The sequence below is a fragment of the Carassius auratus genome, chromosome 21, assembly GCF_003368295.1.
Source record: "Carassius auratus strain Wakin chromosome 21, ASM336829v1, whole genome shotgun sequence".
NCBI lineage: Eukaryota > Metazoa > Chordata > Actinopteri > Cypriniformes > Cyprinidae > Carassius > Carassius auratus.
Window position 1 is genome coordinate 9,183,715 of NC_039263.1, and position 243,793 is coordinate 9,427,507.

The window sequence follows — 243,793 nt, forward strand, 5'->3', positions numbered from 1 at the left end:
TGATTTTAATATCCATGTCGATAATGAAAAAGATGCATTGGGATCAGCATTTATAGACATTCTGAACTCTATTGGTGTTAGACAACATGTTTCAGGACCTACTCATTGTCGAAATCATATTCTAGATTTAATGCTGTCACATGGAATTGATGTTGATAGTGTTGAAATTATTCAGCCAAGTGATGATATCTCAGATCATTATTTAGTTCTGTGCAAACTTCATATAGCCAAAATTGTAAATTCTACTTCTTGTTACAAGTATCGAAGAACCATCACTTCTACCACAGAAGACTGCTTTTTAAGTTATCTTCCTGATGTATCCAAATTCCTTAGCATATCCAAAACCTCAGAACAACTTGATGATGTAACAGAAACTATGGACTCTCTCTTTTCTAGCACTTTAAATACAGTTGCTCCTTTACGCTTAAGGAATGTTAAGGAAAACAGTTTGACACCATGGTATAATGAGCATACTCGCACCCTAAAGAGAGCAGCCCGAAAAATGGAGCGCAGCTGGAGGAAAACAAAACTAAAGGTATTTCGTATTGCTTGGCAGGAAAGTAGCATATCCTACAGAAAAGCATTAACAACCGCTAGATCTGATTACTTTTCTTCTCTTTTAGAAGAAAGCAAACATAACCTCAGGTATTTATTCAATACAGTGGCTAAATTAACGAAAAATAAAGCCTCATCAAGTGTTGACATTTCCCAACACCACAACAGTAATGACTTTATGAACTACTTTACTTCTAAAATCGATACTATTAGAGATAAAATTGCAACCATTCAGCCGTCAGCTACAGTATCACATCAGACAGTGCACTATATATACCCCCTGAGGAACAGTTCCACTCATTCTCTACTATAGGAGAGGAAGAATTGTATAAACTTGTTAAATCATCTAAACCAACAACATGTATGTTAGACCCTATACCATCTAAGCTCCTAAAAGAGGTGCTTCCAGAAGTCATAGGTCCTCTTCTGACTATTATTAATTCCTCATTGTCATTAGGATATGTCCCCAAAACCTTCAAACTGGCTGTTATTAAGCCTCTCATAAAATAACCACAACTTGACCCCAAAGAACTTGTTAATTATAGACCAATCTCGAATCTCCCTTTTCTGTCCAAGATACTAGAAAAGGTGGTATCCTCACAATTATATTCCTTCTTAGAGAAAAATGGTATATGTGAGGATTTCCAGTCAGGATTTAGACCGTATCATAGTAATGAGACTGCTCTCCTTAGAGTTACAAATGATCTGCTCTTATCATCTGATCGTGGGTGTATCTCTCTATTAGTTTTATTGGATCTTAGTGTTGCGTTTGACACAATTGACCACAGCATTCTTTTGCATAGAATGGAACACTTTGTTGGCATCAGTGGAAGTGCATTAGCATGGTTTAAATCGAACTTATATGACCGCCATCAGTTCGTAGCAGTGAATGAAGATGTATCATATCGATCACAAGTGCAGTATGGAGTACCTCAAGGCTCAGTACTAGGGCCGCTACTCTTCACGCTTTATATGTTACCCTTGGGAGATATCATCAGGAAACATGGTGTTCAGCTTTCACTGTTATGCTGATGATACTCAGCTCTATATTACCTTGCATCCCAGTGAAACACACCAATTTGAAAAACTAATGGAATGCATAGTCGAGTACGCTAATATTTGTCTGTTTCTCTCTTGTTCCGAGGTCACCGTGGCCACCAGATTCAGTACGTATCCAGACCAGATGGTGGATCAGCACCTAGAAAGGACCTCTACTGCCCATAAAGACAGCGGAGACCAGGACAACTAGAGCCCCAGATACAGATCCCCTGTAAAGACCTTGTCTCAGAGGACCACAAGGACAAGACCACAGGAAACAAATGATTCTTCTGCACAATCTGACTTTGCTGCAGCCTGGAATTGAACTACTGGTTTCGTCTGGTCAGAGGAGAACTGGCCCCCCAACTGAGCCTGGTTTCTCCCAAGGTTTTTTTCTCCATTATGTCACCGATAGAGTTTCGGTTCCTTGCTGCTGTCACCTCTGGCTTGCTTAGTTGGGGTCACTTCATCTACAGCGATATCTGATTGCAAATAAATGCACAGACACTATTTAACTGAACAGAGATGACATCACTGAATTCAATGATGAACTGCCTTAACTATCATTTTGCATTATTGAGACACTGTTTTCCAAATGAATGTTGTTCAGTGCTTTGACGCAATGTATTTTGTTTAAAGCACTATATAAATAAAGGTGATTGATTGATTGATATGGAGGCACCAGAATAGAGACCAGTGGCGTTGCCACTCTTCGGTGCTGTTTAAAAGAGCAGAACCACTCATTGCCGTTTTTCATTGTGGACAGAGCAGTGCAACCACTGCTAGGATTTTGTGCATGTATGGACATGGGGGTTGTGAAAATGAGTTCAGACGTCCATCAGATCAGCGTGGAGAGCGGCACGGACTTCAGCTCACAGACATTTACACAGTACAAAGACCTGTTCAGTGACGAGTTGGGAGTACTTCCGGTCACATACTCCAGGATTTTGGATACCAGCATACAGCCTGTCGTCCGCCCAGCTCACCGTATCCCCGTTGCAATGCAAGAAAGAGTTAAAGCTGAACTTGAACGTATGCAAAGCATAGGTGTCATAACACCAGTCACGCAACCAACTGACTGGGTATCGTCCATGGTGGCAGCACATAAGAAGGATAAGCGGGAAATCAGACTATGCATCAACCCCAAAGACCTCAACACCGCACTGAAAAGACCCCATCACCCTATGCGAAGTGTTGAAGTGGTGGCAGCACAAATGTCCTGGGCAACAGTGTTTTCTGTCCTGGATGCAAAGAATTCGTTCTGGCAGATACGTCTTGACAAGAAATCGTCACTGCTGACCACATTCAGCACTCCATTTGGACGCTACAGATTTCTAAGGATGCCCTTCGGCATAAATTCCGCAAGGGAAGTATTTCAGCGCTCCATGGAACAACTGTTTGCAGGTTACCCCTGCTCGGTCATCGTGGATGACATCATCATAGATGGCCGCGGAGTGGCCGAACATGACGCCAATTTGAGAAAGGTGCTCGAAAGGGCACAGGAAGTCAATCTCAGGTTAAACCCGAACAAGTGTAAATTTCGCCTGGACCAGGTAGCGTACGTAGGCCACATCTTCACAAGCGTAGGCCTAAAAGCAGACCCGTCTAAAACTGCAGCGATCAATGACATGCCAGTGTCCACGGATGTGACCGCACTACAACGCTTCCTGGGCATGGTCAATTACCTTAGCAAGTACATCCCAAATCTCAGCGACATCGCAGCGCCCCTTAGAAACTCACCTGCAAAGAGACAGCGTGGTGCTGGTTTCAACAGCATCAAGAGGCTTTTGAGCGCCTCAAATCATGCCTTTCCAGCCCACCAGTACTGGCATACTACAATGTCAAGGACCCAGTTACACTGACTGCAAAGTTACGACATCAGCCTGGTCTACAAAAAGGGCATGTACTTGGCAGACACCCTCTCAAGAGCTCCCAGCTCACAAGCACCACACAGCCCTGTTGAAAACGGTGACTTCGTCATGAGCGTGAGCTACATCTCCTCATCACGCCTGGAGGAACTCCGTAGACACACAGCAGAGGATGAGGTGCTACAAACGCTCACCACTGTCATTCGACGTGGATGGCCCACCCGAGAAAGCCAGCTCCAGTCTGCCATTAGACAATTTTTTCCATACAGAGACGAGCTGACAGTGGAGGATGGTATTGTCATGAAAGGCATAAAGCCGTCATTCCACGATCCCTGCACAAGGACTACATCAACATTGTACACAAAGGCCACCCAGGTATTGAGGCAACCAAGCGAAGAGCTAGAGGTGTAATTTTTTGGCCCACAATGTCAAAGAACATCACAGAAGAGTTGCTCTCATGTGCAGTATGCAATAGCACAAAGTCGCATCAATGGAAAGAGCCCCTCCAGCTCCACCCTGTCCAAGATCTGCCATGGTCCACAGTGGCCGCAGACATTTTTGATTGGCATGGCAAACACTATCAAGTTCTCGTAGATTCGTATTCCGGCTGGTTCAAAGTCGACCTCCTTCGAGACTCGACCTCATCCGTTATATCCAAATTAAAAAGACACTTTTCGGTACATGATACGCCTCACATACTCCTCACTGACAATGCTAGAAAATACACCAGCCAGCACTTCAAGGATTTTGTTGAACAATGGGATTTTACTCATACCACAAGCAGCCCAGAGTTTCCCCAGTCAAACGGACTCGCGGAAAGAGCAGTCCGCAGTGCCAAGCAACTCATGGAGAAATCACACAGGGATGGGTCTGATGTGTTCCTCAATATTCTGAACCTCCGAAACATTCCACGGAACCCAACATTAGGCTCTCCTGCTGAGCGCCTTATGTCTCGCCAAACTCGCGCAGCCATTCCGGTGAGCACTAAACTGCTGGAGCCTACCCCGAGGAATGTCAAACAAGTCACCGCTCAACTCCTCAACAAAAGACTCACACTGAAGCGCTGCTATGACAAGTCGAGTCACCCACTACAGTCGCTGGCAGAGGGACAAGTGGTCCGCATGTAGACAGTGAAAGGCTTCGACAAACTTGGAACAGTAAAGGAGATGAGTAAGTAACCACGGTCCTACATAGTTCATGCAGATGGGAAGGCTTACAGGAGAAATCGCCGTCACATACTTCCTGTTGCTGAGCAGCCATTACAGCAGCTCCTTGATGACCCAGACTCTCAGGACACCAGCTCTCCTATGGTGGACAGTTTTCCTTCACCACAAATGCCGACACCAAACACTGCGCCACTGCAATACCCATCCTCCCCCAAGCCCAAGTCCACAGTGCAATCACCCATTAAGAACCACGACACACCATACACCACACGTTCAGGTCGCATCTGCAGACCAAATCCCAAATACATGTGAAAAAAAAAAAAGTTTTCTTCTTTGTGTAATTCCACCCCAGCTATCCAGCGTGTCCAGTATTGTGACATTTTGAAGGACTTTAAACACTCTCTGTGATCAGTAGGTTACGAAGAGGCCCAACTGTTAAAGTGCAATGTGAGGTATTCATCTAGCCTAATTTGTTTTATTCATGTTGCAAAGTTATGTTTACCAGTGTTGCCTTGTTTGATAGGGCTAAATACTAAAAGGAAAGGATGTAGATCGTTTGGTTAAATGATTATGCAGTTTTTTTATTGTGAGCCACCGTACTGTGTTGGGGCATCCAATCAGAATGCCCGGTGGCGCTGGGGATTGGTTCTCTGATCTGTATCGGCTGGCAGTTAACAGAAATGTGAGATTAAACGCAGTTATCTACATTCAGTGTGATCATTGACTCGGGAAAACATATTTAAACTTTCTACAGTTTTCATGGTCAGAGAATATTTTTCCTTGAATTATAAGAAGTTATAACTTTATTGAAAATTGAAAATTGATATTGTTAATCTTACGGCCGTTTGCTGGACAAACCACTGTTTGATTTGCAGTAATTTACAGTAAGAGATATCACAATAATTGATATGAAGAATGGAATATTGGCATATTAATGAGTAAATTACAGTGCCCTGTAATGAGTTATTGATAAATGCAATTGAGCTATTTTTCATAATCAATAATATTAATGTAACTGTCATATGAGATATATATTAATCATATTCCTGATTAATTATTTAAATTCCCTATATAACATTTGAGTTAATTATTATGTACAACCCAGTGCGGCTACATAATTGGTGGAAATGCGGGAATTTCAAACATCGTTTTGTGAGCAATCAATCTGTGTATATGGTTTTTAATAATTTCTGCACGTGCGCTATGAAATTATGTTACTTGTATGATAAGTCGCAAGACGCGAACTCACTCCTAACTGACTGAGGCAAAAAGCTGATCAGTCAGCACGTTAGGTTTTTATAGAAACTTAACAGTATAGTCACTATGATATTCAAAAATAAACGATAAAAACTCCTGGTCTAAAATTGGCTTAGCTACCCGATATCTAAACCTAAAACATTTAAATCATAAGTGCTATTTTGATAAATGTTTATGGGAGTTCAACAGATGTAAAAATTCCTGTTTTTCACATTTGTGTCTTGGCAGTGAAACGAATCCTGTCCTAACGCTCTTGTGCAGTATATAGCACCACAAAAGGTCATAAAACATTTTTCTGTTTGTTACTTGTGATTTTTGATGCAGAAATCTAAGTCTAAGTCCTATTGAAATTGTAATTCCGCTATCTAAACACCAGAGGGAACTCGTGGTTTAGAAGTTTCAAGTTACGCCCTGCTTTTCTGATTCCAGCTTGCATGAGTGCAAGTCCGCCATCCCGTGGCCATTTCAAATAATGCGCTCTAATTGCTAATCTTTTTCCCCTTGAGGTATTGAATTAGCTGTTTAAATTCTCAACAATTATTTGCATTTACAGCTTTGCTCGTGCGAATATTATTACAGGGGAACAAAATAATTTTCCCTTCCTTTGACTGTTTACATTTACTTTGAGTTTGGTTCAAACATGATTTGAATTAAAATGTAATTGTTTAATAGTGGAAATCTAGATGTTTCAGGTCAACTACTGATTGACCCACTTAGAAGGTAAGCCATCTAGTGGCAGTCTCCTGTTAAATCGACCAACAGATCTCTGTCCTTTCAATTCTGTTTTGAATTGCATGTCCACTTTTACCCTTTTTGATTAATTTCACCCTGTTTGATTAATTTCATAATTACTAATGATACCTTACAGCCATCATTGGTTATTACAGGATATTATTCCGATTTTCCTTTTAATTCTTACATGTTTATTTTAAATTTTGATTTAAACCAGTTTTTAATTTTTAATTTAAATTAAGTTTTTTGCTCACCAGGTTAAGCACAGAGAGGCAGTACTCCCCCTCCCCCAACCCCCCCCCACCCCCTGTGGTGAAAACCAGCTACTTCTTCTCCCGTGTTTCATTCCTGTCTTTTATTTTTATTTTTATTATTTTTCTTCTCTCTTTTGGCTTAGGTTATTTTGATAATTACCATTATTATCATAATTCCTTTGTTTTGTTTTATCATTATTAGGTAAAGCTGTTACCTCTCATTTCTACATATATATTTACTCAATTGATGTTAAACAAACAAAACCTTAATTAACTTTAAGTTTCTTTTGTTCATCCTTTGTGTATTTGATTGTAGAACTCCCTTGGTGATTGGACCGTCATCTCAGGTTTCCAGTGAGCAAGGCTGCCCGACCGGTGTTACCGGCACTGGCTGCGAGTGAAACTCGGTTCCTCATGTCTCTCCCCATTAGCGGCACGCAGTGGAGACATCAGCAATTTGGCACTCCAAAGGTTGTGTTAAAAGTCACAAGCTGTTCGAGAGGGAGCAACGCCAGACTAACGAAGGACCAGGGACACTGCGGTTGAGTGTTTGGGGAGCGCCGGAGAGGTTGACCAAGCCACTGGTTTCCACCTGAATGACTTCAATTCACCCAGGTGAACCAAATGTGATAAAACCCATCCACTTATTATAGAATATTAGATATTCCCCCGGATATATTTTAAGTGTTTGACCCTTTTGCTTATTTAAGCCACACCATATTTCTAGGTTTCCTACCCAGATAGCCCACTCACCTGTTGGCCCTATCGTAAAACCTAGCAGTAGGCTTAGGCCTCCTTATTCTCACTAACACAGTGTGTATCTATTGTTTTTATCTCATTTCAAGTGTTGTGTTTCACTTTGATATTTTCTATCCTCTGTTCTGTTGTGATTTGTTTCTTTCATTCCACATAGAGACACCAAGGAAGCTAAATAGTAGAGTGACAACCAGCAGCCGGTGTCATCACGTGACCCGCTAGGCTACTGCCTGTCAAATCTCTGTTTCAGGTCCTTCGTTGACCCAAGTTAATTGGCTACTTAACTGTCTGACTATTTGCCTCAGTTAGCCCCAAAATTCTCATAAACGGCACAGCCCGTATGAATATAGCTCGTTAAACGTAGAATGAACTTGCATTGGCTTTTTTGTGTGTGTGTGCTGTGCTTCTCTCACCGACAGAGAGTCAGGATGTTTGGAAGGACCAGGCCCCAACCCAGAGTCATCTTGATCAGCTCCTCCTCGAGACCCAGAACCAGCGCGAAAAAGAGGAAGACACTGATCCAGAGCTACAGAAAGAGAACAGCTGGAGAGAGAAGCCAGAAAAGAACTCAACAAAAAACTCCAGCAAGGTGACGCTCTCCTAAAAAGAGCAGAGACTGAACTGAAAGAAAGAGACTATAAAACCTGGGCCTGCAAAACACACTTGCAAGCGGCCCGAGCTAAAATCAACAAGCTTACTCTGCAACTTGACACTGTCCACACAGAACTGAGACAATCTCACAGATTACAGAGTGGCTAGATCGGAGAAACGCACACCACAAAGTTTCTCCCGGCCAGCCACTCCAACCCTTTCAGCCAAGAACCCAGAGCTGAAAAAGGGGGTGTAAGCTCACGACTCAAGAAATCACCAAGAACACCTGTCAACAACGGAGGGAAGAGAACCCTTCCAGAGAACGCATGCCACAAAACCCTGCACGGCTCACAGAGAACTTGACAAGCTAGCCAGAAGCATCCCTACGTTCAAGCCAGATCCTGCAGGAGGACATGGCGTTCATGCTTATTTACAAGACATTGGCTTTCACTTGCAAACTGTCACCAACGTGACAGATGTGAACACATTGTACCTGTTGAGAATCACGTCCAGACGTGATGTGCATTGTTTTCTGGATCGTCAACCAGAGACTGTCAAAGCGTACTACCAGCAACTGCTACAAACTTTGATTCTTGAATTCTCTGATCCAGACTCCGACCATGGGCTCCTTATTGCCATGGACCTCAAACAGGGCCTACTTGAAAACCCACAGACTTTCTGTAGTCAGCTACGAAAAGCCTACTTCGGAGCATGCAACGAACCAGGTATGGAACAGGATGTCAACTTAAAAACTCTGTTCCTTCGAGACCTACATGCGAGTTGGAGTTTTAATCTCAGAGTCCCAGCATGTCCACGTAACAGGACTACACAAGTGGTACCGGACTTGGCCCACAAAGCTTGCACCAAGCAAAAGACTATTTGTGAAAAGACTGTGAAAAACCCCAAAATCGCTGTCTCTGAGGACTGCTTGGAGTTAACCCTAGAGGGCGCCCTACAACACCACAGTCACAGACATTTTTACAGAGAGTCAATACCGTTCCAAGCCAGCAGAGGGCAACACAATCGTGGTGGTGCTCATCCAATGCACCAGAGCGAGCGATCCCCACCGTCCAGGACACAAAACCCCGACAGCCGGCAGTGGAACCACTCCTGACACGACACTGGTAAGCTCAATCCTGAGCCCACGTCAGAAAAACACAGTGCAGCCACGTCTGAGACAGCAGAGATCCTGAGGGTGCTGAAAGAGCGTCTTTACATGAAAACTTACAAGGAAGATGAGCCAAGCACCCAGAACACTGCCCGTCATCCACAGACCACAGAGCTAACTGTCACATCACAAGGTGACAACATCATCCAAGCTCCACAGCTGACAGCTGCACACCCTGAACGAGACAGCACAGGTCCTCACACCAGGAACACAAACACAAGGTACCAGAAAATGCTGTTTTGACTACCTGCCTTCGCAGCGAGCTACACAAGACCGGTCCTTACCACCCATCGATCGTCACACCTGCCCTGATGCCAACATTCCTGGGCAGCCTTGTCAAAAAGGGGGTGGGCCGAAAAGGAGTCAGCATGGAAGACCTGATCGACACAGGATTAAACCTGACGGTGATCTCATCTCACCTTTTCAAAAGACTCCAATTTGAAGCTAAGAGACAAGATCGATCTCTTACACCTCAAACTTATGAACTGAATGTACAGGCGTACAGACAGAATGACATCAGGTTTGAACAGGTTGTTTCCATTCACCTGACAATCGTTCTGATGAGGCTAGTACATCCCATGTATGTCTCACCAATGAACACTCATACACTCGACAAAGACCTACTAGACCACTTTGACCCTTTTCTGAACTTCAAACAGCTAAAAGACTTTGCTCAAGTGTGAGAACCTCTTTCCCTCTAGCCACACAGGTTGCGAGAGCCAGACTGTCAGGTCACAGAGGTCACGGGAACTCCCACAGAGCCAGACGGTCAGGTCAAAGAGGTCACGGGAACCCCAGCAGCCAGCCATGAGTACAACACCCTAACGACAAGCTCAAGTTCAAGCCTCTGTACCTTAGTCAACAAACAGGATACGGTGGTACCAGCTTACACCAAAGGGGTCGCTGTTCGGCTCAACCTGCAATGTGGTCAAACCTTAAACCACACGCTGGGTTTCTTCCAATCCTCACCAGAATGTGTGGAACTTGGACTCACACTTGAAGCCACACCCCTCACTGAAATGTCATGTTGTATAGCCTACATCCTGTGCAACAACTGCACGGCAACTGACATTAACATTCCCAAGGCCTATGGGCTGGGAGGGCTAGTGAGCCATTACTGTAATGACTTTGAACTAGTACTACCTGTCACATTGTTCACTGCACCCTTCAAATTTGTTGCCATCACATCTGTCATGTCGGTGAGCAAAGACCAGGTGTGCAGAATGGATATCTGACAGATGACCAACACCTCGCAATATACACAGTCTCCCACCAGAACGTCAGTGGGACTGATGAAGCTGCTACACCTCTCAATACCAAACTGACATTAACACTTGGCGACCGTCAGTTCACCTTCAACAGGTGTCTGTTCGACTATGCCAACTCACCAGCTGAATTCAACATCTGTTTGAACAAAGCCTGTACAGACTCTAACTATGCTAGACTCAGTGTCGTGTGCCTTCTTCCATGCTTCCATCTTCACAGAATGGTTTCAAAACTGAAAACAACAAGCATGTCAAACACCAACACCTGTTCCAGCAATGTGATAACATCACAAAAACAGACAATGTGACCGTGTACTGGAAGAAGGTAAAAGGACACTCGAAGCTACCAAGTCGAGACAAGGACTTAAAAGATCACACTGACACCCTTGCCAAAACTGGCGCACTAAACAACATTCTGTGGTCGCTCCCAACCCACCCACCCACATTCAAGGTTGAAGGGATTACACACAGCATGAGAACTTTACTAGCTAAACTGTCTACCTCAGAAACGCTTACACTGGCTCCGTTATCTACACAGACCAACATAGTGGATATGCGGGCTTCTGAAACCTCCATAATGACTTTGCTTTACCACCTCTCAGACCCCTCCATCCACCCTGGCAACCAGTCTACAGTCACTGACAACCAGCGCCCCAGACCACTGCATGATACACAAAACATGCTGCGTGCACAGAACCATATTGTGGGTTGTGCACCGTCTGACATCACAATGCCAGGGCTTGTAATGCCACGGAGCAAAAGGGGGATAATGCCAATATATTTCCCTGACGCAGCATGTGCTGCACCACGCAGAACCAGAGCCACTGACAAAACACTGAAGCAAGCGTCATGCCAGCAGCAAGATGTGGCAAAACATGGGCCAGGGCGAGCTAAACCCAGTCGCCACCCACGAAGCAAAGAGACTGCCCTGTCCAACCAAAGACAGCCCTCGCTTGTTTCTTTCTTTCCTTTCTCTCTCTCTCTCCCTATTATCTGTACCAGGATGCTGCTGTGGTTTGCCGTGCTGTGCTGTCAGCCAAAGAGAAGACAGCTGCCACACAGAGAACCGCTGAGACTCCTGACCACAGACGACAGGGCACACTACCCCAGCACTATAACCGAATACAGCTGTACAAGGATCCGATGGAGAGAGGACTCCCTCACTCACACTGAAGCCGATGTCAAACACATGTTCAGCCAACATGAGAAAGTGACTGTTACACAAATGGAGTTAAGTGGACACCACGACCACTCCAAACAGTTCCCGGGAGCTTTGCTCAGAGCCGCTGCTGACGCCAGAATGTTTAACATTGATATGTCCAGTGCCAATGCAGCGAACCAGACCGTAAACTCCTTGAAACCACTTTTTACTGTCTTCCAGAATGACTTTATCCAGACTCAGCTGTTTACAGTGTTAACAACAGACATGCTGTGGAAGGTTACCCCCTCCAATGACAGCCTAACCACGGGTAAAACCCCACCATACATGATACCCTTAAGCCTTGTGTTAACTGTGTTGGCTTACGCCATCACCACGCCAGCTGACCTGCTACAAATACACCTGGCCAACTGTCTTGATAGTGCCATCCTACTGCACGTCAACCCCAAACAGAGAGAAGTGAATGTGCTCCTGAACCAACCCATCAGCGAGTCAAGCCAAGTCTACAGACCTAAAGACATTGTCAGTGTCAGGATGTGGAAAAGCAACACCCACACCAAGACACACATTCCAGATGTGGTGGCCTACCACGACAGCGACACACAGCTGTACCTGGCCCCAAACCTGCACATGTGTACTTTGACCAAAGACATTCATTATCTCTGCCTTAGCAAACCCTTCCTCAGACACAACGCTGAAGGAATCTCCGGGTTGCAACCCCGGGTCAGCGATACGCGCTGCCCTGCCGAAACCAATCCTCGTACACAAGTCACAGAAATGCAAGCACAGATTGTGGATGACAGATGGCTCGTCAAAACTCTTGTGCACTCAGCTACACTGACCTACGACCAGCATGACACCGCCACCCGTGTCAACCTTCTTGACCAAGTACTGAAAGGTACCACCCAACACATTGACATTACTCCCGTCGACACAGCCCTCCAAGCACTGTCTCGACAGCCCGTTCTGAACCTGTCATCTGCGGTCCGAGCCTGGACTGCTGCCGACACTGCACGGTGCATCTCCACTGTCATTGGTCCTGCCCTGACCCTTGGCGTGACCTTCATCCTACACAGGAGACTCAACGAGATGCAAACCCCTACAGCCAAACTCACGACAACCATGGCTGGAGGTCTCCGATGGGTAACACTTTATTTTGATAGTCCACTTTAGACACTCTACTAGCAGTAAGTAACTTTGCAACTACATGTCAACTAGCAGTTAGCAGAGTATTAGTAGACTGTCTGCTTAATATCGTCTAACACTTTCTTTGTCAACTTATTGTCAACTAATACGAAGCCTAAACCTACCCCTAACACTAACCCTAAACCTACCCTAACAGTGTACTCTGAGAGTTAGTAGACATGTAGTTGCAAATTTCTGAGATTTAGTTGATATGTAGTTAACATGTAGTTACAAAGTTACTTATAGTCAGTAGAATATCTAAAGTGGACTATCGAAATAAAGTGTAACCCTCCGATGGAATCCCCGGAAAGGGGGTGCCAAGTCAAAGACAACACCAAACCTCATCAAGCTGAATCCTCAGCTCCAGGAACCACCTGCCATCTTGAACCACCTGCCGTCATGATTCACCTTTCATCTGCCCATAGTGATGATTGCCGTCCGATGATGTCCACACAGGGACTTCATCCAACGGAAAAGGGGGAGATGTAACACTAATGAGCTGATGGTATTTCAGCCATCTGTTCCATATTAATGAATCCTGACTCTAACACATTCTGCACTCAAAGACCAGAACGTGAGTAAACAAGGACCTTCGTTTGACAACATAATTCACATTTTTAGGCGCCCTGATGTCGGCCACATCCTGCCTTGAGTGACAGTTATTACACCTATTGAGACTGTCCAGGGACACCCGTGTGAGCCTCAAAGGAGAAACGAAACCCATTTCACACACAAACACACTCACACACAAGCACACACACACAAACAAACTTTTCTTTATGCTCTTTATGTAAGTCCTTAATAATATGTATTTTGAATATGTTTGTGCGTACAATGGTTAATCCTTGTTATGCGAGGATTATAATTTTATTAGCTTATAAATTGGAAATGTTTCTCCTCATTTTAACTTTCTCTAATAGAGTCATGTTTCTGTAACCCCACTCCTGACCAGGTCGTAAAACTTTATGATCCCACTGGGAAACAGGACAGGAAGAAGCCAAGTCACTGGCATCTTTTCTCAAAGTATCCTAAACTATAACTTTTTCAATGTGGTCTCAATGTATATAGTATTTTTTTCGGTGCATTATATGTTTCCCATATAAATTGGGACTATCTGCAGTTTTATCATGTGTTAATCAAATCGTTAAATGTGTGTAATTCTGCATTTGAATGTAACTTCGTGTTTCTATCAGTTATATATGTACTGTTTGGTGTTTTTGGAATTGTCATGTTGTGACCCAACTATCCACCTGTATAAAAGGTGTGTAAAAATTTATTAATCTTGAATTACGAACTTGCTAGAATATCACTGCTGAGATCTTACAAGCCTAAGTTATTAGGGTGAGTGTTTACACAGAGACAAAGTACTTTTTCCCGCTTCAGATCGCGGACGTTCACTGGTTGTTCACGTGAACAGAGGCGTGAACCATCTCAAGGAAGACAAATTCTGGAACATTGGGTCTCATTCACTAATTTTTGCGTACAATTTTCTTATTTATACGCACATTTGAACTTCTCACAAAAACTTTCCGCCTAATTCACAACACGTTCTTCTGTTAGTGAATTTGGAGTCTTCTAAATGAGCGCCCGCGTGCACAAGGTCAGTAATTAGCATAATTCACGCCCAAACCAGCTCCATATAAGGGCTTTCCACAACGTGGCACTTGTACAGAGAAAGACAATTATGGCACCGAAACAAAAGACAAAGAAAAATAACTTTAACGATAATGAACGTGAGGTTTTGCTGTCGGAGGTGGAAGCCAGGAAAAATTATTTGAAGTGAAGTGAAGTGAAGTGACATTCAGCCAAGTATGGTGACCCATACTCAGAATTTGTGCTCTGCATTTAACCCATCCGAAATGCACACACACAGAGCAGTGAACACACACACACACACACACACTGTGAGCACACACCCGGAGCAGTGGGCAGCCATTTATGCTGCGGCGCCCGGGGAGCAGTTGGGGGGTTCGATGCCTTGCTCAAGGGCACCTAAGTCGTGGTATTGAAGGTGGAGAGAGAACTGTACATGCACTCCCCCTACCCACAATTCCGTCCGGCCCGAGACTAGAACCCACAACCCTTCGATTGGGAGTCCAACCCTCTAACCATTAGGCCACGACTTCCCCTAATTTATATGGGAAACATATAATGCACCGAATGCACCGAAAAAAATACTATGCACCGAAAAAAATACTATATACACTGAGACCACATTGAAAAAGTTATAGTTTGTTATTTAAAAGTGTATCCACTGGCATAACGGGCACAGGTAAAAAGGAAGCACGGGTTATAACACAGGCTTGGAGATAAGGTGGTGAGAGTGGTTGGTGATGTGGCTTAGGTGTGGTTCCAGTGAGTTGCATAAATCAATGAGGACTTCTCTGGGCAACCTAAAGCGACTGCACAGCCATTCGTCACTCTCCGCGAACATATCTGTGCGCTCTCTAAAGACGCGCTGTCTCCTTAGAGCACGCGCCGCGATGTCTTCAAGCAGTACCAGTATATATATATAATTGGAACTGTAATTATAATTTATCAATAACATCTAATTATATAGGGTTCTTAACACATGCTTATAAGGCCCCCGTTTGTACATGATTATTGCGTACGTGTGGCATAAGTTGTTCTTGAATCTTTTCGTACATTTAGAATACATTTTAGAATGAAAGTTTTTGATGAATCATGATTTATTCTTGAAAACGTCCGTACGCACATTTCACGCAAAAATTTGTGCCTACGCATAATTAGTGAATGAGTCCCATTGTTTGTTGAACCTTACGGAAGACAGAACAAAGACCCCGCTCACGCTGCTCCAGCACACGCACGCTGGTTTTAAAAGACCAGCGCACAAAGCGTCACAAAAAGACCATGCTCACGCACGCCGGACCATGCAAGTATCTTTCTCTATGGAGATTTAAATGCTGCTTTAAAGTTGGTCTATGATTTGATTTGTGTTGGCTTCTAAGGGTTACTGTCTGTGATTTTCATACCTGAGCTCATTCTGTAATCTCTCTCTCTCTCTCTCTCTCTCTCTCTCTCTCTCGGAGTGGATGCTGGGAACGAGTGGGCGGAGCGTGTGTGAGCGGTAGCCGACTGTGGCTGGTGCGAATGTGCGAATGTGCGAGCGTTTGCGGAGCGAGTGAGAAGAGCGACACCTGAGTGTGTTTTCTAACCTTTTTTGTGTTTGTTTGTTTGTTTATGTTTTGTGTGTGTTATTTTGTGTATGAGGAGTAGTTTCTTTTAGAGAAAGTTGTGGAAGTCTGCTCCCGGCGTTTTTGTTGCCGGGAAGCATGGCTGCTTCAGGTGTTGCGAGTAGTGATGGTCTAACTCGGCGTCATGGGATTAAGATTTTGTGTAAATTCAGTGTGGAGGAATGTGCTTTAGTGGTTGGCAATGTAGTTGGTTGCAACGCTATTGTTTCTGCATCTAAAATGAACAACGCGGTTGTTTTATTTTTAAACACGATCGAAAAAGCTAATGAGCTTGTTCAAACGGGAGTCGTGATTAAATGATGCGTTTACGCATGTTCTGCCGCTAAGTAGCCCTTCTAGAAAGATTGTTGTGTCAAATGTTCCTCCTTTTGTTTCTGATGCAAGTATTGCTAAAGAATTGTCTTTCTTTGGTAAGATTGTTTCTCCCATTAGGAAAATTGCTTTTAGTTGTAAATCACCCTTGTTGAAGCATGTAGTGTCATTTCGGAGACAGGTCTATATGATTTTGAAAAACAACGCTGATGAGCTGAACCTGTCCTTTAATGTTAAAGTTGAAGACTTTAACTATACAGTTTATGCAACATCTGAAAGTATAATGAAATGCTTTGGCTGTGGCAAAATTAACCATCTGATACGTGCTTGTCCTGAAAAAATAGATGAAAATGCTACTGTACAGACTAACACTCAGAGTAATCCTTCTGAAGTTGTGTCTGTTACAGAGGATGTTGTGGACCCTGCTGCTGCTGTTGCGTCAGTTTCTGGTGGGTCAGTTGGGAATAAACCCACTATGGCTGAGGTTACTGCAGATCGTTTCTCTGTTTCTGATCTTATGATTTTTGACACTGTTAATTTGAGCAGTGACATCAATACAGATAAAACGACAACTACTGGTAAACAGGTCAGTGAGGGTGTTGTTGGAGAATTGGAGGTGGAAACAGAGTCAATCTTCAAAGTTCCAAATAAAAGGAAAAAAGTCCAACAGACCAAAGTCTTTAAACAAACCAAAAAAGACAAAAATGAGGTTGAAAGTTTAGTCCCAGAGAATGACAGTGATTCTTCAGATTCTAATATTTCTGATTGTTCTTATCTTTCATCGCAAAATGAGAATGATAATCAGACCACAGTATATAAAGTTGAGGACATTAGCAAATTTTTGAAAGAAACTAAAGGTTTACCTGGGGTTCAGGTTGAAGATTACTTCCCTGATCGATCAACTTTCATTAATGATGCAAAAATTCTTATGAAAGAAGGTGCTTTTGCAGACAAAGAAGTTTTCCGTCTTAGGAAAATTGTGGGTAAACTTAGAAAGCAAAATCTTAATGATGAAAAACAAGATATGGTGTAATTTCTTCTTACTGGTAGAAGTCTTTGCCTTGCTGACTGTTTCTTTTAATTATCTCTGTCTTTTTAAAACATCATTTTTTATGAGAGATTTCTCTCAATGAGAATGTGTTTGTTTGAATTTATTAAACAAAAACATATTGATGTCACCTTTGTTCAGGAATCACATAGTGACTTGAATAATGAGGTAGACTGGAAAAAAGAATGGGATGGAGAAATCTGTTTGAGTCATATGTCTTCCGATAGTGGAGGAGTAGCTATTCTGTTTTCAAAAAAATCCCTGCCAATTTCCTGTGACATAGAAGAAATAGTTAAAGGCCGCTTTTTAAAAGTTAAAGCTCATTTTGAAAACACTACAATTACTTTTTTAAATATTTATGCCCCCACGAAAGGGGCTGAAAGAATTGCTTTTTTTTATACAATCAGTGTTGTTATGAAAGACCTAAGCTCAGAAGAATTATTTGTTCTCGGTGGAGATTTTAACTGTACTGAAAATGATAAATTAGACAGAAATCACTTAGAGCCACATATCGCCTCACAAAAAGCGCTTGTGCAATTGTTGGGAACATTTGATTTATGTGATGTTTGGAGGAATGTGCATCACAAGAATAGGCAATATACTTGGGCACATAGTAGAGATAATATTATTTCTATGGCAAGACTAGATAGGTTTTATGTGTCTAATCATCAAGTAAATCTTGCCAGAGAATGTAAAATAATTCCTGTAGGTTTTTCCGATCACTGTTCTGTTGTTTGTAATATTTTTATTAATTCTGGTTATTTAAAGAGTGCTTACTGGCATTTTAATACATCCCTTTTAAATTATAAAAAGTTTATTGAAATTTTTTATTTGTTTTGGGAAAATTTCAATAAACAAAAAGAGTTTTACATTTCCTTACAACAATGGTGGGATTGTGACAAGGTTCACATTAAACAATTATGTCAAGAGTACACTATTAATGCCACTAAAGACATGGCCCAGTCAATGAAGATTTTAGAAAATGAAATTATAGAACTTTTAAATACAACAGCTTCTACAAGTGATGGTGTTTGTTTTGAAAGCAGTAAATCCAAAAAGGAAATGCTTGCAGATTTGTTGGGTATCAAAGCTCAAGGAGCGTTAATACGTTCACGTTTTCAAAGCATCTCACAAATGGATGCACCATCTAAATTTTGTTTCAATTTGGAAAGAAAAAACGGCCAAAGTCGTATCATTCATTCATTACGCTCGGACACAGGGAAAGAGCTTACTGAGCCTAGTGAGATACGCAAATATGCTGTCGGTTTTTATTCAAACTTATATAAATGTGAATTGTCTCAAAGAGAAGATAATGATTTTACTTTTCTTAATGATCTTCCAAAGATTGATGAAGAGTCTAATAGTATACTTGAACAAACTTTGTCACAAAATGAGTTATATACCACTATGATGAGAATGGAAAATGGAAAGACTCCTGGCATTGACAGGATTCCTGTTGATTTTTATAAAATTCTATGGCCAGTGATTGGAGAAGATTTTTTTTTTAGTTCTTAATGATAGTTTGAATAGAGGATTGTTACCTTTAAGCTGTAGAAGAGCTGTTATTACCCTTTTGCCCAAGAAGGGAGACCTCCAAAACATAAGCAATTGGAGACCGATATCTCTTTTATGTGCAGACTACAAAATATTATCAAAGGCTCTAGCTACAAGGTTAAGTCAAGTTCTGAGTCAAGTAATACATTCCGATCAGAATTATTGCATACCCAATAGGTCAATCTTCGATAACATCTCATTGGTCAGAGATGTTTTGGAGGTTGCAAGGCTATTTGGTGTAAATGGCGGTCTAATTTCGTTAGACCAAGAAAAAGCCTTTGACCGTGTAGAACATGCATATTTGAGAGAGGCTTTAGAAGCTTTTGGTTTTAGTCAAGTTTTTATAAATATGATTGAGGCCATGTACTGTGACATTGAGAGTGTTCTCAAAGTCAATGGTGGTTTGAGTGCTCCGTTTAGGATTCAGAGGGGAGTGAGACAGGGATGTGCCATGTCAGGCATGTTATATTCCCTGGCTATTGAACCTCTGCTTCATAAATTAAGAAATTATATTAAAAAACTGAAGATTATTGTTAACAGTTTTAAAAAAATTTCTTCTGCAAAAGTTAACTGGGGAAAAAGTGAGACCCTTTTAATGGGCGATTGGGATAGGAGTCCTCCCAGTTTGCCTGAAGGTTTAATTTGGAAGAAAGGCGGGTTTATATATCTTGGCAATTTTTTTAGGGAATGATGACTTTGGTACAAAAAATTGGGATTGTATGTTAGAAAAAATTAAAGGACGTTTGCAGAAATGGAATTGGCTACTTCCCAAACTGTCTTATCGAGGTCGTACGCTCATAATTAACAATTTGGTGAGCTCCTCTTTATGGCATAAACTTGCTTGTGTCGATCTGCCTCTGGGACTGTTACCAAAACTTCAAGCAGAAATGGTCAATTTTTTCTGGGACAATTTACACTGGACTCCTCAAAGTGTGCTTTTCCTGCCAAGGGATGAAGGAGGTCAAGGCCTGGTGAATCTGGTCAGCAGAGGAGCGACTTTTAGGTTACAGTTCATTCAGCGACTGCTGATGGGTCCCCAAAATCTAGTATGGAGACCATTAGCACAAACCATTTTATCTGGGGTGAACGGAATGGGACTTCATGCTGCACTGTTTCTAATGGACTATACTCTCCTGGATTTGTCTAGACTACCTTCTTTTTATAAAAGTCTTTTTAAAGTGTGGAGACTTTTTAAACATGAATGGACAGAGTCAGCCACATCTCTTTTTTGGTTGCTTGAAGAGCCGGTGGTGTTTGGAAGTCGCCCTGATTGGTCAGGAGTTGACCTTCCAGGGCTAAAAAACTTGCTTGTGTCAAAGAAACTTTTGCAATTGAAAGATATTGTTGAAAAAGCCGGACCTGGATTAAAAGATGCAGGAACTGTTGCTATACATCTGGGCATAAGATCAGTGAGAGTTGTTAGTAGTTTTCTGAATAAACTGGATGGGGTTTTAAACTCCAAGGAAAAAGCTCTACTTGAGAGTTACAGTATGGGTGATATTGTCCCTGATGCTAACGACCTCTTCCCAGACATCAGAAGTACACCTGATCTTGAAGAATCCTCACATAATAGTCCTCTGTTGTGTTTGAATACAAATGAAAATGTTGATTTTTGTACAGTTAAAGGAAAGATCTTATACAAATGCATTGTGAAGGTAATAAATAAACATACATTAAAAGACAGAATTGACACAGTATGGAGAGACAAACTAGGAGTGGTAGAGGAAATAAAACCAGAGTGGAGAGTACTCTACAAACCACCATTGACTAAAAGAGCAGGCGATCTCCAGTGGAGAATACTGCATGGTGCAATCGCTGTAAATGCCTTTGTGACGAAACTGAATCCCACTGTAAATGATATTTGTCCTTTCTGTTTAGAGAGAGAAACAATATTCCATTGTTTTTTTAATTGTGGCAGACTTTCTCCACTCTTTGATCTTTTAGAGTTTTTATTTTCTTTATTAGGGATTTCTTTTACGTTTTATGTTTTATATTTGGCTTTAAGTATAGTAGACTACAGAAATATAAGTGTCAATTAATGAACTTTATTGTTGGTCAGGCCAAATTAGCAATTTATAGTTCCAGAAGAAATGAAATAGAACAGAGAAATGGGCAACATATTGTATCAGTTTTTAAGAATATGTTTAAATCAAGAATTCTCGTTGATTTTAATTATTACAAGATGATGAATGCAATCAATGTTTATGAGATTGAATGGTGTTGTGATGTTGGTATGTATTCTTTACTTAATAATGAGTTGTTTTTTATATGTGATTTAAGGTAAAGTCATGTAGTGTTTTTGTTTAATAAAGTGTGTTAAAAACTCAAAAACTCTCTCTCTCTCCCTCTCTCTCTTTCTCTGTCTCTCTCTCTTTCACTCCCTTATTTGGATTCCGTTATGTCTTGTACAAAGTTTACTGTCTATATTGTCGTACGCATATTCACCCTGTGTGATTTGTAGTTTGATGTATTATTAGTTCAATTATTAAAAACCCATATATTCATGATTGCCTCCAAACCGCTCACATTACGAGTCAATGAAGTGTCTGATTTTTAGCTACAAGCTTTACTTTGAGACTAAATTTATCATAATGATAGGATAATGTTTTCATGGCCAGAGAATATTTTTCCTTGAATTATAAGAAGTGATAACTTTATTGAAAACTGATAAGTTAATCTTACGGCCGTTTGCTGGACAAACCACTGTTTGATTTGCAGTAATTTACAGTAAGAGATATCACAATAATTGATATTAAGAATGGAATATTGACATATTAATGAGTAAATTACCGTGCCCTCTAATGAGTTATTGATAAATGCAATTGAGCTATTTTTCATAATCAATAATATTAATGTAACTGTCATATGAGATATATATTACTCATATTCCTGATTAATTATTCAAATTCCCTATATATCATTTGAGTTAATTATTATGTACAACCCAGTGCGGCTACAGTGCGCCTTTAAAGGGATAGTTCACTCTCAAATTAAATTGGGGCAGAGAAAGTTGCAATGTATATGCTATCACCCAGTTCCAGTCATGTCGCTCTCCAAACGTGCTGTGAAGAGAATGGTTGGTGACGAGCACAGGTAACTTTTTAGAAAAAGTGGGAGATGGAATATTTTTTTGTTGAGCACAGGGGCAGAGAAAGTTGCAATGTATAAGGAATATAACAGTTCATATAGTTCACTCTCAAATTAAATTTTGGTATGTTTTAGCTTACCTCAAGGACATCCAAGATGTAGGTTTCTTTGTTTCCGTAGTATTTCCCATTTTGATATTTTTAGGTCCAACCGTTCTTGTCTGTGACTCACATAATGGAGGTCTATGGTCACCACCTCAAAGAGCATGCACAGAGAAGTCCAAATTAAACAATTCCCCATCGTAAGTACACATTGATGACCTAAGACACGAAACGAGCGGTTTGTGTAAGAAAACGAACAGTATTTATATAGTTTTTACCTCTTGTACACAACCACATCCAACTGATCTGAGTGCGCGAGTGCTTTCTGATGTGACGTGCGCGCGCGCCGTCTTCAAGCCTCAGAGAGACAGAGATCTCTTCAAAATTGGTGGTGTTTTAGTGGTGTTTTTAGTAGTAGTGTTTAAGTGTTGTGAGATGCCAACAGAAGTGGAGAGCATATGTTGTCATGAATGGAACAACTGACAATGAGGACATTTACAGTATCGCATCACACACCTGCCTGACTGAAGATCCTGAGTTTTCTCCGCTGTTGAGATGCAGCGTTTTGCACGTTGTGTTTAGTATGCCACGTATAACCTGGAGGCGACGTCCAATGCCAGAGGGACCCAATGGCATGCTGTCAATAGAGTGAGTAATTAATTACAATTACTGCATTATATTTCAGACAGTGCAGATTGGTGGTGTATCGTGTGGTAAACAGTAAACAATGAGTGACGTTCACGCACGAGAGATCACTTCCGGTGCTTTCCGTGCTTGCGCAGACTAAGCAAGGGCGCGCACACACATCACATTAGGAAGCACTCGCGCACTCAGATCAGTTGGACATGGTTGTGTACAAGAGGTAAAAACGATATAAATACGTTTCGTTTCGTGTCTTAGGTCATCAGTGTATACTTATGATGGGGAATTGTTTAATTTGGACTTCTCTGTGCCTGCTCTTTGAGGTGGTGATCATAGACCTCCATTATGTGAGTCACAGACAAGAACGGTTGGACCTAAAAATATCAAAATGGGAAATACCGCGGAAACAAAGAAACCTTCATCTTGGATGTCCTTGAGGTAAGCTAAAACATACCAAAATTTAATTTGAGAGTGAACTATCCCTTTAAGCCTAAATATATATTTTTTACTATTCTTCTTTGAATTAGTATATTATTTTAAATAAAATTAAAATTATTATTTCATTATTTTATGATTTTTTTTAAAAGAGTCGACTCTTCACATATGCGAGCCAGCTCTCAACGTTCACCTACCAGCCAGTTCATTCGCGAACGACCCTTCACTTGTTGAAAAGTGTGTGACACCAAGTGAATGGAAAATATATGCTATCACCCAGTTCCAGTCATGTCGCTCTCCAAACGTGCTGTGAAGAGAATGGTTGGTGACGAGCACAGGTAACTTTTTAGAAAAAGTGGGAGATGGAATATTTTTTTGTTGAGCACAGGGGCAGAGAAAGTTGCAATGTATAAGGAATATAACATCAGACGTAATCAATGACATCAATGACCTCATTGACCTGCAGTGCAATTCTGAATTCAAAGTCAAGTTCAGCAAGGTGAGTGGAAACACAGACAAGCTTGGACAGTTTTTGAGAGAATTGCCACCCAACTTCCCTGAGCTCTTAAGGATGTTCAAGCAGACCATGTGCCTTTTTGGTAGCACCTATCTATGTGAAAAGTTCTTCTCCACCATGAACTTCAATAAGTCAAAGTACAGGTCCAGACTTACTGATAAGCATCTTCAAGCCATACTAAGTTTCAACTGTTTCCTGCCTCAAGCCAAATGTGTCTCAGCTGTGTGAGAGGAAGCGCTGCCAGGTCTCTGGCAGCAAGGAGTAGACAAGAGAAGCCTATGTTCCGAAGAACCGTTCATGTTCATGAAAAAAAATGTTCAGAAAGGAATGTTCAAATTCAGAGGAACAGTTCATGTTTGGAAGAAACGTTAAAGGGTTAGTTAATCGAATAATCTAAATTATGTCATTAATAACTCACCCTCATGTCATTCCAAACCCGTGAGACCTCCGTTTATCTTCGGAACACAGTTTAAGGTATTTTAGATTTAGTCCGAGAGCTCTCAGTCCTACCATTGAAACTGTGTGCACTGTATACTGTCCGTTCGTTCATTATCTGGCTCAGCTCGATGTACATCATCAGTTCTGTCTTCACATCAGTTCAGTCAGTGTACTGTTTGAATAAATGAATTACTCCAAGATATAGGTTTGTTTTAACTCAGAGGGAGTGTCAGCCACATTAAAAAAGTTAACAGCTTAATCTGCAGTAGGTAACTTTTGTAAAAATATAGTTTTTTACATATTTGTTAAACCTGTCATTATGTCCTGACAGTAGAATATGAGACAGATAATCTGTGAAAAAATCAAGCTCCTCTGGCTCCTCCCAGTGGTCCTTTTGCCATTTGCAGTTACGGACCACTCCCAGGAAGAAAACAACCAGTCAAAGCTGCGGTCCGTAACTTTTTTTGTGTTCAAAATGTAGAAAAATGTATATAAAAAGCAAGAACACCATGAATAAATTTTCCAAACCGTGTTTTTAGCTTGTCCTGGATCACTAGGGTGCACCTATAATAAGTGTTTATATTCTGACTATTTTAGATTGCTTCGGGGGTACTGCGGCGGAGTAACCCAGTACCTTTGTGATTCTTCATAGACATAAACAGAGATAAGTAGTTCCGGCTACGATGTTCTTCCGCAAGACGGTTCTGTTTATTAACCGCTAGAGCGTCAAAAGTTACCAACTGCAGCTTTAAGTCATTTGTGGATTAATGCGTATTGGAGACGCTAACCATTTAAAACGATTCAGTTCGATTTGGTGAACTGGTTCAAAAAGATCCGGTTACATCGAATGATTCGTTCGCGAACCGGATATCACAAACTGCTGTGTTTTGAACTCTCTCACAACAGACACGGAAGAGAAGACAATGATGAATAAAGTCATAGTTTTTGCTATTTTTGGACCAAAATGTATTTTCGATGCTTCAAAAAATTCTAACTGAACCCCTGATGTCACATGGACTACTTTGATTATGTTTTTCTTACCTTTCTGGACATGGACAGTATACCTTCCATACAGTTTCAATGGAGGGACTGAGAGCTCTCGGACTAAATCTAAAATATCTTAAACTGTGTTCCGAAGATAAACGGAGGTCACACGGGTTTGGAACGACATGAGGGTTATTAATGACATAATTTAGATTTTTCCATGAACTAACCCTTTAATGTTGAAGAACTGTTAATAATAAAGATTGAGATGATTAGATCAGTTGTACTCCTTTTTTGTGGAATACTTGCCCAGCCTGACCCAGACTCTGCCCCCAGGTAAATTGAGTTTGCGACTCCTGCTCTAGAGACTAGAGTCAGGAACACTATCAGAGGGGGCAGATTTCCAATAATATATGCACCAACAAGGATTAATGTAATCTATGGTGCCTGTAAGATGACTTGTTCGGTTTACTTAGTTTTGTTGTGGCCACGAAATAATAACTCATAGGAGCATGATAATATGTCGAAGCCAAGAGATATTAATTTGTGGGTAGATCATATTATGTTGTGGCCACAAGATCATTTTGTTGAGGTAATGACATCCTTATGTCGTGGCCTCGAGATGTTATGTTGAGGGAACAACATCCATTTCTCGTGGCCACGACTTCTTATGTTGAGGGAATGACATGTTTTTCTCGTGGCCACGAGTTTAATGCGTAAGCAAACCTGGTGACCATAGCAACCCGGGATTATTAGAGATGGATTGATTCAAATTTTATCTTGAATTAAGTAATTATTATATTAACCATATACTTTGGCTACCGGGCTGTATTATTACATGTGATTGTCAGCATTCAAATTAAGTTTATCATAAATAAAAATTACATGAATTGCATAATACAATATTAAAACTTTTCTTATCCATCCTTATACATCCAGTCTTGTAAGTCCATTAACTGATAGTCTTTCCCCGTAATACAGTATGTATTATTATTAGTATATTATTATTATTATTAGCCTATTATTATTGTTTTTTTTTTGTTTTGTTTTTATTAGGGCCCGAGCACCGATGGTGCGAGGACCTTCTTGGATTTGCTCCGTTTATTATTATTATTATTATTATTAGGGCCCGAGCACTGCAGTGCGAATTTTATGTTTCTCCGTGAAGCAATGTCCGATCTTCCCCAAACTTCACACGTGTGATAGCGTTCTGTTCTGAACAAACACCCATGACCAAATTCAGTTATAGTCATAGCGCCACCTGCTGGTAACAGGAAGTGGCATGGTTAACACTATTACAGACTCCTAGGAACAAATGTAAAATTGTCAAAAAGTGTTAAATAGGCTGGCAGCATGCTAGAAACATAACGACAGATGCTAGCAACACTTAGTTAAGTGTTAAAGCATTCTACTAAAGCAGTGAAAAAGGAAGTTGCTATAAAAAAGGCAAGCAATGTCCGATCTTCCCCAAACTTCACACGTGTGATAGGTGTTCTGTCCTGAACAAACTCCCATGACCAAATTCAGTTATAGTTATAGCGCCATCTGCTGGTAACAGGAAGTGGCATGGTTAACACTATTACAGACTCCTAGGAACATATTAAAAAGTGTAAACAAGTGTTAAATAGGCTGTCAACATACTAAATACATACTAATACATGCTAGCAACACTTAGCTAAGTGTTAAAGCATGCTAATAATGTAGTGAAAAAGGAAGTTGCTGTAACTCAGGCAAGCAATGTCCGATCTTCCCCAAACTTCACACATGTGATAGGTGTTTTGTTCCAAACAAACACCCATGACCAAATTCAGTCATAGTCATAGCGCCACCTGCTGGTAACAGGAAGTGACCATGTTAACACTGTTATGGACTCCTAGGGACAAATTAAAAAGTGTCAAAAAGAGTTAACTAGGCTGGCAAAATTCTAGAAACATAATAAAACATGCTATAAACATTTAGCTAATTGTCAAAGAATGCAACTAATGCATTGAATAAGGAAGTTGCTATAACTCAGGCTAGCAACGTCCAATCTGCCCCAAACTTCAGACATTTGACAAGAGTCCTGTACTGAACACATCAACATGCCCGTACTCCGTTATAGTCATAGCGCCATCTACTGGTAACAGGAAGTGTCATATTTTACACTGCGACAAACTACTCCTAAAATATTTTTTAAAATTAATGTATTTTTTGTGGTCCATCTAATCTAAAGGCCTGTGCAATGTTAAATTGTGGAGACCTTGAGTTTTTGTTAAAGAGTGTGTCCATGGCACCATGACAAAATTTGAAGCCTCGCCACAGAAAGAGAAGTTGTTGTATTCAGGCATAAAATGTTCGATCTCTTCCCAAACTTCACATGTTTGCTAAAAGTTGCTGGCAACAGGAATATTGGCACATATATGGAATATAATTTGATATATTCCACTTATATTTATGACTTTAAATGCATATTTCTCACCGTTCACCTTTTTACTATAGTCACTCGCTGCTGGTGAGCACGGGTGCGGGCCCATTCATCACTGCTTGCAGCTTTAATATTCTTTTTGTTTTTTTTGCTTCAATTTTGATCTCTTTACTTAACATTCTGAATACTTTTGTAAATAATAGCATACTGATAATAACTGATAAAAACGATAATAACGGCGAACACACTACACTTTATATTTATATACACATACACTTTATTTATCTAACACACATACTTAGTATACACTTAAATTTTGCACATAATATATATGTACATACATAACTGCATTTTGTAATATACCTGCCTACAATTGTCATTTGTATATTGTCATTCACTATCTACTTATTTGTATTTTTTATTCTTTTATTATGTGTTTTATGTTCTGTCGCTGTCATTCTGTTGTACTGCGGAGCTTCTGTCACGAAAACAAATTCCTCGTATGTGTAAACATACCTGGCAATAAAGCTCATTCTGATTCTGATTCTGTAAATGCTCGACATTAACATAAAATGACATAATGTAAATGCATACATTTTATATGTATAAATAATATAATAATTTCGTAAATAAAATATAAAAATTCAAAATAAAATATGAATGAATCCATCTCTGATAATCCCATGTTGCTATGGTCATGCAGGTTTGTTTATGCATTACTCGTGGCCACGAGAAAAATATGTAATTCCCACAACATAAGAAGGCGTGGCCACGAGAAATGGATGTTGTTCCCTCAACATAGCATCTCCAGGCCAAGACATTGTTACCTCGACAAAATGATCTTGAGGCTCTGACATAATATGACGTTCCCATGAGTTAATATGACGTTCCCACAAATTAATATCTCGTGGCCACGACATATCACATTCCCACAAGTTATTCCCACAAGTTATCTCTCTTTTTAAATCTAGATTAAAAACACATCTCTTTCGCCAAGCATACTAATAATGTATCTTTTAAATTGTGAGTGTAGTTGCATCTGATCAAATGTGCATTTTTATTCATTAGCTTGGGTTAAACTAATTTTACTTTGTTGGATCAGCAGCTATGCTAATGATGTCTCTATTTTGTTTCTATGTTTTGCCACGGGATGTGGTAACTAGGATTTACACAAGCTCCAGTCTGGATCCAGAACACCTGAGAAGAGATGATGCTGACCCTCAGAGGACCCCAGATGATGCTAACCTTGAATCAACAAACAGAACTAACAATTATTGCTACATGTGTGACTGCATCATATAATAACTATTAATTAATAATATTGATAGTTCATCGTCTAGCTGACTACGTCTTGTATTATTATTATTTTTTTTTTATTTTTTCTAAAATCCTGTCAAACATGCTCAAACTACTAGCTGCTACTAAATATTGTAGAAACATAATTTTCTGTAAAGTTGCTTTGTAACGATTTGTATTGTAAAAAGCGCTATCCAAATAAACTTGAATTGAATTGAATTGAAAATTATTATGTCGTGGCCACGACAAAACTAAGTAAACTGAACAAGTTACCTTACGGGCACCGTACTAATCTAATTTAATTTATACAAATATATTGTCAGGAACCTGTCAAGCTAATCACCCACACCTGTTCCTTATCAATGACCTCATCAACAAGCCACTATAAAACACTCACCTCAGCCCCAGTTCACGGTCAAGGCTCCAACAGGAACAGACCATATGCTGTTGTCTCCCAACCCTCCGATGCACCGCGAATATCAAGATGTAAAGTATACTCACCTTTGAAACACTAACCTGTGTCATTTTTCTACTGCCCCCCAGGACTGAGCATTCTCCTGAGATCCAATGATCCCTCTAGTCTCCTTTGTTTCCCCAAACTAGGCTCGATAGCTTCCGCATCTGAAAGGGAAGGAAAAGAGTATTAGCAATCTGTGACTGTGTGACATTGACATTTCTGCAATGGAAGTACTCACCTGCCTTTAACCCCGCAACCAGTGATCTGCACTTAGCCCGCACCTGAAACCCCAACTATACACCTTGCACTTGACTCTATAAATAAACACTGTGCTTTGAATTAACTTACCTCTGCCTCTTGTGAATAGCCTGACATATGTTTGCTTGAAAGAATAAACCTAGTTGATGTATTTTAGTTGTTATAATGTTTTTTATTATTATTATTATTGAAAGAAGACCATGTTCTTGTTTCTTTAGAAGCTATTTTTATTTCAAAATAAATGCAGACATTGTGTCACAACAGTTAAAGATGTGTCTGCATTGGATGTTCAAACCTTAATATCATTCATATTAATGGTTTAACTAGATATTAATATGAATGCTTCATTAGTGAACTACAGTTTAACTAAACCTGTTAAATTTTAGTTGACTAAATCAACTGTATATTTAGTCAAATAAAATATTCTGGTGTTCATCTGAATAAAACTAAAATGAAAACTAGTCAATACAGATGACTATTATATGACTGAAACTAAATATCACGATGTAGAGCATACATTGTAAAATTAATGCATTGCAAAAAGGTCATTTTGTTTCTTAATAAATTAGTCAGTAAAAAAAAAAAGTAATTTGGCAAGCTGGTAATATTAGCTACTTAACAAACATATATAGTAGATACAAGTTAATAAGGACAATTTCAAAATGCAGAAGTGCATATAGTACAACCTAGGCTTAAGTATTCAGGTAATTTGCATTATCAAGATTAAATTAAAAATGAATTGTTGGATGATTAAAACTTCAAATAGGAGTGTGTCATTGATTAAGTCCATGTAATCTAAAACACTCTTAAAACATACATAAAATAAATAACAGTTTCTTCTTATTTGTATTTGTATTTATTTATTTATTTTATTATTATTGTTATTTATTTTATTTTTATTTTTTTGATGGGGCTAGGGGTGGGGTCTCTAGTGATAACTGCCAACAATAACATTGTTCCAGGTAGGTGAAACCTTTGGGATTATTACAGCATCACAGCAGCACCTTTGAACCATGTATTTAAGGTGAGGGCAAGTAAATTAGTCTTCAGAAAGGTATGTTATACTTTTTGATTAGTTAAGATTTATATTACTTTGAACATACCTATTTTGTCCACGACAACCTGACATCCACTTATCAATAAATATATTACACTCATAATAGTGGAACACTTCTAGAGTAAGTGTATAAATCTATTTATTAATTTTTTTTACAGCCACCATTTTATAGGATCTTTGTTTTATTTAGTTTACTATTTTGTTTATTTATGTTCTATTCATGAAATGCTAGATCTGGTTTTTTCTCTCCTTAGGTTTTATGAAGAGCTGACAATGGACAACCTGACCCTTAGACACAGCGTTCTTCTCTTAGAGGGACTGAAAGTTACACCTCAATCTTCATATCCAGTTTTCATCCTGCTTCTCTTGGCTTATATCTTTACAATGATATCCAACATTGGACTTATAGTTCTGATCTCAACAGAGAAGAATCTACATCATCCTATGCACTTCCTGTTCTGTAACTTGCCCTTGAATGATATATTAGGGACTACTGTCATTTTGCCACGTTTAATGCAAGACATATTAAAGGAAACTTCAGAGCGCTATATCACATATGTGGAGTGTGTTATTCAAGCATATTTTGTACATGTATTCATAGCTGCATGTCACTATGTGCTGATAATCATGGCCTTTGACAGATATGTGGCTATATGTAACCCACTGCGATACACAGCTATAATGACCAATAAAATGGTTATTAAACTATCAGCATCAGCCTGGGGGCTGGCAATACTTTTGGTGACAATTATGTTAGGACTCACTGTGAGGTTATCTCACTGCAGATCTAAAATTGAAAACCCTTTCTGTGACAATGCCTCACTGTTTAAACTGTCCTGTGAAAGTGTTGTCATAAATAATGTGTATGGAATTATTTATACTGTGGCTGTACTCTGCTTTTCAGCGGTATCTATATTTTTAACATATGTCAAGATTGCTGCTGTATGCAAAAGTAGCAAAAGCCAAGCACTAAACAGCAAAGCTATAAAAACCTGTAGTACACATTTAGCTGTTTATTTAGTCATGTTTTTTTCTGGAGCTATCATGACATTTCTCCATCGTTTCCCTGAATACTCTGACAGCAGGAAACTAGCCAGTATAATGTTTCACATTGTACCACCAGGATTAAATCCCTTAGTATATGGTTTACAAACCAAAGAGATAAGACAAAAAATTGCTACATTTTGGTGGAGAAAAAAAATTATTTCTTTGTAATTTCTTTGCAATTATTTTATAAAAATAATGTTTTATTTGTTTATTTTTACTTTTTAAACGTTTTTCCATGTGTGATACTGAACATTCTAAAATGATTTGTCTTTTTTTTCTTTTTATACAGTTTGTTTATACAATACAATTACTGATATATAGTTCATTTTCAATTGATATATTTCAGTTGACTGGTAAACAGTTCATTTTTAAATTACTTCATTTCAATTTTCAAATGTATACATTTATGTATACAGAAACATGTAAGCAAAACTATATATAAAAAAGCTATATTGATTCAGACCATCTTCGTTTGCCCACACATTCCCCTAGCATATATGTATATTTTCCTTCCTATTTATCGGTCTAAAATGGTCTCGCTATACTAGTCTAACATCTAGTATTCAAGTAACAAGTAACAAGTAGTATTCATGATGAAGCCTTTCTTCAGCCTTTTACAGCAATGCATTGCAACATCTTTAATGTCCTGTTTCAAGGACTTTGTATCTTCTGATTTTCTCCATTGTCGTAACAAGTCTCAAAAGTCGAAAAGGTTAATGGGAGAACAATGTCAGTAACTTAGTAATAACATACAGTACAGACCAAAAGTTTGGACACACCTTCTCATTCAAAGAGTTTTCTTTATTTTCATTACTATGAAAATTGTAGATTCACACTGAAGGCATCAAAACTATGAATTAAGACATTTGGAATTATATATGGAATTATATACATAACAAAAAAGTGTGAAACAACTGAAAATATGTCATATTCTAGGTTCTTCAAAGTAGCCACCTTTTGCTTTGATTACTGCTTTGCACACTCTTGGTATTCTCTTGATGAGCTTCAAGAGGTAGTCACCTGAAATGGTCTTCCAACAGTCTTGAAGGAGTTCCCCGAGAGATGCTAAGCAATTATTGGCCCTTTTGCCTACAGTCTGCGGTCCATCTCACCCCTAAACCATCTCGATTGGGTTCAGGTCCGATGACTGTGGAGGCCAGGTCATCTGGCGCAGCACCCCATCACTCTCCTTCTTGGTCAAATAGCCCTTGATGCCTTCAGTGTGACTCTACAATTTTCATAGTCATGAAAATAAAGAAAACTCTTTGAATGAGAAGGTGTGTCCAAACTTTTGGTCTGTACTGTAAATGTTTCAAATGTAAAATGTTGAGATGATCATTGCAAACAAAAACATATTCTTATTGGCTACAATTACACTATGTAACTTTTGGACTTCTTACGCTTATGCAAAAATAAAACTGCATGCATCTTGTGGATGAATGTTGTTTTGCGTGTGTGTCCTTTACAGTGATGTGGGAGTAATTGTTAAACAAGCAAAGTCATGACCCTAATCTTGTATCTTTACAAAGCAATTTGTGCAATTTATGCATTATGAATAATTTACCTTGCATACCAAAAAGTAAAATCTTCAATCTGGGGTATCACCTTCAGAAGGTCCAAAGAGATAAAAGGAATCTTACACCTATTCTATGAAAATCACTGCATATTTTGGTGATTTAGTCCTGTCTGACTCCTGTCGCTCTTTATATTCTGTGCTGTGATCTGTGTCAGATGTACATTATAGGTCAATATTTGAACCCCTTAATTGTTTTTTTTTACCTTATTAAATGTATACATTTTTTATTTTCAAACTCATGCATTTAATAATCAATAAATTCAGTTACAATAAGACATAGGCTGTTACCATTCAAATTCAGTATCGAAAACATCTTTGCCCTGTACTGGGAAATCAAATATTCCTGTATTGGTACTTATTTAACAAGTAATTTTTTGTGACGCTTGGAAATGGAATGGAATGGAAATTATTTTATTTGAAACAGGGACAATGCACAAATAAACATTAAACTTGTTAAACAAGAGAATATGTCTTGGGTCAGGTTATAGCAACAATTGCTAATTTCCACCTGTAGTCCCTGGGCAGGTATGACAAATTAAAAAAAAATAACAATTTTAAATTTCACAGAATTATGGATAAAATTATGTCCATTGAGATTACAGACAAACAAGTTTGTAAATAACAGAACCAGGGAGGCCATCAAAAAAAGCCTGTTTTTTTTTTTTTTATAATATGAATGTGGGTATCAATGTAAACTGGTAAACTGGGTGGGCCCTTATGAGGTTTTGCAACCAGTATGCCCCTTTGGTAGTTCCACCCCTGTTAATTTTGAAATTTGGGATGTATCTAGACCTCATGCGAAAGCAAAAATCATCCATTACATTCGCATGAAACCGTACATCACTGACCCAAAGATCACCCATACCCTTACCTCCCCTTCCCCCCCTGTTCAGCCGACCGCTCTGAACACTTTGTCTGGATTCCTCCCACCCCACATTACACCTGTGCCACAGGGACTCCCCACACCTCGGGTTCTCTTGGAACCACCACCGTTGCCTCAGTTGCAACCTCACCCCCAATTGCAGCCGCCCAGAATCCTACAACCTTCCTGCCCTGTGGAAAATGTGCAGGGCTCGGACTCTGGACGGTTGATTCCTACACTGGGCACACCTGAAGCTGCAACTGTCAACAGGTGTTTCTGCATCACCTGATGCTTCAGCGTCCACTTGGAATGTACTTCCCAGGACACGTCGATTGCCCTACCATTTGAAGGATTTTGCACTTTACTGATTTGCTACATGTTCTCTGTACATGTTTTTTATGTTTGGGGTTAATACATGTAACAATAGCAATATTAATGCAGAGTTTCTTGATACACTGATCCCTTTTGTGATTTATGTTATTGTGTTATAATGTAACTTTGTTAAATATGTTTTCGTAAGTTTGGCCCTTTTGATACAGATTTTGGGTAATATATTGTTTTGAATGTTATACATGTCTACATTTTGTTTTGGTGCCATATAATTATAAGGATTGTGTTAGAAATGAGGACATTTCTTGTTGGGTAAGGGAGTATTATGTAGGGAGTTAAATTTATGGTTGAAATTAATGTTCTATGGCTTTGAGTAAGATCTAGAGGTAATATCGCGAGAACAGAGACCCGCGATTAGAATCGCGGGAGAGAAGGGTCTGCGCAATTGTGAGAGAGAGAGATGACGCACACTGTGTAATCAGATGTGGCTAATTCCTGATATTCACCTCTTTATGTATAATAAATCAAGTGTTATAATCTCCGAGCTCCCTGTCGGTGTCCTCCTTGCAACGAAGCCAAGAACCCATGAGCCAGCGCGCGGTAAGAACTGTAAAGCCTGCTCATAGAAGCCTACATTGGTGAAAATATAAAACCATTTTGAAATCATGTTTACCAGAACATAACATTAAAAGTTGTTTGATTTTATAATATTTTTAATCTGTATTTCTAGCATGACGTAGTTTCAAGCCATTTATTCCTGCTTCAGGTGCTTCACTGTGACGCGCACTGATTTACATCAGAGGAAAGTTAGTATGAATACATAAAACCATTTAAAGGTCCCGTTTTTCGTGCTTTTTTTTAAGCTTTGATTGTGTTTACAGTGTGCAATATAACATGTGTTCATGTTTCGCATGTAAAAAAAAACAGTATTTTTCACACTATTCACCTATCTGTATACAGATGTTTTCACTGTCATAAAAACGGGCTGATGACTTCCTTGTTCTATAAAGTCCCTCCTTCAGAAATACGTAACAAGTTCTGATTGTGCCAGTGGTTCCTGTGTTGTGATTCGACAGCAGATTAGCGCACGCGGCCCTCCTGGAAACGCGATTGGGCTAGTTTTGGACTAGTTTTGAGAAGCAAGTGGGCAGGAGCATGTGCTGGAGATATAATCACAGGAGCGTTTTTACTGACGAGATGCGCATGAAAATCACATTCGATTTTTTTGCACAGCCCTAACATCTAGTTAACAAAGCTTAACAGCATTGCCCTATCTGTAATAAATTACAGAAACTGTTAAACGCACCAACTTAAATAATAAAATACACTTACCGGTTGTGGTCCATAAACAACGCCTTCTCCAGACAAAGAGGGAACTGCTCCAGCTTTCAGGAATAATCTTTGTGCGAATCCGGCATTAAACTGATTGAGATTGAGGAAGTAGTTCTCAGCAAGCTGTCCTCAGCAAAATGTGCTGCACATAGTTTTACATGTGGATCATAATTTTCGGGAACCGAGTTAAACATAAATTGTAACCATTAATCTCCAAGTACAGCATCCCCGGGAAGGCCAAACAAAGGTGATTGGATTCTGAGATGAAAATAACAGCTTTCGACAACATGGCGACAAACACAAACGCAGCTCTTCCTCTTCTCCGTCGGAGCGCAACAAGAACACGGCCCCCTGTTTGTGTATTCATTTGGGCGGAGGTTAGTCAAAAAACTGTTTAAGTTAAAATATCTCGCTTGGCATTGAACTTTGAGCTTCATAATTTTACAGATATTATTTATACTCTAACAACAACTTTACACACTAACTAAAGTTTAAAACATGGGATCACGAAGAACGGGACCTTTAAATAACATGTTTATCCAAATAAAACATTAAAATTTGTTCATTGTTGTATAATTTCTTTCAAACTGTAGCCCAGTGTTGTTTTGAGCCATTTGTTCCGGCTCCAGCGGCCTTCAGTCAGCGAGTAGTCACAGCATCCAGAGAGATTTACATTATATTACTAGAAAGTAGGGAGGTTTACAGAAACATTTGAAATATAAGTTATTTACCAAAGCTTAATGTTAAGTACTGAAATGGATATATTTGAGTGGGTTTATGTTGTAAAATTTGTCTAGATATCTTGGTAAACTGCAAACTGGTAACTTACTAAGCAACTGCTACATACATTTTAAAAAGTTATATTTTAGTAAAATATATGTTTATTAATTCATGTTAGTTTAGCTACCATGTTAAAATTAACATTTTCCCCATTGACAAATCTGCAGACACATTCTGCTCATCTGAATTCTAAAGCTGCAAACACTAAAGCTGACTTATGATTCATATGACACTTGGATGAGAAAGATGTGTTAATTTGTTAATATATCATAATTTTCAAATTGCAGCATAAATTTCACTCCTTTTGTTCGTGTCAGTGTCTTAGTTTTAATGTTTAGAAATTAAAATGTATTTTGTTTTATTATAAACTGCTGGTCTTTAAAGAACAGTCATCAGTCAGGTAACTTTAACACAGTTTGTGAATACCATTCAATTATAAAATCTTATCTTATATTTTATTCAGTTACTAAATCACTTTCACTAGCTTTGATTTTTTTTCCAATTGTTAATGAAGTTTATTTTAACAAAGTTTAGGAGAAACATTTTCAGATAATCCAACCTATAAGCATCAGAGGAAATCTATATATCGCCACTTTTCTCACCTCCATTTCCAAATGACAGCAGGTTGAATATGCTTATTCTCTCTATTATTGTCACAGTGTTTGGGTTGTGTTCCCTGGGTTTCCACTAGGTGTCCTCCTTTCCCACAGTGTCTGTCACTTTATTAACTGTCTGTTCCCTTATTTGTTCACCTTCCTCCTTCTTTGAGTTAATTGATTATTCCCCACCTGTCTCCAGTTCCCTCATTACCTTCTGTGTATTTATACCCGGTCTGTCTGAGTATGTGTCACGGAGTCCTTGTCTAATGTTTCATGCTACCCGTATTCTTGCCCTTGCCATGTGTTCTTGTCTGTTTTCATGTTGTTTGGATATTCTGGTTTTGACCCTGCCTGGACTGTTTACCCCTTTGGATTTGCCCTGAAATAAATATCATGCCTGCACTTGGATCTCTCCGTGTATTCCTGTATCACCGTACGTGACAGAAGGACTCCGTGCAAAACGAGATCCAGCGGTAGGTCGGTGGATGTTTCCTCCCCAGCCACCAAGAGTGACAGAAGCAATCGTTTTGAGGGATCCCGCCTGGTCCAGGGGAGGTCGCCGAGGGAGGAGGTGGGCGAGAGGAGGCTCAGCATCGCTCCCCACCATGGCCCCCTTCGACTCGGGGCTCATGTGGGAGGGACCAGAGCCGCCGTCTCACCATGGTGGATGGAGAAAGCCAACACCACAGCACAAGATGGCCGCCAACCCAGCGCCGTAGCGGTGTATGGCCACCAACCCCGCACCACGAGGCAAGATGGAAGCCAGCCTCACACCACAATATAAGATGGCCGCCAGCTCAGCGCTACGAGGCAACATGGCCGCGAGGCAACATGGCCGCCAACCCAGCATCCCGAAGCAAGACGGCCGCCAGCCCAGCGCCACAGCACAAAATGGCCGCCAACCCAGCACCACGAGGCAACATGGACGCCAGCACAATGCCACAGCACAAAGTGGTCACCAGTCCAGCGCCACGGTGCAAGATGGCTGCCAGCTCAGCGCCAACTCCCAAGATGGCCACTGACACATTTCTTGATTATTTCACTATGCTGTCAAAGATCCTAGAGATTCCCAAAACGGTTCACGTCAGGGCTGCTGAGCCAGCGCCACAGCCCAAGATGGGTGCCAGCCCAGCGCCACAGCACCGGGTGGTCGCCAGCCCAGAACCACATCACAAGATGGCCGTTAACCCAGCGCCAATGCCCAAGATGGCCACTGGTCCAGAGCCACAGCACAAGATGGCCGCCAGTCCAGCACCACAGCACAAGATGGCTGTCAGCTCAACGCCACAGCACAAGATGGCCGCTAACCCAGCGCCAATGCCCAAATTGGCCACCGGTTCAGCACTACAACCCATGATGATCTTCCAGAGTCCAGAGTCATGGCCCAAGATGGCTGCTTGCCCAGCGCCACTGCACAGGATGACAGTCACAGCTGACCCTCAGTCGAGTCAGGTTCCAGTGAACTCTCCAGAGTCAAGTCTGGTTCCAGTGAACTCACCAGAGTCGTGTCAGGTTCCAGTGAACTCTCCAGAGTCGAGTCAGGTTCCAGTGAACTCACCAGAGCCGTGTCAGGTTCCAGTGAACTCTCCAGAGTCGAGTCAGGTTCCAGTGAACTCACCAGAGTCGAGTCAGGTTCCAGTGAACTCTCCAGAGTCGAGTCAGGTTCCAGTGAACTCTCCAGAGTCGAGCCAGGTTCCAGTGAACTCTCCAGAGTCGAGCCAGGTTCCAGTGGACTATCCAGAGTCGAGCCAGGTTCCAGTGGACTCTCCAGAGTCGAGTCAGGTTCCAGTGGACTCTCCAGAGTCGAGTCAGGTTCCAGTGGACCCTCCAGAGTCGAGTCAGGTTCCAGTAGACCCTCCAGAGTCGAGTCAGGTTCCAGTGGACCCTCCAGAGTCGAGTCAGGTTCCAGTGAACTCTCCAGAGTCGAGTCAGGTTCCAGTTGACCCTCCAGAGTCGAGACAGGTTCCAGTGAACTCTCCAGAGTCGAGTCAGGTTACAGTGAACTCTCCAGAGTCGAGTCAGGTTACAGTGAACTCTCCAGAGTCAAGTCAGGTGTTCGTAGACCCTTCAGAGTCAGGGCTAGTCACCGATGATCCTCCAGAGTCAGGGCTAGTCACCGCCGACCCTCCAGAGTCAGGGCTAGTCATGGAGGACCCTCCGAAGTCAGGACTAGTCACTGCTGACCTTCCAGAGTCAGGGCTAGTCACCGATGGCCTTCCAGAGCCAGGGCTAGTCACCGATGAACTTCCAGAGTCAGGGCCAGTCACCGCTGATCTTCCAGAGTCAGGGCCAGTCACCGCTGACCTTCCAGAGTCAGGGCTAGTCACTGATGACCTTCTAGAGCCAGGGCTAGGTACCATGGACTTTACAGAGACAAGGATGGTCACCGTTGACCTTTCAGAGTCAAGTCAAGTCACTGGTGATCTTCAAGGACTGTGTCAAGTCACTGGTGATCTTCAAGGACTGAGTCAAGTCACGGGTGATCTTCAAGGACTGAGTCAAGTCACGGGTGATCTTCTAGGACTGAGTCAAGTCACCGGTGATCTTCATGAACAAAGGCAAGTCACCATTGATCTTCATGAGCAAATACAAGTCACCAATGATCTTAATGTTCAAGTGCAAGTCACCGATGGTCTTCATGAACAAATGCCACTCACCAATGATCTTCGCGAGCAGAGTCAGGCCAGCACCGATCTTCTGGAGTCCAGTAAAGACACCAGGGGATTGCCAGAGTTTCGTCGTCCCGTTGGTCCGGCCGCACGGAGGTCTTCTGCTCCGCCCTGGGGGGCTTCCGGCCTGACCACACGGTTGGGGTGGTCTTCCGCTCCGCCCGGGAGGGCTCTGGCTTCGACCACAAGGACATGGTGGTCTTCTGCTCTGCCCTGGGGGGCTTCATGTTATTTTTTGTTTTTGTGTTTACTCCTGTCCCTGTTCCTCTCTGTTAGTCTGGCCCTCCGTCCCTCCCCCTGAGCCTCCACCTGTCCGCCTCCCTCCTGGTCTCTGTTTTGTGTCTGTCTTGCAGCGTCTGGGAGCCGCTCCGTAGAGGGGGGGTACTGTCACAGTGTCTGGGTTGTGTTCCCTGGGTTTCCACTAGGTGTCCTACTTTCCCACGGTGTCTGTCACTTTATTAACTGTCTGTTCCCTTATTTGGTCACCTTCCTCCTTGTTTGAGTTAATTGATTATTCCCCACCTTTCTCCAGTTCCCTCATTACCTTCTGTGTATTTATACCCGGTCTGTCTGAGTATGTGTCACAGAGTCCTTGTCTAATGTTTCATGCTATCCGTAGACTTGCCCTTGCCGTGTGTTCTTGTCTGTTTTCATGTTGTTTGGATATTCTGGTTTTGACCCTGCCTGGACTGTTTACCCCTTTGGATTTGCCCTGAAATAAATATCATACCTGCACTTGGATCTCTCCGTGTATTCCTGTATCACCGAACGTGACAATTATATGTACATATGTGAACTCATGGATTGCTGTATAGTTCAGCTAACAAAATAGCCACCTGTTTTCATTACATTTATATTATCATGTTATGTTTCATCATACCAACTTGTGTTTAAACAATGAAAACTGTCAAATATATTTAGAAAAGGTGTGTTTTATTATATCTTTACAGGATCCTCTGTTCCCAGACCCAACCATTCATCTAAAGGACTGTGAAAATATGAACCCTTTGAACCCCCAGGCACAGTTTCCACATGATAAATAAAAAAAACATGGTAGAGGTTGATAGGGGTATTTATATTTCACTGAAATTAAATATAATTTAATTACATTTAGTCTGCTAGTCAGAATTATAGCTGATTAAATAAAAATAAATAGTGGTTCATGTTTGTATGTGATAGTGTTTCATGAGTCCATTTTCCTGAAGTTTAAATGGCCAATTTTCTTCAGAAAAATCCTCCAGATCATTAACTTTCTCAGGTTTTCCAGCATCTTTTGCATATTTGAACCCTCCCCAGCAATTAATTTATAATTTCAGATCCATCTTTTTCACTGAGGACAACTGAGAGACTCATACACAACTATTTCTAAAGGTAAACACATTTATTGATTTTCAAGAAAGAAAAACAATGCATTAAGATACAGGGAGTGAACTACTGTACTTGAATTGGATGATCAAAAAACACTGGACTTTTGGCAGTTCTAAGGGGGTAGAGCTTTTTCACATTTGGTTCCCAAATTCTGTAATAGCCTTTCTGATAATGTTCGGGTTCAGACACACTGTTTAAATCTAGATTAAAAACACATTTATTTCACCAAGCATTCTAATAATGCATCTAATAATTTGTGACAGCAGCTGTCTCTATTTGTTTTGTCATGGGATTTACATCCTGTGGTAACTAGGATTTAAACAAACTCCAGTCTGGATCCAGAACACCTGAGAAGAAATGATGCTGACCCCTCAGAGGACCTCAGATGATGCTAACCCTGAAACAACATACAGAACTAACAAATATTGCTATCATATAATAATTGCTGTTAATAATGTTCATCCTCTGGTTGACTACATCTTGTATTCGTTTTTCTGAAATCTCCTGTCATATGCACATAAACTGACAGTGACCACTTGTAAGCTACTACTAAATATTTTTTTCAACTTAATTTTCTGTAAAGTTACTTTGTAATGATTTGTGTCGTAAAAAGCGTTATACAAATAAACTTGAATTGGATTGAATTGAACGCTACTGCCCTCATGGAACTTGACCTAGTCGTTGAGATCAGTTGTTGAGCATCCTGATGCCCACTTCCCCGTAATGGGGGAAGGGTGCCCTCTGCAACTTCTGTAAAGACACGTGGGGACAGGGAAAGCCCGAAGGGGTGAACCTGTACTGCCATGACCGACCCTTGAACACAAACTGTAGAAATTGTCTGTGTCGAGGAAGAATCGAGACGTGAAAGTAGTCATCCTTCAGGTTGGCTACTGGAAACCAATCCTGGGGTTGGATGCATCTGATGATGTGCTTCTGCATCAACATCTTGAACATAAGCCTGTGAAAGGCCCATTTCAAGACTCAGGATCCAGTATTGGCTTAAGGCCACTACCTTTTTTGGGGGGTTTGATGAAGTACGGGTTATAAAACCCCTGCCTCATCTCAGCTGTACGGACTGGCTTGATTGCATTCTTTGCAAGGAGAACAGCAATCTCCTTGCCCAAAACAGGAGCATCTCAGACTGCCACTGCTGAACTTAGGAGGTTTTCTGGCAAACTGAATCACATAGCCAAGTTAAATTGTACAAATGAGTCGGTGGGGATGGGTTGGACAGTGCAAGTCACGCCCCAGATACCGCACAAGTGGCAGTCAACTTGGCAGTCTATTGACCTCCAGCCCGATGCTCACGGCTGCCTGTGCAAGTATGACTGTCAACTCCAAGTCTAGTTCTGCGGCAGACACAACACTCAAAGGGGGCAGCCCTGCGGAATCTTCATCTTCGAAGGATGAAAGCCCATACCCCGATGCTGTGATCAACATTTGATCCTTTCCTTTTTTAGTTGAAGTGCCCAGGGGAATCACTGCACACAGGGACACCGCTGTTTGCACCATCACGCCAACCAGAACAGCTTCCAGACAGATGATGAATGGCTTTGAGGAGATCAACATGTTCATTCACTAGATTAATTTTATTGACTTTTTTTTTTGCACTCCCTCATTAATATCATTTATTAAAATAGAAACATCATATGTAGCATTTACATACATTTATTTGATTTGAACAAACTGTTGGACAGGAATATTCTGAATGCCATGTGTTCATAAAATCATATTATATTCACAAGAATATAATATGAAAATAACTGCTTTACATACAATAGAAAATATTAGAAATATTAATTATAACAGTCTATTAGAATTTACTTTAAGATCAAAAGGGCATTGTATATTGCCATGACAGTCCAGGCACATCCAGTGTATATATATTTGTTGTTCCAACTACAGTGTTGTTTGTTGTTCAACTATCAACTAACTAATACAGTTCCTGGTCAGAAATAGGCTGAACAAGTGCTTAGAACACCTTGAGTCTTAAATGTTTTTTTTTTTTTTTTTGTACTGGTGATTCAATGTGGCTGGTGTGAGTTTGGGGATTTGTTGGCATAGAAGAGAGTGATGCAACTCTTTAGATTCTGGGACATCCATGTTTTTACCTTTTATCATATTCTCCAGTGTTTTGTTTCTCATTTCACTGTCCACAGTAAAAACAATCTTGGTACTATTAAAATATCCATTCAAATACAAGTGTGATTTTAAATTAAGTATATGGTTTTAACAACAATCTAAAAACATATATTAAAAATAAATCTGAACTTAACTGTCCCCCTAAGGTGACTTGTTCAGTTTACTTAGTTTTGTCGTGGCCACGACATAATAACGTGATAATATGTTGTGGCTACGAGATCATTTTGTCGAGGTAACGACAACCTTATGTTGTGGCCTCGAAATGCTATATTGAGGGAACAACATCCATTTATGTTGAGTGAAGGACATGTTTTTCTCGTGGTCACGAATTTAATGCGTAAACAAACCTGCGTGACCAAAGCAACCTGGGATTATCAGAGATGGATTCATTCATATTTTATTTTGAATTACGAAATTATTATATTATTTATACATATACAATTTATGCATTTACATTATGACATTTTTACAGTATGCTATTATTTATAAAGTGTTCGGAATGTTAAGTAAAAAGATCAAAATTGAAGCAAAAAAAAAAAAAACAATATAAACTAAATAAAAAAATAAACAATAATAGGCTAATAATAATAATAATAATGTACACATATTACGGGGAAAGACTATCAGTTAATGGATTTACAAGACTGTAGGATGGATAAAAAAGTTTTTAGATTTTATTATGCACTTATTATGCACAATATTTATTTATGATAAACTTTATTTGAATGCTGACAATCGCATGTAATACAGCCCGGTAGCAAAAGCATATGGTTAATATATTAATTACTTAATTCAAGATAAAATATTAATGAATCCATCTCTGATAATCCCGAGTTGCTATGGTCACGCAGGTTTGTTTACGCATTAAAATCATGGCCACGAGAAAAACATGTCGTTCCCTCAACAACGACATAAAAATGTCCTTACCTCGACAAAATGATCTTGTGGCCACAACATAATATGCCGTTCCCACGAGTTAATATGATGTTCCCACAAATTAATATCTCATGGCCACGACATATTATCACGTTCCCACAAGTTATTATGTCGTGGCCACGACAAAACTAAGTAAACCGAACAAGTCACCTTACGGCACCATAGAAATCACTGTTTTTCTGGAATATACAGTAAATAGATACAAATATACAAAATGAAAATAAAACATATAAAACTATTAAGCCAAATAATAGGTATGTTGATTTCTTGCACTACTGAAAATACAATGTGTGGGAGAAATATTTTGTGACATGTTTGGCATGCTTTATTTTCAGAAGCAAAAAAAAAATACATATAGTTCTGTATATGCCCAATTAGAATCAATACCAAAATTATTTGTCATTTTACCTTTTAATTTTAATAAAACAAAATATTTAGGCCTACATTTAAGGTGTATGTATTTTAATTATTAAATATTCAGTCTCACCCATTTTAACTAATTTAATTTTGCTTATTCCACAGCTAGCCATATTTTAACTATGTTCATACTTTTTAATGGAATAAATTGAATGCTTTTTACCTTTAATAGATTTCTGATGATTCTAAGCAACAGAAGGAACTGTTTTACTGTTGGTTTTCAAAGCAATAGTGCATCTACAAAATGCTCTCTTTATTGCATCTTGCAGTTCTTTATTCCTCAAGCTGTAAATGATGGGATTCAGCAGAGGTGTCAGCACAGAGTACAGTACAGCAATGACTATACGAACACCTGGGTCAAATCTAGCTACCCGATATGAGATATACACAAAGGAGGCTGAAATATATGAGATACACACCACTATCAGGTGGGAAACACAAGTGGCCGCAACTTTGAGCTGCTGTGCCTTGCTCATTTTTCTCATAGCTTTGCCAATACAGATATATGAAATTAATATGAGAAGGAACGTACTGAGAATTGCAATGAGGGCAAACGTTAGGGAAAAAATGCTATTCCTGTTGGTGTCAATACAGGCAAGGCTCAATACAGAGGAGTGATCGCAGAACATGTGCCTAACAATATTAGGACCGCAAAACGGCAGCTGAGCAGCCCAAATAGTTACAGGCAGCACTAAAGAGGCCCCAAAACCCCAAGAAGCAAATGTCAACAGAATACAGTGCTGTCTGGTCATGATAGTGGTGTAACGCAGAGGATTACAGATTGCAACATACCGGTCAAAAGCCATTACGGTCAACAAAGCACGCCCTGTCGTTCCAGTTGAGAGAAAAAAGTACATCTGTAAAAAGCATCCTGTCTTAGAAATGGTTTTGTCATCAACCAGGAAAACTGACAGCATTTTGGGAATTGTCACTGAAGTGAACACAATATCAGAAAAGGACAAATTATGAAGGAAAAAATACATAGGAGTGTTGAGCTTGTGGTCAGTTCTAACAAGGTATATGATCATGCTGTTTCCACTCAGAACAAAAACATATACCATGAAGAAGATGGGAAGCACGTATCTGTCCTTCAGCCCGTCAAGGATGAAATATTCCACAGTCCTGCTGGTGTTCATTGTGCTGATATGAAAGCTTGCAGATCCTAACCTGGTCAAGAAAATGTATGTGAGATACAACAGTAAGACAAAAACAAACACAGAGCAGTTTATTCCTCAAGATTTCTCCCACAATGTGCAATAATGCTGCACATTGGTGGTGATTTGTCATGGTCTGTGTGAGCCTTAGTGTGAAGAGAATTTCACACTTACTTCTTCCAATAAAAAAAATTAAATAAAAGTCATGTATTTGAAGGATTATTTGGATGTTACAGATTCTTCTTAGAAGTAACAATGCCAATAAAGATCCTTTATATTGAAGAGTGTACATTACATATTATTATGTGATGAATAGCTAATAATACTATTATATAGAATTACGTGTTATATGGCAGAAGTTCAGATTCTTTACTGCATTAAAAAATGTGTTTAAATATTAAAAACATCTGACAGTTTCTGGGTATGTAGAGAAATTCAACTAACCTTACAATAGAATATGAAATGAAATTAAGTCAGTTATATACATAATTATCATTCAAAACACAATTAAATTCTGCAGTTCAGTTCTGTCAGAGGCAGCTGAGAGTCAGTAAGTCAGTGTTGTCACTGTGGTGTCTTCTTATGTGGCAAACATTAAAAACAGAAGGGACTTTAAATGCAGTAACTTTCAAGAAGAAAAAAGGAGGGGTTTTTGTTGTTGTTGTTGTTGTTGTTGTTTTAATTAGCCACCTTCAGTGCTGATGTTGTGCATCCTATATCTACGGCAACATCTCTCATGGTGCATCATTAAGAGTAGCATATATAGATATATAGAACTAGCATGTATATATACAGTATATATATATATATATATATATATATATATATATATATATATATATATATATATATATATATATATGTATATATATATATATATATATATATATATATATATATATATATATATATATATATACAAACACATACACACACACACACACACACACACACACACATTAGGGCTATACATATATAAAGCTTACAAATATAAATATAATCATTATTATTATTATATGCTTTTAAAAGTGGTAGATATATATACATACATATATATATATATATATATATATATATATATATATATATATATATATATATATATATATACAAACACACACACACACACATTAGGGCTGGTAATTTAACACATTAATTAGATTAATTATGGAGAAAAATAATGCATTACAATTATTAAAGCATTTAATGCACTCGCCCCGCCCCAGACCTATGTGGATCATTTGCCATTTCATACATGAATAATATGAGGCAGGGCAACAACATACTGCATGATGGAGCCTAGAGAATATCTCTAAAATTAAAGATATGGGGCAAAATGCCCGTTTGAAATTTTGTCTCATATTTACATCACATAGTTAAGAAATATTACACGAGTGCAAATGTGATACTCATATTACACAACAGTTTATTAAGAAATTCATATTGTGTTATTTCAGACATAATGTTGTCTGTTTTGCTCAATTTTGCCAACCAAAATATAAAGATAAATCACAATCATCATCTCCGAGCAACCCACAGCAGAATTTCATTTTCTTAATCCACGTTTTAAATGAATTTTTTGAACTATTTTGGCCCCTTTGAACCATTGGGCATAGTTGCACTGGCTTTGAAGTGGCACTGCACAAACCGATTGGTGAATGACATCAAAGTACTCACAAAAGTAACCAAAATTATGAGATAGGGAGCCCAGCAACATAATAGAGAAATAACTAAACTAACAGAAAAAGGCTGGGGCTCCCCACTCCAAAATAACAACAAGATAGGAGCAGGAGACTATATGGTAATGGAGAAGTCTGTGGCTGGCAGAGAGAGAATGAAAGGGTCCGCCTCCTTCCATTTTATAGCCTCGTTTCCCCAGCTCGACCAATCAGAATCTGAAGACAAAAAAGAATTAAGAAATGAGCACTACTATGTATTTGAGGATTCTGGGCCGGGGCATACGCGAGATGCGCGTAACACCCCCACCCCCAGATGGTGAATGGGGAGCCAAAAATAAAGAAATCCCCCAGTCACCATGTGACAACGCATCTGCCAGGACATTATTTTTGCCAGCTACATGTTTTATCTCCAGATTGCTTGGACAAACAAAGCCCATCTCATTAGGCGCTGATTGGAATTACGCATTAGATTAATAAAAATGAGAGGATTGTAATCTGTATAAACAGTAACTGGACACGAAGAGGAGCCAATATAAACCTCAAAATTATTGAGGGCCAAAAGTAGGGCGAAAGCCTCTTTTTCAATTGGTGAGTAAGACTTTTGATGTTTTTGAATTTTTTTAGAAAAGTAGCACACAGGGTGTTCAATACCATCAGACCCATCCTGCAACAAAACAGCACCTGCTCCTGCTTCACTAGCATCAATAGCTAGTTTAAAATCACGATCGTACACTGGGGCACCAAGAACAGGTGTGTGCATCTGAAGGGCTTTAAGAGACTCAAAAGCATACTGCCATTCTGTTGACTACTTAAAGGTAGTTTTTGAACTCAACAGGTCAGTGAGTGGGACAGCCACTGAAGAAAAGTTTTTACAAAAACTTCGGTAATACCCATCCATTCCCAAGAACCGCTGTAATTCAAGATGAGTTGAAGGAATTGGGAATGACGTGATAGCCTCAATCTTTACTTTACCGGCTTCAATATGCCCCCACCAACTATTTTACCCAAATAAACTACTGTCACTTTAGCAAAATCACATTTGGCCAAATTAACAGTTAAATTTGCGTCAAAAAGCCTCTGAAAAACCTGCTTTAACTGATCGATGTGCTCATCCCATGTTGCAGAGTAAACCACTATGTCATCCAAATACGCCTCACACCCTGGCACCCCCCACAAAACGCGGTTAACCAACCGCTGAAAAGTAGCAGGTGCATTGCGTACCCAAAAAGGCATTACAGTATATTGTAAAAATGCATCAGGGGTAACAAATGCACTAATTTCTCTAGCACATGGAGTTAAAGGCACCTGCCAATAGCCTTTTAGGAGGTCTAACTTTGTCACAAAAGCTGCTGCCCTACACGGTCGACACAATCCTCCATACGAGGAAGAGGATGACAGTCAAGCTTAGTGACATTGTGACATTAAAGTCTGTGCAAAAACGGTCAGACCCATCAGACTTGATAGCAAGAAGACAGGGCGAACTCCATGAGCTGCGCACCACCAACACTCTCCAATTGCTCCTTTGGCTCTTGCACAGAATTTAGCAACCCATGCACGCTACCTTCACATGACACCATGGCATCAGAGGTTGTAGGAGGAAGACACGTGATGGGACTAATCTCGGATGATAACTTTGACTCCATTTCAGGATGTATCATAAAGCTATCCTCTAAACCATCATGCTCAAAATCATTAGCTTTAGCCATAGAACGCGTGACAGCACGTACAGGAAACGCTGTGGGATATTTCATCTGTAATTCATCAGGGCCTTCAAAGACAAAGGGAACAGTAGTAACTTCAGGACTTACTTGAATTTTACCCCCAGCCAAATCATTTCCCAAAAGAAAATCCACTCCTTTAATAGGAAAAACAGTGCATGCAGCCACTGCAACTGGACCCGACACCAGGTCCGACTCGAGCTGAATAGAGTGCATGGGCAAATTTACAAACTTCATTCCAAAACCCTGCACCAGCTCAATCGCAGCTTAAGGAGGTTTTATCTGAAAGAGGCAACACACTTTGAAGAATAATAGATCTAGAAGCAGCAGTATCACGCAAAATTGTTACTGGGACCTTTACGCAGCTGTCAGGCAATGAGGCTTCACCCTTCATAATAAAAGGAGAATAAATGTCCAAGTCCATGTGTTCAGTTTGAGGGGGCTGCGGTACTGTTGATGTTTTGACTAGTGCAATGCCTTAGGTTACTTTTTATTCAACAGAAAACAGCTTTTTATTAGATGGCCACGCTTTATACAGTAAATACACACAGGCCTTGCCTTAGCTGTACTGTCTTTAGGACTGACATGCTCACTAAAGTGAGAGTGTGTAATAGGACTACGCTGTGACAAAGGAAAAGGCGGCTTTTCAAAGCTCTCTTTGTGGATCAGAACGTATTCACCAGCTAATATAGCAGCAGCAGACACATTAGTGACTTTTTGTTCAAGTATGTTGCAATTTTGTCTGGCAGACAATTTTTCAATTCCTCCATGAGAATTAAATCATGAAGCTGCTCAAAGTTCACCTCTTGTGCAGAACACCAACGATCAAACAATACAAATTTCTCACGACCAAATTCAGCATAACTTTGGCCCTCGGCTTTCTTATAACGGTGAAACTTCTTACTATAAGCCTCAGGAACCAACTCATAAGACCTTAAAACTGCAGACTTCACCTGGTCATAATCCAAACTTGCATCAGGCGAAAGAGAAGCATATGCCCCCTGGGTTTTACCCATAAATACACACTGCAGAAGAAGAGGCCAAACCTCCGTAGGCCACTTTAAGGTCGTTGCTACTTGCTCAAACAGCACAAAATATTTGTCAACATCAGAAAAAGGCGGGATTAAACAAATGCATTTATTAACATCAACATCAATGTCCATAGCAGAATCCCTGCTCAACTGTCTAGCTTTAATGCATACTGATTCACATCTTCCTGTCTCCTCTATTTCAAATTTGTGCAGCTCAAATTCATGCTGGAGCTCTCTTTCCTTAAGATCTAAGCATCGCATTTCCACCTGTAACTCCAGTTTACGCAGCTCGGGATCGGGATACGTAATAGCATGTGAAGGGACAGCGCTGATGGGAGGGAGAAACTTTCTTTCAGCTAAGGCAGTGTGCAATTGATACTTAATGTCTTGTATTGAAGTGGGCACTTTAAAATATAGTAAAGTACTAAAGTACTTTATAGTAAAAATAAAGTATCTCTCTATTAGTTTTATTGGATCTTAGTGCCGCGTTTGACACAATTGACCACAGCATTCTTTTGCATAGACTTGAACACTTTGTTGGCATCAGTGGAAGTGCATTAGCATGGTTCAAATCGTACTTATATGACCGCCATCCGTTCGTAGCAGTGAATGAAGATGTATCATATCGATCACAAGTGCAGTATGGAGTACCTCAAGGCTCAGTACTAGGGCCGCTACTCTTCATGCTTTATATGTTACCCTTGGGAGATATCATCAGGAAACATGGTGTTAGCTTTCACTGTTATGCTGATGATACTCGGCTCTATATTTCCTCGCAGCCCGGTGAAACACACCAATTTGAAAAACTAATGGAATACATAGTCGATCTAAAAAATTGGATGGCGAGTAATTTCTTACAGCTAAATTCAGAAAAAACAGAGGTGTTAATTATAGGGCCTAAAAACTCTGCTTGTAATAACCTAGAACACTGTCTAAGACTTGATGGTTGCTCTGTCAGTTCTTCGTCATCAGTTAGGAACCTAGGTGTGCTACTTGATCGCAATCTTTTCTTAGAAAGCCACGTTTCTAGCATTTGTAAAACTGCATTTTTTCATCTAAAAAATATATCTAAATTACGGCCTATGCTCTCAATGTCAAATGCAGAAATGTTAATCCATGCATTTATGACTTCAAGGTTAGACTATTGTAATGCTTTATTGGGTGGTTGTTCTGCACGCTTAGTAAACAAACTACAGCTAGTCCAAAATGCCGCAGCAAGAGTTCTTACTAGAACCAAGAAGTATGACCATATTAGCCCGGTCCTGTCCACACTGCACTGGCTCCCTATCAAACATCGTATAGATTTAAAAATATTGCTTATTACTTATAAAGCCCTGAATGGTTTAGCACCTCAGTATTTGAATGAGCTCCTTTTACATTATACTCCTCTACGTTCGCTACGTTCTCAAAACTCAGGCAATTTCAAAATCAACTGCGGGCGGCAGATCCTTTTCCTATTTGGCGCCTAAACTCTGGAATAACCTACCTAACATTGTTCGGGAGGCAGACACACTCTTGCAGTTTAAATCTAGATTAAAGACCCATCTCTTTAACCTGGCATACACATAACATACTAATATGCTTTTAATATCCAAATCCGTTAAAGGATTTTTAGGCTGCATAAATTAGGTAAATCGGAACCGGAAACACTTCACATAACACCCGATGTACTTGCTACATGTACTACTCACATAAATTTTCCGATAAGGCTGAGATGCTTGGCTGTTTTAATGAGCATTTTATTGCCTCTGGTTCATTATTTGATTCCCTCAGCACTTCACATCAGAATCATCCTAAAGGTAATTCTCATGGTCATTCTGGAGTCAGTAATTATTTTAGTTTCAAGCCATTTTCAGTTTCAGAAGTGCATAAAGCCCTCACACTTTTAGACATTAGAAAATCGGCTGGTCCTGATAACTTGGAGCCTTATTTTCTACAGTTAGCATCTGATTTTATTGCACCGCCTTTGACTTATCTTTTTAATCTTTCTCTGGACACGAATGAAATTCCACTTATATGGAAATCCGCATTTGTTTTTCCTCTGTTAAAAGGAGGAGATCCGACTGATTTAAATAACTATAGACCCATCTCGAAACTGTCTGTCCTGGACAAGGTTATGGAAACTCTGGTGAATGAACAATTGAAAGAGTTTCTAACTATCAATAATATTCTGTCTAATTTTCAATCAGGTTTTCGTAAAAAACACAGCACAACTACAGCAGCCCTAAAAGTAGTAAATGATTTTATTGACTCTTTAGATAAAAAACAACATTGTGCAGCTCTCTTTATTGACCTATCGAAGGCTTTTGATACTGTGGATCATGCAATATTAAAACAAAGACTTCTCAGTGTCGGGTTGTCAGAACAAACAGTTTGCTGGTTTGAAAACTATCTATCAGGTAGATCCCAGTGTGTACAGGCAGATGGTCTCACTTCCAGCCCTCTTAGTATATCCAAGGGTGTGCCCCAGGGGTCAGTGCTGGGACCACTTCTATTTATTTTATATATCAACAATCTTGATCAAAATATCTCCAATGCAAATTTTCATTTTTATGCCGATGATACTGTGATTTACTGCTCTGCATCAACTCCAAACCAAGCTCTTTGTCAGCTTCAACTTGCTTTTGATACTGTACAACGTACCTTGTTCGATTTAAAACTTGTTTTGAATGACGACAAAACAAAACTTATGTTGTTCTCAAATGCAAAATCAATGTCACGGAATCTTCTACCCATCACTACTTCTCAGGGCTCCGAGATTGAGTCTGTATCTCAATTCAAGTATCTTGGTATCCTAATTGATGATTCACTCTCTTTTAAACCTCACATTCAACAGTTGGTAAAAAAATTAAAACTGAAGTTGGGTTTTTATTTTAGAAACAAGTCATGTTTTTCCTTTGAGGCCAAAAGGAGGCTTGTTGCTGCCACTTTCTTGTCAGTGCTGGACTATGGCGATGTCATATACATGAATGCTTCCATCACAAGCTTGAAACTGTTGGATACTGTTTATCATGGAGCTCTTAGGTTTATCACAAACTTTAGAGCACTTACTCATCACTGTTCTTTGTATGATCGGGTTGGTTGGTCTGCATTGTCCACCCGTAGACTTAATCATTGGTACATTTTTATCTACAAGGCAATTCTTGGTCTGCTTCCCCCATACCTCCAATCTTACATTGAAAAGAAAAATACAGGAAGATATTGTCTTCGTTCTGAGGACTTATTATTATTATCTGTCCCTCAAGTCCGGACCGAACTGGGAAAAGGGGCGTTCAAGTATGCGGCACCCTGCACTTGGAATCAGCTGCAAAATGTCCTGAATCTTAAGGAGCCAGTTTCATTGACTGATTTTAAATTACTTTTAAATAACATGGAAGCTACACAAACTGGCTGTAGATGTAATGACTGACTCAGTTATGACGGACGATCCTTGCTGTTGTTTATCGCTTGCGATAATAGGTGAAATTCAGATTTCTTATGATTTTATAATTATTTATTACTTGTATAAATTGTTATATGTTGACGTTATATGTTATATGTTTTTATGTCTGTAACCTTGTTAATTGTGCTGCTGCCTGTCTTGGCCAGGACGCTCTTGTAAAAGAGATTTTTAATCTCAATGAGTTTTATTCTGGTTAAATAAAGGTTTCATACATCATTAGAAGAATGGCATCTACGTTAATATTTGTCTGTTTCTCTCTTGTTCCGAGGTCACCGTGGCCACCAGATCTAGTCTGTATCCAGATCAGAGGGTCACTGCAGTGGCCCGGATCCAGTACGTATCCAGACCAGATGGTGGATCAGCACCTAGAAAGGACCTCTACTGCCCATAAAGACAGCGGAGACCAGGACAACTAGAGCCCCAGATACAGATCCCCTGTAAAGACCTTGTCTCAGAGGACCACCAGGACAAGACCACAGGAAACAGATGATTCTTCTGCACAATCTGATTTTGCTGCAGCCTGGAACTGAACTACTGGTTTCGTCTGGTCAGAGGAGAACTGGCCCCCCAACTGAGCCTGGTTTCTCCCAAGGTTTTTTTCTCCATTCTGTCACCGATGGAGTTTCGGTTCCTTGCCGCTGTCGCCTCTGGCTTGCTTAGTTGGGGTCACTTCATCTACAGCGATATCGTTGACTTGATTGCAAATAAATGCACAGACACTATTTAACTGAACAGAGATGAGATCACTGAATTCAACGATGAACTGCCTTAACTATCATTTTGCATTATTGAGACACTGTTTTCCAAATGAATGTTGTTCAGTGCTTTGACGCAATGTATTTTGTTTAAAGCACTATATAAATAAAGGTTAAAAAATGAGCAGCAATCAAGATCAAATTATTTTTAGTGCATTGTTCAAATTCTTCTAAATTTGGGTGAGCTACAAAGTCCTCTAGACTAAACTCCATAATGAGACCGAAAAAAACATGCAGGCAAAATAAATAAAAAAACACTTAGAGAGGACAAAAAGACAGCGTCAAGCCTCATCCAGCAAACAGCAAAATGCAAAACAACAACAGAAGCCAAAATACACAATAAATAGCTACTGTTATATGGGAAATGCACTGTGAAGTGAAGTGGTGATTCAAAATAGTGCACAGCATAAACACGAAGCAAACCAATACACCCCTGTACCTGCCTTACACAACCTCACCTGTCTCACTAAAACCCCTAGTCTTCACGCAGGTTCTGCGGCTGGTTTTTATGCACTGAAAACCAGTAGGTTTGTGAGGCCAAATAGACGACCACCCAATAGCCTAGGGACGTGCTCCCGAGATAACTGCTTTCGCAGCTAACACTAACCACTCCCCTATTAATAAAAAAATAATAATAAAATAGGTGAAGCCCAAAGGACAACAGCTCTTCAGTCTAACAGTGGAGAAAAGGCTGCTATGAATAAAAAAAACAGTGCACAAGAGAAAAAACACTTCAATCATCTGTATTTCCCACGACAATGCCATGTAAAGGGTCTCAAAAAGTTAAGAAAAATACTACTAAACACAACAAATAAACATGTCCATGTCCATGCTTATAATGTGCTGCACGGAATTCCAAGTTACTGGAAAACCCCTCGGGCAATGGCGTCATTATGGTTACTCGTTCAAAAATAGTTCAAAAAGCTTGGCGCAAACGGGAAACAAAGAAAGTGATGAAAAAGTACATCAAAGATCCCTTTAAGCACAATAAAAAAGTGTGACTTAAACTACAGCTTTTTGGTACAATATAGCATGAAGTGAGGTGGCTTGCAATTAAATTGTAGTAAATCAGATTAAACCACATCCAAAAATAATTTTCCAACCATATTATTTTGTTGGAAAAAAAATGTTAACTCATTTAATTAAAATAGTTGTGACGAGCCCCCAATTATGTTACGGTCCCTACAAAGGTCTAGGAGTTTAAAGATACTCATAACAAATTAGATGGACACGGCTGGAGTATCCCAAAACAATCCTTTATTTTAACACAAAATACTCACAAAAGTAACCAAAATTATGAGATAGGGAGCCCAGCAACATAATAAAGAAATAACTAAACTAACAGAAACAGGCTGGGGCTGCCCACTCCAAAATAACAACAAGATAGGAGCAGGAGACGATGTGGTAATGGAGAAGTCTGTGGCTGGCAGAGAGATAATGAAAGGGTCCGCCTCCTTCCATTTTATAACCTTGTTTCCCAAGCTTGACCAATCAGAATCTGAAGACAAAAAGATTTAAGAAATGAGCACTACTAATTATTTGAGGACTCTGGGCCGGGGCGTACACGAGACATGCGCAACAACTGCACAAGCACAAGGAGTCGAAAGCTCTCTAAGCTCTTGCGATTCTTTGATGTCATGCGGTCTGATGATAATGATCGAAGATCGCTTCAAGTTGAACAGCCCAATGATTCAATGAACCTTTAATAAAAACTCTTTACTTCACTCCTAAATAAATCAATTTGAATGAATCCAACGAATGAATAAATAACTCGTTGACTTAATCATTAAGCCATTTACCACCACCTACTGGCAGTTTTAGTTTATTATTTAGAGTATAATTTCATATTTTCTTAGTAATAATAATAAGGTTAGTTCATCCAAACATTTTAATTATGTCATTAATGACTTGCCCTCATGTCGGTCCAAACCAGTAAGACCTCCGTTCATCTTCGGAACACAGTTTAAGATATTTTAAATTTAGTCCAAGAGCTTTCTGTCCCTCCATTGAAAATATATGTACGGTATATTCTCCATTTCCAGAAAGGTAATAAATAACATCCTCAAAGTAGTCAATGTGACATCAGAGGGTCAGTTAGAATTTGTTGAAGCATCGAAAATAAATTTTGGTCCAAAAATAACAAAAATTACTTAAAATTAATTACTTAAAAAATTAACTTTATTCATCATTGTCTTCTCTTTCGTGTCTGTTGCGAGCACGTTCACAACACTGCAGTGACGCTGCTGACATATGATGCTGCTGATGTGTTATCTTTGTTATTGGGTGCACCAGAAAACACGTCAGCAGCATCATACATCAGCAGCGTTGTGAACGCACTCCATCATACTGCAAGCAGGTTGCTTAATTTCAGCTTATTGTTAAGGATAATGTGGGCACACCCGTGATGAATAACTAGATGGCGCCTCGTGAAATTCACCCGCCGGAAACGTCAAAGGACTGAATTCTTCGGTGAAACCAAATAAAGTTCTTAATTATTTTAAACAACTGAATACTAGCATAGCTTTTATTCAGGAAACACACCTCAGGCCTGCAGACCATCTAAGTATTAGAAAGGGCTGGGTAGGCCAGCTCTACCACAGCAGAAAGGAACCGATTAAGATTAGCTTGCTCCCTAGATTTTTATATTTATTTCAGTGTATTCCTATCTTTATTCCAAAGTATTAGTCGCGCTAACCCGGTGGAGGTATGGCTGTCTTCCGTGTTCACTTCTGTAGTTGTGGTTCAACATGTCATTTTCTTTCTCTTGCATGCCACCTTCCCTGTGCACGTGACTGGGCGCGCTCTGGTGCAGGCTCAACCAGGTGATTTTAATTGAGGAAATTAGAAGCTCGCGCCTGGTTTAGTGTTTCAAATAGGCGCATTAGTCATTTGATTGGGATACAACGGGAAGAGCGGTCGGCAGAGGCGCAAATTCATTCACTGTGAGGAACTGGGACTTTTTTTTCTTTTGATCATGACGGGCTATCGGTAAGCTCACATGGACTCTTGTTTCACAGATTCTCGTTTGAATCCTTTGTCTGTTCATCTGTTTTGTATTTAATGTGGTAAATGTGTTAATATTACAAGTGAAGTTTGAAAGCAATTAATACTGCATGGTTTAAAAAAGATAAACTGTTAACTAAGACTAAAATGCTAGATTGATATAGTGTTGCTTGTTGCTTGTAAAATGCAAAGTAAAAGACCAAGCTGTGTTGCCTGTAAAATGTATTTGACCTTTCCTGTGTTAGGAAAAATACCTGGTCATTTAAAATGTTTGTATTTTCTTTTTCTTTTATGTATTGAAAGGTTTCTCACCTGTTACATCTGATCCTACTACATCAACTGATCAGAATAAATATTCTTCTGAGTGAAATCCCAAGTCTGGTCCTTATCAAGTGTGGGCACCTCACAGTTAAAAGACACTTGACAGTGAAAAATCGCTTGCAAAGCGAAGACTCCACAAAAGCCTGCTACAAAAGGGGAAGATTCCACCTGGGGGACTGGAGGAAAGCCAACTATCTGCCGTCCACCCGTCCAGCTACCTGTTCGTGTAACAGCCAGAAAAGCAAGTCACTCGAAGAGCTGAAAATGGAGCGAACAACAGTGAAGAGACTTCTTTCTCGACTTACCAACCATATAATGAGGACCCACATGGAGATGTCTGTGGAGGAGCTACAAGGGAGTTTCAAAAGACTCACAGCAGAGGGCTCCAAAGTGATGGATGTAAATGAGGAGATTGAGGCTGCATACATTGCATAGTGCGAGGAGACTGATGCGAAGGGCGCACCTGAGTTAAGCGACCAGCAGAGAGCCGACCTCGAGAAGACCGTGAACGAGTGTGAGCAGAAGTTAAAAGAGGTAAAGCATCTAATCCAAGAGACACTATGGGCCTCATTTGGTGAGAGGGAACTGACCCTCGCTCTAGAAACTGCAGAGGCAGAGTGCGAGAATGCCTCTTTCATTCAGCCTGATACACCCCTGGAGGCATATGACTTTATGCTCCATCATGTAGAGAAACTGGTGCATAAAGCCAAAGAAGCGCACCAGACCTGGAACCGTTGGGCTCCACTAGCCGAGAAGCAAGACTTAAATCATCGCCTAACGAAGCTAGAAACCCTGCTTCCCAAGCTGGTGTCAGGAAAGGCCACCCTGATTAAAGCAGCAAGAATTAAAGAAGACAGCAACAGAGTACCTGTCACAGCCCATAGCACAGCCCCTGTCACTGCCATAAAGCTCAAAGCCACAGCTTTACCAAAGTTTACCGGCAGCCAACGTGAATATTACAAATGGAGGAAAGAATGGGAGGCTCTGCAGAAGCAAGGTGAACCAACTGGGTCCATGGAGGTGAAGAAATACCAACTGCTTGATAGTCTCGATGAAAGAGTGGCCAAAGATCTATGCCTGTCTATTTACACCTCAGCAGATGAGATCTTCAGAGTACTGGAAACCCGTTATGGGAACCAAGCTACTATCACCATTGAGGTTGTCGAGGAGCTATACGCTATCCCACCTGTCCGTGGTAACCAGCTGAGAAGAATCGTAGAGCTCATCCAAGCTGTTGGAAAAGCCCTCTATGATTTAAATAAATTGAACAATGCAGATGCCATAAAAAAAACCCACTAGTAATAAAATCTATCGAGAGCAAATTGCCAGAGTCCCTGAAAAAAGACTGGCTTACCCACGCTGCTGACCTGAACAATGCTGTAAACCACCAGAACCGCTTTGACAAGTTACTTGCATATCTTCAATCCCAAGAGTCCATCTATGAGCAGTTAGAGCAGTTGAGAGACATCGACCCTGCCAAGGAGAAGACCCGGTTTCAAACAAAGTATGCCAGAACAAAGACAACCAACTCCAGCAGTGGAGTTGCAACAGCTCGGAGCTTGCAAGAGGTGCCTCGAAGTCCATGACAAACCCTGCAAAAATACTACTTACCTGTGTGGGAATCCAGAGTGCAGAGACCAACACCACTACCTTCTCTGTCCCTTGCCAAGACAGCTGTCCCAAAGACCCAAGTTCGGTCCAGTGAGAGCTGAGGGGAGAAGATGCACCGAGGCCCAAGAAGAGTTCCTCTCTAAACTTCCACCTGAGCTCGCGCAGCAGGGTCGTAATGCCTTTTGCAACATCGCATCCCGAGCATACAACTCCACTGCAGCAAAGAGGAGATTGGTTTGCCTTCTGGAGGAGATTGGTTTGCATGAGTTCCCCGTGATCCTGATGCTCCTTGATGTCACCGCCAATGACGGGCAAAGAATCGGGACATTAATTGATCTGGCATCTGACACGAATTATATAACTCATAAAGCTGCAAGCAAGCTGAACCTTCGCAGTGAAGATGTCACACTGGTCGTCCATGGCATCGGAGGGATGAAGGTGTCTGTTGAAACCAAGCGGTACCTCCTCAAGATCTGTATCAGCACTTTAAGAGGGACCCTCAAGTCTCACCAACTGATCTGCTATGGACTTGACAGAATTGCAGAAGTGCACAGGCATGTTCCACCTAATAAGCTGCTAATAAGATCTTCCCTGATATCCCCCTCAAAGACCTCATTAGACCTAAGTAGATCCAGCTTCTGATCAGCCACAAAGAAGGCCAGCTGGTGCCCCAAAAAGTCCGCTCTATTGGCGACCTGGTGCTCTGGGATGGTCCACTCGGGAAGACAATCGGGGGCACGCATCCAGATCTCTTCGAAGAAGTCATCCTGATGACCCACACATCCAAGACTCATTTCGCGAGATCTATGAGAACCGCATCAGTCAAGTATCGAGAGTTTGCAATAGACCCAGCTCCCTGCCATTATCCAGATCACTCCGAAACTCAGTCTAGCACAGCCATCAGCAGCAGAGACTTTCTGAAGTGGTGGAGGTGGGAAAGTATTGAAGCCACCTGCCAACCAAGATGTGGAGGTTGTCGCTGCAGGAACTGCCAGCCAGGAGCTAAAGAAATGACGCTTGCAGAGGAGAGGGAGATGGAGCTCGTGAGAAATGGCTTGACATATACAACTGGAGATGATCACAGCACTGAACCACACTGGCACGCTAAGTATCCGTGGACAGAAGATCCTGTAACTCTACCAAAAAACAAGAAAGCAGTAGAAGCAACATTCCTCAGAACTGAGAGGCAGCTGTCTAAAGAACCTGAGTGGAAGAAGGCCTATACTGCGCAAATCCATGAGATGGTGAATAACAGGGCTGCAATAAAGCTGTCCGAAGAGGTCCTGCAGAATTGGACTGGACCAGTGTGGTACATATGCCATCTCATCGCGCCAAATCCACACTCAGTCTCCACCCCAGTCAGACTAGTGTGGAACAGCAGCCAAAAGTACAAAGGTCTCAGTCTAAACGATATCCTCATCAAAGGTCCTGATGTCCTGAACCCGATCAGAGCTGTCCTGCTGAGGTTCCAAACTGGTGTCTATGCTGCCCTTGGTGAAATCCGCAAAATGTATAACTCCGTCTGGCTGGAAGATCAAGAGGTCCACTTGCATAGGTTTCTGTGGCATAACAGTGAAGATAGTAAAATAGAGGATTATGCCATCACAAGAGTTAACATCGGAGACAAACCTGCCGGTTGCATAGCCCAAGTCGCCATGCGAGAGACTTCAAACTTGCCTTCATTCAGTTACTTCAAAAAAGAGAAGCGTGCTGGAAGATGCCTACGTCGATGACATTCTGACTTCACACAACGACCTTGACCATCTGAAATGCCTCACAGGCAACATCAAGCACATCCTGAAAGCTGGAGGATTCTACATGAAGCCCTGGGTCTACTCTTTTCAAAGTGAGAGGAGAGAGCCAAAGAGTGAAATGCCCAGAACAGAGCCAAAGACTATGATCCTGCCAAACCAGCTGATGGAAGATAAAAACAAAGCCCTTGGCCTTGGTTACACCGTCGATGATGACAAGCTTCATGTCATGGTTGCAGTTAACTTTTCAAAGAAAAGGAGGAAGATGCGCCTTGGTCAAAATCTGCTGAGAGAAGAAGTTCGAAATCAAACTCCAGATCCACTCACTAGAAGAGAGCTTCTAAGCCAAGTTTCTGGCCTGTACAACCCACTCGGCCTTGTGACTCCTGTCAAGCAAAAGGGTGCCATTCTGGTTAGGAGAGCTTTCCAAGAAGCAAAGTAAGGTACTGCTTAGAAGACACGTGGGATGCTGCCTTGTCTGAAGGTCTCAGAGAAGACGCCATAAAGCTATTAGAAGAATATTGCTGACATCAGCCAACTTCGCTTCTCCAGATCTCTGACTCCGCCAGATCTCTGCGCAAAGCCCAGTGCCATCACGTTCTCCGATGGCAGCGAAAACGCATACGGCGCTGTGATGTATCTTCGCTGGAGCTGCAGCCATGGTGTTGTTGTGAGACTGGTCGAATCCAAAGCCAAGTTGACCCCTCTCGACCACAGAGGCGATCCTGTGAAAGCTGTGCGGAGCCGTATTTGCAGCCCGTCTCAAGACCTACTTCCAGAAACACTGCCGACTCCAGGTCGAGAAATGGTACCATCTTGTCGACAGTCAGACTGTCCTGGGCGCAATACAGCGTGAGAGTAATGGCTACCAGACCTTCTTCGCAAACCGTGTTGGCGAGATTCAGAGCAGCACCGACGTCCAGGACTGGTGGTGGATTCCAGGGCTAGCAAACATCGCAGACATCATCACCAGAGGTGCCAATCCAGATGCCCTAACTGAGGACTCCGAGTGGCAGTCGGGTCCAAAGTTCCTCCAACTTCCTGATGATGAGTGGCCGAAAAAATCCGCTAAAGATGTTGCAGCCCAAACCCGAGACAAAGTCACAAAGATCCAGAAAAAGACATTTGTAGCAGTACTTACCAGAAGTCGCCTGAAGACTGCACACGATCCAACCCGGGTAGAGTCCAGAAGACCAGCAGGATTAGCAATCCGACAGCTCATCGATAAAAGGCGCTTCAGCAACCTGAGGAAGTTGGTCGGGACTGTGGCGTGGATTTGGAGAGCAGCTAAAAAGTTCCTGAGTGCTAAGATCAGAGACCAAGAAAAGTGGGAGGCAGTACCATCCTCAGGTGCCCTTACAGTCAGTGAAAGACGAGACATGTTCTGAGACCTTTGCCTAGCTGCTCAAGAGGGTGTCAACTTCCCAAGTGCCACAATAAACAGACTAGTCGTTTACAGGGATCAGACAAGTGGACTTCTGGTTTGTGGTGGCAGAGTCCAGACCTTTGGAGATGACCGCAGAGCTTTTCCTCTTCTACCATTCCCAGCTTGGTTATCCACCCTACTAGCCAGAGAAGCACACAGTGAGGGACATGATGGAGTGGCGGGAACTCTATTGCGGATGAGAAGGAAGGCGTGGGTCATAAGAGGAAGAATTATTGCCCGAAAAGTTGTTGACAAGTGTATCTTCTGCAGGAAAGCAAAAGCAAGAACCTGCATTCTGCATGCTACCAGAAATGAGACCACCTGGACGTGGAAAATCATCCCTGCCGATTCCCCTCACCGAAACGGGGCCGCCGAAGCTGCTGTCAAAATCACTAAAAGAGCCCTCCAAAGTCTTACCAATGTGGAAGGCCTTACCTTCGGTGAGTTCCTGACTGTGCTCCAGCTAGTTGCTAATCTTGCTAATGAGAGACCCATCGACACCAGAGTTCAGAGCCGAGAAGAGCGCATCCAGTACATCACACCGAACAACCTGTTGCTTGGTCGAGCCACACAAAGTGGAGACTTCAAAACTGTCGACTACACCATTTATCCATTCGAAAGACTCAACGAAGTACAAACTATAGTCAACAATTTCTGGAAGTCCTGGAGCCAACTTGCTGGCCCGAACCTGTTCATTCGCAGTAAGTGGCATACTGCTGAAAGGAACGTTGCCGTTGGAGACATAGTTTGGCTCTGTGACCAAAACGCACTGAGAGGGCAGTTCAGACTTGCAAGAGTCGTCGGCGTTAATCCTGATTCCAGAAGTGTTGTTAGAGATGTTTATGGGAGGGTCTCTTTAAGCTCCAGCATTTCGGTGAGAAATCCAAAACCGGGTACCAGAGATCCCGAGTTGAGCACCATTCTGCATCGGGACGTCCGGTGTGGACGTTCTGCATCTTGTGGTCCTCGTGCCGGTGGAAGATCAGGTCGGAGACCAGCCCACTTGAGTGCGATCTTTCCAGGCATGGCCATGTAAAAGATCGAGTGGGAGGTGGAGGTATGGCTGTCTTCTGTGTACACTTCTGTAGTTGTGGTTCAACATGTCATTTTCTTTCTCTTGCATGCCACCTTCCCTTGTGCGCGATCTGTATGCTGGCCCGCACGTGACTGGGCGCGCTCTGGTGCAGGCTCAACCAGGTGATTTTAATTGAGGAAATTAGAAGCTCGCGCCTGGTTTAGTGTTTCAAATAGGCGCATTAGTCATTTGATTGGGATACAACGGGAAGAGCGGTCGGCAGAGGCGCAAATTCATTCACTGTGAGGAACTGGGACTTTTTTTCTTTTGATTATTACGGGCTATCTGTAAGCTCACATGGACTCTTGTTTCACAGATTCTCGTTTGAATCCTTTGTCTGTTCATCTGTTTTGTATTTAATGTGGTAAATGTGTTAATATTACAAGTGAAGTTTGAAAGCAATTAATCCTGCATGGTTTAAAAAAGAGAAACTGTTAATTAAGACTAAAATGCTAGATTGGTATAGTGTTGCTTGTTGCTTGTAAAAGACCAAGCTGTGTTGCCTGTAAAATGTATTTGACCTTTCCTGTGTTAGGAAAAATACCTGGTTATTTAAAATGTTTGTATTTCCTTTTTCTTTTATGTATTGAAAGGTTTTTCACCTGTTACATCTGATCCTACTACATCAACTGATCAGAATAAATATTCTTCTGAGTGAAATCCCAAGTCTGGTCCTTTTCAAGTGTGGGCACCTCACAGTTAAAAGACACTTGACAGTATTTTATAGCTCTAGTTATAGTTTTATTTGGAATAAAAAAGCCCCCAAAGATTCGGAAAGGCATTCTGCAGAAGACAAAACAATTAGGTGGTCTAGCTCTTCCTAATTTTACTAATATATTATTGGGCAGTAAATATATGCACTACTCTTTACTGGTTCCAGCCAAGCAACTCCGTCAACTCCCCATCCTGGCTGCATATTGAGAATGCCTCATGTAAATCATCTTCCCTGACGGCTCTTTTATGCCTCCCATATACATTGTCCCCAATGAAATATTCAAATAATACAACTGTTTAAAACAGTCTTAAAAACTGGACCCAATGTTTTCGACATTTCGGTCTTCATAATACTTCCCTGTTATCCCCAATACAGTCTAACCCGTTGTTTTACCCCTCCATTTTAGACAGTGCTTTACACCTCTAGGAGAGACCTTGGGTTAGTTTCTATTGCTGACCTTTACATCAATGGTGTTTTGCCTCTTTTGAACAGATGACTTCTCAGTTTAATATTTCCAAAAAATTTCTCTTGGTTCATGTCAAATTAATTTTGATAAATAAGTCGCATCTGACTAGAAGTAGCAGGACCAGCCAAACTATGAGAAAAAGTGCGACTTATGGACTATAAATTGACTGGAAAATACAGTAGACACTATTCTGGGTGTGGATCCTTGTACTGAAGGGTAAATTTGTGAATATAATTGTTCATTTGCATTCTTCCTCTGATAGTTTGCACTTTGTCTGGTCCCAAGACATCGGTACTGAGATTAACAAGGAGACATGGAGTGCAGTCCTCTGAACAGAGTTTATTCCTCATCCCTCTGCGCATGTCACAGGCTCATACAGTGTAAGGTGGTTCTATGAAACCCACAGGTTAGCATGCTTTAACCGCCTATTGACTGAGTGTGACAGGTGTCATTCTGGTTCAGCCACTTTAATTAACATGTTCTGGTCCTGCCCTGCCCTGTCTTCCTTTTGAAGAAAATGTTTTTGTCTCATTGTCTGCCATTACCTCGCGGACATCCCTCTCTGTCACAGCTTTATTTGGGGTTCTCCTGCCTTGCCATTCTTTGCCTTCTCACTTTTCAGATTTTGTAGCCGGTCTGACTCTTTTAGCTAGGCGTTTAATTCTATTGAATTGGAAAAGCCCTCACCCTCCATCTTGCACTGGCTGGATAAGAGATGTTCTTTATTTTATGAAACTGTAGAAAATTACGTAGTCTCTTCACCGACCTAGCACCATTTTCATCAAGCTTTGGAAACCCCTTCGTGAACATATCAAAATTCTCCAGCTTGACCCTGCTCTTTGTGTGTGATCCCCTTATCTCCCCACACATCTATCACCAGTCTAAATGTTGATACTAATTTTGTATTGCCTGGCCAATACACTGCTATGTTTGCTGTCACTGTATGTGATTGTACTGTACTCTATTTTATGTTTTTTAATTTTTTTAGGGGACAAGAATCCTCAGTGCATCTTCTTACTGTGATGTTTTGTGTATTTTCATCCTCCCGTTTCTGTAATTTTTTTAATTTTTTATGTATTTTTAGTTTTTTTTTTCTATTTTTCTATTTATTTATTTTTGTAATGGTTTAAAGTGTATAAATAAATCATAATATATATATATATATATATATATATATATATATATATATATATATATATATATATATATATATATATACACACACACACACACACACACACACACACACACACACACACACATACACACACAAATATATTACAGCCTGTAATATACAAACATACAAAATGCGATTTCAGTATCATAGTTGCAAATATTGCACATTATGGACTTCAGCAAAGAACACATAATAAATAAAGGTTTTCAAAACAGGGTTTACACCATATAATTAATATATACAAATATGTGGAAGAAACCCATAGTTTGTAAAACTTTCCATTCTCGCTTCAACATGCTTTAATATTATTTATAGTGGTAGTAAGATTACATGTAAATCCTGAAAAAATAATAATTTTTAAAAAAATAAAGCGAATCAATTTCACAGTATATTTACATATCAATGCAGATGTAAGCAAGACAATATTCTGCATAACATATTAAATTGAGATTTTAAATTTCAGGCCCAGTTTGTAACTTGATCTAATCCTTTTATTTCTACTGTGGCTGATGTTAATGATAATGACAAGTGGAATATTTACCATGACTTTATCTCCATCTAGTGTTAAACTGGAAACACTACATTAACAAGGTGGAGAAAATCAATATATTCAATGCACTAAATCAGTGTGTGCAGGGTTTGAAAAAATCTGAAGCACAAATGCGATTTTAAACCCTTCTAATTAAAAGCCATTTTAATTGATTATGAGATAATCAGCTGTAAGTAATTTCTTGCAGTTGAATAATAAAATGTAAGGTTAATTTGATGGCACTGCTACCACAGCATTCGGTGAATGGCATACTGCTGAACCAGAAAGAAAGAGCTTTTGAACACTAGATGTGAGCAGTGATTTATACTTCACCCCAGATTTGAACGTTTTATTGGATTATTGTAAATACACCTGTCAGTTTGACTGCCTGTTTGAGAAGGATCCTCTATCTGACCTTCCCCCAAACTGTCCTTCCATGACACGCATGAGTGCTCTTGATTACTGGAAACAAGCTTCTCCTGCATCAGCAAGAAATGTGGCACAGCAATCAAGTCAAAACTGCAAGGCCAGAAACCAGCTTACCCTGCAAAGTGCAGTCTTGGTGATAAGGAAACTCTCCAGTTGAACTTTTAGTATTAGCATTTAAAGGAACACGCCACTATTTTTGAAAATAGGCTCATTTTCCAACTCCCCTAAAGTTGAGTTCTACTCAGGGCCGTTTGAAGGAATTTGGGGGCCCCAAGCAAAATGGACATAGAGGCCCCCCGACCCCTGCACGCACGCAAAGCCTACAGGAACCACAGCATAGCCATACAGTTTAAGTTCACCCACACTTTACATAAATAAAAAAGGTTTACAGTGCAAATACTGCTTGAAAAAATAGTTTGGTGGGATAGTTGTTCATTTTAAGAGACCCAGAAGTCTTATTTTCTCTTGCATAATTAATATTAATAAGCAAAAACACATTTTATCCGATTACTCAATTTATCTATGGAATTTTTGGTAGAATACTCGATTAGTAAACAATTTGATAGCTACAGCCCTAGATGAAAGTAGCTTAGCAAATAGCATGCTATACTATTCCACCGTGATAATCTATTTACCAGATGGGGGTTATGAAAACCACACAATAAATTGCATCAAACATTAGCTTGGGATGTTTTTAAGCATTGGTAGTGAAAGCAGCTGCCTGCATCCCTTCCCTTCTAATATCAAAACATGTAAATGCTAACATATCTTTAAGTTTTCGGTAAACTTTATAATAAGTAAAAATACTGTTTGCTAACAGCTAAATGATAATTAACTCAAGATTAATTAACTATCAATTTACCATCTATTAATGATTGTTATTACAAAGTGTCTTTCATCTAACTTAGTTAGCAACTATGGTTTGGGGAAACGCACCCCCTGAGCTGTTAATAGTGACCTCTTTCAATATGCTAACAGTGAAATGGTAAGACGTACTTCACAGGTAATTTCAGATTATTATTTTTTTTCAATTATTTTCCCAGCTACACCATCAACTTCATCCTCAACATCAACAGTTGCATCACTTCTCAAGTGCTGATGTTTCCTCTAAATAGCCAAGGTACCACAAGCTCTATAATTATAGCTGATATCCTGCACAGCCCAGAGTTTAAACTGATAAGTATGTGCTGTCATATTATTAGAAAACAAAAACAGTGCAAATCACTATTGAATTCCCAACAAACTATTTTTTTCAAGCAGTATTTGCACTGTAAACCTTTTTTATTTATATAAAGTGTGGGTGAACTTAAACTGTATTGCTATGATGTGGTTCCTGTAGGCTTTGCATGCATGTGGGGGGTCGGGGGGCTTGTCCATTTTGCTTGGGGCCCCCAAATTCCTTCAAACGGCCCTGCCAATATTTAGAAAGTTTCAGGAAGGCTCTGTAATTTGAAAAGTTGTTTGATAAGCCTCAAATTGTGTGATGAATGTATAGTTTTTATAGCAACCATACTCCCCAGAGGGGTCTATTTAAGCCAAGGGCTAATTAACCTTACCACTACTGTGAAAGCACACAGAGAAAAAGGTTAAATGGTGGGGTGATAGAAATAATGAATATTTAATAATGTGATTTGATGATTTATGGTAGACTTGGCCCCTGTGTCAAATCCTTCATTTCTGACTGCAGAGCTATTAATATTCAATAACTAAATCAATTGCATCTCATTCTTAAAAGGGATTTTAAAAGGGCTAAAATGGTTAATTGCATAAATCTCACTATTAACAAATTACTGAGGGTCAACATTCAGTTCAGTTCTTTATGTGCAAGTATGAGATTTCCATGGATCACAGGCGTTGTCATCTGTTGTCACTTTAATGAGAACTTTAAAGGATTTACAATCTGTAAAGGTTTTATTTTGCAGATTCATTAAAGATTCATAAAAACAACAACATTTGATTGATTCCAATATCTCAGTTATCATCCTCTGGCTGGCACAAAGACATTGGCTAAGCATAACTCAATTAAATACTGTAAATATTTTATCATTTTGTACATACAGCCTATTGCATACAGTATAATGTTTAAATAATATTCATATATACAGTAATATTGTACTATCTAATATTGTATATCTAGTTACATTTATATATTATATGATTATATAAATTATATTTATATATTTGCACAAATCAGGCAGTAGTATATGGATCACATGCACTAATAGACAAAACCTTAGGATAGGCCTATAACTGAAACAGTCAGTGTAAATGTGTATTTGGCTCCATTTATCATTCTGATCTGAATTCAATAGCTTTCCATTAATAATTTCCCCATAAACTGCAAGTATTTTCTCTCTACTTTTTTATTTACATTGCAAACATAATGCTTAAATACTATAGTATACCAGCTTTAATTTACTGAGAGCAGTAAAAAACATTAGTAATGACAGTGAACAAAATCTTAGTGTATCCATGTCATAAAATTCCTGGTTGGCTGTTTGATTGGTTTTGGCTACAGAGGTCTATTTTCCCTACAGGCAAAACACATTAGTTTGATGCTATTGATACTTTGAAAACTAATTTACCTAACATTAGCCTCCTAAAACCTGCACACTCATATAAGGACATTATATTTTAGTGAATTTCTCTGAGACTATACATGCCACAGTTCTAAGTCTGGATGTCATGTACAGAACCCATTCAGGGCTTTTCAGAGATACTAAATGTCTGGATGTTTCACCATGACCTCTCCCTCTCCTTGGTCTTTAGTTTATGATACATCATATATAATGAGAAAATCTGTTTATGGCAATTTTACACACATTTTGCATTAAAAAAATGGTATAGCAAATCATTCTGTTATTACATAGTTGAGAATTATCTTTATACAAAGTTAGGTAAACAAAAAAGTAATTAATTAATTAATTAATTAATTAATTAAAATAAAAAATCCTTAAAACATAAAGTGTATTAGTGATTTAAAAAAAAAAAGTTTTTGTCTATGCATGTTCATTCATGTCTTTTTATTTTATTATTTAATTGAGTCCCGATGTCCTCAACCAAAGATGTAGCTTAACTTATTAAGGAAATATAATTTGTAATAATTATATATATATATATATATATATATATATATATATATATATATATATATATATATATATATACAGTATTGTTCAAAATAATAGCAGTACAATGTGACTAACCAGAATAATCAAGGTTTTTCGTATATTTTTTTATTGCTACGTGGCAAACAAGTTACCAGTAGGTTCAGTAGATTCTCAGAAAACAAATGAGACCCAGCATTCATGATATGCACGCTCTTAAGGCTGTGCAATTGGGCATGTGTGTTCAAGGGGTGTGTTCAAAAAAATAGCAGTGTGGCATTCAATCACTGAGGTCATCAATTTTGTGAAGAAACAGGTGTGAATCAGGTGGCCCCTATTTAAGGATGAAGCCAACACTTGTTGAACATGCATTTGAAAGCTGAGGAAAATGGGTCATTCAAGACATTGTTCAGAAGAACAGCGTACTTTGATTAAAAAGTTGATTAGAGAGGGGAAAACCTATAAAGAGGTGCAAAAAATGATAGGCTGTTCAGCTAAAATGATCTCCAATGCCTTAAAATGGAGAGCAAAACCAGAGAGACGTGGAAGAAAACGGAAGACAACCATCAAAATGGATAGAAGAATAACCAGAATGGCAAAGGCTCAGCCAATGATCACCTCCAGGATGATCAAAGACAGTGTGGAGTTACCTGTAAGTACTGTGACAGTTAGAAGACGTCTGTGTGAAGCTAATCTATTTTCAAGAATCCCCCCCAAAGTCCCTCTGTTAAAAAAAAGGCATGTGCAGAAGAGGTTACAATTTGCCAAAGAACACATCAACTGGCCTAAAGAGAAATAGAGGAACATTTTGTGGACTGATGAGAGTAAAATTGTTCTTTTTGGGTCCAAGGGCCACAGGCAGTTTGTGAGACGACCCCCAAACTCTGAATTCAAGCCACAGTACACAGTGAAGACAGTGAAGCATGGAGGTGCAAGCATCATGATATGGGCATGTTTCTCCTCCTATGGTGTTGGGCCTATTTATCGCATACCAGGGATCATGGATCAGTTTGCATATGTTAAAATACTTGAAGAGGTCATGTTGCCCTATGCTGAAGAGGACATGCCCTTGAAATGGTTGTTTCAACAAGACAATGACCCAAAACACACTAGTAAATGGGCAAAGTCTTGGTTCCAAACCAACAAAATTAATGTTATGGAGTGGCCAGCCCAATCTCCAGACCTTAATCCAATTGAGAACTTGTGGGGTGATATCAAAAATGCTGTTTCTGAAGCAAAACCAAGAAATGTGAATGAATTGTGGAATGTTGTTAAAGAATCATGGAGTGGAATGTCAGCTGAGAGGTGCCACAAGTTGGTTGACTCCATGCCACACAGATGTCAAGCAGTTTTAAAAAACGGTGGTCATACAACTAAATATTAGTTTAGTGATTCACAGGATTGCTAAATCCCAGAAAAAAAAATGTTTGTACAAAATAGTTTTGAGTTTGTACAGTCAAAGGTAGACACTGCTATTTTTTTGAACACACCCATTTCAACTAATTGCCCAATTGCACAGCCTTAAGAGCGTGCATATCATGAATGCTGGGTCTTGTTTGTTTTCTGACAATCTACTGAACCTACTGGTAACTTGTTTGCCACGTAGCAATAAAAAATATACTAAAAACCTTGATTATTCTGGTTAGTCACATTGTACTGCTATTATTTTGAACAATACTGTATATATACACATATATTGCAAAGGTTTGTTTTAAAAATCTCTGTTTGTGTTCTACTGAAGAAACAATTTTTGGGGTTAATGCCAAATAAACAAACAATCACATGAATGCAAGAAAGTGTTATTTTTGGGACCTCATGATTTGACCGAACAACCCAGGGGCCTCATTGATAAATAAAAAAATAAAAATGTTTAAAAAAAATGCTTAAGTGTATTATAAATTCTGCATTAATACACATCCGATCATGTCTAGTCTAGGCCTATATTAATGCTGTTTATTGTATTCAGCTGGGTTTGAGAATAGCAGAGATCTAGTATAAGTAAAGCAGAGTATTACGTTAATATCTGTCCCATTACTTATCCCTCATTTAGAATGAACTTGGATTCATGAACAATACAACAATAAAAGAAGAAATGAGACACTGTATGTCTGACCTGTGTCATCAACATCAGTGTCGATGCCTTTTTTAAGAACTACACAGACGTTTATGCATGAGGCCCCTGATGTCTTTAATATCATACCTTCAGACAGCTTTCCCTATAATAAGCAAACTCATGAGAAAGACCATGATAAAGAATATCCACATAAAAAAGCGATCCATGACTTTGGCAACTTTCCGCCACTCCCCATTTCGTCTCTGTGTGGCCTTCTGTTCATGAAAAAAGTTAGCGATGTACTCGATATTCCTCAGGATGTTTTGCTGATGGAATAAATTTGGGCTTGCAACATCTATTTCCCTCTTCTCGACTGATTCTTTCCCAGTTGCTCTGCTCTCACTCCCTCTCTCTGCTGTAGTTCCTGCAACCTCTCCCTGGTCAATGCCCACACAGGTACCATCTATCCAGCCAGTTTGACACTCTTTACCTTGCCGGGGAGATAAGGTCGGACTGGTATCTTCATTTAATGGATCTTTTATCTTCTGTGAACAGCCTTCACCAGCTGAAACGCCTCGTACCCTCAGAGCAAAGTCCTCACCCACAGCCTGTCCATTTAAAGTGCAGTTGCTTCCCTTCTGTGCAGGTTTGTCTGTGTACACAGACAAGCAGCTCTCTCCCATGTCATAGACAAAGCAAATTCGAGCCAAGTAGTGGAGGATAAAGCGACGTGCCCATGCAGGAACAGGCTGAGCCTCTGGTCCACAGTGGTGGATGTTCATAATGAAGATGGTCAGGGCTGTAGAAGCTGTAATCATGGTCATTGTGGCAATGTAATATTTCCCTGTGAAAACATTGGGACTGATGAACATAGACATGAGAATTTATTCCAAAGCTATCAACAAATAATAGATATTTTAAACTACATGTTACTTGACAATCATTAATTATTTGACCTCAAGAGCAAAGCTTCTGTAAAGTAATCTACTGTTAAACACTGACTGGGCTATATCTCCTATAGTTAGTTTGCTTTTATTATTTTATTAAAATTATTATATTAAAATTATTGACCTACAGCATGGGCCCTGTTTATTGCTTTTCTTTTAAAGCTTATTTGCATCTCATACAATCTGATAATTATTTATTTCAGGCCTTGTGGGTGGGGGTGTTTTTTCATTGGTGAACCACTTAAGTGCACACCAAAGAAATCCAAGGGGATGTTGTGCTGAATAAAGATTTAACATTTACACAGCCTGTGCCCACTTTTATGGGTAGGAAATAAAAGACAGAACTGATTTAGTTTAGTTAAAGCACACAAGATGTGACAGAAAAATATGGTTATAATTATATGATATAAATTGATATCAAATTGTTGTTTTTTGTTGTTGTTTTTTTAACTATGAACTATACCCTAAAGTATTATTATTATTATTATTATTATTATTATTATTATTCAATGAGCAAACAGTTTTTAGGCAATTTCACTTGCTTTTCCTTTTTTTTAATCAATCAATCATGGTGAAAACCATGGTTATGTTGTACTAATTTGTTCCTTCATTTTAGCAGTAATACATTGTGAGAATAATGAAAAGGGTTCACAAATTCTTATTTCATGGCAAAAATCATATCCTTATTAAATGTTGCTTGATTATGTTTAATTCAACTTAATTCAAGAAATATTCTTTAAAATAATGTCTTAAATATAAAATCTTATTGTCTAACCAAATTTTTTGTTTAAATAAGTTGATTTGAGGTTTTATAGAGGCAACCATGACAAAAATACAGATTTTTAATTTAATTTAATTTATTATTATTTTGTAATTTTTTTTTTATTTTTGGGAGGGGTGCAGTGTATGATAATCTCGCTGAAAAGAATCTGGAAAATAGCAAAATACATAAGTAAATTATGTGTTGTGCCAGCAATTATCCACTGCTGTCATCAATAATAAAATTCTTAATGATCATAAAATTACAGCTATGGGATCTCACCAATGAGTGGCACATTCTCTGAAGGAGGCATGCTTTCAGCAACCAGAAGCTGAAAGACGGTAAGGGCTAGTAACACTGTTACACCTAAAGATACTTTCTCTCCAGAGTCGGCTGGAAGGTAGAAGCCTAGCGGAGCCAAGAAGGAGATCATCATGCAGGGAATGAGAAGATTAAAGATGTAAAAAGAAGCTCTTCTCTTCAGGTGAAGTGTGTATGTGATATCTGGATAGGGGTCTGAGCAACAGCCATAGAGAATAATGTTCTTCTTTGCAGGCATTCCCTCAACCTCCCACTCTACATTCTCTACAAAGTCAGCTAGATCAGCACTGTCCAGGGCATTATGAAGATCCATCTGGTTGCCATTGTGGGTCCAAGAGCCAAAGGTGAGACGGCACTGCTGGGCATCAAAAGGGAAGTAAGACACATCCACTTTGCAGGAGCTCTTGGTTATTGCCGGCTGGTCCCACATAATCTGGCCATCATGGCGGATCACCACATTGGTCTCCATAGAGCTGGAGAACTGGTCATCTGCACTGGAAGACATAAGGTGAAAATAAATAAAAAATCACTAACATAGTCACCAACACTGAAAGATTAACATTTTCTAAAAATGTACTCACTCTCTGGCCATCCAAGAATTAGATGAGTTTGTTTCTTCATCAGAACAGGTTTGGAGAAATTTAGCACAAGTGATCCACATGGCTCCAGTCTATGAAATAAAGTCTTGTGAAATGAAAAACTGTCTCAGTGATGAATTTGTTTCTTGCAAACTCTCAGCTTTTCACTTCACAAGATGTTACCTGATGGACCAGAGTTCTTTGTATTTCTTGTGAATTATTGTGATATTTTATCAGCTCCTCATTCTCATGGCACCCATTCACTGCAGAGTATTCAATGACTACCCACATTCAAACACAGATTAATAAAACGAGGCAAAGACTGAGGAAATTCAGGGTCTCAACAGCAGTCCTGAAAACTTTCTATACAGGGACCATAGAAAGTGTATTGACTCAATGTATCTCAGTCTGGTATGGAAGCAGCTCCTGTCAAGACTGCAAAGGTGACATCTAGCTAAAACCCTGCAAAAGCAGAGCTGTTAAAATCATCAAGGTCTCCAATCACCCTAGTAACTGTCTTTTCACTTTGGTGCCATCTGGTAAGCATTTCCATAGCATGATGGCAAAAACTGAGAGACTAAGGAGCAGTTTCTTCCCCCAGGCCACCAGACGCCTAAACTCAAACCCAGCCTTTTAACATCTTCATGTCTCCACTTAATAATCAGTAAGATATTCATTGTTCTCTACTTCATATTGACATGTTGACAGTGTCTGAATCTATTTGCACATTTGACTCTTGTACATTCCTGTGTATCTTAATAATTAAGACTAATTTCATGCACATTTAATTATAGATTTTATTCTTATATTTTTTATTGTTTCAATTTATTTAATTATTTTATACCTACTGTATATTTATGTATATTTTCCTCTGTATTGTATTCTTTAATAATTGCACTGTCCATGGAGCAGACCTGACTCACATTTCACTGCTGTTTATATATTCTCTATATAATCGTGTATGTAATAAATAAAAATCTTTAATCTTGAATCATTGGTGAGCAAGTGATGTACTCCAAAATTTATCCAAATCTGTTCTGATTAAGAAGTAAAATACTCATCTGCACCTTGATTTGAGGGTAACTAAAAAATAAATAATAGTGTTCCTGTGGCTCAGTGGTAGAGCATTGCATTAGCAGCACAAAAGGCAATGGGTTAAATTCCAAGGGAACACACATTCTGGTAAAAATTTAGACCTGAATGCAGTGTAAATCGCTTTGGATAAAACAATTCCAAGTTATTTTTTTATATTTGGCCCCCTCCTATCCTGAATAGTATTTACATTGAAAAGAACCACGTCACAGAGGCATGTCGGAGTATGGTCATTTGAATCAGATTAATTTGTTATTATTTCCTATGTTACACACAAAACTGTACAAAAGCACTAAACGGTCAGAATCTGAACCTGCTCTATAAATTCATTACTAGTCATAACATGTTTTGCTATAATGAGCTTTCCGAACATGAAAAATAATAAGGAGAGAGCTCAGGCCATCTGTTAGCTATAAACAGCATCAGATCAGCTAAATCTTTGGAAAAAGCTTAAAGACTTTCTATATTTGACAAAGCTGCAATGTTATGGTCAAATCTGTCTCACAAAACTCTTACATTTAAATACAATTCGGAAATGTAGAAAATAATATATACGGTGGTGGCCAGAATTATTAGAACACTAGTATTTCCACCAGCTAAAACAAGGGTTTTAAGTCAGTTATTTTTGTTTGCACATGGAGTCTGACTACAGCCAGTGCTCCACACAGAGATCTGATCTCACCATCATCCAGTCTGTCTGGAATAACATTGAAGAAATAGAACTAATTTAAGACTACATCCAGATGAAGAATTGTGGTAACATCTATAGACACACACACAAACAAACACACACACACACACACACACACACATACGAGATAGATAGATAGATAGATAGATAGATAGATAGATAGATAGATAGATAGATAGATAGATAGATAGATAGATAGATAGATAGATAGATAGATAGATAGATAGATAGATAGATAGATAGATAGTTTTGACTGGACCCTCCCATGAATAAGCAGTTGATGAGAATGTACAGCCTGTGTCCTTGGCAACAACAAACTGATGGACAGGGCATGACATTCAGTTGGTTGCTGAATCGATGAAACCCAATACCAAACCGACCTACTTGTTATATAGGACAATATCGGGTTTCCATACATAACTACTAGGTATACGGATGGTATCAAGCCCATCGTAGTCTGTCTTATTCCAGGTGAGGTAAGCATCAAACCACACCTGACGAATCCACAAGTATGTTGTGAGGATCTGGTTTCTTTCATCCTAGTAAAAAAAGGTGGATTTTAGAACCCATTTTAATAAATATATTCCAGTCAGCTAAATAAACATTAAAATCACGATCATCAAAAAAAAAAAAAAATAAATAAAAAAAAAAAATATTAGTTGATATGACACTGATTTTGTCAGGAATTGGTTGAAAATTGATTGAAATGCAATTCTTAAAGACAGTAGTTGAATGATGACCATGCTTTCAGTTTATGAATTTTAAAGCAGTATAATATTTTTTATCAGGCATTTTAAATCGTATTTGTATTTCAACTATCTATAGTTTGTATAAAGACAATAAATATATAATAAAAAGTATGATAATAATAATGTCTTGAGTTAAATAGCATAATTATTTTATTACATTAAATGTCTAAGATAGTTCAGGTTCATTTCTAAATTGAAGAGATTTGTTTACAAAAACGTATTAAAAATTGTTTAAAAAAAAAATAGAAATTAAGATGAATTTAAGGTGTAAGGAAAATACTGACTTGATGATTGTACAAGTTGGCATTTTAAAACCATTAAATCAATATATATATATATATATATATATATATATATATATATATATATATATATATATATATATATATATATATACAGGTCATTCTCAAAAAATTAGCATATTGTGATAAAGTTCATTATTTTCCATAATGTAATGATAAAAATTAAACTTTCACATATTTTAGATTCATTGCACACCAACTGAAATATTTCAGGTCTTTTATTGTTTTAATACTGATGATTTTGGCATACAGCTCATGAAAACCCAAAATTCCTATCTCAAAAAATTAGCATATCATGAAAAGGTTCTCTAAACAAGCTATTAACCTAATCATCTGAATCAACTAATTAACTCTAAACACCTGCAAAGATTCCTGAGGCTTTTAAAAACTCCCAGCCTGGTTCATTACTCAAAACCGCAATCATGGGTAAGACTGCCGACCTGACTGCTGTCCAGAAGGCCATCATTGACACCCTCAAGCAAGAGGGTAAGACACAGAAAGAAATTTCTCAATGAATAGGCTGTTCCTAGAGTGCTGTATCAAGGCACCTCAGTGGGAAGTCTGTGGAAAGGAAAAAGTGTGGCAAAAAACGCTGCACAACGAAAAGAGGTGACCAGACCCTGAGGAAGATTGTGGAGAAGGACCGATGCCAGACCTTGGGGGACCTGCGGAAGCAGTGGACTGAGTCTGGAGTAGAAACATCCAGAACCACCGTGCACAGGCGTGTGCAGGAAATGGGCTACAGAGAAGCAGCACTGGACTGTTGCTCAGTGGTCCAAAGTACTTTTTTCGGATGAAAGCAAATTTTGCATGGCATTCGGAAATCAAAGTGCCAGAGTCTGGAGGAAGACTGGGGAGAAGGAAATGCCAAAATGCCTGAAGTCCAGTGTCAAGTACCCACAGTCAGTGATGGTCTGGGGTGCCATGTCAGCTGCTGGTGTTGGTCCACTGTGTTTTATCATGGGCAGGGTCAATGCAGCTAGTTATCAGGAGATTTTGGAGCACTTCATGCTTCCATCTGCTGAAAAGCTTTATGGAGATGAAGATTTCGTTTTTCAGCACGACCTGGCACTTGCTCACAGTGCCAAAACCACTGGTAAATGGTTTACTGACCATGGTATTACTGTGCTCAATTGGCCTGCCAACTCTCCTGACCTGAACCCCATAGAGAATCTGTGGGATATTGTGAAGAGAAAGTTGAGAGACGCAAGACCCAACACTCTGGATGAGCTTAAGGCCGCTATCGAAGCATCCTGGGCCTCCATAACACCTCAGCAGTGCCACAGGCTGATTGCCTCCATGCCACGCTGCATTGAAGCAGTCATTTCTGCAAAAGGATTCCCGACCAAGTATTGAGTGCATAACTGAACATAATTATTTGAAGGTTGACTTTTTTTGACACTTTTCTTTTATTGGTCGGATGAAATATGCAAATTTTTTGAGATAGGAATTTTGGGTTTTCATGAGCTGTATGCCAAAATCATCAGTAGTAAAACAATAAAAAACCTGAAATATTTCAGTTGGTGTGCAATGAATCTAAAATATATGAAAGTTTAATTTTTATCATTACATTATGGAAAATAATGAACTTTATCACAATATGCTAATTTTTTTAGAAGGACCTGTATATATGGAATATAAATAAAATATTTAAATATAAATATAATTACAATATTATATTAAACAAAAATTACATTTCTTAGCATGCATGTTTGAGATATTTAATTCAAAATAAAAGAGGCAAAACCATTTTTTTTTTTATATATAATTTTTTTATGCACTGGTCAGTTTTGAGATTGTGGGTTAAATTTGCTTCAGTCCTCTTTAAGACCAGTGAAATGTACTAAGAAAGTATGTGTGCTGTACTGTGAATCATTACCATATCAATGATCTGGGCGAGAGTGATCTGCAAGGTGACGTTAATTATGTTGTCAGTGTCCTGCACAGGCCTCAATGCATTGGTGTAATTCACAAATAAATCATTCAGCAATTTGAATGCGTATCTCCCCTGGGCACACAAACAGACTGTCGAAAAGGAAGAGGAAAACGAGAGAGTGGATTTAGATTTGACTGATTCGTTTTTTTATATACATTGATTAATCAATTAAGGCACAAAGTCAAGTGATGATTACTTAAGTTTACAGTGTAAAACTGCTATTCTCATGCCCTTAGTGAGCTTGGTGGCTTGTGATGGAATAGATTAGCGAGTGTCTTCAGGCATTTGTCTATTTATCTATGACAGTAAGCCCATCAGACCTTCAGCACAGTCAGTAATAGTTACCCTCTCAAAATTAAGAATTCTGAATGATTTCAGACAAACCACAAACAATTTTACATTCTTTGATGTAGAAGAAAGTGAAAATATTGGCTTTCCATGATTTCTAAAATCCCATGATTATTAATGATTATTAATATGTGTGTGTGTGTCTGTGTTTGCGCGCGCGCATCTAAATCAGGAGAAAAGATGCACTGATCAAGCACTGTTTACAAGCAGTACTAGTTCAAAAAAAAAAAAAAAATATGTCAGTGGATTTTGATGTGAGAGTAGAACAGGAGATGGAGTTCTTCAGTGAGGAAACATTTTTATGAATTATGGACCCACATTTTGGCTAGAACCTAAAAGCAATGGCTAAAAAGATGTTAATTAATGAAAACGTCACAACGGCTACAATAACCTTTCAAACTGCTGCCCATATATTAAGTTGAACTACGGCAGCGGTGGAAACTCCAGTGAACAAAGCATGTTTACTCAATTACTCTCTCCTGTTCCCTGAGGATGAGAGTGGTCAGCGCTTTCCCCAGCAAATCAATTCACCCCAAGAGTCAGATAAAATAGCGCTCTAATGAAAGATAAAAATGGAGGCTGTGGTGTGAAAACGACGTGCCAGCTGGCAGCACTGCTGTCCTGCAGCATGAACTGAGCAAGTGTTTACAAAGTATCAAATTAATCAAAAAAACGTGTATAAAAATGATTCTTTAGACATAACGCAATAATGTATATGGAATTGTTGTATCATATATAGTTACGATTTGGGTAACAAAAATAAGTTAGTTTCCTATATGTGTAGACTTGAAAATAATAAAAATGTCCAGTATGTAAATTGCTAATTATTAATAAATTGAGTCACCAGTGTACACACAAACCACTCACAGGATTTCCAGTGCTGCATAATAAGTAATAATTGATAAAGAAAAAAAAAAGAAAGAAAGCTCCAAAGGTAAATAAATAAATTCTGGGTACTTCTGGTCTAAATGCATCTATTGTATCATAAACACTAATTATCAGTGAGTCAACCCCCTTGAACAAAATATCAGGTTGATGAGAAATTATCATTGAGAATATAACACAAATTACATCTGTTCACTGCTGTCAATAGGGTTGGATCCACAGATATTCCAGATTGGTGTGGGACATGTCCGTTTTATAATCTCTTATACGTCCATGAGTAAACGAATGTTTAATCCAAAATCTTTATCAAGTGTAATATTTAAGTATTCACATTAATGTATCTATCAAATAACCAAACAAACACACCAAAACATAGAAACATGTAATTATCAACCACATATTTGCAATAACATATATATAAAAAAACAATACAAAGAAACAAATATATAACCAGTTTAAGGATTGTAAAACATTAATATCAGTTCTATAAATAAACTGAATTTTAATCTTATTAAGGTACAGTCGATATTCATATAAATACGAAAAATACGCGGGATATATCCATTTCTTAAAGTGAGCGCAGTCTTACCTGGAATAAAACCAGTGGTGGTAAACAAATGAAGAGAAGCCAAAATGACACGTGGATTCATTTTGTGGCTTGATGGAGGATTACAATTTCTTCTGTTTTTATAGAATCAGATGCAGCATTTCAGAAATTCCAATATCATAGTTCCGTACCGTATTGTTACCAGGCATCTCACGATCCATGCGCAACTCGCGAGGCTAGAGAAGTGTCGCGTGCTTGTTACAGTAAATGATGACGAAGAGTGTCGAGCTCGAGAAAAAGATGTGTTGTATGGTAAAGTAAAATATATTATTTTTTCTTTACTTTTAGTAATTTAATAATTGGTAATATTTTAGTAATTAGGTTATTCTGAAATAATTTGTGTATATAAATATAAAACTTTCATAAGCCATATTGGTCTCAAAGTTCTGAACCACTCTCTCTCCCTCTCTATATACATGAAAACAACGCAAATACGCAGATTTTTAAATGAAAATTTTATTCTTAGTTTTATAAAAGAATTAAGCACATTCATGCACTGCAATAATCTGACAGCCATAAACACCCATTCAAAGAATCCTAATTACCTGGAACATAATCTGTTTAATTGTTTACAATGTTTTTAGAAAATAAACAGAGGAGACAAGCACATTACTAGTGGCTGAAGCATTTGTAGCACTGAAACAAAAAAAACAAACAAAAAAAAAACCCTGAGAGGATTAGGGGTTTACATAATGCTGTAATGTAACTGCATCAGTAAAACCCTATCCTAATCAGAAGAGATGTCAGGCTGACTTTGATTAAAGATCAGAGAATCACCAACACTTTAGAAACCCAAAATATATTTTGATCAACTTCTTTGATCAATAGAATTGAATTTATTTCGTTTTACATTAGGCAAACCTTTAACATGTCGAAAACCCTACAAAAATAGATATGCCCACACTTTTAGATGTTTAAATGTTGCCATATATTTTGGTGTCAAGAGATTCATTTTAAATAACAAATGGCTAACGTCCTCAAAAAGACCAAACCTCATTATAATCCATGTTGAGCAACCTTCATCATTTACACCCACAGAAGCCCGCTTGCAACTTATAGACCAAGGAAGTCCATGGGAGCAATAAAATACTGTACTTACAAAAGGTATACACACTAAGATTTAAAAACAGTGACTGAAAAAAGAATGGTCCAAAGGAAATGTTTACATTTTTAAGTCTTTATGTATTGTTTGGTGGCCAGAATACAATGTATTTTATCTTAGAATGGATCAGATTATAGATCACAATGTAACACTAACTTAACAGACAAATGTATAAGTTCTCAAATCTGGCATTTTCCCTCCGAGTATCTTGGGAAGATGAAATCAACAGGTGTATTCAAAGAGATACTTTTAACTATTCAAGACACTCACATTCATTTCAATAACTACAATACAGGATTTGAAAGGGGGGAAAAGCTCCTACACAAACACACAAGGGAATGCTTTATTCACAAGTATTGTGCCTAAATATGCATCAAAAGATCAACCACGGCCTGAAACAGCCATATAATTGGAGTGCCAAAAGGTTAACCCAATCAAGACTCATGTTATTACTGCAGAACTGACGGAGAAACTTTTATCTTGATATTCAGTGACTGATAACATACTCTTGCAGGTACGACTGAGTAAGGCTGCGGAGTTCCTCTAAAGCATAGTCCTCCGGCATGGGTAGACGTCCAATGTGTGGCGCAAGCTGGCAAAGAGGGATGTGTCTGGGATCTGGGGTGCCTTCACCACCTTGCTGGAGACTCAAGACCACCCGAAGGATGTTAGCCACACGTTTGGCCATCTCTATAAGGAAAGAGAGATGCAGGGTTAATCAAATGAGGTTACAAACATGAGGAACATAATATAACAGAACATAATAGCCAGTTCCATGAATTAACAAGAAAAGCAGTTGAATTTAACGTCGCAGCAACATTATTGCAGTATAAAGTTCCCACAAAACACAGCAAATGATTTTCGGACCTGATTGCGCAAGTCTGTCTTTAGCTTTGGAGCAGGGGAGGCGCTCTATTCTACTGCAGAGAGACGTCACCTCTGTATGCAGTCGCTCCAGCTCATAACCCGGGCTTTCAGTCTAGAGATAAAAGTAGAAGACGTTTACATTTGTAGTTTGTTAAACTTTTGTTCTTGTTGAACAACATACTATCCTGAGCAGCAAGAATACCTGTTGGATGTCCTGCAGCGTCTGAATGACATGGATGTAATCAAGATAGACTCGTCCAGACGTGTCCCAGTCCTGAATCTTAACACTGCGCTCAGGCACTGCTAACCCCTCTAGGAATTCCAGAAGGTACTTATGATTATCGTTAATGATGCAGTCTGAAAAAAAAAAAAAAAAAAGGGTGGAATTTACAGTACAGTTATTACAATTATACAGTTTATTACAGAATTCATCAGAAGCTACAAAAAAAAAAAAAAAAAAGGTTAATCAGAAAATACAGATTTACAATTTTTACTTTGTTTACTTTTATAGATGTTTTTCAGTCTGGTAACCAATTTTACTTTAGTTACAACCCAAACTTTAAAGCATAGCTAGAAAATGCTTAATTTGTGCAGTTTCTCAGTTTACTTAATATAAAGCGCTGTTTGAGTTTAACAATTGGCAAGTAATTACTTTGTTTCATAAAAGTCTACACTTCAAACTGTAAAATATTAGTGTGTATGTATACATATACACACACACAAATACGTATATATCCGGATATATAGATGCATGTAGCTTGCACTGCTGCAGACGTGACTTTTTTTTTTTTTTAAAGAGGAATGTTTGCATGCTTTTGGTTTATTCAAACCTGAGGCCAGGTGCTGGATGACAAGCCGATGGCAGTGATTCCAATGGCCGGCCTTGTAAAGGTGCAAAGCCTCACTACGTTTGTCTCCCTCTCTACAAGCACGGATTGCCTTGGCCTGATGTATCCACTGGATGGGGATTAGCAACTTTTCTGTGAGAAACTGCTCTTTCTCCATCGACTCTTCTGTCTCCTCAAGGGAGCAATGCAAGTTGAGCATCTCTCTCACTGCACTCTCTCTCCGCCTGCAAGCAGTTATAAAAAAAAAAGAAAAAAAAAAAAAAAAAGAAAAAAGGAAATCATCTCATGTACAATCACTCAACTCATGATGATCATATCAAACCTATCAAGGACTAAATGAGTACTCCGAACAGAGCAGACACTCACCCAGAGTCAGGTATGTGCAGCAGCACGAAGATTGCCATTTCCCATAATCCCGCACTCTCCAGCTGGGCAGCATAGCTGGCATGCAGCAAGCCCTGGCATGAGGTGGACAGGTGGTTGTAGTTGAGAGCCTGCAATACGTTCCACAGGTGCCAGCTCAGCCGGTAGTCCAAATGATCAGCAGTTACTGTGCTGGGATCTAGTAGCTGTTGAAGGCTATAGTGCCTAAAGAGAGGAAAATATGATAAAAATCAGCCTGCATAAATACACAAGCTATGGACACAATCATTAATTCAAAATCAGGAAAGAAAGTGGACACTATTACAAACCTGTCACTGTAAAGTTTGAGCAGGTGGAAGCAGATGTCATAGAGTGGCTTTTTGGATTCAGTCTCATCCATCTCTTCATCCAAACCCAACAACTCAAGTTCATCCATGTAAGGAGGTAAAGGAGGGCAAGCATACCTCTTCACTTCCTCTGAACCCTGAAATACACAAAGTTATTACCGCATTTTAAAAATATATAAAAGTACATAGTTGATCAAGAATCTCTCAACAAGGGGGTGCAGACATGACAGATTGTCTGTTGCTAGTTGTCATGGTACATAATTCTATTAGAACTAATTCCAATTCTTCAAATACTCTTATTCTTACTGCACTGGCATTAAACAAAAGTCACTGACACAAGGGCTTTTAACATTAAAGGTCTTTCCACAGTGAACGTGAAAATTCAGTGCAATGATGCTTTTGAATAGGGCTGGACGATTATGGCCTAAATCAAAACCTTGATTAATTCAACATTTTACCTCGATTATGATTAATGAACAATTATTTTGTTTGTGTTATGTTTTTTTGCCCTCATAGTTCACTGACAAGGTTTGTACTGTAAATATGATTGACTATTAAAAGGCGAGATATTTTTTCCTATTGAAGGCAAGTTTATTTATATAGCACATTTCGTACACAATGGCAATTCAAAGTGTTTACATAAAAGTAAAATAATCATGAAGAAAAATTATAAAAATAAAGCAAGCAATTTTAAAAACTTTTAAATTGATTAAAATATTTACTTAAAATTAATTTTAAAAACAGAAAAGGATTTTACATAAAAAATAAAAAACAGTGAAAATAGTGCAATCAGTTCGACATTGCACAGTGCTCATTCAATAATTGCACAGCTAAACAGATGAGTTTTAAGTCTAGATTTAAATGTGACTAGTGTTTAAGCACATCTGATCTCTTTTGGAAGCTGATTCCAACTGCGGGCTGCATAGTAACTAAAGGTGGACTATCCTAGTTTTGTGTGAACCCTTAGTATTTCTAACTGACTCGATCCTAGTGATCTGAGTGCTCTGTTAGGTTTATATTCAGTGAACATATCTGCAATATATCTCGATCCTAGGTCATTTAGTGACTTACATACACACACACACACGAGTAAAAGTACTTTAAAATCAATCCTAAATGTAACTGAAAGCCAGTGTAAGGACCTGCGGACTGGTGTGATATGCTCAGATTTTCTGGTTCTAGTCAGAATCCTGGCAGCAGCGTTCTGGATGAGCTGCAGCTGTCTAATGGTCTTTTTGGGAAAGCCAGTGAGGAGCCCATTACAATAGTCCACCCTGCTGGTGATAAAGGCATGAACAAGTTTCTCCAAGTCTTGACTGGAAACAAAACATCTAATTCTTGCAATGTTTTTTAAATGATAGAATGCTGATTTAGTTACTGCTTTTGACATTCTGGTCTGTCTCCAGAATCACACCAAGATTCATGACTTGATTTTTAGTTGTTTGACCCCTAGAGTCAAGGTATGCATCCACCTTGAAAACTTCATCTTTGTTTCCAAATGCAATGACTTCAGATTTATTCCTTGTTTAACTGAAGAAAGTTCTGGCACATCCAACTATTAATTTCATCAATGCATTGGCAGAGGGAGTCAATGGGGCTGTAGTCATTTGGAGATAAGGCTAGGTAAATCTGGGTATTGGGGGTGTCACGATTCTCCAAATCCTCGATTCGATTGCATTTTCGATTCTAAGGTCACGGTTCGATTCGATTCTCGATTTTTACATTTATTCTCTTTAAAGCACAGATTGTCATTTTTCAAACTAGACTTTTATGTAATATAATATCGGACCTTTGTTTGCAATGTACCACATTACACTGTCAAATTTAAAACTTTTATTAACAACATAATGTAACAACTTATATCTTTAGTCAATTGAAAACTTAAAATAAACTGCCATCCAGTTTCTCTTTTGTAAGTGCAGTCACAAAAGATGACATTCAAGTTCATAACAAAACAAACAAAAACAATAAAAAATGACTAAACTAACCTTCAAATATTACGATGTATCTATTTAAAAGATTAAAGATAAAACGCTTGCTAAACACTTCACTGTCATTCATTTAGATTTATATATATATATATATATATATATATATATATATATATATATATATGCATGTATGTATGTACAGTGTGTGTGTGTGCATCATTACAGTCTGTAAAATATGTGTATCTCTTATTACAAGACTGCAATCACTAGCAATCAGAAGAATTCCAGTTAATCAAGTATCTACAAAAGATCTACTCTATAAACAATGCATTAAATTACATTAAAGACAAAAATAAATTAAACAAGCAAAAGAAATGATTACTCGCATGTATCTGGTCCACTGATGAAGTCATGGGTCAAGTCAAGTGAATTATTACTCATTTTCTAACAGGCGTCGAATACTGACTTTAGGAAAAGGGGAATAACCAATGACATTTGAGATAACAACTAAAACAGCAAGCCCCGCCCCACGACTGACAAAAATAAAATTGTTCGCGCGAGCAGAGGTGAGATGATCGAGCACGAGGATGTGGGGAATGAGCATGCGTGCGCGAGGGCTTTTATTGCGCGCAGAGTACATGTCACGCGACGCGCGAGAGTTTGAAATGAGCTCGCGGGCTCCCGTTTCTTCGCATCCGATTCAGTTTTCCTCTCGCGGAAGCCATATAGCGCGCGCGCCAGCATCAGTTGAATGCTCGGTTATTTTTGTCATTGATTTGCCGTCATACAACATGGGGGCGTGGCAGCATCGACGATTCCATTTTTTAATTCGAAGTTCGAGACTGTGACTTAATTTCAATCGATTTCGATTTAAAATCGAAATAGTGACACCCCTACTGGGTATCATCATCAGCATATTCTTTCTCATTATTTGAAAGAGCGATCTGACATCATAGCTCACTATCAGCAGTTATTGTATCTATGTTCATAACATTTCTTACAGATTATTGCTCGGTGTAAGAGATAAATGAAGATCAGATCAAGATAAATTAGCACAGTACCAGTAAGAGTGATTGCATGTGTGAATTATTCATACCGTCTCTATATTATTGTGAAGCTGTGGTTGTAAAAAGTAGAAAAATATGCAATAATAAGTTTTGAGATTCTTAGCTACTTTAGTGATAAATCACAGGACAGTCTGACAACTAGTTTCTGCATTCCTCTGTGCCCACGATCTTCACAGCTACTGTTTATATGAGAGTCCGTGCCACAATGCAGCTGTGCGAACTAGGGCTGTCAAAATGGCTGAAAAACTAAATTCAAATTTGCAATTAATATTATCCAAATTTGAATTATACTCTAATTTAAAATGCTTAATTTTAGTTAGGGTGAAGAAAAGTCAAAAGCTTTTCTGAGGCCACAAGAGGCCGCATTGGGCAAAATATTACTAACGCACGTTTATTCAAAGCATAAAAAAAAATATGACTGAAAAAAAGCATAATATTTAAAATAATGTTTATAAACCAATTATAATTAAGTAGCTTAAAGAACTATAAACAAAACAGTACCATGTGTGGATGCATAGTTTAATTCAAAGGGGTAAAAGCCAATAAAACAGTAAATTTTTTATTTAAAGAGCCAGTAAGATAAAAAATTCTAAGCTTCCTATAACTGTTTAGCCTGGTAATACCAGACTCTGCTACTTCACTTCGCTTCGTAGACAGAGTGTGGAATGGCATAAAAGAGAAGTGTTTTCTCTCTCGCTAGGGGGCGCTTGTCTGAAGTTTAAAATCATTGGTTACCCGTAGCCAATCAGATACGTTTAGTTATGACGTATGTTATGCGCCTGTACAGCCGCATCGAAGCACAGACATCATGCATCGAACTCAAATCTATGATTGAACTTCCACTGTAAACCTGTTGTTAACACATGATGATGCGAGCGAAATACCGGAGTGAACATGGCTGTAAACTACTTTTGCAGTTTGAAAAAGAGTTGAATGTTCTCCATAACATAGCGAATTGCATCCCGTGTCTCGTTTCCCATTTCCGCGGTCGTTTCGGTTTTCGATTTCTCTAACCTACAATGTAAAACTCGGCGCTAAGCATCTACGTCACGGCTCTCAGCCCGCCCTCTGTTCGTTGATTGGCCCGGCTGTTTCCAGACCGGTGGCAAACAGAAAGCTCTGACGCTGTATCAGGCTGAGTACAGAAGCGAAATGAAATTGAGCGGAAGTAGGAAGTCTGACTTAGTCAGGCTAATCACTGTTTAGAAGTCCTATACATTAGGTTTAAATCCATCCAAGGTTAAAAAACATTGTCATTTTGTCAAAATATAATTTTAAAATTACCTCAATTCTCAGAGATCCCCAAACGGTTCACGCGAAGCTGTTCAAAAGATTCAGTTTCCTTAAACCCCACCTTTCGGTAGCATACTGTGTTTTGATTGGTCAACTAACATAGTCAGTTTTGATTGGTTGTTCCGCACAAACCTCCACGGTAAACTATGCATTAGCATCTGTTTGGGGTGAATTATGTCTTATTCCTCTCACCGCGAAGCAAACAGTAAAATAAAAAACTTGAACAGTCTCGCTGCTTTTTCTTCTGTGTGGGTGTATTCAAGCCACGCGCTTCAGTTTGAATCTGAATAGCGCGTTTAGCACGGGGGCGTGGTCACATATAACGAAGAAAGACATGAAAAACAGACATCGCGTTGTTTTCATATGGATTACTTTATCACAGAATATCTGTTTTCGGCAGCACTTGTTTAAAGAAGACATGTCAAGCTTTCTATAGATATCTCTCTCATGTCTCTTCGTTGAGTATTCACGGAGTTACACTTCATTTTAATGACGTGTTTGTACATGACGATCAGCGCAGACAGGCTGCAGACAGCACACATACTGATAAGACGCTCGGGAAAAAACAGGCACATAACTTCATAATCATACTTCGCATTGTGATTCGGAGATGCTCATTGTTCTAAATAAAGTTGGTAATGAACAATTCAAAACACACTGTCTCCTCGACATGACGCGATCACACCAACCAGAGCGTCTGTGTGGGGGGGTGGGGCAGGTCAGAGTTCCGTTTCTCCCAAGACGGTAGGCGGAGATTATTATGCAAAGTGTTCCTAGTGACGTACACAGAGACGGGCAAAAGATTTGAAATCTATAACGACTCATTTCAGCGATTCAGAGTCGACTCCTTACTTTAGAAGCCAATAACTTTATAAATCGTGTACTTTTTGGTTTAATTACTTTGCACATTGTTTACACAGATGGATAGCTACATCATACACTGTAATACAGGTAATTTTTGATTTCCCATCTGTGTGGCTCTATAAACATGAGATGCAGTAGGATGGGGAAAGCCCACAATAAAGTCTGAACCCACCTTAATTTTACATGGCTTTCCAAAAATGCGGCTCTATTGTGTGAGACGCAAGTGCAAGGGTATTAGAATATTGGGTATATAAGGGTTTATTGTCCCTCTCTAGAAAATGCGTGAAATATGCATTCTGTGAGAATGGCTTTGTTTCACTTTTGACGTAAACAAGATCTTCTCCACATTCTCTTTTTCCGCAATTTTTTGTCTGACATTGCAGCAGCGCTGCATCTAGCTGCACTTTTATATTGTCATCGCATCTCGTGCGCCACTGATAAAAGCCAAAGTATAGTTTGACCATCCATCCACATTATGTAATTTTCGTCATCAAAAGGACTCGCGGACTGCCTGCCGCGGATGGGGTGTGCGGCTGTCAACAGCGCATGCACTAGGTGAATGACGACAGAAGTGGTACTGCTCTTCGAGCTCGTCCGCCTTCTGAAAGCTATGCGGATGAAGCGGTGTGACACAGAACAGAATGCGGAATGTGAAGTAAACCCGGGGCGGGCCTTAAATCTGCCTCCTTAACGGGCACCTACAATTAAAATTTTTGCATTTGAATGTGGATATTTTTTTTTTTTTTTTTTTCTACGAATATTCTAAAGTCTATTTTTTTTTTCTTGACCGCCCTAGCGCTAACATGGTAGCTCGATATAATAATACACATCCGATCATCTAATCACTTGAATGTCCAAACCATAAAACAAATACAACTGACAAAGTTTAGTGAAGACATGAGGCCATCACTATGTGTTGAACCGGCGTTCACCTCCATGTTTTGCTTTTATGCCACTGACTGGACGAGGCAGAGTCAAGTGGCTACACACACAGTAGTATGCTTTTAAGGGGGAAGTATTAACAGGATTAAAAAAAAAAAAAAATGAAATAACCGACATGGGAAAATTACATCGGTTAGAGGTTCTGAATTTCGGTTTTGATTACTTTGATCAATCGTCCATCCCTACTTTTGAATCAAAAGAATAGATCCCCATGGGGCTATTCACACCAGGTAGAAGCAATTTTTTTTTTTTTTATCCTGTGTGTCGGGGAAGACACTTAAGTTTCGGGTCAGTACATTTTTGATGAAAATAAAAAAAAACTTTTATTCAGCAAGATTGCATTACATTAATCAAAAGTGATGGTAAAGATGTTTTTTACAAAACATTTGTATTTCATAAATGCTTAACTTTTTTAACAACTTTACAAATATTGACAAATAAATTTTATTTCGCTTCAAATCAGTATATAAGAACGATTTCTGAAGAATCATAAACACTGAAGCCTCGAGTAAAGCCTGCTGAAAATAGCAACTTACATAATTACATTTCAAAATATTCAAATAGGTGGCAGATTTCACAAAGATACAGCATTTTTGATCAAATAAATTAGAAAACAAAAAGTACACCATGATCAAGTACCTGAAATGCAGATTCATATTTGTCGAGTGCATCGGCTACAGATGAAGTGGGAGGCAGCATGTACCAGAGATGGACAGCAACACATCGCTTCCAGTCAAGCTCGGAGCACACATTTATACAACTGTCTGTTGACTGCCACACCTTCACAAAAAAAAAAAAAAAAAAAAAAAAATTATAGACCATAAACACACAAAAAAACATGCATCTAGATTTAATAGTATACTTACTGGTTTTCCTGCAAGCAAAGCAAATATTCGCAGTCTGTCCTCCTCTATGAAGGAGTCGGTCTGCATGCCGTTCCAGTCACTGAGCTGCAGAGCCAATAGATCTCTACAAAACTGAGAGCCAACAGCCTGAGACAGCAACAGAGCAAGACGATGGTCCCCTACACACACAAACGCCATCTTTATTAGAATCACTAATTTTGTTGTACGGCATGGGACTGGACATTAAGCATTCAGATTGCAAAAAATCTGCACACTCACCACTCTTCTGGGACAATTTGCAGGCCTTGCTTATGCAGTGGCCAGTAAGGTAACTGAATATGGCCTCAGCATGGCTGCGCTGAAGGGCTCGGCCAACCTCCTCCTCAATGCATTCAGCCGCACACTCAGAGAGCCAGTGCGAGAAACTCCTCCGCCTCTCAAGCTGCTGCTGGTAATCGGAGTATTGCTCAGTCTCCACATCCCGGTCACCCAGACGACCCCAAAGAGCAGCACACAAGGTCCAAACTTGGCGCCAATGGGCCAGACAAGCTAATGTGGAAAATCAAACTGATTTAATACACATTTATGTTTCAAATGATTTATCATCCATTAAGAATTTTATATATACACAAACAACTGTCTAAAGGTTGGGAAAATTTAAAAAGTGAGTAGAATGTTAAAAACAAAACAAAAAAGCATTTATAAGAAATTGAACTGCTCTTTAGCACTATAAAATGACTTTACTGTCAATAGCTAAATATAAGAAAAGAAAAGTTATGATTCCCATTGACTTTCATATATTTTTTTTTTTCATACTATGGAAGTCAATGGAGTCCAAAAACTGATTGGTTAACTATAATCTTCAAAATATCAAGGTTTGGAACAACTTGAGTGAGTAAATGATTATAGATTTATAAATCCTCCTGAGAAAGGAAGAAGAAAACAAGAAAGCACTGCATACCATCCCCTCCTCTTATATCTTTGTTGACTTCCATAATCCACTCTGCATAACCATGCAGAGCATCCACTCCTTTTGCTGGCTGGATGAAGGGACAGTAGTCCTCTGTGTTGATTGTGCTGTACTTTAGACCAATCTCCAGTGGTCTGTGATACAGAGCAAGGCTCTCTGCTGACTGTTTTGGCTCCAGGCCGACCACCTGTTCCATACGCACTTTAAATGGACTTTCAGTGATCCTAGTATGATGCAACAAAGGGAAAAATTGAGAAACATTCTTCTGCGCTTTAGTTGTGCATTGTGTGCACCGATAAACTATAGAGACGCTAAACTTACGGTTTGCTTTTGGTAGGTTTGGGTAAGAAACCAAATCCCATGATCTCTGCTGACTGCTCCTTCATTGCCTCTGTGACACTAAGTTGATCTCCACAGTGCACCAGGGTCCAGTTGGGACCCCAGCCCACTCTGAAAGATCGCCCTCTGAACAAAGCAGCATCCATCAGCAAACGGCCTTTTCCTAGAGTTATGGAGCTCTCCAGAGGTACTGGCCCCCCAAGCCTGCGGGCCCCAACAGTCCGAAGAGTAGGTTCTGGAGGAGGGGCTGGCAACAGGAAGGACGGACCCAAAGATGGCCATGGAGATTCTGATGCTAGTGACTTGCTAAGCCTCTTAGGTATTCCACTAAAAGGAGCCTCTGGCAACTGGGAAAAAAGTCCTCCTCCTGAGGTGAACTTGGTTTGTAAAAGGGCTCCAACTGTGATAGAAAAGCCACAATATCAGACATGTTTCAAGAAGTACATTTCCCACTATTATGTTAATTGTATTATATATATTAGGCTGGCATACTTGATTGCCGACCAGCTCCAGAAAGCAAGACTTTGGGGGAAGCCACATCCTGTAGGAGCTTTGAAGCACCATGCTCTTGAAACAAGTCACATTCATCATCTTCTGCAAAGAGAGAGGCCTTCATGATCTGTATAGAAAACAAATCAACATGAATTAAATCAACAGAATATGACTCGTTTCTAATCTATGACTTTGTTACACACACGCTACCTGTAAGGTATGAGGGTTGATGCCCATTGAGGAAGCAATCTGACTCGATGCAGACACTGGCTCGTGCTCAGCAGGAGTCTCAGATCTCAGCTTCTCCTCCAAAGTTCTCTCTCCGTCCTCATCACCCAAAACACTGTCTGCCAGGTGTTCTTGAGTAATGTCAGCCATGTCACTGTCCAACTCTGACACACGGCTGAGCAGCTCAAGAAATGCTGTACTCTACACACATGGATACAAAGAGATCAAGTTGTCACTCTCGATCCAAGTGTAGAGAACAGTTAAACCTAATTTTTCATCACTAGCAGACCCCTTTAGCGAAATTACAGTTGACAGAAAGCAATTATAACTTACCAAAATAATTTAAGACATCAAGGTTCTAGTTGCTTTCTATTCAAACCATTGCTATGAAAGCATTGTGTAGCCATGAATTGTCCTGACAAACATTTTTTTTATTGTACCTTTATTTTTCAATAAAATACATGACAAAACCAAAACAAATTCACACAGTGCCATTCATACATATTTCACTGCTATAATTCCAACTAAACAATCTGAAACCCCACAAGCTCATACTTGTAAAATATTAGACAGACTGCATGTTATGTTTTTCAAATCACCTGTTAAAAGTACATCTAAAATATAAATGGTCAAACAAACTCTTTGCTTGTGTGTTACAGAAATATCATAACATACAAACATGCTTCATATTTTGGCAAAGATAAAAGAACCCAAGCATAATGCCTGGCTGCAACTTATTCCACTCAAAACACATTCAGAATTACCCCTGTATTATCATTCTGTCTAAAATTAATATGTTCATTAAAGAAAATGCTGTAAAAATGTATATTCCACTCAAAATTAAAAGTATAGGCTTTACATTTAAAGCACCTGTTAATTTCAACTGCAAAGAAAAACGGTAAAATATATTATTATACAAATAAAAGGCAACTCCCCTTATAATTAACTTTCTCTGTAAACTCTTAATATTTAAAATGTGTGAACAGCATTTCAATAACTTCTGATCTCTTGGCATCACAAATGAAAAGCATTTGAACCACTAAATCCCTTTGCTCTCTCCCCGCTGCTAGTATTGATCTGGACTGCGGGGAGCACAGCAGGTAAAAGTGCACTTTAGTTGCCCCTGGAGACCAATGTGTGTCAGACCCAGTGTGCTCCTCAGTCTACCTGAGCCTGTGGTGCCATCTGCTGCTGGGTCAGTGGAAGCTGTGGGATCCCAGGTGGAACACCGGTCTTCAGCTTCTTCAGGTCAAGCTTTGCCGGGGGGACTTCCTCTTCTTCATCAGATTCCTGGAGTCCGTACTTTGAGAAGTGGGCCACCTGTTAAGGGTATATTGGCAACATTTGAGATAACTACGCAATTCAAGATCAGTCAGAAAATAAAACGTGGACTGAAAATAGAGACATAAATGGAATTTGGTGAATACGCACTTACCTCAAAGACCCAGGAGCCAGTTTCAGGTCGGTATTCCAAGAAACGGGCGCCCTGTTTGCGAGAGGCTGCCTCAAGCCGGCCCTCGTAGTTCATCTCAGTCAGCCTGTCTAGACTCTTAATCTGAGAGCATGTTGTCTTGTCATTTGGCCACACACCATCTAGAGTCACCTCGGCACGTCTGTGTGTTACAAGAAAACAAAATACATTGCAACAACAAAAAGAACCTCAGTTTTAAAGAGCGACCAAAGCATTTGAGGAAGAGGCAGAAGCAATCCATGCACATTACCTGTTTAGTCCCTCTCCAACAGGAGGCTTGTCTTTGTCATCAGGGTACACAATTATCTCCTTACGCCTGAAGTGCACAATCTCATCCAGGTTCATGTCAGTAAGATTCACTTCACCAGAGAAGAAAACGGATCCATAGCCTGCAAAAAAAAAAAAAAAAAAAAAACATTTTCATACTCCACTTATGTGCTACTTACAGTAGTCAGCAGTTGATAAATGTTCAAAGTTGTCTTAAGACAAGAACACATTTTGGTTAAAGGGTTAGTTCACCCAAAAATTAATGTCATTAATGACTCACCCTCATGTAGTTCCAAACCCGTAAAACCTCCATTCATCACGGTTTACAATATTTTTGTAAAATATCTCCATTGAAAATGAATGTACGGCATCTACGGTTCACGACGCTGGTGACGTGTTTTCTGGTGCGCCCAATAACAAAGATAACACGTCAACAGTGTCGTGAACGCACTCACAACAGACCCGGAAGAGAAGACAATGCTGAATAAAGTCATAATTTTTTTTTTTTTTTGGACCAAAATGTATTTGCAATGCTTCAACAAATTCTAACTGACCCTCTGATGTCACACGGACTACTTTGATAATGGTTTTATTAACTTTCTGGACATGGACAGTGGGGCTGAAACAATTAGTCGACATTATCGACAATAAAAAAAAAAAAAAAAACTGTAGACAAATATTTTTTTTGTAGAGTGGTGTTTGATTTTAATTTGACCTAATTTGGAGCCTGCATTCGGCAATAATGCGGTTTGACCAGTGTGGCGCTGTAGCACAAGACTGTAATTCAGTCCTCCTCTATGCAATTCAAAATAAGAGACACAGCGCTCAGCACTGTTCAGAGAAACCTTTCACAGTCACCCGAGCCGAACCGAATGGTTTTGGATCTGAAAATATATTACGCCTGCCTTTCTCTCAATAACGAAATAAAAAAATAAAATAAAAAAACAGCAGTGTGAAAGCAGCAGTTAAAATGCATCTTATTACACCGATGTGGATGTTTGCACGAGCTCAGTAAAGCATTCACGTCAGGTCTATAGTATTTTTATGCAATACCTTAAATCAAGCTGCTTTACGATATTTAACATTATTATTAAATATTTGATTAATGTGATAGTTTGGTTTGCAGAGATCAAAGCTTAATCTAGCTCAGTACTGTTTTGAATATCATAACCCAGTAAAGTATTTTAAGAGAGATTACAGTCAAAAGCTTTTGAATGGTAGCGTTAAGTTAAATTTTTTTTTTTTTTTTAAAGAAGTTTCTTCTGCTCACCAAGCCTGCCTGTATTTGATCCAAAATACAGCAAAAGCAGTAATATTGTGCAATATTTTTATGATTTAAAATAACTGCTTTCTATTTGAATATATTTTAAAATGTAATTTATTATTGTGATCAAAGCTGAATTTTCTCCATTCTCTAGTGTCACATGATCTTCAGAAATTCTAATATGATGATTTGCTGCTAAGAAACATTATTATTATTATTAATATTCAAATTTTTTTCAGGATTCTTTGATGTATATATAAAGATCCAGAGATCAGATTTATCTGAAATAAAAAGCTTTTGTAACATTATATGCAATACCATTCAAAAGCTTCATTTATTTATTTTTTATTGTTGTAGAAATTAATACTTCTATTTGGCAAGGATGCTTTAAATTTACATTTATAATGTTACAAAAGATTTATATTTCAGATAAATGCTGATCTTCTGAACTTTCTATTCATCAAAGACACCTGAAAAAAATTATATTCAGCTTTTTCAATAATAATAATAATAGGGTTTGGAACGACATGAGGGCGAGTCATTAATGACATAATTTGGATTTTTGGGTGAACTAACCCATTAATGTTTTAGAACAACTTTGACGAAAGGTTTTGATCCACTTCAAATGTTGACTAGAGTAGATTTTAATTTGTTTTTGGTGCATGGTGCTGCTTCATGCAATACTTTTACCTTTCCTGCCGACAGTGAAGTTCTCCACAATACACTCCCCGTTCTCATTCAACATCCTTCCCAGCTCTTCCATTGATGGGATGGTGTAGTAGCCCATACGGGAAAGAACTATACCTGAGAAAGGACAGAAGTAATATCAGAAATAGATTTGTAGCCTATTAAGTATAGTATGTTTTGAAGAATGTCAACAGAGACGAGCATACCAGCTGGGTGAGGTGGTCTCAGAGCCTCCAGCTCCTCATCTCTTTCCTCCTGAATGGAATCCTCTGCTAGAGATATGTCCTCGCTGCTAGCCTCCAGGCCATTGCGATGACTGGCAGTTCCCCGTATGTTGAACTCCAAGATTGTGTCCTGTAGCAAGGGGCTTGGCTGGGCGTGTGGAATTGGTTTGGTGATCGGGTTTGTGTAGAACTTGGAGACCTCCAGATCATCCTCCCCACTTCTCTCCACAGTCACATCTCTGGTCTCTCCTTCATCCATACTCAGACTAAAGCGTGACAGGAAAACATTGAAATATATGGTTGCATCTTTACTAACTTAATGGTTCGGAACTAGTGTGAACTTACCGGAGCCCGTTTTGTGGGTATTCTGAAGGGGAGGCCAAGTCATCAGCCTCTCTGTTCACAGAGCTGTTATACAGACTGCTGTTATTCAGATTCTTCAAAACTAGCTTCTTTATGCTCTTCCTAAAAGAAAAACAAGCAGACAGGAACACTTTAGTTAGCGCACTACATCTTGAGCTACCATAAGCAATAAGAGTAACTGGTGTTATGACCTCAGGTTCTTACCTAGGCATGAAGGCTCCATTGTTAAAAGAGGGTTCATTATCATCAAGTCCATCAAAGAGCTGAGATTTGGAGGAGCCCGAGGAGGACAGAGCTTTGGGACGAACACGGGTGGCAGGACGAGGGGTCAGTTTGTACTGAGTAGGAGTAGTCAGGGCTTTCTGGGCAGCTGGATTTGTGGGCTTCAGACGCTAGTGATGGAGAAAATATGTTAGCAGGACATGTGGTGAAAAAAAAAAAACAAGTGGTCTTTTACAGCGTCCCTCACTGATATTATATATATATATATGTGTGTGTAAGGGCCATGTAAACTAAAATCAAACCTCTTCCTTCTTCTTTGGGTCTGAAAGTGGATTTCTGAAGAGAGGTGAGTCTCCAAAAGGAGAGTAGGCCAATGCATTGATCTGCTGTTGGAGGACAGCCTGCTGCGCAGCTGATGCATTAGGGTCTGTCAGAGCTGTGAACAAAACAGTATACCATTTATTTATTTTACAGAATCTCAAAGAGCTCTACCTCACCTGAAGTACTCAATTTAACATGACCACATCCAATTATGGGAATTAAATCATTTATGAAGCATCTGCACTGACCAACAGGCTGTTGAGGAGCCCCAAAATTCAGAGTATTGGCTCCAGTGTTGAAGCCTCCAGTGCCGAAGGTACCCACTGACCCTAGGGTGGAGCCCAGCTTGTTCTGGTTGTTCCCAAACAATGACGTCTGGCCAGCTCCTGCAACTGAAAATACAGACTAATACTCAAAAACCATGTTTTTTTCTTACAATAACAAATTACTACAAAAATCGTGCTCCTTAAAAGATACCTCCTCCAAAGCCAGTTCCCAGTCCTGTTCCCAGGCCTGTTGGAGCAGTTTTGTTCCCAAAGAGACCCCCACCAGTACCAGGTGCACCAAATCCTTTAAAAGTACACCAACATTGACATTGAGAAGAAATATCAGAATTTTTAGATCATATCTAAGTGCACACTGTTGAAATGGCACCCACCACTTCACCAAAACTGAGAATAATCTGATTATAGAAAATACTAGACAGTGTTAACATTATACAATTTTATTGTTAAAGGCTTACCAAAGGTTGAGGTGTTTGTGTTAGCCCCTAGAGTAAGCGTAGGCTTATTTGCAAACAGACCAGTGCCTGTTCCAAAGGAGGGTGCGCTAGTGGTGGTGGTGCCAAATCCAGCAGGCTTATTACCAAAAAGACTCTGTGAAATAAAGAGGACAAGTTAACCGTTTAGTAAAACAATGCAAAATAATTCTAACTTACATTTGAAAACCTAAAATTGACTTTTGAAAAATAAATAAATAAAGTAAAAAAAGGTTACTATATCCTCTCTAGAAGTCACCTGTGTTCCCACATTCCCAAAGCCAGTGTTCGTTTGGCCGAAAATTCCTGTACCGAAGCCTGTGGCAGAACTTGTGTTAGTGTTTCCAAACAGTCCTCCAGCCTGAGAGGCAGCCGTGTTGCCAAACATGCCCTTAAAAATAAGAATATTGGATGAAGCGCAGCATTAACCAGGGCTCATTCACAAAACATTTAATCTTACCACTAAGAGTTCTCCTAAACAGCAGTAAATGTTTTAGCTATGGGTTCTCTCTTAAAACCCATTCACAAATAGGGGTGTGAGAAAAAAAAATTTGATTCTCGAATGCATCGCGATTCTCTCTTCAACGTTTCAGAAATGATTCTGAGCTTGTTTATTTCTCCCGCATTTGGCACGTGTGCGTGCTCGAGACGTGGCGGGCTTCATTGCACTGAATTTGCACTGCGAGACACGTGTCCATTGCTTGACAGTCTGTGCTTCCACCTGCCGTGTTTTACTTTAACTTTGCTTTCATTTATGCCATTTGGAATGCTGAACTATTAGATGCTCAGACCGCACGCATTGAGATACTTTCACATACACTTTATTATTATATAAATGCTTATTTGCTTGATGACGGCATACGAGAAAGTATTATGTTAGCTGATAGCAGATGGACTACTCTGACATCGGTCTTTCATACTTTTCTGGACTTTGACAGTGTAACTTCCTTGGCAGTTTATGGGACAGTCACAAGCCTCCCGGTTTTCATCCAAAATCTCTTAAATTGTGTTCCGAAGATGAACAAAACGGGTTTGGAACGACATGGTGGTAAGTGATTATTGACAATATTCATTTTGGGTTGCAGTATCACTTATTACAGATTATCTAATGTAAATTCTACAAGTCAGACTAAGTTTTACACAATAAATAAACCTACAATAAAACATGATAAAGTCTAGCGAAGGTGGTCATGAGTAATTAAAAAAAAGATTTTAAAACATGTTAGTGCTGGTTCAAGACTGCTTTCTGCTCTTTTTAGTTTATTTTGCCTTTATACCTACTGTGCGACTTTCTCCATAGCATTTTAAAGTGGCTGTTTCTCTGAATAATTAAAATAGATCACATATTTGACCATCAGCTTTGCAATAGGATTGGCTTGCGCTAATCTTAACACACTTTGAGCTCACTAGTTAACGCACACAGAGTATACAGTGATTCTGCCATGCTCAGTTTGCAAGTTAGCACTTTTATAAATGCAGAAGGCGCGATTCAAATAATAAATTAATAGCCTGATTTGAGGTTTTCATTAACAATGGTATAAATATTGGTGGGGTTGTACTTGCTAGGTTCGATTATTGGGGGGGTTGTATCTCCCTATTCCCCACAAACTACACCCCTGACCACATTAAAATAAAGATTTTAAAATGTTCAGGATAAGTGTCACAAATTAAAAAAGTACATGCTCAGCTTTTTGTCAGCTTCATACATGTAAGCTTCTCAAAAACAATTAGCAAAATGCATATATAATGCATATGCATATAAACAGCCTTATAATTAACACAGTAGACTAGACTAAAGAACAGCTGTAAGTTCTTGCCAAATTGGTTAATGAAAACAAAGATATAAATCAAATGAAAATTTGGAATTGGGGTAACCTCTGATGATACATTTCTAAAAGGTCATTAATTTATCAAATGTTTCTAAAATATTTACATTCAGAGGCAAATTGCCTGGCAAAAGCCATCTTAGGAACAGTTTGTGGCTTGGTCTTAATTACTAGTAGCCTACTACTCCTAACCTTTCACAGATTTAGGAGCTAGTTTAGCACTAAAACACATGGTGAAATACTCTTAGAGCAAACATTTAGAAGTCCTAAATTTAGGATTGACACCCATTATGTTTAACATTTTTTCCTAAATCCTTAATTTATTAGCTACTTTTAGTCTTATGATGAATTGGGCCCAGATGTTAGATTAATAATATCAGTTAAGAATTTTTAGTTAAGCCAGAGCAGAATTTTACTACTGCAGAAACTCACCATGCTGCTGCTGTTGCCAAAGGAGAAGGTGTTGTTTTGGGTGGTGGTAGCGGAGCCAAATGGCTTGAAGAGACTGGAACCTTGCTGTTGCTGCTGTTGTTGTTGTTGTTGCTGCTGCTGCTGTTGCTGCGGCTGGCCAAATAAACTTCCTGTAGTTGTACCAAATGCCCCAGTGCCTGCAGTGCAAAGACTTAGCATACTCAAAATAAAAAAAAAATGTAAATTATAAAAATGAAAAATAAGAAAGAACCACTTACTTGTGCCAAATGAGGTCTTGTTCTGGCCGAAGCTGAAGCCAGTGTTTGGAGCGGAGGATCCAAAGAGTCCAGTGCCAGTACTGGGAGTAGGTGCAGCTGCTGCACCAAAGAGGCCACCCGTGCCAGCTGCCATGGGGTTGGAGGGACCCTTCCTTCCTGCCTGGTAATCCTCAAACCTCAATTCCTAAAATCAAAGAAAGAAAGGCATAGATATTTCAACGTGGCTTTAAATCCTAAAAACTCTAGACAACAGATTTGTTACACATTTTGTTCTCTGCAGACCGTTTATCAAAGGACCTGAAAAACAGGGCTTGTGACAATTTCAGCAGGCTGCCAAGTACTAAAAAAAACTATCACAACAAGAGAATCCAGCACACCTCTAGGGATTTGTTCTCGTATTCCTTCATGGCAGTGATACACTGGTGTTTGGTGTTGATGCTGGTTGTTACACCTCCTTTTACCATTGTGTCACTCCCAGTTAGTGGCTGCAGCAAAATGCAAAAGATTTAGGTATAAAACAATGTATGAAAAATAAGCTAAATTACCAGTATAAAGGGGGGAAAAAACGAAAGTATAATAATTTCTAAACGAACATTGAATTTGATCGTTGTGCCAGGGGGAGCAGCAGTGAAACTTGAGGACCCAAACAAAGACCCTGATGTTCCTCCAAATGGGTTGGATGTTGTATTGGTTGTCCCGAATAATCCACCGCTACTGGTGCTGGTACCGAAAGCTGCAAAGCAATTCAAACAGTTATTTAGGTTCATTATATCAGAGCTATTATTTTAATCCAAGACACTACTTCTACAATAAATCAAATATTTTAGCTACATCGGAATGCTGCAGGAAACTTACTGCCAAAAGTGGATGGCTTGGTGGCACCAAAGGCATTATTCTGCTGGGAAAACAATCCTCCACCTCCAGTGTTGGTGCTTCCAAAAAGGCTGTTTGATGTGCCACTGGTAGCACCAAACCCAAACCCACTACTAGTGGAGGATGTGACAGGCTGACTGAAGGTACTTGAGCCAAATAGGCCACCTTGAGGACAGATACATATTTTAATACAAATCACACTGTTGACTAAATACAACATTCTTATCGGACTACTCTTAAACAATCTTTTCTCAAAACCACCTTTACAGCAATAATTGTCCGCCAGGTTTTCTCAGTGAGTCAACACCTGATAGAATTGGATGCATTCATTATTAGCAAACTCACTTTAGAGATGATTTAGTCAGCAGCAATTTTTGGTCTATTACAGCTTAAGTCACCAGTATCTTGCTCTAGTTTGCAAATGACTAAAATGCAGAGTAAAATCAAATCAGTGAGAACTACAGGTCCTGCAAAACCAACAGGCAGGATCACGTTGTCATGTTACATCTCTAAAAACTGATTGATTTAAAGGCATTTTAAAGATGGCTGTGAGATTTTGCATACACTTCCAGCTACAGCATACCAGGTTTGTTCTGGGTGGTCCCGAACAGTCCCCCGGTGTTGTTTGTTGCCCCAAATGCTGCAGATCCAAAGCCCCCTGCTGCTCCAAATCCAGTATCTGGCGATAAAGGTAACAAAATTATTTGACTCTGTACAGTATTAATTCAATATTTACTCAAATTTCTTGACATAAAAAATACCTTGGCATACTTCTTAACTTACTTTGTTGTCCAAATGTTGAAGTAGTCCCAAATCCTCCCGTCCCTCCCCCAAAGGGAGTTCCAAAAGATTTGTTGAACATCTTGCACTGCTAGAGAGCCTGCATATGTCTGCACAAAAGACAAAAGCTTTCAGCTCTAGCACAGGAAACACACTTCAGCTGATTTACTAACAATCAATTTATTCAGTACATATATGGTTGTTATTATTAGGTGATCCAACATTTTGTTCACTACCATGCTGAATTTTGCTCATAATCTTAAGACTTTAGATTTTCATGTTAAGATTCATCATTGTATTACATTGCTCATGTTTTAACAATGTAAAATAACAGCAAAAGCACCAAAATGCATATTTTTGCTTGTATGTATATATATATATATATATATATATATATATATATATATATATATATATATATATAAAAATTCATATGTCAGGCTTTGCAGGGTTAATAAAGTTGCTTTTATAAACTGAATGGTAGCTTGTACACAGCCACAAAATCTAAATAATTCATTATCATATTTATTCAAATATCCTTAAAGAAACAAATATTCTTTCACGAGTAGTCTAAGCGCACCAGCTAACTTATAACCTAAAGGTAAATCAGAGATAAATGTGAGAACACGAATATAAAATTTCAAAACAACAAAAAAAACATTATGTGTCAGATAAATAGGTTTCAAGTATCGTTAAATAACTTGAAGTCTAATTATTGTTCTGGCCAGTTCTGACGTATAGCGATGTTAGGCGCCAGAAATTTAATTTCAGTTGACCTATGGCCTGTGGGAATGTGTAATTCGTTTTGTTTTTGTGTGTGGTTTGATAATTAATATCTAAAACTTACCAATATATTTCAACATAAATTTTGGTATGCGCCGGATTAAACCTGAGAGAACCAGTTTGCACGGGCAAGTGCGAACCAACGCAGCTAGGAGCCAAAAAAGGTAGCCGTCATGTGCTTACATTAAAGTTTGTTTGAAATATAAATACGTGGAGCTGTAGCGAGCTTCTATAAATCGATTTAAAATGTAACCGGTTTCAAAAACCTTTCGATTTATTTAATCTACCATACAGACATACAAATACCATACGCAAAGTTCTTACTTTCACATGGCTCACTAAAAATGCTAACTTGCTAGCAGTCAGGCTTGAAACGCACTTTAGCCATCAAACAAATGTAATCAGACTTACCGTTTATTTTGCATAGATTAGTAAATCAAACGTCAAGCAAAGAATTCCTCACTCGAAAAGCTCGGAATTTATAACAAACGTGAATCTGAAGTTGTCCGTTTAGGATAGCAACTTGCTAACTTTCGGTCTCTGCTCAGTGTTGATGGAGGGAAACAACGCAGCCAGCTAGCCGATAGCAATCAGCGTCACATTAAGACCTGAGACGTCATCACGCATCACGTGTTTATACCTTTCAGTTCGCCTTTTCATGTAATATATACACGTGGCGGATGTTTTTATATAAATGTTTGTTTAGGAAAAGATGAGGTTGTTGGTATGCGTACTCCTGTTTAATTTTCCAGTCCAACATGGAAACCTATAAACATGCCCCTTGGACATTTGGAAATATTATTTTGAAATCAACGTAAATGCGTCCAGAAATATAGGCCCATGTCAAATATAGCACGTCCTTATCAATTCTCAATTATTTTTATATAAAATGTTAATAAACAGTTAATGACTAATTTGGCAAATGTAAAGGTTGTTAAAATAAGCAATCTAGTTCCTTTATTAACGTGTTTTTGTTGTTAGCGTTTAAGTATCATACAGTAGGAGTCGTACGTACATCAACCACAACCCAATATATTTATGATGATCAACACACGAGTTGATACACACTATTGTGAGTTAATGTGTGAGTTAATTAGGTTTTATGTGTTCGTAGGTTTTTCCAGTAGCTGGCAGAAAGAAAGGCAAGTACTCCTCGCCATATGATGTCTATGCTCCTCGCGCTTAGGGTTCAGGAATATAGCCTGTAGAGGGCAGTACGCCTAGTGGCGTCTACTCTAAACCAGAGACAGTTTATCTAAACTCTTAGATCCTCAAGATATATATATATAATATTTTTATTATTATTATTATTATTATATATATATATTTTTTTATTAAAGTTAAATGACCAAGAACTTGAACAGGTTAGGGTAATTAGATTTTTTGGGGTTCTTTTATATGGAAAGTTGAAATTGATAAATTAAATCAAAATGTAAGAAAATAAATAACGTCTTGCGTTGTTTTTCTGGACTAGACTGGGGAGCGACTAGGTCTTCATTGAGAAATATATGCTGGGCAGTGTTGCCAACTGCTTTCAGTTGAAAATAGCTAAATCTTGTAGCTAAATGTCACTAGATGACATCATAATGGCAAATTCATTGATCTATATAAAGATGAATATGAATCAGTGGGAAGATGAGAACTTAGATAAGATTTGTCCAAGAAGTTTCAATTTTTGTCCCTAAACTAAAAAAAAAGTCTCAAAAGGGGCGGGGATGTCACTAAATCTAGCTACAAAGTAGCTAAATTGTCAACACTGATACTGGGCTTTTATTAGGTCAACATTTGACTATGGTTGTATAGCTTATACTTCATGTCACCATCAGAAACAAACATAGACAAAGAGCATACTCAAGCGCTAAGAACATGTAGTGGAGCATTTAAATAACTTCCATTAGCGTCTTTACAGGTAGAAATTGGGGAGATCCCTCCAAGCTTTAGAAGACTTACATTTATGCTTGCATATTGGGTTAACATACAAGGGCATAGTGAGTTACACCCTAAAAAAGCAATAGTACAAGAGTGTAGGGTACATAATAAATTCAGTTTGAGGAGTTTTGGATGGATAGGAAGTGCAAAAGCAAGGAAGACATGTTTACATACTATACAATACTGTCCAACAGCTCCATACTCAGAAGGTACCCCTTGGAAGATTGTAATGCCCAGGGGCGTCGCACCCGTGGGGGATGTGGGGGTTTTAACACCCACACTTTTCCCGGCGAGAGGGTTCGACACCCGCACGTTTTCTGCAGTTTTTCCGCAGTTTTGCACAAATGCCTTACTACAGTCGTTCCTGTTCCTGTCGTGCCTCCTCCCCCCTCCCTCTCAAACTTGACACCGGCTTTGAGTGTGACCGGCTGATGATTGGCTGTTCTGCCTTAAGTCCCGCCTCTCTTGGCGTGTTATCGGTCAGCTCGTGCTGAGGAGGCGGGAACTTATGGTTATGGTTATTTACGTCTCCCTTTTCCAGGTACTTTGAATGAGTGTTAATGCTTTCGAGTTTTTTAAAATAAGCTTGATATGTGTTTGAGAAGATGTTCTGTTATCGTTTTGTTGACATGTCAAGTGTTTTCGGTATTATATTTCTTTTTTTAGACTAATACTAATTGCTATTATTGGGATATTGTTCAGCAGCCATTGTTTGCATTCCTATTGAAGAACTATGAAAGAAAAGTGTATATTATTTTAATGTTTAAAAACAGTAAATTGTTACATTATTTATACCACCAGAGAAATAGCTTTGTGTGGGCGTTTTTTTCTCCCCTTTTATGTTTTTTTTTTTGTTTTGTTTTTTTTTGTTTTTTTTTTAATGTAGGGTTATTTTTTCCCAGCCAACGCTGCAAGAACTTCAAGCCCTGCATTTTGTACCCCTCTGTCAATGTATTCATAATTTTTATTGTTTTTAAACAAACCACATCCATCCCCCACACTTTTGAAAAGCTTGCTACGCCGCTGGTAATGCCAGTAATTGACTTGCAAATACAGGAAGAAATAAAAAGAAAATCAAAACTTATGCCTGTCTGGTGTATAGTTAAAAACTAGCCTATATGGAGTTGCATTTCACCAATAAAATAATTTTATTTACAAATGGTTCAAAGAACCCTGAAAATGCTTGCACAGGTGCTGCAGTATACATCCCACAATGCAAGGGAAATGTTAAAAAGAGCACAACAGATGACTTATCTGTGTAAACAGTACAATTGGTAGCAATAATATAAGGTTTACAGTGGATAGAACGAAGAAATAAAAATAAAGTAGTAGTAGTATCTCTCATGAGTATTGTATCCGGGAAATAATATAGACTTGACATTTTAAATTAAATATATCATATACTCCTTAGATTACATAATAATGGTACTAATGTATCATTGATCTGGGTTCCTACACATGTAGGTGTGAAAGGAATGAAGAGGTAGATCTTTTAGCAAAACAATCTCTCAAATCCCAAACAATTGATCTACAGGTTAAATTAATTAAAGCTGAAGCCATACAGACTATAATAAAGTTACATACACAAAATCTATGGCAGGAATCCTGGGATATTAATGATACATGAAGAAATTTGTATAATATTCAAAGCAAAGTTGGTGTATGAAGAGAAATGGGTATAAATCGGAAGGAGGAAACAGCCATTACTCGTCTCAGATTAAGACAGGCCTTAATAAGACTCTGCATTTAATATGTAAACACACAAATGGTTTATGTACACATTGTAACCAACCTGAATCAGTAAAACATATGATTTCATGCATGTGAAAATAAGAGAATAATATTAAAAAAGTTAAAATTATTAACTTAAATTTACTTTGGAAAATATACTTGGAACAGCACGAAGGAAAACATATGTACAGTTAATTACATATCTGAAAGAGACGTGTCTCCTAGAACGAATATGAAGATCATAGAATATTATTTTTTTCCCCTTTATTTTATTTCATTTTTTATTTATCCTGTTATTTTTCTCTCCCAGACTTTTGATCAGCAGTTGGCGGTAAAGCACCTTTTAGCTATTGGTTTGCCAACCGCCAAAGATGCTTAAAAAAGAAAAAGACAATTCCTTTCTGTTCTGAAGCAGCAAAGGAAAAAAATAACAGCCATAAACATTGCACTCAGTAGATCAGAAGGAAAACATTTTATTTTAGAAGCTTGCAATAGGAAATTTGGGACAATTTGGGACTCATGTCATACAGGTCGACACTATTACAAGGTTAAAAAAAACCTTAAAGAAAAGCAAAATAATTCACAACTTAAGTAGAAAGTTATTTTCACACATTTACGTACAGGACATTCAAATCTAAATCATACTTTACACCTTATAGGGAAACATGGTAAAGATGAAATATCTAATGAAATGATTAAGTATCTATCAGACAAGGCAAATAATATTTTATTATATCTTTTTAACAGAGTTTGGAGATTAGGAAAACTCCCTTCCTCTTGGAAACATGGCATAATTATTCCAATTATAAAGCCAGGAAAAGACCAGTCACAAGTTACAGACCATTTTCATTAACTTCTGTTAAATAAAGTGAATAAAATAGAAAACCAGACATTGTGATTAAGCTGTGGAGCATTTAAAACTTCTCCTGTACCAGCTTTAAAGGTTGAAATTAATGAGATGAAACTGGGCTACTGTAAAAGGGCATTCAGAAATAGCCTGGTAATACCAGACTCTGCTAATTCACTTTGCTTCGTAGACAGAGTCTGGAATGGCAAAAAAGAGAAGTGTTTTCTCTCTCGCTAGGGGGCGCTTGTCTGAAGTTTAAAATCATTGGTTACCCATAAGCCAATCAGATACGTTTAGTTAGACGTATGTTATGCGCCTGTACAGCCGCATCGAAGCACAGACATCATGCATCGAACTCAAATCTATGATTGAACTTCCACTGAACTTCTTCTGGCTTCAGTTTGAAAAAGAGTTGAATGTTCTCCATAACAGAGCGAATTGCATCCCGTGTCTCGTTTCCCATTTCGGCGGCACCGGCGGCGCCAGGGGGGGTCTTGGGGGGTCTCAAGACCCTGCCAAAAAATGCCTCGACCCCCCATTTGACCCCCCAGCCTCTTCCTGGTTAAAAAAATATATATTCGGGATAAAGATCCATAAATGTTTCTCTTAAAACTACGCAGAACAATAATAAATAATAATTATTTCGACATTTATTCATACACTGAACCGAGAAACGTCTCTGTCGGACGCGTCCGATTCGAGAACCGAGGAGCTGATGATAACTGCGCATGCGTGATTCAGCGTGAAGCAGACTGACACAGAGCGCATCTGAACCGAACTGATTCTTTTGGTGATTGATTCTGAACTGATTCTGTGCTAATGTTATAAGCGCGGGTAAACCAAAGGCTTGAATGAAGGGCAATCATCGCCAATGACGGCATTACATCGAGCGCAAAAGAACCGGTGAACCATTTTTTTTTCAGCTGGTTTATTTGATCGTGTTGTCCGAAAGAACCGGTTCACTTGAGCACCTGCTCCTTTGCCCCTTAAGTGCCCTTTTGTCAAAGCAAAATTTCCTCAATTTTTTTTTTTGTAATAACATAAACTTTTGTGAATGCCTGCCCACGCCCAATCATAATATTAGTACAATTTATTAATAATAATTTAGCCGTAAATAAAATGACCAACATGATGACCGTTCACCTGACTACCTCATCCAACCGGGAAGATTCCTCATGCTGCACGCGCATTTTTTAATTGCTAGAGGATATTTTCAACATCGTGGCAGCTGGTAAGTGGTGTTTCATTCTCAGCGAAGTGATTTTGGTGTTTATTTACTTATTATAATTTTACAAGAACGATGTGATGTGAGAACATGCAGATACGTTGTTTATATTGCTGTGTGTAGCCTGTAGTGTAGAAGTAACACTAGCGTGCTGTTTGAGGGAGAAAAGTTTCACAGGCATCGAGGGGTCTGGTCTTTTTTATGTTATTTGAATAAACTTTTATTATATTACAGTACTTATTTATTTTTAACACGTAAAAGTAATTATCACAACACTGGTAAGGCTTATTAAGATTTTCTCATTCTCTGAATTATCATTATAAAAATAAAAACAATTCAGATTTTAAATGTGATGCAAATATTTTTTCTACAATAGCAACAGTGTTTACAACAGCAAGACCACTTTAGACTGTAAACTCAATAATATCTATCTGGAAATAAATGTAAAAATATCAATGTCAATAAAAATGCATAATATACCTGACATGAAAGTGCAGTGTGAAGGATATGAATAACAAATGTAGCCTGTCATTTGTTTACATTGCAAAGGTGTTTTTGTTGTTTAGTAGCAGAAATATGCAGTTATTAGCCATGTCCACTGTATTTTTTGTTGGTTTTCATGAGACCCCCTTGAAAAGACCAGGACCCCCCCATTGCCCCCCCCATCAAAATTGTCTGGAGCCGCCACTGTTCGGCGGTCGTTTCGGTTTTCGATTTCTCTAACCTACAATGTAAAACTCGGCGCTTAGCATCTACGTGACGGCTCTCAGCCCGCCCTCTGTTCGTTGATTGGCCCGGCTGTTTCCAGACCGGTGGCAAACAGAAAGCTCTGACGCTGTATCAGACCAGGGGGCAAGGAACTAGACCGGAAGTTGAAGCCGGGTGGGGGCTGCCATCTTTTAGCAGAACTTCACTTGCGTTAGCATTCCCATTGACTCCCATTCATTTTGGCGTCACTTTGACAGCGAATAACTTTACATCTGAGGCGTTTAAAGACTCCGTTTGTCCATTATTTATTTCTAAAGATACACGACAATGTATAAAGGTCTCAATTACCTTCTATGTTACATTATGGCCCCGTATAAACAGTTTTTGTAAAAAATAGGCTAACGATTGCGTCATAACCACTCGTCTCTCTGTCGCATTACCGTACAGACAGGAGGAGAAGCTCGCAGGCAATTAACTTAATATGGCGTACTGGCGTTACGTTTTATAATACTATACAAAATAATTAATCAGAATACTTACTCTTGCTCACTCAAGACAAAGAACTACCCGCTCAAGCTCGCCGTCTCCGCAAGATTAACGATGGCAGTTTGCAAGTACAGCTACTAGAAGATTTACATCTGTCAGACAGGTTGCTGACGTCGTCAAGCTTCGTTTGAGTCTGCGCGTCAGAAACGGAAATGCTAAAAAACGTTAAAAATGGGCTTCACTTGTCTCAATTGAGTTCCAGTGGGGTCGCTGTGTCCATTTCTTTTACTGTCTATGTATCAGACTGAGTACAGAAGCGAAATGAAATTGAGCGGAAGTAGGAAGTAGTCAGGCTAATTCAGAAATACATCCAGTTAAAAAAGTATTAGAAAACTGTTGGGAACATGAATATGTTAATATAAATGGATGGAAAGCAAGTAATGAGACACATAACTGGAATAAGTAATCGTGATGTTTGCAATACTGTTGTGTTGCCAGTAACACCTCCATGGTTTTTACAATGCCTGTAGTTGACTTTCAGGTTTTAGTGGGTATAAATTATAAAAACAGACAAGAATCTAAGAGTTCAATAGTACAGAACTATATATATATATATATATATATATATATATATATATATATATATATATATATATATATATATATATATATATATAGCAATATGTTTAAGGTTCAGGTATAGAATATCAAAAAGAACATCTAATCATCTGTCAGTTTATACTACAGAAATGATTGCCATATTTTTGGCTCTTCAGTGGGTTGAATACATTAATATACCAGAAGTATAAGACTCGTTTTCAGCGCTGACAAGTTTAAAGAGTGGTAAATCATCAACTAGACAAGACATTTTGTAAGACATTTTACAGATTTTTTTCAGAATACAATCAAAAACAATTATTTATTTTGTATGATACTGGCACATATAGGTATAGAAGGTAATGAAGTGGTGGATCAGATAGCGAAATTAAAATTGCGTAAATTAGAAATAAAAAGGGTCTTTAAAAAGCATTAAAAGATATGTGGCAAATGAAATGGGATGGTGAGAATAAAGGACGGCATTTATATAATATTCAAAGAACAGTTGGAGATGAGAGGAGAATTTGTGGGAATAGAAAGGAAGACAGCATAATATCTCACCTTAACCAATCTTTATTTATAATAGGTAAACATGAGTCTGGACTTTGTGTAAAATGTGATCTTCCTGAAACAGTTGAACATATTTTAATAAAATGTAAATGATATGATAACAAAAGATTACAACTTACAGAACACTTAATATAGAAATAAATCAGATCTCACTTCAGAAATTGTTAGAAAGATGTGGATATAGAAATTCTTCACATATTAATTATCTCAAAGATACAGAGGTAATAAAAAGGTTATTTGCTTTCTTTTTCCTTTTTTTTTTTTTTTTTTTTTTTTGTTAATTTTCATTACCGTTGATGCTACACAACTTCATCCTAGTAGGTGGCAGTTAATGCACCTAAAGCTGATTTGCCAACCGCCATAAAACGTCAAAGAAGAAGAAGAGCGTGTGTTGATGATCATGCAAGAAATATATTTTAGACTTAGGCAAGTAAATAGGAAGTATATTGATGCTTATTTCATTTTGGGAGGAGATTTCAACGAATGCATAGATGATTGTTTGGACAGATACCCCCCTAGACTTGATGGTGGAGAAAATAATGACTTAATTTTTTCTCTTTGCACAGATCTCTCCCTGACTAATGCATGGCGGTTCTTTAACCCTTATACAAAAGATTTTACCTGGTCAAATAAAACTTTATCTCTTAGATCCAGGATTGATTTATTTTTAATTTCTTCTTCTATTCTTAGATATTTAAAAGATATTTCTCACACCATTGCCCCCTTATCTGATCATAAGTTAGTTTTTTTAAAGATAAGTGACGTCCAGGATAATCCGAGACTCAGGGGTTACTGGAAACTTAATAATACCTTGCTAAAGGATCAACAGTTTAATCATAGTATCATCAAGCTTATCAAACAATTATTTACTGATTTAAATGGGGATTATAAAAAAACATGGGAGTTCTTTAAATATAAAGCCAGACATACAGCAGTTAAAAGAAGTAAAGAAATTAAAAAGAGTAAACGTCAAACTGATTCAGAGTTGGTTAATAAACTTGATGAATGAATTATTGTCTAAAAGTAAAATTACAGAAGAAGAACATTTAGAACTAAAAAAGTTAAATTTGGAGCTTGATAAAGCCTACTTAGATTTGGCTAAAGGTGCATATACAAGGTCTCGTGCTAAATGGTTGGAGGAGGGGGAAATCAATTCTAGTTATTTTTTTTGCCCTGGAAAAAAGGAACGGTCAGAGGAAAGCTCTCTCTGCACTAAACATTGATGGAGTCATTTCTAAAGACCAAAAAGTAATGTCTGATTTTGTTGCAAACTTTTATAGCACTCTTTATACCTCTAATTTCAACTGTAATATTTCTGAGAAATGTATTGATTTAATTAAACACCATATTAAAGTTATTGATCGAGAGTATAGTCAAATTTGTGATTCTCCTTTATCAATTGATGAAATCAAGCAAGCTCTACATAAAATGAAAAAAGGTAAATCCCCTGGGATTGATGGGCTCTCGGTAGAATTTTATCTCCATTTTTGGGAGTTTATTAAATTACCATTATTTCATATGTATAATGAATGCATCAGTCAGGGAGATATGACGGCTACTATGAAACAGGGAGTCATCTCTCTTATACCCAAGCAAGACAAGGATCCTTTAATAATCGACAATTGGCGACCTATTACTCTGGTAACATTAGACTATAAAATATTAGCCTCTGTCTATGCTAATAGATTAAGTTATGGTTTAGACAATATCATTTCAGAATCTCAATCTGGTTTCATGAAAGGCCGTCACATTTCTAACAACATAAGATTAGTACTGGACTTGCTGGATTATTCCGATTTAATTCATTCTGATGGTCTCATACTTTTTCTTGACTTTCATAAAGCCTTTGACTCCATAGAACATAAATTTATTTTTCGTACTCTAGAATTATTTGGATTTGGTAAAGCATTTATGGAGACTGTATCCATGTTTTATAGAGGCATTAACAGCTCAGTAATTGTGAACTTTGACACTTCTAAGAGGTTTAATATATATCGTGGAGTCAGACAGGGCTGTCCAATCTCCCCATTTTTATTTCTTTTAGCCACAGAGTTACTCTGTCTAAGAATTAAACAAGATGAAAGTTTGAAAGGAATTTCAGTTTTTGACAGGGAGTTCAAAATATCACAGCTAGCAGATGACACTACGCTGTTTTTGCAGGACAAATGTCAGTTACCAAAAGCTCTGGATTTGGTTGAACAATTCTCATGTGCGTCAGGTCTAGAACTTAATACTTCGAAATGTGAAATTATGACAATTCATGATAGGGATGATATAGTCTTAGGAGGCATCCTAGTTAAAAAAAAGTGTAAAATATTTAGGAATTCATATCAGAAGAAATTTAATCAGTAGACATCATTTAAATTTTTCTGATAAAATTATAAAAACGAAACAGATCTTTAATATCTGGCTTCAGAGAGATCTTACATTATATGGTAGAGTTCTTTTATCTAAAGTTGAAGGGCTCTCTCACTTTGTATATTCTGCTCTTTCTTTGTTTGTCAACGATAAAGCTATAAAGGAAATTAATAAAATATTTTTGGATTTTATCTGGAAAAATAGACCGTACAAGTTAAAAAGATATGTGCTTACTAACTCCAGAAGCGAAGGTGGCCTTGATTTTTTGGACTTTGCAGACACTGTAAACACCTTTAAAGTAAACTGGCTGAAAAGATGCCTTGCAAATCCAATGTCAATGTGGTTTTTTTATCCCAAATAAGATATTTGACCAACTTGGTGGCCTATCTTTCTTAATGAAATGTAATTTTCTGCCTGGTAAGTTACCTATTTCCTTATTTAACTTCCACCATCAATGTCTTCTTTCCTGGAAATTGTGTTTTGTCCATGGATTCTCCCCCCATAAAGTTCTCCTTTGGAATAATGCTGATATAACGGTTAGAAATAAATCACTTTTTTTCCCTAGATGGTTTAATAATAACTTGAACTCTATTCTATCTGTGTTTGACAAGTTTGGTAATATTTTAACTTACGAACAATTTATGAATCTTCATAATTTTCCAGTCCCACCAAAGGAATTATAATTTGATGAGAGCCATCCCAGTAGGTTTAATTCAGTTAATTTCAAGTCACCTTAAATTCAGTAAAGGCAACAGCGTTTATCCGGCTTTACGTTTGGGGGGTATTGGTGTTTTAGATCGGAAATGCAATAACAGACATATGTGCAAAATATTTCAGACAAAAAGAAAGATTGTTCCAAGAGGGAAATTCTATTGGGGTTCCTTTATAACAAATATAAATTGGAGAAAGGCCTGGCTCCTGCCAAGTAAATTTTGCATTTCTAATAGGGTAAAGGAGATCCATTATAAAATCCTTCATAAAATCTACCCCGTTAATCTGTCTGTCTCAAAATATTCTAATGTCGATGAATCATGCTCGTTTTGTGGTTTTGTGGAGGAAACAGCTGCCCATTTGTTTTTTGATTGCGGTGTCACCAACAAATTATGGGTTGACATAAGCACCTACATTTCTAACCTTACAAATGTGTCCCACATTTTTATCCTCAAAGATGTTATCTTTTATTATGAAAATCCAAAGCTATTATCTGTTGAATATGTTGTTAATTTTCTTATATTGAATGCAAAATTTTTCATTCATAAACAGAAATGGCTTAAGTCTCCTTTGTCTTTCCCCCATTTTCTTATGGAATTGGACTCTCTTGTTTCATCTCTTAGACTTACAAAGAACAAAAAGAGTAGCAAGTTTTTGATGTATTATGACAACTTTTCCTAAAAGAATGTAAGTTTATTTTTGCACTTTTATGTATCAATAATACTATAATTTTATATGCAAATCCAGAATGTCTATTTTATTTTATGTTTGCTTCTCATTGGAGTGTATTTATATCTCGCTTCCCTGTGTTTTTGTATATTTGTACAAGTTTTTTTTCTTGCAATAAAAAAAAAGAAAAAAAAGAAAGAAATATATTTTAGAAAGGCAAGAGTTTAAGAATCAGCTACGGGAAATAGGTATATTATAATATAATGTAAATAATATAGTAACATATGGAAATAATGACCCAGGACAGAGATATTTGTTTAATTTTCTAAGGAGAACTGGACTGGAAAGACGAGTTTAAATAAAAGTGAGTAAGCTAGAGTGAGACAACAGATGGTAGTAATGCAACACTTTGGATGCCAACTGCCATAAAAATCCATTGAAGCAGCAGAAGAAGAGCGTGTGATGAAGGGGAAAAAACGACTGTTTGCTGGTAATACACAGTAACCATATTTTTTCAATAATGTCTCTTTCCATAATGTGTTGTGATGAAACCTAAACTGAAAATAGCTGGAATTACCGTCAGATGGTTCAGTGGTGATGATCGGTTTTCTGAGCACACTAAATGTATGCCAAGAGTAAGATCTGTATGAGCTGTTCGTTAACAGTCAGTGTTTGTTTTCCTAGGTGTTTTCTGAGGACTTCACAAATTCATGGTGAGTTCTGCAGAAATGCTGTTACTTATTTTAAATATTAAACAGAGTTCATTATGATGAAACCTAAACTGAAAATAGCTGGAATTACCGTCAGATTGATCAGTGGTGATGAAAGGTTTTCTGATTTGAAAAATACAATTTTTTTTAGCTTTCTGTGAAAAATGGCCTGCAGATGACTTAAATTTGATTGTGTTCATTTACCCAACAGATTCCGATGAAGGAGATTTGGACCACTTTATCCTTAATCTTCATATTCAGACTTTTATTTGAACGGCTGTGTGTCAATTTCATGTTTGTATATTAAATTGTATTATTGTAAATCAAAAATCTTTATTCACACAATGCTCTGCCACTGAGCCACAGGAACACTGTAAATTTAATACAATGAAAGCAATGGAAAGAAATCTCTCATACAACCCACCAAAAAAAAAAAAAAATGCATTCTGTCTCTCTCTCTCTCTCTCTCTCTCTCTCTCTCTCTCTCTCTCTGTATTAACTCTGAGAATGAAGTGAAATTTACAAAAAAGAAAAAGCTCCATTCTCCCCAAATGTACAAGATACAGATATCACTATTTGGCTGAATTTACAGTCTGGTCACTGTTGCGTTTTGCTAATTTACTAGGTTTCAGTTGTGCATCATTTTTGTCCTCCAGTTCCATAAATTTTTCTTCTTTATCATTTTCTGTCTGTGTCTCGCTCATGTTTTCCTCATCCTGGTTTTTCCTTTTGCTGTCCATTTTCTGGTTTTCTGTTCCTCTCATATTTCTCTCCTTTTTGGTCCCGTTCCCTGTCCTTTGGGCTGTTATCTCATCTGTCTCTCGCTCTCGTTCTCCTTTACGGTGTCTTTCTCTGTCTTTTGGACTGTTGTCTCTTCTGTCTCGATCTTGCTCACCTTTTCTGTCTCGTCTGTCTTTTGGGCTGCTGTTTCTTCTGTCCCTGTCCCTCCTGTCTCTGCCTCTGTCATCTTTTCTGTCCCCATTAAATCACTTTTATTGTCACATCACCAGACAAATCAATTTAACATATAGACATAGAGACCTCACTGTTGTTAATGCCAAAGAATTTAAAGCTGTTTACCCGCTCCACATGTGTCTGGTCGATGTTGATGGGTATGTGTTCTCTGCTCTGTCTCCTGAAATCCACCACTAGCTCTTTGGTCTTTTCGATGTTGAGAGAGGTGGTTCTCCTGATACTTGATATTTAGTCTTTCTATTTCTGTAGGCTGTCTTATCATTCTCGGTAATCAGGCCTATCACTGTTGTGTCGTCAACGAATTTGACGATGACGTTGGAGCTGTGTGTGGCTGCACAGTCATGTGTGTACAGGAGTAGGCTGAGGACACAGCCCTGAAGAGCACTGGTGTTGAGCGTCAGACTCAGCGGGGATGAAGTGTTGTTGCCCATTCTGACCACCTGACTTCTGCCTGTCAGGAAATCCAGGATCCAGCTGCATGGAGATCTGTTTATTCCCAGAGTCTGGAGCTTTGCAACAAGTGTGGCAGGCACTATGGTGTTAAATGCTGAGCGGTAGTCCACAAACATTCTCACATAGGTGTTCTTATTTTCCGGGTGGGACAGAGCAGTGTGTAGTGTGAAAGTAATAGCATCGTCTGTGGAACGGTTGCTACGATATGCAAATTGTAGCGGATCCAATGAGGCAGGCAGAACAGAGCAGATGTAGTCTGACGAGTCTCTCAAAACACTTGCTGAAGATGGGGGTCAGAGCAACGGGCCTCCAGTCATTTAAGCATGTGATTTATTTTTCTTTGGTATGGGCACAATGGTGGATTTTTTTGAGGCACGAGGGAACCACACACAGGTAGATGGAGAGGTTGAAAATGTCTGAAAACTCCAGCTAGTTGGAATGCACATGGCTCGAAGCACATGGCCCAGGACGCCATCAGGACCTGCAACCTTGCGGAAATTCACCCGTCAGAAGGATCTTCTGCAGCAGCCACGGGGGCGGTGTGTGGGTGGGTGGTGTTTTCAGCCTCGGAACAATCATAAAAGTTATTAAGCTCATCCAATTGAGAGGCGGCAATGTTCACAGTAGCGGGTTTATCCCCTTTAAAATCTGTCTCACGCGCCTTTCTTTTCTGTGGTCCCTGTCCTCCTTTCTGTGATTTTTTGTCTTTTGTATTTAATTTTCTTTCTATCTTTATCCTTTGCTCTATCCCAGTCTCTTTCTTTGTGATTCCTTTCTTTAATATCTTCCCTCTCATGCTCTCGCTCATCGTCACTATCTGAAAGAGAACTCTTTTTTTTTTTTTTTTTTTTTTTTTTTTTTTTTTTTTTTTTTTTTGTAGTGACGTTTTGAGTGATTGCCAACCTGGAAACCTATAAACATGCAACCTTGGACATTTGGAAAGATTAATATGAAATCAGTGTAATGCATGTACAGAAATATAGGCCTATGTCAAATATAACACGTCCAGAGCAATTTTTTATTTTTATATATAATGTTAAGGGCTTATTCAGTCAATTTAAAGGTGGCTGAAATAAGAAATCTAGTTCCTTTGTAAAGGTGTTGTTGGTGGTGATGGTGTTAAAGGGTCATACAGTTGGAATCGTACGTACGTCAATCAGAACTCAAAATATTGTGGATGATCAACACACGATTTGATATACAGTATTGAGTAGGTGTGCTTTGATAAGGTTTTATTTTATAGTAATTTTTTTTCAGTATTTGGCAGAAATGATCGGATCGCACTTAGGGTTCAGCCTATGGTTTTTGACCTGTGGGGGGCAGTACGCCTAGCGTCTAAACTCGTAGATCCTCAAGAAGAAGACCAGTACATATAACACGAGGCGAAATCAGGAAGGTCCTTTCTGTTCTGAACCAGCAAAGAATGAGTTTAGATTGAGGGAAAAATGCGACTATTTGCTGGTAAGATATAGTAGTTTGTTTTTTTTTTCCCTGTAATGTCTCTTTCCATGATGTGTTGTGATGAAACCTAAACTGAAAATAGCTGGAATTACCGTCAGATTGTTCAGTGGTGATGATCGGTTTTCTGAGCACACTAAATGCATGCCAAGAGTAAGATCTGTATGAGCTGTTCGTTAACCGTGTTTGTCTTCCTAGGTGTTTTCTGAGGACTTCACATTCATGGTGAGTTCTGCAGAAATGCTGTTACTTATTTGAAATATTAAACCGAGTTTATTATGATGAAACCTAAACTGATAATAGCTGGAATTACCGTCAGATTGATCAGTGGTGATAAACGGTTTTCTGATTAAAAAAACAACAACACTTTTTATCTTTTGTGAAAAATGGCCTCGAGATGACCTTAAATTTGATTGTGTTCACTTACCCAACAGGTTCTGATGGAGGAGATTTGGACCGCTTTTATCCTTAATCTTCATATTCAGACTTGTTTTCTTTGAACTGCTGTGTGTCCTATAAATATTATGTTTGTATGTTAAGTGTATTATTGTACCTCAAGTCCTATTAAAAGTTCTTTATTCAAGTACTGTTTTCTTAATTTATCATGTTTCTATGGGTGAGGGAAGTTCCTGACATGCTCCATATTTAAAACCCTCCCTTAAATCTGAAACTATGAAGAAAAAAAAAACTTGCAACCCAGCCAAAAAACTTAACTGCATTGCAGCAAACAAAATGGTTTGCCACAATTAACCTGCAGTTTTTCTTTTCCTTCTCTTTATTAAAAACTGACAATTAAGTACAATTTACAAGAAAGAAAAAGCTCCATTCTCCCCAAATTTACAAACACTTAGGCTCACTAAAGCATTGAAATTATTTGCCGCCTTCAAACCCATAAATACTGTCTCAAAGAGGGAGAAGTGCATAAAAGTGAGATACAATGGTCAATCCTTTTGCTAGTCGTCATCTTTTTCAATGTAGGTCTTTGCAGCAAGAAGTTGCTGGGCCAGATCTCTCTCTGGCTGATTTTACAGTCTGGTCACTGCTGTGTTTTGCAAATTTACTAGGTTTCTGTTGTGCATCACTTTGGTCCTCCGGTTCCATATTTTCCGTTTGTCTCGCTCATTTTTTATTTTTGCTGTCCGTTTTCTCGGTCCCTCTGATCTTTTGCTCCTTTGTGGTCCCATTCCCTGTCCTTTGGGCTGTTATCTGTCTCTCTCTCTCTCACTTGTTCTCCTTTACGGTGTCTTTCTCTTTCTTTTGGATTTATCTCTTCTGTCTCATTCTCTGTCTTTTGGGCTGCTGTTTCTTCTGTTCCTGTTACCATGTTTGTCATCTTTGTCTCTGTCCTTCCTGTCTCAGTCTCTGTCTTCTTTTCTGTCCCTGTCTTGCTCCCTTTGTCTTCTGCGGTCCTTGTCTTCCTTTCTCCTGTCTTTTGTTTTTCTCTTTATCTTTATACTTTGCTCTATCCCTGTCTCTTTCTTTGTGACTCCTTTCTTTAATCTCTTCCCTCTCATGCTCTCGCGCATCATCACTATCTGAAAGAGAGGATTTTTTTTTTTTTTTTTTTGTCTGTAGTGCCGTTTTGAGTGATTGCCAACCTGGAAACCTATAAACATGCCCTTGAACATTTGGAAAGATTAATATGGAATCAGTGTAAATGCATGTACATAAATATAGGCCTATGTCAAATATAACACATCCGGATAATTTTTTTTATTTTTATATATCCAATCCGCTTTATTTATATAGCACAATTTAAATAACAAGGTTTCCAAAGTGCTGTACACCACAACAATAAAAGACACAATAGGATACAAGACAAACACAATAAAATAAAAGTAATAGAATAAGATAAAACAACATGAAATTATAGAAATCAAATAAATAAAATGCACTGCACACACAACACATTTAAATCACATGAATCACGATTACCTGGTGTTAGAAGCCAGAGTAAAGAGATGGGTTTTAAGCACAGATTTAAAATGAAACAGTGAGGAGACTTGTCTGATGTGTAATGGCAATACATTCCATAGTTTTGGAGCTGCAACAGCAAAAGCTCTTTCTCCTCTGAGTTCTTTATAATGTTAAGGGCTAATTCAGTCAATTTAAAGGTGGTTGAAATAAGAAATATAGTTCCTTTGTAAAGGTGTTGTTGGTGGTGATGGTGTTCAAGGGTCATACAGTTGGAATCGTACGTACGTCAACCACAACCCAAAATATTGTGGATGATCAACACACGATTTGATATACAGTACTGAGCAGGTGTGCGTTAATAAGGTTTTCCTTTTTCATAAGTTTTTTTTCTCTCCAGTAGATGGCAGAAATGAGCGAATCGCACTTAGGGTTCAGCCTATGGTTTTTGACCTGTGGGGGGCAGTACGCCTAGCGTCTAAACTCGTAGATCCTCAAGAAGAAGACCAGTACATATAAGACGAGGCGAAATCAGGAAGGTCCTTTCTGTTCTGAACCAGCAAAGAACGAGAGCGAGTTTGGGTTGAGGGAAAAAACGATTGTTTGCTGGTAAGACACAGTAACCATATTTTTTCAATAATGTCTCTTTCCATAATGTGTTGTGATGAAACCTAAACTGAAAATAGCTGGAATTACCGTCAGATTGTTCAGTGGTGATGATCGGTTTTCTGAGCACACTAAATGCATGCCAAGAGTAAGATCTGTATGAGCTGTTCGTTAACCGTGTTTGTTTTCCTAGGTGTTTTCTGAGGACTTCACAAATTCATGGTGAGTTCTGCAGAAATGTTACTTATTTTAAATATTAAACCGAGTTCATTATGATGAAACCTAAACTGATAGCTGGAATTACCGTCAGATTGATCAGTGGTGATAAACGGTTTTCTGATTTGAAAATGACAAGGGGGTGTTTTCTGAGACAAATGGCCTGCAGATCTAATTTTGATTTTTATGTTCCCTTACCCTACAGATTCCGAAGGAGATTTGTACCAGTTTTTATCCTTGACCTTCATATTCAGACCTGTTTTCTTTGAACTGCTGTGTGTCATATAAATATAATGTTTGTATGTTAAGTGTATTATTGTACCTCAAGTCCTATTAAAAGTTTTTATTCAAGTACCGTTTTCTTCATTTATCATGTTTCTATGGGTGGGGTAATTTCCTGACATGCTAGCACTCTATAAGAGATGGATAGATAGATGTGTATGGGCTATATAAGCCATATAAGGGCTTTTACATTTGGGCGCGTTTGTTTCGGCCGGAGCGCAGTGTTGTACCCAATTTTGACCCGCAACAGAACTCCGACTACATTCTCCAGGTAGTCTGGGGTTCGGTACCCCAGTGTGCACCAGGGTCCGATGACCGCGTTCACATTAGCGATTTTTCATGCGATCCGTGCCCCGTTCCGCACTTATCTGCCAGTATGAAAGCCTCCTAAGAATTATGAACTTTTGGATGCGCATATTGCGGTGCACACCATGGAAAACATTTCTTTTAAATGAGGGGAGAGTGGCTAATAAATTGCCCTTTCCCATCTCCGTATTTAAAGCCCTCCCTTAAATCTAAAACTATGGAAAATATCTTGCAACCCAGCAAAAAAATAAAAAATAAATAACTTAAGGGCACCGCAACAAACAAGATGGTTTGCCACAATTAACATGCAGGTTTTTTTCTTCCTTCTCTTTATTAACTCTGACAATGAAGTACAATTTACAAGAAAGAAAACACTCAAATTTACAAGCACTTAGGCTCACTAAAGCTTTGAAATTATTTGCCTTAAACCAATACATACACTTTCAAAGAGGGAGAAGTGTGCATAAAAGTGAGATACAATGATCAATCCATTTGCTAGTCTTCATCTTTTTCGATGTAGGGCTTTGCAGCAAAACGAGCAAGTTGCCGGGCCAGAAATCTCTCTTTGGCTGAATTTACAGTCTGATCACTGCTCCGTTTTGCAAATTTACTAGGTTTCTGTTGTGCATCACTTTTGTCCTCTGATTCCATAACTTTTTCTTCTTTATCATTTTCCATCTGTGTCTCGCTAATTTTTTCCTCATCCTGGTTTTTCCTTTTGCTGTCCATTTTCTGGTTTTCTCGGTCCCTCTGATCTTTCTCTTCTTTGTGGTCCCGTTCCCTGTCCTTTGGGCTGTTATCTCGTCTGTCTCTCTCTCGTTCTCCTTTACGGTGTCTTTCTCTGTCTTTTGGACTGCTGTTTCTTCTGTCTCGTTCTCTGTCTTTTGGACTGCTGTTTCTTCTGTCCCTGTTACCATGTCTGTCATCTTTGTCTCTGTCCCTCCTGTCTCGACCTCTGTCATCTTTTCTGTCCCTGTCTCGCTCCCTTTCTCTTCTGCGGTCCTTGTCTTCCTTTCTGTGACTGTGCTTATCTTCTCTGTCTTTGGTTTTCTCTCTATCTTTATCCTTTGCTGCATCCCTGTCTCTTTCCTTGAGACTCTTTTCTTTAATCTCTTCCCTCTCACGCTCAACATCACTATCTGAAAGAGGGGATTTTTGTCTGTAGTGCCGTTTTGGGTGATTGATGTTTGTGGTGGTCTTGGTGAATGCAGTTTTATCACTCTGGTCCTCATCGCTGTGGGATTCTGCCTCGCGCTCTTTTTGATTCACTGCAGGCTCCGGGGTTGGTGACCGTTCTGCTGCTGCAGAGCCTGTAGCTTTCTCCTCTCTAAAACAAGTTAAAGTTGATTATTATTTTTATTAGAGCTACAAAGACCTACAAACAGTTTCTGCATTTAAAAATGTGATATCATTTTTAATGGATGAACATTTATATATATATTTGCTTCTTTTACATTTGCATTTACTTTTACTTTCAATACTTAAGTACGTTTGAGATTTTAAAAATACTTTTCGTCCTTAAGTACAATAAATATAAAATACTTTAAAACTTTTACTCAAGTAATATTCTAAACTGTGACGTCAGCTTCTACCAAAGTAATTTTCTGGAATTATATCTGTATTTTTACTGGAGTATGACTTTCAGGTACTTTATACAATGCTACCAGTATATGCCTCACCTTTGAGCACTACGATCAGGCACTACCTCCTCTCCGACTGTCTGATTGAGAAGATGTCTATAAAATCCACTAAGATCCTTCTGCTTCTTGACATCCAGTGCAGCTAAAAATGAAAACAAACACTAAGTATGTCCACTTTAATACTCATAACAACAATGAATTATACTACAAGAACCCACCTTCTAACTCTGCTTCCCTCTTCTCTCTCTCCAACTCTTCCTGTCTTTCTTTAAGTTTTTGGCGATAAGCTGCAGTGACAAAGGCCTCTTTATCAGCAAACATCTCGCCCTCTGCTTCTCTCTCCTTCTGGATCTTTCTCTCATCACGGCGTTCCTGTTCCTTTTTCCTCTCTTCGACTGCACGGAGCAGCTGGTTAATATACTTGGGCTAAAAGAGCAACAAATATGTTCATTTTTTAATTTGAACTGTTGTCAAATGGGGATTACAGTGTGTTACGTGTCGAATTAATATTTTTTCAATAAAACCATTTTAAAATATACCTTTTTGTCTGTGCCACCTAGCATTTTCTTATTGCTTTCCAGTCTCTGTTTCTGAATATCATCGTACACACTATCATACTCATAGACGGTGCTGTCCTCTTCAATGGCCTTTTGCATCTCGAGACGGGTCTAAAGTGGGGGGAAAATATATATATATATTTTCAAGTTCAACACCACAAATTACATAATTATGCAACTGTTCTTGGGATGTCTTCCATTCTTACCTGCTTCATCATCTTCTTTTTGACTGACTCCTTCTGCAAGCTCTCCCCAACGGAGGTCTACAATTTAAGAGATTGTGTTTTATTACAGTGCACTTCATTAAATGTAGAGAAAGCAACATGCAGATTCATAGGAGCGGTCACCTCATCATCAGAATCATCTCCAAACACAGAGGGCCGGGAGAGAGGGGCAGATTTTGATGCACTCTTCCGGGACAAAATGAGCCCATACCTAAAAATGAACACAAGAAAGCATGAATACAGCATAGTAACCATCTAATATGTGGGATGGTTAATTAAGACCTAGTTTGTGTATGAATAGGTTTAATAAAATACAACATGTAAACACAGTTTATTTACGATTTATAATCTAGAAAGCGTGTTTGTATGCTCGTGTGTTTTGGGGATAGCAGTATTAGCTCATTGGCTCGGACAGTATCGATAAGCTCATTCTTATCAAATTACTGTTTTACAACATGCTTACACAGCCATTGTGCAATGTCCGTCGATATAAACAATAAAGTATTTAACTGTCTTGTGTAATTGGATAAAATATCTTAACATGAGATACTTACTGTTTACCAGCGGTCGCCATCTTGCTTCGATAAATATCTGGCGTAAAACGTTAGCAGATTCGATAACTTAAAATCGATGCAACGTAAAAAAAAAAAAAAAAAAAAGCAAAACAGAAACGAAAGGCAATTAATCCAATTATTTTACAAAACTCATAAATATATAAATAACTCTTGCATGATTATAAATGAGTCATAATGATTACGCTTACAGTGTTATGAAAGTGCTGTATGTTAATTGCATGATATGCCTTTTCTGTAATACGTCTGGAACGTGTATGTTTATAAATGTGAATGAATTGTTAAATTTTTTTAATAGCTATTTATTTTCAAAGTAATATAAGGTTTTTAACTGCAGCACCATCATATTTTCTCCCCATGATTTCACCATTTGATAAATATTAAGCTCCTAATTAAAGGTTTAATCGATTTTTAATGAAATGGTTAGATGTTTAATTTAAAATTCGAGCAAAATTAAAGATAAATAGTTAATAATTATTCAAATTAATAATTATTAATATACAGCTCACATACAATATAAATGATCGTTTCCAAGAAAACGGGCTGCCACCAGATGGTGACAACTCTTTAGTATTGCACTAAATCACCAAGCACCACACCCCAGACAAGTTAGGATCATGCTTTTGTAAAAAAGAAAGCACACATTTTATTCATTTAGCAACCGTCTTACATAACAAACAGTGTTACCAATGTTTGAATGTTTGAATTCTAATGTTGTTCATGTTGTTTTCTAATAAGTAGGCCCATGTATATACAGCATGCCTATTGTATGTCACATACTGTACATATATTACAGAGGTTGATTTGATTATAAGTGTGTCTACTGTGTAGTGGTTTATGTTGTATCTTGTTATTGAGTAAAACAGTCTTTATTTCTATTATGTCTTATGTGTATAGACATACAGGCATATTAAGAGTAGATGTCCATGATGTGATTTTTGCCCATTTTAAAACAAGAGTTTACATTTGTGCTGGTTTTCTGTAAATGCATAGGTTTTATTTATTTATTATAATTATTATTATTATTATTATTATTATTATTTGTAATGTGTGTTGTGCTATGTACTGATTTGAATATTTGAAATGATTTTAAAGAAGTTAAATACATTGGACGGCATTCCTTCCATTTTATCCCACCATTAACTCAAGCTCTGTTATACCTGCCGTAATCCTAATCTCATTTTCTCTACTCTCACTGTTAATGCAATTTAGCGAGACTTAGGTAAACAGTGGATCCATGGATGTGGTTGAATGGTTAGATGCAAATAGAGCAAAATAAGGGAGGAGAAAGTTTCCACTAACATACTGGGTAAAGCTGTGTGTGTCAAATGATTACAGCCATGAAGCAACACTGTGTACTATCTGTTCATCTTTGAAAGTATCACATGAACTACATTGCATTTTCTTTGGCATTTGTGAAACAGCAGTGTGGGAGTGGAGGTTACAAGCAAAAGAAAAGACACAGCTTGTCTGCAAACCCATTTCCTGTCTGCACACATCATCTGAAATAACAGAGATGTTATGTACGTTTGTTTAGCATGTATGAATATCTTATATTTATTTGGTCTATTTAATTAACGAAGAATACTCTCCCCATTTACTCACCCTCATGTTGTTCCAAACCTGCATGAATTTATTTCGTCTGTTAATGTTGTTTATCAAACTTTTTTTTTATTATTCTCGTTGAGTTCCATTGTATTTTAGTCCATACCATGACATGTTTGAAAATATATTATTTTACCTTCAACAGAACAAATAAAGTAATACAAGTTTAAATTACATTTGGCATGAAAATTATGACAATGTTAATCTTGGGTGGACTATTAATTAAATAGCAGCGGACATACAAGAGTTATTAAAAAAAAAAAAATCTTAATTTTTCTTAAATCTTTTTAATGAATATTGGTGTTTAACTAAAAATTTCACTTGCTTCTTCAATACACACAGTTAACCATGGCTTGAGGCCACTGAATCTTGACAGCTGGCGGTTTTGGCGCATGCGCAGAGCAGTCGCAGAGAGGAAGCGCGACAGAGCACTAGCAACAGAAGGACGAACTGCCGCTGATATCCCCTGACACAATTATGTCTGTCTCGCCACCGCCAGTTTCTCTCAGGTATCCGTTTACCGGAGCCTGAATGGCGTTGGTAACTGTGCAGCGGTCGCCTACTCCAAGCGCAACCTCCAGCCCGTGCGTTTCGGTAAGTGACTCGCATCTTTTTTTTTCTCCGACACCTTCTACCGCCTCGTTACTTTTTGGGTTCATTTCCGCTCTTTACTATACTCCGTTTGTCCTCAGACGCCATAGAAATACGCATGCGTGAAATATAGACTCGGAATAACGTTGTTGTCCATATGGCCCAACAAATATCTGGCGAGCGTGAGACATGGGCTGTATCTCAACCGTGGAGATTTTCTGCTAAATCTACCGGTTTGCAATGACATGCCACAATCAGGAAGTGTTTTGTAATAATTGCTGAATTGACTCCAAAGACTAGGCTGTGACTCAAAGCTTCTTTTTGACAATATATCAAATATGTCATATTCATATGCAAATTGGACGATGACGATGTGATAGGTCTTCAATCGAAAGTCGTTTTGGAAGCAGGAAGTAAACACAGCTGTCCCCTCGAAAACTGATCCAATCATAGTAAACAGTAGGATAGTGAAATGGGATTATAAATGTGTAAAACTAGACTCATTAGCAGGAGACGGCATTTTCGCTCAAACTAACGTAAAAGAGGTAAATTTATAGATAAAACCTCAATATTTAATAATTTTCTTGTCAGACACACCCTCACCAGGTGCTATTTATTTTCCATGCAGGCCTATATATATATATATATATGCTTGTCTTTTCCTAATATTTCTTTCTTTCTTTCTTTCACCTGTTATTAGATGTCCAAGCATAAAGAGTAATTCAGATTTATTTGTGTATCTTCAAAATAAATCTAATTTAAAATTTAGAAACACGAATACAAACTATTTTTGTTTTATAGAATTTATACTAGATTCATTCAATTATATGACTTTTTTTAATTCTTTTTCCTCACTACTAAAAACCGTTCCTGTTGATATAATAAAATTATTGTAATTATCTATAATTTCCTAGCAGATAACTAGACAACACATTTAATAAATGTTTAAAACAATAACTTTGACATCCATCTAATTCACTTAGCTTAGAGGAATGTTAGCATTTGTAGGTCATTTTGTATGTAAGGGTAAAAGACAAGACCTATTATAATATGCAGTAGTATTTTACCATTACTGAGTTGCAAGACATGTCAGTGTTGTCTGTTCAGTTGCTGTTCTAGGATCCAATATCTACTTTCACTATTATCTTCTTGAGAAGTATGCTTTAAAAAGGCTTCCAACCTGCTTGCTAAACATGTTCTGTTAAGCAGTGGACAAGTATTATCTCTTATATTTGATTTTGTTGTCTTTCTAAGATCTTGTATCATGTGATATCTGTGAGAAATCGGTTAATACTAGTCTGGGCTTGGTTTGCTGTACTGTGCTTCGACTAGACTCCTATGTGAACTGTGCTTATGACTAAGGTATTCATTGGATAGTCAAATATTTAGGAGGTCTGAATTGACAGTCATTTGCTGCTCAAAACCAAATGATTGAAACGCAGATTTCGTGCAGCAAAACATTTCCATAATGCAAAACACCGAGCTTTCATTTGTGTTTATGCAAAATCATTCCCATCTAGGGTCATGTCTGTCATGAGTTGCTTGAAATAATTTGTTCTGTAATGATAACCCGTCTTTTGCATTCAGTGTATTTCCAAACATGGCAAATCCAAGTCTTACAGATGCAGTGCATTTTAAATCAGGCCTAAAACTGGTGGGACCCTTGTTTTTGCGATATCATTTTTATTCCACACAAGTAGGCTGTGGTTGAAATTTCCAGTGTTTAGAGAGCGTGTTGTGTCATGAGAAAAGCAATCTTCCAAATATCCTGTCAGCCTTTATCAAACTATTTCTTAATATGATATTGTGCCTTATTTTGTCTGTTTATGTTCTACTATTTGAATAAAGATGCTATGCTACTCTGAACTGTTTCTTTAAAAAATGATTGATCACTGGCAAGAAATCTGCTTTAATTTATTATACAGATCAATAGTAGAAGCACAGAACAGGACAATACCCAAACAAAGTAAATGCATTTGTTCAAGTTATGGGTTATTTTTCAGTTTATGAAGCAAGATGGCTTCTTCAGTATTTTGTGAACAAAATAATTACTGTGCAAAAACAAGACATTTTATCATACTAGGAGGTTAAGTGCATTTATTACAAATTTTATAATAAACTAGGGGTTATACATGGAGTACCACAGTAGTACTGAAGGGCATCTTTCAATCACTGTTTGAGCTCAATTTAAGTTTTGTGAAATTAAAAATATTTTTAAGCAAAAATACAACCTTAAGTTAAATTCAACTAAAGCTAACCTAGTGAAGTTACAATACAGCATATACCACAGCCATATCGCCCTATCGCCCTGCAGCCCAAGACCGTTGCCCACTGAAGCCAAGCAGGGTTGAGCCTGGTGGTCAGTACCAGGATGGGAGACCTCCTTGGAAAACTAGGTTGCCGTTGGAAGAGATGTTAGTGAGGCCAGCAGGGGGTGCTCATCCTGTAGCGTGTGTGGGTCATAAGGGCCCAGTGTAGTGATGAGGACTATACTGTCAGAAAGCACAGTCTTTCGGATAAGACGTTGAAAACCATGGTCCTGATTCCCTGTGGTCATTAAAAATCCCATGGATGCAGCACACTGGTTGTGGTCGATGAGGGAACCCTCCCCCCCAAATTATTGTAAAGTGCTTTGGGTGTACAACAATACACAATAAAGCTCTATATAAATGCATCGTTCATATTGGATGCTCTGTCTCTGCATGAACTGATTTTTTTTAAAGACCCCAATATTAAAGGTTAATTTTATGCTAATGTTTACATTGCAGTTTCATCAAATAGTTTAGCATGAGAGTTACAATATTAGTAGTATGTTAGGCTGCAGATCAATACAAATAATAAATCTGTTTCCTTTTATTTATTGTTTTAAAGGAGTCTGGCAGTGGGGAAGATGACCGCCGATCTCAGCCCAGAAGGTAAGAAAACCTCATTCTGAAACCTTTCTCAAAGGAGCCTCGATGTCATAAAAACCATTGCTTTATAAAGTCATAGACTAAGTCAAAGAAAGTTGCCACAATAAGTGTGCAGGTTTGTTTATTACAGAATTTCTATTTTTTTATTGCAATTGGTGCTTTTAAAGCCTGCTGTCACAAAATATGGGAGGCATGCGGATGTCTGTGCAGAGACTCGAATTTTACGTCAAGCATACAATACAGGACTTGTGGATGCGGAAAGTATAACACTAGCTTTAGGCAGTCACATGAACAAGGACGTCCTCCACAAAAGGATGTCTTTCTAATGACGCCTGCATTATTACATAATGGCAATACATTGCTTTTATTTATTGACAGAGAGCAAAGAAACTCTCACTTTCATGATGCCATTAAAAAGTCGAAATGATGTATCAAAATCTTTCCTTTAGGCGGTTACAATGTTACAAGATCATTTTGTCTAAAGATATCCTAGCTCTATGGAAGCGCAGATCCTTAGTCAGTAGCTGTGTCAGAAATCAATAGCATTCTGTCCTAACCTGAGACGTCACTTGCTCTTGTCTCATGCACACATATCATATAGTTTTTTTCTGGTGACATTTTAATCAGACATCCTTAAAATGTGACTAAAAGAATAAAAGTGCACTTCCAGTTCTGGCAGAGGATCGAATGTGATAGGAAGTTCTCATATGTCAGTGTTATTGAATATGCCATCAGACCACTGTAAAAACACAGACATGCTGTACATTGACAGATCATTGCAGTGCAGCTCGAATTTTCATGGACATTATCATCATGATGATAGCTGTGATATCATATTGCGACAACTTGATGTGGTCTTTCCTCTTGTGTTGGCTTATCACAGAGAACAAACGAGTACAGCCAGTTTTGCCTTTACTCGTGTTTTCATAAAAGTTGTGATTTAGAGCCTCTGCTTCCCACCATATTTCTCATTTCTTTCATATTCAACAATAGTAAAGTATATACAGGCAAACTAAACATTATTCAGACAGCAGATATAATTTTTGAAATATTGTTTACTAGTGGGTGCAGGACACTATACTTCATATGTGTAAGTGAGAATAGCAAAATAAAGCAAACTGTGACATATTATACCCCAAAATGACACAGACAAAATTAAGCATTGCTTGGGAATTGGTTGATGTGTACTTAAATTAACCAATTAACAGCTGTTCAATCTAATTCATTACATACCATATATAAAAGTTATCTGACATTATCAAGATTAGTTTGTTCTCACACAATTTAACATATTTATAAACTATAGCAAATAAACAAGGGTAATGTGAGAAATGTTGAAGGTGTATGAATATTTTAGTTTGACAGTATATGATTTATCTCCAACCCAAAAGTATTACTGTGTGTGCATGCCTGTTTACATCACTGTAAAAATGTTAATTATTCCACTTAATGTGGCAGCAGAATATATTCTGTAATAGATGGGTTTGACTAAAGCTGACACAAAACCAAACCACTGGAGTTTTATTAAATATTTGGCCTTACTGGTTCTTACTGGTTCATTAATATAATTATTTCAGTCAGTATATTTCTTACATGGCACAGAAAAATATTCTACTGTCTGGAGGTACTTGAAACAGACCATTACATTCTGTTTTATGAAGAATTGGACTGCAAGCAATGTACTGGAATAGTTTTATTAGTCATTGATGAATGGTACCAGAAGGGTGAGTAGAGCTGCATTTAGAACAAGTCGAAACAGAGATGGAGACGGCTGTCAGTGAAAACCTGTGAGGAAGCAGGATGAGACTGGTAGATTAAATATGTAGTTTGTGGTATTGCAGAGATTAGACAAGTACATTCATGACTGATCTAGCATATAATGTATTTGCAAAGGTGTAAGTCAGCGTTATAGATTTACTTTGAGACTGTTGGACTTACTTTGTGTCTCTAAGCAGGAAACATTAGACTGGCCCGAAGAAAAATATGACTTGTTTAATCAAGTCTGAGAAACTGTGTTAATAAATGGTTTAGAAGAGGATTATTTCACCAAAGATTAATAAGATATAAAAATTAAAAAATAAAACATCTTTCATTGCAGAATTGAGTATTTAATTGGAATTGTCAGCAAACACATATACTGAGTAAATCAACCTTTTGCTAAAAATTTTAATAAAATAGATAAAATAGATTTTGTTCTAGGTCAACTTAGCTTGTGCCTTTGTCCTAGGGCTGCGAATCTTGGGGTAGGCAGTGATTCGATTCGATTCTCGATTCATAGGTTTTCGATTCAATTCAAGAACGATTTTTGCAAATTTAAAATGATTCGATTCGATTCAATTTTGCAAATACATTTGATTCGCTTCGATTCAAACGATTTGATTCTGCACTCTTTAAGTGCATTCACAGGATTATTTAAATGCTTCCCCTAAATTATGTAAATGCTTAGTCAGGGGGCAAATTACAGCAGCCTTTATGGCCATAGGTTAGAGAAGAAAAAAAACTTTTGTCCATTGTTAGATGCTAGTTTAATAATGCTATATATATGACATATGTAAAAATGTATGTAAGCCAAGATAAAAAAATTAAAAAATTTAAAAAAGAGAATTAAAAGTATTATGTATAAGCTAACATTTCATCACACCAGGGGCGTAGCCATCATTTCAGAAGTGACAGAAATGTCAAATATAATGATTTTATGTATGTAGCGTATGTATTATTATTATTATTATTATTATTTACAGTGAATTCCCTTCTTTTTTAGTACTTTTAATTTGCTGTAAGAAATAAAATACACTGCTCGACAATAATCATTTGTAATCAAAAAATGTTTTCCTAATGGCAATTTTATGATTGTTTTATATAGGCTACTACATTTAATTAGCTATTATTTAAATTTTCTGCACAGAATAAGGTAGATAATATACTTTATAGTTTCTGTACTCTAATAAATGATATCAATTAGCACTGCATCATTTATAAATTGTATTTATTTATTGTGTTTTTTTTTCTTAGCGTTTCATCAGTTCATTCTGCTTTTATTCAGTTTAACTGCAGATAAAGCCTGGCAAGTCTATGAGACCAAGATCACTTCTCTTTCAGTGTGAAAACTTCTTTATCTCATTTTCACAGAATAAAATGCTATAGTAGCTTTTTAACTTTTCCTCCCCATCAGCAAATGTTGATTATGAGAGAAATGTGCCAATGTCTTTTTGCTAAAGCAACGAACCCAACTTTCATGCATCTAATTATCAGATAAACCTTGCGCTCTTATTTCAAGGTCGTTGTTAATGCTGTGGTTATTTTAACAATTTCCTTCGTACATTCGGTTTATAAACACATTTATCATTCAATGGAACTGTGCGTATGATTTAGACACTTACATTTCTGCTCCGTCCATTCAATAAATATGCAGTTTTTGACTTCTCAGGTAATGGCTTTGGTAAGAAGCAGAGAGCCATTGACCATCTACAGAAAAGTAAAGCTACTTCACTTTAGTGTTACTGGCCATGAGTCCTGAGGAGAGATCACACATAAGCTGCATCAGAGCGCGAGCACAGTCCTGTGTCTCGAGCTGTAATAGTGGAGCACGTGTAGAATAGATGCTAGGCACAAACACTGTTCAAGGTCACCATTAATTCGTTCGTGTAGTAATTTAATGTGTATATATTTTAAAAGCATTGAATCGCTATAGATTCATTAGATTCTTAGCGTTTTAAATCGATTACTTGATTGATGCATATGAATCGTCAGGGTTTATAATCGATGCATCGAGAAAACAAGTGAATCGTTACACCCCTACTGTGTCCCTTTTAGAGGATTAAAAAAAACAATTTTTTAATACTTTTATCTTGCAAGAATGCATTAAATTAAAATTTTATTTTAGGTTTTGATGTCCTTAACAATATATACTTGTGGTATAATTACCAAAAACCATCTCATTATATTACAGCTCCTTTCTCAGGAGGTCTGCTAAGGACAGGTTGATTTTGGCCTGTCTAATTAATATTCATGAGCCTCTCTTCTGATTGATGCATGGCCAGGCAAACCACATGTAACTAGGGTCAGCCGATGTCACAGCGCTAGCTGAAGGCAGCAAAACAAATCAGAGCAGATTCGGCTACATAAGGACGTTAAAATATTGGCATAGAATGATCATTTGACTGAAGACTGTTGAACATTCAGCTTGCCATCAGATCACTACATCTTAAAACAGAATTTTTTTTTATATATATATATATATATATTATTCATTGTTTTTTGTAAATTGTAATATTCCATTTTTGGTCAAATAAATGCAGCCTTTGTTAGCTAAAAGAAAAGAAAAAACATTTTAAAAAGTTGTGTACGAAACTTTGTAGTTTATTTCAGGTGTATAAATAGAATCTTTCTACTGTGAAAAATACATATTGACACAGGTTCAGTCACGTGTGTTCTGATAACATGCTGTAGCCTTTAGTTTAACAGCCTTGATGGTCTACAGGTGATGTGGTACATTTTCCTGTATGAACAGCTGTGTTTTATGTGTGCTACTGATAGCATTCCCACAATTTCAGAAAGATCCCCTCCACACACACACACACACACACACACCATGAAAATTGTGAAAATGTAGATGTATCTTAACATACGTTACGTAACATAACTGCTGTATGCAAAATAATCAGACTGATTCCTATACAGTAGAAGCATTGGGCCAAAGTCAGCCCATGATGAGCATGATTTGGATAAAAAAAATCAACCTAATTAAATTATGAAAAGACGACTAGTTTTCTAGTTTTTGCACAGTAAATCCCTCTCGTGAAAGTCATCCCTTTTTAAAAAATTACTGGTAAAGCCGTACATGCAAACAGTCATCTTTGGCTGTTGCAATGTCTTGCAACATGCATTAAATTGTGAAAAATTTTCTTTAAGAACACGTACGGTGTAAACACCCTTGAGAAGTATGTCTGATATGAACCTGAAACCAGCAAATTACTGAGGAATACCTCAAGACCACTTAGTTGACAAGTCATTCAGACAACACACCAACTAGTAAAGCTGATTAAAAAAATAATTTAGATTTTACCACCCCTACACCTAGCTAATTAATGTTAACATACAGCTCCTGCTGTCATCACTGAAGCTGTCTATACTGCAAAATAAATATTTTATATCTGATCTGCACTTTGTTGTGTATGAGTAAGGCTGGGCGATTTTTCTGATTTTTATAGATTAATTTGAATTCAGTTCTTTGCCACAATTATTATTATTATTATTTATCAAGGAATCGCAATTTTGAATAGAAATATTGCCACTCATTATAATTATGGTGCTTTTCCACTGCTGATCGGCATCGGTATGGCTCAGTACGGCACAACACGGCTCAGTTTGCATCTCCACTGGAGTTTAGTAACGTGAGTTTAGAGTGGGCGGGATTAATCACATGTGGTTATATTTGCGCTACCTCTACAGCCATGATATAACCATACTGAGCCGTACCATGCAGTGGAAAAGCCCCATTCGACAATTTGACAATATGCCAGTGATAACAGTAAAGAGAAAAGAATGATCCGTATGATCTCATATCATTAAACGGCATTCACACAGAATGTGCTTTTGTGTTAACAAAGAAACAACGCGCAGGGTGGAATAGGAAAAACATGCAGGAAGATGTACTTTAAGTAATTTTTAATTTGAATTACCTTGACATATGAGATACAAAGCATTCTCCTTGTATTATTTCAGAACATATAACATATATAAGACAAGTTAGTACAAGATGTAGTTGTATTTTGTAGATTTTTTTTCAGCAAAGATATTTAACAAGTGATTTGTTTAACATTTGTATCATGTTGACAATTTCATGTGTGGTGCACTTGCAAAAGATTTTCTTTATTAACCCTTTAGTTACTTTAATCATGGTGTAGTTACATTTTCAAGTTGGCTAGTTAAAAATTGCTTAAAAAAAATCAACAATCGGTAAAATGTTCAGAAAAAAATTAAATTTACATTTTTTGCCATATCGCCCAACCCAATGTATGAGAGAATTCTCAAAAGTGCAAAATTCAGTCATTTGTTTACAGCGGTGACTCATCCAAATGCCTCTAGTTGGCCATTAGATTCGTAAGCTCGTCAGAAACAGATTGATTGTTTAAAATGCTTAACCCTGCAAAACACGTAAAGAGAACTTTGATGCAGGGAGAGCAGATCTAAATGCAATGGCACAATCAACTTTTCTCTTTCATTTTCACATTTTACTTTAATTGGGACAGCTGTAATAGATTTGTTTATTGTAAAGAGGAATTTTGTCTCCCCTTTATTGTAAATTTGTTCATTTTAGTTAATTTTGAGTCCCTGTTCATTTCCAACCAAGGTTTTTACAGAACAAAACTACATCATTATTTTGTGATCAAAATTCAGTGCAGAATGTTTGAATTGACAACAAATAATGCTTTGCTAATCTTTTATTTTATTTATTTATTTATTTTTGTTTGTTTATACAAGTTTCTGACAAAAGCGGTATTTGTGTTTTGTTGGCCTTAGCAACCGGTAACGGTTTAAATACATTGCCATAGCACATTGTCACAGGACCTGAGTGTTTAGACAGGCCTTGTGCTTCACCTTTGGTTTAGGATTTCGGTAGCTTAGAGGAAACTGGGTAGTACAAAGGGCGAGTGCGACCCATGGGAAAAGAACTATCCTGTCCCCTACCAAGGGTTCCCATGATTGCTATCATTACCAATGGAAATTCCATCATCTTTCCTGTGTTATTTAAAAATAGGACAGCCTCGATCGAACAAACACATATAGAGCTCATAGTTTGTTTAAAAGCACTTACTGCAGTTTCCTCACTTTTATTTCTAGCTTCCCCCCATTGTTTAACTGTGTTTCAGTGTGTAGGTCTCATGTAGTTTGAGGCTATTATCATTCAGTGTTTTGTTCACATCAAATACGCTTTGTTGTTTAAGATAATTACATTACATTGTCCCTAGTCTCATGTTTTTATTTAAACTAATTCAAATGCAGTTTAGACTGTAGTAGACATTTTAGGTTTATCACAACCACTATGATTCGGTTAGACTAATAAATAGTCATTTAGCAAATCACTTTAAAAAGACTTATGACTTTAAAAGACTTTGTCATGCGAAAATGTAAAATATGTTTCAGTTTCTATTATATGGGAATCAATAAAGCAATATAAAGCTCTAAATCCAGTTCACTTGTGTTTACTCTGTGGGTTGATAAGGAGTTGTCCTGACTCCGCCCACCATCTCAGTGTCTGCCTGTATTTACTCACAGAGCAGATGGATACACCAGAGACCCGAACTTAGAGAGTCTACACACAACAGCACTAGTTAATACATGATGTAGTTTTTAATGAGTTACCGCTGAATTTGCTTTGAATACATTTATCCAAGCGCTGTGTTGCTCGGAGGAACTTGAGTAGTTGCCCATGTGTTTAATCATTTCTTCAGCATGTGGTAAAAGGATGGGAAAGCTTCAGTGAGGGTTTCCTCACCACTGTCTGACATAAAGGATGACTTTAGGTGGTTTGGCGATTTCTTTAAGCACCTCCACAGAATGCCCGTCTACACACAATGGAATACAAATACTGCTGCAGAGCGGATTAGTGTACCAGGACAACATCAGCCGATTGTAAGTAAAAAAAAAAAAAACAATACCAAAATATGCGTTTTTTTTTTTTTTATTCTCTTTTGTCTTTTAATTTTATTTTGGTTATTTTGGGAGTTCTTTTATTTATTTATTTATTAAAATGAATTAATTTAATTTTAAGTTAATAGTTTTATACATTTCAGTTCATTCTTTTTCTTTTTTTTTCTCTCTCACGCAGACTTCAGTTCAGTTATATTGTGATTCCATTGAGCTCTTTATCTGTGATGACTAAGTACTGTTACTTCCTGTAATGAAGGATGCTCAGTTTATCAAGGACCTGAATATAAACTATAGTCAGATGATTTCCAATCTGTGAAGCATGTTACATGTATGTGGCGCATGTTGTGTCACATGGTGATTGAGACAGTCAAAACAAACAAAGTATAGTCTTTCACCTTACATTACTCCTACATCATCTTCCTGTTCGCAGTAAACAGGAAGTCCTTGCCACACACGTTTTTATCATTATGCAAAAACAATACATTCAATCTGTTCAAGCATACTGCACACCACAAATCTCTTTTTAAATGTGGAAAAAACATCTTCAATTTGATCAGTGTTTGTATATACATGTAAATATGGATAGCACTGTTGCAAAGTGTGATCTGGGGCTTTTATGTCTTTACATAAATATTGTTATTAAGCTGTTATATATACATAAACCCTATCCAAACTTATTTTTTGAATATGCAGACTGTCTTGATTCATATAAATGAACAAGATCAAAATTGATTCCGAAATGTGGGGGGCTGCTTTCAATAATGACTCAGTCTTGAAGTTGTCAGTGCACACACATTGATGGACTGTTCGGTTCACCATTACACACTTGTCATCTGGCCTTTCTTTCTTTGCCCTCCCTTTTCCTGCTGTAACACACAAACCACTGCTTAAATGAAACCATGTGTTAGTATGTCGTCGTTGTACTGTGCGAGCATAGAAAGGACCGTAGATTGAAGTGTGATTGGACAGTTCTTGACCCGTCAAACTGCTTCTTTATTTGTGTGCTATTCTGAGTTTGTTAGTTACTGTGGTGGCCATTCATGGAATAGTTTGCACATTTCCTAAATTGTTTTCCAGGGTAGAAGGATTTTTATGATTTAAATGGGAACTTTCTCTCTGAGTCTCTTCAGATTGCTCACTCTCTAAACCACAGGTTATGATGTTCCACTGCAAATAAGCCAAGAACAGTTACTGTGTTGTTTGTTTCCTTTTTGAAGCCAATATTTTACATCATTAATTCACCGTCCTGCTCTTACTAACCTGTATACCCTTCTTTCTTCCATGAATTAGGAAAGTAAATAATTTTTGTCCATAATGAAAGGGGAAAAAAGCTGTTCAGCTCCAAAATGATATAACAGCAACAAAAAAATCTATATTTTTGTGTTTTCTTTGTTTTGTATGCTAGTTTTCTGAAGCCATTCAATAACTTTGTGTGATAAAACAATCAGAAATTTAAATACCTTTAAATACTTTTGAATAAAGATTATTTTTTAAATCGAAATGCCACAACTTGATCTTCTAACAACTCACATTTATATCTGCCTCAATCCAGTCAATAACACCAGTGGATGGAGGCAAGACCCCATTCGATATTTTTCTTTTTAATAACAAGTTTAATAATTTAATATTAAATACAATCAGTTTTACTTGTCAAAGTACAGAATGCAGAAGAAAATAACTTATAATATTAAATTTAGGGCTACAATATCGCATTCGATATTTAATGTGCATCTTGTCAGTATAGCCGGTTCTGCAATCCGTGGTAAATCGCAATCACCTGTGTGATTTCACAAGGAGATTTACTACACAGAGCTGAGGTTCACTGACAAGCTGCGTTAACATACACAAAATATAATCGCATTTAATGCACATTAAATGCGATTTCTCACGCAGCCCTAATTAAATCACAAATAAATAAATCACAAAACCAAACTATCCCGTTAGATTACTGACTGGTTCATATGATAACGTTGTTAAAATACATATTCACAGTACAGTTTGGGTTTTGTTCTAATAAATAGTCATTATATATTTTGTATTGTTTTTTTATACTTAAGATGTTAATTAAAATGTGTGTATACATAGGTATATATATATATATATATATATATATATATATATATATATATATATATATATTTTTTTTTTTTTTTTTTAATACATAAACTTGTTTTGATATATTGTTAATATTTACAAAGCTCTTGGGCCAAATATCCTACAAAAACAAAATCTTATTAATAAAAACAGTCCTTTTATAGTAGTTATAAAAAAATAATGTAACCGGTTCATAATTAACAACACAGATCAATAAAAAGATGTGACAGACTTTAGACACACAGTCACATGTGCATTCTGCCATAATACTTCATTCTCATACTTTGAAGTCAACCTACAATAACACCCTCATAAAAAGGGAAATGGTTACGCACATGACTCAAAACAACAGGCACACATGCTCTAAATGAATCCGTGCCTCTCTCACCTCTCTGTTCTCTCTGCTATTCACACTCACTCACTGTTTTACAGTCTGCATAGTCTGAATGTCTTTGATTGAAGGGAGATATGTTGCATGGGATTATTCAAAGAACAGAAACTCGCACACACAGATCCCCCAGCTGTCGCAGTGATGGGGAACAGAGTGTTCTTGTTTGTGTCCTGCACAGAGAGTTCGGTGTGTGAGCTAATGCCCTCAAAAAGGAGTCCTCCCATATTCCCTTACTGAACTCAGTGTCTCATGTTCCGCTCGGGATGTAAAACCCGTCAGAATTCATAGAAAAGATCGAAATAACACAGTGTTTCTTTCACATAATAGACACTGATGTCTTCCTCTCTTGGCTTGTTTAAGAATAAACTGATTTCTAAATGCAACTACTTTTTAAAATTTCACAAAATAACCTCTGCGAAACGGACCAGCATAATGAAATAAGTTTAAGCATTTGTTTTTCTGTTCTGTAGATTTTTAGGTTCTGTCTCTTAATTTTTACGTTGAATGTTTCGCATATTTTAAAGAATTTTATTATGAATGTTGAAAACTGTTGTACTGCTTTATATTTTTGTTTAAAATGCACTTTTTTCAGTATTCTTTGATAAATAGAAATATAAAAAGAACATTGTTTATTTTAAATATAAAATCTTTTGTGACGTTATGGATGTCTTTACTGTTAAACAAAAAACATACTGACCCCTGGCTTTATGGTAATGTATTTATATTCAGATATACACTATATTTCAATTTCTTTCTCCTTCTCTGTCCTCAGCATCAGTGAAAGCTTCCTAACAGTAAAAGGTGCTGCCCTTTTCCTTCCACGTGGAAATGGCTCCTCTTCCTCCTCCTCCTCCACCTGCTCCTCCAGAATCACAGCACAGCGCAGCAAACATGCAGGTAAGGGAATCCGTTAGACAACATGTGCAAAATGGCAATAAAAAGAATGTGATTAATAATAGTTAATAAACAATTTGAACTTTTGGAGCAGGAGACCTTCAGCAGCACCTACAGACAATGTTCACATTACTGCGGCCAGAGGACAACATCCGTCTGGTGAGTACCCCCCTAACACACACACACAGTAACACACACATTTTTGGGCACAGCATGACCAAAATCAGCTCACACTACATTGAATACTTTACATACAACAAGAATCCAAAATGGGGAAAATGTCAATCATAGCATAAAAAGTCAAAAGCCTTATCTAAAATACCTGATGCAATGTTTCTTCTAAATTAATTCTCTCTTCCTAAAGGCTGTGCGGGTGGAGAGTGCTTTCCCACAGTGCACCCGTTACATGGTGGTGGTCTCCACTAATGGCAGACAGGACACAGAAGAGAGTGTGGTGCTGGGCATGGACTTCAGCCCCTCCGACAGGTTTGGATGTGCTGCTTCTTTTTACTGTTAAACCAATCAAATATGTGACCCTGGATCTTAAGTGTAAATTTTTCTAAATTGAGATTTATATATCCGAAAGCTGAAAAAATAAGCTTTCCATTGATGTATGGTTTATTAGGATCTGACAACATTTGGCTGAGATACAACTATTTGAAAATCTGGAATCCGAGGGTGCAAAATATAAATACTGCGAAAATCACATTTGAAATTGTCCAAATGAATTCTAAGCTATGCATATTACTTATTAAAAATTAAGTTTTTATATATTTATGGTAGGAAATTGACAAAATATCTTCATGGAACATGATCTTTACTTAATATTCTAATGATTTTAGATACAATGTTGTTTTGTCTATTGCTAAAAATATACTCCAGTGACTTAAGACTGGTTTTGTCATTCAGTGTCACATATAGTAACTACAAATTAATTGCATTCTGTGTTTGTTGCAGTTCCTGTTCCATAGGCATGGTGCTTCCTTTGTGGAGTGACACGCGGATCCACCTGGATGGTGACGGGTATGTGTGACAAATCTGTTAAAAACCAACACATCTGATTCTCCTGCAGGTTGTTCAGAGAGTGTTTCACTCTTCTATTGTCTTCACAGGGGTTTCAGTGTGTCTACAGATAACAAGATTCACGTATTCAAGCCTGTATCAGTCCAAGCCATGTGGTGGGTGCTTTTCCCTTTTATCCTGAGATTCAGTAAATAGGTTTTTGTAAATAAAATGAAAGCTTTCAGTTTTTTAAATTGAAAATAAAGAGATTTGTTTTATATTTCTGCCAGACATTTTCAGTTGCTCAAATTGTGATGCATTAATATTTTGAACAGTTTTACTGAAAAGTATTATAATTATTTTTGCTCAGATACTGTTACATATTGAAAAAAAAAATCATAGTCAAAAAGTTATTTGGCCTCTATTTAAAAAAATGGTATTGTTCCACTAACTTATTTTTTTATTATTATTTATTGTTTCTTACATATTTGATTTATTTTTATTTTCATTTTATTATTTATGTTTTGTTACATATTTGGTTATTTTTATTTTCATAAAAACTAACTATGCATTTATGGTAAAAGGAAAAAAAATATTATTTTTTAATTAAAATACATATATAAAAAAAGAAAGAATTATCAATATGAGAGCTTATTATAATTGAATTGTTAAATCAGTTATTGTTAAATCTAGTAGTTTCATGTCATCTATCATCCCTAGGCTCTTAATTTGTTGCATAAGCTTTTGATCTAATATTGATTAAATATTTGATCTGATATTGTGCCTAAGAAACCATTTAGTATCTGCCCGACCCTGATATGGTGGCATGTTTTGATATGGAGCACCTTTTTCTCTCAGGTCTGCCCTGCAGTCTCTTCATAAAGCCTGTGAAGTGGCCCGCTGTCATAGCTACTTCCCAGGCAGCCTCTTCCTGACCTGGGTGAGTTACTACCAGAGCCGGGTGTCTTCAGATCAGGCCTGCATCAATGAGTGGAACGCCATGCAGGACGTGGAGTCCCACCGAGCAGACTCACCTGTGCTCTTCTCTGAAGTGTGAGTACTAATTTGTAAATGGTCCAGCAATTTTAGCAAACCAACACCAATTTTGATGTATCATAGAACTTTATATTTTAGAACAAGACTCTTTCTTTATATACAGTTAATAGATTACCTAATATATATCTTTTGCTGTAAGTTGTACCAAAGGATGAGTAAGATTTTCTCAAAAAAAATATTTTAAGTGGAGAAATGTTAACAGAAATATGAAAGTTTATTTTTTTATTTTTTTATTTTTTGTCTCCAGGCCAACTGAGAGAGAAAGAACAGAGAGACTCATCAAGACTCGTTTGAGAGAAATCATGACGCAGAAGGACCTTGAGAACGTCACCTCTAAAGATGTATGATCCAAATACACATGCTAAAAATCACTTCCTGAATGATTCATTCAGTAGAATCTTCTCATGTGTGCTTCCCTCACAAGTTGTACCTGCACACACACTTCTGTTTAGATCCGTACAGAGCTGGAGATGCAGATGGTGTGTAACCTACGGGAATTTAAGGAGTACATTGATAATGAGATGATCGTCATCTTGGGCCAGATGGACAGGCCCACAGAGATTTTTGAGCATGTTTACCTGGTGAGAGTTATGTCGCATACATTTCAAATATTCATTTCGGTTACGTTGTACCACAAGTGATTTTTGGATTGCACATAATTATAGGGTTCTGAATGGAATGCATCTAATCTGGAAGAGCTGCAAAACACCGGGTGAGTTTTAGCCATAAACCTGTGTTATCCTTTATTATTCTCTTTGAAATCACTTCTTGGCATTAATAATTACACAGATTTTTGCTTATGTCTGTGTTTACAATCAGGGTGCAATACATCCTTAATGTGACGCGGGAGATCGATAACTTCTTCCCAAGCCTATTTGAGTACCACAATATCCGGGTTTACGATGAAGAGGCCACAGACTTGCTGGCTTACTGGAATGACACTTATAAATTCATCTCTAGAGCCAAGTGAGTAAGAATAACCACCTAATGCTCACTTTGGAGTAAAACACTCTGGTATTCTAGCTGTAATTGTTATACAATTTTACATACAAGTACTTTAAATACTTATACCACATTTGTGAGATTCTGCTCTCAATCATTTTGGTTTCACTCATAACTGCAAATTGATCCATCTATGGTTGTGTTCCTAAACTTAAACTGATAGCTAATACAATTATGATAATTTTTATTATGTGTGACCCTGGACCACAAAACCAGTCTTAAGTCGCTGGGGTATAAATTTTTGCAGTAGCCATAGAGTCAAAATTATTGATTTTTCTTTTATGCCAAAAATGTTTAGGATATTAAGAAAAGATCGTGTTTCATGAAGATATTTAGTACATTTTCTACAGTAAATAGATAAAAACTTTTTTTATTTAATAAATTTTTTATTTAGTAATATGAATTGCTAATAATTCATTTGGACAACTTTTAACGCAATTTATTTTTAAGTATGTAGATCCTAATAAACCCTACACGAATTGAAAGCTTATTTATTCAGCTTTCAGGTGATGTATAAATCTCAATTTTGAAAAATTCACACTTAAAAATTCAAAACATTAAAATAAAACGAAAATGTTTAAATGTTAAAGTGATTTTGGACTTATTATTGGACAATATTGTACAGTATTAAAAATGGAAATTTATTTAGAGATATTATTAAACGTTAATTAAATTATGTTTTTAAGTCTGCGCCAATACCCTTGGGGGCAGCACACCGACATATAGCACTCTCCCACCTTACTTCCTGTCTGAAATAATGTCCTATAAATTCCCAAAAACTGTTTATGTTTTTAAGACTAACTTTGACCGAGCATTAGGTGACAGCTATCAGAGATCTTAATGTAAAAACATGGGAACTGAGCACTAGGTCCGTATTGGCTCAATATACAGGATATCCAGTTTTGACTAATAAATTAATAATAATCTCCAATAATCACTTTTCTTTCATTATGTATTAATTTTATATATAAAAAATTGCTGGAAATTGGCAAGAGTGTCTTCTGTATGAATGCAGATATGACCCAGAATTGATTTTGGGATCGATAATGGGTTGGAGACCCTAGTAACATTACTGGTTTCAGTCCCAGGACGAGCTCTGTGTGAAAAAAAGCCAGAACCAATGCCATAAAGGATGTGTGTGGGAATGACTCATGTTATCATGCAACTCTTGTACCGGGTATTTTGAAGGCAGATCAACATTTGTAATGTAAAAATATATGCAAACTTTAATGCCGCAAATATGGTAGCTTTTCACTATCTGCAACGAAGCTGAGATTGTTTGCCAGCTTAAGTGAAACAGAGCGTCTCAGTCACATAATACACATCGAATCGTAATGTCACATGTCTTTACTGGATACAAATACCGGGACACATTGTCCGTGTTTTTATGGAATTTCTGCATGAAAGAGGCTTGATTAATTCATCCCAAAATGCATTTACAATACTGACCATAATAAATCAGCAAATTAAACAATTTTTTAGGTACTTTGGGGAAAATATTTATTTCATCCCCTGCTAATTTTTTAAGTTTGCCCATTTACCAAGAAATGAAGGGTCTGTAATCTTTAATGGTACGTTTATTTTAATGGGTAGAGACAGAATACCAACCAAAAAAAAAAATACAGAAATACACATTATATAAAGGTTAGAGATTGATTTGCATTTCAGTGAGTGAATGTTTTTGATTTGTGAGAAGGAGACAACTGTTGCTGCGATTATTCAGAAATGGAAGAAATACAAAACCACCATCAATTGTCCGCGGTCTGGAGCTCTGTGCAAGATCTTGCCTAATGGGGTAAGGATGATCATGAGAAAGTTGGGGAATCAGCCCAGAACTACAGAGGAGGGGCTTGTTAATGATCTTAAGGCAGTTGCAACCACAGTCACCAAGCAAAACATTGGTAACACACTTCACTGCAATGGACTGAAATCCTGCAGCACCCACAAGGTTCCACTGCTCAAGAAGGCACATCTACAGACTTGTTTAAAGTTTGCCAATGAACATCGAAATGATTCAGAGAAGGCTTGGGAGAAAGTGCTCTGGTGAGATGAGATAAAAATTGAGCTGTTTTTGGAGGGAGAGAAATTATAACTATGACCCCATCTCTTGAGATGTGTGCAAACGTAGTGACCAACAACAGAAAAACCTTACATCTGTGCTTTCCAACAAGGGTTTCTGAACCAAGTACTAATTCATGTTTTGCTTGGGGATCAAATACTTATTTCACTCACTGAAATGCAAATCAATTTTTAACCTTTATGTAATGTGTTTTTTTCTGGATTTTTGGTTGGTATTCTGTCTCTATATGTTTATTTTCAATTACAGACCCTTAATTTTTTGTAAGTGGGCAAACTTGCAAAATCAGCAGGGGGTCAAATAAATATTTTCCCCATCGTTTCTAACAAGCTTTTACTGTTGAGGCTGCTGCCATTTTGCTGCTGTTGTTCTTTTAACATAACGTCACAACAGTTGAGTGAAACAAAAATCTGAATTTCCATTTCAACAGATTTCAAGGAACTTTACATTAGGAAACCAATGAACAATACAATTGCTAAAAATCCAAATGATTAAGAACTTCAAATAAAATCCAGTACAAAAAATCAAGGAATACTCATAAAGATACATTAACAGGAATACTGACGAACACAGAATTTTCATCAGTTAAAATTACAGGTTCAACAAAGGCATTCAAGTTTTTCAATGAGAAAGTTGAAATTAATGTAATTCTGATGCAATGTGAACACTAGTATTAGTATAAAAGAACCAACGTTTCTTTTTGTTTTTCTGTGCTCCTTGGTTTCAGATAAAGTATTAATTAATTGTCTTAATTGTTAACCTGTGTTTTAGTTTTGCTTCACTAAAAAATTTCGTATTGACAGTACTAGCACTTCATCTATCTTTTAACACAAGACTAATATAATACCTACAGGAAAGCTGGGGCAAAGTGTCTGGTGCATTGTAAGATGGGCGTTAGTCGTTCTGCCTCCACTGTGATTGCGTACGCCATGAAGGAGTACGGCTGGGATCTGGAGCAGGCCTTTGAGTATGTTAAAGAGCGGCGAGCGGTCACCAAACCCAACCCATCATTCATGAGACAGCTGGAGGAGTATCAGGGAATCCTGGAGGCCAGGTAAATGCGCCATGTGAATGCGTGTAGTTATGTGAATAGCAGGAAATGTCTGTGTGCGCTCAAATATTTAAACCTGCAGGTATGTCACTCACTCTAATGACCGCAGACTTATTCACTTGCATTTTAATGACATGTTTCTTTTCACAGTTGATTACAGGGCTCTGATTGTACTCATTGAGAAGTTACAGTGGCTGTTTGACCACATTCCACTTAGTAACTAATGCGTCTTTGATTGTGTTCTTGCGTCTCTGTTGTAGGTCTGTGCATGTGGGCTCTGGTGTGGGTGGTTATGCATGTGCAACAATGCACTTGCACTTCCTGTAAATTCACTGAATGGAATTATTCATGTTTTTTAGGTCTGACAAAACCACTCAAGCTCTGATCCATCGCCTTTCTGACCCATTATAAGCAGTTCAAAAATTGTATTTGTGACATACACAGTGGTGGCGGGTCATGTTGCTAAATACTTAATGTGTAAGTGTAGGCAATTAAGTGATAATATATTAATGTTAAAATCATAACTATGACTATTTCAGAGTGACCCATTTTTGTAGCTTGGTTTGCATAAATGGTTTGCCATTCAAAAGTTGTTGGGTCTATAAGAATTTTTTTTCTTTTAATATTTGTATATTACAAGGATATATTCAACTGATTAAAAGTGACTGTATAAACATTTGTGATGTTAAAAAGAAGACGCACAAGCAAGAAAAATCCTTTCTTCATGAAATGGACAATTTAAGATGAACAAAACTCCCAGTCAGTTTTTGATACAGTTTTATACCACAGTTGACATTTCTGTCATTTTACAGTCTTATATCGCAAGCCGACATGTATATACTGTAAATAATGTGTTACTACGGTCAATGTTCACTTAGCTGATAAGAGCAGAGGGTGTGAAATAAGACAAACGTGCTGTGAGTGACTCTGTGCTCACTTGCAGGACTATGTTATAATTTTTTATTTTTTTACACCAAAATATTAATTTTGCACAGAAGAAAAAACACAGAAAACTAATTTATTTCAACACACAATCAGTTATTCGACTTGGATTACTTTTATAATCAAAATCTTTTTTTTCCAAATTATTACCAAATTATTTATCAGCAACAAAAATGTATTTAAACCTCTAGTTCTTTTATACCTTCGTGTTTTCAGCAATTATACTGATTCCTGAATGTTTTGTTTACCCAACCTTTCATTTTCTCCTTACTAGCAAACAGAGACACAATAAATTGTGGCGTTCCCACTCGGATAGTGATCTGTCGGAGCACCACGAGCCACTCTGTAAAGCCACTGCTGCACAATCTCTCGGCCGCTCCAATTCCCGCAACCAGACCTTCGGCCAGACGTCACCCTCAATACAGGAGCTCTACCTGCAGACTCTCACACCCACCTCATCCAGTGCTACTGAAGCTAAGGAGCGGACAGAGCCCGATACAACGTCCTGGCCAGATACCCACATTTACAATGGCCTGGGGAACCCAGACGACAACCTTCATGAACCCACAGAGACGCCTTCCCTCCCCAGACCCAGGGCTGCCACTGTGCTCCCAGAAGTCAGATCCGATGTTACCTCCATGACTATTGCAGAGTCTGTCCCGTTAGGTCATCCTCATCCACCCGCCGCTGTACGTAACCCACCCTCTTCCCCTAGGCTTTTCTCAGATGCAAAGGCCAAGCAAGGTCTCTCTGAGCAGCTTCAGGTATCCGATCTTGTGCCTTTGGAGAAGTCTAGTCCAAAGGTGCTCTCATCTGTGAGCATTAGGAGTAGGACTCCTGAGCCATGCATGCAAACCCCAGACTCTTCAGGGCTGCAGGATCTCAGCCAGCAAGTGCCTAACACGGACTGTGCAGGGCTTAGTTACAGCAGTGATGAAGACCACCACCCCAGTGCTACATTACACAGAGCTGGGCTCTCGACCACCCCTCCCTTGACTCTAAGCACAGACCGCATTGACTTCTTCAGTGCCAGAGAGAAGTTCCAGGGTCTTTCTCAAGAGGGTCAGATCCGTGGGACTTCTGAGCAGGCGATGCTGCAGACACCTCGGGACAAAAGCCCGAGTGTAGAGACGAAACGGCTACTTCCTGACAACCCTGTCAAAGAGGACGAACAGAAAAAGGTAAGGTGGTATTGAACAATTATGGGAATGTGTAGTTTTGGAAACTTCACTAAAAGGGATTGATCATTTTATCATGTATTCACTCTCATGTCATCCCAAACCTGCGTGGCTTTCTTCTGTGGAACACGAATGAAAGATAGTTGAATAATAAAGACATTTAAATAATGCAGGTTTGGAACAACACGAGGGTGAGTGAATCATGACAGCATTTTGGGTGGAATGTCTGTTTAACCCTACAAAGCTATAATTGTTTATAATTTCTTAAAAGGATAGTTCACCCAAAATGCACAAGTGAACAAAAGGAGTTTATTTACTTGTATGTTAATTATCAATGAAATACATGAAACCTCTATGAGTGACTATAAATGCTTTATTTAGACAGCAGGACAAAGCTTTGCATGCATCTGTCTTAATATTATGTTATCATCCTGCAGCAAGGGAATAATGTTCCTGAGAGTAAGTGCCAAACTTTATTAAAATCAGGTTCCGTTGCCATACTGTGTCTCACAACAATCATGTTTGAATGGTGTCATGTCCCACACTGCCACCCACCGTTGAGGAGAAATGTTGCATGAGATCCTTCATCTGTCATGGTGTTGTTCGGTCTGCTGCAGTTGCATTCAGTTTTCATACACAATTAGAGCAAAAGGTGAAGTGTGTAATTTTTTGATGGTAAAAAAACATACCGTTTCAGTTTAATGTCCTTGTTTAAACTAAAAGTACCCTAAACATATATTGACTTACTAAAAACTTTTAGCACTAGTTATTTTTTCGTCCTTTCTGCGAATGTAATATATATATATATATATATATATATATATATATATATATATATATATATATATATATATATATATATATATATATATATATATATATATATATATTAAATTTAAAAAAAAAAATTAACTTTTGGGTAAATTGCAGCAAAAAACTATATATATATATATATATATATATATATATATATATAAATATATATATATATATACATATAATTGTATATACATATACATATATATATATATATATATACATATAATTGCTTGGCTCTTGCATTTCAAAATGACTAGATAAACATGTTTTCTTTTATTCTCTAAGCAAACAATACAGTCACATGACTCGTTGACACAAAGCCTCATGGCTTTTTTTTGTATCGATCTAGGAATTTATTCCACCACCCCGAGTACCAAAGCAATTACACAGTAACTTACTGGCAACTACCAAACACCCTAGTATCAAGGCTTTGAGTTTAGCACAGTCATGCACCACTCACATTTGTGCATTTCCACCTTTCGCCACTTGAGGCATAGAAATTGTACACTTCACCTTTAAAAAACAAAACAATGAAGGTGTATATATTCAATGCAAATAACCACCCTATGCTCCTGTTTTTCTGCTACAGGAGAGCAGCAGTGTCTCAGTCCATAACACAGTTTCAGAAAAGGAGACCATACTGCACAGTGTAACCCCTACCCCCCCTCCTACCTGCCAACCTATTTCTAGTAGCAGCACTGAAGAAGAGGAGTTCACACAAGCCACATCAGCGGAAGCTGAAAAGGAGAAGGTGGAGCATGGGAATGACCAGCAAAGTGACTGGCCAAAGGGCACAGTGCGCCGAGCTACCAGGGAGCTTGAGCAGAAGATCAAGCAGAAGGTCTCGTCAGTGACACCGGCATCCTCGGCCCCCACGTGTCCCTCACGACGCTCCCCCGTCAACACCAGCAGCAGAGAGAAAACTGAGGAGACCTCATTACACACACACCTCACACCTGATCCAAGCACTGTGTCAACACGCCATCACCAGCCTCAGAACAACACGGACAAGGTGGACAAAGACGAGAGTCTTTTGGCTGATGAGGACCGAACAGGAAGAGAGAGCAAGAGACCACTCAGGGAGGGAGAGCGCATGAACACCGACCTCACGCACTCAAGACAAAGACATTCTATTTCATCTGGCTCCTCTCTGGCCATGGTTCAACAGCTGGAGGGAATCACCGAGCAGGAGAGTTACACAGACTCCGACTTTCCTCCAGTGCGCTGTCCGAAAGACATGAGGGAAACCTGGGAGACCCTGAAAGAGCTCGGGGCGTTCCTTTGGCAGGTGAGTGGCTGCTCGGACAGATGGCTCAGCCAACCATGGTCCAGAAGGGAGCAAAGAAAGGGCCGGGCTGCGCGACAGAGGACCAAAGAGATGGAGGCTCGGATCCGGCAGGCTGGCCTGACCCCACCCTCACTGATGAAGCGCTCGGCCTCGTTAGCCAAACTGGGGTCTTTGGAGCTCTCGCCTGTTGACCTGAGCGAGCTTGACTTAAGTCCTGCCTTACTCTCTGCTCCCACCAGTAAGCCACGTTCCCACTTGTTTAGTGACGATACCTCAAAAAAGAAACGCATTTTGCCCCATTGCACTCCTGCTCTCCCTTCCTCTTCTGCCTCTCTTGATCCTTCCGCTGGATCTCATAGGCTCGGACATGCAGAGAATGATGATGAGACTGAAGAGGCAGAATATAGTGACTGTGATGTCATGCCCATACCACTGCCACTCTCCCCACCCTCCAATCAGTGTTGGAGGCGGGATAATGCACAGGAGGCAGCAGGTTACGCCCCGTTGCCTGCTCCTGCCTTGATATCCGTGGCAACACGCCAACAGTATGGGAGGACACATCCCCTGCAGAGGCTGAAGAAACGGACCATTGACCCTTACCACACTATGTGACTTTTTTTATTCTGTATGTGTGAGTGTACGTGTGTTTGTTCCTGCCAGTGTGAGTTTGTGATTAAAGAGATGGTTCACCCAAAAATTAAAAATCTGTCGTCTGTCTCTTGGCTGTCCAGACCTTTATGACTATAAGTTATTTTGAAAAAATAAAATAAAATTCCCCTTAAAATTAAAGGTTCGGGCCAGATTGACCCCATTGACTTTCATTGTGTAGACAAAAACATTCTTCAAAATGTCTTTTGTTTTTCCACAAAAGAAACAAAGTTATATGGGATTTGGTGGTAAATGATGACAGAATAATATTTTTTGGGTGAACTATTAGTTTAACTTAACACACATACCTCATACCTTATCCAACTGGAAATCAAACAATGTGGATATTTTAGAGCACAATGTGATTTGAATGTTTTTGGTGGGGTTGATGGCCCATAAAAATGGAATCATGTTATCCTGACCCAGCATTTGAGTAGAATACAATTGCTGCTCTTAATGAACAATGAAATGTTATGACTGATAAACTTTTTGCACAGTGTCTATCAGGTCATTCTTTGCATACTATGGTAACACATTACCATTTCATCCTTTACATTATCAGACTATTAATGAAAACCACAATGTCCTCTACTGAATTGGATTCTGGAGGTGTATGTGTGTGAGAGCGACAGAGAGAGAGAGAGAGAGAGTTAAGGGTAGAAGGAGAGCCATAGATGTTTAAATGCATTCAGAAATGAATGACGTAATTGTGAGTGTAAAATTATTACAGATGTGAGATTATTTTGTGTGTGCAAGGTGGTTTTAATGAGAATGGGAACAATTCTGTGATACTTGTAGAATGTAGAGTTTATGGGCCTCTGTCTGTGTATGTATATTTTGTGGATGTGTATGATATGTATACTTTACCATGGGTGTGTGTGCATTTTCTGTCTGTTTCTGACTTTGGTGCAGTTTCTTCCTTCCTAATGTTCTGTTTTGTGAAAGACAACAAAAAAGAGACATGGGGGATTTTAATATGCACTTTTTAATATTGTTTTAAGATTTTTTTTTTTTTTTTTTTTTTTTTTTACTGGTTTGTATTCTGGAAGCATGTTCGCAAGAGTATGTATTTAGAGTTGCTTGTTAATTTGTTTGATGTACAGTGCAAAAAAGAAAGAAAACTGAAATATGTCTGTTTGTCGTCAGACTGGAAAAAATATCTTTTCATTGTGCTTAAACTGTGACAATTAAAGAAAATTTTAAATGGACAAAAATACTTTTTTTTTTTTTTTTTTTTTTTTTTTTTAACCAGGTTCCCACCGTCATAATTTTTTTTTAAAGCTTTATATATTTCATGTTATTCTCATCTCTAAAATCTGAAATATTTGGTCAGGTAGAAATTGCCTTTTGTGAGTCCACTCTATTGGTCCCGTCTTTAAGGGAGGGAGCCCTGTATTACTCTGAATGTATTACGGTACTTATTCTTACTGTTCAGGACATAGTTAGAAAGATCCTATTTTGCTTATTACATTTTTGAATTTTAGTATGTGTAGTGTGTATGTTTGGGAAATTAAAAATATTGAAAGTTACAAATCTCAAAAATTCCAATTCTCCAAAGGGAGATGTTTCCTCTTTTTTTTTTTTTTTTTTTTTTTTTTTTTTTTTTAAATCCCTTTTCAAGAACTACAACAAACAGCTCGTTTGGACTGCAGTGTTGTTTTCTGGGTTTTGTGATGTCACAAAGCGTCCTTTTAGACCATCATTAAAATAAATTCCACCTACAGAAATTGGAATGGTTGGGGGGTGGTGAGGGGCGAGGTAGTGGTTAGAATGTTTGGCTGAGTGCATCAGACAAGGTTACCACGAAGTGCTAGCATCAAGTTTTCTGCTATAGTTATAGCGCCACCTACTGGCAACAGTAATTTACATGTTTGATGCACTAATAGCAATAAAGTAAAATATGCCATTGTGTGCTAAACATGCTAGAAATATGCTCAAACAGGATAGCAACACTTACTTAGTGCTAAAGCATGCTTTTAATGCCATGAGACTGGAAGTTGCTGTAACTCTTATAGAATAACCTATCTGCCCCAAATTGCACGTTTAATAAGAGTCCTGGCATGAACAATCTAAAAGCCATTATTTAGTTGTAATTTTAGCGCCACCTGCTGGCAACAGCACATTTCATGTTTTACACTAACTCAAACATACCATGTTCAATCTGCACCAAATTTCACATATTTGATAAAAGTCATGGTCTGAACACATCTACACAACAACATTCAATTAAAATCATAGCGCCACCAGCTGGCAGAAGAAAGTTTGGCACATATAAATGACTGACATATTCTTCCTATATTTATCACTTTGAATGCATATTGCCCACCATTAGCTGTTTTCCTAAAGCCACAGAGTGGTGGTGAGCAAGGGTGCGAGGACCCTTTCATTGCTGCTTGCTGCTTTAATTTAACTTAAACCTGACAAAACTCTTATTAAAGTGTAAAGTAATGCAAAAAAGTTACAACAAACCAGCTTCAGGAAGCATCAACAAATGTCAGGGGGGCTATAGCAAAGGTATCACCTGACTATTTGTAGGATTGATTGTATATTTTAAACGTCCATGCAACTGATTTATACTTAAATCAAGGGTGTGAAATGCAGGGGTTTACACTGTGTGCTTATGGCCACCTGACCTCAGTGTGTGCTCTCACTTCAATCTATAGCCCTGTCACCGACCAGAGAAAAATAGCCCGACACTGAGAGTCATTTCGAAAATAGATCAGACCGCCTTGACCCCCCTGCCCATCACTATGGCAAGCTACTTTCACATTTAACATTATGATTTAACATTAATTTGAATTTCTAGTTATTAATCCTATAGTGATTAATAAATATTAAAGGACAATATTATATGGTTCTCTGGTATACTTGATTCTGACTGGTCTGTTATAACATCCCAAGATCTGCAGGCTACAGAAAGCAGGTCCTTTTATAATGTTTTTGTATCTCACCACAGACTTCCTTTGTTAATTTCCTGCAAAAGCAAATGCTATTTTCCTTCAAGTTCCTTCAAGGGTGGGTCCTTCAAGGTATCTTGGAGAGTTGAGGTGTCCAAGTCGCAACATCTAACTACTGGGGTGCCTCAGGGCTCAGTTCTTGGACCACTTTTCTTCTCTGTCTACATGGCATCACTAGGTTGTCATTCAGAAACATGGCTTTTCATATCACTGCTATGCTGATGACACTCAACTCTACCTTTTATTCTATCTTGATGATCCGACAATATCTGCTTGCATCTCAGCTTGTCTAACAGACATTTCATGCTGGATGAAGGACTGTTACCTTCAACTCAACTCATTGTTTCATCACAATTTCACCATCCAGTTAGACACATCAACCATAACTCCTTCAAAAACTTTGAAACCTTAAAGTTCTGATTGATGATCAGCTGAATTTCTCAGACCACATTGATTAAAACTGTCCGGTCCTGCAGATTTGTTTTATTCAACACCAGGAAGATCAGGCCCTTTCTTTCGGAACATGCTTCACAACTGCTTGTTCAAGCTCTTTTACTGTCCAGGCTGGACTATTGCAATGCTCTCTTGGCAGGTGTTCCAGACAGTTCTATCAAACCTTTACAATTATTCAAGACAGCGTCAGCAATATTTGTAATTAACCAAAAAAGAATGCATGTCACACCTCCGTTTATCAATTTGAACTTTCTACCAATAGCTGATCGCATAAAATTTAAGGCATTACTGTTTGCCTACAAAACCACCACTGGCTCTTCACCCCTTTACCTAAATTCATTATTCAGACTTATGTGCCCTCTAGAAGCTTGCATTCTGCAAGTGAATGTTGCTTTGTCGTGCAATCCCAAAGAAACACAACATTTTTAATTTACTTTTAAATGAAATCTTCCCTTCTGGTGGAATGACCTGCCCAACTCAATGCGAGCAGCTTTAGCCATCCGAGTCTTTAGCCATTTTCAAGAATCGGCTGAAAACACATATCTTCCAAGGTGTTTTATTTATTTTATTTTATTTTTTTACCCATAACTCTAGCACTCTCTATTTTAATTATATTCTTAAAAAAAAAAAAAAAAAAAAAAAAACTTTCCCTTTAGACTTGCACTCTGTTCATTTACTGCTTGTTTTCTTAATAAATAGTATTTTTGCATTCTATCAATTAGTTTTCTTTTTATTTATTATGCAATTAACAAAAGCAAAAAAGGCCTCTAACACGCTTGTTCTGTTCTTTTTCTATTCTACATATTTTCTTTTTATTGAACCTTGCTACGTTTATTGCGTTAAGCTAACTGAGACTTGTTATAGCACTTGCATATCATATAGCAATTGTTTGTCTTGCTCATTGTTACCTAGCAGTTATAACAAAATTAACCGCTGCACTAACTATTGACTTAGATACTGTAATGTTCAAATAGTTACTAGTATTAATTAGTATTATTATTATAATATTATATAATACTATAATATTAGTATTATACACAGTATTAATTAGGTATTCGAAGATAAGGAATAAGTACTAGTATATAATATGTAATAGTAACAAATAGAATTGATGCTATTCACTACTGAAGATAGGATTTAATCGAGAAAAAAAAAAACATTTAAAGACAGATGTTATACACTATTGGACTACTTACTAGTATCCTAAATATTTTAGGTGGGTCATTCTACAGAAACGTCCACTTTTGGTATGGCAAAATGTCTTAAAATGTATTTATTTTTCTAACATTTAAACTTAGACTACATTATTAGATTACCTTTTGACTTTATGAATACATATAAATGACAGCTTAATTATTTTTCTCTTTAGCTTTTTTTGCAATTATTTCAAGACCACAGGAACTATTTTTTGTCACTGGTGTTACCTTCTTTATCAATAAAAAAAGCTTTTATTAAATATTTTTTCTTAATATGTTTTTCAGCACATGTAGTCAGAGTTACAGAAAAATAATGAAAATGCAAGAAATAATGAGATTATGTTTCATTTATTTAATTTGAAAAAAAAGAAACACACCAGGTAACACCAGTGACAATTTTCATGAAAAAAAGCATTTTACAAAATGTCTGCTGTAAGGTATCAAACCATATATTGTCAATTATTGCATTACTCACTAAATTAAGTAGTTTATTCCATTTTTATTATTATTGTTTTTTTTTTGTTTTTGTTTTTGTTTTTCTTACAATTCCCTAACAATAAATAGGTCATACCAGTGACGTCAACTAACAGCTTTAAATGAAATCTTGAGTTACAGTTTTTTACAGACGCTAGGACACATTTCTCAATACTTAGGTCACTTTTGCAAAACTCTTCACACAGTGAGCACAACAGAAGTCTATGTGGGCTAAACTGAGGATCAATTATCATTGCTTTGGCACAAAATTCATTCAATGACTACATCTCTCAAATTTCATGAATTCTTTTCTCACTCACACACAACAACTGTCAAAACTCTTTGTACGTACAAGTCAATTTGCACATGCTTACATACTGTTTTCAAAACTGTTAAACTGATGTTCAGAACAATAACACAATACAAAACTGGATAAGACAGCAATTTGCTACATTTCTACAGTAATATTTGAATGAAATATATCTTAAATCTTAAAATTAAATGCTATAATAACAATTGGACAATTAGTAGATTAGCATTACTATTATATCTGTATCAGAGGATGGTGTGCATACAAATTCTTCTATTTTGTAATTACTCAGTGCAAAAAAAATAAAAAATAAATAAACTACATAAAATATTGATGAATTCTGCATCATGTCTGATTCATTCCAGTAACATATATTGCAGTGAATTATAAACAGAGATATGTCCTTGTTTTACACAAGAAAACATTGTATAATGCTACATGTTGTTATTGTTTTTTAGGTCATTGTTTTGTGGGTGACAAAGTGTGTTTGTCGGCTGTCAACGTTTGCTAGTGTTCTGGAAGAATGAGTTGATTTGAGACCTGAAGAAAGTGTTTTGGTAGTTGTAGTGCATTTTGAATGTGAAATGAACTGCTTTGCCAAGCTGAAAGTTGGTTAGGAGAACTGTGTGAAGAGTTTTGCAAAATGTGTCCTAGCGTCTGTAAAAAACTGTAAATGAGAACATTTCTGATAATTGAAAAGAAACAGTGGACTTAACATGGGCTTTTTCATAGATCTTTAGAAAATAGGAAGGAGGAAGTCAAGTGATGTCATCAGTGTGAATGTTCTTTTTTTTATTTTTTTTACAAAATGACAGATTTTTGTCAAACGGTAACACCAGTGACACAAATCCAGAGGACCACTGTTTTCACTATTTATTTTATAATATTTATTGAGCCTTTTATTTTATTATGCCATTTATATTATATATTTGATAGTTATGAATAAAGTTTGGTAATTTAAATGGTAGAAAACTTTTGATTTTGACTGCAAAATAAAGCACTTTCCCTGTGTACATGGCTGTGGGAACAAGCGCCTAACCTGATTTTACCAAGTGAGACATGGTCCTGGGACAACATCGTTGTTGACCCTGGAACAACATTGTGATTAACCAATCAGATTTGAAGAACCAGTTTATAGATTTTGTGAAGTTTATGCTTAAAATCAGTGTTTGGTGCTTGTACATCAGTGTCATTCATCTATCATTTCCTCTGATTTTAGGGATTACTCATGGTTAAGGTTAGGTTTAGGTGTAGGGATATGGTTAAGAATATATTTTTGGAGTCGAATGTTGTTCCAGGGTCAACAAAATATGTTGACCTAGGAACACATCGGACTTGGCAAAATCAGGACGTGCGGGAACAAGCAGTTTAGTGGTTCTTGGAATTCTTTATAATTAATTAAAAACAAATATTGCCACAATTATGGTAAAACAACGTCTAATTGTTCAAATAACACATTGTTTTATTTTAATATATATATATATATATATATATATATATATATATATATATATATATATATATATATATATATATATATATATATATATATATATAAAATTGTAACCCTCATTTGTTTTTCAATTGTAATATTTCTGTAAAAGCTAGGGACTGAAAAAAAATTGACGTTTCTGTAGAATGACCCAGGTAGTAGCCTACTTGTTTTTAAGGGCTAATTGTTAAATTTGCTTGCCATATATACACCCCTGTCTGTGCACTTCTCCAGCCCCCTGTCCACCGTTTTCTCTCTCTCTCTCTCTCTCTCTCTCTCTCTCGCTCTCGCTCTCTCTCTCTCTCTTCTCGCTCGATATTCAGGAACGACTAGTGAGCAGCAACGCGCACTAGTTCTGGGAGTCCGCACCAAGTTTGTGACTTGGAATAAACGAGACACTTCTAAAAAGCGCAGCGTCGAGAGGAGCCTTAACCCGTCTAGTGATAGGGGAAGAGCAGATTTAAAGACGTATATTCCCCAAAGACAGCGGTAAGTGATTTATTTGATTGACAGTTACGCAGTTCCTCATGATAGAATGCTGCATTGTGACGACACGCGCTTTTAGTTTTTTGGAAAGTTTTTGTTGTGACATTGTTCGGAACAGGCTGTGACATCATAATAACATATCAGTGCGCACGTTCTGCTCGTTCAGTGAGTTGCTGTAGGACTATAAATATAATTCAAGGCCAGGTGTGCGCAATGCTTATTGTGAAGAATAGCACACGCTGTATACGTTGGCAGTGTATATTTCCATTCTGTCCCTTTGTAAATATGGAAGGATCGCGTCTGGAGGGGACAGAGGGGGAGACACTTGGGCAGTTTGGTATGACTATATTTGGAAAGTGACCGTGTCTGTAGACAGTGAGGGGGGCCTTCTCACATGGGACAAACTGTTGTGTGGTTTAAAGATACTGCATTCTGATGGGGATTTAACAGCTCTAGCTGCCTATGGGGTGTATTATCAGTGTCAATTGCGTTTTTTGTCAGTTTAAAATTAATAATAAGTGTTAATTGTGATTTCACAAATTTTGTGGCGTGGGGATCCGGAATGTATGTATGTGTCTCACACTATATATTAACATTTTCATCTATGCTATGAATTAGTTAAAATTCTAACTTGTGGATGTATAAATTAGAGATAAGTGCAAAGAACCTTGTTGTTAGTTGACTTCACTACCGCGTGCATTGTAAAACTAAGAGTAAGTATGGATGTTTTAAATTGAGTACACGAGTCAAACATGCTTGTTCAACATATTTTATTATGTCCCCAAAATGATAAACAAATTGGAAACATTTTAATTAACAGCAGCCAAGATTGGAAACAAACATAAAATATGTAAAATAAGTAAATATACACTAAAAGCTTTAAAACTAAGCAATACACGTCAGATAATATATGATACTTTGACATGTAAATCAAAGAAACATATGTGACTGTTACATATCAAATGAAACAAAAACTGGCTGAATCAGATGATACCAGTTCTAGATAACATTAATTAAAAATTGATATTTCTGTTCCTTCAATTTGTGATGTAGTGACAGCTCCAGCTTGAAACACCTGTTCGCTGTATCACTGTGCAGCACCAATAATGTTGTCATTGTTCTTGTTGCATAGCAATGTTCTGTTCTATGTCAGAGTCTATATATGTAGTATCTGTCTTGAAAAATATTTTAAGGAATATTTGCATAGTTGTTTCCCATGCAACGATTTTATCAAAGATGTCTCATTCTTGGGAGACTAATTAAGATGAATGCAAATTATAACATAAGTTAACTTTTACTTCCTTAGCTCAGCTTAGTTTTTTTTTTGTTTTTTTGTCCTTTATATTAACTTCTGTGGTCTTTATAAACTTTATAAATATTTAATTTAAATATTTTTGTGTCAGTGAAAGGCAGAGCTTAACCTTAAGAAAATGTTGATTTTCAACCTCATAAATATTAAACAAGCTGCTTAATTTTCTATTTATTTTGCAACATTGACATTTTGTGTTGAATCAGATTGTGTGTCTGTTTCTTTGTGTCCATCATCTATTGCTTCCACAAATAATTCTCTCTACAACTGTGAAAAGAATTTTAAAAGGACGTAAATCTTCTACGATGTACATTAATGTTTATCACAGTTATACCTGTCACCAAAAAATGTCCTCATTATTTTCAAATTATGATTACCATTATTAATGTTCATAACAATATGCATAATGTGTATAGCGATGTGTATTCATGTATGTTTATATGAAGATTTAAAACTTTAAACAGGCCATTATTTAGGGAGTAATAAATACCAGAAAATAATTAATTAATAAAGCAAAGCAAAATTTTACTGTCAATGTCATTAACAAATATGTTTTTTAATAAATTATCGATAATTACAATTGAATTATACATTATTAAGCAAGTTGCAGTCAAATATGCATTTAATTTAATTTAATTTAATATACATTTAACAGTTTGATAGGGATTGCTTAGCAGGTTTTCCACAGTGTGTACATCAAATCATTCTTAAATATTATGTTATTTAGACTATTTTATGCATATTCAATATGTGTCTCTGTTTTTCACAGCCATGAGTCGCAGCATTGTGCGCCAGAGTAAATTCCGGCATGTTTTTGGGCAATCGGTGAAAGCGGATCAAAGTTATGATGATATCCGGGTTTCCAAAGTGACATGGGACAGTTCCTTCTGTGCAGTTAACCCAAAGTTTCTGGCAGTTATAGTGGAGTCCAGTGGAGGCGGGTCCTTTCTGGTTCTGCCGCTATCAAAGGTGAGTGGCTTGAGGAGAAAACTACTTAAACATGTACAATGTTACAGCCTTTGTCTACTCTTTCATCTTCACGGGGCTATATTTATGGGTATGTTTGTTCAAGAGCCTCAGCCGTGGCTCATGTGAAGGGAGCCCATCCCCCACAGGGCTTCCATTTCACCCTCATAGAGGCAAAGTTTTGAACCCCATGGAAACAGGGTACACAACTTGCATATGTTGTCTAAATCTTCTTCTGTGACATACCGAAGCTAGGTTTAGAGATGATAAGTAAGCGTTTTTGAGTTGATGTAATCCCAGTCATGCATTGCCTTCTCTTTTTATCTGTTACTTAGCAGCTTGCATTTGCAGTATCGGCAAGCCAATGGAAACCAGTATGCCAATATGATGATACCATTATAACATTTTATCACAAATACTGATGGAACTATGAAAATAGTAAGCATGATTTACAACATCATATTTCTTATGAAGTCCAGTAAAATCATATTATTAGTATCATTATAGTCATTATATCATATCATTAGTCATCATATGGGTTTATATCTTCTTTCTTCTGTCATTTGCTGGTTTCTTCTGAATGCACCCATATGTACTAGACATTTCCACCTAGTAGAGCTACTATAACGGGTTCATCATTAAACTGACTAAATATAAACTAAATATAAATTAGATTATGTGTAATGAGCAACTATTTAATTTAATTTGATAAGATTGTGTTCATCAAATTCAACCCTGATACCAAATTGTGTGTGTGTGTGTATATATATATATATATACACACACACACACAATTTGGTATCAGGGTTGAATTTGATGAACACAATCTTATCAAATATATATATATATATATATATTTTTTTTTTTTTTGAGAATATAGAATGAGCTATTCTATATTATTTGGCCCCTATATTACACAAAATGAGTAATTTTGTCTAATATTTTGTTTGAAAATTGTGTGTACTAACTGTCTTTAAAATAGTAATGTTTGGGACTACTGTATAAAGATCGGTAATGCTTTATTTTAAAGTGTCCTTGATATGTTACATGGACTTCTATTGTAATAACAATAAATTATCCATTATAACATGAAAGTAACCCTAAGACAAACCCTAATCCTAACCCTAACCATATAGTAAGTACATTTAGTTAATCAATATTACTCAGTACTTAAATGTTAATTACACTGTAACAAGGACACCTTAAAATAAAGTGTAACTTAAAGTTCTTATAAAAATATAATTTTGATGAAGGTTACAAACTCAAACAGGTCTTCCATAATGGAAACTATTGTTGAAATATTTAGTTTGGCATTAAAAAGCATCTTAAATTACTTCTAGTTGTTGCTAATGCATGTGTGACCTTAATATATTGATAATATATTGATCCACAGCAGCATATCACATCATTATTTTTTTTTGTGTGTGTGTGAGAGAGTTTTTCTTGATTCTCTATGGGTCCATGGTCAGTTAATGCCCTTTTAGTTTAGCCTCTGTCGAGTCACGAGCATATATCAGCAGGCTTTGAAAGATACCCTATAAATACCCAGGTAGCCATCTCCTCTGCACTCAGTCTCAACAGGCCAAAAGAAAAACTCCCTTTTCAACGCCTCATCACAGAGCTATAAATACACACCAGGAGAATGAGGACAGGAGGGACTGGAGGAGGAGCAGCCGAACACAGAACCAACACGTGCTCACACCAGCTCCACACAAATAAGAAAAAAACATTCGAAGAAGTTACATCAGAATCCCTAAAGAATAATTATGATTTGATAACATCAGTTTACAAATACATGCCAGGGACAAACAAGAAGTTAAATATTTTTGTGTCAGTGAAAGGCAGAGCTTAACCTTCAGAAAACGTTGCTCGTCAACCTCAGAAGGTCAAAATAAATATTAATAAATTTTCAATTTATTTTTCAACATTGACAATGTTATTCACATTACAAAAAAAAACATGGGAAATATCTACATTAAAAACCCAGGTTTATGTGTTTTTGTAACACCAAACATTAAATAAATATTTATTAAATAAATAAATATTTCCTATTAATTAAATATTTGTTTGATATTTTTTAAACCGTGGTAACATGGTTGAATGTAGCTTTCAATTTCTGTAAAATTGGAGAAAATAGAATGAACCTGGGTGATGCTTCCTGGGTGTCACTTTTTAAAAAAAATTCCATGTTTTCTAATATGTGGGAAATTATACAGTGACAGGGCTGTGCATGTTCATTTAAATATGCATGGAGCTAAAAAGTTTAAAGTTTTTGGATGACAAAAGATGACACTGGTAAAAAAAATTACTATATATATATATATATATATATATATATATATATATATATATATATATGGTTTTCAAAAAATATTAAGCAACTCTTCAATATTTATAATAAGAAGAAATGTTTCTTGAGCATCAAATTACCATATTTGAATGATTTCTGAAGGATCATGTGACACTGAAGACTTGAGTAATGGCTAGTGAAAATTCAGCTTTCTCATTACAGGAATAAATTACATTTTAAAATTTACTGAGGTAGAAAGCAGTCATTTTTAAATTTCAGCATTTTACAATGGTGTTTTTATACTTTTTTTGATCAAATAAATGCAGACTAAGAAAAAAAGTCTTACCAACCCATATACTGACTTTATATGCATCCCAATACTTAACATTATCTTTTATTCTTTGTTTTAATATGCTATAGGTGGGTCGAGTGGACAAAAACTATCCTCTAGTGATTGGACACTCAGGGCCTGTTCTAGACATTGACTGGTGTCCTCACAATGACAATATCCTGGCCAGCTGCTCTGAAGACACCACTTCCATGGTAATCATCATGACAGACATTCATAAACATCTCTATTGCCTGCCAGCCAATAGCCTTGAAGTCATGAACATGTTTCGGTTGCATTTTTACAAACAAATGAAGCATGTCTCCATATATACCTACTCACACTGGAGGGAACGATCAAGGTGACAGACAATAGTGTTAATATGAAGGGTGATGACTGGAGTTAACGGTTCGGGCATGGGACTGGAGCTGGTATTTATAAACATGTTAGAAAGGCACTCTTGGCCAGAAACCTGTTCACAAATAAGCCAGTGGAATGACAGACAAGGAAAGATGGGTCTAAGTTGTCTGTAGAGATGAGTCATTTCATTTTCAGAACACACTGCAACATGTGCAAACATTTCTGTATATAGTGACCTCATGAAGTATTTGGACGCCTAAGCCACACTTAAAAGTGTATAAATGTCATTGCATTAGATAAAAATAAACAAATAAAATCTAAGTTACATTTATCTTAAAGGTAACACAAAAACAGTATCATAGTAAATCCTACACCAGATTTATTTTCAGTGTATGTCACAAAATTAAGATAAATAAAACTACAACTTTTAGAGCACCTGTGTGAACCTGATCAGAAGTGGTTCAGAAAAGTGAAGCTGCTTCTGAGAAAAGCTCCAGAAGTAACCCAAGTACTGCAGTGGCATTCAAATGTTTTAAATGTGAGTATAAAATGCTGAAAGTATTATACGGTCTACTGAAAACAAATATAGGATGCTTTTGCCCAAAGTTAATCAAGACGATATAGAGGTATTATATATGAAGGATATTAGTGCTGTTTCATTACATTACATTACAAACATGAATGGCATGCACTGTATGCACTGCTGTTAGAGGAGGTTAACTGCAGCTGTCATCTGTGCTGGCATTGCTGCTGTGCTCACTGGTTACCAGAGGAACTTTCCTACAATGCACTACAAGCCAATATATAAGATAGTTTAATCCAATTACTGTAATGATAATAATAATAATAATAATAATATATATATATATATATATATATATATATATATATATATATATATATATATATATATATATAAATATATAGTTTGAAGTTGCAAATAAAACAAAGATTACTGCAAAATTTTATCTACACCTGTTGTTTTTCAGTTTAGGCTGAAAGATTATTTTTGTTTAAGTACTATTAGGATACTACAGAAAAAAATAACCAAAAAGAATTTGCAATAAATACAACTAGCATCATTACACAATTGTATTAGCAACATTGTGGTCAATCAACCTTCCACAGACTTGATGAAGTTTGAGTAGTGTGCGGGAGTTTTATTAAAGCAGTTGAGCATGTATGTATGGCTTTACAATATGTATTTTTGTGTGTTTTTTTTAATTATTTGAAATAATTATGTTAATAAATATAAAAAATGTTAAGGTCTTGCAGGATGATCTAAACTTTTTTTTTTTTTGCAATTAATTATAATCAAATATTAAATACTTTGAAGTTTGTTGAGGCCCCCCTGTTTGAGAACCATTGCGCTAATAGAATTGTGTTTACTCAGGTATGGCAGATCCCTGACCACACTCCCTCTCGTCCCATCAGCGAGCCCATTGTGGTGCTGGAGGGTCACTCTAAACGCGTGGGCATCATTAAATGGCACCCCACTGCCCGCAACATACTCCTCACTGCAGGTAAAGATCAGAACAATAGACATCAACTTCTTACATTAAAAGTGTATAATAATAAGATTACTTAATTTCGTAGGAAATAAATTAGGAGCAGTGGAAAGTATGTTTCCATTCAGTTTGCTTTTGTCTCAGGCAGTGATAATCTGATCATCATCTGGAATGTGGGCACTGGAGAACCCTTGATGACACTGGATGACCATCCTGACCTCATCTATAACGTCAGCTGGAACTACAACGGTAGCCTGTTCTGCACCACCTGCAAGGACCGTCGCCTCCGAGTGTGCGATCCCCGGAAAAACGAGGTGGTGGCGGTAAGTATTATAGTGGAGAAAAGAAGAAAAACCTCACAGCTCTTTGTAAACATTAACATTATGGACATTTTTTCTTCTGTAGGAAAGACTGTGCCCACATGAGGGTATCCGGCCAATGAGAGCCATTTTTACCAAAGAGGGCAACATTTTCACCACAGGATTCACCAAGATGAGCCAGAGAGAGCTTGGCCTGTGGGATCCGGTAATGGATAGTATATTTACTTACCTTCATGTTATTCCATACCCATTTTGCTATGGTTAATCTTCAATTCAAATTGAAATATTTTTAATGAATCCTGAGAACCTTTTGTCCCTATAAGGTCTAGGTTCATTTAGGCATTTAAGACTCATTAATAACTAATTTTATTGAATTCATTCTATACATTTCAATCAGTTTTATTTAATTTCCCTTGTTAACTTTCAAATCACTGATGGTGTTCATTTCTGTCTTTGTGTAGACTAATTTTGAAGAGCCCATAGCACTACTTGAGCTGGACACAAGTAATGGAGTTTTATTGCCTTTTTATGATCCAGACACTAACATTGTGTATCTCAGTGGCAAGGTATGACTTCATGTTTCATCTTCATTTGTTATAATACTCAGGCTGGCACTGTAAAGTTGCTTCTGTGTCTCCACAGGGTGACAGCAGTATTCGGTATTTTGAGATCACAGAGGAGCCTCCCTATGTGCATTACATCAGCACATTCAGTAGCAAGGAGCCACAGAGAGGAATGGGCTTCATGCCCAAGAGAGGAGTGGACGTCAGCAAGTGTGAGATTGCCAGGTCAGTTTTGCATGGTTATACTGATTGATTAAAATATGTGTTAGTTACTTTAATATGTACAGTGTACAGAAATACTATATATCTACATTACCATTAAAAAGTTTGAGGTCAGTGATTTATAGTTTTATTCAGCAGGGACACGTTAGATTACACAAAAGATTTCTATTTCAAGTAAATACTGTTCTTTTAAACTTTGAGCTTTGAGCATTCCTAAAGCTGAACCTTTATTATTTCTCATAGATTATATAAACTCCATGAAAGAAAGTGTGAGCCTATTATGATGACAGTACCCAGAAAGGTAAGCATTTACTCTTTGTTTAGGGTTATTTCAAACCTGAACCACTATGAACATAAAATTAAAGTACTGAAAACCAAAAATGTATTATATGATGCTGAAGTACAGCGGCATGCGAAAGTTTGGGAACCTCTTGCAGAATCTGTGAAAATGTGAATAATTGTAGCAAAATAATGATCATACAAAATGCATGTTATTGTTTTACTTAGTACTGCCCAGATGTTTACATATACTTTACAAGACTGAAATGTACTTAGCTGTTAGTTCACCCAAAAATGAAAATTCTGTCATTAATTATTCACCCTCGTGTCGTTTCAAACCCATTAGACCTTTGTTCATCTTCAGAACACAAATTAAGATATTTTGATGGAATCTGACATCCATAGACAGCAATGCAACTGAAATGTTCCCAAATCCCAAGTCCAGAAACAAAGAAAGGAGATCTGTAAAATAATACATGTGGCATCAGTGGCTCAACCACAATTATACGAAGCTACAAGAATACTTTTGGTGTGCAAAAGAAAAAAAAAATGCCTTTGTTCAACAAATAATGTCCTCTGCATCACCCTGGTGCCACGTTGGAGAATATCCATAAACATATGCTGTTCTGTGTCAGCTGCATCATGCCAGACACGTTTCCTACGTTGTTGTGATTTGATCTGAATGGAAACAGCGTATCCGGTTTACGGATATTTTGGGGTGAACTAACCCTTTAATACTGTGTTTGGTTACCTGGATGATCTATGACTGTTTTTATTTTTTAATTTTTTTTATGATGGCTGTTTATGAGTCCATTGTTTTTTCTGAACAGTTAAACTGAGCACTGTTCTTCAGAAAAATCCTCCAGGTCCTGCAGATTCTTCAGTTTTCCAGCATCTTTTGCATATTTGAACCCTTTCCAGCAGTGACTGTATGATTTTGAGATCAATCTTCTTACACTGAGGACAAATGAGGGACTCAAACACAACTATTAAAAAAGGTTCAAACATATACAGTACTGATGCTCCAGAAGGAAACAAGATGCATTTTGAACAGGATGAAGATGTCCAAAATGTTTCTTATTTTGTTAATATATATATATATATATATATATATATATATATATATATATATATATATATATATATATTTCCCATTAAGTACTGCTCTTCGGGAGGAACAGAAGATACTTGCATGTTTTCTGGAAGACAAATTAAGTATAGTTTACCTTGATCTTCAAATTCAAAAAGTTTTCACCCCCCGACTCCGCACAATATGTAAGATTTTTTAATTGAAATAGTCAAAAACCAGTTCAACAGTTTTGTATATTTTGCTGACTTGTGTACACATTATCCCAAATGTTTAGAATAATGTTTAAATCCAGAGAAATAAGCAATTTTAACTAATGACATGGACTGTGTCCATAGTGTCATTGTGTCGGCTGCCAATGATGTCATAACCCCTCGATTTCTGGGGGAACACCAAAGACACTATAATATGTTATGCGTTTTATTAGACAGGTGATGACGGCACAGAGTAGCATTACAACAAGACTTTCAGATGTGTCTAGTATGATAAAACAGCGCTGCTTTAACCCACATATGCATGACCGGAAGTAGTGGAAGCAGTCGAATCTTCCATAGTAAAAGCTCCGCTGCTTTCAAGCTGTGTGTCACGCACACAGCTTGAATATTTTTTATTTTTTTTTATATATATATATATATATGTCCTCTAGCTGCGAAAACTTACATATTGTGCCTTTAATGCACCTTGTTTCCCTCTGGACCATCAGTGAATGTTTGAACCTTTTTTATTAATAGTTGTGTTTGAGTCCCTCAGTTGTCCTCAGTGTGAAACGATGGATCTCGAAATCATACAGTCAATGCTTGAAAAGGTTCAAATATACAAAAGATGCTGGAAAACTGAAGAATCTGCAGGACCTGAAGGATTTTTATGAAGAACATTGCTCAGTTTAACTGTTCAGAACAAACAAGTGACTCATGAATAACCATCACAAAACAAAACAAACATTCGTAGATCATCCAGGTAACCACATGCAGTATGAAAAACCAAGGGTTACTTTAATGATTGTCTTTTTTTTTTTGGTCTTGTGGACTATATGTAAACATCTTTTATGTAAAATATCTCAGGACAGGACTAAATAAAAAAATAACATGCATTTTGCATGATCGCTCTTATTTTGTTAAAATTACTCACATTTTCACAGATTCTGCAAGGGGTTTCCAAACTTTGGCATGCCACTGTATGTAAAATCTGTGCGGCCAATTACATCATTCTCTTTCTGTTGTTATGATTCCAGTCAGACCTGTTCCAGGATGATCTGTACCCAGACACAGCAGGCCCAGAGCCGGCTCTGGAACCTGAGGAATGGATGCACGGACAAGACGCAGACCCCTTATTAGTGTCCATGAGGGATGGTTATGTTCCTCCAAAGACCAGAGAGCTAAAGGTGGCCAAGAAGAATGTTCTAGACAGCAGACCTGCAACACGTAGAAGCATGTCTGCCGTAGATGGAAGTAGTTTGCCCGTAAGTAGAATGTCTTGCTTATCTTTGGCCTTAAAATACCTCCTTCATAACTTTGTTCCTTCATCAACTTTATTACTTACATTTCTTAAGAATCAAATAGGGCTGGGAATTTTATCGGTTCATTTAAAAATAAACAAACAAAAAATACATTAACATTATAACAACATAACATCATAACAACATATCCTTACAATGCTTTTTGCTGTGGTTTTGAATCTATAATGCTACGGCATATTAATGTTTTAGCTGTAGATTGATGTCTGATATGATGAAAAAGCACCATTAAATTATATCATTCAAGTTTTTTAATACTTTGTCATTGGAACAAAAAGCATACAGTGTATCAATTAAAATCACAAATGAATGACTTAAATGAACTGGTTGATTCACAAATGTATCACTGAATCAGTCAGTCAGTGACTCGTCTTTTTTTCTTAATATTCTTTGGATCATTTCTTTCAGGTACTTTGAAATTATGTAATTTGTTGAAATGATTTTTGGAAACCACAATCTGTATCAGAATCATTTAATTTCTTTTGATTCCCATCTCTAGAAGCTAAAAATCATTTTCCATTTCCAAATTAAGCCTGTCCTTGACTTGCTCTTTTGCTTTTTTCCCTCTCTTTTTTGCTCCTGTTCATCCTCCTCTTACTGTCACTACGCTTCTCTCTTCTATCTCCTCTTTCCAACTGCCATCTTCTTCTTTGCTTTCTCTCAATCTCTTTCAATCTCTAGCCTCAGTTGTTGGAGAAGCTTGTTGAGGAGATCCAAAATCTGAAGGCCACAGTTCTTTCTCAGGAGAAACGAATCTGTGACTTAGAGAATAAGCTCTCTAAATACACTAATGGTACAGTCTGAATAAAGTTCTCATCCTGTGCACACTGCCCAACTCACTGCTAACCCCTTACAACTAAAGTATGAGCACAGATAGGCCAAGCCACCTCAACTCACCCCAGCTTTAATCAACACCGTAACTCCGGTTCAACTGGCTGTACCGCCACTTGACTTCTTGACTTCACAGGCTTTTTCTAAATGTGAATAAATCACCTATACAGTAGTTACATTTCAATTCATTAGGAGGTTTAATTTGGCAAAGGCACTTATAATGCTCGTGCTGATGCTTTGTAGAATTTTTTTTTTATATATTGTGTAGTAGCTCACAATATTAGCCATATTCCTTAAATGCTTAAGGAATATACCAGGAAGAATTTATGTCAGCTATGCAAAAGGTAGGAAAAACCACCTTCATTTTAGGATTTACAAATCCTTTAATGTACATACTGCTTTTTACTATTCAATGCTGACAAAGAATGACAGAAGAAATGTAGCTACAGCTTTCTGTAGTGGTTAACAGTCACAGTGTCTTTGGTAGTCTCTGTCTAAACATACCTCATTGTAAAAACCAGGACTTGGGATCAGATGGTAGCATATGTAGCTCTTATTTGGTCAGCTCTGGACAAGCAACATCTAAAGCATGACTATAATATGTCAGGACAGTAGCGGGCTCATTAATGCTGCCAATACACTACACGATTTTGAAATAATCAGAGTGCTGTTCTTTTCACACTGCGCTAACTTTTTGGGGTATCATGAAGTTGCTGTGCTTTGCACATAACATAACAGATCTGTGACTGTGGGCCACACATCAAACAATTTCAGTAGGAACAATCCCCATTTCTCATTTACAAAATGCATTTGCGAGAAGTGATACAGGATCTCACATGATATCATGCATGAATGGAATTATGGCGTGTAACTGGTATTTCTTCAAATCAAAATGGTTATCAAGAAGCTTGCAATCTACAAAAACTGAAAAATACGAATATGGAGAAGAGACTGGTTGAGAAGATGACTTCTCAATATTTCCCTTGCGCTATATTTTGTTCTCCTCACATTATCTGTAGGTCATCGCTAATGTCATTTCCAGTCAAAACACATTTCACACTGCAAGATTTCATAGTGGCCCAGATATTTAGCCTGCTAATTAATTTTCAGGCATTAGTGCTTTTCTCAAATTGTGTCTTGCTCCACTTTATTACCTTGCACTATATGGTATTCACTCATGTGAACGAGCACTGATTTGCCTCAGATTTAAGGCTGACCTCCAGAAAAACCTTCTTGTTGGGGATCTCCAGAAAAAATAGGTCCTAAAATCTTGTAGTGTATATCTCATTGCCATTTTATCACAGTGGAATAGTTCACCCAAAAATTATGTACTTTTAATTATGTACTTTTCTTGATACACTGATCCTCATATTGGTCCAAAGTATTAAAGTTTGTTTTTTGGTAAAATATTAGAGTTATTGCTAAATGTCCAAGCTGCTGTTTTCCATACACTGAATGTGATTGATTACTCAGTAAGTGGAGTAATCAAAAATGACAACAAAAAAAGCGGAACATGAAACTCGTGCGCTATATTCCGAAATGTTCTGAAGACTTACAATAACTTTTTGTGGGGAACAAACATGGCATCACAAGATGCATCATGCCATCAATGCCATGGAAGATATTTGGTTCTTGCACAGCAGATTTCACAAATTTTAACATCTTTAAATCAAAGCAAGCACATAAAATATATTTGAGAGCAGAAGGAATTAATAATAATGAACTGTTCTTCATAGAAAATGTATAGACCACATAGTTTCAGAAGACTTGGCATATAGTGTATGTGTTTGTTGGTGTGTATTAGTATTATACTTTGGTTACACTTTATTTTAAGGTGTCCTTGTTACATTGCATTTATTAACTTAAGTAGTGAGTAATATTAATTAACTACATGTACTTAGAATATGGCAAGGGTTAAGATTAGGGTTTGGTTTAGAGTTACTTGCATGTAATTATGCATCATTTATTGTTATAGTTATTATTATAATAGCAACTACATGTGAAGTGTAACAGGAACACCTTAAAATAAAGCGTGACCTATACTTTTTTTTTTATGAAATTTTGAAGATTGACCGAATCATAACACACTTTCAATGCATGAGAAAAACCAGCTTGAATTCTAGATTAGATTAAAACGTATTTAAATGAGAACTAAATTTTCATCTTTGGGTGAACAATTCCTTAATGCAGATGCAGGTGGCTCCTGGGAAAATCTTTACATAAAGATATCAAATGTAAATCTAATGAGCAAAGTATGTTTGCACAGACAAGATTATCTCCATTTGTCTCTCTTTGTAAGACTGCTTGCATTATTGACTCTTAACATGCTACTAACCTCTCACTTTACACACCTCTCTATTTCCAGCTTTGACCAACACAATTAAAACTCATGTGGCTTCTGAAATTAACACTTCAAAATGTATATATTATTCTAAAAAACATGAAAAAAAAAGCAAAATATCAAAACCAAAGACATTGTTTTATGTTTATGTAGAGGATATTATGGTTTGAATAAAACCTTTTGTACAAAAAAAACAAAGTTTCCATTGTTGTATGCAGTCACTTGCTCATAAAAATGCATGGACACACGACACGTCCACCATGGCTAATTACTCTCTCTGCAAATTTATTTCTAGGCACATAGCAGACAGATTTTCTGTAATTTTTTTTTGTTAAAGGAGCATACAGCTAGCACATTTTTATCATATAAACAACCCAGGAACAAAGGGTAGTAATTTGGGTGCAATATCCTCAAGGTCTCTTACCTAGTCAGATGGTGAGATGTTAACGTTCATTTTTTCAATGCGTTCCACCTAGTACTTGAAGACTATTTTGAATGCAGTTCAAGAAAGAAGTGCTTGAATCTTAGACTTTCAAGTGGCAAAACCTCCATTAGTTCCACTAGACTGCTATGGACTGCTTTCCTGCAGCTAACAACAGTCTGTGGATTAAAGTATTGTTAATGATTCCTGAAAGAGGGGGAGCAGCAATGTTTACTGTGGGTAGGGGAGGAGGTACAAGTCCATTTAGGCTGACATGTTACTGACAGTAGGACAGATCATTTGGTTTAAAAATCTTTTGAGTTCTTCCACTTGCTCACTTGAGAAAACCATTGCTTACCAACCTCAGTGTTAAGGTAAGTTCCTTGTGCATTTGGTTAGACCTATAGGTTACCGATTTGAGAGCAATGTGGAACGTATTCTTCAGCCTGTTACCTTCTTTGCTGCTGGTCCTGGTTACAGTATTGCGTCGATGGAACTGGATCTGTCATCTTGCAGATAGCACCGTTCAGCAGTTGGGTCACTGTATTTGGATTATTGTCTGTAGACTCTTAAAACTGCCATGCTTTACAGTATCAGGATCCACAGAAGAATGCCAGGCAGAAGTCAGATTGATCTGTAAACCCACGGCCCTTGCCAGCCACCTGAAGAAACACTGCTATACCTTGGCCCAGCCTCCTCTGGCAAGATGGCCTCAGGCTGACCCTCATTTTCAGATAATTACCAATCTCATGTGGCCCACAAAGGAAGGTGCTGAACTGCAAGGAGGAGTCCACTTTACACGGGATAACCTTCTCCTAAAGGATGGGGGTATTGTGGCGCTCGATTGGGCTGTGAGTCTAATGGATCAACAAGCTCAGGGCAAAAGGGATCATCATCCTGGAGGAAGGTTTCTGGCCCATCACTCTAGTAATCCTGCTATTGTTGTTATAATAATTCCCAATGCCCTAGGCAGAGTAACACCACACTTGCTCATGTTGTGCCACAAGGCTTTGCAGCAGGGTTTCTATCCAGTGGTTTTCCATCGACGTGGTCATGGTGGCTGCCCACTGACTACCCCACACTACCAGGAGTTTGGAAATACTTCTGACCTTGCACAAGCAGTAGCATACCTGCGGAGTCATCATCCATCCTCAACTTTGCTTGCAGTAAGTGAGAGCTCGGGATCAGGGCTACTGCTGTCCTATTTGGGGGAATGTGGCTCTTCATCCTACCTGACGGCCGCTGCGTGCATCTCTCCTGTGTTTCATGGACAACTGTGGTTTGAGTATGAGCTACCGTGGCTTTATCAGTGGATAGCCCTCATCTACCGCAAGTTTCAAATAAACAGGTAAAAAATGCTGACTGATCTTTGCTAAAGTGTTATGGATGTTAAAGTTTTATAGATTGCAGACTCTACTGCTATAGAAGTACAAGTTAAAGCAGGGGTATCCAAATTCGGTTCTGGAGTGGCACTGTCCAGCATATTGTGCTCCAATTTACCTCAGCATGCCTGCCTTGATGTTTCTAGTATGCCTTTAGTAAGACCTTACTAGTAAGACCTTGATTAGCTGGTTTAGGTTTGTTTAATTGGAGGTTGGAGCTAAACTCTGCAGGTCAATGGCCTTTCAGGAGCAGGATCAGACACCCTTGGGTTAAAGCTGGAGTCTCCAATCTTGGTCCTGCAAGGCTGGTGTCCTGCAGAGTTTAGCTTCAACCCTAAATCAAACAGACCTAAACTAGCTAATCAAGGTCTTGCTAGGTATACTTGAGACTTACAGGCAGGTGTGTTGAGGCAAGTTGGAGCTAAACTCTGCAGGACACAGCCCCCGCTGGAGACCCCTGGGTTAAAAAAAATGTTAATCCAGAAATGACAAATGAAAGAACCCACATTTAAATTAGATTATGCAACTTGTATCCTGTGCTAAAATTGACAGTTTGCATTTAAAAGCCTTAATTTAAATCCTGCCATCACTTGGCACACAAGCAACATGGACTTTTGTGGTGCTTTATGGCCATTTTTGAAGAGCAACAGCACCAATCCATCCCTTTATTTATGCTGCCAACTACACATTTTTAGTTTTAGCTATTTTTGAATAGCACATGGCACTGTGTTCTTTTATGTGAGTAACATTCACTATGTATAGCTTTTCAAAGACAAGACCTGAAAGTGTCCCTGATGCCCAAGTGCAGGGCCGGCCCGTGATATAGGGTACATAGGCAATTGCCTTGGGCGCAAAATGACTGGGGGGCACCACACAAAATATATATATTTTTTTTGGTCAGAAGTGTGCCCTCGTGACAATCGTGTGCTTCTACACCCATATATTAAGCAAAATAATTTCTGACCATTAACATAATTTTAAGGAACGTAATTATAGTCATGTTGTACTAATTTAAACACTTTCTGCGTCATGAGGAAACTATTATACATCATAAAGCATAAATTATTAACATGCAGTTATAATAGTTTTTTTTTTTTTATTTGCTCTTAAAATATAATTTCTAAAAAAACGAGTGAAAAAAGAAAATTATCAGGGTATAAAGGCAGGAAGCGATGCAAAGAAAAGCAGATATATAATATATAAAAGCAATATACAGGTAAAAATCACAAGTTAACGACTCTGATGTTTATGTAGTATTTTGAAATAGCGTTCTGGTTTTATTTTCTTTAAAATAAATGTAAGCTTCTGTAATGTTGTTTTAATTTCAGTAACATTACCAATTGCTTTTACCAAAAGTGTCTTAACGTCTTTTGAAAATGACCATGACTAGGACTAATCTAGCGTTCACAAATTGAAATAATTTAAGTATGCTCAAAATTGAAATGAAAGGTATGGGTATGCTAATTAGACTAAATAGCTAACTATCTGGCTAATATCTACAAATACATTACAAAATGTAGCCTTTATTTTGTTGCCTTTGTTGTCTGTTAAGACTATTTTAGGCATTTCATATTACTCAAGGTGCTTCAAAATCTCCATTTATATATTATCACAGTTTATTTACTACTTATGGTAATACTTGTCAGTATTTATGTTATGTTATATTATCTAAAATCTCACGTAGATCACCAACAGAGTCTGGGCCGGCCCTGCCCAAGAGATATTTTGCAGGCTACATTAAATTGTATAGTGTATAGGCAGCATTATAGTCTGTGAACGTCTGTGGCTTGAAAATTACATGAGGGTGAGTTAATGATAACCAGATTTTCATTTTTGGGTCAACTGAATCTCGTGAATGGGATAATACAAGAACTGCATTCCAAGTTAGGGCATCACAAGATGCCACAGTGCAAAACTACCACCTGAAAAAAGCAACTATGAATTTATACATTTAACCCTTTCCACAGGTACGCCACTGCTTTGAGCTCTGTGATGGATGTAGCAAAAATTCTACATTGCAACTCCTTGCGAGATATGGAAGAGCTCATGTTCTGTGCTCCTAAGCAGTCGGAACAAAAAATATCAGACTCTGTGGACAATGTTGGAAAGGAAAATTCAAGATTATCAGTGAAGCTCGACTGGCCAAGTTACTGGGAGAGGAATGAACCTTTACGAGATGCAGACGAAGTAGCAGTACCAGTGCTCTGTTTGTGTAGCCAAGATGACCCTCTTCTTCCACCTCTCTCCACTGTACCTGAGGGACTTTTTCATAATAGCCCTTACTTCCTGCTGGCTGTGACGCAACAGGGAGGACACTGCAGCTTTATGCACGAGGATGGTCATGGAGGTACTACTTCCTGGAGTCATTCTGTGGTGCTGGAATACTTTAGGGTAGTTTCCGATTTCTTCAAGGTAGAGGAGAAGAAAGGCTTCAAAGATGTTTTTGCACAACGTGGCAGCCAGAGTCTGAGGCATAGCACCAGTGCTGTGCTGTCCAGAAGAAGAGCAACTTTGCTCCGGAAAGAAAGACCCATCCGAAGACGGCAAATCTCAACTCCCTCTGACAAATTCACATTTGAAGAGGAACAGGAGGATTTTACTTGGAACAGATCCTACACACGCTGAGTGAGAGAAGCAGGTGGTACCATAAGGTCATAGCACATTGGCCGTGCTAAACTTCCTACCAGCACATGTTTAAGAAACATAAGGTGCCCTTGGTTATGAAACCACAGATTTGCCGAAATGAGTAAGGAGGACACCATGACACCACAAAATGGAAAGACCATGTTGATAGACAAAAGAGACATCTACTGACTGGCAAGGGGCTTAATTATGCAGACAGCTTGGTCTATAGCATTAGATGCTATATTCTGCCTTTTTTCAAGTTGCAACAAGTTGATCTAACTCTCTGTGCAACACAGTTTTCCCCTCAAAAGATTAAAAAGCTCTGTCAAAATTCAAAAATTACAGTGTTCAAAAGAAATCAATTAAAAAATCCTCATGAAAAGGATGTCGATAAAAGTTAACACTTACTACACCTGCAGACAAATATATTAAAGCATACAAATGACAAAACCAAATTGTACTAAAATTACTTTATTACAGTTGATTTGTTTGTCCAGTAGCCCTCTGCCAACAAAAGGAGTAATTACAAACAAAACATTACCTTTGTCCCCCTTAGGTTTTCATAATTTTTTGTATATTTTAATTCACTTGTAAGTGTTTTGTTATGAACAGCCATAACATTTTTTTGTAATCTCTCCAACATTCAGTTTTTTACAATCTATACATTTTAATACAGGTTAAATATGGATTGCTATGGTAATGTTGAAGCTGAAAAACAAAAACAAAAAAAACGAGACAACCACAAACAGAAAAAGGTTGAAATACTGGTAAACACTGTACAGAGATGTACCACCTTCTTTGATTATTCTTCATCCTGTTTGTTTTCACACTTGACAAAAGGGTCATTAAAACAAGGATGCTATGAGCTAAAGAAATCAGCTCTCTTATAACAGGGCACACCTCTCACCTTTGGAAAATACTGCATGACCCTGTTTGCGAGAGGTCAAACTCACATTTTGAGTCTATGGCTGTACCTCTGCTCCAGTGATTCCATTACGAGTACTGAATGTGATTAAATGATTGGTATAAGTTTACCCGGGTCAATAATCTTATGTTAATTTGTTACATTTGGTCCAAATCTTTAGGATTGGCTCAGTTGGTTTTAGCTAGTCAATCGGAGTTAAGCAACTTCATGAAATCTGCAATCTCATGCATATACCAGAAATGTGCCAAAATACTGTTTATAGTTGATAGTTATTATAGATAGCATTGATATTTCAAACTAGAATTTATTTTACTGGAAAAATGTTTCTGAAGCCGTTCTGAAATAGGCATGACAGACATTTCTCTCTCTCTTTCTCTTTTTTTTTTTTTGAATGAAAACCAATGCCTTTTATCTTTTATCAAATGAAAGTTCACTGCTGGATCACAGATAACAGAACATGAGTACTGGCACTAGTGAATATGGTAATTCATACTTTTGAAAGCAAGGAGCAAAGAGAGGACTAAGGAAAGTGACATCCTCTGTATAAGTGTGATTGCAGGGGAAATATATTTATATATTCTTTTTTTTTTTGGCTGAGCTTGACACCTCAGAGAATATGTTTTATGTATACATATATAGAATTTTTTTCTCTTTTTAAATAATCAATATTAGAAACCAAGTTATTTTTTCTTTTATCTTCACATTCAAGCAAATCAATTTTTAGTCTAGTTTTAACTCGGGTCTTTAAATTGATTTCAATTTATTCATTGATTGAAATTTCTAAATATACAATATACACACACGTTTTCACGTTTTATATTCTATCTGACCTTTTTTAATAGCATTTTTAATCACTTTTTCTACATGCTGTGATAAGTGTTCAGTTGGAGGGTGGGCGGCAGTCGCTGGAGCTCTGGGGTGGGCATGGAAGAAACAAAGGCATTGCAGGGACGACAGCAGCGGCACCCACCCGCCCAGCAAAAACATTCAGCGGTCTCAAGCCTACCCAACCCAGACCTCCCCACCCCTAAAATCCACACAACACGCTCTTGTCAAACCCAGCCTGAGAAAGGGGAGGAGGGGGCACCCAAGGACCAGGAGATCTGCTTGTATGTGACTCTAGTGAGCAACTAAGAGTACAAAAGGATGGTAAAGTGCTTTTCTGTGATGTTAAGCTTAGTGACAGAAGACATAAATGTGACAGGCTATTATCCTTTTGCATAGTTGCAATTGTTAACTTTGGCATCACTAAATAAAAAGACTAAAACAAACATTAATATACTTCAACGGCTTCTGCTTTTATACTGTTATTCAGGGGGGATGATTTACCATGCCAGCATGCTTTAACACTTGCGTACATTCAACAGCAAAACCTGTTTTTAAGTGTCATTCCACATATTCAGTTCAAGACACCCCTACCTTTCAAGACCACCAAAGTACCTCCACGTTAATATAGTTATATCATATCGCTCACCTACCTTATAACTCATCTCCTTTTGGCCTAAAGCAATCGAACACATCTATTCATACACCTACTATCACAATTTTAGGCTAAGTTTTCAGTTTTAAAAGCAAAATGGCATCCTGCTCTCCACACAGTTTTTGGTTATTTGGACCTGTGGAAGGATGGCAATGGCAACATAAACAAAACAAAATCAAGATAATTCAATACTCAAGATATTTCTAACAAAATCTTGGAATTTCACAGTATCTTTTCAAAGTTAAAATTTGTTCTGGCACAAAAAGAGCATATGGTTTAGTAACACATTAAAATTAGTGCTTGTTGTTTATAAAATACTAAGTTAGACAAAATCAAGTGCATTGTAAAGCTTGATTCTTTCACTATCTGCTATCCAACCTTTATACCATCTATTTATATATATTTCTGCAATTGTTTTCTTATGAATCAATGTGTCTCCTCTCCTGCTCTATATAACCGAAACCAGCTGTTAATAAGACCATGATAAAACCCACTGCATTAAGACTTACAGTCTCACCTGTGAGGTAATGCACAGCATTCATATATTCGTTCTCACCCTCACTAACATTTTCAAATCAGATAAAACACACTCTACATATGCAGTGCATTTTCTCTGAACTCAAAACTTTTTCACATCATTGCGAAAATGACATTCTGGATTCTAGCTGTAGTTTGATACAGCTGGCCAGTTCCCTTCTGGCTGACATTCCTAGAACTTAAACTACAATGGATGCATTTTGTGCTTAACATGTGTATTAACCTATGAATGTAGAGGATTAGAAATAAAGGAATGGGTGTAAAAAAAAAAAATAAAAAAAAACACGGTGCCCCTTTGTCCCTTCCCCTATGGCATTTTGGGTCAAGATGGGTGTTGTGGGAGAGCAGCGGGTGGTCTTATGTGTAGGACAAGTGCGAGCCATTGGAAATCTGAGAGGCGATGCTGGCACTCCTGCTCATCCCCTGCTCACTGCGGCCCCCTGAGGTGGCCCGCCGTACCACCTGGGGACTGTTCCGTAGCCCAACACTTCCCCCGCTCGAGCGCTGACTGCCCCCAGACACGTGGTGCCCCCAGGGAGGTGGCCCCCCTGAAGGCAGGCCGTGACCCCAAGGCTGCTGGATAGAGTCACTGTGGCTTGGGTGGTGGTGGTGGCCGTGCTGGCTGCCGCTATGGTGCCCTCCCCAGTGTGACCCCTGAGAGCCAGCACCGTACTGAGAGCCCCAGCTACTCTGGGCCCCCGGGAAGCTGTGGCTGTGGCCGTCGGATGAGGCCAAGCTAGAAAGCACCATGTTGCTGAAGCCCAGACGCATGCTTTCAGAGTCAAACGCCTCGATCTCCCGGGCCTGCTTCTCTAATAGACTGCGGATTCGCTCTGAACGCTCATTTTGCAGGGTAACCATCTCCTCTTCAATCTAACCAAAAACCAAAATACAATCAGTTGACATTACCATTGAAGACATTAACCTTTCAAAGATACTGTAGTTTTGGCTAAGGCTAGAATGAACCACACAACCAGAATTTTGGCAAGATTTGAGGTGTGGAAGAATCAATGCTAGCTGATGAAAGTCAGAGCTAGTATGGTATATTTTATTAGATATAAGATATGATTGAAGAATATCCTGGGAACTACATGAATACAACCAGGAAACTTTTGCATCATTCTGATTCTGCATGCACATTTTTGTGGAGCAAAAAAGTAGAAATTTTTGGATATTGCAATATTGCATCCAAATTCAAAATAGAGGGTCAACATAATGGCAAAACACTTGTTACTGTGCATTAAGTGAATGTGATGGGTCTTTTTCAGATGTAAAATTAGGTTAAACATCCTTCCATAATTTGGAGATGCTTCAAAAGTTTGTGTTTCATATTCGTATGAGCTATACCTTTAATTCGTATTCTGGAATGTCAAAAACTCAAACTCTTTAAAACAATATGCTGCGTCCTGTAGTTTGTAGTAGTGGTTTGTATCAGATAACATACCTTCTGCTCAAGAAGAGCCCTCCTCAGCGAAACCCTCTGCTCCAGCTCTTTCCTCTCACGATCGTGCTGTGCATCCGTCTGCATCTTGATCTTGCTCTGATAAGCATTTAGCAACTCCAGCTCCTGCTGCAGCTGCATCTTTAGCACCTGACATGCGGCCTCCTGTGCCTCATCCAATCGCAGCTGAAGGGCAAGACAGGAGTCATAGTTATATTTAAAATGATGGTGTTAAAAACACAAGAAAGTGAATGCCGTTTAAATTAGGAAAAAAAATTTTCCACCTCGTACATTACTTATCCTACAACTGAATATTTCAACTCCTTCTGAACCTTGGTTCTAAACTCTTTGATGGCTTATAGGAAGACGTATACATATGCCTACTCCGAACATGGCAGGTCACTCACAGCTTGTGTGGAGAGCATGTCATTGATGGAATGGTCGTACTGCTCAGCAAGGATGGCTAATTTCCGGGTCTGTTCCTCCTTCAGTCTCTTCAGCACAGCCTTGTGGTCAGACTTTGGTGTGGTCTCCAGGAGGTGGTTGCGCAGGGCCTTATACTGCCGTGTCTGGATTTTACACGTGTCCTGGAACTGTTTCTTGATCTGCAGCTCTTTAGACTAAAGAGGAGAAAAGTCTTACTGACTCATACACTAGCTAGTACATACTAGTTGTGTAGTTCCAAAATCAAGCATAGGCTACATACTTTAAGGCTCTTGGGCTGTTGCCGGACCTCCATAACGTGTTTGCGGCGTAGCTCTCGCTCTCTGCGTTTGTTGTACTCTAGCTGGTTGGTGAGTTCAGTCTGATGCTGCAAGCGGATCAGCTCAGTACGCATCTTCTGGATGGTGCCCAGCTGTCTCACCTCCAGCTCTTGCATGGACTCGTGATGGCGGAGCAGCATGGCATGTTCCAGATCTTTCTGCGTTTGCCGCTTATTTAGCTCCTAGATCAAGAAAACCTTTTTCTTTAGATTTGTTTTCTTTGAAAATAAAAATAAACATGAATGAACATCTCATGCCTCATGTTATCGCTCAATCAGTGTTTTAACCATGGAAAGATGTCAATAAAACAGCTTTTAAACAAAATGTCATGTAGCATTTCTTTACCTCGGGCAAGTCATCAGTGTACACAGCTTGTTAGTTCACTAGAGGAATCAAGTCTCTAGTGAAGAGAATTTTGCTAAATATTAAACTATATACTCATTATAGTTTAATTTACTGTTGATTTAATGTGTGTTTAAATAAATCTGTTATGACAGCCACTGTGTAAATTAATATATTTCAACAAAATTTTTAAGTTAATTTAAAAACTGCATTATGTGTAATTTACGTTTGTAATTTAAGTTGAATGTTGATTTTTACAAAAAAAATATTCATGAATTTAAGCTTCGGCTCAGTTGTTAATTGTAACCTTATAGTAAAAGGGCTCCCTATAGTTTAGAGCATTAGCTGTGGTATTATTATCCCTAGGAAAATGTTATTGCAATTATATTTATTTAAAGGAGGAGCAATTTGTTCTGTAAACCATCTAGTAACCCCCAAACAAACCCAACCCTTCATGTATGCATACCATTACAACCCTAGTCATTAGTTATGTCTTAGAGGAAAAGTGAAGTTACCTCGCGTACAAGGTCTTGCTCTACATTGTGTTTTGCAATGAGGATTCGCCGTTTAAAGCGACGACATTCCAGCTCCAGGTACTGCCGCTGTCGACGGAGCAGGTTGGCCTCCTCCTCTGCCTGGTAGTGCTGAAAGTTCTCCTTCTGCTTTGAAAGCCTCTCCTGCTTCTCCTTCTTTGGGGTGGACTGGTTCTCATTTAGTTCCTACACGCAGCATGGGAAACATCAATAGGTTGTAAAGGGAAATACAGACATTTTTCCTAACTATCACAATTGCATTTATTTTAGGCCTTATGACAGATTTTGGGAACATACTATACTGTATTCTAAAATGATCTGATTAACTGATATTAGGGTTGCCAACTTCAGAAAATGAAAGTAAGGGACAACTGTGATTCTTTATATAAAAATAGGGGACAAAAAAAAAAGGGACGCTCAAAATATTTTTTTTTTCTTTCATGCTGTAAAAAATGACAGTGAATTTAACAGTAAAAAAACTGTAAAAATTCTACAGTAAAAACCTGTTAAATGGTTAACTGTAAATTCCCCTTGTATATAAGGCGAAAAACTGTATCGGACAGTACATGTCCATGTCCAGTACATTCCCAGAATTTTTCAGTTTTGTTTATTAGGGTTGTGTGTTACGCCTAATGTTGTTAAATGAATGTTTATTAAATTATTTCAGTTTCATGTGTGTTACCATGATGTTGTTTAATGTTTGTGTGAATGAAACTGTGCACTTCTATATTTCTTAGTATTTAAAAACTGATGGGCTTTGGTTCATCATGTGACTTTCCCATCATCACCTGTATTTGGTGGTTATCAGTGTATTACAAAGGTACAAAAAAGATTTCAGTACTTATAGGTTGGCATATTGACATTATATTATTTATTATTAGCATTATTTAACTGTAAATTTAAGCTAAAACCATAAAACCTAAACTCTTGCTACCATATATTTTACGGTAAAATTTCTCCCCTACCCCTTGACACTAAGGATTGGACACCACTACTATGCCGTCACACGTCATTATTCGTCATCTAGCTCTTACAAAACACACATATACTGGTGTGCATTAGAGCCTTTAATTATCGTTTTGTATTAATGTGCTGCTTACTGACACACACATATCGGAAATCGCGCAGCTAAAACATCCAGGAGAAAATAAACTTGCCAACACTGCCCTGTGACTTTTATATTTTCCAGCGACGAGAGGATACAATCGCTGTTTTTAAGTAAACTCACTCTAAAAAGATAAACACACAGACGCGAATACACACAATTTCCATTTCCCTTTCTCTCTCTCTCTCTCTTTCTCTCTCGAATAGGAAATATTTGAGAAAATGGTTTAGCGATTTCTAATTATTGGGGGGGATTAGTCTACGGCAGTTATCGCCCTAATCAGACATATGCTTTGGCACTACCATGTAGTCTGTAATGATATGACATTAGCAAATATTAGCTATTTTTTGCAAAAATTTCTTTGAGTAACATGACCGTTAATAGGAACTCGCAATTGAATGTAACATAAAACAAATGATAACATTTCGTTAAAATCTTTATTTATGCCAAAAAAGCTTACATTTATGTGTCTTTTTGTTCTCTGTAGCAGCCATGTCGCCGAGATAATTCATAACCCTTCGTTTGAAGTGTGGTCCTGAAAAATCTGTTTGAAGGGCTATCTGGCCCTTCCCCTTACCCCTCCAACCTAAAGAGAACACCCCCACCCCTACCCCTTCACATGAACGCGCGAAACGGAGGGGTAGGGGAAACGGGAAGGGCTAAGGGGTAGAATTGGGATTGGGCCTTAATGTCATACAAAAAATGTCATGCATGTTATGCACAAAGCATTGGCCTGAGCACATTTTAACACTATAGAATTGTGACTGCACAAGTGGTGTAGCAATTTAGGATGTGAATATACTGTGAAAGGACAATATGGGATAACATTTGAAAGTATAACAACTGAACATCTATGAAACAAATTTTATTGCAACCATGTAGCTTATGAATTCATGAAAATGAATATTTTTCAATTGAACAGAACTTGGAGTGCATGGGCTGATTTTGATGCTTGAATTTGTTCTTCAATATTAATGTGGTCCAGTTTTAGGAATATGCTAGAAGTTACAATTTTAAAAATGTGTAATTTTGTTTCTCTATTTAACAACATTAACTTAAAGATGTCTTCCCTCAAGTAGATTGCATGTTTTCTTGCCTAGCTGGATGTTGTGCTTATGATCAATAATCACTTTCTTTGCATTCACTCAAACTGATTTGGTGAAATTAAATAGCAGATGGTGAAGTGGATTGCCATTAGCGCGAGTTAAGTGGGAGTCGGATTGGATTGGTTAGGTTTTGTAAACTGAAAATGTAACTTTTTTCAGCACCCATCATTTTACAAGCCCCTGGACGAAAGCTTCTATTTACAATGTGTTTTTGGAGTGCTGAGGAATTTAGCCAATCACAGACATTATTTGTTGAGTTCTTAAACGCAGTGGCCAATCAGAGGTGTTTAGGTCAGTCAGAATCCATTCACCATGCAAAACATTTAAGTTTTTGTTTCAGTACTGAGTACTACATGTTTTGGAATCCTCTCATTATAAGAAAGATTAAGCACAACATAAAAAAGCATTTTACTGTACACTGAAGAAAGCATTACTGATTTTAAACAAACTTTGTTAGATTGTGATAAACTAAGATGAGCGATAAACTTTTTAGTGATCGTAAGGGGAGTACTGGTTCAAGGCTATAATCCGTTCAGAATTTGAATAATGCAGAATTTGTTTTTTTCATGGGAAAAATGTCTAAATATGTTATTTTGATTATCAAAGCCAAATTACATTTGTGGCTGCGTGGAGGCTTTAAATTAATAAACATTCTTTTAAATTCATTAAGCAAAAAACCTCAACATCACTGTTTTTAACGAGATGGTTTTTACTAAAGTACATTTTTACTGTTTTGCTTTAAATGTTTTGAATCAACTTATTAACAAGGTTTTCTCTCCTCCTCTGGAATGTATACGGTCCATTTGTATAACTGTGTAACTGTAAACTGCCTGAACAATAGAGATACATGACATTTTAGTATAATTTTTTGCCATCATAAATGACACTGTTCAAGCAAAAATTATCTCACAGATCTCATAGGTCAGTTTAGGTGGAATTAAGCCAAGATGAAAAATACAATTGGCATATTCATATATGGGTAAAAAGTCATGCTTGCATATGTGTTTACCTCTTTCAGTTGTTCCTTTCTTAGCTTGTACTCTCGTTTCTGTGATTCCAGGAAGCTACTAAGCTCTTTCTTTTGCTGTGCTTGAATGTGCTGTTGGAATTTCTTCTCATCATTGGCAAATGTCTTGGCCTTCATGAAAAGACAATAAAAAAAATAAAATAAAAAATATATATAAAAAAATAGCTTTGTGCACAGTGCTTTTGTCATGATGAAGCAGACTAAGTAGAAAGCACATCATTCCTTACAATGTCATTTTATGACGTAACATCAAGATTTGTCTTCACTGGAATTGAGGGCCATGGCATAAAGGAAGAGGGAAATACCCAATTCATAAGCAACATTACTTAATGCATCTTTGTGCTGCCTAACAAATGATTACTGATTGTGCTTGGGGTCTAAACAGATTGTGTGACATGTCTTGTGCACACTTACATCTTTTTCTATGGATGCTTGGTTTTTCTTCACTAGTTTCTCCATCTCAGCGGCAAAGCTATTCCTCTGGGCCTCCAGCTCTTTGTCCAGTCTCAGCCTGTGTTCATCCATCTCCGCTTTCAGTTTGTTCTCCAGTGCCATAAGGTGCTTCTGGTGCTGCCGCCTCATGCGCTTGTAACCGGACATCTGCTCCCTCAGCTCAGAATCCTGCTCATGTTCCTGCATCTGGCGTGTCACCTGAAAGAAAGAGGAGGAGGAACACAAGGAAATGGACGGAAAGTAAAGAAGAGGAAATAAAAATAATCAAGAGACGTCTAGTGAATTTTGAACATTACTTAGAATGAACAAAAAAAATATTGTGGTGCCATTCAGTTTACACCGTGTCTACACTGAAAGCAACCAATGCCATGGTTCATGGATTACAAATAAGTTATGTATTTTTGACACGTCTGTAGGGTTGAAAAACACTTCACTACAGGTCCACTGTGACAGGCTCACCAGAGATGCTGTGCGTATGGTGGCAAAGTGCTCGCGGTTGCGGTGGTGTTTGCGCTGTGGGGGCTGTGCGGGTGCTGCCTGGGCTTCTGAGGGACGAGGACGTGTTTCAGGATCCTCAGGATAAACCTCCTCTTCTTCCTGATGGACACAAAAGCAGGAAATATATATTAGGTATCATGAAGTTCAATGTTCACAGTTACTTACTATACTGTAAATAATCTCAGATTTTTGGCAGAAGATTTCGGAGATGTTTTATCAAGAGGTGTGTAAACGTACAGGCTTCAGGTGAATGACCGAACTATTAGACATAACAGTATGGTCTTTCTCTAGGTCAAGGTCACTCTTGTCATCAGCTGCATCAGGAATGCTGTTCACTGAGCTGCTCTGAGAGCTTGCGCTGATCGACATGCTGGGAATGGACTGATTGCTGCCCACACTGCTCACTGTGCCCGTGCGACCAGGACCGTGCTCTGGCTCCTAAACAGACATACATAAAAACAGCAGTTCAGAGACCAAAGATAATCATAGCGAAATGAAGCGGGATCTAACACTCTCAGAAAAGAAAGGTTTGTACCTAAAGAGTCCATATTGGAACCCTAAAGGTACATGTTAGTACCTTAAGTGAACATATTAGTACCTAAGAGGTAGAGCTGAAGATTTTTGCCCAAACCCGACTGGACCCGATGGGACGGGTTCGGGCTTAATTTATATCATCTTACACGGGCTCGGGCCGGGCTCGGGCTCACGCTCCGGTTTGCGAGGTAAACAAGCGGTCATGTGATGTGTTTCGATTAGCACGAGAAAGATGCGAAAATGGATGCTGAGTAGGTGTAATGGAGGCTTGCCTCTGGCGATTACGTTTTGGTTGCACCAGCAACTAAAGCAAAGTCTGAGGTTTGGAAAAGTTTTGACCATGTTTATAATGAGAATAATGACGCACCATCAGTGAGCGCAGGAACGCGCTGAAGCCATCTACAGTGGATTCAATTATTTTCCTCCACAAAAACATGTAGACCTAGCCTAATCTCTGTGAGTAAAGGTTTTTCAAATGATAACTAAATATTAATTGAGTCTTAGATGCATAATGTGGACAGAGTATATAGTCATGTTGGCATTATTCTTTTATTAAATGTCAGCTGCTGGCGAAGCAAATCCGGCGGAGCCTTTATCTTAATTTCGTTATTGCCAAATACCCATCTTAATTTAAAATGTATCTTAATTTAATTTGTTGGTTTTTTTTAATCGTTTTTATTGGTGCGTTGGTCTATTTATAGGCTAAATGAGCCTTTGTCTATTTAGAGTGAGATGTTATAATGTTGGGCTACAGAGGACTTATTTTATTTCTTTATTCCAACTTCCAAGTGGTCTAGTCTATGTTAGTTATGAATAAATTATGTTAAACAATGTATAAATGACTCATTCTTGACACAAGGAAAAAAAGCTGTGTGCTTGCACACATTTGAATAATGTCGGGCTGTAAACGGGTTCGGGCTTTTAAAAAGCTGTCAATCAAAATTTGTCGGGCTCAGGCCGAAATTTGTTGGGCTCGGGTCCTGTCGGGCCTAACTTTTTAGGCCCGATTACAGCTCTATTAAGAGGTACGAAAGTGTGCCTTTCGAAAAGGTTCCGCCCCAGTGAGCACTTTTGTACCTTTTTTTCTGAGAGTGAAAAGACATTAATTACAAGTTATAAAATCATCATAACAATAAATATCAAAAATGACTCAAATTGATTTGTGGGAATACGCACATAGATTTCACATCATTTGTTTTTTGTTTGACAGCAGCACTCGAGCTGCATAAACTTCAGAAGTTTGTGAAAACCTGATGGTCATATTATCCACCAAGATTTGAGAATATTGTGCTTCATAAGGATCCAAGAACAATTTTAAATTGAACATTTTGAATCCACTGATTTTGACTCCCACTTTATATATTAGCCAATATTAAAACAAGAACTAGGTAAGACTTGAGATCTGACCTCATCTCCCTCCTGGGTCTCAGTGGTCGGCCCATTGTGCGCCTCCTGAAAGAGAATCTTCTTCATTTTGCGGTACTGCAGGTTGTCCAGCTCTCGGACCGCATCTTTTGTCCGCAAAATTAAGTCTACCAGAACTGATTCTGGTCTCTTTCGCAGGACGAAGGCATGCTATAGTTTAAGTAAAGAGTGCAGAATATACGGCTGTTGTAAATATTCAGGTGGATTATTATTTTGACTAACAAACAAAAAGGTTATTTAAATGTGCTTATAAATCAGTGCAAAGAAAACACCTGCAACAGATCCTCAGAGTGTGGTCTGTCTTGGGGAATTTTCTGAAGGCAAGAGTCAACAAAATTTCTAAAATAATCCGTCCTGAGGAAAGAAATGATACAGCATGTAAATCAACTAATGCCTGCTCATTAATGGAGAAATTGTCAATAATATACATCTTCATGCATTTCTTCTAAAATAATAGTTTTAAAAATAAGGATTTTATAAGACCTTTTTAAGATCAAGTAAAGCAAATTTAAGCAATAAATTAAAGGACTGTAATACGTTAATATGTTCTCTAAATTAAAATGTCTAGAAGCACACAATCTGTTCTATAAGCAACACTTATAAGTTTGAAGAAAATATAGCTTCCTACCAATCTCCATTACTTTTTAATTAATCAAAAAAAATAAACAAATTAATAAATTCCATGTCATGGTACTGTCGTAAATGCGTGTCATGGAAGAGAAGAAATTGTTGAATATAGTCCCTCTTTTGGTTATCTTTGCACACAAAAAAGTATTCTAGTAGCTTCATAAAATTAAGTTTGAACCACTCATGTCACATGGACTATTTTAATGATTTCCTTAATACCTTTCTGTGCCTTAAACGTGGTAGTTCCATTGCTGTCTATGCAGGGTCAGAAAGCTCTCAGATTTCATCAAAATCCATCATGTTAATTTGTGTTCTGAAGAGGAACGAAGGTCTTGTGGGTTTGGAATGAAATGAGTGAATACTCACCCTCCTGTTGTTCCAAGCCCATAAGACCTTTGTAAATCTTCAGAACACAAATTAAGATATTTCTGATTAAATCCGAGAGCTCAGAGACTCTCTAGACAGCAACATAACTGCAATGTTCCCAGGTCCAGAAATGTAGCAAGGACATCGGTAAAATAGTCCATGTGACATCAGAGGTTCAACCGTAATTTTATGAATCTACGAGAATACTGTTCATGCACAAATAAAAAAATTACAAATTAAAAAAACTTTATTTAACAATTCTTCATCCTGTCTGCAGCGCAAGCTGCCATTATAGAGAGAGTATCACATCACATTCGCTGGCTTCTGGTTTATGTAAACAACAGTTGTGCATGGCGCTACTGGGTCTGAGAGCTCTCGGGTTAATAAAAAATCTCTAACAGGTCTTACAGGTTTAGAACGACATGAGGATGAGTAATTAATGACAGAATTTTCAATTTTGGGTAAACTACCCCTTTGAATCAGAAACTTGATTAAAACAGTTTTCTTAATTCTTGTATACTTGCTATCCAAATGAAAAACAGGCAAAGAAAATACACATAAGAAATAATCACCCCAATTTTTTATTTACCATCAAGCCATAATGCAAACTGCTATTTTTGTGTATATACTAGTGGACTCACCATTCACTTGACTGCAGCATAGGGCTCTCATTCTGTGCTATGTGGTATAAGGCACTCATCGCATTCATGTTAAACAGAGGAGGTTTCCTTTCCGCTACAGCAAAAGGGAGAAGCAAAAGTAAGACTGACTTGAAAGTGAAAGATGCACAATTCATTTTAAAATGAGCAGAACTTCTGTCACCTAGTTCTATGCAGGTGATCCCAAGAGACCAGATGTCAACCTTTCCATCATACTGTCCCTCGTCCATGGCTAAAATTACTTCAGGGGCCATCCTTAAAGGACGTGGCCATGTTAGTAACCAGTCTGTGTGAATGGAATCATTATTACTCGGATATAACCAGTGTGCTTACCAATATGGTGTCCCCACAAAAGAGTTGGCTGGAGAGGCGATGGAGGCAGAACCGAAATCTGCCAGTTTGACTTGTCCAGGCTCGGTCAGCAGGATGTTCCCAGCTTTGATATCCCTGAGTGAAGAACATGACATACACAACAGTCAAAATTAGAGGTAGTTTTCCTCGATTCCACAGGCAGTGTCTTAATAATTGTTAAATATCTGTGTGACTTTGTAACTAGAAGTCTTTTAGAATTCATTCAAATGAATTGGATGTTAAGAGCTCTATGTTGGTGAATTGGAATATAGAGGCCTGTATGTTTGTTGTCTCCTGCATTTAATTCATTTAATTTTTGCAAAAACAGTTAGCAGAACCAGTGTCATGAAAATCATTTGGTTCTAGTGGAACTTGTTCTTGATTCCTAACTTAATGAGCTTAATGAGCAAGTGCTCACTATGTAAAATCATCAAAAAACCCACAAACCTGTGAATCATGTTATGAGAATGGAGGTATGCAAGGCCCTGCAAAGCACCATGGGTAATTGCTGCAATCTCAATTTCCTGAAGGGGCTTCTTGTGAACTAAGCAAAAATTACAAAGATGAATGTTCTTCAAACTGATAATCAATTGGTTAAAATAATGCATTTGATGGAAACTTTCATCTAAAGTGATGCACACACTGTATTCAGAAAACAAATTTTGTCAGTTCATGCATTCCCTAGGAGTCAAACCCATAACTTGGTGTTGCTAGTGGCATATTCTACTGTTTAAAATAAAACACATAAATATTTGCAATAAGTAAAACCCATATTTTGGATAAAATATTTATAATGCTTCCAAATGAAAGTAAATGTTTAGTGTCTTACCTTCAAGAAGGTCAGAGGCAGAGCCCAAACAGTACTCCATGACAAGCTAAAGAGATGAAAAGAGATTACAGAAATTATTTATTTATTCACCTTTTAATGCCATGCAAGAATCAAGGCTATTTTCATGGCGATCTCTAAATAATTTTTACAAAGTATACAATTACAATCCAATAAAATATGCTTTATAGTCATTTTAGTTTGACAAGTAAGAAACGATGGTGATTCTTCACCTTTTAATAAATATCCATGTACAAATCTTGTATGACCTAAAAGACACCTTGTAAAAACAACTTGGTCATACCAAGATTTAAAAGGTCAGATATTGTACAACTTTACGGAGTTTTCTTTTAGGTTTTGACATCCTTAAGAATATATATTTGTGGTATAAGTACCAAAAAACATCTCATGATATTTTTACAGCTCCTTTCTCAAGAGGTCTGCTAAGAACAGGTTGATTTTGGCCTGTCTAATTAATCTCTTCTGACTGGCCTGTTTTTTTCTAAGTGACGCACGACCAAACCAACCACTAGGGTCAACCGACCACAGCGCTAGCTGTTAGGCAGCAAAACAAAGGGGAAACTGGAGGCGGCCCATTCAAACCAGCACAGATTCGGCTACGTAAGGAGCTTAAAATATCATCTTGATTTGATGTTAGGTGCCAGAATCAACGTAATACAACCTCAAATTTGTAATTTGATCGCATATCTGCTGCCACAGCCAGTCAAAAAAACAAAGACAGCTGTGGTTAAAAGTGATAAAACAAGTGGACTGGAAAGAAACGATCATCAAAAATGCTCGTCTTCATTGCACACAAATTATAAAAGGTTCAATAAAGTTATGTTTTTTGTTGTTATGGACAAGTCTACAGATTTCTTGCAATATATTTCTCACGAAAAATGTCTGTGTGCATGTGTACTAAAAAAATTAACAATTTATCTATACATGTTAGATGTGATCCACCTCATAGTAACAATCCTGTCAGATTGTCCATCCTTTGAGAGTATAACCTTACAGGTCTGCCGATCTGGTTTCGTGGTTTAGGTTAATCTTTTCGACATGTTTAAGTGTTGTTGTTGCTCAGTGCTCAGCAATGGCATGGACGTGATGTTGTTTGGGGGTTTGACAAAAGTAGAGTGGGACGTTGGGCGGTGCTCGTTGTTCTGATGACAGCTTTTTACAAAAGTCTCAACGCTTAGTGAAAAGTCACAGCTACTTTATACAGGCTGTGTGCACTTTACTGTGGACGGACATGAATTATCATCATCAGTTATCATGAAAAAATCCAGGAAATTTATGTTTTAACAGTATGGGAACGTTAAAATTATTTAAAAAAAATTATTCTTACACTAGGATTTGTTTCATATAGCTTGTTTTCACAGAAATGAAATAGTTAGTTTATATACTCATTGCCATGTTATACCAAAGAGTGAAAGCAAGAATAAAGAATTTAGAAAAGAAAGAGAGAGATCTTACCCAAGCCGTGTGTTCCCGCAGGTAGCATCCTTTATACTCTATGCTGTTTGGGTGTTGTATTCTCTGGAGGAACTTGACTTCCTTAATGATATCCTGCCATTTCTAAGTAAAGACAAAACAGCATTAAATCATACAGCCTTCTTTCAAATGAGCCAGAAAAGACTACAATGAATTTCCAATTTTCCACCAGATCACTGCATCCACTGCTGACGTGAGCAGACAGGACATACTGACTTACTAGTACAGGTCCTGAAAAGGAAAGTCAGTCCTAAAAGCTTCTGAAGGATTCTTTGAAAGAGATTACGTGTAATCCGATTACTGCTAATCTGAAATTACAAAGGAAACGCTGCCACCAGCTAAAGTATGAATGGCTGTGGTGCCTCACTTCAATCTGTGGGGTTACACAAGACTTAATGTGACTTCAGCAATTGTCTTTATTTTGCTCAATTTTACTGTGCCAAGTCATTATTTAAGAGCCAAGCCACAGTTGTGAATGTGGAAAAGTCAAGTCCATTGGACAAGAGATATAATGCAATCACTCTGCCCATCCTTTAGAAGTAAAAGCTTAATCCACAACCAAACTGTTGCATGACTATGTAATGACTGTGGAATGTAGGAAAACTGACCTCATTAGTCTGTTTCCCACTATAGGACATCTTTTTAATGGCCACCACCTCTGCGGTCCGCACATCCCGTGCCTAAACAAGATTCACATCAGATTTCAGAATTTAGTCTCCCAAACCTCTCATTATGTTCTTTTGCAAAATGATGAGTCCTATTCTACACACTGCAACATTTGATACATACAAAATACACTGCACCAAAACTGCCATGACCGATCTCACGAAGGTCTGTGAAGAGCTTCTCGGGGTCCTCCTTAAAGAACAGTTCTGCAATCTCAGGGTCCTTCAGGCTCCCTGCCCGGCTGGTGACGGGCATGCTGCGAGCCGGAGGACGCGCCGCGCTCGCAGGGGACTATCTGGCCGTGTGACTGTGCCCCGCTGGTTACTCATCTGCCAGAGGGAGGCAGTGTATGCATAGGGACCTGAGAGGGAACAAATAAATAAATGTCAACATATGTAATAGGGATGTCACTATATCAACTTCACTACAATATTACAGTATAGTGGGCTTGACATTAATACACAGTAACAATATCTGGATTTCTGCACACCATCTGTTCACAGAATCCAAAACATCGCACACTGGTGAGCTACCTTTTCTCAGGTAGGCCTTTTTTTTATTTTTATAAAGAGTTAAGCCCTGTTTATGGGTGGTGTTAGCACAGTGGATAAGACACATGCCTTTGGTGTGAGAGACCCGGGTTCGAATCCACTGTGAGACACCAATGTGTCCCTGAGCAAGACACTTAACCCCTAGTTGCTCCAGAGGCGTGCGACCTCTGACATAAATAGCAATTTTTTAAGTCACTTTGGATAAAAGTGTCAGCTAAATGAATAAATGTAAATGTTTATTTTAAGCAGAAACTCGTCTGCTTTCAATTCTCCAGCTCATGATAACAGGATGGATTCTGCTTGAATGTTATTGTTTGTATTGTTCATCAGATGGAAAAAATCTTTTTGAAAGTGATTCCAACTATATTGTTTCTCCCTTATAGTTGTGGTGTCGACTTCTTTAAAGATGTGATGTCTTAGAAGAGATGTCATATGATGCGATTTCAAGTTTTCCTTTTTCTTCTGAGTGTTGCAAACTGTTCATTAATAGAGAAGATTCCTGAAGAGGCAAAGACTAAAGTCTCAAACCCAAAGTGATATTCTTTATTAAAGAATTTCCATATTTCACTGCGTTTTTCCCTCAACTTAGATTAGTTGATACATACATCTCCTGTCTCAGTGTGTGCACTCAATTGCTGTAGTGCATGGCGCTACTATGCTAGCGTTTAGCTTAGCACCATTAATTCCTTAGGATCCAAACAGGGATGAATTTAGAACATACCAAAAACTTCCATGTTTTTTAAAGACTGTTACATGTGTAGTAACACGAGCAAGTATGGTGACAAAATAAAAAGTGGCGATTTCCTACGATAAAAAATTACAAAATACGGTTTGCAAAATTACTAAAGATTCTTAGAACACTAGGGGGCCTTTCACACTGAGATTCCGGATAATACACGAATAATGTGTGCCGGCAATTGTTCCCAGATAGTTAGATTTTGGTTCATTCACACTGCCAGTGAGGTGCTAACTGATCTTTGCTTCATTACAGTTGGCACATAAATATTCTTTGCGAACATTGATCTGCCTTCAAAACACCCGGTAAAAGAGGTTGCACAATAATGTGTGTCATCACTATGACACACCCTTTACGGCATTGGTTCTGGCTTTTGTTCACACTCACTCGTTCCAGGACTGAACTCGGCAATGTTACCCAGAATCAATCCTGGGACATGTTTGCGTTCACACAGAAGGCAATCCGGCAATTTTCCGGGACCGACGTGCAGTGTGAAAGGTGTAGCCTATATTGCCTATGTACTAACATATAATGCCGCGTTTCGACCGCAGGAACTTTACCCAAGAACTAGGGACTTTGGCCTGGTACTCGGTGTGTTTCCACCGCAGGAACCAGGAACTAAATAAAGTTCTGGGTAAAAAAATGTCCCTCAGAAAGTCCCTGCTGGCGAGGTGGAACTTTTTCAAATTTCCAGAACTTTCGGGGGCGGGACTTGGGCGCTAAACATGCTGATTGGTTGAGTTCACGCAGCATTGGTTGAGTTCAACCACCATTTATTCGGATCAACATTTTCAAAATATTACTGTTATTGTGTCATGAAATGTTATTTTAAAAGTATTTCAGGTGATAATGTAGTTGTTTAAAACTCAAATCTTTATAAAGACAGCGCCTATTTAAAAATGTGTTTTGCCGATCTCAGAGACGGTCAGCTCCACGCAATCAGCGAGCGCTCAGTGATCATCTATCCGCCGAGAAGCAGCCTCACCTCGGCTAGACCTTCTGATATGTGCCGCTGTCTATTTAGTGGTTAAACATAAAATATAATTCAGCTGCGGGGTAAATCTAACAGGTTTTCTTTGGTCTGTATTCAATTTATCTATATGTTAGATTTTGCAGATATGCAGATTTTCCTCGCGCTTTGGACTTTGAACCCTGGCACCACGAGCATTGTTGAATTGGAAGCAATCCAATTCAACAAAAGAGCAATGCATAGCAAGAGCCTTTTAAATCATATAATAAATAAAAAGAATACAGATAGAAAAGAAAAAGAATAGAGCAAGATAGTGTAGAGATATTTTTTGCTTTTGTTAATTGTATAATAAATGAAAAGAAAACAGAATACAAAAAGAAAAGAAAGCTAGTTCGGTTTTTTCCTTTTTTTAAGAAAAAAAGCAGCTCTGTCTTGGCAAGGTTGAGCTGAAGATGATGGTCCTTCATCCAACAAGAAATGTCTGTTAGACAAACTGAGATGCGAGCAGCTATCAGCGGATCATCAGGATGGAATGAGAGATAGAGTTGAGTGTAATCAGCATAGCAGTTGTATGAAAAGGCATGTTTCTGAATGACAGAACCTAATGATGACCATACTGACAGATATTACTGAATTCACGACAAATACATCAAACTTAATGCATTTTTTTCACATAGAAACGTATTTGACAGTAAAGCACTGTTTTTAGGATAGACTGCTGGAAAGTTATCCTAATAATTATAATTTCCTCACCCTCATGTCGTTCCAAGTTACTTTCTTCTGTTGAACACAAAAGATTTTGTAGAATGTTGATTTCTAGTGTATGGACAAAAGTTTCTAAAATTTCCAAATTATGTTCCACAGAACAAAAGAAATTCTTACATGTTTGGAATGACAAGATGTTGAGTAAATTATGACAATTTTCATTTTTGGGTTTATCTCCCTTTAAGAACTTTTTTTTTTATGTATGTATTGATGTTTTGTGCAGACATTTACATTTTACATATACAAAATTTGTACAAATTTGTTATCCACAATTCTGCTTTTCTCCATCCCAATCCCCCATCTCCTTCACCCCTAGTATCCCAGCCACATAACAGAAACAAATGCAAATAACAATAATACTGTAAGTATAGCTATTAAATGATACAGTAAATGTACAAAGGAAAAATAAATAAATACAAATATAAATCAAAAAAAAAAAAAACGTAATACTCTTCTGCATTTTCAAGTGACAGATCAATAGTATCAATATAATTCAACAAATGGTTCCATGTTTTATAAAAGGTTTTTCCAGCTTTAAACATAAAATAATTTATTTTATCCATCTCCATATGAAGGAGGGGATGCATGTTTCCACTTAAGGAGAATAAGCCTCCTAACCAATAGCGTGGTAAAAGCAATAGCACATTGTATTGTTGAAGGCAAATTTGGCTTAAAAGAAATTCCAAACAGAGCTGCAAAAGGGTTTGGAGTGGCTGATATGTTAAAGGTTTTTTCAAAAGTAACAAATATTTTAGACCAAAACTCGTGTGATTTGCAGGAGATTGTCTGCACCTACTGCAAGTGTTACTTCTGTCTGGGTATATTTTGGTTAATCTAGTGTTAGTGTAGTGTGCTCTGTGTAGAATCTTGCATTGCATCAAACTGTGTCTGGCACATATAGAACAAGAATGTACTAAATCAAGTAAATAATCCCACTCTATTTCACTTATAGTCAACCCCAGCTCTTGTTTCACAGTATTCTTGAGTGATTCAGAGGGGTTAGAATTCTATTGATTCATAAATTACAGAGATTAGCCCTCTTCTATCTGGACTAAGAGAAAGAATGGTATCCATTTTTTAATCTGAAGGAAGATTGAGGAAGAACTGAGGAGAAACAAAATGTTTTTGTACAAAATGTCTGATCTGAAAGAAGCTAAAAAGATGGGTTTTAGGAAGATTAAACTTTTCTGACAATTCTGAAAATGAAAAAAATATATCTTTATCATACAAGTCCTTGACAATCCTAAAACCCCTAGAAGACCAGTCATGAAAAACTGGATCAGAACATGATGGTAAAAAAGATACACTGTTGACTATAGGTACAAGAGCTGACAGTCTGATTAATCCAAAATGCTTCCTAAAATGAACCCATATTTTAAGAGTATTGGTCACCACTAAACTGTCTGAGACATATTTACTATTTATAGGAAGCTGAGAGCAAATCATTGAATGAAGGGAAAATTTTGAGAATGACAATTCTATTTGGGACCACATAGGTTTTTCACAAACTCTTGAAGTGTTGGTTCAATACAAAATCTTAGTAATATTACAGTCCCAGTAATATTGTTGAAAATTTGGTAAGGCAAGGCCCCCTTTCGACTTTGGAAGTTCTAGAACCTTTCTTATCCATGAATTTTTGCCGCCCCACAGAAAAGTTTTAGTTTTCTGATTCTAAGTAACAAAAAAGACTTGTTAATATAAATGGGTATATGTTGAAAGAGATATAAGAATTTGGGTAAAATCGTAGTGTTAACCAATTTAATACAGCCAATTAGTGATACTGGAAGAGATTACCACCTTCTTTATAAGCATCTAGCAGGGAATTAATTTTTTTTCTGAAAATAACTGACTGATTTAGTAATGAATACACCTAAATATCCGAATCCTTCCTAAGCCCACTTAAAGCAAAAAGGATATTGAGAAAGTGTCTCAGCTGCTAAATTGATTGGGAACAGCTTGCTATTTTATAGATTCAATTTGTAACCATAAAATTTGCCAAACAAATAAAAGATTTGTAGGATTTGTGGCAATGATGAAGTGGGGTTAGTTACATATAAAAGAAGGTCATCTGCATAGAAAGACAGTTTATAAGAGGTTCCAAACAGGGTAATGCCTTCAAACTTTTCCTCACTCTGCAGCCAAATAGCTAATGGCTCTATAGCCAATGCAAATAATAGAGGTGAAAGGGGGCAACACCTTGGTGAGTTCCTTGATGAAGGGGAAAAGTTTTAGAATGTGTTGCATTGGTGTGCACAGATGCTACAGGGGAAGAATATAATAATCAAAATCCATGCTATAAAATTTGAGCTTAAACCAAATTTATTTTAAATGAAAAACAAATACTCAACCCTATCGAATGCCTTTTCGGCATTGAGGGACAATATAGCCTCTGCTGTGTCAGAACTTGAAGAAAGGATGGTATTAAAAAACTTCTGGTGTTATAAAAAGAGTGCCCACCAGCCATGAAGCCTGTCTTGTCAGAAGTAATAACAGCAGGCAAAGTTTGCTGAAGGCAAAGGGCAAGGATCTTAAATACAATTTTAAAATTCACATTTAACAAAGAAATGCAATGGATATTTATCTTTCTTTTGCAAAAATGAAATGGATGCCTCAGACATGGTTTTTGGGAGCAGCCCTGAAAGAAAGGCCTCATCTTTCTAGTATTGGGGCTAGAACAGAAGAGAAAGTCTTAAAAATTCAAAGGTAAAGCCATCAGGGCCAGAAGATTTACTATTTTGAAGTGAACAAATTGCCTCTTGTACTTCTGTGATAGAGACCAGCCTGCCCAAATCATTTGTGGATCCATCATTTACACAGGGAATATTAGTTGATCAAAGGGGTTAGGGGCATTCTGAGGAATAAAGATCGGAGTAATATTTTGAAAAAAAATGTCACCCTTGGGAGATTTGATTTTGGAGATCAGTCTAGATGTGTGGACAGTTCAAGACTGAAAAGCTACTGCCAAACCAACAGGGGCAAGGTTTATGCTGGAAGCACAGCTTTTCCAAATGTAAACATCTAAAATGAATAAATAATAATATTGAATAATATAATTTTTTTTTTCACAAATTCTGTGTTGTGGATTTTCTAGTAATTAAATGAATATGGCATAATATTCACAGACACAGTCAATATGTACTGACCTGTTTTTGTTTTTTTTTATTCATCAAAAATAAGACCAATTCCATGCAATTCTGTATTATTTAGTAAATTCCTTTTTTATGACTGGATTCTGCAATTTTGTCCATGTTTTCTGCTACGTTACTGACTGTACTTACTTACAGACTATGCGTGCCTGTGCCGCAACAGGACGCGACAATGCAACCATTGAAAATACTTAGAATTTTGTGTCAGCATGTCATAAATAGAATGAGGCATCAGTTTACAGCATCCAGTGTACACAACATCACTAATTATAATGGGTTCTATTCTACACCAGACGCGAGCGACGCAGCGCGAGAAAATACAGTAGAAATCTATTGTATTTTGGTGTACTGCGCAATGTGATTTTGTTGTACTGTGAGTTCTGCCTCAAATACTGTACATTATTGTAGGATACTGAATACTGTCGCATCCAGTGAAGAAGTCTTTAGTGGATGTGACGCGGCACAACACTACAACTGTAGCGTCCGGTGTAGACACGGTGTAAGGAGAGATGACTGAGGAAGATGGCAAATGATTTGCAGACCCTCAGTAACACTAACAAACATATAATCTTGTAAACATGTGACATCACATCTCACACACGGACAAGTGTGACATCACATCTCACACACTTCAAGGCACTTTGAATGGAACATATACGTTTGCTTTGAATTGGATTAATGGCGGAATATCCTGTAATGTCCACTTCGCAGGGCACTTATTAGAATAGAACAAACACTGAAATCAAGAACCGCTGGTATAAATAGACTATGTGCGATACTGAAAACTAAAAAGTGATCGTGCATAAAGGTGGGGGGGGGGGGTCATGATGCCGGTGCAACATTGTGATGGCATCGTCTATTGGCTCAACTCTACAGTCAATACATTATGTGTGTACTCGGTAATGATTATCCCATCTGAGTCAAAGGTTGCTATGTCAGGCAGATCAGGAAAATTTTGGGGTGGGGGGGAAGAGTCATCCTACAAGTAACAGTTAACCTCATAAGAAAAAGTAAGGCTATTTTAGCCTAAAAAGCACATTTGATCATGTTGCAATTGGCTGAAAGCAAAAAGCCAATATTTCACATAAATCCCAATATTTCCATGTACAGTAATCAGATCAAACTAACAAACCCCACAGGGCAAAATCTTGCCTCACAAGGTTGAGTAAGCTTAATTAACTGTGTTGACTTCATTGAATGATTCGGTTCATGAAAAACTTCAAACACTATCAACCTATTCCACACAGAAAACATGTAGCCTCTGAGAAAAATTGCTGAATTACTCACTACTGATGCTCCTCTGGGACCAAACAGAAACAGCTCAGCATTCATTAGGCTAAGGGGAATGGTGTTACGCACCAGAGAATATTTCTAATGTACAATATTGATCTTAACACTGTATGTTTGCACTCCAACTTCCCAAAACTGCGTACATTAGAATTAAAATTACTGGTTTATCCATTTATAGATACTGTCATTAACAAACTATACTTAAGTGGTAATTTGAAGAACTGCTTTTCAGATGAGATCTAGATGGAAGTGAAAATGATAGTAACTAAAGAAGGTCAGCACAATATATCGTAAAAAACGTTGCATGGCATGCTGGATGGCAGAAAACTAACTGAATTCAGTAAAGGAAACAAATCTATATATTTACTGTGGTTAAGAGGAATGTTCACCCAAAAATGAAAATTGTATGTGTATCCTTTTACCCCCAGAATGTAGGTGACTTTGTTTATCCTGGGGGTAAACAGATAAACATCAAATTTTCATTTCTGTGTGAACTATCCCTTTAACTAGCAGTCAATGCTCTTTCTTAACTAGGGCCTGGGTCTCGCATAAGCAACATTTTGTTGCGGTTCAGGCCTCTACATTACAGAAGCTCCGCAAGACAGTCTGAGACACAGACTAGTAACTCCAGTGTGACACATAGACAGGAACTTGGCCATAATCTCTCCAGTCAGTCTCTGTGGGAATTCCCTTCAACAATCTTGAAAAAATGAGTGAGCGCGATCTGTTGGGCCTTAATCTCTCGATAAGCAGTGTGATTAAAAGTTTCGATTTGCCTTAACCTCTGTGAAGAATTCACACTACGATTAAATCGCTGTCACATAACACACTGTAACTTTCTCAAGAGGACACAGGCAGGGGACAGCAGACATAAAGAGCATATTTCATAAATCCTTTTGGCCAATTGTCAAAACAACAACTAGGACAGAAACATTTTTTTGGAGCATATCATTTACTCTGAGGACATGTTAATGCCGAATGATTGCAAGCACACTGACATTCTGACAGACAGCACAAACAGGAAATGTATAAATTAGAGATTATCCATCACATCTAGCCTACCTTGAGTTACAGACACAAAAAGAACTCGACTGACAAACACTGACAACATTACACTTCCAGGGAGTGTATAACTGCTGAATGACACAATGTTCATGAGTTTGTGCCAGCAAGTTATGAAATAGTTAAAATTAATTTGTCTGTTGTTCTGTTTAAAAACCAAGCAAAGATAAGAAGGAATTTTGCTGAAACAATAAAAAATAACTCCAAAAGAATAAAAAAAATAAATAAGGGTGAAATCAAGCAGAGTTCAAGTTAATTTTTTGCCATTCCTGTGTGTACCATTGGCATTCAAATCACAGAGGTATTTTAACCATCCATGGTATTCCAACTCATCTTATACATGCTTGGATTAATTCTTTAAAAGAATAGTTTGTTATTTAAGTCATTCCAAACATCCTTCCTCATGTCATGTAGGAGAAAAGCTGCAGAAACAGCTACTTCCAATCAACGCCAGTTTAGTGACCATGACTGACATGACAAGCTCCAAAAGCAAAGTTCATACAACTTGTGCAGTACAGTCATATTTTTATTTCCAGTCTTTTTAATTGCCATTTTGTCAGGACAGCATGAAATACACTTACGTTAAATTGGTCAACAAACGACCAAATATCCATGACATGTCAGTCCCCAAACCTTAACCATCTCTACCCAGGGAGAAATACATACATTCTTTATATTGTCATGTACAATTCAATATATTATTGGTGATTTCAATCAAATTCACATGAACAAATCTTTACAGACAGACAATGTTGTCAAAATCTCTTTGTCACTTATTGGCCAAAGAAAAGATTTTCTCATCTGGTGATGTCACGATGAAGCTGCTTTCAAGAGTTAAAGAAATACCAGACAACACCAGACGTGTTCTTTCCAGCTTGTCTGTGCAAAAAAGCATGACTGTCCTTCACTGGAAGTCTCCTGTATTGATCGAGATCTCTGCTGTTGAAACTGTTCACATGACAGAAGGTTCCTCATTCCTGGTACAGGTTTTCAGTTCGATTCTCTAAAGGTGACATTCTCACACACTAATCAAGTTTCCACCTTCTAGACAAATCGTTAGTTGGGGTTTTAATGCCATACCAGATTCCTTGGCTATTTTCATGGTGATAAACAAATTCAAATGGCATAAAAGAACCATAAACCCTTAATAGGATTTGTACATTTTAAGATAAAAATTCAGAGTTGACTCATAAAAAAAAAAAAAAATAGGTAATTAGACCAGCACAATTCAATAAAAAATATTGTTGCTGGATTCTATTATGAAAAGCATATTAGTGGATGGATCTTCTTTCGATCGCAAAAACATGCGTGTCATATACATAGTGTTGAATGGATAATGTAGACCCAGCAATCATTGGTGACTTCTCCATACAGTACAGTTCATTTTACGCAGTTTGTTGTTGGTAAACAAACTCATTTTGCTAATGACTAGTTTTAAGATCTGAGACTAGATAAATAAAACCACCCACCCATAGCATTTCAGAATAGCCTGTGTGAGGTTGTTTTAAACATGCTGTGCACGCCATACAAGGACGTTTATTTATGTACATTCAACGCAAAATGGTTAGATAGAGTAAATCGAATCACACCGAGATCAATCTCATAAATGACTATCATGCTCCCAGTCCCATTAGTTCTGTGTACAAAAGCAGTGCTGCAGACATAGGCTGATATAGGCATGCATTATTATCTTCACTTGACATGAAGCAAAATATTTGCAGCTCTGATTGGCTATTAATCTTGGAAATATTAGCCAAGGAAGGGTGGCTTCTGTTTTTATTACCAAGATAAATAACCAAAAATGAGTCTACTCAACACACTCCGAGTTTCAGAGTAACTGTCACAATATTAAAAGACAAAAGGAATAGCATGCATCATCAACAATACAAAGCTGAAAAAGAGGCCATTACAGACATCATCAACATTTAGAAATTGCAATCAAGGGCAACGAAAAAGAGAACTGATGAACAGTTCAAGCAAAAAGTGATTTATAATGTGTGATCTAGAGTATTGAGTAGAGAAGTGTTGCTTGCTCATGCCTTTGCAATAACTAGATTGGATGGTAGCCTACAGCGATCCAGCCCACTTAAATATTATTGAATGTGCCATTATTAATCATTATAATTCATATGACAATAGGTTGAAAATGTGTGCCTGAAAGCCTAAACCGATTACATTTATCAATAATGTATGACCATTGTATATCACTATACAATATAATAATAGCAGGATGCTTTTCATATGCATAATTAAATGTAACTTGGTCTATAAAGTGTAAAATATGTAATAACTGCTCCTATAATGAAGGTGTAAAATTACACCAAAATGAATCACACCCTATTGTGATTTCACCACAAAAGGTAAACAACAGAGGAATAAAGTCAATTTTAGGTGCACAAAATTTGGCTCCAAAATGTTAAGTCGTCACATCATTAGAAAAAAAAACTACGAATTTAAATGTACATCTTAAGCAATATGCATATTACAAAGGCTTGCAACAAGACAGAAAAACAAGCACGTGTCCTTTGTTAAAAGATACAACTACAAAATAAATATTTATCATTCAGGATAAGATCTCAAGACATTTTAACATGCAAACGGTTGCCAAACTCCATATAAGCACAGTGAATCTGGTATGCACACCAATAGATCCACATTAATAAAGAATGGGAAGAGCAGCGCAGTCTCGATAGGCGATCAATATTCAGGCTCAGCTTCTTTCAGCAATGAGACGATGCTGCTTGGAAGTGATCTATTAAATAGCGATTACTAAGCTAATAAGTGAACTGTATTGTCCCTAGGCCAGGTGACCATCATGAATTATGCTTTAAATAGGTATGGAGAAGAGTACAAGGGCTGCTGGCCAGTCCAGTGTGTGTTACGCAATGTAAACACTCTTGCTATGAGGAATGCGGCGCGCGTCACCGAATGCAGCTCACAACAAGGGAATACCCAGCTCGATAAACCAGGGCTTTAATCAGCTGATTACTTCGCATAACAGAGCTGTGGATAGTTAATTTATATAATGAGGACTGTAATAATTACTAGGCCCTTAAAATGCTTGTTTTTGTTTAGTTAACAAAGCCTGCTGTTGAAAACAGTGCAGTGAAACTGGGAGGGAGTGCCATTGCAATAATATGCCATAAGCCTACTGGACGTTGTTGTAAAAACAATGTGGTTAGTTGATATTTATACTATATAGTTTTCATTCACCTCTTGGTTTAATCCATCAAAGCAGGGAACAACCTTGCAAAGTTTAAACATTTTGATATTTATATAAACACTTGCAGTCCATTCGACACTCATGAATGTCAAAGTAAATTTACCAATATAAACCAACCAATATCACCCTAAGCCAAGTTTGTCAATTCTACATGCTGGCACAAACAAAATTACGCTTAACGTAATTAACGCTGAAGTCTCAAACATTAGTGACAGCTATTCGAGAACGTTTTAAGTATGTGGGCTGTCTGTTTCACAAGATTAAACACCGTCAAAAGTTGTAGACCAAACCCAAGCAATATTATCCATATATTGATCGGAGCAGTTAGTGGAATGATAGCCAACTTCCTGCGACGACAAAATACTGACACAACCGCAGCGAGACGTCAGTAAGGTCCTGACAAGAACAGATAAACGGCTCGTTTGAGGGTGTAACGTTAGTTGAACTCACCCGTCCACCAGGCCAGGTTTGAGCGGACTCCAGAAGAAAACCTCAGCGTGCTATTGTGGCTAACTTAGCCCACACCAGCTATTCTGGGAGGAACAGTTAAGTTAGTGAGAATTCAGGAGAAATGTGTAAACAAAATCACTTCTTGTTTATTCCTTTGGACATTTGGCAGCTCGTATATTGGAGAAAAAGAAGCGGTGTATTTAACGTACAGTATCCAGGCCGTCCGAGCTGACAGTGTTGAAGGTGAAGACTCACAGGAAATATAAACTAAATCAGCTGTGGACAATTTACAGCTAACTCTTCACTCCCAGTCAGTCACTTCCAAAAAATGGCGGCGGACAGTTTTCACCTCCTTCACTTCGTGGAAAACAAGGGAGAAATTTTCAAGGTAACGTTAGCTCTCTACACCACGGACGCTGTCCGCAACCTCCCGAGATATGACAGCCCTTCAGTGTCGCCACGGCCGTTGAATTTCTTCATGCGTGGCGTGTCTGTCGTGTGGCCGGGCAGTGATTTTCATCTCTCTCTCTCCTTCCTTCCTTCCCTCCCTCTCTCTCTCTCTCTATCCCTAGCCACTCTCCTACTGCAATCCAAACAACACAGCGGCCGTTAACGCAAGTGTAGTAGCGATGTTCGATTCGTGAACCAATCGTTCATTTGAATCGGATCTTTTGGACGAATCAGTTGAATCGGTCTGAACGAATCGGACTGAATCGGTTCGAGCGGATCTTAAATCAGCTATCAATTGATAATACTACCTAATATTGAAGCGAGAAGTAAACTACTTTATTAGCTGATTAGTGGAAATATTATGGTCCGGTCACATTAACACCATTTTAAAAAAATAGCGATTTACATAAGGCAATTTCAAACCCAGCATGTTTGTGCTGGTAAATGTTGCCAAATCAGCCTTACTTGAAATTTCAAATTAGGGGATTTCTATTGAAAATTAAAGTGTTATATGTAATACATATTAACATTCTAGTGAAATATACAACTATGTGTCATTTTTTTCTCAGCAGGCATGAATTTTAATAATAATAATAAAAAAAAGTCTGAACATGCTAAAACATGCTAAAGTGCATTACCATTCACATAAAATGTTAAACGGTTCTAAATCCCTAATTGATTTATGATACATGTCCATAGCAAACTGGACTGGTAAGCTACACATGAAATTAGGCCAAATAAACACTCTTACTATTAAACTTATTAAAAATATGTATGCAACTGCTGGTGGCTTTTATTTGGAATTTTTAGAGGATGAAACGCAGGGATGTCAGAGATGCATGATGCCATGAAAATAAAAAAAGATCGCTGAATCACTCTTTTGAACCGGTTCAAACGAACCGATTCGTGTGAATGATTCAGACTTCACATCACTATAGTGAGGCGTTCACAACTTTTGGAGGTGAGCTGTCTTCTTCAGTAGTAACTGCAGTAGTATTAAGTTATTACAGCATCGTTATTGTCATGGAAAATCAGAATAAATAGGCTTAGAAAAAAAGCTCTAAGCAATTAATCTATCCATGAAAAACAGTGTATTTCCAAATCGTCTATGTTATAAATGTAATCAGTGTGCTCCAAGCTATTAGACGATGCTCACTGCTTTTGCAGGAAATGTTTGGTCTTGTATAACAGAGTACTTGTTCACTGTTTTTATCCTGGTGAGAGTGAGAGGCTGCAGTTGTATGCTGAGCTTCTTAGCTGATTAACATAAAGGCTTGGTTTCCACAAATAGCTCTAAGCCACCCGCTGGTCACCAAATTCATATATTCCCACACTGACCAGATAATAGCACACTCAAAGAGCCTAACCCGAAAAGCATTGCTTTCTTTTTCTTTCTGCTTCACTGTACAATATAATGTGGCATAACAAGTATCTATGTAAAACATGCCTGGGCTGTCTCATACATGTGACAGACAGGCAAAACTGGTTTTATGAACTTGAGATCTGTTGTGGTTGACACAGATGAGTCTCCACACATCCGTGCATATTTCTATGGAGCCTACTTTATTGTTGACAGGCATTCTTTTTGTCATTGTGTCAGCTACTTGCTAAAATATGATCTGTCAAATTAAAATCAAGTGAAAAATAAAGCTGCATATTCACAAACAATTTATCTTAAAAATAAAGGGGACTCTTTCTCTTTACAGTTTTTACTTTAACTTTACAGCAATTTGTGATTCATCCTGTAGAAGGAGATATTGTGAAATCTTGCTAGTTGTGAGAAGCGTTGTTTGTAATCGTTTATTTGTTATTATATGTTATAAGTGCAAGATTTCTTGCCATAGCCCTATAGCTTCAACAACTTATTTTTCTTGATTCCTTTTATATAGTATGTAATGATACAACATTATTGCCCCTGAATGAAATAATTATATACAGTATTTATTTTGTGTGTGTATTGTATCTGTAAGGTGGTGTTTGACAGATTGTGTTCATTAAATTTAGGTGAGCATATAGATTTAATAAGTTATTTTGTTAGACTGTTGCCAATGAATAGGTTAGTGATTGCAAACAGCATATGCAGTAAAATGTTAACATTCGAGAAGTTTATGTGAATAATACTCTGGCCACTCAAGATGAGTTTATTTTTCCATAGGAACAGATTTGGAGAAATGTAGCATTAAATCACTTGCACACAAATGGATCCTATGCAATGAATGGGTGCCATCAGAGTCCAAACAGGTGATAAACCCACAAGTACTCCCTATGACTCCAGTCCATCAAATACCATCTTGTTGCTGTGCAAATTCTGACAAAAATAAGAGTTGTTTATCAACAATATTGCTTTCTCCTATTCATTTAGGTTTGGTCCACATTATGGGTACATTGTAAGATTTTCCATGAACATAATATATTTCTCCTTCTTATTCTAAAGCTGCTTCTGTTGAACTTGAAGTAAGTTCATAACTCAGAGACAATAGGTGTATCTTTGGGAGATTCTGTAAAAGATTTCAGAGATCTGAATAATATTGTTTTATTTTTGCAGTGTACTTTATATATGATATATTCTATATATAGGACTTAACATTGTGCCCTTTTTGATTACCTTTTGTATTTTTTTTATTTTTAATAAATGTATATATTGATGCGTTATGTAAAGTATATAGGCTGTAAAGAGCCTAATGGAAAAATTACATGTCATTACAAGTACAAAAATTACAAGGCATTCTTGCTGGTGACAAATCTAGAACATTTATTTGATTATTGACAGAATCTGAAATATTTCTGATATATTCTACATCTTAATTTAAATTGGATTGAGCAAAAACCTGATTGAATCACAAAGCACAATTTGACCTGAAGGTCGCACTAAACTTAAATTACAGGCAAATATTTTCCATAGGCATTGATTGGAGATAACTAAAAACAAAAGATAAAGCAGAAAAAGTCTGCAACTGTTTGAGATCTCCACATTTAAACTACAATACTGTGGAGCGGGTGTGTTACAAACGTACATTTTTATGTATACTTTTATGAAAAGAAAAAGCATGCAAGTATGATTTGTTATCCTGCCATAAGACATCACAATGGAGAATGTTATTGATTCCAAATGTTTACAAACACCTCCACTGGCCATCAACTTTCTAAATAACAGCTGATCCGTATACTTTTGTCTCTGTACTGTGCGATTAAGAGTTCCTGAGGTTGCAGATAACAGTACATTAATTTCTATAGACTGCCCTCTCATGTTACTGTCTAAACGGATATGGAGGATGCTTATGTAGTCTTTGGATTAATTTAAGAGGCTTAAATATGTGTTTTAAGCATACAGTATGCAAATATGTTTCACATAAGTTTTAACCTGTTTACGTACAAAAATTATTTAACATTAAATCCACATTTGACACTACAAATATGACAATACAGAACACTTCCTTTATTTGTAACTCCTAGTTCTATTAAATAATAATCCTGTATGTACACTCTCTGTTCTAATTTGTTAACTGAATAGAATATTTATTCTGCAGAAAATATTATTTTGAATCTTTATTTTTATGTTCCTTATAGATCACAGGTTGGTTTATAAAATGAACTTGCAGGTTTTTAAAATGTTCACAAAAACGTTGAAAATATATAATTAATTATATGCTGTGGTATAGATCTACAGCAATGTAAGCAATGTATATTTCTAACAACTGCAGATTCTACTGATTGTGTGTTGTCTTAAATATTTTTTCTAGTCAAATCCAGGGTCACTAATGAAGTAGGCTAGCCTACATATGATTTATGTTTTATCAGCTGATCTCCCATTAATGGCTATTGCATAGACTGTTGAGCACCGTATAATAGTTTGCACAAAATAGAAGAAGCTATTTTGCATAATACATTCCATCCCTAATCTGGCAACCAGTGTAATCGACCCTACAAGTGATAGCACGCGCTGTCGTGTCACGTGATGAGGATCACAAGATTCAGCGTGACAGCAAGCGCAAAACAATCAAGTGTTGAGTGAGTTAAATACGACATTCAGTCCACCTCAAGTCAGGAGTGAGCGCTGTACTGGAGCTGTATGGTCGTTGACAGACTTATTTTCTAATCATGAAACTGTTTAACTTCTTACTGAAAGATGTCACGCACAAAATCGAATATTATTCAAGGTTCTCGCCCTCACCGATGTCAATCAAGCAATTTCTGGATTTTGGTGAGTAAACAAATATTATGATAAACCGCTGCAACAGATAATATTTTATTAATGTACAATTTCCTCGTGCTGAACCTGCCTTCAGGGATTTCTACTGTGTCTTGTGTTGAACATTTCGTTTTTTATCTCGCCACATATTCCTTGCGATTAAATAAACACGTCTATGTTTATACTTTCTAAACAACCTTGACTGTTAAGTCAAGTGAAAGCTAAAGCTCTGCTGGCACAGCACTGCCATCATCTGAATAAAAATAGACTCTCCGTTACATATCACTCTGTGTCATAACTAAACGAACATTATTACACAATTTATGTAACTCAAAAAAAAGCCCCATGTGTGGTTCTGTTATGCATAATGTCCAACAGACAGTACCAGTCAAAAGTTTGGGAAGATAAAAAATATATGTAATATGAATTAACTATATAAAAATAAAAGCTTAATATATATATATATATATATATATATATATATATATATATATATATATATATATAGATAGATAGATAGATAGATATATTTAGTCTATATATTTTAAATATATCCCCATTTGTGTTATTTCACTGTTAAGGACTTCATTATTATTCTAAAATATGGAAAGTAATAATAATATTTTGACTGGTAGTGTATGATATTTAATGTCTGAGGTGTAACATTCCTTTTTAGTACTCTTGATTGATAATTATTTTGATAATCTTGATTGATAATCTTTTTCAGTATACAGTAGTTGTAATTCTGCAGTAGAATGGCACACTCATGCAAAGCATACATAGACTCAACAGGCTCAGCATCAGAAAACGAGATAACTTTGTTGTTGCCTCTTGTTTAACCAGGCAGGGACAATGCATGTGAAAAAACCTCCTACATGTTTCTGAGGAAAGAACTAGCAGTGAGGTTGGCCAACACGATGAGGGAAGTCTCCTTGTTACCCGTGAGTCTTCAGAGCCAGCCATCCATCAAACTGCTTGAGTCCTGGTGAGGAAGTCAGGTGTGATGATGAGTGTGAGCTGTGGGTAAACTGTGACTGGTTCTGGTGTAAAGGGCACAGAGTGATTGTTTTGAAGAAATGTGTGCATACAAAGAAGTATCATGTAGCAGAATGTAAATGTAGAGTCCTGCAGTCTCAAGGTTTTTTGTTGTTGTTCTTCCCCAATTTCATCTGAAGAGTTTAGGCTTCTTGCCACTGTTGCACTTTGTTCTGCTTAGTTGAGTTTCAAAAGACACTTATTATTCAGTAATATTATACATTCTACAGTACACTGACACTTTCAGATAAGAACAAAACTTGAACTGAATTGAGCTGAAAAATGACTATATTGTCTTGGGTAGCGCTGCTTCATAACTAAATTGAAATTCTTCATAATTTCTGAATTTACAACATCAACACAGTTTTATTCACACAATTTATTCAACGTTGTCAGTTTTCTGTTTAGTACAGTGAAGCTGCTTTTAAACAATCTGCATTGTACAAAGCACTGTTTATATAAAGGGGAATTTTCTTGATTATTCCATAATTGAAAAATTGTTGTATGCAACACTGTTATGAAGTACTTAGCATCCAAAGCTAAAAAATAAAATGTAATATTTCATTGTGTTCAATTGTAGTGGTGGCCGAAATTATTAGAACACTAGCACTTTTAGCAGCTTAAAAATGGTTTTAAATCTGTTATTTCTGTCTTTTGCTGTAGTGGGAAAGTAGGAGATACATTCATTTTGCCAATAATTGTAACATCTTTAATACATATCTTTCTGTGGTATTACGTAGGTACAGCCAGAGCTTTAAAGAGCTGTTAGAGTATGAGAAAATAAGTCCGGAGGATCCCTGCACCCTTAAGGAGTGAGTCTGCAACCTTTGCAAACACTGTCACTGTCACTAACACAATTTTGCCAGGGAAAGTTTAAAATAATTTTCTTTTCTTTTTTCTTGAAGGGATGAGCATTAAAGGAATTATTCACCCAGAAATGAAAATGCGCTTTTTCCCTCAGGCCCTCCAAGATGTTGATTTGTTTGTTTCCACATGGGAACAGTCTTTTTAAGTGAAGAGCTGCATGTTTTTTGGAAGGACTGAGGGTTAGTATTTCAGCCAATTTAAATTTTGGGGTGAACTATTCCCTTAAACATAGTTATATGTAAAGAAAATGCATGTATGTTCTATTATTTTTACCCAAATGGTCTTTTACACCAAATGATTTATGATTGTGGGCTTCAGCTTCCTAGAGATCCTGATTAAGATTCAGAAAAGGCACAGCGACGTGGTGCCCACAATGGCCCAGGGTGTCATCGAATACATAGAGAAGTTTGGTTTTGACCCCTTCATCAGCAGCAATGTGCAGTACTTTCTTGACCGCTTCTACACCAACCGCATTTCTTTCCGCATGCTCATCAACCAGCACAGTGGGTGACATCATGTTCATGTTGGATTAATGTTAAGGAATTAAATCTGATGGAAGGAATGTCTTTATAGTCTTTAGAACCGGGGTCTAAGCAGCTCTCCATTCTGTTGCAGCTCTTCTGTTTGGTGACACCGCTTGTCTTGCACAACCAAAACACATCGGAAGCATCGACCCAGCGTGCAATGTCGCTGAGGTGGTGAGAGGTGAGATAAAGAGACATGCACAGAAACATAAAATAAACATGGTTCTGAAGATTCTGTTTTCTTATCTCAGATGCATATGAGAGCGCAAAGATGGTCTGTGATAAGTACTACATGACAGCTCCTGAACTGAAGATCTGGGAAATCAACTGTGAGACTTGTCCTTAATAACATATGTCGAAATTAAACTTTCTTTTAATGTGTATGTGCCTACCTATCTTGTTTCACTCTATCTTCTAGGCAAAGCTCCAAAGAAGCCTATACAGGTGGTCTATGTGCCCTCTCATCTTTTCCACATGCTGTTTGAGCTCTTCAAGGCAAGAAAAATAGACAGTTGGCTAATTTAAAAGGAGAAAGAAGGCCGGTGACACTTTACAATAAGGTTTCATTTGTAAGCATTAATTTATGCGTCAGATACAAACAAAGAATAAATTAAACAACGACAACAAACAACTTTTTATAGTATTTTATAATCTAGGTTAATGCTAATTTATAAATAAACACTTATTCCTAGTTAATTGTTGTTTAATCATTATATTTTAGAAGGAAACTTTATTTCTTCAAACATTTTGTACTGATCTTTTTTCAAAGTACTTTCATCAAAAGGAGGCCAGTCTGAATATTATTAATAATCGTCAGGATTGTTATAGTAAAGTAAAACTAAAAGTAACCATACTAAGCCATCAACAAAATGCTGTTTGAAATCAATATGAAAACTAACATAACATAAAATGTTAACTGAAATAAAATATAAAAAGTCATTTCAGACTTTTTTAATTGCATGCGTACATTATGTACTAAAGTAACTAACACTAAAACAGAAGTAAATTTTAATTCAAATTATATAGAGATTAAAAAACTAATGAAAATGACAATCACAAAAAATGCTGTATTTTTAATTAAAATCAAACCAGCAAATATAAAAATAAAAACTAATTATTAGTAAAAACTGTTATAGTAAGTAAATGATACTAAAAACACTGATAATCATTCTTAATACATAAAATAACCTATGTTGATTTATTATTTAAATACAAATATTAGTATACAGTATCTAGAAATTACCATCAACTTAGATAATAGTAAATGCTATAAAAGTATTTTCATTAGTAGTTAATTGTATCTGAAGTTAAAAGGATAGTTCACCTAAAAATGGAAATGTATACAGCTTTGGAATGAGTAAATGATGACAATATTTACATTTTTGAGTAAACTATTCCTTTAATGAATTGAACCTAAAGTGTCACCAAAAGTTTTTTTCTTATTTTTAGGTGATCTTTACAGTGGAACACAATGAACTCTTTCTCAAATGATGTTTTAGGAGGACTTCTGCCAGCTATTTTCTTCCTTTTACTTACTATACATCTGAGTAAGTTTCTGTTTGATGTGTACATGTGCAGAACTCCATGCGGGCAACAGTGGAGCTCTATGAAAACAGCAGTGAGGGGCTTCCTCCAGTGAAAGCACTGGTTACTCTGGGAAAAGAGGATCTCTCAATAAAGGTTCCATTCAAGACTATTAAGCAAAAACATGAATACTTAGTAACACCTGCACTTTATTAATTTGATGTGTATGTGTCTTCCTAGATTAGTGACAAAGGTGGCGGTGTCCCCTTACGAATGATCGATCGTCTCTTCAATTACACGTATTCCACTGCTCCAACACCACATCTTGATCCTTCACACATTACTGTGCCACTGGTAATGACCCATCAGACAGCACAAGTCTGTATTTGTATGCATAGATTCATGCCACCTGTTTATATTGTCCATGCAGGCTGGTTTTGGCTACGGACTGCCAATCTGTAGACTCTATGCACGCTACTTTCAGGGAGAATTGAGCCTGTACTCGATTGAAGGGTTTGGGACGGATGCAGTAATTCATCTTAAGGTATTTGCATTGATGTTTTTTTATCTGTGAGACACTTAGATAAGAGTGAGTAATACCATTAGCTTCGACTAGAAATGGTTTTCTTCCCACTCTCTCCAGGCTCTTTCTAGTGAGTCTATTGAGCGTCTTCCAGTCTTCAATAGGTCAGCATGGCGACATTATCAGACAGGTCCCGAGGCTGATGACTGGAGTAACCCGAGAAGCGACCCACGAGATGCATCCACGTATAAAGCCAACAGATGACTTAACTATACCTAATATAGTAATAGTGATAAACAGCCACCACGCATTTACAGAAATGTATTCTAGGCCTTTATTGGGCTTGCTTACTAAATTATAGTTTTACATTAGTGAGAGTGTGGAGGATGTTGGAATAATGTTATATGGAGTAACATTAGTAAACTAGGATGTTAGTAGTGTATGATGTACCATGTGGCATTTTTTTGAATTTGCTTTTGTATGGTATAATTTTTTGGGGAGAAATGCCTATAACTTTTTAACTTTTTGGGTCAGTGAGACTTTTGTTTATTTTATTTATTTATTTAAAAAGGACACATTTAGTTGGTCAAAATTATCATTAAAGACACTGATAATGTTAGAAAATGTTTTGGGAACACTTTCTATAAAGCCTGTATCTATAATACATTATAAGGGTATTCTTAAAGCATTATAACGAATACATATAATATGTTGTATCATCTCATTAAAGACCATAATAATAATAATAATAATAATAATTTTGCTCTCAAACAGCCTGTAGTGTTAAAGTGTTCCTGTAGCTCAATTGGTAGATCACTGCGATATCAAGCGCAAGGTCATACGATCATATAACAGATCAGATAAATGTGTAATATGATACATTTGCTTTAAACTATTTTTATTGTAATATCAGTTTAATTATTTTGATGGTACCCTTTAGAAGGCTGTTGATAAGTAACTACATCTCAACTAGAAGTCATTGGAGTATGTCTGCTACTGTAAATGTATGCTAACGCTTTATTTTGATGCTCAACCAACAGATAAACTGAATATAAGTGTCTTTGCAAGTACGTCAACTTATTCCATCATACTAGATTCTTCTTGAGCATACTAATACTCTAATGAGAGTTAATTGGTATGTAGTTGCAAAGTTGCTTATAGTTGATTGATTAAGGGGACCATCAAAATAAAATGTAACCATATAAAAAAAAAATTGCATTTTTTTTTCAGTTGGAGTATTAAGCTCACATCAACTAATTAACATTAGCTCCACAGGAAACACTCAAATAACACTCAACATCTACCCACTCACAAACTGTAGTAAGATACTGTGCAGATCTTAAATAAACAATATCAAGGTATGATACAGTCCATTATACTGTAAATGAAATAAATTTAATATGGTGTTCGTTGTGTGTTATAAATAATCAAACTCTTAAACTTATGCATTATTCATTCATTATAATGCCTTAAGAATACCCTTATAATGTATTATAAATACGGGCTTCATAGAAAGTGTTACCCAGTTCTCTAAGTGCTTTGCATGAAAATGCAGTCTTGGGTATAAGTGACCCCTAATTTTGAATGGACATTTAATTTATTACGAAATTAAATCTACTATAAAATACTTTTCAAGTATTTCGACAGATTAATGAAAAAACAGCACATGGATTTTAGTTTCAGTGTCCACCCAGTGTATTTTTTCGGACGGATATTTTCATTTCAGTGCATTTCTAAATTCTTCTGAAGAAACACATAATGCAAAAGCACTGATAGCACTTTAAGGTGAGTTTTGGATCCAGTTTAAGCACAATGGTATTATGGATTAAAGCCCATTTGTAATAGAATGTGACTCATGAATGAAGTTATATATCAATAACATTGTGTTGCATGTGTGTACATTTCTTGTCTTAATACATGAGGTCAATGGTAGACCCTTAATTTCAATCAAAATACATACTGTTTAATAAAATACTGACAAGGATGTTTATTTGCTCACAACAATGACAATTACTATATAACTATTAAGTTTTAATAATATTTCTAATTCTATGAGCATAGGGAAGTTCACATCACAGCTATAACAACGATAGAGAAAGTAGTGCACACTTACAATAAACAAAGTTGGCACACGTTGACGTGAAATATAGTTGGCGATATTTGTATTTTTTGGCGTGAATGGGCTTTTAAGTTGCAAGACGAGTTATGAAGCGTTCAGTTTTGTGGGAATACGAAATTATAGCTTTTTTAAAAAAAATTATATAGAATTATAAAGTCTGTGTTGACTTTGAGAAGCATGCATTTGCAGATCTGTATTATTCATAAAATACAGAAAATTAAACGTAAGGGTGACTTCATTTAAGGGCATCTACATTTCCCCTTCGTCACCCTCACTGCTGCTGACAGAAGCTCCTTTAGGCGGTGGTGAACGGAAGCGTAGCAGGGGCCAGTGGGTGACGGGCGATGTAGAGCGTCCTCTGGTGGGACTGGAGCTGGGCGATGTGCTTGGGGACTGATAGGGAGACAGAGCCTGGAGAACACGGCCACTCCTCTCCTGGATCATGTACTGCAGAAGATAAAAGAACATCAATTTGAAATGCAAAATAACTTGGTACATGTAAAGCATCAGTTTTGGTTAATGTCCTTGATTTACCCAGGCTTTATCTGGACCAAACAACTCCAGGAAGTTTCTGATGAACTCGCGAGATTTCTCTTCCCATTTGTAGATGAGGTCGTGGCTCTTCTCTTCGACGCGGTGCACTAAATGTTTGGACTTCTCCTCCACCGTCCTCACCGTCTCCTTCATTCTGTCCACCTGCTCTTGTAGACGAAACTTCTTCTCCTGTCAGTATAAACAGCTAGTTCACTTAAAGATACATTTATAAATGTCTTCATTGGTTTTTTTGGAATGCCCTGGTATCTCTTCTCTGTATCATAAAACCAAATGGGAGCTGCGGATGTGCTCCAAACTACCATACAAATAAAGGTTCTTTATTGACATCTATATATCCACGAATAACATTTGACATCAATGGAAACTTTTGGACGAAAGGTTATATTATACCATTTCCATTACCATTTTCATTATATTCCAAGCCTTTTGAAGCCTTACTGATTCTTTCTTACTTTGATGAAGCCAACGTTGAGTTCCTGTGCTGTGTATCCTCTCTGCAGGTTACGTCTGACGTAGACGTCATAGTTTCGAACAATACGTGTGATGAGATCGGAGGTAGAGATCCCCTCCGTTCTTTGAGTAGCCACAAACATTCCTTACAAACAGAAATTCATATTTATAACTGAGTCTTGGATTCTGTTCTATTAATGTACACTTTGGATTTAATTTAGAATTAAAGTCTTTACCTGCTTCTTTGATATGTTTATAGACGTCTTCTGATCCAGCAGAGGTGTATGGGATATCATCATGTGCCACAAAGTCAATCTGAGGACAATAGGAAAATAAATAAACAGGTGTGACACCATGACACTGATCATACCCTTTTTGCAGTGATCCCATTGAGAAAACCCTGTTTTTTCCTGTTAATTAATTTTGATATGAGCTGTTCTATTTTCTATGATGTCATTTGCAATTTTAAATTGTAAAAACTAATTAAGAAATATAATAAAATAGAAATTGTTAAATATTATACTGAATGTGTAAAAGGAAGGGTTATTATTTTTAAGCAAAGCTAAAGCCATAAAAGCATCTTCATTACATGAAATGGAATAAACATTAAATAGTAGAAATAAAAATAAAAAATAGATTTGTTTTTTGTTTTTGTTTTTCAGCTAGATGCCAAGTTAACCTTTTTTGTTTTTTGCTAAGTACTGAAATGAAAAAATGCTCAACAAAATTACTTTAAAATTAAAATAGAAAATAAACATTACATATATATATATATGTATATATATATATATATATATATATATATATATATATATATATATATATATATATATATATATATATATATATATCAGATACTAAAATAACACTGGTAACAGGGTTACAAATGAAACCTAAATTAAGGTTTTACTTAGAAGTGGCTAGCTGCTATTTGAAACAAAATGTTAATATGAAATTATTTAGTTGTTCTCCCATCTCACCAAGTCCAGATTATGTTATTTCTTTGATTTCAACATTTTAAAGAATTTTAAATATAAAAGGGTTGCACGCAAAATGGTTGTGGTTAAATAATAGATTATTTTATAATTTTTTATAAAATCAAATCAGAAATTAAATACTTTTATTCAGCAAGGATGCAAAAAAAATTTCAAAAGTGACAATAAGACATTTGTACTGTTACGAAAGATTTTTATTTCAGATAAATGCTCTTCTTCTGAACTTTATACTCCTCAAATTAATCTGAAAAAAAAACTTCTTCACAGTTTTCAACATGATAATAAGAAGAAATGTTTTTGAGCATCAAATCAGAATATTACTGATTTCTGAAGGATCATGTGAAAAAACATTATAAAAAACATTAAAAATATTACTGTCCAAAGCCTTTCGACTGTTAGTGTGTGTGTGTGTGTGTATATATATATATATATATGTATAATGTATAATAAATATAACTAAATATGAATTTACCTTGTGTTTTTTCAGGAATTCAGAAGTGATGGTCCAAGGAGCATCACGGACCACCTCGTCCACATAACGACAGTGTATAAGGGCTTCATAACGTTCATCCTCTGTCATCACTGTATAGCCTTTATACTTGTGTGTCAGGGCATCACTGCATACTGAAAGAGAGACAATCAAGGTACGTAGCAGTCATCAAACATGGTTTGAAATAATGCAAAAATGCATTGCACATACACAATGGCTTTTTTCAGATTTTGGACACTTTTGAAGGTGATGACATAGATGTGTATGTTTTGCTGAAAAACTGTGCATGTGTGCCAGTGTGACTCACCGCCAACAATCAGTTGTGTGTTTGGGAACAAGTTCTTGGCCTGCATCAGAGCCCGGGCATGGCCTGAATGGAAGAGGTCATAGATTCCATCGGCGTACACTCGTACGGGTCGATGAGCTGCACAAAATCAAAACAAACATACTGTACTTGCAAATTGGATTCACCAAATTCTTGGAGTAATACTTATCTGTTTCTCTTACCTGGTGTGCCACGGCGAGCCTGGGCTAAAGTCACTTTGTCATGTGGGGTGTCCGAGGCGCTGCCTGATCTTTTTGCAAAGATGGCTGGTTCTCTAAGAGCCTGTGAGAGAAATGTCTGTTATGATGCATACTAAGAAAATGATTGGCATAAAACGTGTGTACTCTGTCTAATGCTGGCGTTTTGTGGAATAGAACAGGTGAAGCCTTCTGCATTGACAAAAATGAAAGTAATCAGATGTTTTAATGAAATGCTGTATAAAAATGTAATCGCAGAAGGCCCAATGAGTTTTTGGCACCTCCTTGAACGAAGTTGAAATGATTAACTGTTTTCTCAGTTATCTGAAGTGTGATAAGAGACACAGAACATAAGCACTCTGTAAATTTGCTGGTGTTCGATAAGCATGCATGTATGAGTGTGTGCATATGATAAACTCCCAATTATCTATAATGTTGTAATTGCCCTTTGAATCATCAGCTGTTCAGGAGGGAAGACCTCAGAAGGCCACTGTAGGACAGATATAGACATTTATAATCGCACCACACCACTGCTTGATAAATCAAATGGTGGATATGAGGTATGAGTTGCATATAAAACAAATAATAATTGCCATGAGGAAGCAGAGGAAGGCATTGGGCTTGGAATCTGTACCATGCACTCAGATAAGAAACTCCAGTTACATAAGAGAAATACCAATAATGGAAAGCCATGTGCTGTTCTTCTTGTTTCATATCATTTCCATCCTCAGTGTATTTTAAAGCATACATGGGTGATCAAACTACTCTATATTATACTAATGTAAATCTTTGTCTAAGTGGGTCTGTAAAGATATGCATATTTTTTTAATTTCTTAATATAAAATTGACATATATCACTGCATGAAGTTATATGCTTAATAGTAACTTTTTAACCCTTTAACTGTCACCCCGTACCGTATACGGGACACCTACATTTACTTCATTATATTACAATTAAATCTAATCTAATCTTGACAAACTATATATCTTCATTGCCTTTTTCTCAATCACAGTTTAGAAATCATCAGAAATTATATATCGACTGAAAACTTAAAATCTCAAAATTCATCCTTTAAAACCCATTTTAAAATCAGACATTGCATTACCATGTAAACGGTACATCAATATCATGTCTCAAAATGTTTTCATTCATGAATTTTTTGAATTTAAGTTTAGATCGTGCACTATAAAGTCTATGTTCAAAAATGTGAGTGACAGTTATAGCATAATCCTAATAGTTTTTCTTAATCATAAATATTTTAGAAAGGCCAGGAAAGTCCATTATTCAGAGCCAAACAGAAGCTGCCTCGTCAAATTCTGAAATTATACAATTGTTAGTTGTTCAAACTAACCTTAATTGGTGGCCGTTTGCGTTGCTGCTCTTGCTGTGTTTGAAGCCCTCCTCGAGCAGCACGACCATTAGCACGGGACCCATTTCGCCTCCTGTTCACCATGGTAGAGATTTTAGTTTACTGTCCCGTGCTTTTGGCTTTGCACTGGCTGCACTTGCCAGATGTTTGACAAGCCTTTGCTTTTACTCCTGTACTGATAACTGGCCAGTCATACTGACCCTTGTGACGAGTCAAAAGAGCAAAGGTTGGTTTTTCATGTTACTTAAATACTTTGTAGGCCCAATCAAACGTATTATTAAATATATTGTTGTATGCTATGTTCTTTCTATTTTTCCTTGTGAAGACTAAATTGCCATTTATTTATTTAGTATACAAGTAAAACAATGTTAACATAAATGTATAATACTTAGGTTTTTTGTTTTACAATGTAAACTGTACAAAAACTCACAATGCTTATGTAGTTACTTATTACAAACATATGTTTAAATTAGTCTTTGGTTTTGATGTCATGACTGCACCCCATTGAGCTCCAAATTTAACACATCCCCCTACCACTCCCGCAGCAAGAAAATACATGCTTTTAAAATTGCGCATCTATTCTAATGAATCTATTAGAAGTGCAAAAAAGTGTTTATTACGTTTGAATCTGGATATTTATCTTACAAAAATGCATCGATTCGCTTTGGATTCACCCAGAGCCGTGTGAGAGATGTTTTATTATAGATGTGCACACTTTATTTCACTTCTTCTGAACTGTTGACTACAAACACCTCCATTGAAAGGCTTGGAAGAGCAAGGACAATATTTAATATAACTCTGATTGGATTATTCTGAAAAAAAAAAAGTCACATACACCTTGGATGCTTCGAGGGTGAGTAGAAGATGGAAAAATTTTAATTCACGAGAGAATTAACCCTTTAAACAGTCAAATAACCATGATCCCGACTGATGGGTTACTGCTGCAGCCAGCCGCTGAACACGAGCCCTATTACTTCATAAAATGTTGATCAGGTAAAAGAGTAGACCCTAGTAATATATATATATATATATATATATATATATATATATATATATATATATATATATATATATATATATATATTTGAAATACATTTATTTCCCATGAAGTATACGACAAATACATTTACTTATTTTTGAACAACCAATTTTGTACTTAATGTAGTGTGGAAGTGAATTCAAATTAAACATATCCTGAAGCATATTTGATTGTGCTAAAGGTGGACCTATTTCAAGTATACTACAGGGGTAAATATCTGGCATTTAAGACTGAAGTTATACAGAGATCATACAATCCTCATCTGTAGTGACATTAGAACATATTTTAGATTTGATGTTAAGAAATGTGCATTGTGCACAAGTAATACTCCAAATAAAGTTTAATTATATTTTTGATATCAGTCTCAAGCAACATTTTAGTAAATATGTTAATAGATTTGAACTATACTTAGTATGGAATAAATGTATTTTGGATATATTCCTCTTTTGCTAGGGGAGTTATATGCAGATGCCCAATAAAATAAAAGCATTATTCCTTGGAGCTATAATGGGAGGAGTGCAAAAGACGAAATCTGCCATTAATCGATGGTTCCTGCTTCTAGACAGTTAGGGATTGAACTCCTACTGTGTTTGTGTTTTGTGGTTGTGGGTAGTAGTCCACAAGTTGGCCATAGCCTATATGTAAAACCTTATCCACTGTTGGCTGTGGTAGACCAGCTTTCATTAATGCCCAAGCAAGTTTGTTGAATGTTTATTGTACTGATATTGTATTTGTAATTAATTAGTTTACTGAAGTAATAGATGTTTTAAATATTTGATGTACCTCCTAGTATCTTTTCTTCTCTGAAAAACTTTGACTTTTAAATCATACTGATGGTACAAACCATGGAATATTTGCATTTCCTTTTCCTTTTATTTGCCTAGCCCCACCTGGATCATTGTTTTTATACTGGTACATCTTGCAATGCATTCTTTAAGTTGAGGAGCCTGCCAAGCCTGTCCACATTTTTCTTTTTCTTTTTCTTTTTTGTAAGCAATTACGTCAGTAAAATATGAAAAATATGAAGTATTTTCACATTTTTGAGCAGGAGTCATTAAGGTGTGATCATTATTTTCCGAAGTTGTTCATTCAAAGTCAGTAGTTACCTGTGGAAGTATGCTTTACCATTAGGGGTTATTTTTCTGGATTTATTTCTTTATTGTGGAGCAGTTGGATGATTGGAATTTCACAGAGTCGAGGCTTCATTTAACCATGTTGAACCCAGGGACAAAAAGGTGATGTGAACTTTTTGCTTCGAATGACTATTAGAAAGCTTTACACTGTTGACTTCTTTTGTAGTTCTGGCTGGCAATGACTTTAGTAATAACTTAACATTTGTAATAACTCCAATATTGTAACGACTTCAAACAGTAAGTCTACATAATTAACAATAATACACTCAACATAAAATGTGATGTGACCTAAAAAGTAATTTAAGAAGCTCACTTTATGCAAATTAAACATTTTATAAAAGATTATGCATTGTAAGTCAATTAATAAAGCCAATTGACATTTATTATAAAGAGAACCCTCAAAAACACCTTCCAATCAAAACATATTTTAATTCTAAAGTATTTAATTAGTTTTATTATTTCAATATATAATACTGATCTGTCAAACATTATGCAATTTAATAATGTTTGTTCATATTATTAATCATTGTTTTTATAATGTGTCAACATCCTGTGTATTTTGCTGCAAAATTCATAGCTCTTATATATTTATGTCAATCATATGTCTTATTTTTCCACCAATCAGAATGAATGTATGCACTACGTAATAAATCTCTATACATACTAACAATCGAGAGCTTGCGTTTAAAACCTAGCTTAGCTAATCGTGTTGTTACGAGGCTAAAATCTACACAATCAAGAAAAGCTACATACCTACAAGACATTTCAATGGTACGTAATCTAAAAATAAGTTTGCAATCACGTATACCTATCAAAGGTTTATAAACCTAAAAAGATTGCCGTGTCTATAACTCTAGTTTTTCTTCTGACCGGAAGAATAAAATGGAGATGAGCATGCTAGTGGCAACAAGAAAACAACAAAATGTAAAATAGTTATCTTAATATTTATTATAAACTGCTGTTTACGCTGTAGTTTATAATACTGTCATAAATGCTAATTAATTTAGTTATTAAACTTATCTTTAAAAAAAAGAAAGTAATTTGTATAGAGGCTCTAGTAGTGCTTCATGCTACCAAGTGACGAAGCAATTTCATGATCGTTATCTTTTCTCTTCCCTGTAATGTAAAGGTTTTAATAATTAATAACTAGTCTCTCTCAATAATTAGGATACAGAGATTTTAAAAGAGATTTTAACTTGTACTTTTATCTTTTAACAATGCAAAGACACAAATGAAGTTGTTTGGAATGCAAATACATTTAACATCGGAGACCAGGCCCTCGGTCTGATAAAGACTGCATTGCTCTTAGATATCTTTTGTTCTTCATATTTTTGGCATGAGGTTTTACATTAATTATATACATGTTGATATTTTTTAAATTAGGGGAACACCTGTTACAACTTCTCCTGCTTGAAAGATGTGGAGTTGTGTCCAACTGTCGTCGATACTTTGCCGCTCAAGGTAGTCGGGTTTATTCAAACCATTCAATCATTAAACATCTTTAAAAAGTTTTTCTTTTGCATGATATCCATTTTATTGTGTTTTAGTATCCTGTCCAGTGTGTGGACAACCGTGATGGTCGAGATGGACAAGTGGTGTTTGACTCTGAATCATTTCACAGTTATTTCCATTCCATCGGTCAACCAAATGTAAGTCATAACCTGATTTTGCTCAGTTGTATTATTTTATATGGTATGAGAAGTCATGCTTTATTGTGAATACAGTCATGGCTAAACAGTTTTGGAATGATATATCACATTATTAGCCTTATCATACTTGCATGTCATATTATATTCACAGCATGGTCTCAAGTGCAACAATCTGTGTTATGATAATTCATTCAGCCTGAAATTGCTCATATTGATCACAATTGGTTATTTGTAATGTATAATGCTGCTATGCTGTCATGTTATTTAAAGGATCTACAAGCTTGACCCGAGATTACAGTTAGTAGTAATCGTACTAATTCTGTGGTCTGGCTGAAGTTTAAAAAAGTGATAGGCAACTATAAAACTTTAAGTTTGAATGAAATAAATATGGTTAGGAGCAGCTTAAGTGTTGTTTTTGCATATTAAAACCAATGTAATGTCTTTCAGGCTTCTGTTCAATGCCTGGAAAATCCAGAGGGTAAAGATGGAGTAGTGGTGATCGGCCGTGATTCATTTCCAATGCCCCTGTTGCATTTCTAAAGTGGAAGACCTTGATAAAGATAATGATGTGTATTCATTTACATATGCCTGTAAAAAAGTATTATTCCCTGAAAAAATGTATATGTGAATGAATCAGTATTTGTTTTTCAATAAAATATTTTTAAACAGCTTTTATAATTGTTTTTTTCTTTGTTCACAATTGAACTCAGAACAGACAAATAATTTACCACTCTTCAGGACCAGGGGCCGGATGAACCAGCTGGACGAACACCCGGTTGTAAGACTAGGCTGGACGTAAAATGTGCTTTAAGTCGTGCGTAGAATTTATACACCTTATTTTTCATGTTAGCGTGGGCACTGCCCTTTTAGAAACATAATGTGTCCGATTTCCTGCAAGACATTTGTTTTGACTATAATCCACGCACAAGAGCTGAATGTGGATTGGACACCCATATGATATGCACGCCCCTCCAAAGAGGCAAGCTCGTCGGCTTTAGTTAAAAAAACTTAAACTTAAAGAAACCACCTAAATTTCCATATGCTTGCTCTTTCCACTTCGTTGATGGCGACCCATTATTCATCCATTCCCCAAGAAACGATGCTCCAGTGAAGACTCCGAGGCGACAGGTACAGTGCATTACAGCTTCTTGTTGAGTTACATGCTCTAACAAAAGACATTGTTTAAACTATTTTTTTATCCATACGCTCCTATTGGGCATTAATAAAATTTAGTGCTAAGCTGAAGTTGTTGATAACAGAAGAAAACTGTAACAAAACCGCACATAGAGGGATAGGTAAAATTAAAATGCTGTCATTTACTTACTCTGGAGTTGTTCCAAACCTGTTCATTTCTTTTTGGTGCTGATCACAAAGGAAGATATTTCGAAAAAATGTTTGTAACCAAGCACATCTTGGGTCCCATTCACTTCCATAGTTGTAAGAAATGATACTATGGAAATGAATAGGATCCGAGAATAGTTTGTGTATTAACATTATTCCAAATATAATCCTTTGTGTTTAGTAGAACAAATAAAGTTATACAGGTTTAGAACAACTCAAGGTTGAGTAAATGATAAAAATGTTAATTTTTGGGTGAACTATCCCTGAAAGCCGGGTAACATTACTGTGATTGTATTGAATAAAAGTACCACTGGGATTGAAACACCATGGTGCCATGTACAAAATACTTTGTTACTTTTTGCAAATAAATATGACTTTATCAGTTTCTCCTGTGCATCTGACTGACTTCAGTGTTGTGTTTTGCAGATGATGAGACCAGGCACCCTTCAGGACAGTGATGCCTGAAAGTCCAGGCATTGACAGACCACACTTATGCCTCGGGAGATAAAATAATGTTACACAAGGCAATAAAATTCTAGAGTGAAGATCCCTTGGCCCTTGCCTTTCTCAAGAATGACACTAGCTCTTTATTCTACACTGTTCTACACTTCCAATTCTACACTTCCAATTTTAAGATGCAAGTAATGGATCAAATTCTGATGACCATGATGAAGCTGAAATTGAATTTATTTCAAGGAGATCTTGCCGAATGCTTTGAGGAGGAGCACATTCCATGTCATTTTATATGAAATCTAGAATGGTGTAGTAATTTTGGATACATTGTGTAATTGTTTGGAATTATTCAGGGTTACCATTAAATATACTGTTTTTACACAAATATATATTTTTAAATATATTACTTTTTCTTCTTTATATATGCACACACACAAACGCACAATAAAAATGTCAAGGTGCAGTTTGCTTAGATTTTTTCCCCCCTGACTGAAAATGATACAGTTTAGCAATGTAAGGTAAATAATGGACAATTTGTCATTTTTTTTTTTTTTTTACAAAATTCATGGAACAAATGGAAAACATTCTTAATAGTACTGTAAAACGAATAATTTCTTCCAAAATAAAAAGTTCTATAAATAAATATATAAAGTACACAGTCTTTTTGTTTTGTGATGGTTGTGCATGATTCCCTTGTTTGTTCTGAACAGTTAAACTAAGCAGCGTTCTTCAGAAAAATCTTTAAGGTCCTGCAGATTCTTCAGTTTTCCAGCATCTTTGCATATTTGAACCCTTTCCACCAGCTGAGGGACTCAAACACAACGGTCCCACTTTATATTAGGTGGCCTTAACTACTATGTACTTACATAATAAAATAAGTACAATGTACTTATTGTGTTCATATTGTATTGTAAAACACTTTTGCTGCTATTGAGGTGGGATAGGGGTAAGGTTAGGGAGAGGGTTGGAGGTATGGGTCAGTTTAAGGGTGGGTTAAGGTGTAAAGTATGGGTCAACAGTGTAATTATAAATGTAATTACAGAAATTAAATACAGATGTAATTACATGTAGTTTTTTTTAATATAAGTACAATGTAAAAACATGTATGTACACAAGAAGTACATTGTACTAAATTATTAACTAAAATGTAAGTACATAGTAGTTAAGGCCACTTAATATAAAGTGGATCCAACACAACTATTAAAAACATTCACTGATGCAGGAAACAATATGTATTAAGAGTTGGGGGGTAAAAACTTTTAGAATTTAAAGATCAAGGTAAATTGTACTTAATTTGTGTTCTGGGAAACATACAAATATCTTATGTTGCTTACAAAGGGCAGAACTACATGGAAAAAAATAATAATATTTCAACAAAATAAGAAAAATGTGTACATCTTCATCGTGTTCAAAAGTTTTCACCCCCCAACTCTTAATGCATCTTGTTTCCTTCTGGAGCATCAGTGAATGTTTGATTCCCTCAAGTGTGCTCAGTGTGAATAGATGTATCTCAAAATCATATAGTTTGCAGAAGCACTTCTAATGGTGAAAACTTTTTTCTCATTTTATATATGAGGACACTATTGCATAGATGAAGACATGGGTAAACGTCCTCAGAATTATGGAATGGTGGATTGTGTGTACTGTATGATGTCCAAAAGAATGGACACTTTTGGAATCAAGATAATCAAATTCAATAAAATCAAGCACAACCTAAAACGTTTCATGGATAAAGGGTTGTGGGGGAAAATAACAGTTGGTAGATATTCTACTAATATTAAAAACATGTGGGTCATCCTTGAATGGCCTTTTCTCCAATACATAAACAATATGGTCCCATTGATTTGGAAGTATGTTTCTTCTCCCAACATTATGACTGCTTTCATTTAGTTTGATCATGGAGTATAAATACATTTGTAACAGGTTTTAAGGAATAAATTCATATAGCACTTTTTTTTTATTGTGAGTTGTTGGACACCCAAAGCGCTTTACAATCATGTTGGGGGGTTGGGGGTCTTTCCTCAACCACCACCAGTGTGCAGCATCCACCTGAACACAGGACAATGGCACCAGTGCGCTCACCACACACCAGCTACAGGTGGAGAGGAGAGAGAGATAGCGCCAATCAAGTGGTTTGGGATTAGATCCATAAGAGATATTACTTACCACATAAATCCTATGATGTGTGCTTGCTTGTGTCAATCAGCAAGCCTATCCCTAAACACCTATACAAAGTAGACACTTGTGTAGCTTTGACCTGGATTTTTTTTTAAACATGACCATGAATTTTATATTTAAACAGGTTTGTTGTAAATCTCATTTATGTAATGACATGTAATGCAATCACCACATCTATTAATAACAATTTAACCCAGAATCAGTTGCTGTCTTTAATCAGCAAAAGCAATGTACTTTTATCTTTGAAATGAAAATATGCAAATTACTGTATGGTTTGATTTAGCCATTTCTTATTAAAATGTTTATAGAATATAAGTAAAACATTGTTAAAGTACTCCAAGGTTGCAGATTTCACAACTTGAATGACACAGCTTTGAGTCAAAATGATTTTCATTTGAATCACAATGCAGTATATGATTAAAGACAAAGATCACATGGCTAAAAATCTTGCCCTTTTATGGTCTTAAACTATGTAGTGCATTTCATCCACTAAATTTATCATTTTGGGCAAAAAACTAAAACAAACAAAAAGATTAAGATTGTTTATATTCCAGTTTATTTGTGTAAAAAAAAATAGTTTTGGCTTTGTTTAAAAACGATTTGAAATGACTGAGCACACGATTAGGAATGGCACAGAATAATCATCATAACAAACTTTATTATGGCACAACAGATACAAAGTGGCCAAGTTATTAAGCAACATATTTTAGACAGTCTCAACTTTATCTTTAAACAATGCAAATACACAAATGAAGTTGTTTGGAATGCAAACGTTAACATCACAGAACAGGCACTCTAAACAGTCTGATAAAGACTGTATTGCTCTTAGATGTCTTGTGTTCTTCGTATTTTTGGCATGAGGTTAATTATAATATATAACATTAATTAAATACATCATATTTTTTTGTTAAATTAGGGGAACCCATGCTGCGATTTCTTCTGCTTGAAAGATGTGGAGTTGTCGTCAATACTAGACAGCTTAATCTCAAAAAACATCAAATGGCTTGAGTCTCCTGTTTCTCACACTTATCTCCTGAGACAAAAACTCTAATACTTTCACGATGATCTTCTTTAATGTTTTGGAAGAGATCTCAACAACATCCCACACTGCTTAAATCTTTCTCCTTAGTTAGAGACTCTGGATCTCTCACGTTTGTCTTTGTTAATTCTCATTTTGGACTCCTTACTCTCAGAATTTTCTCATGTCTCAATTTTGGAAGTTGACACACTATTGATAATAAAATATACAAGAAAGAGAAATATATGAGAATCACAACTGAGCTCTCCAGAGTCTCTGAGCATAGAAAGAGCAACCTCTGAGCAATAAAGGTGCTTAAGCGATGCCATAGAACAGGGATTCCCAAAGTGTGGTGCGCGAGCTACCACCAGGGGATGCGCGAGAGGAAAAATGTAATGGCGGTCTGTTTTTTTTTTAATGGGATTCTTCCATACAGTAAAAAAAAACATGAACAGTAAACATTTTCTTTGTAATCGCTTTTATTTTAAATAAAAACTATAATTTATTAGTTTTCGATGGAAACTTAGAAGACAGATGCTGTCTTCAACGCACTGTTCTTATTTTATGTACTGCAGGCTATGCGTGCCAACTCGTTTCATTCATTCCATAATATATATTATAAATATGCTTAACTGGCTGAAATCAGAGAAACTGTCAAGTCGGACATCTTATGATAAAGTTGTTAGTCAGGAGGAGAGGGGCCAAGAGAGAGTGGGGATTTGGAAGCAACAGAGACGAAGAGAATAGAGAAACAAAATGAGCAAATAAAAAATCTCGAGGAAATCTCTCTCTCGCCGCAGACTGAGCGACTTTTGCGCTGCACTCGAAAAGTTCCAGATGCATCCTCTTTCATTTTATTTTATGTTTGAGCCTTGCAAATTAATTATGTTGTGGATCGTGTGTTGGCTAATTTTATTGTTGCACTTGAAAAGTTTCAGATTGATCCTCGTTTTTATTAATTTCATATATTTCGGAGGTTATTATCTTTAATGATGTGGATCGTTTGTAACTTCATTGCAATTTAATTCAATGTACTGTCGTTCTAATTTCCATAACCGTTATGTTATAGTGGTTCTCAACCTTTTTTTCCACTGGGCCGCAACTATGGTCCAAGTCCAAGTGCAAGCGGATTGCACAGGTTCGAGTAGCAATGGGCTTCTTCACACTGCCTCCACATGTGCAATTGTGCTTTAGAAGCCTACTGACCACGCGCACCTGTCCGTGCGGTCATAAACAATGGGAGGTACGCGTTCGTCCTCTCAGAGCCTCCGCACACACTCTCCCATGACGATGGTATTTCTTAAGTAAATGTTTAAATTAATGTAAAAATAATAATAATTGTAAAACTGAAAAAAAAAAAATTGTGTTCAGCATGGTGGGACCCATTTGAATTCGTTAGGTGTTAAAGGTTATATCATCATGAAGCCCCTTTATTTTTAAGAGTGTAATGGAGTCTTGAATAAGATTTAGTAGTAAAGAGATCATTCTCAGTTTTGACCCTTTCTCTGAAATATTTCTCATGTCTCAACTGTGTCTACTTTTATTTCTCCTAAGGAATTTTATGAGTAACACCTGAAACTCAACTGATACAATGAAAGAGAAATGAGAATCATAACAAATACTAACAAACTTAGAAAGAGCTAACTCTATACAATAAAATATTCCTGTAGTGGAGTCTAGAAAGAGACTGCAGCAAGTCAGTAAACGAGAATCTATTTCTTTCACCGCATTCTCCTAAGGACTTTTAGGAGAAACATGTAAAATGCTTAGGAAGAGCAAACTTCCTTAATGTTTCCTTTGGGAGGTCCTGATCCTTCCGTAGCTCCTCCGTGGGACTCGAGACCAGTGTGTGGCACAGTTGTTGCTCATTAACATTTGCGTCACCGGCTTCACCCTGCTAGATTTATTTGTATGTCTTGACTTGATTGCATCTAAATGGTTGCATATACGTGTTCCATAAATTTAAATTTAAAAAATGCCACTCTTAAAAAAGTTTGAAACCCACTGATCTACACAATATCAGGCCAGTGGTTTTAATGTTTTGGCTTTCACAAGATTATAGGTTTAGAAATAGCATTCTTCCATTCATTAAATATATCATGAAGAACATTGATAACACTGTCTCCAATTTAATGAAAAGAGACAGTTATTTCTCTAGATTTCTTTAATATTCGACAGTAACTGTCTGGTTCACATGTTTGGAACCACATGAGAATAAAAGGAAATGATCCACTCGCAAGCCTCTGCTCATCATGACAGTACCTGAATCAGTGAGCTGCGTCTTGGGCCGATGACATCACTTCCAGGGAGGCATGTTGTATACACCCCTGTCCCTTGACTCCACCCCCACGTCAAAACAGTGCCACAAAGTGAGACACGCAAAAAAATGAAGCGCAAAGGGAAAAGGTATCTCAGGCTCCAACTAGACTGACACGCAAAATAAAACCAGCGCTGCAAATAAATTCGTAGATATGGTTGGGGAAAATATTTATTGCAAAATCATTGTTTTCACACTGTTTCATTTATGTTTTGCAATTCTTGATTTTTGTTTTCAACACTTCACTTTTTTCCTCCCAATTTTTTATTTTTGTTTGCAAAAAGCAAAATTATTTTACTCAACATTTTAATTTTCTTTTGCAATTTTACTACTAAATACTACAATGTACACAAAAATCAATGCTAAAACCTATGGAGTCAAAATAATGGCATATATATATATATACACACACATACATACATATATATATATATATATATATATATATATATATATATATATATATATATATATATATATATATATATATATATATATATATATATATATATATATGGCATTATTTTGACTCCATAGGTTTTAGCATTGATTTTTGTGTACATTGTAGTATTTATTCCACAACACTAGACCATTATGCCATTATGAAGGCTGAAAGAAATCTGGAGAAATAATTCTCTCTTTTCGTTAAATGGGAGACTGGTTGAGTGGTTATCAATGTTCTTCATAATATCTTTAATGAATGAAAGATTGTTAATTCTAAACCTATAATCTTGTGAAAGCAAAAACATTAAAACCACTGGCCTAATATTGTGTAGATCAGTGGCCTTTTTTCTATTTTAATTTATGGAACACATACAGGTATATGCAACCATTTACATGAAATCAAGTCAAGACATAAAAATAAATATAGCAGGGTGAAGCCGGTGACGCAAATGTTAATGAGCAACAACTGTGCCATTTTGCAAAACGTAATTTTTTTACGTATATATATGGCATTATTTTGACTCCATAGTAAACGTTTCCTGCTTTTACAGTTACAGTAACTGGCAGAACCTTGCAAATAGCTTGTGCAGCCACTTCAAGACCAGCAGAGGTCAGTATAACATACAATATTTATTTAAAAACGTCTGCTCTATGTGTTTCCTCTTTCTTAATGTGATTTATCTCTTTGATAATGTTTCTCTATTCTTCATTTCTGAATTTAATATAAGCTTGGCAGAAACAAGACAACCAAAGAATACATAAATGAGCTTCCTTTATCAGCAAACCCAGCTGGTTCCACTACACAGAGCTGTAAGAACATTGTGAACAAAAATTGATGGGAAACATAGAACCTTGTGAATGATGTTTTTGTATAGAAATGCATTGTGTTTATACAAATGTAGAGTTTTTCTGCTCTCTATATAGACTTTGAAACACTGTCAAATCATGACACTTGATTTGATAGAGGGAGAAGGAGGACAGAGAACGAAAGAACAGGAAAAAGATCTACTTTAGTCTCACTGATATATATATATATATATATATATATATATATATATATATGTGTGTGTGTGTGTGTGTGTGTGTGTGTGTGTGTGTGTGTGTTTGTGTGTGTGTGTGTATATATATATATATATATATATATACACACATATAGAGTACTATTAATGCAGTGAATTAGCTCTGTTTTCAAACACAGAAAAAAGAAAATGGATTAATTGTGAATTAGCAATACTATTAATTTAATCATGTTACTGTAGTTATCTTGTCCTTGAACAAACAGTTCAACAGCAGGCCAGTGTCTGTCAAAATAACTGTTGTGCTGATTGAATAAGGTGTTAGAGTAATAAATCACTTCACTCACCACTTGCCAATCTATAAATACATGGAAGGCCACTCATTTGTCTGAAACAAACTTAGTCAGCACTTCAAGCACATAGTCAACGGTCTTGTACAGGTTACTGTCCAGAAGCAAAATGACAGACGGCCACCTCACTGTTTCATAGAGACATCTCTGAAGCGTTGGGCATTTAGTGGACAGATTATCCCAATTACTTGCCAAAGTAAATCACCAGCTATATTTAGCCTCATATACATGACACAATCAGTCTCAGGGAACTATGATGAAATCAAAATGAACAGAATGATATTCAGATGTGTTGCCAGGAAAATGACATATATGCAATATCTGATATTTCTTTGGAAGGCATAGCTAAATGTTATCCAAGTTAAACTGTTGTTTGCCCTTCTTATACATTATACATTTAAAAAACATAATATAATATGGAATAAATGGTCAAATGATATTGGTTAATTGCTGCATGCTCATTTAATCATCATCATTTCATAATCATTTTATAAAATTGAGATTACCGTTATCTTACAATGAAAGTTAATATTTAAAACAATAATTTAAATCAATACTATCTATCTATCTATCTATCTATCTATCTATCTATCTATCTATCTATCTATCTATCTATCTGTCTGTCTGTCTGTCTGTCTGTCTGTTAACAAGATACTGTAGAAATTTAATGTAAGCATTTTATCAGTAATTAAGCATCAAATAAATAATATAATAAGAATAAATAATAAAGTGGCTGAATTCTTATAATGTAAATTACATTTTAATGTAATTACTAAATTCATTTTAAGATTTTTGCCGGCAGTTTTATTTTAATTTTCATGTATGCTTATGGCCAACGGAAATTACAAGAAGGTGGATGCACAGTATAAGTGGTAGTTACATAAGAATTGAACTAAGGAAACTGTTGACAGAATATGCTTCCATTAATATCATGACCCTGTCAGTGAAAATATGTGTGTGTGAGTATATCTTTCAAAGATGAATGTCATTTAATGTCGGGTTTAGTCAGGTGGCAACAAAGGGGGTAGCCTTCAGTCAACATATTCTTTAGAAGATATTTTTATTGGTTTCAGTATTGCATGAATAAGGTCCCTGGTGTTTTCATGTATGTTTCTGGTGCTATACAATGTCAACGTGTTAGCTAATAATTGAAGTTTACTGTTTGCAATCCTACCCATGTGTCTTTTTAAGCCTCTAGTATATTGAAGAGCAGGTGCACAGTTAAATGAGCCCCATTATCTGATCAGTAGCTAGTGTGTGCAAATGCCATTTAGGTCTGGGGTCAGCTGCCGCATGACCAGCTATGCAAGTATGGAAAGAAGGTGGCATCTCCTAGTGCTCTATATTCAGTAACAGGCTTTTTCAGAACCACATTCAGTGCTCTCCAGGTTTCCAGGAACATAAAATGAGGTTCTAGAGCAAATCATAGGTTGCGTCATGACAAACAGCATCATTCGCTTTTGTTATTCATGGAAAGTTCTGGGCATCCAAAAGGGTGGATGCTTTGACTGACATTTTCCCAGAAGACACACTGCTGATGGAAATGATTCAGGCTGTTAATACTAAATGTAATTTAAGGCATTATAATTATCTCCAATAATAAATACACTGAATGAAGTCTATGCGTTTAACACAGTAGGATGACTGGCAGGTTGAACTGACATGCTAGTGTGTTTCATAACATGTTGGCTGAATGGAGGTTATGGAAATAAAAATTGTAATTTGAAATTAAACAAAAATTGAAAGGCTTGAAATTAAACAAAAATAAAACAAAAAAAAATCCTATTTGAGGTCCTGGACCACAAAACCAAGTCAAGTCAAGTCACCTTTATTTATATAGCACTTTTTAAAATACAGATTGTGTCAAAGCAAATGAACAGCATTAAATAGGAACATAGTATGTCAAGGATGCAAAAAGGCAGTTCATCATTGAATTCAGTGATGTCATCATCCAACTCAGTTAGGTTTAAATAGTATCTGTGCATTAAACTCAACGATATTGCTGGAAATTAAGTGTCCCCTACTAAGCAAGCCATAGGCAATAGCAGCAAGGAACCAAAACTTCATCGATGACAGAATGGAGAAAAAACCTTGGGAGAAACCAGGCTCAGTTGGAGGGCCAGTTCTCCTCTGACCAGACAAAACCAGCAGTTCAATTCCAGCCTGCAGCAAAGTCAGATTGTGCAGAAGTATCATCTGTTTCCTGTGGTCTTGTCCTGGTGGTCATCTGAGACAAGGTCTTGACTGTGGATCTGTCTCTCAGGCTCATCTAGTTGTCCTGGTCTCCGCTGACATTCAGGGCTGTAGAGGTCCTCTCTAGGTGCTGATCCACCATCTGGACTGGATACGTACTGGATCCGGGTGACTGCAGTGACCCTCTGATCTTGATACACACTGGATCTGGGGGCTACGGTGACCTCGGAATAAGAGAGAAACAGACTAACATTAGCATAGATGCCATTCTTCTAACGATGTAGCAAGTACATTGTGTGTTATTGGAAGTGTTCCCGGTTCCGGTTTTCCTAATTAATGCAGAATAAAAATCTGATTTTGAGAAAGTTGCGGACGTGGAGGACAATTTTTTTAAATTGAGATTTATACATTGTCTGAAAGCTGAATAAATATGCTTTCCATTTCCATCTGAGCTACAATTATTTGAAATCTGGAATCTGAGGGTGCATACAACTCTATTTTCTATTGAGAAAAATTGCCTTTAAAGTAGTCCAAATTAAGTCCTTAGCAATGCATACTAAACAAAAATTAGGTTTTGGTATATTTACGGTATTGAATTTACAAAATATCTTAATGGAACATGATCTGTACTTAACATCCTAATGATTTTTGGCATAAAAGAAAAATCATTAATGTTGAAGTATTGTTGGTTATTGCTAAACAAATACCCATGTGACTTGAGACTTGAGGTTTTGTGTGTGTTGGTATTATATAATTAATATTACCATTTGAGTAATTTAATAAATGGGCTTGTTTTGGGTAGTGCACTTAAATTTCATTGTATGTGTATCATGCAATGACAATACAGGAAATTGAATAAAATCAAATCTTATCAGATATACAATATAATATATATACAGCTGAACAGCACCTGTTTTGTTCCTGAATGATTCAGTGTTTTTGAACAAATCAGTTGAGTGAATGATTAAATAAGTTGTAAGTCAGTCACTGGTTTAGTTTTTGAAAGAACTGGTTGAATGAATGATCTAATTATCAGTGACTTCTCATTTTTTGAAGAAATCAGTTGAGTGAAAGTTTTAGTCTCTCAAACTTACTTACACTAGGCAAAAACATGTGAAAAGAGTAATATGTTAGATGTTAGATATGTGATACTTATATTTGACCTGAATTTGAAGTCAATATCCGTACTTTTTTCAGCCAGAAGTTGTATATTACTGAATAATTGTTGTGGCATTCCTTTCATGTGGATGTTTGCTCTTTGTGGTGTGTGTTGGATCATTGCAGGTGACGTGTGGTAGTAAAATATAGAAGCATCTTGATTTATTGAGGTGTCAGTGTCAGCACACTGCTATAACTATCGTTGCCATCCTGGGCAGCTGTATTAAATAAGAGGGGGCTTTCTGGGGATTTGTGGAGGTACAGAAGGTTTGAGTTCCATGAGCACACTGCCTAATCACGCACCTAATGGCCTTTTATTGCTCAGTCAGGGACACAGGCAAAGAAACAGGTAGTTGTAGTGCTTGGGGTTATTGAAAGAAACGGAGAATTCTTTGAAACTGAGATTTTCAATCGTAGAGGTTGTCAGATCCAGATCCAGCAATCAGCTGAAACAGTCAGATTCAGTCAGTCGAATTCTAATCTCACATTTAGCATTTTCTTAAGCATTTCCGTGGTGTCTGCTTACATATCATAACAGTCTAATTTCCATATAAATTAAAAGACACTTCTACTTCACATAAAATACAACTTGTTTTAACCTACTGTATGAGCTAGTGTGTGTGTGTGCTTTTGGGTGCAGATATTCCTGTCCCAGATATGTGGAGCTTGTGTCAACGTGTCATTCTTCAGTCGGTTGTGATTGTTGTGTCTGTTGAAGATGTGTCAGTAACAGCACTTCACTTACCGCTGGGACAGGGGCCATCCCACAGTCACGGTCAAACAACGGCTTGTCTTTCAGTCTCTGTTCATTCAACTCTGTTCTATAAGTGTCCCACTCATTAAAACTGGAAGACTCGGGTGTTGCTTTGTTACTAGGAACCAGTTTTGGGAAGCTGCTTTGAAACTGTAGTTTACAGTTTAAGGTAAAAGCTAATCATAATTCTAAACAGCCGAAACATTAAAATCACTGACAGGTGAAGTGAATTTCATGTATTATATTGTAACAATGGTACCTAGAGGTGGGATACAGTTCATTAGAAGGCAAGTGAACAGTTGGTTCTTGAATTTAATATGTTGGAAGCAGGAAAAAACTGACTTTGTGACTTTGAAAAGGGAAAAATAATGATGGCTGGATGACTGAGTCAGAGCATCTTCAAAAAGGCAAGTCTTGTTTGGTGTTACTGGTATGCAGTGGTTAGTACCAAAAGTGGTGCAAGGAAGGACAACCAATCAAGGGCGACCAAGGCTCGCTGATGTAGTCAGGTCAAGTCACCTTTATTTATATAGTGCTTTAAACTAAATACATTGCATCAAAGTAACTGAACAACTTTTATTAGGAAAACAGTGTGTCAATAATGCAAAATGATAGTTGAAGGCAGTTCATCATTGAATTCATGTGATGTCATCTCTGTTCAGTTAAATAGTGTCTGTGCATTTATTTGCAATCAAGTCAATGATATCGCTGTAGATGAAGTGACCCCAACGAAGCAAGCCAGAGGTGATAGCGGCAAGGAACCAAAACTCCATCGATGACAGAATGGAGAAAAAACCTTGGGAGAAACCAGGCTCGGTTGGGGGGCCAGTTCTTCTTTGACCAGACGAAACCAGTAGTTTAATTCCAGGCTGCAGCAAAGTCAGATTGTGCATAATAATCATCTGTTTCCTGTGGTCTTGTCCTGGTGGTCCTCTGAGACAAGGTCTTTACAGGGGATCTGTATCTAGGGCTCTAGTTGTCCTGGTCTCCGCTGTCTTTCAGGGCAGTAGAGGTCCTTTCTAGGTGCTGATCCACCATCTGGACTGGATACGTACTGGATCTGGGTGACTGCAGTGACCCTCTGATCTGGATACAGATTGGATCTGGTGGCTGCGGAGACCTCGGAATAAGAGAGAAACAGAATAATATTAGCGTAGATGCCATTCTTCTAATATTGTAGCAAGTACATAGGGCGTTATGGGAAGTGATCCCGGTTCCAGTTTACCTAATTAATGCAGCCTAAAAATCCTTTAACGATTTGGATATTAAAAGCATATTAGTATATCATTGTGTAGGCCAAGTTAAAGAGATGGGTCTTTAATCTAGATTTAAACTGCAAGAGTGTGTCTGCCTCCCGAACAATGTTAGGTAGGTTATTCCAGAGTTTAGGTGCCAAATAGGAAAAGGATCTGCTGCCCGCAGTTGGTTTTGAGAACGTAGTGGATGTAGAGGATTATAATGTAAAAGGAGCTCATTCAAATACTGAGGTGTTAAACCATTCAGGGCTTTATAAGTAATAAGCAATATTTTAAAATCTATGATGTTTGATATGGAGCCAGTGCAGTGTTGACAGAACTGGGCTAATATGGTCATACTTCCTGGTTCTAGTAAGAACTCTTGCTGCTGCATTTTGGACTAGCTGTAGTTTATTTACTAAGCGTGCAGAACAACCACCCAATAAAGCATTACAATAGTCTAACCTTGAGGTCATAAATGCATGGATTAACATTTCTGCATTTGACATTGAAGAGCATAGGCCGTAATGTAGATATATTCTTGAGATGGAAATTTGCAATTTTACTAATGCTAGAAATGTGGCTTTCTAAGGAAAGATTGCGATCAAGTAGCACACCTAGGTTCCTAACTGATGGCGAAGAATTGACAGAGCAACCATCAAGTCTTAGACAGTGTTCTAGGTTATTACAAGCAGAGTTTTTAGGTCCTATAATTAACACCTCTGTTTTTTCAGAATTTAGCAGAAAGAAATTACTCGTCAATCAGTTTTTTATATCGACTATGCATTCCATTATTTTTTCAAATTAGTATGTTTCACCGGGCCGAAGAAATATAGAGCTGAGTATCATCAGCATAACAGTGAAAGCTAACACCATGTTTCCTGAGTAGATCTCCCAAGGGTAACATATAAAGCGTGAAGAGTAGCGGCCCTAGTACTGAGCCTTGAGGTACTCCATACTGCACTTGTGATCGATATGATACATCTTCATTCACTGCTAAGAACTGATGGCGGTCATATAAGTACAATTTAAACCATGCTAATGCACTTGCATTAATGCCAACAAAGTGTTCAAGTCAAAGTGTGAATCTCCCCCACATTTTTGAATGTGTTGTTTTTCCAATCCTTTCCAGGGTGCGGTTATCTCTATTGATATTGGCTTTAAAGGCCTTTGGAGGTGTTTTGAGTTAATTAGCTGATTAGAGTGTGGCACCAGGTGTCTTCAATATTGAACCTTTTCTCAATATTCTTATTTCTTGAGATACTGAATTTGGGATTTTCCTTAGTTGTCAGTTATAATTATCAAAATTAAAATAAATAAACATTTGAAATATATCAGTCTGTGTGTAAT

The 243,793-nt window shown here is 37.4% G+C and overlaps 11 protein-coding genes, 2 long non-coding RNA genes and 6 other non-coding genes across 26 annotated transcripts; 14 read left to right on the forward strand and 5 right to left on the reverse strand.

Annotated features, from left to right (window-relative positions):
• The first annotated feature begins 31,072 nt into the window (after positions 1-31,072).
• On the forward strand, positions 31,073-42,806 carry LOC113038090 (olfactory receptor 146-like). The gene is made up of 3 exons (XM_026195295.1): positions 31,073-31,418; positions 31,548-31,986; positions 42,659-42,806. The coding sequence occupies exons 1-3, from the start codon at positions 31,073-31,075 to the stop codon at positions 42,804-42,806; spliced, it is 933 nt and encodes a 310-aa protein (XP_026051080.1).
• A 2,236-nt stretch (positions 42,807-45,042) lies between these two features.
• On the reverse strand, positions 45,043-46,026 carry or6at1 (odorant receptor, family 6, subfamily AT, member 1). The gene has a single exon (XM_026197067.1). The coding sequence runs from the start codon at positions 45,991-45,993 to the stop codon at positions 45,043-45,045; it is 951 nt and encodes a 316-aa protein (XP_026052852.1). The 5' UTR covers positions 45,994-46,026.
• An 11,408-nt stretch (positions 46,027-57,434) lies between these two features.
• On the forward strand, positions 57,435-62,068 carry LOC113038382 (uncharacterized). Its single transcript, XM_026195744.1, has 2 exons — positions 57,435-57,624; positions 57,943-62,068. Exon 2 carries the CDS (start codon positions 60,342-60,344, stop codon positions 61,302-61,304), a length of 963 nt encoding a protein of 320 aa, XP_026051529.1. The 5' UTR covers positions 57,435-57,624; positions 57,943-60,341; the 3' UTR covers positions 61,305-62,068.
• Positions 62,069-72,433: 10,365 nt separating this feature from the next.
• Positions 72,434-105,153, reverse strand: nup98 (nucleoporin 98 and 96 precursor). 3 transcript variants are annotated; one of them, XM_026195745.1, is made up of 35 exons: positions 104,952-105,153; positions 103,761-103,867; positions 103,561-103,656; positions 102,960-103,142; positions 102,698-102,837; positions 102,482-102,589; positions 102,105-102,288; positions 101,848-102,023; positions 99,849-99,980; positions 99,575-99,707; positions 99,310-99,402; positions 99,081-99,224; positions 98,814-98,947; positions 98,494-98,681; positions 98,272-98,391; positions 97,909-98,192; positions 97,706-97,819; positions 95,735-95,873; positions 95,449-95,626; positions 95,181-95,333; positions 93,996-94,214; positions 93,786-93,912; positions 93,276-93,693; positions 92,946-93,178; positions 92,264-92,533; positions 92,006-92,163; positions 91,779-91,919; positions 85,025-85,179; positions 84,699-84,920; positions 84,510-84,556; positions 81,498-81,596; positions 79,619-79,764; positions 77,073-77,227; positions 74,289-74,821; positions 72,434-73,143 (listed from the first exon to the last, which is right to left on the reverse strand). In XM_026195745.1, exons 2-35 carry the CDS (start codon positions 103,837-103,839, stop codon positions 72,449-72,451), a joined length of 6,396 nt encoding a protein of 2,131 aa, XP_026051530.1. In that variant the 5' UTR covers positions 103,840-103,867; positions 104,952-105,153; the 3' UTR covers positions 72,434-72,448. The 3 variants fall into 3 exon arrangements, with proteins under 3 accessions (XP_026051530.1, XP_026051533.1, XP_026051531.1); XM_026195748.1 differs by lacking the exons at positions 72,434-73,143; positions 74,289-74,821; positions 77,073-77,227; positions 79,619-79,764; positions 81,498-81,596 and adding exons at positions 81,982-83,307; positions 83,485-83,596; positions 83,687-83,841 and having other exon boundaries at positions 84,315-84,556; positions 104,952-105,145; XM_026195746.1 differs by lacking the exons at positions 72,434-73,143; positions 74,289-74,821; positions 77,073-77,227; positions 79,619-79,764; positions 81,498-81,596 and adding exons at positions 81,982-83,307; positions 83,485-83,596; positions 83,687-83,841 and having other exon boundaries at positions 84,315-84,556; positions 103,749-103,867; positions 104,952-105,145.
• An 11,758-nt stretch (positions 105,154-116,911) lies between these two features.
• Positions 116,912-116,986, forward strand: LOC113039260 (small nucleolar RNA SNORD65). The gene has a single exon (XR_003274933.1). It is a non-coding gene; the product is annotated as a small nucleolar RNA SNORD65 (small nucleolar RNA).
• A 149-nt stretch (positions 116,987-117,135) lies between these two features.
• On the forward strand, positions 117,136-117,210 carry LOC113039259 (small nucleolar RNA SNORD65). The gene has a single exon (XR_003274932.1). It is a non-coding gene; the product is annotated as a small nucleolar RNA SNORD65 (small nucleolar RNA).
• A 2,686-nt stretch (positions 117,211-119,896) lies between these two features.
• LOC113038385 (uncharacterized) lies at positions 119,897-123,055 on the forward strand. Its single transcript, XR_003274775.1, has 5 exons — positions 119,897-119,970; positions 120,166-120,192; positions 120,402-122,490; positions 122,681-122,709; positions 122,909-123,055. It is a non-coding gene; the product is annotated as an uncharacterized LOC113038385 (long non-coding RNA).
• Positions 120,026-120,100, forward strand: LOC113039257 (small nucleolar RNA SNORD65). The gene has a single exon (XR_003274930.1). It is a non-coding gene; the product is annotated as a small nucleolar RNA SNORD65 (small nucleolar RNA).
• Positions 120,244-120,318, forward strand: LOC113039261 (small nucleolar RNA SNORD65). Its single transcript, XR_003274934.1, has one exon. It is a non-coding gene; the product is annotated as a small nucleolar RNA SNORD65 (small nucleolar RNA).
• Positions 122,541-122,615, forward strand: LOC113039258 (small nucleolar RNA SNORD65). The gene has a single exon (XR_003274931.1). It is a non-coding gene; the product is annotated as a small nucleolar RNA SNORD65 (small nucleolar RNA).
• On the forward strand, positions 122,758-122,829 carry LOC113039262 (small nucleolar RNA SNORD65). Its single transcript, XR_003274935.1, has one exon. It is a non-coding gene; the product is annotated as a small nucleolar RNA SNORD65 (small nucleolar RNA).
• A 536-nt stretch (positions 123,056-123,591) lies between the features above and the next one.
• nsrp1 (nuclear speckle splicing regulatory protein 1) lies at positions 123,592-126,328 on the reverse strand. The gene is made up of 7 exons (XM_026195749.1): positions 126,267-126,328; positions 125,836-125,923; positions 125,695-125,751; positions 125,471-125,599; positions 125,150-125,357; positions 124,971-125,073; positions 123,592-124,618 (listed from the first exon to the last, which is right to left on the reverse strand). The coding sequence occupies exons 1-7, from the start codon at positions 126,284-126,286 to the stop codon at positions 123,787-123,789; spliced, it is 1,437 nt and encodes a 478-aa protein (XP_026051534.1). The 5' UTR covers positions 126,287-126,328; the 3' UTR covers positions 123,592-123,786.
• A 1,927-nt stretch (positions 126,329-128,255) lies between these two features.
• On the forward strand, positions 128,256-154,701 carry ssh2b (slingshot protein phosphatase 2b). Of its 2 annotated transcripts, XM_026195751.1 has the most exons (15): positions 128,256-128,483; positions 131,352-131,395; positions 142,303-142,427; positions 142,519-142,583; positions 142,789-142,910; positions 143,382-143,447; positions 143,537-143,602; positions 144,285-144,479; positions 144,730-144,823; positions 144,935-145,063; positions 145,148-145,194; positions 145,302-145,448; positions 148,415-148,615; positions 149,829-150,735; positions 152,141-154,701. In XM_026195751.1, exons 1-15 carry the CDS (start codon positions 128,421-128,423, stop codon positions 153,449-153,451), a joined length of 3,582 nt encoding a protein of 1,193 aa, XP_026051536.1. In that variant the 5' UTR covers positions 128,256-128,420; the 3' UTR covers positions 153,452-154,701. The 2 variants fall into 2 exon arrangements, with proteins under 2 accessions (XP_026051536.1, XP_026051535.1); XM_026195750.1 differs by lacking the exons at positions 128,256-128,483; positions 131,352-131,395 and adding an exon at positions 137,849-139,027.
• Positions 154,702-160,658: 5,957 nt separating this feature from the next.
• Positions 160,659-174,966, forward strand: coro6 (coronin 6). Of its 2 annotated transcripts, none has more exons than XM_026195756.1 (11): positions 160,659-160,858; positions 162,934-163,133; positions 165,841-165,963; positions 167,502-167,631; positions 167,761-167,939; positions 168,022-168,141; positions 168,398-168,502; positions 168,579-168,724; positions 168,965-169,022; positions 171,319-171,546; positions 172,282-174,966. In XM_026195756.1, exons 2-11 carry the CDS (start codon positions 162,936-162,938, stop codon positions 172,402-172,404), a joined length of 1,410 nt encoding a protein of 469 aa, XP_026051541.1. In that variant the 5' UTR covers positions 160,659-160,858; positions 162,934-162,935; the 3' UTR covers positions 172,405-174,966. The 2 variants fall into 2 exon arrangements, with proteins under 2 accessions (XP_026051541.1, XP_026051540.1); XM_026195755.1 differs by lacking the exon at positions 160,659-160,858 and adding an exon at positions 161,174-161,192.
• Positions 174,967-175,115: 149 nt separating this feature from the next.
• LOC113038389 (protein ABHD15) lies at positions 175,116-179,781 on the forward strand. Its single transcript, XM_026195754.1, has 2 exons — positions 175,116-176,541; positions 178,543-179,781. Exons 1-2 carry the CDS (start codon positions 175,619-175,621, stop codon positions 179,198-179,200), a joined length of 1,581 nt encoding a protein of 526 aa, XP_026051539.1. The 5' UTR covers positions 175,116-175,618; the 3' UTR covers positions 179,201-179,781.
• taok1b (TAO kinase 1b) lies at positions 179,658-211,117 on the reverse strand. Of its 2 annotated transcripts, none has more exons than XM_026195753.1 (21): positions 208,762-211,117; positions 208,553-208,630; positions 196,483-196,720; positions 196,302-196,373; positions 195,676-195,777; positions 194,203-194,248; positions 193,821-193,917; positions 193,356-193,469; positions 193,186-193,277; positions 193,005-193,098; positions 191,643-191,724; positions 191,353-191,520; positions 189,649-189,849; positions 189,373-189,510; positions 188,875-189,111; positions 188,443-188,571; positions 185,205-185,408; positions 184,290-184,529; positions 183,991-184,203; positions 183,587-183,769; positions 179,658-183,015 (listed from the first exon to the last, which is right to left on the reverse strand). In XM_026195753.1, exons 3-21 carry the CDS (start codon positions 196,612-196,614, stop codon positions 182,500-182,502), a joined length of 3,060 nt encoding a protein of 1,019 aa, XP_026051538.1. In that variant the 5' UTR covers positions 196,615-196,720; positions 208,553-208,630; positions 208,762-211,117; the 3' UTR covers positions 179,658-182,499. The 2 variants fall into 2 exon arrangements, with proteins under 2 accessions (XP_026051538.1, XP_026051537.1); XM_026195752.1 differs by having other exon boundaries at positions 208,553-208,635.
• Positions 208,807-219,912, forward strand: pdk3b (pyruvate dehydrogenase kinase, isozyme 3b). Of its 2 annotated transcripts, none has more exons than XM_026195759.1 (11): positions 208,807-208,940; positions 214,035-214,176; positions 214,967-215,038; positions 215,412-215,596; positions 215,709-215,798; positions 215,869-215,946; positions 216,036-216,112; positions 217,196-217,297; positions 217,382-217,495; positions 217,572-217,685; positions 217,785-219,912. In XM_026195759.1, exons 2-11 carry the CDS (start codon positions 214,067-214,069, stop codon positions 217,926-217,928), a joined length of 1,086 nt encoding a protein of 361 aa, XP_026051544.1. In that variant the 5' UTR covers positions 208,807-208,940; positions 214,035-214,066; the 3' UTR covers positions 217,929-219,912. The 2 variants fall into 2 exon arrangements, with proteins under 2 accessions (XP_026051544.1, XP_026051543.1); XM_026195758.1 differs by lacking the exon at positions 208,807-208,940 and adding an exon at positions 212,811-213,203.
• A 4-nt stretch (positions 219,913-219,916) lies between these two features.
• On the reverse strand, positions 219,917-224,354 carry pcyt1bb (phosphate cytidylyltransferase 1B, choline b). The gene is made up of 8 exons (XM_026195760.1): positions 224,148-224,354; positions 222,781-222,880; positions 222,581-222,697; positions 222,256-222,407; positions 221,025-221,103; positions 220,791-220,933; positions 220,318-220,506; positions 219,917-220,230 (listed from the first exon to the last, which is right to left on the reverse strand). The coding sequence occupies exons 1-8, from the start codon at positions 224,247-224,249 to the stop codon at positions 220,033-220,035; spliced, it is 1,080 nt and encodes a 359-aa protein (XP_026051545.1). The 5' UTR covers positions 224,250-224,354; the 3' UTR covers positions 219,917-220,032.
• LOC113038393 (uncharacterized) lies at positions 221,006-230,498 on the forward strand. 2 transcript variants are annotated; one of them, XR_003274776.1, is made up of 5 exons: positions 221,006-221,132; positions 222,271-222,427; positions 227,721-227,798; positions 227,885-227,986; positions 228,434-230,498. It is a non-coding gene; the product is annotated as an uncharacterized LOC113038393 (long non-coding RNA). The 2 variants fall into 2 exon arrangements; XR_003274777.1 differs by lacking the exons at positions 221,006-221,132; positions 222,271-222,427 and adding an exon at positions 225,286-226,439.
• Positions 230,499-243,793: the final 13,295 nt, after the last annotated feature.

Bases quoted from the DNA above. Each gene is read 5' to 3' on its own strand.
- or6at1 (XM_026197067.1), bottom strand. From the start codon at position 45,993: ATGAACACCAGCAGGACTGTGGAATATTTCATCCTTGACGGGCTGAAG.
- coro6 (XM_026195756.1), top strand. From the start codon at position 162,936: ATGAGTCGCAGCATTGTGCGCCAGAGTAAATTCCGGCATGTTTTTGGG. The intron at 167,632-167,760 runs GTAAAGATCAGA...CTTTTGTCTCAG, and splicing joins CAACATACTCCTCACTGCAG to GCAGTGATAATCTGATCATC. The intron at 169,023-171,318 runs GTAAGCATTTAC...TTATGATTCCAG, and splicing joins TGATGACAGTACCCAGAAAG to TCAGACCTGTTCCAGGATGA.
- nup98 (XM_026195745.1), bottom strand. From the start codon at position 103,839: ATGTTCAACAAATCTTTTGGAACTCCCTTTGGGGGAGGGACGGGAGGA. The intron at 102,838-102,959 runs GTAAGTTTCCTG...ATTGCTTTGCAG, and splicing joins CAAGCCATCCACTTTTGGCA to CTTTCGGTACCAGCACCAGT. The intron at 102,024-102,104 runs GTAAGTGGTTCT...TTTGCACTGCAG, and splicing joins CAAGACCTCATTTGGCACAA to GCACTGGGGCATTTGGTACA.
- LOC113038090 (XM_026195295.1), top strand. From the start codon at position 31,073: ATGGACAACCTGACCCTTAGACACAGCGTTCTTCTCTTAGAGGGACTG. The intron at 31,419-31,547 runs TGATAATCATGG...TTTTGGTGACAA, and splicing joins AGCTGCATGTCACTATGTGC to TTATGTTAGGACTCACTGTG. The intron at 31,987-42,658 runs GTGGAGAAAAAA...ATTGACCTCCAG, and splicing joins CAAAAAATTGCTACATTTTG to CCCGATGCTCACGGCTGCCT.
- nsrp1 (XM_026195749.1), bottom strand. From the start codon at position 126,286: ATGGCGACCGCTGGTAAACA. The intron at 125,752-125,835 runs GTGACCGCTCCT...CTTAAATTGTAG, and splicing joins GAGATGATTCTGATGATGAG to ACCTCCGTTGGGGAGAGCTT. The intron at 125,074-125,149 runs GTGGGTTCTTGT...TTTCATTTTTAG, and splicing joins GAGGGAAGCAGAGTTAGAAG to CTGCACTGGATGTCAAGAAG.
- LOC113038389 (XM_026195754.1), top strand. From the start codon at position 175,619: ATGTGGAACGTATTCTTCAGCCTGTTACCTTCTTTGCTGCTGGTCCTG. The intron at 176,542-178,542 runs GTAAAAAATGCT...CCCTTTCCACAG, and splicing joins CGCAAGTTTCAAATAAACAG to GTACGCCACTGCTTTGAGCT.
- ssh2b (XM_026195750.1), top strand. From the start codon at position 138,909: ATGACTTTAGGTGGTTTGGCGATTTCTTTAAGCACCTCCACAGAATGC. The intron at 148,616-149,828 runs GTAAATGCGCCA...TCTCCTTACTAG, and splicing joins CAGGGAATCCTGGAGGCCAG to CAAACAGAGACACAATAAAT. The intron at 150,736-152,140 runs GTAAGGTGGTAT...TTTCTGCTACAG, and splicing joins AAGAGGACGAACAGAAAAAG to GAGAGCAGCAGTGTCTCAGT.
- LOC113038382 (XM_026195744.1), top strand. From the start codon at position 60,342: ATGACCCACACATCCAAGACTCATTTCGCGAGATCTATGAGAACCGCA.
- pdk3b (XM_026195758.1), top strand. From the start codon at position 213,101: ATGAAACTGTTTAACTTCTTACTGAAAGATGTCACGCACAAAATCGAA. The intron at 215,597-215,708 runs GTGGGTGACATC...ATTCTGTTGCAG, and splicing joins CATGCTCATCAACCAGCACA to CTCTTCTGTTTGGTGACACC. The intron at 217,496-217,571 runs GTAATGACCCAT...TTGTCCATGCAG, and splicing joins CACACATTACTGTGCCACTG to GCTGGTTTTGGCTACGGACT.
- taok1b (XM_026195753.1), bottom strand. From the start codon at position 196,614: ATGCCCGTCACCAGCCGGGCAGGGAGCCTGAAGGACCCTGAGATTGCA. The intron at 191,725-193,004 runs GTGAGTCCACTA...TTCTTTCCTCAG, and splicing joins ATGCTGCAGTCAAGTGAATG to GACGGATTATTTTAGAAATT. The intron at 183,770-183,990 runs GTGAGTGACCTG...CTTGCCCTTCAG, and splicing joins ACATGCTCTCCACACAAGCT to CTGCGATTGGATGAGGCACA.
- pcyt1bb (XM_026195760.1), bottom strand. From the start codon at position 224,249: ATGGTGAACAGGAGGCGAAATGGGTCCCGTGCTAATGGTCGTGCTGCT. The intron at 220,507-220,790 runs GTAAGAAAGAAT...TTATACTGACAG, and splicing joins TCAACGTTGGCTTCATCAAA to GAGAAGAAGTTTCGTCTACA. The intron at 220,231-220,317 runs GTAAATCAAGGA...TATCTTCTGCAG, and splicing joins TTGGTCCAGATAAAGCCTGG to TACATGATCCAGGAGAGGAG.